We start from the raw sequence: 276,676 nt of genomic DNA, 5'->3' as shown, positions 1-276,676 counted from the left end.
TAGTTGTTTGTTCATTGTTCCACTGAAGTTAATTGAATTGAATGCTATTTGAGTTTTTGCCTTTACGTGCTATTGGCTTTCAGGCAGTTGCGGTTAGAGACAGCAAGGTCTCTACGTAGAGCGTGTTGATTGTTTCTCTGTTGTTTCTACCCTACAGTTTTTTACAATTTTCCTGTATTCATTAATATTCGTGGATTTCTCCATTTATTGCTTATTGGCCTAGCAGGTATGGCTCCGAAGAAGAACTCAGCTCGCCCTGGTCCATCTTCCACTGCAAAACGGCCTATTAGAGGCCCATCTCAGGCGTTGCGCTCACCTGCAGCAAGACAGCCAGAGGGGCGGGTGCAGTCTTTGGTGTCAAGCATGGCCGGAGATCCTGCAGCTCTATCTCGCTTTGCGGCTAACTTGGATGGCTTTCTGCAGCAGTGTTCCAGTCAACCGTCCACGTCTGCGGTGCCGCCTCATCCTGTGGGAGCTTCGTCGCCGGCTTTATCGTCGTCTAGCGAGGATGGAAGGGGGGGATTACTGTCTGAGGGTGTGGGAGATGACCCCCGGGTATCCCAGCCCCAATATTTACCTGCGGCTCGTGGCCGTGCGCGGAAGTCACGTTTTTCTTCCCGGAGAGCTTCAGGGAGAGTGGCCCCTTCGATGCCTTCCTCCCGCCATAGTAGGATAGTGTTGCCTTCGGTTGAGGCGGCAGCTGTCCCTGGTCCCTCACGTGTGGTTTCTTCTCCGTCGACCCCAGGTCTCTCACGGCCGGATAATGAGTCTGAGTCTTCTGTTGAGGACAGCTTACCGGTTCCGGCCAGGAAGTCTTCGGGCGGAAAGCGTCGCCGCAAGAGATCTTCCCGAAAGCATGCAAAACGTAGGAAGGATGACTCCTCTACCTCCTATACTGGTACGTCATCTTCTAGTTCTGACGATGAAGCAGGTAACTCCTTAGAGCTTTATTGGGGCTTCGGCGAATCGTCATCGGGACTCCCTAAGTGGGCTTGGGAGCGCCGGTCCAATACGCACCGGGCTAGATATGGTATTGTTCAGGAATGTATGGATGGCGTTTTGGTGCCAGACGTTAAAGTTTCCACCAATTCTGCCAGAGACGTTATTCCTGGTTTACATTTGCCATCAAAGCTGCGCTCTAGAATTTTGGACGGGCGTTACGTGGACATGTTTAAATTGGCCCCGCCTTCGGAGGACCAAGAGAAGGCTAGCTCTTCCAAAAAGCGCCATGGGGTTCCCAATACAGACAGGACTTTCGAACTATGGCTCGATTGCTTCCAGGTCTTTGCTGGTGTGGTAATGGCTGCTTATCCGCGGAGATCTCTCCATTTAATGGTTTACTTATCCATTGTTCGCTCTGCATTCACCAGAGCGGGTGAAAAGGCCGCGATAAAATACGATGAGGCTTTCAGGCGCCGTGCGGCCAGAATTCCTTCTGCTCGCTGGGATCGGAAGGATCTTGACGTATGGACCACCTATGTGGCCCCACTTATCGATAAAAAGGTGCCCGAACAACAGAAGACTAAGCCAGGGGTGTTAAGAACTGGCCGTCGCCTGTTTTGCTGGGATTTCAATAAAGGCTCCTGCAATCGCCTGGGGTGCAAATTCGCCCATGCATGCGAAAGGTGCAATGGCTCGCACCCCACTTCCTCTTGTTTTGCAGGTCGGCGGCCCTTTCGTGGGGGAAAAGGGGGATCTCAGCAACCCCCAAAACCCACCCCTCCCGCCACCACAGCAGGAACTGGAAAGTAGCTCGTTGACCTCTTTAGCTTATACACCGGTTCGCCTGCGGGTGTTGAAAACTTGGTTGCAGTCGTACCCCAACGGGGATGCTGCGGTTTATTTGAATAATGGTTTTTCGCAAGGTTTTCGGATTCCGGTAGCCAAGTCTCCTGTGGCACGGAATCCAGCTAACCAAAAGTCAGTTCGCGAGCTACCTCAGGTTGCTCGCAAGAAGATTGCAAAGGAGGTGGCCATGCGGCGCATGGCCGGTCCTTTTGACACCCCTCCTTTCCAAAATTTACATGTATCCCCATTGGGTATTGTGCCAAAGAAGGCACCGGGGGAATTTCGTTTAATTCATAATTTATCACACCCCACGGGTACGTCTGTCAATGATGTCATCCCTCCTGAACTCTGCTCAGTGAAGTACGCATCCCTTGATCAGGCGATCAAGATGATTCGGAGTTTTGGCCATTCTGCGCTATTGGCAAAATGCGATATCGAGTCAGCCTTTCGCCTTTTGCCAATTCATCCAGAAGATTTTTGGTTGCTGGGTTTTCAGTTTGAGGGCAAGTATTATTTTGATAAGGCTATGCCGATGGGATGTTCGATTGCTTGTGCCGCTTTTGAATCCTTCAGCACTTTTTTGGAATGGGCCCTCAAATCAAAAACCGGCCTGAGCGGAGTCACTCATTATTTGGATGATTTTTTATTGGCCTCGGCCTCTGATACCGGTGATTGCTCGGTGCTCCTGCAGGCATTCGCCGACCTCACTCATGAGTTGGGGGTCCCCTTAGCCGCAGACAAGACCGAAGGTCCTTCGACTCGGCTGACTTATCTAGGTATACTTTTGGATACTGTGGCCCAAACTTCTAGCTTACCAAGTGACAAGCTGGCAACTTTGAGGAGGGTAATAGAAGAACTACTCCCGTTGAGGAAGGTGTCTCTTCGGCAGCTTCAATCGCTGTTGGGACATTTGAATTTTGCTTGTAGAGTGGTGGCGCCGGGGCGCCCATTCTGCTCTCGCCTAGCTCGTCTCACCTCAGGGCTGAAAGCCCCGCATCATCGGGTGCGCCTCTCTAGTCAGGTGAAGGTTGATCTTTCTATTTGGTTGGAATTCCTCGAGGAATTCAATGGGGTGTCATTATGGCAGGACACTTTGAACTTGCATAATGACTTTCAAGTCCAGTCTGATGCTGCCGGTTCCCTTGGCTTTGGGATTTATTGGAAGGGACGTTGGTGTGCAGAACGCTGGCCAAAGGAATGGCAAGGGGGAGAGATTACGCGGGACCTAACGTTTCTCGAGTTTTTTCCCATTGCAGTGGCAGTGCATTTGTGGGTCGAGGAGTTCAGGAACCGTCGTATCTGCTTCTGGACTGATAATCAGGCTGTGGTGACAGTGTTGGCCAAGCTGTCGTCACGATCCCCCCGGGTGTCGGCCCTGTTGCGGGTTTTTGTATTGCATTGTTTACGCTATAATATAGTTTTTTCGGCACGTTTTATCCCCGGGGTGTCTAACGAAATTGCTGATGCTCTGTCCCGTTTTCAGATGGAGCGGTTCAGACTCCTGGTTCCAGAGGCTCGGTTACGTCCGGAATGTTTCCCGGAACATCTTTGGAGCCTTGGCAGCAATTAGTTTTACAGGGAGTAGCGGCATCGGTCTCCCCTTCTACCTTACGTTCATACACAAAAGTGTGGGGTGATTTTGTAACGTTCATGCAGCAATCTGCCTGCGAAGTCAAAAGGGCTTCGCCCACATCTTCGCAGGTGTTAAGTTATTTAGCGCACTTATTTCAATTGGGTAGGGCAGCAAAAACGATTAGGATACATGCTGCTGCTATAGCATTTTTCTGCAAGGTATTCTTTGATAAGGATCCTTGTTCAAAGTTCATCGTTCGCAAAGCCTTGGAGGGATGGTCTAGACTTTGTCCTTCTCGCCCAGCAACTCGACTGCCCATATCTTTTGATATGTTGTGCGGAATGCGCAGAAAGCTGCGGGTGGTTTGCTGGTCTGGTTATGAGGCCCGCCTGTTTTCGGCCGCCTTTTCGATTGCCTTTTTTGGTGCCTTAAGGGTGGGTGAGATAGTGGTTGAAGATCTTAAGGATGGCCGTACCCGGGGCCTTTTGATGCAGGATGTGCAGTTGTCTCCTGCTGAACTTCGAATCACAATCAGGCATTCAAAAACAGACCAAAAGGGCAGGGGGGCCCTCATTCGTCTCCCGGCTACCGGGGAAGCGGGCCCTTGCCCTGTAAAAGATGTTAGGAGGTACTTGTCTATCCGCACCCCTGGGGATGGTCCTCTACTTAGGCATGAGAATGGTTCGCCCCTTTCGAGGCAGCAGTTTGCCAAAGTGATGCGTAAAGCAATTGCGGCGGGTGGCGGCATGGCAACAGATTTTGCCGCACACTCGTTTAGGATTGGGGCTGCCACTACGGCAGCACATTGGGGTTTGTCAGCAGCAAGAATACAGAATTTGGGTCGCTGGAAGTCTGAAGTGTTCAGAAGTTATATCCGTTAATAAGCGCCTTACATTGTTTTGTTTATTCATATTAGGTTTAGCGGCTGTCCGCATATGGATGGTGGGGCACAGCATCGTCCATTGGGCTGGTGTCGCAGCACGGCAATCGCGAATGGGTCCTGGTCTCGGTCTTCCTCGACATATCCGGTTGTCTTGGCTGTCCAGAAGGGGAATGCGCTGGTCGGAGTTCCTGCCTCGGATTCGGAGGCAGTTGCTAGGGGAAGAACCCCCGTCGGCCATTGTGGTACAACTGGGTGAGAACGACCTGGTTTCTTTGGACTGTCGTTCCCTCCGTGCTACCATTTTATCGGACTTGGAGACGCTGCGAGCTTTGATGCCGGCGGCAAAAATATTTTGGTCAAGGCTGTTACAACGGCGCTCTTGGAGGGGCAGTCGTTGCCCGGCCGCCATTGAGAGAGCCAGAAGCCGCATCAACACTGCGGTGACGAGGAAAGTCTTGGAGTTGGGCGGAGATGTGATTTTTCATACTGAAATTTCTTCTCAGAGGCCATCCTTATTTCGGGATGATGGCGTGCACCTTTCGGCTTCGGGTAATGAGGCTTGGATAGGTGCGGTGGTGGCCAAGCTGAGGTCTTGGCTGGGGCTGTGAGTGGTTTGGCGGTGAGCTGTGGGCTCCATGGCGGTTAGGCATTGGTTAAATTGGTGCTTGGAGGGGTAAGGTGCCTATCCCTCCAAATGATGCGATGGGAATTCCGTTAAAGGAATCCAGGGGCTTGCCATTCTTTCGTCCTTGTCCGTGGTGCCGGGCTTGGGCCGTGCAAGCCCCACCGGAACATGAGGGTGAGAGGTGTTGGACTGAATTCCCAGCCTCATTTCTCCCCAATACTTGTTTCCCACGCTGGCTTCCGGTGGTGCCCGGAAATGCCAGCTCTGTCCTCGGGGGCAAGGACAGATAGTCATAACCAATGCCTAAGCAACCACTCACATTTTCTGTATTGAATAAAGTTGTGGCCAAAATTATGCCAAAAACCTTAAACAAAAATTAACGCGTACTGTGTGAATTTTTGGGGGGGTGGCACTGCGGAACTCAACACGCAAAGCGTGTTCTCACTAGCAGAGAGCACGTGTTGCGGTTGGGGAGCAGGCCACCATTATGACTAGGCAGAATTTGGGGAACCCAAGCCGAAAAGGGGTTAAATTGGGTTGCTGGGGAATTTTGTGTGTTGCTAATTTGGAGGAGGGGTCAGAGGCTATAAATTGAGGGTCAGGCTAGGGGACGTCCTTCTTGGCCGTTTGCATCGGATCACCCGCCCCCCCTCCCTTTTTATAGGGTGGTTCTTGGGTTCATTTGACCTTGCTATGCCTGTCATGGGGTCGTTCGCCTTTGAGCGGGGGCCTGGTAGGAATTTTGCCATGTGGCTGATTGGCTGTTGCCATTTGGTTTTTGCCTACTACGTAGCAAATCGTCACAACTTGTAAGGTTGGCGGTTAGGCATTGGTTAAATTGGTGCTTGGAGGGGTAAGGTGCCTATCCCTCCAAATGATGCGATGGGAATTCCGTTAAAGGAATCCAGGGGCTTGCCATTCTTTCGTCCTTGTCCGTGGTGCCGGGCTTGGGCCGTGCAAGCCCCACCGGAACATGAGGGTGAGAGGTGTTGGACTGAATTCCCAGCCTCATTTCTCCCCAATACTTGTTTCCCACGCTGGCTTCCGGTGGTGCCCGGAAATGCCAGCTCTGTCCTCGGGGGCAAGGACAGATAGTCATAACCAATGCCTAAGCAACCACTCACATTTTCTGTATTGAATAAAGTTGTGGCCAAAATTATGCCAAAAACCTTAAACAAAAATTAACGCGTACTGTGTGAATTTTTGGGGGGGTGGCACTGCGGAACTCAACACGCAAGGGGAGCAGCAGGAGAAGAGGCCTTGCTAGTGGTAGCCCCTGGTTGTGTAGTGCTCTCCCTCATCAGGCTTGACCACCACGGATGTTATTAACTTTTGAATGCCAGGCACATACATTTTTCTCTTGGCTTCTGATTCTTTGAATCGATACAATTCCTATCTTCCTTTTATTTTATTTATTTTAAGAAATTATATCCTACTTTCCACATCATAGGTCTCAGGTTGTCTTTAACAATAAAATGTACCATATACAGAATTTAAAACATCACTTAAACTTCCAAAATTTAAAACATCAAGAATTTTAAATCTCTCTCTCAGAAAAGAAAAACAACCACCAGCAGTGACCGTTTTAAACTTCCGAGAAGCATTCAGGAAGCAGAGGCCCTCTGAAATAAAACAGCTAGAGTGGGGCGGGAAGAGACCCAAGAACACATGAACTATTCCTCACTCTAAGGTTTTAATTTCAACAATAACAATGCAAGATAAATGAAATTCCAACTCTACGTTTCTAGGATTCTATGGTTCCTTTTATTAATCCAACAACGTGCCTACTAAAACAGACCATGTATTTCAGCAAATGAGTTTGAATTATATAATTACATTCTGAATTACTCATGCACACGTAAGCACACACACTGGGCTGGCCATGGACCCCCCCTCCTAAGCTCGAGATATTAAAAATGGTAGGATTTCGACTTATTGGGATAGGGCAGGATAAATACAAGCAGCAGAGGAATAAGCCTATGGAAAATGACCTGGCCAAGCTTGAACCATTAAGAAACTATACAGGGCTATTCAGGACCCTTGGGAAGGCAAGAGAACTGTACTTCCCCCGCTGCCCTGAGCTGTGACAGAGGCAGGCATTTGGAAGGTTGCTGGGGTCACTAGGTGTGATGCTGCAGGAAGAGTTGGGGGGGGGGGCTTTGGCACAAGACCTCGAGTAGCAGCAGGGGAGGAGGCACCACAATTTGTGCTGGCTGGCTGAAGTTATTTTGTGAGAGTTGCCTTGGATTCCAGTGCTGAACTAATGTAGAAAACAAGCCCCTATTGGAGCTTGTTAGGGGCTTGTTAGATGGACTTCCTCCAACTAAATTCCTCTGTAAATACGTGAATAAATCATGTTTCGTAAAGCTTTGGCAGCATCCGCCCTGTCTTCAAATCTTAAAATGAGGTTGAGGGCCAAGCAGATCCCATCAGCCAAGGTCACTCAGAGTCCATGGGTTTAGGCGATAGGGAAGTTGCTTGCCTTTGTTTAGCCCCATCAGAAGGCAAAGGGGGGAGGGTTCTGGCCACCAAGGTGGGGTGGGGGTGGGTCAAGGAATTGTTCACAAAGTGCCCCCAGATAAAGCCCGCTGGCAAGATTTGGATTTGGAATATGCGGCAAGAGATGGAGTAGGCTGAACCACCAAGGGGAAGCAGCCGGAATCCTGAGCTTCTGTTTTGAAGTGGCCACAGAAACTCTTTTGGGTATGAGTTTGGAGACTGCGACTGTTATGTACTGAAGTTCTCACCCTGGGCCAGCAGGGGGATACTGTAGATAGTTCTGCAAATGAAGGATCAAAAGTGACGTTCAGTGATTGGATAGTTTTAGAAAGTTGCTACAGTAACGTTGTACTGGAGTCTATATAAGCAGGCTGACTGAGCCCTTCAGTTCAGTTCTGTTCTGGCCTCTGAATAAAGAAGAGCTGTTTGAAGAATCGCTGTGTCGTCTGATATGTTCACCCACAACTTAACAGCGACCATAATCCTACGAGAGCCCTAGGAAGACTGAATGTGTGAATTAACCAGAGTGGACCGGAAACTGTGGAAGCGATGTTTGATTTACTTAAGGGGAAGATTTCTGTGGAAACTCCAGGCAAACTACTGCAGCAAAGGGAATCTTTGTAGGCCCAGGCAAAGACCTCCTCCCCTCTTGGTGACAAAACGAGACCAAGGACTCACACATCACGACGTCTACTGGGATTTAAAATGGCCACAACTTTTATTATCAATTTCAGACGTAGGATACCTTGGCTTAGGCATTGGGGGTCTATCCCTCTCAGCCCTGCAGCCGGGGGAACTGAGGCACAGCTGGGTTCATCAGATCAGAGGGGGCACTGCAAAATGCATGTTTACACAGCAAGCCCCCCCCCCCGCACCTTTGGGGCGTTCACTGTGCCAGTCACTCCCTTCACAAACCTCCTTTAACCCTGAAAACGCTGTTGCAAGGGGGGAAGAGTCACCATTTCGCGCTCCCCTATAAGAAAGATAGACTAAAGGATTCCGCCTAAGGTCTAAAACCACTAAAGTTGTGACAATTGCTATGGGGAAGATGAAACCTGCCATGCGGGGGGAATTCCTTCCCGGTCCTTTAACAGCAACCATCATAGGACCGTAGCAACGCCTGCGAACCTGAAAAGGTTAACCTTTAATAAAGCTGGTGATCAAAGAGAGGGTCAGGTGGGTGGAGCTCCACAGCCAACTGCGCACTCAGAACAGGCTCCGCCCCGTATTCCAACCCCTGGAGTGGAGCAGAGTGAAGCCTGCTCACCTGCGGTCTGCTCACCTGGCCCCGCCCCCAACAGCGCTGCGGATAGGTGTGTTTGATCAGGGGGTTTGGCGGAACCCCCAACGCTCCACGGCACCGGGAAGGTGGGCCACATCCTGCAAATCCCAGTGAGGATCGGGGTTTGCTGCACGCTGGGGGCCTCAAATAGCACCCAGCGAGCGCTTATTCCGACTCTAGGGACTGTGGAGTGATTTACATAGAGGCTTATATAAGAATTGCTTATACAATCGTTCTGTGTGTCCAAAAGTTGTTTGAGATATATAACAGTCTGGCACATGTACCAGAGATGACAGCTGGAGAAGGGGGAATATTATGGAATGATTCATTTTGCACAACACTAGAAAATTGTATATATTCCAAGTTCTGCTGATGCAATATTTTTGTTCCTGGCAAACTCTGCACTCAGGGGAGGGGGGGGCGTTTCCTGTGGTTGTTTTTTCTGTACATTGTCTGAAAAAAATCAATAAATGGTGTATTTTGTTCCAATGTAGGTGGAGCAGTGTGTAGTTTCTCCTTAATCCGTAGCCTCTTCTATCCTATTTAAACAACAAGTGTTCACACATTTCCTTCATTCTCCACCAAGAGAAGCAGCTGCCACCTACTACAAAACTTTCTGTCTGAATACCACGAATACCGGTAAGTCTTGGAGGGTTACTGGGAAGGAGCGAAGAGAAACTACTTTAGAATTTGGGGCATAAGGGAGGGAGTATTTTTGGGGACCTGTAGTCTAACTACCTCTTTATAATTATAAAGGATATAATCATAAACTCTAAGGTGTTTATTTCAGCAATAACAGTACAAGTTAAATGAAGTTTCTTTTAATAATCCAACAATCAGACTACTAAAACAGACCATGTATTCCAGCAACAGACCTTGAATCAAAAAATGACATTAATGCATATTCAAGCAGAATCTCTCTTTGCACAGGTGAAGCAAAATCCCAGGGGGTTCCAGGTGGTGCTTCTTTGTGGACCTGTAGTCTAACTACTTCTTTATAATTATTGAGTTCCAATGATATTCCCTGTGTGATATTGAAGTGACATGGAGCCTTCCCCAGTGATGGAGGGAGGGGGCGAGCCCCCTCCCCGGGTGCCATCTCTGAGGAGGCGTGACAAGAAGGCACCCCACAGGGGGCTCCCCTGCCACCCCCAGGCGCGCACCGCCATTGTGCTGCCACTGACACGTGCGGACGATCCTCCACCGTCCGTACAGCACTCGAGCAGTGCCATTGGCAAACCGACCAGTGGCACATGTGCACGCCGCTCAAGCGCCATACAGCATACCCTAACCCTCCACCACTGCTGCAGCCGCGAGCGAAGGTTCCCTCTGATGACTCTGCAGCTGCGAGCAGAGGATCCCACCGCCATACATACGATGTGCACGCATGCATGGTATGTAGCAGTGCACACATGGTACGTAGCAGCACACGCACATGCGCCAGCAGGCTGTTTGCCCCGCCCCCCTGGCCTGGGTGCCTGTTCTCCTTCCTTCGCCACTGGCTTCCCTAAGGCTTTAGGGATTGGTATGTCTGGTCCCACCAGCAACCAGAACTCAGTCTCCTCTAAATGTCATGAAACACCTTGCAGGATAAGATCATGATGTGATCCAGAGGCAGAATCCCCATTCCTACCAGATTCTGAACTCATATGCAACATCTTGGGTTTGGAAGGGGCCCATGGGTATCTTTGAGAACGCAGATGGGACTGGAAGGGGCCTCTGAGTAGGGGAAGGATTCAGCAACAGAGAAGCTAGAGCTCCCTGGAACATTTCTTTTGTAAATAGCTTATCAAGTTTATCTTATATTAGGAACATCCACCCCGACCTCCAGATCTCTTTCAGAATACAATCCTATACAAACTGAGTGTTTCTGAATAACAAGGAGTAGGGCTGCATATAATCACCAGGAGACAATGGCTATCTCAATGCTTTGTGATAATTTATTTCATAAGGGAGTTTTGCATTGTGTGGAAATGTATGTTCTTTTGCCTATCACTGACTCTGCTGTCAGGCTATTTTAATAGGACCTCTTGAGCTCTAGAGTTATGGCACTAGAAGAGGGAGAGAGGAATAGCCACTTCTTGAGTGTCACGCATAATCTTATAAACTTCTATTATGCCCCTCTTTTTATATTCCTGAATCAAAAACACCCAAAAGGTGGAGTTTAGTGGCTGATCAGACTACCAGCCCTCCTTGTGCAGAGTGAGGAAGAGACCCAAGAACACAGGATGTATACCTCACTCTAAGGTTTTTATTTAAGCAATAACAGTACAAGTTAAATGAAGTTCCTTTTAATAATACAACAACCATTCTACTAAAACAAACCACGTATTCCAGCAGTTGCGTTTGAATTTAAAAATGACATTCATGCATATTCAAGAACACTTTCCTCTGCCAAGCTGTAGCAAGATCCCAAGGTGTTCCAGGGACTCACCCAGTGCTCCTTTGGAAAATTGAAGACATGGTAGAGACTGTTGTAGCTTTAAGAAATATGATTTATACACATATTTAAACCTTCAGTCTGCATGGAGGGGGTGCAGATCTTACAGCATGGCAATCCCAAGCAGGGAGGCTCATCTAGTCTTAACAATCTGCACCTCCTGGACACGTTGGTTTTAGAAGGAACAAATCAGACGCCACAAGAAAATATGAGGGGGAATAAAGAATTGGGGAATCTCTTCTCTTCCCCCACAGCCCCCATAGATGTGTCCTTCCATCCTCTCCTAGCTCTGAACCTCAACAGTCTGGCACTATAGTACTATTGCTGTAGAGCATTAACTACCGAGGTTGAGGGTAGGCAAGTAAGTTTATCTGCCCCTTCCAGTGCTGTATGGGTGAAAGGATGGTGTCAGTTTATGCACACAATGAGAGAAGCAGCTTCAGATCTGAATTTTGCTCCTCTTTCCAAGATATTGTGAGCTGTTAGGCAGTCTCCTCCCATCACAGCTGAGATAGGAAATTAATTCGAACAGCAGTTACCAGCATGGCACTCATGAGTGCCTGGGTGCCCTCGTATGGTGCCCACAAAAGGTCTCGGTAAATATCCCCTCAAAATCAACTGGCTCAGCCTCTCCATTTAATGGGGCTTCAGTACTGAAGGCCCAATCTTTAATATGTTCTGAACAAGGGAGAGGTGCAAAGAGCTTCTCTTTGTGAGCAAGCACAGCAGTGATGGATATAGGTGTTTTAGCCACACTGAGCCTTCAAACAAGCATTGATTTTCTGCAAAATCTGCATCTTTCATTTCCCAAACAGCCATTCCCTAAAATCACAAGGCAAACTGCTTTTAAAACTTATCAGCCTGTCAAACACAATTTATATTCCTTGGAAGGGGTGGGTGGGTCTCCTATCAAATGGAGAGAGAAATAGATAGAGAAATATGTCTTCACAAGGAGAAGGTGTTTGGTTCGTCTTTCAAAGCACCTCACAATTAATTAGTAATCATTTACCTTTGGCATCATATTTGGCACTGGCAGGTATATTGTGTTAAAGCACTGAGACTGTTTTCCAAGAGGTCAGCAAATTCTGTTAATTCTTTCATTATCAAAAATAATATACATTAATAATAAAGTAATTACAAAGAGTAAATAAATAGTCAATTTGTGAAATCTTCTGATCTAACTGAATACATTGCTTTCTTTTCCTAGAATCAAGCACCATGCCAGAGATAGTCCCTAAGAACAAAGCCCCAGGGGTTGATTTCTGTGGGGTAGATGAATATTACTACATTGTCCGCTCAGACCTGGGCTGCTACATGAGGTCCACCAATTTCCATGAGGGCAAAGACCTCGAAGTGTTTAGCCTGCACAGTTCCTGCACAGGAGGAGATCATTACTTAGCCCATGAGGATGACCTATTCTACATCATCAAAGGAGACAACTATCGCTGTGTCAGCAACATGAATAAAGACTTAGGTTCTGTAGTATACAGCCTCCATCCCAACTGCCGTGGAGGGGACCATTACCTCTCAGCCTTTGGATTCTTCTATATCATTTTCCAGAAAAGAGGTGTTTACCGTCGGATCACTAATATGCATGATGATACAGATGCAGTTGAATACACACTACACCCAGCTTGCAAGGGTGGTCTCTATTACTGGGGCATCAAGGATTACTATTACTTTGTAAAACCCCATGATGAATGGGGGGTCCAGTACTATAGATGCACCGACTTCCACAGAAATTTGGATGCTGTTACATACTCCTTCCATAGGGATGTTGTGAACATGCTCCCTGGAGGAATGGCTATTAGCCGAGGCCCAGCTTATGGTAAGTGGGAAGCTATCAAGACCATCTCCAATGACTCCAACACTCCCATTGTATGGAATAAGAAGATCACTAAGAAAGTGGGATACAACAAGCAGAAGATGAGCAGTGTGGAGCACAACTGGAAGGTTTCCATGACTGCCTCATATCAGGCAGGTGCACTCACTGAGGCCATTGCCAAGTACCAGTTCTCTCTCACTGCTGAGTATGGTGGGAAGAGTGTCAACACAGAGCAGGAAGACTGGAATGAAGCCACTGAGATCGAAGAAGCTATTAATTTGACCCTGCAGCCCAATCAGAAGATGTACATATGGCAATATCAGCTGGGTTTGGGCAAGGAAACGGTCTTGTTCTGCCGTGATATGAAATTTACGAGTGATTCTACTCCACCTACAGATATTCCTTTGCCACCTTCCAATAAGTGAAAAGAAAAGTGTTAGGCCAAAAGGCACCTTCAAAGGCTTGCTCTCTATTATAACATTTAATTGATTACTATGGGCTAATATTTAGACAATCTAGAGCTCTCATAAGGGGGCGTTAAGCTAAACACGAAGTTTTATGCCACATGCATAAGCTAAACACGAAGTGAGATTAATGATTACTAGACATATTATATACTCTCATATGGACATACACATCCTGCTGGGCTACAGTTAGGAAAGCATATCCTAGTTTGTGCACGATGCAGTGGACCCAAGCTGAATGCCTTTTAAATAAGCTACTATTTCCCTGGTGCCTATGAATCCCTTTGCCAAATTTGTGCCTTCATCTTAATTTGTACCTGCTGAACTCTGGAATCTGTCCCAGTGTTATACAAATCAAATAAAATGAATAATTAATGGTTTAAAAATGTGTTCTGTGCGCTTTTCACACTTGTGTACAAAATGATTTTCAACATATATTTTCCAGAAGACACAAATACCTTCTTCCTTTTCCAGAAGCTTTTTCCAGAGGGTATTGAGGAAGTGGGGACCTCTGTTTACAATTTCATGCATTCTCACTGGCCAATCACATCACACCCATTTTAAGTATTTCCTTATGACCCATCCTAGGTGGCAAACGCCACATACCTCCCCCCCCTTAAGAAGATTGACTCAGGAGGGATAACTCAACCTAGTTATGCTCCTGATCAATCAGCATTACATTTTTATTTTTTATTTTTTTTTTAATGATATTTATTGAGGTTTCAAAGAAAAAAATTACATAGATAAAAAGAAAAGAAAAAAGAGACAGAAATAAGAATAAAAGAAAAATAAAAGATAAAAAACACTTTAAAAAATACACCAATCTTTCCACCTTACATTCATTTCCTTGCTTCCCTGACCTCCTCACACCTCCCTTTTTTTGTATTCCAATTCAGTTAGTTAATTCAGCAATTTCTTTCCCTCTTTGTTTTTATCTCAATCCTTTAACTTAATATATTATAGCTTTGGTTTCTCACCTGTTTATAATCCATTTTTACATACACCTTTATAACATTGCTGCTTAAACCACTTAACTTCATTCTGACATCATTCTAACATTCATTAATTTTGCAATATTTCTGTAAATAATCTTTAAATTTCTTCCAATCTTCTTCCACCGACTCTTCTCCCTGGTCTTGGATTCTGCCAGTCATTTCCGCCAATTCCATGTAGTCCATCACCTTCATCTGCCATTCTTTCAGAGTGGGTAGATCTTGTGTCTTCCAATACTTTGCAATAAGTATTCTTGCTGCTGTTGTGGCATACATAAAGAAAGTTCTGTCCTTGTTTGGCACCATTTGGCCGACCATGCCCAGGAGAAAGGCCTCTGGTTTCTTCAGAAAGGTATATTTAAATACCCTTTTCATTTCATTATAAATCATCTCCCAGAAAGCCTTAATCCTTGGGCACGTCCACCAAAGGTGAAAGAATGTACCTTCAGTCTCTTTACATTTCCAACATTTATTATCGGGCAAATGATAGATTTTTGCAAGCTTGACTGGTGTCATGTACCACCTGAATATCATTTTCATAATATTCTCTCTTAAGGCATTACATGCCGTAAACTTCATACTTGTGGTCCATAACTGTTCCCAGTCAGCCATCATTATGTTATGTCCAACATCTTGTGCCCATTTAATCATAGCAGATTTCACCGTTTCATCCTGTGTATTCCATTTCAACAGCAAGTTATACATCTTTGACAAAATCTTAGTTTTGGGTTCTAGCAGTTCTGTTTCTAATTTTGATTTTTCCACCTGGAAGCCAATTTTCTTGTCCAAATTGTATGCCTCCATTATCTGATAATAATGAAGCCAGTCTCGCACTTTGTTTTTTAATTTCTCAAAACTCTGCAATTTCAGTCTAATCAGCATTACATTTTTATTGCAAATAAACATTTCCTAACCTGTCATTTCACCCTTCACATCACACCTAACATTTGTACATCAAATACAGTACTGTGTTCTTGTAAAATATACATATGTACGAAAACCTGTTACATCTTAAGTATTCAGTTAACTTTCAACTGCAGGACTTCTGGATAAGGCATCTGCAATGGTGTTCAGGATCCCTTTCACATTTTTAACTGTAAAATTAAAGTCTTGCAGCGACAGGGCCCACCTCATCAGCTTACTGCTGGTCTTCTTGGTTCTCAGCCACAGCAAGGGTGAATGGTCAGTACATAAAGTAAAAGTTCAGCCCCAGATGTACGGCTTCAGTTTCTGTAATGCCCACACAATGGCAAGGCATTCCTTCTCGATTGTCGAATAATGTAGTAGTTTCTTGCTTATGAAGGTGATGGGATGCAGGTCGTCCTTCTCTCCCTGTTGGCACAGCACGGCCCCGATCCCGGCATTGGATGCATCGGTGAAGACGGTGAACTCACAATCATAATCAGGAGCAACAAGGACTGGATTTGATGTCAAGGCGCTTTTTAAGGCGTCAAAGGCCTGCTGACATGCTGCTGTCCAGTTAACCTTATCTGGCTCCTTCTTCCGCGTTAGGTCAAATAAAGGCACTGCTAACTCGCTAAGTTTCGGAATAAATTTGCGATAATAACTGGCTAGTCCTAGGAAAGCTCTGACTTTCTTCTTGGAGGTAGGGGTAGGCCAGCTTGAAATGGCTTCTACCTTTGTCTCTAAAGGTTTCATCACTCCTCCCACCATGTGTCCCAAGTATTGAATAGTCGAGCCCCCTATCTGGCATTTGCTAGCTTTGATAGTTAAGCCCGCCTCTTTAATCGCTGTAGCACTATCCCTAAGTGCTCTTTGTGTTTCTCCCAAGTTGGACTGTACACAGCAATATTGTCCAAATAAGCAACTGTGAACTCTCTTGATCCGTTCAGGATTTTGTCCACCAATCGCTGAAAAGTTGTTGGCACATTCTTTAAGCCAAAGGGCATTACTTTAAACACAAACAGCCCTAAAGGACTTTTGAACGCAGTTTTCTCCTGGTCCCTGGGGTCCATTTCTACGTGATAGTACCCCTTTGTTAAGTCTAGGCAGGTGATGTAATGACACTGGCCTATAGCTCTGATCAGGTCATCTAAACGCGACATTGGATATGCATCCGCTTTAGTGACATGGTTCAGCTTCCTATAATCCAGGCAAAATCTAATAGATCCATCAGGTTTGCCTAATAACACTATGGGTGCTGCCCAGGGGCTTTCCGAAGGGGTTATAATCCCTGCCTTCAGCATCGCCCTTACCTCATTGCTAACTTTCCCCACATACTCTCCAGTTATTCTATAGGGGTTCCAGTTACAGATGGGTAGCCGTGTTGGTCTGCCATAGTCGAAGTAAAAAAATTCCTTCCTGTAGTTGGTCTTTTAGGTGCTACAGGAAGGAATTTTTTTACTTCGTCTATAGGGGTTGACAGCAATAGGCTTAGCATCCCCAGTGTCGATATGATGTACAACTCCCTTAGCTCTACCTGGAGTGTTACTGAAAATGTCTTTATAATCTTGTAGGATCTGTTTAACCTCCACCTGCTGCTTAAGGGTTAATGTAGGAGCTATTTTTATTTCTTGTAGATTGCACAATTGCTCCCCTCTCCCTTCCCAGCATGTTATCTCAGCTTCGTCTGGATCTTCACGTATTACATACAGTGTCCAGCCTTTGGTTCTAAGATAAGGCTTTAACATGTTCACATGAACAACCTTACGCCCTTCTTCCCCTTGTTGGATTACGTAATTTAAATCACTCATTTTGGACACAACTTTGTACGGTCCCTCCCAGGCTAGTTGCATTTTATTCCCTTTGGTTGGTCTCAATAGCAACACTTCACTATTGGGTTCAAAAGTTCTTACTCTGGCTTTTTTGTCGTACCAGGTTTTCTGCTTTGTTTGGGCTGCTTTTAAATTTTCCTTCCCCCCTCTCGATGGTACGGCCAGGACTTCTCTATTTAATAGTCCATTGCTTAGACAGAAATGCTCAGGACTTTCAGGGGTTAAAGGTACCTCAGATTTGGCTGCCTCAAAACAATTAACTAAATCAGCATCTTCTTTCTGTTCTTGGGCAAAACTATGTTTTTGGTTTTTTACAAAAGGAACTAGCAGGGCTTCATTTCTCCCCTCAGAGTTCTGTTCCTCAGCTCTGTCTCCATTGGCAACAGTAGCATTCCCCTCAGCATCGGGTGACTGTTGACCCCTCTTGGAGCGAGTAACTACAAAAGAACTCTGTACATGCTCTAGTCTAAGAGATCCCATCCAATCATCACAGCAGTAGGAATCTCCTCAGAAATAGCAACCTGCCACTTCCCTGACCAATCTTGGAACTTAATATGGATTTCTGCAACTGGTAATACCTCAGGGTGTTTTGAAATTCCTTTTAATTTCATAACTTTCCCTGGAATTATTTTGGAGGGACAGATGATCTCTGAGGGGACAATAGTGACTTGCGACCCGGTGTCTTTTAACCCCAAAAATCTCCTCCCTTCAATCCAAATATCTTCCCCAGCATTTTTTAAAAGAAGATTGTCTTGCTTAATAGCATAGCAATGTGCCACTTTAGCCTCCACTACTTTAGCAGGCTTTGGCCTATCCTGACTAGCTTGGCTCTCCTCAGCTGCTTTGATACAATAGGGGTTTTTTTTAGGGCTAATATTACCAGACTTTTCTCCTCCAGCTCTACAATTAAAACTTTTGTGGCCAAATTTTCTGAGGCATCTGATCAAGATCTGTATTATGAGGCATCTGATCAAGATCTGCATTTTAAAATAAGCTTTAAAAATATATTTGTAAATGTTTTGTATCTCTCATGTCAGGCAGAAACCAGCTGGCTAAGTGCTTTGGCAGATGTTTATCTTCCTAAACAGGGGCCCCACTGATCTATAAGCAGTGCCTCAGGGTTGTAAAAGGAAATTACAGGCTAGGAGCAAAAGGTCACACTGACCATACAAATTACAGAATACAATCAAGCTGCAAAGACACAATTAAGAGTTGGTAAATAGTGAGATTTATTGTTTAACAGAAATACCCTGTGCCTCCCATTAAACTTGAGCCACATCTTCCTAAGGTTAAAGGGCAAAAGCTAATAGAAACAGCAGCTGGCTAGGAAAAGGAGTTGTAAACTAAAGAGGCTGCTTTCAAAGATGTTTTACTGAGTCCTTTTTACTTTGAAAAGACCTTTCCTTCTAAAAATCTATCTATGTTATGTATGAAATATATTGGCTTAAATTTAATTATGCAAAGGATTTAGAAAGTAAGAAATGTTAGATTCTTATGTTAGATTCTTATTTCATTGATGGTGTGTGAGAAGGTGAACCCAAGATCTCTGTTTAAAATAAAATTAGAACCATTAGCCATCTGTTTTGAAGTGAATAGGGTAATAGGGCAGCAGGGGCCAAAGGTTATCTGGTAATTAAGGTGCCTGGTTGAGGCAAATGTAAGATATATGGCTACTTGTCTGCCATTTATGGATAGAAGGAAATATAGCTCTTTGTCTCCCATAAAAGGTAATAGGAAATGGGTGTATCTTTTATGATTGGTTCTAGCAAACAGCCAATAGGAATTTCAACCAGGCTGATTGGACAGAGGCAGCCAAAGGAGGAGCAAGGGGGCTGGGCTGAGGGAATATAAGTGCTGGTCAACAGGGCTGGAGGGGGCAGAGCTTTGGTATCCATATACCACTGTGTCTCTCATTTATTTGTCTGACAAATAAATTATTATTTTAATTTCTCTATTGCTGCGTTGAATATTTCATTCCAGCTAAGCGTTAACCACAAGCAGGGTGCTACGTTTCCACATTCCCAGCATTTCAGTTCTTTGGGATTTGTATAATTTGTTTTCCACCCCTTCTCCTGGTGTTTGCTTGGGCCTTGTCATTTTGCCCATTTGGCAATGGCCTATTTCCCTTGTCTGTCTCTGAAGTTGGGCTTCCTTTGGCCTGTTGGAATTTATTTTTGTTAATCCCCCACACTTTCCTGTCAAAACTTGGTTCATCAAACCTATGGTTCCTTATTTCATTTATCTGGTCAGCTAAGTTAGCGGCCTATTGAAGCGTTTGAGGGTGTCTTTCCTTTACAAGATATTTTAATTTATTGTTTCATAAAACTGTTCCAGAGCAAACACTTCTCTGATTTTTGTTTGTTTGTTTTTTTATAAAATATTTATTGAAAGTTTTAAGCAATTTAAACAATACACCAAAATCAAAACAACAAAGAAAGAGGAAAAAAAGAAAAAACATAGAAAACCTACAAAAATACAAGAAATGCATAAAAAAGCACAAAAGAGAAAATAATTCATTTTCTTAAATATTATTTCCATAACCTTCTTTCATGACTCCCTCACGTCACCCTTTTCTGTATTCTTAGTTACAAAATCATGTCCCGCAATACTACACCTTCTCTCAAAATTTGTTTTAAATTGTACATTTCAACAATTATGTCTCTTACTTTTACCTTTTGTTATCAAATATTCAAAATGTTTAAGCTTGACATAATATTATTCAGATTAGATCCTTGTTCTTATAGTTCAATTATTTTCATACTCCTTTCTGCTAGGTTACTAATGCCATGTTGTTTTTATATCCTGCATCAATTTAACATTCCAGATTAGATCGGAATTCGGACTTTAAAATATCTATCTGTGAATTAGATACGACCGGGGGATGTGTCAAAGGGAAGTCCGCACCCCCCCTTCTGCAGACGATTTAAAGCAATAGCAGGAGAACTAAGTTGGAGAGCCTACCCTTTTGGGGTGAGTCAAAAAGACATTAACTTTCACGATTTGATAAAAGAAGTTTTGAGCTGGAGTGTAAGAGTGGAATTTCAGAAGTTTTTCTCTTGTTGTGTGCAACCCCCCCTCCCGGGCTCGGGAGCTTCCTGTCTTGGAGCCTGTTGAAGAGGAAAGGAGTTTGACAGCTGTCAAAGCTGTCAAAAGGGCAATTTAAAGTAAGAAAGTGTGTTACTTAAGATCTCCCTGGACTAAATGTGATACAATTGAATTAAAGTGGTTGGAAACAAAGAAACAAAGAACGAGGTAAAGGACTGTTGGGAAAAGACTACTAAGTAACCAGATTCCCTCTAGGGGGAATTCTGAGGCATTACAATGGCTGCGGATGGAAATTTACTAGCTGAGATAGAAAGAATGTTTTACCTTGTGGGAATTCTACAAGAGCAGAGTCTGGCTATGAATAAACAACTCACGACCTTGACTTCTGGAATAAGCAGCTCTGCTGAATGTATTGAGGATTTGAGTGAGAAAAAATCTGCAGCTGAACTGGAAGAGATATCTCAAGAACTGAAGGAGACTAAACAAGGAAAGGAGAAAGCACAGATGGAAAGTACCAACCAGAAGCCTATACATGTGGATTATAAACAAGAAGACACTTGGATTACATGGATTACAAATCTGCAAAAGATGCGAAAGATGAAGGAGGAGGCCCCTGGAGTACTTGGAATTCAAGAACTTAAAAGAAAGAAGAAATATGATTGGGGCCTCCATTCTGAATATGAAGGACTGGTGGAACTTTTGCAGCAGTTGTCTTTAAGTTTTCTTGTGGGAAGAAAACCTGGCTTGATTGGGACAGAACTCCTTCGAGATCCGAAGACCAACATAAAGGACTACCAACAAAACCGGCGGAGAGGGACTGAAAGAGACTTGAAGGCCTCGGATGTGAGGAATCCAGGCTAAGAACTGTTATTGTGGACATGTACTTGGGAAGGGACGGAAACCGGGTATGGGAGGGGGGGAAAACAGAATTTTAAAAAACACTTACGACTTTTGGGTCTAGTCATTATGATTTATGTTTAATAAAAAATGGGAAATCGATGGAAAGGAATCTGAGTCCAACTTAGGAAAGAATTCAATTTTTTACGAAAGATGTAATATTAACATGGTAAGGAGGGAAAATAATAACTTGCTGACATAATTATGGGAATTGGGATGTATGAAGGAGGGGTGGGGGGAAGTCAAGGACCAAAGTTAAGAAAGTAAGATTTTTGAAATTATACATGTTTTTGTCTTTGTCTTTTACGTGTGTGTTATGTCTTTATAAAATGTGAAAAACCAATAAAAATTTTATATAAAAAAAAATATATACTGTTTAGCTCCGACCTGAATTCCTTCAACCAACCGGTCCCTCTGATCATGTTCAAGAGCACCTCCAGGACCGAGATAAATAACAGTGGGGAGATAGGGCAGCCCTGTCGTGTTCCTTTTTCAATCTTAAACTCTTCAGTCACCACATTGTTAACTATCAGTTTTGCCTTTTGTTCTGAATAAATTGCCTCTATACCGTTTTCAAACCCCCGTCCCACACCCATCCCTCTGAGGTTTCCCTTCATAAATTTCCATGAAATATTGTCAAAGGCCTTCTCTGCATCAATAAAGATCAATACTGCTTTTGTATTGGTATACCAGTTCCAGAATATCAATAATGTTCCTTGTATTGTCAGACAAATGTCTACCTGGAAGAAAGCCTGCCTGGTCCTTATGAATCACTTCATTTAACACTCTTTTTAGTCTATTTGCCAAAATATCTGCAAAAAATTTGTAATCCACATTCAACAGGGAAATGGGACGGTAGTTCTTAAGTTGTGTCTTTTCAGTTTCAGATTTAGGTATCAATGTGATGAAGGCTTCTTTCCACGACTCCGGTGCCTCCCCCCCCCCCCCATAATCTCATTGCAAACCTCCTTTAATGGTTGGATCAAATAGTCTTTCAGAGTCTTATAATACTTGGAGGTAAGCCCGTCCGGCCCTGGAGATTTGCCCAGTTGCATATTCTGAATGGCACCTTCAGTTTCTTGCTCTGTTATTTTATAATTCAATATTGTCTTATTTTCTTGAGATAGTTTTGGTAGTCCATTGTTTCTTAGAAATTGGTCTATCTCAGTCTCTTTTTGCGGCCCTTGGGTATAAAGTTGTTTAAAGTATCTCTGGAAGCATTTCCTAATCTCCACAGGATTCTGGATATTTCTCCCTTCAACTTCTAGGTTGGAAACCGTATTCAATTTTTGTCTCTTTTTCAACTGCCAAGCTAGCAGTTTTCCACATTTATTTGCCGATTCAAAAGTCCTTTGTTTCATTTGTTTAATTTTCCATTCAACTTCCTGATTTATCAATTTTGAATATTGTGATTGGTAAAGTTTAATTTCTCTCAGAATCTCCTGCGACTTTGGTTTCGATCTTAACTTTTTCTCACCTTCTTTTATCTTATCCAAAATCTTATCTTTTTTCTCATTCTGAACTCTTTTCTTTATCATATTCTGTTGTATCAGAAACCCCCTCATTACCGCCTTGCTTGCGTCCCAGATTACTCTTTTTTCCACTGTGGTTTTCAAATTTATTTCAAAATAGTCACTCAGAGTCTTTTGGGCCTTTTTAACAATCTCCTGATCTCTAAATAAGGTGTCATTCATCTTCCATCTAAAGGGGCCAGTTGTAGTTAGTCTCATTTCCATCTTTATTGCATTGTGGTCGGAGCAGGTTTTTGGGCAGATTTCCACCTTTCTAGTCTTAGGTGCCAGTCCTCTAGTTATCCAGATTTGGTCGATTCTTCTCCATGTCATTTTGGCTTCAGAGAAGAATGTCCCCTCTCTCTCCAGGGGATTCTTTATCCTCCAGATGTCAACCAAGTCCATATTGTCAGTTAGTTCAAAAAAAGTTTTTGGTAGTCTGCCTTCTTTTGTCATACTTAGGTTCTGTGCTTTATCCATGTTCGTAGACACCACCCCATTCATATCTCCCATCATAATGATGTTGTTATAATCCATGTAGTCCAACATTGTCTCATGCAGCTTCTTGTAGAATTCCGATTTCCCCTCATTTGGAGCGTAGATTCCCAAAATTAAAAATTTTCCCCCTTGTATTTGCACTTCAATTGCCAAAATTCTTCCTTGCTCATCTTTAAAAAGAAATTTTGGTGACAGGCTCTCCTTTGCATATATCACCACCCCTCTTTTCTTCACTCGATCCGATGAAATAAATTCTTGGCCTAGTCTCTTATTAACTAACACTTTTCTGTGGAGCCTAATCACACGTGTTTCCTGCAAGCAGATAATATCTAATTGTTCCTTTTTTAATAGATGAAAGATCCTTTTCCTTTTTTCCGGGGAATTACAGCCATTAATATTCCAACTTAAAAGCTGCAGAGACATCTTGGACGTTTCTATTCTCCCTTTGGTGGTGGCGTCTCCTTCTCCTGGTCTTTAGGTCCCAAGGGTGCAGGTAACAATCCTGGTAAGCCGGGGCCCAAGGCTCCCGGTTCTACGATCCCTTTCTGTGTCAACACTAGCTGTGTTTCGATCGATTTTAGATGATTGTTCTGATACTTACCTACTTAGGCCTTCCAATTTTTCCAAGATTTTGTCAAGTACTGTGTCTCCTCCAGCAGCCATTCCTTCTGTTCTGGCCTGCTCTGGTTCTTCCTCTTGTGCCAGCACAGTGGGAACCGATGATCTACGCAGATGTGAGATTACAGTAGTTTGTTGTGTCTTGGCTTTAGCTGATCTTGTTCTCCCAGTTCCACTCATCCCAGTACTGTCTACGCGTCAAGGTCAGTCAGTGAGCTATTCCCCTGGGAATCCACAAGCCAAGAGATAAACAAAAAACAGGAGAAAACGAAAGGAAGGATAGCAGTTCCCCAGCAGTTATAATCCACAAATCCTCTAGAGGGAGTTTAGATGAATTAGGGAGGAGATCAAGATTGTTGTTCTTATGAGGATTTCTTGCACTCTCCAAAAACCCCAAATAACAGCAATCAACAGCTTCAAAATCCCAAAAGTCCTTCAGTGCTTTAAGTCTTAGCAGAGTTGCCCCTTGAGTCACTTACAATGTCTCAAAAAGTGCCCAGCTCCATGAAACAAAATATCAGTTCAACAGAAACAGGAAACAATCCATTGTAGCAATCGAAATAACCAAGTCCGCAAACTGACAGCTTTGACAGTCTGGCAGCCCGACTGCCTGGGTTTCTTTAAAAAGTTTATAAATCCAAAAGGGAGAGGTATGATAGCTTCCAAAAGTCAGAAAACAGAATCAAATAGTGCCGAAAACAAATCCCGCTTAGTTGATTGCTCGGGTTAGCCCTTTTAAAGCACAAGTTCAAAGGCATTAGAAAGTTTAAAATCTTTGCTTTGAGTCTTTTAAACAGTGCCGGGAGACGGACTTCCTGGTTGCGTCTCCCGTTTGGCCGAATTCTCAGTTAATTTAGTCCCAAGTCGATCTTTCCCCTTACTCACGGGTTGTAGGGTTCTTTAGCCGAATTGTTCCAGGAAAAGGGTCAGCGCTCACCAACAGCAGCTTTGCGGCTTCACTCCACAGGAAGAGTGATCGACTCACAGCACCGCGCCAGCCCCTTCACGCTCCGGATCCCCTTACGGGGTTCCTTCGACGTTTTGGGGGGCGCCAGTGGTGCCCGCCGAGTCCCAGGGCCACAGGCTCACTCTGCCTGTGGTTTTCCGGTGTGGGTCTCCGCTTCGCCGTAGTGGACGACCCGTTCCTGCGGAGCTTCTCCCTCACAACAAGAAGGAGACCGCCATTGTCGTTCGCTCCGCCCCCGGAAGTCACACTTCTCTGATTTTTGGAACAGAGTCTGCCCTCTCCTGTTCCAACCATTTTCTGAGGTAGTTTGAGATTTTAGCCCCAAGCTGAGCATATGTCTCCTCCCTCACTTTAGTCACACTTCTGAATTTCTTTCTCAGTTGTTCTGAGGTAATCCCAAACCTGCTGTATATTAGTGGCTTAAATATATCAAAATTTTTGGAATCGTTTTCCGACATTTGGGCATAAGTTTGAGCTAATGACCCACTGATCCTGGCTCTAAGGATCGTCATCTTATTCTCATCTTTCACTTGAAAGTCTCGACAAGCTCTTTCAAATGATATAATGAAAGCCTCAGGGCAATCTTTTCCCTTAAACTCAGGAAAACGCTTTAAATCTACCTTCACTTGAGTTGGACTACTGGTGTTATTACTATTATTTTGATTCTCCATAGCTGCTAATTCCAGCTTCCTCATCTGCAGCTGAAATTGCATTCTTTCACTCTCACTTTCAGCTCTAATTCTTTCGCTCTTCTGCTCCTTCTCAGCTTTAATTCTTTCTATTTCTTGTGCAGATTTAATCTTTTCCAATTCCAATTTATATTCTTGTTCTAACTTCCACTTTACAAATTCTTTAGAGAACTTTGGACCTCCTGCCTCAGGTTGCATATTAGTTACATTTTGTAAACTCTGCTCTTCCCTCTGAGGATTTCCATTCTCCTCACCTTCAGAGCTTTCATAAGTTGTTTCCCTCACAGGTTTTTTTGTCTTTTTGGGTGGCATATTGTGTGAGTGAGTATTATCAATAAATTAACAAAATAAGAGAAATTTCCTTTCAGTACTGTTCCTTCTGGCTAGGCTTCTCTCAAAACTCTGGTCCGAAAGTTCTGCTATGGGTTTCCTCTCTAACCCTTCAAGCTCTACTTCCTCTTGTAGCCTTATGAGGCTTTGCCCTCAGGTGGCAAAAATATTGCACCCGGGAAAGGGAGATGGGAGTCAACAGACACTCAAGGAATAGTTTTGGAGAAAAAGCTTTTATTTCTACCATCCATGAACTGGTAGAAGGAGCAAGTGTGATAACTCACAAAAAGCATGCACGGGTTCACAGTCATGTGCAGAGAGTATATATTCCCCTTCCAGTTCCCTCCCCTTTCTTCTGCCTCAGGAGTCCTGCCCATGAGTTCCTCTGAGCATGAACAGAAAGCTCTCTTGGGACTATTGTGGACTCTTGGCACCCTTCCCAGGAAAGGGGGAATGAGAGTGGTTCAGCATGTCCAAAGATGTTGCAACTGAATGAGATAAGATTCGTTTCTCAGGCCTGCTCTGACAGAGTCTATTCATTAGCTTTTTGAAGCCTTCTTGTACTGATAAAAGAATAACATTTTGCCTATGTACCAGCATCTTGTGAGAATCCACAGAAAAGCTGTTTTGGATTTTTTAGAAGACAAAAGGAATTTTGGACAGTTTTGAGGCCTGGTTGAGGGGGGACTTCGGGCCTAGGTGGGGTCACCTGTCCTCACCTTCCTTCACTCTGACCACGAGCCTAAACCCTCTACCAGAACAGATTTTGAGCTCTCTTTCTCTTTGTTATTTTGGCTTTGTGGCTTATCTTGGGTACTTTACAACTACACCCCCGGGCTAGGTAATCCCTTCACAGATTTACCCTTCCCCCTCCAGGTGTATTGTTTTTCCCACCAAATCCCACCACTTGCCTACCACTTCTGCGGTGACAGGTAGTGATGATATTCCACCGCAGGTATGGTTGTGATCCCACCTACGATTGTTATCCCACCGATGTGATCCCACCGCTGCACCACCAATTTTGTGGCGATCACACAGGGCCCCCGGACGTTTGACGGTCTATTGACCCTGTGCCACCACTGTGATTGCCTTCTTCGCTGCCACCACCCCGCTTCTCACAGGGATACACAGAGTCCAGACAGTTGTTAACATTAACAAATAATCAAGTTTATTTTTAAATGCAGGAACAAGCGTATGGTTTGTTTATTTTTATCTTGTCAGTTTCTTAATCTTAGTTCCTAACAACTCCAAATTGATTACTCCAACTATCTATCTGACTCAACCTAACAATTCCCCTCACTCTCTCACAATACAACTCTACCAACCCACACCGAATCCTCCTTCTTCCTTCTTCAACTCCCAAACCTCAACTCTCAACTCCCAAACCTCAACTGACTCTCAAACAGCTCCCACTCTAACTTTTACTGCCCCCTTGCATTCTCACTGGCCAATAACATCACACCCATTTTAAGTATTTCCTTATGACCCATCCTAGGAGGCAAACGCCACACATATGTTCTCCAGAGCCAGCCCAATCCCCACACATTCTGGATAACCCAGATGTCTCTCAGATCCCCGGCTGGGGACTGGGAAGGATAAACGCCCAATGCCGTAATTAAGATGTGATCAATTTTATTATCATAGCACGTTGTCTTGAGTCATTATTCTGCTCGGGGGTCACCTGGGGTTGGAGGGGACTCCGCCTGTCCACGCAATGCTTTCAACTCTATACCACTTCCTTCACAGCTCAATACTTTGGCCAAAATGACACCCAGGTAGCCAGAATTCCCACAGGATCTGCCTCTCTTGGCTCAGACTTAGCCCTCCCAGGACACTCCTGTTTGGATATCTTCCCCACGCTTGTGGTCCATAGAGAAGCATTAACCATGCTTCCCTCAGGGATACCTCAGGCTATTTCTGAGGTATCCTGGATGTAAAGTATTCAGGGATTTGTACACGAGTACAAGAACCTTGAGTACAACTCTGAACCAAGCCCGTGGCTGATGCAAAGTCGGTAGAGGTCTTTTAACAGTGATACCATGTGTTCATGGTGTTTGTGGTGGTCATCATGTTTCATGGCCTGAGACATTTTGGCATCTGAGGTGTGCCTCCGAATAGCCTCCCTCCCCCCATTTCCACCAGGGAAGAACGGGTGAAGGAAGATGTACATCAGGGACAAGGGAGGAAGAATATTGACCCCTGCTGCCTCAGTACATCCTGCCGCCTGAGGCAGTCACTTCACCTTGCCTCATGGGTGGAACAGCTCTGTTCTGTTCTTTGTGTTTCTCTTTCAGTTGGGGAAGGATAGATTTCCTTATTACATTGTTGGTAGATGAACACTTTTAATTTTTACATATTTTTAAATTGCATTTGGTTGATATTTATGGTGTTTTACAACTACTATCTCCCAGGGCCAAAAAACATGTGATGCAAAATAGAAAGCACAACAGGATTTGTATTTATATAATAATGAAGTTAATGGAAATCAACATACATACATGGCCCCTGATTAACCTTAGGAAACAAATTTTCCTTTGTGCCTCAGACAAACCTAACTTACAGAGTGTATTTTTGCTTACAAATCCTGTCTTAAGGGTGTATTTGTGTAGGAATAGGGTGAGCCTGTGACCTGGATTCAGGAATGAAAGTATTAACCACAACAAAACAATGGCCAGACTGCCCAGGTAATGCAATCAACGACCATTATCAGGTATCCTCTGCTGTAGACCACCTCCTTCTGTGATGTATGTATGTTTTAAGGGGGTGGTCTTGGGCTACTGGGTGGGCAGTTTTAAAAGTTTATATAAAGACTGCGCCATTGTTCAGGGTCCCCCCCCCTCCTGTGTGTGGTGAGTGGGGACCCTGTTGCAACAGTTTAATAAAGATCAGGCTTACTATCTGCTTTGCTTCTCAGTATACTCTGGTTGGCCTCTGTTATTTTCTCCCACCAATGGGGAACCCACTTCAGGACTCTATACGGGCTCTTGGATACCCCATAAGGGAAAAGGAGCTGTTTTTTACTTATTACATTGGACTGAGGGGTACAATGGTGCCCCACAAGACGAATGCCTCGTAAGACGAAAAACTCGCTAGACGAAAGGGTTTTTTGAGTTGCTTCGCAAGACGAATTTCCCTATGGGCTTGCTTCGCAAGACGAAAACGTCTTGCAAGTTTGTTTCCTTTTTCGTAAAACCGTTAATACCCGGGGTGCATTGCTTGAAGAGGTGCAGTTGCGACTTGACTTCGAGGAGCAACTCATAGCACGTGGTGTGGTAGCCTTTTTTGAGGTTTTTGAAGACTTTGCTGATTTTTGAAGCTTTTCCAAAACTTCTTTTGCAGCCATTTGGTAAGTTAAACTTTTAAAACTTTTTGGGGGGTTTTGGATTTTGGGTTGGGGTGTTTGGAATTCAAGGACTTGGTGTTGGGGAGGGGTTTGCAAGAATCTGGAAGCTTGTGTGGTTTTTTTCTGCATTTTTATGATTTTTTGTGACCATTGGGCCACTCTGCTGTTTTTTTTAAAAAATAATTCTGGGTTTGAATTTCTGTGTGGTGGGTGGCTGGGGGAACAGTTGAGGAGGGGTTTGCAAGAATCTGGGAGCTTGTGTGGTTTTTTCTGCATTTTAATGATTTTTTGTGACCATTGGGCCACTCTGCTGTTTTTTTTTAAAAAAAAAATTTGGGTTTGAATTTCTGTGTGGTGGGTGGCTGGGGGAACAGTTGAGGAGGGGCTTGCAAGAATCTGGGAGCTTGTGTGGTTGTTTTTTTGGGGTTTTTTGAATTTTTATGATTTTCTGTGACCATTGGGCCATCTTGTTTCTTTTTTTTAAAAAAAAAAGTTTTTCTGTCATGTTTAGAAACTTAATTTATTGTTCCTTCAGTTTTTGAAATGCTCTTTACAGTATGTGTGACTTTAAAGAGCACTTAATAAACTCTTGTTGTACCAAATCTGGCTTTGTTTGGACTTTTTTTGACCATAGGAACGCATTAATTGAATTTCAATGCATTCCTATGGGATTTCGTGCTTCGCAAGACGAAAAATTCGCTAGATGAAAAAACTTGCGGAACAAATTAATTTTGTCTTGCGAGGCACCACTGTACTGAACACTGTGGTGTACTGTATATACAACCTTAGCATAGGATGGGGGAACTCAAAACATCAACATTCCAAGAGATCTTGCTCCCCCATTAAAAACCCCATTGTGTTTTTAATTATATTTTTAATTACTCATGCACCCTTAAGCACACACAATGGGCTGGCCATGGACCCCCCCTAAACTCTAGAAATTAATAAATGGTAGGATTTTGACTTATTGGGATAGGCCAGAATAAATACAAGCATCGGAGGAATTAGCCCATGCAAAACGACCTGGCAGCTGTGACAGAGACTGGGGATTTGGAAGGTTGTTAGGGTCACTGGGTGTGATGCCACAGGAAGAGGGGGGCGGCTTTGGCATAAGGCCTAGAATAGTAGGAGGTGGGAGGAGGCAGAAAGATCTGTGCTGGCTGGCTGAAATCTTTTTGTGAGAGATTCCTTGGATTCCAGTGCTGAACTGCTCTTGGGGTTTATTAGGGGCTTGTTATATGGACTCCCTCCAACTAAATTCCTGTGTAAATATGTGAATAAATCATGTTTTTAAAAGTTTTGGCAGCATCCGTCATGTCTTCAGTTCTTAAAAGGAGGTTGAGGGCCAAGCAGATCCCAGCAGCCAAGGTCACCCAGAGTCAGTGGGTTTAGGAGGTAGGGAAGTTGCTTGCCTTTGTTTAGCTGATGGGTAGGCAAACTAAGGCCTGGGGGCCGCATCCGGCCCAATCGCCTTCTCAGTCCAGCCCGCAGATGGTCCGGGAATCAGCCCGTTTTTACAGTAGTAGAAGGTGTCCTTTTATTTAAAATGCATCTCTGGGTTATTTGTGGGGCATAGGAATTCATTCAACCCCCCCGCCCCAAATATAGTCCTGCCCACCACATGGTCTGAGGGATGGTGGACCGGCCCATGGCTGAAAAAGGTTTGCTGACCCCCGGTTAGCTCCATCAGCAGGCAAAGGGGGGAGGGTTCTGGCCACCAAGGTGGAGATGGTCAAGGAATTTTTCATAAAGTGCCCGCAGGTAAAGTCTGGTGGCAAGATTTGGATTTGGAATATGCGGCAAGAGATGGGGTAGACTGGACCACAGAGAGAAAGCAACAGAAACTCTTTTGGACTGGGGGTATGAGTTTGGAGGCCCTGACCCAAACCCCAGGAGAGTTCTAGGAAGATTGAATGTGTGAATTAACCAGAATAGACTGGGAACTGTGGGCGGGATGTTTGATTTACTTATCCTCATCTTTATTAGGGGAAAGATTTCTGTGGAAACTCCAGGCAAACTACTGCAGCAAAGGGAATCTTTGTAGGCCCAGGCAAAGACCTCCTCCCCTCTTGGTGACAAAACGAGACCAAGGACTCACACATCACGACGTCTACTGGGATTTAAAATGGCCACAACTTTTATTATCAATTTCAGATGTAGGAAACCTTGGCTTAGGCATTGGGGGTCTATCCCTCTCAGCCCTGCAGCCGGGGGAACTGAGGCACAGCTGGGTTCATCAGATCAGAGGGGGCACTGCAAAATGCATGTTTACACAGCAAGCCCCCCCCCCCGCACCTTTGGGGCGTTCACTGTGCCAGTCACTCCCTTCACAAACCTCCTTTAACCCTGAAAACGCTGTTGCAAGGGGGGAAGAGTCACCATTTTGCGCTCCCCTATAAGAAAGATAGACTAAAGGATTCCGCCTAAGGTCTAAAACCACTAAAGTTGTGACAATTGCTATGGGGAAGATGAAATCTGCCATGCGGGGGGAATTCCTTCCCGGTCCTTTAACAGCAACCATCATAGGACCGTAGCAACGCCTGCGAACCTGAAAAAGTTAACCTTTAATAAAGCTGGTGATTAAAGAGAGGGTCAGGTGGGTGAAGCTCCAGAGCCAACTGCGCACTCAGAACAGGCTCCGCCCCATATTCCAACCCCTGGAGTGGAGCAGAGTGAAGCCTGCTCACCTGCGGTCTGCTTACCTGGCCCCGCCCCCAACAGTGCTGCGGATAGGTGTGTTTGATCAGGGGGTTTGGCGGAACCCCCAACGCTCCACGGCACCGGGAAGGTGGGCCACATCCTGCAAATCCCAGTGAGGATCGGGGTTTGCTGCACGCCGGGGGCCTCAAATAGCACCCAGCGAGCACTTATTCCGACTCTAGGGACTGTGGAGTGATTGTAGTCCAAAATATCTGAAGGGCACCAGGTTGGGGAAGGCTGGTATATTAGCCATCAGAAACCATGGGTTGTATATATTGCTGGTTTTTCCCCTCCTTCTTCCTTGCATATGAAGTCTCCTACACCTGTACAAATGTAGTAAGAGCAAGCTGCCCTTAGATGGCTCATAAACATAAGAAGCTACCTGTAAGTGAATGTTTCATCTCATTGTGGAGGCAACAGTTATTGCATGATCTTACCTATAGCAGTTAGTGATATAATCATCCACCTAGAAGAGAGACATACTTCAGATTAACATGTTTAGAAGATCCTATTCTAAAGTCGCATCCGCCCTCTTCCTGCTTTACCTTTATAGAGCTGGTATACTGTCAGGGGTCAGTTTTATGTTGTCTCTTTGGTTTCTGCATGCAGAATTTTCAAGGCTGATGATAGATCCCAGAAACATCAGTTCCAGCATCCCACTACAGTTGTACCTCGGGTTACAGACGCTTCAGGTTACAGACTCCGCTAACCCAGAAATAGTACCTCAGGTTAAGAACTTTGCTTCAGGATGAGAACAGAAATCATGCGGCAGCAGCGGGAGGCCCCATTAGCTAAAGTGGTACCTCAGGTTAAGAATAGTTTCAGGTTAAGAACAGACCTCCGGAACGAATTAAGTTCTTAACCAGAGGTACCACTGTACACTACTTGAAATGCACACAGATGCACTTCCTTTTTAAAAATATAATAATTTTTATTAATTTTCCAATTATAATCTAATGATAGCCTCATTATAACAATGCCAATTTAATATACAATTACTAATATCACTCATTCAAATAGCAAATTATAAAATTTTGATATGGCCCACGTGCTAGATTTGATGATTTTGATTATTTTCTTTATTTCGGTGTTCCAAAATCTTATTGATTTTAATTACATTCCAGTCATAATAATAATCACTTATACAACAGCTGCAATATTTATAACTTCTATTTGTGTTGACATGTTAAATGATTTACAAGACTACAAGTGAAAATCTCATACTGTATCATTGTTCTTCCTGTGTGTGACATTTATTCTATTCCTGGCAGGACTCAAGAAAGCTTCCAGATAAAAACAAGGATCAATAAAAAAATAGGAAAAAAAACAATAAAGGGGGGAATACACACCGATAACATTTAAATTATTTAGATATATAAATTTTGTTTAAAACATACAAATAAAAATATCTGTTTAATGCATACTTTCTGTGTGGGATAAGGGTTAAGAGCTAACTTTGAAAGAGGACTCTGCATTTTCTTTTCTTTCTCTATTTTTATTTAGATTAATCTGTTTTTAATGGTATTGTATTATGAAAAAAAGCTTAATACAATTTTATGGGAAAACACCAAGGCACCAGCCCTTTGATTAAAAGCAGGCAGTTCCTACAAGCCTGTTGGTCTATACCTGCCAGCAGAAGGGCAGCAAGGAGGGAGATCCAGAGTCCAGAAGCATCCGTGGAGAAGGTCCTTCCATATAAAGCTGTTGAGTAGTTCAACCACTTATAGTGTTACATGCCACCTGCAACCTCCAGGGGGTGGCAGGCACTTATTGAGGGTCCATGTGTCCTTTGGAAATTAGGCACAGTGGAAATGGTGGTGTGCTTATGATGTATGATTTATTTACACATATGTAACCTGGATCTAGGGGGACGCGGGTGGCGCTGTGGGTAAAACCTCAGCGCCTACGACTTGCCGATCGCATGGTCGGCAGTTCGAATCCCCACGGCGGGGTGCACTCCCGTCGTTCGGTCCCAGCGCCTGCCAACCTAGCAGTTCGAAAGCACCCCCGGGTGCAAGTAGATAAATAGGGACCGCTTACCAGCTGGAAGGTAAACGGCGTTCCGTGTGCTGCGCTGGCTCGCCAGATGCAGCTTGTCACGCTGGCCACGTGACCCGGAAGTGTCTGCGGACAGCGCTGGCTCCCGGCCTCTAGAGTGAGTTGAGCACACAACCCTAGAGTCTGTCAAGACTGGCCCATACGGGCAGGGGTACCTTTACCTTTACCTTTACCTTTAACCTGGATCTAAGGGACGCAGGTGGCGCTGTGGGTTAAACCACAGAGCCTTGGACTTGCTGATCAGAAGGTCGGCGGTTCGAATCCCCGTGAAGGGGTGAGCTCCCGTTGCTCGATCCCTGCTCCTGCCAACCTAGCAGTTTGGAAGCACCTCGAAGTGCAAGTAGATAAATAGGTACCGCTCCAGCGGGAAGGTAAATGGCGTTCCCGTGCGCTGCTCTGGTTCGCCAGAAGCTGCTTAGTCATGCTGGCCGCATGATCCGGAAGCTGTACGCTGGCTCCCTCGGCCAATAAAGTGAGATGAGCGCCGCAACCCCAGAGTTGGCCATGACTGGACCTAATGGTCAGGGGTCCCTTTACCTTTACCTAACCTGGATCTACAGTGGAAGGACTTCCAGCATTATACCCCAAGCAGGTCCTGTCTCTCTCATGGATCTAAAGCTGCCAGCCCCCATGGTACTCCGACCCCCTCCCTGGCTCTCTCTTGCAAAATGCAGCTATTTTACCTCTTCTGCTTGCATCTGCACCCACTGCAGTTCTGACCCTCCCTCCTGGCCTTTTTTCCTTTCTAACTAACCAGCTGTTGAAGGAGGGTAAAAGGTAAAGGTACCCCTGCCTGTACGGGCCAGTCTTGACAGACTCTAGGGTTGTGCTCTCATCTCACTCTAGAGGCCGGGAGCCAGCGCTGTCCGCAGACACTTCTGGGTCACGTGGCCAGCGTGACGAAGCTGCTCCGGTGAACCGGCACCAGAGCAGCACACGGAAACGCTGTTTACCTTCCCGCTATAAAGCGGTACCTATTTATCTACTTGCAATTAAGGGTGCTTTCGAACTGCTAGGTGGGCAGGAGCTGGGACTGAACGGCGGGAGTTCACCCCACCGCGGGGATTCGAACCGCCAACCATGCGATCGGCAAAACCTCAGCGCCACCCGCGTCCCCATAGGCTGTTCCATTTGCCCTCTGGCACAGAGACCCTCCATTGTCCCAGCTAATGACTCATCTTTAATGCACGATCAGCAGGCTTTGTTCTCCTTAATGGTTCCTCTGCCAGGCAGATTCCTGGACTGGAAAAACTGGTTTGGCTGGTCTTGTATTTTCAATGCCCCAAATTTCGATTTGGGGCCTAACTTTAATTAGACCTTGAAATTTAGTGGGATCTGCCCCCCCCCCACCGCATAACAATATATTTGAAGGGATACAGTTCTATTACTTGCAATACAATAACCTTAAAAACTGGGAAGGAACAGTCCTACCATTAGGTAAAGGGAGGAGGCCACCTCTGACAACTCATTCTGAGCATTAGGAAATTTAATGCTTGCTTCTATTATTATTATTATTATTATTATTATTATTATTATTATTATTACTATACCTCGGGTTGCATACGCTTCAGCTTACAGATGCTTCAGGCTACAGACTCCGCTAACCCAGAAATAGTGCCTCGGGTTAAGAACTTTGCTTCAGGATAAGAACAGAAATCGTGCTCCAGCGGTGCAGCGGCAGTAGGAGGCCCCATTAGCTAAAGTGGTGCTTCAGGTTAAGAACAGTTTCAGGTTAAGAACGGACCTCCGAAACGAATTAAGTACTTAACCCGAGGTACCACTGTATTATTATTATTACGTTTTTCCTCCAAGGGAGAGGTGCTTGTGGGATATTGTTTCAGGTGCCACAGTAACATGGCCAGTCCTGGGTAACCTGTGTTTGGAATGGCGGGGGCGTGGTGTCCATATGCTATTCTGCATCAGGTAGCAAAATGTCTTAGGCGGGTGTTGCTTTCTGTGTTTCCCGCCTGCATTTGATCAGCTCCGAATGCCTTTTCTTAATCTCATTTCCTGACTTATGCAAGAGATTCATGTGCATGACGAATTTGCATGCACGGATATGATCGCAGTCACCGGGATCAGTCATGCCTCATGCTGCCCACCACTTGCGATGCAGTTCTGCCAGCTTTGCAAATGAAGACAGCCTGTTTGTACTGTTTGTTTCTGCTGCTGAATGGAAAGTTGAGAGGACAGTGCAAATGACAACAACAAAGCGCATCACCCAGCCTGAGTCATCATGCCCTAAGCTAAACACTCCACCGATGCTCTTTTGGGGCATTCTAGATGTGGGCTATTAACAGGAATATGAGGGATGGTCTCTTTGAAGTAGGCTCTGCTCCTAACCTGCAGACACTCATGTTATAAGAATTTTAAGGTCTTATATATATAAAATAAAGGTAAAGGTAAAGGTACCCCTGCCTGTACGGGCCAGTCGTGTCTGACTCTAGGGTTGCGCGCCCATCTCACTTAAGAGGCCGGGGGCCAGCGCTGTCCGGAGACACTTCTGGGTCACGTGGCCAGCGTGACGAAGCTGCTCTGGCGAGCCGGCACCAGCGCAACACACGGAAACGCCATTTACCTTCCCGCTATAAAGCGGTACCTATTTATCTACTTGCACTTAAGGGTGCTTTCAAACTGCTAGGTGGGCAGGAGCTGGGACCGAAAGACGGGAGCTCACCCCGCCGTGGGGATTCAAACCGCCGACCATACGATCGGCAAGCCCTAGGCGCTGAGGTTTTACCCATAGCGCCACCCGCGTCCCCCTATATATAAAATAGATGTTCATAAATGTACCAAGCAAACACATACAAATATGTAAACCACATGTCTGAAACCCACAGAAAAGTCCTGAAACCATTTTCTCTCTCCCAAAATGACCTCAAACATTTCTCTGCAAGGTCGAAGGAAATGGAAAATCTCCCCATTGTCTCTTTCACAAATCCTGTCTTAAGGGCACATTTAAGATATGAATAGGGTGTGAGTCTGTGACCTGGATTCAGGAATTGAGTAACAAAAGAGTGGTCAGGATGCCCAGGTCATCCAATCAAGCAACCTAGAAGACAGGAGAAAAAACAACGCACTCAGATTTCTCTTGTAGTTTGCCCCTTCTGTGATGTATGTATGATGTTTCTGAGGGTGGTCTGGAGTTTGAGGGTGGGCAATTTAAAAAGTCTATATAAGTGCGGGCACACCTTTGTTCTGGGTCCCTCCCCCCCCCCACGTGTGAGGGGAGCACCCTGTTGCAACAGCTTTAATAAAGATCAGGCTTACTAGCTGCTTTGCTTCTCAATATCCTCTGGTTGGTCTCTGTGATTTTCTCCCACCGATAGAGAACCTACAGAAGGACTCTATATGGGCTCTTGGGTCCCCCATAAGGGAAAAGGATCAGTTTTTTCCTCATAACACTCATGTAGTGAGACACCAAAGACAGAGTGCATTGCAGGGGGTGGGATTAAATGACCCTTTGGGTCCCTTCAAAGTCTACAATTCCATGCTTCTATGAGAGGGATGGAGCCTGCTGCCCAGATGCTCTGAGCCAACCACATTCATTACGCATGTTTATGAGTGCATGAAAAGAGCCTGAAAACTGACAGATTCACCCATGTCTAGTCCCAGGACGGGCTATGTGTCTTCTCTGCAAACCATCTTCCGAGAGAGATATTTTGGTGCTGAGCTGCATGGTATCTGCTTTCCTCCTTTTGCCACTTATCATGAGCTGTAAGTAGCAAAGGGGGATTTGAACCCTGATGAGATGCCCAAGGACTCGTAGTGCTGGGGTCTTTGCTGCCTGTGCCCCAGGAGTTCATGCATGAGTGGCTGTAGATGTGTGCTGTAGCTGCATTATGTATGTTGTTGTGTAAGGAGACAGGAGGCTGTCCTGAGTGGCAGGTCCCCCCACCAATGTGAGTTCACTGGCTTCCCTCCATGTACGGGCAGCATGTGGATGTTGTCGTGTTTGTTGTGTATTCATTTCAATCTGCCTTTCTGGGCATGCCTTCCACACACACAGTTTATGTTATGTACTGAAGTTCTCACCCTGGGCCAGCAGGGGGATACTGTAGATAGTTTTCACTCAGGTCCGCATATGCAAATAAGGAATTGAAAGTGACATTCAGTGATTGGATAGTTACATAAAGTTGTTACTGTTGCTTTGTAGTGGAGCTCTATATAAGCAGGTTAGCTGAACCCTTCAGTCACTTCTGTTCTGGCCTGTGAATAAACAAGAGCTGTTTGAAGAATCGCTGTGTCGTCTGATATGTTCACCCACAACTTAACAGTTTATAAAACACAAAGGGTGGAATCCAACACTAATGCAATCAAGCTGTCAAGAACTCTGGTTAGAATGGCAGCTAGTATTTTGATGGTTACCAGTATCAGGCAGCAAAAAAATTAATGCACGTGTTCTAGGTGACATGTTAAATCGGGGATCTCCATGTATTTTGTCCTTCACATTTTCAATGTAGCAGGAAGTTCAAGGAGGTCTTTACGGGGGAGCAAGTATCTCTGGGAGGAAGAAGTGCCCTCACCTAGGTACACACTATACATTTAAAGGACATGATTTCACCCAAAGAATCCTGGGAACTGTAGTTTCTGCCTCTCTATAATACAAGTCCCAGCACTCTTAATAAACTATGATTTCCAAAATTCTTCAAACTGAAACCCTGAATTAGCAAATATTAGTTTAGGAAGACTGAAGCACAAAATAGACTCGAATAAATTACTATCAAGTCTGGTAACTGCATGAACAATTAAAGTTTCACAAAGTGGAGGAATTGCTTTCCTGAGATTAGACAGCATAAAAACCATCTCATCAGCAAATGAATTGATGGAATGTTCCGCTCCCTGAATGCCTACCTGCTTCTTATGACAACTGGGACTAGTTTTATTCTCCAGAGTTCCAGTGACCGATACAAATAGCAGTGAGGACAAAGGATGCCCTGCTTAGTTCCTGTCTGATCAATAGATATAAGCTGACCAATACATTTAACCTGCGAACTATAACAGCCGATAACAGTTTGTGGGTCTGCATCCCTGACTATTGACCATGCTGCCTGAGTTTGATGGGAATTAAGTGTCCAACAACATGTGGATTTTGCAGGCTTCCCTTCCCTTATAATGATGGAGGTTTGTGAGTGTCAGTGGTTTGATTAACCCTTAGAGTCTTTGCTTATAATATTCTTCTGCCCTTTTTTCTCTTATTGAGCAGGCTGCGACTTTGCAAGAGGCATTCTCTGCTGGCCTCCCACTTTTCCTGGGATGTAGCAAGACTGCCAAGGAAGAAAATTTTTAAGGCATTTTATCAACATTTATGACACCCAATACATCAGTGATGTGAGACTTCCGGGGAGGTGCCTCCGGTAATGGTGGAATTCCTCTGATCAGGAGGAATCTGCTCCGTGGGAATCTGGGTCTGGCCGCCACGGTGAAGGCGGAGACCCGTTAAAATCACAGGCGGGAGAAGCCTGTGAGCGTGGGATTCGGCGGGCACCTTTTGCGCCTCCCCCACTTGCGGGGAACCCCGGTTTTTGGGGGTCCGGAGCGACGTAGGGTGAGCGGCGCGGTGCATCGAATCGTCTGCTTCTTCCACGGAGCAAAGCCGCATAGCTGTTGCCGGAGAGCGCTGACCTTTTCCTGTGGACAATTTGACTTTAAAGTAATTACCCGTGAGTAGAGCTGAAGCGGAAGACTTGGATTTCTAAATGTTTAATTTGGTACCGTAACGGGGAGGTTCAAAACAGGAAGTCCGCCTTCCCCTTTTGTAAATGGACTGAGGCAATGAAGTTGCAAGCTGGAGTCTTGGAAAGCCTTTTGTAAAAGATTAAATTTCCATCGGCAAAGAACATTAAACCCCCTCTTGGAGGCAGGAGAAGAGAGGGGGAAGTTGCGGACTGAGTATGCCTGTGGGAGAGAGCGAAGAGATTTAAAATACCACCGCTCTGACCCTGGAAACGGGCTGCTAGCTGGACTGACGTCTTTTGGAATGTTCATTGACAGCGTTTAGAACGTTCATTGACAGCTAGCTAAACAAGAGAAATACATTGTTTCTACTGTCTCCGGCTGCTTTAAAAAGGAGTAAAAGTAACTGAAAATTGAAACTAATTTTGGATTGTTTAAAAGAGGATACTATTGACTATTACAAAGAGAAACTGTTTCCCCCTAGTGGAAGCCTTTGAAACTGGTTGCTTTACAAGAGCTGGGCTAGGGGAATTTCCAGCTGCAAGTTAAAAACCGTGAGACTCTGGGACTGACCTTGAATCTTTTAAGTGTTATGGTAAATGGAAGAGGAAAAACAGACCAGTCAACTGCTGACAAAACATTAAGGTCTGGGAGGACTTGGCAACAATCCAGGAGAGGTCCATCATCAGGCCCCCCTGCTCCTTCTGTCGCTGCCTTTGTACCAGTATATTTAAAACCAAGAGGAATGTCGACAGAAGAGGCTTTAGTGGCTGCATTATATAAGATAAATGACTCACTGGATCAGCTTAACAGGAAAATGGACACGATAAATGCGAAAGTGGATGTTTCAATTACTAAAATTAACTTAAATACAGAAAGTATAAATAATACCAATACAGAAACCACCCAGAAATTGATACAGGAACCTACTTTGATACGGCAAATTGCGGAGGAAGCCAGGGAAAAAGCCGTTGCTGCTGAATGTAAAGTAACACAACTGGAGAGAAAGAGAAAGAGAGCCCCAGCCCTACAGAGGCAATTTGATGAACATAAGTTGACGCTTGCTATGACTGAACTTAAAGAAAAACAGACGAATTTGAGGATTAGAGTTCACCTTTGGTGGACATGCCCAAGGATTAAGACACTTTGGGAGATGATTCATAACGAAATGAAAAAGGTATTTAAATATACCCTTTTGAAGAAACCAGAGGCCTTTCTCCTGGGCATGGTCGGCCAATTGGTGTTAAAGAAGGATAGAACTTTTTTCACGTATGCAACAATAGCAGCAAGAATACTCATTGTGAAGTATTGGAAGACACAAGATTTATCTACTCGGGAAGAATGGCAGATGAAGTTGATGGACTATATGGAATTGGCGGAAATGACTGGCAGAAATCCGAGACCAGGGAGAAGAGTCGGTGGAAGAAGACTGGAAAAAGTTTAAGACTATTTATAGAAATACTGTAAAAATAATGAATGTTAGAAAAATGTTGGAATGAAGTTATATGGCTTTAGTAGAAATGCTGTAAGGAATCAAATATAAACAGATTAATAGAGTATTAAAGGGAAAAATAAGGTTAGAATGTGTTAAGATAATTATAGGATAGAAAACAGAGGAAGATGGAAAGGAACTGCTGAAACAATTAACAGAAGTGGAATACAAAAAGGGAGGTGGGAGGAGGTCGTGGAAATAAGGGAATGAAAGATAAGATATTGAAATTGTTCTGTGTTTTAAATGGTTTGTGTCTTGTTTTGTTAGTCTTATGTGTCAGTGTTTTGTAGTGTTTTTGTATTGTATTGTATTGCTGTATTTTTTTAATTTTTTTTTTGGTTTTTCTGTTTTGTTGTGTTTAAACGGTTGGAAAATTAATAAATATTATTTTTTTAAAAAGTGATGTGCTGCTGAGTGCGCCACCTGCTGGCTGTGCAGACCTGCAAGATGGCAGGGGGTGGGTTGCAGCTTCTAAATTAGAGAGCTGTCTGAGCTCGGAGGTTTCTCTGGGAAACACCTGGTTATTTGAGTTACTCCCTGGAATACCAGAGGAACTACATCCTTGGAATCTTCCACAAGGCTTTTGCCAAGCAGCGCACTGAAGTTGTGGGAGGAGATAATCAGGTGGAAATGCTCTTCTCAAAACCCGGAGAAGCCCAGAACTTCTCAGCATGGAGGGAAAGTGCAAAAACAAAGCCTGGGCTGATTTTCCTATTTGCAAAGCGATTTTTGTATGTGTTACTACTTTGTCATCCTTTTGGAGCTGCATTGTAACTTTGTACTTTTGCTTTTCCAGACTCTTGTGCTTTAATGTTCTAATTTTTTTGACTCTGCGTTTCCTTTCTTTTTGTTATGTCTGCACATCTTTGATAACAAATCAAGAAAATTTATTTATTATTTTTGGAGGGAAAAGCAATCTGTTTTAGTCTATTTTATTGTAGCCTTAACTTTCTGTTTAAAATTATGGTTGAAAATTCTTTAGTGCAAATTTTATTACAGTGGTACCTCGGGTTACATACGCTTCAAGTTACATATGCCTCAGGTTACAGATTCTGCTAACCCAGAAATAGTACCTCGGGTTAAGAACTTTGCTTCAGGATGAGAACAGAAATCGTGCGGTGGCAGCGTGGCGGCAGCAGGAGCCCCATTAGCTAAAGTGGTGCTTCAGGTTAAGAACAGTTTCAGGTTAAGAATGGACCTCCGGAACGAATTAAGTACGTAACCAGAGGTACCACTGTATTTTATCTTTTTCGTAAACTGCCTTGAGGCTTTTTCTACAGTCAAGCGGTATATAAATTGTTTCATTTTAAAGAAAGATATGAATGGGGGAAATGCTTCTTTTCATGTGAATGTGGTTTTGGAAATTGTAATATTGGAAACTGTAAATAAAATTTATATTTTTTTAAAAAATATACTTTACTACATAAACAAATAAGTAATATGAGGTCTCTCCATCCACCATACCACCATTGTAGGGAAATCTATGAGGAAGACGTTTGTATCTTGAGGAGATAGGTATTGGTTTGTACTAATCTTCCTCCCTGCTTATTATCACCCTGGGAACTGGCAAGCGTTTTTGGATTGGATTTACTGCTTGGGCTCCAGGGATCAGTTACAGCAGGATGAGGAAAGATAAATTTCTCAAATGGGCTCCGATCCTTGTGCTTTGATGTAGGCCCAGACTCCAGCCACTGGAGCCTCTCTGTTATCGATCCCTAGAGCTCCTGATAAATGAATGGGGAAGTATCCTATCTTGTTTGTGCTGTGTGTTATCTTGCTTAAAGACTGTTTTGGTCGTGCTGCCTATTTAATAAAAGCACTGAACTTCCTTCCACTTGTGTTGCTGTTGCCTTTGAATCCTCAAAGAACACTTGCATTTGGCAAAACAAGTGTTGAGGAAGGAAACAAGTGTTGCTCCATTTCACTGCATTGCAGGTCTGGATTCTCATCTTCCCTGGGAAGGGAATTTGGGATGCAAACAGAGCTGCTGAAGGGGACCGAGAGTGAAAACTACAACCACCAGATCAGGTTGTCACTTGATACCACATCGCCTTATAGATGTTGTCGCCTGAGGAGACATTGCAGGAGAATGAACATGCATAATGGAACCCAGTACATGAAGCTACCCATACTCCCGAGCATTTTAGCATCAGCCAGAACTATATGGAAGAACCTTCTCTGTCTAGATGAAGTTTCTCAGATCTCTGTGCATTGGCAAGATCTTGCCATACCATAAGAACCAGGGCACCGCAAGCCATCCCCATCCCCGAACTACCATTTAAAGAGACCTAATAGACTACTTGGGACGTGGGTGGCACTGTGGGTTAAACCACAGAGCCTAGGACTTGCCGATCAGAAGGTCGGAGGTTCGAATCCCGGCGATGGGGTGAGCTCCCGTTGATCGGTCCCTGCTCCTGGCAACCTAGCAGTTTGAAAGCACATCAAATTGCAAGTAGATAAATAGGTACCACTCCGGCGGGAAGGTAAACGGCATTTCCGTGCACTGCTCTGGTTCACCAGAAGCGGCTTAGTCATGCTGGCCACATGACCCAGAAGCTGTACGCCGGCTCCCTCGGCCAATAAAGCGAGATGAGCTCCGCAACCCCAGAGTTGGTCACGACTGGACCTAATGGTCAGGGGTCCCCTTTACCCCTTTAATAGACTACTACAGTGGTACTTCAGGTTAAGTACTTAATTCGTTCTGGAGGTCCGTTCTTAACCTGAAACTGTTCTTAACCTGAAGCATCACTTTAGCTAATGGGGCCTCCTGCTGCTGCCACGCCACTGGAGCACAATTTCTGTTCTCATCCTGAAGCAAAGTTCTTAGCCCGAGGTACTATTTCTGGGTTAGCGGAGTCTGTAACCTGAAGCGTTTGTAACCTGAAGCGTATGTAACCCGAGGTACCACTGTATAAAGCTTGGGGGCTGCTGTTCTTATGAAACAGGCAATATAGAAAGAACCATCTTCTTGTCCTGAATCTATCAGAAACATTTCCAAAGGGGACTATCTGCCAAAGAAAAGAATGAAGACACATTATTTTACATTTAAAGAGCACTCTTAATTTAATACTGAGCTGTCAAAAAACAACAACATCCCAGTAACATTTCCATGTGTAAGCCATAGCCGAGATAAGCATACTGTACAGACAACTAACCTCTATCAAGCATATTCCAGGAATTTAAGCCAATGAATTGAAAACCCTGAGGGAAGAGGAGCAACTGTACCTTTACAAAAACTAAAGGAGAAGCTTCACAAAACTAGAAAAATGACAACCCTATCTTGTAGTTGGTTGGTCAATCCAATCCATCTTCAAACTTCAGATTCATGAGGTAATTATATTTATTTATTTCAAACTGCAGCTACTTAGAAGGACCAACTGCCCTTGGAAATGCTTCCATCTATAGGGGCCTAGGACATAACCCTAGGGTGAAAAAGGAGAGGGGAGACCTTTTGAAGCCTCCTGAAAAAAAATATTGTTATGTACTGAGTTGAATAGGATCCAAACTGCAGCAGTGTGATTGGTCCTAGAACAATAGGATCCAAATGCAGCAGTCTGATTGGTCCTAGAACAATAGGATTCAGAATGCAGCAGTCTGATTGGTCCTAGAACAATGCAGCAGTATGATTGGTTGGCAGGAACCACCCAAGTAGTGATGGGGGAAGGCAGGAATCCCCGGACCTTCGAGGCCCAGGACCCAGTGTACGCAAAGAATTTGGGGGCAGGCCCAGCATGGGTACCCGCCACAGTCACCAGGGTCACTGGCCCCGTGTCGTACGAGGTGCTAACAGATGGGGGGCAATGCTGGCACCACCACTGCGACCAGATACGGCGACGATTCCCGGGAGAAAACCAGGAGGAGGACAGGTCAGAGGAGTCCCAAGGGAACAGTGGGGCAGTGAGGCCCATAGAGCAGGAGGGGCCAGCAGGAGAGGCAGAACCAGTAAATACAGAGAGGACCCGTGAGGCCGAAAGGACACCGGAACCAGAACCACAACTGAGCAAGCCGGTTGCGTCAGACCAAACAGCCCCATCACAGCCGGCATCCTTGGAACATGAGCCAGAACCTGAACCCCGGACCAGGGAACACCCCAGGCCGCAACGCACACGTAGGCCGCCGGCGTACCTTGAGGACTATGAATGCGACCTCCCGGGCAGGACTGGAACTTAGAGGGGAGGGTTGTTATGTACTGAGTTGAATAGGATCCAAACTGCAGCAGTCTGATTGGTCCTAGAACAATAGGATCCAAAATGCAGCAGTATGATTGGTCCTAGAACAATGCAGCAGTATGATTGGTCGGCAGGAGCCACCCAATCCAGCTCCAGATAGAAGTGAATCCACAACCTGATTGGCTTACAGTAGAATTCCGGAATTAGCCAATCATGTGCAGCGCATTGTGTAAATAATGTATATAAGGCAGATACTTTGAGGGGACATTCATTCATTCCTCCTCACCACTATGAGCTGAATAAAGAGCATGAAATCACTTTGCGACTCTGAGTATATTTCAAATATCCTGGGTGAATGAGTGTTTTTACCTTTATTTTACCCCTTTAGAGGCTGTTGGAAGAGAAAGAGAGAGAAGCGGCTATCTTGTTGAGAGAAACATTTTGATCCAGAAATTTTTGTACCTTCATAGTGGAGGAGGAAAGTGGAAAGGCTCTTCAACTAAAGAACAATCCCAATGTCTCTGCCCAGTTTGCTCACATCCCTGTTTGTTCTGAGGAAATAGGGTTACCATACATCTGGAAAAGCTCAACAACTTGGCCAAAGAAAGCTCAACAACCGTTTTCACTTTTTGAAATAATGGCAACCATAGTCTCTCCACATAGACAACACTGGAACTTGTTAGATTCCTCACATCTCACCCTTTAAGTCCCTGAGGTAGGAGCAAACAGACACAGACAGGTGGAAGGCTTAAAGGAATCTCTTTGTAACCCCCCAACACAGACAGAACACCCTGGATGTTCAGATACCCACAATCCTAATAGCGGGTCAGTGTGTGGCAGTTTTTATTTTGCTGATTTTGGCTAAGGAAACAGAGCAACTGTGCATCAGCAGGGAACTGGAATGTGCCTTCCTGTCTTTTATTTTTTAAGCCAGGAATTTCTCTTTCATATTGTCCACAGAAACACATGACAAACCATAGGGCTGAGGCAGGCTGTGTGCTGTTTATGCAGTTTTATGAGCATGGCTGAAACAGAGCGGAATACATCTGACAATTATTTGTAAACAAATCTTTCAGGTTAAAAAGTCCAGCTGTGCAATGATTTCATTCTCGATTGTGATATAGGCTTCTAAATCAAATCACATTAGAAGCTGAGGTGGAAAAGGAGAACTTGCATCCGTGAGACTGCAGTCACAGGAAATGTCCTGCACAACATCCCAACCAATATTTGACTCAAACACATTACAGATGTTGATGGGACACACAAAATGGCCTCCATAGGAAATCACCCATGGACATGTCAATATGGAGGAAGGTGTTCTGGTCCAAAGCTATATATGGCCTTGGAAATCATAACCTGCACTTTTGAGTTCCTCCCAGAAACTTTGGGTAAAGGGTTCCCCTGACCATGGTTTTCACCTGAGTAGTCAGGTTCCAAGCCAGAATCAGCAGCATCCCTAGACTGTGAAACAACATTTTCAAAGGAAGTGCTCCTTTCAGCCCTGCCCTGTCAAATTTCCCCCATGAGGCTAGATCTGATAAGAATTTAGCCTGTGGAACCAAAAATGTTCCCCACGCCCTGGCATGGAGCATTGGCAGTGCCACTCTTTTTATGAGGCATATTAAAAAACAAACAAAAACAATGGCTTCTTTATAAGGAAGTTTCTCACAAAAAGATTTTTTTTCACACCAGGGGCCTCTCTCTATTTCAGTATGATTGTTTTTGATTTCTTAAATTTTAAACCCCAAAAGAGAAGAATTTGAAGTGGTCCTCTCAGACTTGCTAGCCCAAGGAATCTTTCCTAGTTACTGGGATCTGGTAAGGCAAACAAAGAATAACCCTTACAAAATCTTTTGTTTTGTTTTTTTAATGTGCAAAGGAAGGCGTTCTTGACTCCATGATTGTCACAGTCCTTCTTTCGAACCAGGAATGGCACACTGGAAGCATTAAATTGCTCCCAGATGCCTTTTGTGCAATAGTAGAATGGATAAGGGCAGGGTGCTGAGGGAGCTCAACATTGGGGTTCACCATTCTTCGTCATGTCTTTTACACACACACACACACACACACACACACACACACGTTTTCAGAGAAGCCACCAAGGAAACCCTTCCTCTCACCACCACATCCAGCCATTAACTCTCTCACTCCTTGTTGTCCAGAATTGGAAACGGCTAGAAAGGAGACAAGCAGCAAGGCAGAAGAATCTTATTTGTTGAGAATGTCCTGTTTGTTTAGAGGAGGAGGGGTGAGCAAATGTTCACATATCCAGTATTGGTTCATAGAGAATATGAAAGGTCGGTGGGAGAGGCTGGGAACTGAAAACAACAACAACATATGGGTAAGAACATGGGATAAAAGCCACTTGTAGTGCGGTGTAATACACTGAGAGGGAGAAGCAATTTGGAAAAGAAGGAACAGGTAAGGTTGCCACTATTATTATTATTAGTAGTATTAGTATTAGTATTACTGCTGCAGCTGCCGCTAATTCCACTACTGTTGCTGTTGCTGCTGTTTATGAATGAATGTATACCTCACCAAATACCCCTGATGAGACCCACAGGCTGAAAGTCCCTCATGAGCTGAACTGAAAAAGATGAAAAATGCCCACACGGTGCAAACAAGACCTCTCTGTTTTATTCCCTAGGGTAATTTACAAACTTTTCGATTGGAGCAGTCATGTCCAAACAGCACCTCTTCCTTGCAGCCTTCCTCCTCCTTCTCCTCCAACTTCCACCAACAACTCCCAGCCCCTGCCAAATATTCCACAGATCCATCTGCATGAAGCAGGACAGCTTTGTGCCCGGCCACAGCTTCATTGGCGAGGGGGTGGACATCACCTCACTGGAGAGAAAGGGAGCGTTTGTGGTGGACACCAGCCAATGGCAGGGCCCCAACGGGACGTGCATCCTCTGCCGGAATCCCTTGATGAAGGGGAAGCTGCAGAAACTCCCCTTGGCTGGCGTGGACTGGCGAGTACTTCATACGTGTCATCAGGATGTCAGCAGTTCCATTGAGAATTTGGATGTGGATGTCGCAAATTCAATGGCCAAGGAGGTGAAGAACGACTGGAAAGCAGAGCTGGGGTTAGGCACAGTGTTAAGCAAAGCAGGGCTGGAGCTGCCTAAGATGCGGGTGGCCCTTGCTGGATCTCACTCCCGGATGGCTATTTATGCACATGAGAAATCCCGCCAGGACAGCCATATTTTTGTGAGGCAAGAGGTCTCCTGTGCATACTACAGGTGAGCACCAGTACCCTACAGAGCCATAGTTGGCTGGTCAGAGTAAGTAATAAGATAAGAGCCAGTGTGGTGTAGTGGTTAAGAGCGGTAAGACTCGTAATCTGGTGAACCGGGTTCGCGTCTCCGCTCCTCCACATGCAGCTGCTGGCTCACCTTGGGCTTGTCCCACTTCTCTGAAGTCTCTCAGCCTCACTCACCTCACAGAGTGTTTGTTGTGGGGGAGGAAGGGAAAGGAGAATGTTAGCCACCTTGAGACTCCTTAGGGTAGTGATAAAGCGGGATATCAAATCCAAACTCTTCTATAGGGGTCCTTGATAGAGACAGCCCGTTTCATTGAAGCACAATATGCTGTAAAGTTACCAACATTTGACAGCAGAAAATTGATACATGTGTTTTAGGTAAAATCAGTGTTTTTGTGCTTCTCGTTTTCTGAGTTGCAAGAATTTCAAGGAAGCCTTTACGAGGGGAAGAAGTATCTTTGGGAGGAGCAAGAACACCTGACTTCCCCCAAAGTAGCCAGGGAACTGTAGTTTCCCCCTCACAAAGCTACAATTCCCAGCACCCTTAATAAATAACAAATTCCAGGATTGTTCAGGATGAAACTCTGAATTGGCAAATATATGTTTTGTTCTAATATGGGGAAATTGAAATGCTTAATAGATATGTTTTGTTCTAATATGGGGAAATTGAAATGCTTAATAGATTAATTTCAAGGCCAGCAATGGCATAAAAACCATATAAATTTTCACAAAGGGGAGAGATTGCTCGCTTGGGATTCGACAACATTACAATGATGTCATTAGCAAATGAACCTATGGAATGTTCTACTCCCAGAATGCATACCCCCTTGATATTAGAAGTGGATCTAATTCTTTTATCCAGAGTTTCTATGACAAATGCAAATAGCACTGGGAACAAACGATGCCCTGACTTCTCTTAAAGTAGAGAACCCATTTGTGACTGTTTCTGATGACAACCCCAAGTATGGTTGGCCAATTAAGTATAAAATTGTTTCCTGAAATAAAAAATAATAATTAAAACAACATTTCCAGAAACACCCATTACACACTGTCAAACTGTGAATGTGTCTAGAGAGATAAATAATTTCCAAATTCTTTATCTTTACCCTTTGGATCACGTCAACAATGTTCCGTCTAGGAATAAAGCCTGTCTGATCAGTAGATATAAATAAACTAATATGTGCATTTTATCCTGCAAACTATAACTGCCAATAACAATTTATTAGGCTGCGTCCCTGACCATTGGCCATGCTGGCTTGGGCTGATGGGAGCTAGAATAAAAAAAAATATGGACCCCTCAGGCTTCTCTTCTGTCATACAGATGGAAGTATGTGGTTGTGGATAACACTATTTATCTTTGCTTATTCTGCTCCTCCTTTTTTCTTCTTGAGCAGGCTGAGACTCCGCCATAGACGCTCACTCCTAGCCTCCCATTTCTCCCGCGCTCTGGCAAGTCTGCCAAGGAGGAATAACTCTGAGGAATACCAGCATTTTATTGACATCTATGGCACCCACTACATCAGCAATGTGCAGGTGGGCGGGCGATTGCGCCACCTGCTGGCTGTGCAGACATGCAAGATGGCCCTGTGGGGGATTACCGCTTCCAGCTTTGAGAGCTGTTTGGGCTGGGAGGTTTCTCTGGGACACAAGTGGTTATTCGGGTCCGCTTCCCTGAGTTCTAAGTGTGAAGATCTCCGGAGGACTTACACTCGTGGAATCTTCCACGATGCTTACGCCAAGCAGCGCACTGAAATTGTGGGAGGAGAGAAGCGAGCAGAGATTCTCTTCTCTAAACCTGGAGCCCAGAACTTCTCTGCATGGATGGAGAGTGCAAAAACAAAGCCTGGGCTGGTTTCCTATTCTCTCCTACCCTTGCACACCTTGTTGAACCAGAGAGACCCAAGGAGGGATTTGCTGAAGCAATCCATTGTGAACTATATAAACCAGAGAGCCCTGAAGAGGAACTGTTCACAACCGTGTCCACGCTGGAGCTCTCAGAGCTCAGATGAGGAATGCACCTGCCGCTGTCATCACGGCAGCTTCCACAGCAATATGTGCTGTGCCTGGGAGCGGGGCAGAGCACATCTCAAATTTATTGTGCACAGAGGATACAACCTTAGGGGTAACTGGTTAGGTATCACTGATGGTTATGTCAAAATTTTCTTCCACGGTCAGGAAAGGAGGACCATCGTCATCCCACATAACAATAACCCCTGGTGGACTGAACCTATTGATTTTGGGGCTGTCACACTGTCAGGCCACGACGTCTTTGAGGTGCAGCTCTGGAACAAAAACCTGTGGGGCGATCGTATTTTAGGCCACTGTGGCCATAACCTGCAGGCTGGAGCTGGTACTGTCTGGCACAAATGTCCTGCAACACATGGGCACTTTGATTATTATTACACGCTGGTTTGTGGTCACACATTGAGTGGCTCTTCCTGTCATAATTACGTCCCCTTACGGCTGCCCACTTCTTATTTCAATTAGTTTCCTCCCCAACCATCCTTTTCCATATGTTTCAGGACCTTATGCTGAAGAAGTAGGCAGGTTCATTGAAAAAATCAGCCAAAGTTACTTAACAGCTACCCTATCTGCATTTAATAGCTGCTTACTGCAATCTGTGGTGAAGATGAACAACAGTAAATATGTGTATAGTTTTGTTTTGTTTTACAATTTAAAATACTCATTTTACATTCTTAAGATATCAATGATTTCCCTTCTTCTCTTTCCATGGTTCACTATACATATCATAAATCCCTGCATATTTTACAACAACTATACCATTCAGTATTGCATTATTGCATCCATCAAAACTTGTTTTCACTATTGAATTTATCTTAATGCTGCCAGCATTTTCAGCTGTACACAATTATTTTCCATATATTCAATAAACGTTTTCCAATCTTCTATAAACGTATGTTCTTCTTGTTCTCTTATTCCATATGTTAAGTCTGCAAGCTGCGCATAAACTGTCAACTTAAGTTGCCATTCTTCTTTAATTGGAACCTTGCTCGTTTTCCATTTGGGGGCTAACAAAACACAAGCCGCAGTAGTAGCATACATAAACAACCTTTTTTGACACCTGGGAATTTCAGTTTGAATTATTCCCAACAGAAAGGAACAGTAAATATCGCCTTTAATTTATCATGGTTACAAAAGTGCTTAAGATAGAGTGCATTAAGGATTTTTGAAAAACTGATTCAAGAACAGAAGCAAATATGGACCTCATGCAATATGCAAGAATGAATAGTGGTGGACAGATGGCAAGGAGGGCAGAACCCCTTAACCTCTGTGTGATTTGAGCAAAACATTTCTGGGCTGAACTCATGATTTCTGGATATCATGAGCTCTAGGCACGTCTAGCACAAATCTCCAGTTTCAAACCCCAAGCTAAAATTCTGATAGTTACATGGGATACAATGGGGACAATGGTTCCCCTAATCAAACAGGATTAAGATTCTTCTGCTTTATTACTTGCCTCCTTTACAGCGGTTTCCAATTCTGGAAAACAAGGTTTGAATTATAAGTGAGTCACAAAGGCTGAATGTGGTGGTAAGGGGAGGAAGGGCTTCCTTGGCAGCTTCTCTGACAACATTGTGTGTGTGTGTGTGTGTGTGTGTGTGTGTGTGTAAGACAAGACAAAGAGTGGTGAACCCCAATGTTGAGCCCTGTCAGCCCCCTATCCTTACCCGTTCTACTTTGCAAACACTAAAGGCATCTGGGTGCAACTTACCCATTCTGCCATCCCCAGTTTGGAACAAGGACTGCTAAAATCATAGCGTCAAGAAGGCCTTCCTTTCCGCATTTTTTCCAAAATGGATTTTGGGCAGTTTGTTCTTTGTTCTCCGTAGCAGAGCTCAGTGGCAAGGACAGAGACTTGCCAAGTTGGCAAGCCTGAGAGGACCTCTTCCAACCCTTTTCTTTTTGGGTTTGAAAATTACAGTCAAACCAGGAAAACAGGAACAATCATACAGGGATAAAGGCCCCCAGAAGGAAGAAAAGTAATTGTTTGTTTATGTGAGGAATTCCTTATAAAGAAGTCATTGTTAAAAAATTAAAATCTGGAGGCGGCCTCATAAAAACAGTTGCAATGTGAATGCTCCATGCCAGGGGTGAAGGGCCTTTTGGCTCTGCAGATGTTTATCAGTTTGAGCCTCACAGGCCAAATTTGATAGGTGGACAGGGTTATGTTGCTGAATCTGGCTTTGAACCTGAATATGTAGGGGACAGCCATGGTCAGGAGAGCCCTTCACCCAAATGAGGATGGTTCAAGAGTTACATCTGTTCCTTGAGAATATAGTTCTGGTCACGGTGACACATGCCTTAATTTCTGGGAGGAACTCAGAAGTGCTGGTTCTGATTTCCAAGGCAATATATGGCTTTGGACCAGGATACCTAAAGAAGCAGCTTCATCCATACAGACATGGTCCAGGAATGGTGATTTCCTATGGAAGCTGTTTTGGGTGTCCCACCAACATCTGAGGTGGGATGTAGCAAAGGGCAAATCCTGTGACTGCACTCTCTCTGATGCAAGTGCTCCTTTTCCCCTTTAGCTTCTAATGTGATTAGATTTAGAAGCTTTTATCAAAATCCACAATAAAGTCATTGCATAGCTGGGCTTTTTAGCCAAAAGGTTTGTTTACAAATAATTGCTGAGCATATTCAGCTCTTTTTCAGCTCTGTTCACAACACAGCCTGCTTCAGCAGGTTTGTCATGTGTTTCTCTGGATATGAAACGAAAATTCCTGGCTTAAATAATAAAGGACAAGGGAAAACATTCCAGTTCTCTGCTGTTTCACAACTGCTCTGTTTTCTTAGCTGAAACCACCAAAATGAAATATTGCTACAGTGTGTGAGAGAGTGAGGGACACACACACACACACACACACACACACACACACACACACACACACAGAATGTCTTTATCAGAACATCCAGTGTTTTTTTCTCCATTTTGAGGGGTTACAAAAAACAAAGCACTTTCCTCAAACCTTCAGGTCATCTCTGCCAGGTCCTCCCTCTAGAGACTTAAGGGGTGAGATGTGTGGTGAGGAATCTAATAAGTTCTGATATTGTTTATGTTGAGAGGTTGGACAGTTCTCAAAAGAGACAACTGGGTAGAGGTATGGGAATAATCTCCTAGCTGAGAAGTTTCCCCACTTTCCCCCTCCACTATGAAGGTGCTAGAATTTCAGGATCAAAAAGTTTTTCACCCTAGGGGCAGGTGGTTGTTGTTATCGGCATCCATCTGTCTTAAGAGACAATGGAGTGTGCTTCCGGGGGTGAAGTCAAACTGCTGTGTTAGCAGCACTGAAGTGATATTCAATAGTGTGCAAGCCTGGGCAGTGTGTATGTCCAGATGACAGGGCTCCACTCTCGGCCTTGCTGATATGGTCCAAAGAAAAGCAGAGCAACATATAGAGGCTCCTATTTGTGGAAACATTTAAAAGGGCAGTTGGCACTTCTGAATTGCTGCCATTTGAAATAAATAATTACTGTATTTTTTGCACCATAACACTCACTTTTTTCCTCCTAGAAAGTAAGGGGAAATCTCTGTGCGTGTTATGGAGCGAATGCCTGCGGGTGGCGGGGGGGGGGATCTGCTGCAGTCGTGAGCAGAGGATCCATGGTTCCCCTTCCTTCCCTCCTCCGTGGTTACAAAGCATGGATCCACATGGATCCTCAGGATTTTTGCATTGGGCTACTCCAAACTCACTGTCAGATCACATGTCTGTGGCCATAGCATGAACCACAAAAATCATATATCCACTATTTCATTTAGAATATTTTTTTTCTTGTTTTCCTCCTCTAAAAACTATGTGCGTGTTATGGTCTGGTGCGTGTTATAGAGCGAAAAATACGGTACCTCATGAGTCCATAAGGGGTTTGAAGGACTCCCCTAGAATATAGATTTGAATTACTCTGCAGGATGAAACTACAATATTTGTTTCTAGCTTCTCCCTTCACTCTTGAAAAGACACATTTCAATTCATTGGCTTAAGAAACTCCTGGAATATGCTCAGTAGAGGTTAGCTGTCCGTATATGTGTAACCTAGCTATGGCTTGCACATGAGAGCAGATACAACCTCCTTGGAGAAGCCCACATTTTACCACTGGATCAAATCAAACAGGGACTGTGCCTGGGGGCGGGGCAAAGCACACCTCAAATTTATTGTGCACAGAGGATACGACCTTAGGGGTGACATCTTCAGTGGCACCGATGGCTATGTCAAAATTTTCTTCCAAGGTCAAGAAAGGAGGGCCAGGCTCATTGTAGATAATGGCAACCCTTGGTAGTCTGAAGCCCTGGATTTGGGACTTTAATGCTGACAGGCTACAATGAGGTCAAGCTAGAGGTCTGGGACAAAGATAGCTGGTACGATAAGCTTAGCATCCAACCTGAGTCCCTCTCTTCACCATGGAATTATATATTTTTTAGTTTGCATTGCATGCAGAACAGGTGGGGTCTCTCTGACCTGTGGGTCAAATGTGAGTCACCAGGGGTTCAAATTTGGTCTGCAGGGCCATTCCCCCAAAACCATACACAGCCGTCCCACTATATACTGTATATGTGATATCAGTATGGGGCAGACAGAGCACTGCAGACAGAGATGTGGCTGCCAATGCATAATCAGGAGCCTTACATTAGGCTCCTTATCATGCATGCTGTGGGATTGATGGGTGGTTGAGCGAAGGTCAGCAGAAAGCAGGCTTTGGCGATGCAGCTATGCATTGTGTTTTGAAGTCCCGACTTTGGGACTTCAAGGCGCCCAATCACTTGACAGCATTGTGGCGACTGGCAGACTTGCCCACTTGTCATATTTGGGCCATGAGGCTAGCTGTGATAAGGATAAATAAAGATATGGCCTCTTGGAGCCAAATGGCTTCTCCACTTCCTGGCACCATTGCATCTCTTTTTATGAGGTCCCCTCCAGACATTTTGGGTTTTGCTTTTTTTAAAAAAAAATTGGCTTCCTTATAAAGATTTTCCTCACAAAAATAAACAGTCCCTTTTCCCCAGTAGTGGCCGCTCACTATCCTGGCATGATTGTTCCTGTTTTGTCTTAAATTTTAAACCTCAAATAGACAAGATTTTAAAGCTGTTCTCTCAGGCTCACCCATGTAGAAAACTTCTCCTTTCCACTGGACTCTGTCAAAGGTAAGAAAGAACCACCCTTCCAAACTCTCTTGTTTTTTTTAATGTGCAAAAGCTTTGTGACTGTAGCAATCCTTGAATGACAGGCTGGAAACATTAAATCACACCCGGAAGAGGCCTTTAGTGTTTGCAGAAGTGGGACAGACGAAAATATGGGGTGTTAAGAGGGTTTGAGATTGGGGTTCACCCTTCTTCTTCTTCTTCTTCTTCTCCTCCTCCTCCTCCTCCTTCTCTCTCTCTCACACACAAACCACTTTTCAGGAAAGCCGCCAGGAAACCCCTCCCTCTCACACAGACACAGGAACACACAACACACGGGCCTTTGTTATTTTCCTATAATCCAAGACATGTGTGCCAGAATTGGAAGCAGCTGCAAAAGAAGAGAGCGGGAAGACCAAAGAAGCATCCTATTTGCTAAGAACGTGATTGGAAACTGTCCTGTTTGTTTTGGGGGCAGAGGGGTGAGTGAGTTTATACCCGTCCAATCTCTGTTTAGCAAGAATATGAAAGAGAAAGTAGGTCAGTGGGAGAGGGAGGGAATTGGAAAAATAGCCTGCGGGTGGGAACAGCGATGGAAAGACAATTTGTTGTAGCGCCATGTAATATACACTGAGAGGGCAAAGCAGTTTGGAAATGACAGAACGGGTAAGGTTTGCCACTGCATTCATATATTTTTTATTATGAATGAGTCTATATTGCACCATATACCCTTAATTAAACCCACAGGCTGGAAGCCCCCCCCCCCCAATGAATATCATGCAGAGTATATTTGGGTTTACATTGAATTGATGTTCTGCATTCCCAAGATGCAAAGATATGTAACACTTAAAGCTTTACTCCTTGTTGCAACTCTATGGCATAGGAAGTGACATCTGTTGGGTTTCTGCCCGTCACCAAGCTATTAAAGATAGAGGGCGGGATAGGCGATGGTGCCAGGTCAGGAAGAGCTTCTGGTACCCAGGTGGTACATGCCTGTTTTTAGATTGCAGTCGGAACGTCCATGCTTAGTTCCAGGGCTTCCTCTTAATGTTTACGTTTCTGCTGTACGTTTGGTGGCCTCCTCAACCATGAAGTTCACTGGGTGGCCAGTCCTTGGGCAAGTTGCTGAACTAATTCCTAATGAGGGAATAGCCCATGTGGTGCTCTTCAGACATTGCTAGACTACAGCCACATCCCTGACCCTTGACGGTGCTGGCTGGGGCTAAAGGGAATTGCGAGTCCAGCAACATCTGAAGAGCACTATGCTGGTCACCCATGCCCTTAGACCACTGTGGATAAGCTGTGGCCCTCCAGGTTCCCATCATCCCTAGCCATTGCAGCATGCTTGTTGGAGCTAATGGGAGCTGTCGTGAACCAAAGTGTAGGGCCAAAGGTTCTCCACACTGGGCCTCAGATACATTAGCAATGGCCATGGGTTGCGGGGGGGGGGGAGACCTACTTGGCATGTATAATGTCCCAGGCTCACCTGCTGGTAGTTCCAGTTCAGAAGGATCAGGTAGGAACAGGTGATGTGAAACACCCTCTGCATGAGACCCTGGAGAGCTTCTGCCTGAGTGGACAGTCTTGGGTTAGATAGACAAATAGTGTGACTTGGTAAAACACAGCTCCCTGACGCCCAGCACGATGAGATAAAAGTTCATTTAAGCAAGGCTGAGTGTTTTGTTTGAAAAGAGGGGCTCACAGATGTGGAAAATTCCTAGACAGTGCAAAGAAGCCCTCTCTGTTTTGTTCCGCAGGGTTATTTACAAGCCTCCTGGAGTGAAGGATCCCACCAGAGCAATCATGTCCCAACAGCACCTCTTCCTAGCAGCCCTCCTCCCATTTCTCTTCCTACTTCCACCAGCAACTTCCAGCCACTGCCAGACGTTCCACAGATCCATCTGCATGAAGCAGGACACCTTTGTGCCTGGCCATAACTATATTGGTGAGGGGGTGGACATCACCTCACTGGAGAGAAAGGGAGCGTATGTGGTGGACACCGGCCGATGGCAAGGCCCCAACGGGACGTGCAAACTCTGCCGCAATCCCTTGATGAACGGGCATCTGCAGAAAGTCCCCTTGGCTGGCGTGGACTGGCAGGTGGTCCGCTCGTGCCATCGGCAAGTCAGCAGCTCCGTGGAGAATTTGGATGTGGATGTCGCCAACGCGATGGCCACGGAGGTGAAGAATGACTGGAAAGTAGACCTGGGTTTGGAGATGGAGACGAACAATGACAGGGAAGAAGACCCGCTGCCCAAGGCCCGCGTGGCTTTTGCTGGGTCTCGATCCCGGATGGCTATTTATGCGCATGAAAAATCCCGTCAGGACAGTTACAGCTTTGTGAGGCAAGAGATTTCCTGCGCGTACTACAGGTGAGCACCAGTAGCCCTCTCAAGAGGGACTTGCGTAGTCTGGTACAGCAACTGCCCTGGTTGACAGTTCGTTTCTGGGCCCAATTTAAGGTGTTCACATTAGCGTTTAAAGTTCTAAGAGATTCAGGACCTAAGTACCTGAAAGACTGCCTCCTTCCCCATAGACACCCTCTGGTGTTATGAGCAGCAGAGGGGACCCTCTTGGTTTCTCCGCCACTCTCACAAGCATGGCCTAGGAGAAAACATTCTCTGTGACAGCTCCTATGCTGTGGAATCCCTCCCCACAGAGGTGGGTCTGGCATCTTCATAATTCAGCTTTCAGTGAATGCTGAAGACACACCTCTTTACCCTGCCATTCATTCATTCATTCATTTTTTTTCAGTTTTATACATTTCAATGATTTTACAATCAGTTTAACGTTTCAAAACTCGACTTCCTTCCCCCTCTTCTGCGGTTCCTATATATATATATATACTGTATATATTTCTGCATATTCCAAATTAACTCAATTTACTCATTTATTCGTCTACTTTAAATATATACCCTTATAAAACTGCAGGTTATTACAATAATCCTGCCAATGTTCTTATCTGTTTACAGTTTATTTGTAAATATTCCATAAACCATTTTCATTCTGTTATAAAAAGGTTACCTTGATTTCTTATTTTTCCAGCAAGTTTCACCATTTCTGCATATTCCATAAGTTTTGGGATCCATTTTTCTTTCGCTGGGACTTCTTTTTCTTCTTTCCCTGCCTTTTGACACTTGCTGTGTACATTTTTAGGACCCACCATGTTTCTGTGATTGTTAAGTTGTTTTATACATCATGTTTTAATTTTAACCATTCCAGGATGAAGAGCAGACAATAAAATAATAACAATCTTTGCTCCTTCAGTACAGAATGCTATAAACTTGCTATAAACTTTGCTTACAAGCTCCACTTTTTCTCTGCCTGTGCAGACTGAGACTCCTCCAGAGACCCTCACTGCTGGCTTCCCACTTCTCCCGCGCTGTGGCCAGGCTGCCAAGGAATAACAACTCTGAGGAATACCAGCATTTTATCAACATCTACGGCACCCACTACATCAGCCATGTGCAACTGGGTGGGCGACTGCGCCACCTGCTGGCTGTGCAAACGTGCAAGATGGCCTTGTGGGGGATTACCGCTTCCACCATCCAGCGCTGCTTGAACTGGGGGGCTTCTCTAGGAGTTGACTGGCTGTTCGGCTCCGCTTCCCTGAGCTCCAAGTGTGAAGATCTCAAGAGGGCCTACTCCCGTGGAATCCTCGAGGACGCTGATGCCAAGCAGCACATCGAAGTTGTGGGAGGAGATAAGCTGGTGGAGATGCTCTTCTCCAAAGGTGGAGAAGCCCAACTCTTCTCCGCATGGATGGAGAGTGCAAAAACAAAGCCTGGGATGGTTTCCTACTCCCTTCTACCCTTACACACCTTGTTGAACCAAAGAGACCCAAGGAGGGATTTGCTGAAGCAAGCCATTGTGGGTCATATCAACCAGAGAGCCCTCAAGAGGGACTGTCCACAACAGTGTCCACGCTGGAGCTCCCAGAGCTCAGGTGAGCAATGCACCTGCCTGTGTCAGCAGGACGGCCTCAACAACGATATGTGCTGTGCCTGGCAGCGAGGCAGGGCCCGCCTCACGTTTGTTGTGGTCAACGGATCCAAGCTTTGGGGCGACCACTTCACGGCCACCGATGCTTATGTCAGGATTTTCTTCCAAGGTCAAGAAATGAGAACCAGCGTCGTCAGAAACGACAACAACCCTCAGTGGTCAGAAACCCTGGACTTTGGGACAGTCACATTGGCAGACCACAATTCTTTTGAGGTTCAGCTCTGGGACAAAGACGTCTGGCGGGATGACCTTCTGCAGGGCTGTTTCCACCGGTTGGAGGCCGGGGCTGGGACTATCCGGCACAGATGTTATGCGCCTCATGGATACGTCGAGTATTATTACTTGCTGGAATGTGGCCGCACGTTGGGTGGCCCTAGCTGTCAAAATTATGTCCCCCTACGACTGCCAACTTCTCATTTCAACTAGTCACCCCCTGCTAATTCAGTGCTTTTTCCTTGTTCCATTCATTTCAGGACGGTGGGATTTGTAGTCCAACAACGGCCAGAAGGCCACAGGTTCCCCCACCACTGAAGGGCAGAGTTGAGACAGACTCTATTGAGACAGATTCAGAAGGAATCTGGCAGATCTGGGGCCTAGTTGGTCCACATTGTTATAAACATACAAAGCATCTTTATGCAGAGTGAGACCACTTGTTTGTCTGGCCTTATACTCTGCCTGGTAGAGGCCAGGCTCTCAGGATCCCTCACGCAGAGATCATCTCTAAGACTGTTTCCTATCTCTGCTGTTTTCCTGTAGCTATGAGTCAGTGTCTGGAGATTCCCAGCCCCACAAGAGTGGGTGAATCACCAGTTTCTTTCTCTCCAGCTCCTGCGTTACAAATGCATATTTGTGTTTACACATGCGTTGCTTTTATGCTCCTCACCCTGCAAAATCTTCCATGGATTACAGACATTCCGGATTAGAAATTTGGTATTTTGAAAAAATAAATATGTTGCAAGGGAGCAGATATAATGGGCTTTATTCATTATAGTGGTGATGAAAATACTACCTTCTGCGGGACACGATAAAGGCCCACAGCAAACTCCCTAGACAAACCTGTCTATCTCACCTCTCTTGATACAAATGCCCAGTAACAAAAGTGAATTTGTTTTTAGACCTGTAGAGGAAGAGGTGGAATTCCACACCACAGGCTCAGCTGGGTCCAGTTGCTCCTCTTCTGGAACAATTTGCTCCCAAGAGACGTAGCTATGGCTTTTAAAAGAGGCTTTGAAAGAGGATCAGATAGATTCATGGAGGTGAAGGTTATCAATGGCTATTAGGCATGATGGCTAGATTCTACCTCCACTGTCAGAGGTGGGAAGAATAGTTTGGAAGAAGAAGAATTTGGATTTGATATCCTGCTTTATCACTACCCGAAGGAGTCTCAAAGCAGCTAACATTCTCCTTTCCCTTCCTCCTCCACATCAAACACTCTGTGAGGTGAGTCAGGCTGAGAGACTTCAGAGAAGTGTCACCCAGCAGCTGCATGTGGAGCCCAAGGTCACCCAGCAGCTGCATGTGGAGGAGCAGGGAATTGAACCCAGTTCACCAGATTACAAATCTACCGCTCTTAACCACTACACCACACTCAACAGTGCTGTTGAGCTCAGGACCTGCTTCCGGCCTTCCCCCGGCATGGTTTATGGTGTTTTATGGGCTTTTCTTTGTGCCTTGTGTCCTTAGCAATCATCTTAGTGGTTTCCCCACCTGTAATTGGGATGTTTTGGTAAGCACCGTATGGGACCCCAGATAAGCACGCCTAGTACCCCTGGAATTTTGCACTGCTCAAAGACTGGGGTGCTGTGTAATAATACAAAAGGAAAAGAGGTCTGTAAGAGAGGGTGGGAATTGGGGGGGAGGAGCAGTTTGCAAGTGACAATGATCAGAGTAGGGAAAGAGATGAGTACCCTCAGTTGAGATTTCCTTCTTCTTTGCAGCATATTATGTTATAAAGTCACCAGCATTTTACAGATGTTTTACAGCATTTTACAAGCTGTCTGAGGACAAACGCCGGCTCCCTCGGCTAGTAAAGCGAGATGAGCGGCGCCACCCCAGAGTCGTCCACGACTGGACTTAACGGTCAGGGGTCCCTTTACCTTTACCTTTTACACATGTTCTAGTGCTTCTTTTATGATTGGACGTAAAAGGAAGTTGTTGGGAAAATAAAGTGATGAAGTGTTCCACTCCCCGAATGCCTACTGGATAAATACAATCTAATTTTATTCTCCAAAGTTTCAGTGATCAATGCAAATAGCAGTGGGAACAAAGGATGTCCTACTTAGGTCCTGTCTTAAGATGTGCACTCAGGTAAGAGAATCCATTTGTGGCTGTTGTTGCAGACAACACCAAGATCAATTAAAGATAAAATCATTTCTAAATATAGATGTGTGTGTGTGTTTTTTTAAAAAAACATTTTCAGAAACACCCACTCCACATAGTCAAAATCTCTGAATGTGTCTCGAGAGAGAATTCCCCCCCCAGTCAGATTCTGTGTCACATTGAGTGCCCTTTGGATCAAGTCAACCATGTTTTGTCCAGGAATAAAGCTTGTCTGATCAGTAGATATAAACCAACCAATACAGTGGTACCTCGGGTTACATACGCTTCAGGTTACATACGCTTCAAGTTACAGACTCTGCTAACCCAGAAATATTACCTCAGGTTAAGAACTTTGCTTCAGGATGAAAACAGAAATCGTGCAGTGGCGGCGCGGCAGGCCCCATTAGCTAAAGTGGTGCTTCATGTTAAGAACTGTTTCAGGTTAAGAACACACCTCCAGAACAAATTAAGTACTTAACCCGAGGTACCACTGTATGTACATTTAAGCTGAAAACTATAACTGGCAATAATAATTTGTTAGGCTGCATCCCAGGCCAGTGGCCATGCTGGCTGGAGCTGATGAGAATCATCATCATAATTAAACAATTGTACTTAACATGCCAGTCCCCCACTATATATGTGATGTTGATCTATGGGACAGGTAGAGACACGACTGCCAGTGCATAATCGGGAACATTATAGTATGCTCCTGATTATGCAGAGGCAAGAGAAAGCAGGTGTTGGGTCCACAGCCCATCAGTTGAGCTAAGGTCAGTGGAAAGCAGGCTTTGGCGGTATCGCTCTACATGGCGCTTTGACGTCCCAACATGCCCAATCACCTGACATCATTGTGGTGACTGACAGATGGGTGTCCCCGCTCCTTTGTCACATTTGAACTACAAGGCTAGATCTAATAAGAATAAGAATCTGGCCTGTGGAGCCAAAATTTTCCCCCACTCCCTAGAACAATTGGAACTTCTTTTATGAGGCCTCTGCCAAACTTTTTGCATTGGGGGGGGGGAAGGCTTCCTTATAAGGAATTTCCCCACAAAAGCAAACGGTCCGTTTAGTGGCCACTCACTATCCTGGTATGATGGTTTCAGTTTTGTCTTGAATTTTCAACCTCAAAAGAAGGGAGTCTGAAGTGGTCCTCTCAGGCTCACCAACCTACGGAAGCTTTCCTTGCCACTGGAGCTCTCAGCCAAAGGTAAGAAAGGACAATCCTTCCCCCCAAAAATATTTATTTATTATGTGCAAAGGAAGGCCTTCCTTCTTGGCTCCATGACTGTAGCAGTCACTGATATGAACTGGGAATGACAGACTGGAATGGCAGACTGCTTTTGGTATTTACAAAGGTATGGAGTGGATAAAGAATTGGGTGATAAGAGGGTTTGAGGTGGGGTTTATCCCTCTTCTTGCCATATATATATATAGAGAGAGAGAGTGCCATCAGGAAACCCCTGCATCCACCACCACCACCACCACCCCCCCCTCTCTCACACACACACACAAAAATACACTGGTGTTTGTGGCTCCTATAATTCACACTATTAACACAAGAATTTGAAACAGTGGGAAAGAAAAGAAGAATCCAATTTTCTGAGAATGTGACTGGGTGCGGTCCTGTCCGTTCAGGATTGGAGTGTGCACCAATCCAATATTGGTTTAGAGACATGCAAAAGACAAAGCAGATCGGTTGGCAAGGGAGGGAACTGGTGGGAACAGAAACCGAAAGGCAGCTGTTGTGGTGCCACGTACTACACTGAGAAGGCAAAGCAGTTCGGACATTACAGAGCAGGTAAGTTTGCTACAGTATTCATTATTTATTATTGTAAATGAGTTTTATATTCCACCATGTACTCCTAATTACACCCACAAGCTGGAAGCCCCACCCCCCCACCCCACAGACACTCCCAGCATAAAATATTTAAGATGCAGAATGTATCTGGGCTTACACCAGACTGATGTTCTGTGTTCCAAAGATGTGAAGAGATGCAACAGTTAAAGCTTTCCTCCTTGCTCTATCCTGGAGGAAGTGACATATGTTGGTCTTCTACTTGTCACCAAACTAGGAAAGAAAAGGCAACAGTGCTAGGTCAGGGAGAACATCTGGTGCCCAGATTAGACATGCCTGTTTTTAGATGGAAATCCGGACTTCTATGGTTAGTCCCAAGGCTTCCTCTTCATATTTCTGTTCCTGCTGTACATTCAGTTGCCTCCTCAGCCATGAAGTTCACTGGGTGGCCATCATTAGAACTTCAGTCTTATTATGGAATAGCCAATGTTCAGACATTGTGCTCAACTAAAGCAACAACCCTGACCATTGACAGCCCTGGCTGGGGTTGATGGGAGTTGCGAGTCCAGCAACATCTGATTTCAATTTGAACTTAGCCTGATCTTTTATTCCCCTTCCTTCCCTCCCCCTCCCCCTTTTATGAAGATTACCCGCTCTGGGATCCCACAGCTACGGTAATTCTCCCCTGGTCTCCTCGCTGGCCCAAATAGGACTAATTTAGCCAGCTAGTTCTGGTGATCATCTAATGTTTATTGGATGGATTTCCCCCCTAAATTGATTTTTGAATTCTGAATTTATTGTTATTCACGTTTTATACTGTATTTTATGCTGGTTTTTTGTTGCATCAATTAAGTGTTTTAAATTTGTTTTCTGAACCGGGAAGGGGGTATAAATAAAATATAATTATAATTATTACGAAGAGCTCCATGCTGGTGACCCATGACCCAGCCTGTGGTCCTCCAGCCTGTTGCTAAACAATAGGTCCTACATTCCTTGCAATTGAGCCATGGTTGCTAGGGCTGGTGAGAGCTTTAGCTCAGCAACATCTGCAAGGCCAGCGGTTCCCCACACCTGGCCCAGCATATACCATTAGGAGTAGCCATGGCTCAGTGGTAGAGCATCTACTTTGTAGAAGCCAATAGGTTCAGTTCCTGGTACCTCCAGTTAGAAAGGGTCAGGTAGCCACAGGTGATGTGAAAAGAGGGACTCTCAAATGTGGGAAATGCCTGAATGGTGCAAATAAGTCTTCTCTGTTTTATTTCCCATGGTAATTTGAAGCCATCTGCCCCACTGGGGGGGGGGGGAGGATCACAGCAGAACAATCATGTCCAAACAACACCTCTTCCTAGCAGCCTTCCTCCTATTTCTCTTCCAACTTCCACCAACAACTTCCAGCGACTGCCATCGGCACCCCAGCTCCATCTGCATGAAGCAGGACACCTTTGTGCCTGGCCACACCTATATTGGTCAGGGGGTTGACATCACCACTCTGGAGAGAAAGGGAGCGGTTGTGGTGGACACCAGCCAATGGCAGGGCCCCAATGGGACGTGCGTCCTCTGTCGGAATCACTTGATGAATGGGCAGCTGCAGAAACTTCCTTTAGCTGTTGCGGACTGGCAGGTGGTCCGCTCGTGCCATCAGCAAGTCAGCAGCTCTGTGGAGAATTTGGATGTGGATGTTGCCAATGCAATGGCCACGGAGGTGAAGAATGACTGGAAAGCAGATTTGGGATTGGACATGGAGCTGGGGTTCGGCGCAGTGCTGAGCAAATTAGGGCTGGAGCTGCCTAAGATGCAGGTGGCCCTTGCTGGATCTCACTCCCGGATGGCGATTTATGCACATGAGAAATCCCAGCATGACAGTTACAGCTTTGTGAGGCAAGAGGTCTACTGCACACACTACAGGTGAGCATCAGTATCCCTCTAGAGATACAATCAAAGTAAATGATGAGCGGGCGTCCTCAACTGGAAGTTGGATCAAACAGATATAGCAATTCCAGCAGAGGTTTCTAGTGAACTGTGTTCTGCCCCCACAGGGTTCAGTTATTCATTCGTTCTTACTATTCCATTGTTAGACTTCTCTCTCAATTCAGATAGCATTCAACAAAACTCCACAAAGCTCTCATACATAGAGTTACTGAAGACTCAAACAAAGGAGGAAGGGAAGCTTTCTTCTTGCTTTGGGGAGAGCCAATAGAAAGAAAGGATAATAGGAAGCAGGAGGCAGATCATCAGCTTGGTTGCAGGCTCAGATGTTCAGGAATTAGGGAAGTGGGCTGGAGGTGGTTAAGTGGCCCGGTCAGGCAGGGCGATTCAGATCAAGAGCTCAGCCCCAGAAGAGCCAGGGGTGGGTCCTGGGAAATAATGCACACCAGTTGATTGACTGATTGTCACCATATCTTTGGTCAACACTCAGGTAACCTTGGTGGCTAGCAGTATTTTGCCCCAGCACTGCCTACTTCACCAGTTCTGGGCCCATTTGGAGAGAAATTATTTGGCCACTGTCTTCCATGCTCTGGTAACTCCCAGATTGGATTACTGCAATGCATTCTACATGGGGCTGTCCTTGAAGAACATTTAGAAACTGCAGCTCATCCAAAATGCTGCAGCCAGCTTACTGGCTGGGATTTTTTCAAAGAGGGCCAGATTTGATGACATGACCATGCGTGAGGGATGACCAAAGTTGGTTTTTTTAGGGTTGAGGTTGAGCTTTTTTTAAGATTGAAGGTTTTTTTTTTTTTTTAGGATTTTACCCCAGGAGATAAACTGCCACAGGGGCCGGATTAAATCGACCAGCGGGGCGGATTAGGCCCCGAAACAGACATTGGACATGCCTGGTTTAGCTCTAACATATACCCCACTACATTCTAAAGCAGCTGCATTGGTTGCCAGTTTGTTTCCAGTTCCAATTCAAGGTGCTCAAATTTGTGTTTAAAGTCCTCTTGTATGTGTACGCTTCCTCTCCTCTGATTCGCAGGAAGCTCTGGGGGCCTTTACAGGGGAGGGATAACATGTTGGAGAGGAAGAAGATCCCTGAAACTTTGCAGGCTTCCTTTCCCTCAAAAAGATGGAGGATTATGGGTGTGGGTGGTGTGGGCAAAACTATAAGCTTTGCTTCTAATATCTTGCTCCTCTTTTTCTCTTCTTGAGCAGGCTGAGACTCCCCCATAGACCCTCACCGCTGTCCTCTCACTTTGCCCAGCATGTGGCCGAACTGCCAATAAAGAACAACTCTGAGGAATACCAGCATTTTATCGACAGCTATGGCACCCACTACATCAGCCAGGTGGACCTTGGGGGCCGAGTTTGCCACCTGCTGGCTGTGCAGACATGCAAGATGGCCTTGTGGGGGGTTACAGCTTCCAGCATCCAGGATTGCTTAAAGTGGGGGTTTTCTTTGGGAGACAACGAGGTATTGGGGTCCACTTCCCAAAATGCCAGGTGTGAAGCGATCCAGAAGTTCTACAGTCATGGAGTCTCGCATGAAAACTATGCCAGGCAGTACATTGAAGTTGTGGGAGGAGATAAGCAGATCGAGATTCTCTTCTCAAAAGCCAGAGGAGCTCAACTCTTCTCAGAATGGAAGAACAGTGCAAAAGCACAGCCTGGGCTGGTTTCCTATTCCCTCCAGCCCTTGCACATGTTGCTGAACCACTAGGACCCAAGGAGGGATTTGCTGAAGCAAGCCATTGCGAGTCATATAAACCGGAAGGCCCTGAAGAGGGAGTGTCCGCAGCGGTGTCCACGTTGGAGCTCCCAGAGCTCAGCTGAGCGATGCACCTGCCTTTGTCAGAACAATGGCCTCAACAACAACATGTGCTGTGCCCGACGGCGGGGCAGGGCACACCTCACCTTAGTTGTGACCAGAGGATCCAACCTTTGGGGCGACCACTTCACAGCCACCGATGCTTATGTCAGAGTTGTCTTTCAAGGTCAAGCGCTGAGGACCAGCATCGTCCCATCTGATAATGACCCCTGGTGGTATGAAACCCTGGGCTTTGGGACTGTCATGCTGAATCATGAAAACCCCATTCACATAGAAGTCTGGGACAATGATGGCTGGCGTGGTAATGAACTTTTGCAGAGGTGTACCCACAATCTGGAGGCCAGGGCTGGTGCTCAATGGTACACATGTTCTCCACAATATGGATACATCGAGTTTTATTACTTCCTGGAATGCGGCCACACGTTGAGTGGTCCCACCTGTCAAGAATATGTCCCGCTCCAGCTGCCAACTTCTTATTTTAACTAGTGTTCCCATCCGCCCATCCAAACCAGTGCTATGTCCTTCTATATTTGAGGATCTTATGCTGAATAGGTGGGGGCAGCTGCATGGAAAAGTAGGATCAGGGCATCCGGTGGCCTAACTGATGTTTCTTGCTGTATTACAGCTCCCTGCACTCCCAGCCAGTATGGCCTATGATTAGTGGTGATGGGATTTGTAGTCCAACAATGGCTGAAAAGCCACCGGTTACCTCGCCTGAGATAAATCAAGGGGCAGAGTTGGGACAGATCCTGTTGAGACAGATTCAGATGTCATCTGGCAGTTCTGGGGTTGGGGCCTAGTTGGTCCACGGGTGGTCACAAGGAGCAAAGATGCTTTTATCAGGTGAGCTCTAGCTCTTGAGGCCCCTTGACAGCAACCACATAATTGTTTAAACTTCCCCAACCCTGCCGAAGGTTCTTATAATCATACAAAGCATCTTTATATAGAGTTAGACCACTGGCTCATCTTACCTAATACTGGCAAAGGCCAGGCTCTCAGGACCACTCAGAGATCATATCCAAGCCTGCTTCCTTTCCCATCTTTGCTGTGTGTTTTTTTGAAACAGGGTAAGCCGCCAGTTTCTTTCTCTCCAACTCCTATGTTACAAATACATATTTGTGTTTACATATGTGCTGCTTTCAACCTTGCAAATCCTTAACTGGTTAAGGATATTCCAGATTTGAAATGTGGTATTCTAGAAAAATAAACATATTGCTAGGGAGCCAATATTCTGCGAACTGCCCTTGCAGACTTATGATTAAGGGCAGTATATAACAAACAAACAAATAAATAATATCTATCTATCCATGGTGGACTTTGTGCTCTCATATTTCAGCAGCGTCCTGTTCGACTCAGTGCCCCCTCCCTCCCCCCCCCCCCCCACCTCTCGCACTCCAATTAAAGAGATTACTTTCTGCAGGACATGATAAAGGCCCATAGATAACGAACAGCAAAGTGAATTTGTTTTAAGAACTGTAGAAATAGGAGTGGAATTGCACACCGCTGGGACTAGTTTCTCCTAGTTTCTGTCGAGCAAATTGCCGAGGTAACCAATTCCATACCATTACCATTCTACCTCCACTGTCAGAGTTGGTTCAGGATTCTTTTGCTATAAAAATAATGGTGATGCTGGAAACTGGAAAATGCTGGATGGAGACTAGTCTGAATTGGGTTATGAAGCCGCTGTTCGCTTACGCTTCACCTCTTCCCATTGTACTCAAGATTGCTGGCCGTGAGTCATTCCCAAATCCCAAGCGAGCCACGGAGGCATCCGCGGGAAGGGGGCGGAGCTCCCCCGTTTCCGGCTTCTCCTGCCCAATCTCGGACTTCGCCGGGACCCGTATCGCTGGGGACTCACCCACCTCCAGGAGGCGGCACCCTGCTAGGGTGATGCTCGGCCCTTCTCTCAGACCTTCCCAGAGGCGCAACAAGGGTGACAGACACCCAGCACGTGGCCTCTTCGGAGAGCTTCCGCCCAGCCAACGGGAAGTGAAGCCTTATTCCAATATATAGTGTCCGGTGTTTAGTCTCCAACTAGATTATGGTGCGGAGAATCCATTATATTGGAATCCATATCTTGGCCCGGTCCTTCCTGGCCGCAATCTCGGAACTGTAACAAATAATAATAATAATAATAGCGAGATAAAAGAAACACCAGGGAGGGAAATGCTAAACTGTGAGCTGAGACCATCATGCAATGCTTCTTAATTTGCATTTCCCTGCCTCCTCAATGGCGCGAAAGCGTCTAACAAGCTGGAGGTCCCCAACGCGTGCGCGCGCAGGTTGCTTTTTATCGATTCGCCGGAGGCGTACCATGCAAAACAGACGAATGCAAATGAAGTAAAAAGGGGCTGGCCCGTGGAACGTTCCCCGGGAGCAGGAAAAAGGCGCTGTTTGGAGCCGCGTAATAGCTGCAAAAAAAGAGAAGGCAACGCCGAACAGGTTGGTTGGAAAAGCGAGTCAGCCTATTCAAGCGGGGGGTGTTAATGCATAAAAATAGAGAGGGAAATCGATGGAAAATATTGCACAGAGCGGTAGATATTTTTTTTTGAAAATAATAGGAAGCGGGAGGCAGATCACCAGCTTGCTTGCAGGCTCAGATGTTCAGGATCAAGGAATTAGGGAAGTGGGCTGGAGGGGGTTAAGTGGCCCGGTCGCGCAGGGTGATTCAGATCAAGAGCTCAGCCCCAGAAGAGCCAGGGGTGGGTCTTTGGAAATAATGCGCGCCGGTTGATTGACGGATTGTCACCATATTTTTAGTTTATATTACGATTAGCAAGGTTTGGTCGCGCTGGGGGGTCGGCATCACCACGGTGGCTGGGGAATCCGAACTTCCCCGGAGCCGGGTTTCTATCTGCGGGACCACAGTGGGGCGGAAATGGTGTCTCGAGGGCATGTGACGAATGCCTTTCACCGCAGCTGATTTGAAACAGTCCTCCGGGCCAGATAAATGTTGGTGAAGTTCGGTAGGTAAAGCACAGGCAAAACCCGGCAGAAAGACCAGCGTGACGATTGCAGCAGGAGCTTTTTCATTGGGTGCATAAAACGCCCCCTTGTGTGAACATAACAGCAATGGTTTGTTGTGTGTGCTTGTACATAAGAATTGTGAACATCGGGGCCATAAAGGCAGTGATGGGCAAGAGTTACGGCTTGTGACATTTCTGTGTTTGTTTCATTTCGGTACCTTTTGGCCACCATGTTTACAATTCCTGTTCCTGTGCATGTATATCTGAGCAGCATTGGGTGCCAGCCTGTTTGGGCATCTGCCAAGCCCAGGAAGGGTCCCCCTGCCAATCTTCTGCTCCTCTTCCTTGTCCTCTCCCTCGTGGGAATGGGACCCAGAGAAGAGGGGAGTAGCCACAGGCTTCCCTGTTGTGGCTTCATAAAGGTCTGAGGGAAGGCAGAAGGAGGGCCTGACCTAGTACAGCCAGGGAGTAAATACTACCGGCTCCTGACAGAGCCGCCAGCGGCTTAAGAGATCTGTTGGGGCAGCCAACCCTGCTTCCCCGGGGTTCCTTAAGTCTGCCATCAACCTGAGAGGACTTTGCATCATTTGATTTAGTATTTTAAAATTGCATCCTGCAATTTGGCAGAAAGGCAGTCCATGGCACAAAGGTGTGCCCACTCAGACAGAACAGCCCCATTGGCTGTGCCTGGCCTGAACGCCCCTGCCCCCCCCCCCCCAAAGCAGGAAGTGGTACTACAACTTTCCATACATACGACCAAGTGGGCTCTCAATGGCTTCTGCTGCAATAATTTTTTTGCTTTGTACCTGTATAAGGTGCCACAAAACTCTTATTATTTGCCATAGTAAGACATGTAGTTCTGAAGCCTGTGCTTGAAGAATCATAGACTTGTAAAGTTGGAAGGGACCCTGAGGATCATCTAGTCCCAACCCCTGCAATGCAACTGTCTCGTATGGGGATCGAACCTGCAACCTTGGTGTTATCAGCACCACACGCTAACCAACTGAGCTATCCAGAATGAGGCATCTTCTTGCTGTAGAAGTCATCTGCAATGATCCCCAGTGACACTTCGGCTTCCTTGTTTAGGTGATTGTGTGAGGTGTCGACTCGGCCTTCTTTGCACGCTCTGACGCCGCCTCAGGGATGAGACGGAAGCGGAAGGCCCCCGAGCGCCAGAACGGGGAGCCCAGCACTGCCGGGGCTGAGCTGGAGCTGCGCTGGGAGTGGGAGACCCCTGGTGACAGGTGGCAGCAGTTCTTGCCCAAGCAGAGCGAGATCCTGAGCCAGGCAGCCCGGTGAGTTAGTGCAGGAAGCTGCTTAATATTGGGAGTCGGATCACTGGGTCACTAGACATTGACTGGCAGCATCTCTCCAGGGGTTGAGGGTCTTTCCCCAACCCTATCTGGAGATGCTGGGGATTGTGGCACTCCAGATCAACCTTTCTCAACCTTGGATCTCCAGATGCTGCTGGACTACAACTCCCATCATCCCTGACCAGTAGCTAGGGATGATGGGAGTTGTAGTCCTACAACATTTGGGAGGGGGCAGTGGTTGAGAAAGGCTGCTCTGGATGCTAGATGACAACTCCCATCATTCCTCACCTGGGAAGTTCCCTTATACCAAGCCAGACCATTGGTCCATCTAAGTCAGTGTTGTTTTCATTCACTGGCAGAAAGGGTCCCCCTCCCCCCAAAAAATCTCTATTTGGAGATGCCAGGAATTGAACCTGGGACTCTCAGCATGTGAAGCAGCTGCTCTCCGAGCCAGGCCCCTTCACCACATTGGTGCTCCCATTGTTGACCCCCACACATGGAGAAGGCAGGCCGAATTGAGTCAGGGCGATGACATTGGAGGCGTCTGCGTTTCCTACAGAGCCGGGAAGCTCTCTGCGGACATCGGGGAGTCCTGTGTGGACTTGCGCAAGATGCTGCAACGGAATAAACAGACGGGGCTGGAATCGCGTGTGGCTGCAGCTGTGCGGGATCAGGATTCTTGTGAGCAAACTTTTAATTTTCTTGCATTTTCTTAGTGGATCCCGCCAGCGGACCAAGAGTCTTTCCTTTCCCATGGGCCAACTTTGACAGATGAGCAAGCCCACACATCTGCCAGTCGCCTGATGTCCTTATTGTCAGGAGCTGGTCCTACTCTCGAGTAGGACCTTGGCAGAGACACATGCCTGACTGGCATGTTCCCTCCATCCTGGTCAATCGTTCGGGAGCTTCAAAAGCTTTCTTCTGCCCAAACATCACAGCGACCGATGCCAACAGATATCTGCACACTTAGGGATCTGCAGAGTCTTTGCATCTTGCGTAACAGACCTCAGCAACTCAGCATTTTGGCTAATCTACTTTATTTACATATAAACACACACAGTGCACTGCAACATGGCTCCCTCTCTCTCTAGCATCAGACAGCAAAGAGAAAAAACAAAGGACAATAGTTCCACTTCATGGAACACAGTAACACAAGCATCCTGTCATTGTCACTTCCCACTTTGTGGAGTCAAAACATACACCCTCATGTGATAGACAACAATCCCATGACTGCAATCATGGAGCAGGAATTCTAACACTTATGACATCAGACAAAATTTCAGAAGGGCCACAGTACGTGCCTTCAAAAGGATTTGCTATGAAGCCCATTTGCAGTTTAAATGCTGAAAGCTTCCAGGGGTCTGGTCTGAAGTCATGCAGTGATGCAACTGCTACGAGGAAGCTGAGCAGGTCGGTCTGTCTGGTCAGTGCATGGATGAGAGATAGCCTGGGAACCTCCATGGAACCCACCATGAGTTCCTGGAATAAAATGCAAAGTGCTTTTCATGGTGCTTTCCCTGGCTGCAGCATCACCTACAGTGTCGCACTCCAAATGCAAGACAGATTTGCTGCTCAGTGCGGACAGGGGTGTGTCAGCAGGTTAAATGCAGCCCATGTTGGGTAGCAAAGCCTTGTTGGGCAGTGAGGGGACTTCACTGCAGGTTTTGGCCCTTAGCGCAGGGATGGGGAACATGTGGCCCTCCAGACCGTGTTGGACTACAATGTCCATCATTCCTGACCTTGTTGCCTGGGGCTGATGGGAGTTGGAGTCCAGCACCATCAAAACCACCCCTATTGTGCCCTTTGCCTTGAAGGCAAGTGTTCCTCTGGGCACATGTTCATTTACCCATTTCTCCTCACTGAAGGATTGCTAGAAAATGCCTCCTAGTGCCTTAGGACTTGCTTTGCCAGGTTTTGACTGAGAAATCTTCTCTCCTCCTGCTCTCTCCCTGCCACTGTGCTGGTCCAGATTTTGTTTGGTGCTGGCAAGGAGACGAAGAAGGCGAGTGGCTTCCTTACCCTGTGGACACCTGCCTGGCCCTGCAGGCAGCCAGGAATGGCCATGGAGAACCCACAGTGGAAGTGATGGTTGGGCGGACACGCTACAAGCTGGACACAGCCCGCATGGTGCAGACCAACAGCCGGACTGGGTTTGAACGTCTGATGGAACGCAGGGAGTCAGGTACAAGAATGTAGGGTTTTACGTTGGTGATAATACTTTGCATTCTTCCAGTCCTCATTGAGGCTTCAGAGTAGCGTTGCAAGAAAGGCCAGCAAGAAAGGTTGGGAAGCTCAGGCCTATGGACCTAGCATGCCTGTAGGACTCTCCCTGTGCTGCAGCCCTGCATTGCACCCACCTTGAATGTTTTTGCCAGGCCAAAATATTCCCTCCCCTTCCAATAATGCCTTTTCATTGCACGGGTGCAAAATGGAGAGGGGGCGGGGCTGAAATGGCGAAATTAACAGTGAAATCAAGAGGGCATGTTGACGAAGTGTTTAAGGAAGAATGGAAACAACTGATGGATTATCCATCAAATTATCACCCATATATGAAGTCTCCTGTAGGATTTGAAAAATAAGCAGTGGATTACTGAAAGAATTAATGGTAGCAGGGTTTAGACAACAACAATATATGTGTTATAAAACAGCTAATAAAAAGAAGTTTTTAAAAAATAAACAGGAAAGGAGGGGTGGGAAGTCAAGAGGAAACTGTTTAAAAATGTATATGATGATAAATGTTTTGAAATATTTTTGGAAACTTCATAAAATGATACGAAAAAATGAGAGGGGTGTGTGGGAGATATATAAAGGTAAAGGGACCCCTGACCATTAGGTCCAGTTGTGGCCGGCTCTGGGGTTGCGGCGCTCATCTCGCTTTACTGGCTGAGGGAGCTGGCGTACAGCTTCTGGGTCATGTGGCCAGCATGACTAAGCCGCTTATGGCGAACCAGAGCAGCGCATGGAAACGCCGTTTACCTTCCCACTGGAGCGGTACCTATTTATCTACTTGCACTTTGACGTGCTTTTGAACTGCTAGGTTGGCAGGAGCAGGGACCGAGCAACGGGAGCTCACCCCGCCATGGGGATTCGAACTGCCGACCTTCTGATCGGCAAGTCCTAGGCTCTGTGGTTTAACCCACAGCACCACCCACGTCCCTGGGAGATATATAGATGGGGATATATTTATGCCAAGGTAGAACCAGTTCATAGCCTCCCAAAATCTCTCTTACACTTTTCAGAACCCGCAACCAGCAGGCCTGCTCCACCCTGGGCTTTTCTCTCTCTTTCAGACGCTGCAGAGACTGAGGACGGAGGATCCCAGCCAAGCAATAGCATCTCAGGGACCGAAAGCCCCGTTCCTGCTAAGAAGGCCCGGGGCGAAGGGGATACCGCAACATTTCAAGGAGACACAGATAACAAGGGTAACAGCCAAATGGACAGGTCTTAGTGGATCGGCCTGTCAGCCAAATCCCCCAACAACTTGAGCCTAGCAGCTCAGACCTTGGGGATATAAGCAGGTGGTGATTTATAGCATGAACTGAAGCACCTCTCCCAGGAGGCTGCTGGCTGTGTTTATTGCCAGAACGTACTGCCTGCTTTTAAGCAGCTCGGGATTAACACTCTCAGGAACTAGAACCGTGTGTATTTTTAAAGAAATGCTGAGGTTCTTAAGAGGCTAGCTAGTAGCGTCGTAGATGCCAAGTTTGTGAGGGATCGGGGTGAATTTAATCAGCACATCTGTGCTCCAACCCACCTCCTCCTTTCCCCCCGCAGAGGCCGTGAGGACGCTGATAGTGAAGGGAAAAGCACCTGTGGATCCAGAATGCTCTGCCAAGCTGGGCAATGTAAGGCACCTACTGTCATGAATGGAAAACCGTTGGCCTCTAGTTTGCTGAGACTACCATTCCTGACCATCGGCCTGTCAGTCTGTGGCGGAAGGGATTTGGAGGCGAGCACCACCTTGGCTAAGCCTCATAATAGCAGCCCCTCCTGACTGAAAACATATAAAACGCACGTTCAAAAACAGAAGGGAGGTGGTTTTTAATTTACAGCGGTAGCTTGGTTCTCAAACTTAATCCATTCCGGCAGTCCGTTCCAAAACCAAAGCATTCCAAAACCAAGGCACACTTTCCCATAGAAAGTAATGCAAAATGGATTAATCTGTTCCAGACTTTTAAAAACAACCCCTAAAACAGCAATTTAACATGAATTTTGCTGTCTAACAAGACCATCAATCCCTAAAATGAAAGCAATAAACAATGTACTGCAGTCACGCAATCAATCAATCAGTAATAATAATAATAATAATAATACCACCTTTATTGTCATTGTACAACCTGCGTAGCTGAACTGGGTTCCACACAGTCAGAATAACAAACAAAAAAGAGCCACAAAAAGGCAAAATAAATAGCAGAAACATACAGACCTCAGCGTAACACTCAAAACGGAAGTGTGGCACTCAAATCAGAAGCATAACACTCAAACAGAGCAGGTTCAGCTTCCGGGGAAAAATCGCAAACCAGAACACTTACTTCTGGGTTTGCAGTGTTTGAGTTCCAAGTTGTTTGAGTACCAAGATGTTTGAGAACCAAGGTACCACTGTATTGTACTACTCTTTGAGTAACAGGGATGGGCCTTCCCTATGGCCTTTCAGATGTTCCAGACTACAAATTCCCTCATATTGCCCCAGGGCTGTTGGCAGTTGGAGCCCAACAACAAGGTCAGTGGTGGGGGATGATGACAAGTACCTGCATTCTGAAGTAAAAGCTTACCAAGGACTTAAGAACAGGCATGTTGGGCCACAACAGTTGGCTGGTCAATCTAGCTTGGTAGCTCGATGCCGCTTGGCTAAAAAAAAATTAAAAGGTTAGCCACTCCTGCTCATGCTATTTTCTAATCATTTTGCTCTGAAAATAACCATCTTTTTTCTTCTCTCTTTCCTGCTGCTCTTCCTTCCCAAACAAGGCTCACGTTTATTGTGAGGGAGACGACGTTTACGATGTGATGTTGAATCAGGTGAGTGGGCTTGTAGGCTACTTTTCACCTGCATTTTAGTGGATAGTTAAACTAGATGCCTCTATAGCGCAGGGTGATGGAAGCAAACGGGGAGACTCATGTTCAAATCCCCACTTAGCCACAAACCTTGAGCCAATCTCTCTGCCTAACCTACCATTGCAGGGTTGGTGTGAAGATTAAACAGTCCCGGGGAGGGGAGGTATATATACTTTGCTTGGGAAGGGGGGGCATCACTTGCTCACGAGGAGATACCTTTCTCAAATTGCACAACAGCCCAGATCCGGAGCTTTGGGGGCTCTGGAGTTATTTGAGACCGGGAAGTGGCTCCGCCTCTTCCTCTGACAGCCGCAAGTGTTCTTCAGCAGATTCCCAACTGAGGGTCCTTCAGCTGTGGTTCTAGGGGACCTGCTTGATCCTCAAGTTCCTCAATCTGTGGAGTATCTGGTTTATCCTCCAAGGACCCCGTACCAGATCAGGGCTAGGCATGACTATAACATATGCACCAGATGAACTTTTTCAGGGAGGGGTGGTGCCACTGATCTGCTCTCACTGTCTTCCTTCTCCTTGGTTCCTCCCAGACAAACCTCCAATTCAACAACAACAAATACTACCTAATTCAGTTGTTGGAGGATGACAGAGCCCGGAACTACAGCGTCTGGATGCGTTGGGGGCGTGGTGAGTCATGAACTTGGGGGCAATCGTATGACACAGTCGGTGAGGATGGAGCCCCTAGAGGCTGTATAACATTTGGAGTTGTATCCAAAGTTAGTCATACGCAGAGTAGGTAAAGGTAAAGGGACCCCTGACCACTCAGTCCAGTCGTGACCAACTCTGGGGTTGCGGCGCTCATCTCGCTTTATTGGCCGAGGGAGCCGGCGTATAGCTTCTGGCTCATGTGGCCAGCATGACTAAGCTGCTTCTGGCGAACCAGAGCAGCACACGGAAATGTCGTTTACCTTCCCACCAGAGCAGTACCTATTTATCTATTTGATGTGCTTTTGAACTGCTAGGTTGGCAGGAGCTGGGACCAAGCAATGGGAGCTCACCCCGTCACGGGGATTCGAACCGCCGACCTTCTGATCGGCAAGTCCTAGGCTCTGTGGTTTAACCCACAGCGCCACCCGCGTCCCTATACTCAGAGTAGCCCCATGGAAATCAATAGACATGGCTCACCTACTTGCGTTGATTTCAAAGGGTCTACTCAAAGTTGAACCTCTGGTTGCTCATGATGGATTGCAACAAGATGGGAAATCTCACTTTCAAGTCTTGTTTGTGAGCTTTGCCCCAGCAATCTGGTTGACCACTGTCGGAGACAGAGCATTGGATTGGCCCCATATAGCAAAGCAGTTATCTGCTTCCCTCATTCCAAAGTGTGTGGTTGTGGCTCTATAGAAACCATCCCTTGGAGCCACGGCTCTTGGACTTCCTTCACAGCTCCAGAAAGCAACACGTCATCTCTTCCACTGTCCCACACTCTACAATGGTGTTTTTTTCTTAGCCTTCCCCCATTCTCTCTTTGTCTCTTTCCTTCTCAGTTGGTAAGCCGGGTCAGCACTCGCTTGTGAGTTGTGCTGGAGATTTAGCTAAAGCCAAAGACATCTTCACCAAAAAGTGAGTCACATTGGGAATTTTGGAGGTATTCCCCCATCCCATCCAATGCCTGCCCTCCTTGAACTGGTCTCGCGTCTTCTTTCCTCTACCTCTTTTAGGTTTTTGGACAAAACCAAGAATGAGTGGACCAAGCGTTGCAGCTTCCAGAAGGTTCCTGGCAAATATGATATTCTCCACCTGGACTATGAAGCCAATGATGCAGTGAGACTTCAGGGAGGGAAAGAGCAGGGAGGGGAGGTCTTGTGGCTGAAGGACGCTCTGCCTCATAATCTTTTGCTTTACATTCTTTCCAGAAGGAGGAGAAAGCTGCCTCGCAGAAGACAGCCTCTTGCCCCAAGCCTGTGTCACAGCTGGACCCACGAGTTCAGGCCTTGGTGGAGCTGATTTGCAGCATCCGCACCATGGAGGAAATGGTGGTGGAAATGAAGTATGACACCAAGAAGGCTCCTCTAGGTAAGTGGCCCTAACTTGTCACTTTTATATCTAACTTAGTTCAGGAGCTCTAAAGAGAGAAGAGCGGCAAAGAGGAAATCTTTTAATACAGAAATCTGGAAACCACAAGAGGAGAGAGTGCTCTCGTGCTCGAATCCAGCTTGCGATTTCCCACAGGCATCTGGTTGACTACTGGGTATTGGATGGGCCATTGGCCTGATCCAGCAGGCTCTTCTTGTGTTCTTACGTTTGGAGTGAAATCTGGAAGCAAATGTCTCATACTATATAATAAAACCCTAAGGATGTCGTCACGCTACAGTTCTCATGGCCGCCAGTAGACTTTGGCCCTTTCTTTCTCCTTCCCCCACAATAGCGGCGGCAGCAAAGTGTAAAGGGAGGGGTGAATAGTTGTGGTTTAGGCAAGGGGGGTCATGTAGGTGAGTGGCGTGTGCAGGGGTGGGAGCCCCTAGTAGTTGTTTTAATTCCACTGTGCTACACCATTGGGAGAATTGTTGCTTTCCATTTCATTTCAAATGGGCTGCATGCTTGGGCAAGTTAAGGCATAAAGCCCACTAACTTTTGGGGGGCAGACAGAAATACCTTGGGCTGAGTTCCTCTCTCTCCCATGTCCCCTCCAGGAAAGCTGACGGCTGAACAGATCAGCGCAGGGTACCAATCGCTGCAAAAGGTAGAGGCGTGTCTCAAGCAGAAGCAGACTGGCCGTGCCCTGGTGGAGGCCTGCAATGAATTCTACACACGGATTCCCCATGATTTCGGGTTAGTGCTGCCGGGTCAGGGGCAACCCTCCTTACCTTGGGCTCCCAGTGGCTCAGGGATGGGACTCTGTTGTCTCTCTATACTCAAAACTCCATACAGCATTGTGCACAAATATTTGGTGCTTCTCAGCCCCCTTTCCAAGTCATTCGTGATCATGCAATATATGCCTCCCCCACTCCTTCCTGCCATGATGTGTATGCAGAAGGAACAATTGCCTCATCCACCAGGCTCTTTTTATGTTGTCAACAACAACAATCTTCTGCGTGCTTTACATAGGCACATAAGAAAATATTGATCAAATCAAGCATTAGAAACTAGAATAAGGTGTACCAAAATATAGATAAACTCAACAGTTTTAAACCAAGTATATATGGTAAAATTCCCAGCGTGGATAGGCATTCCTTAACAAGGTTTGTAGCAGCTGTTGAAAACATCTACAGTGAAGGTACCTGCCTAATATTTCATAACTGGGGAGTTGCAGAGAGCAGTTGCTGCCACACGAAAGGACCAATTCTTTGCAAGTGCAGAACAGTGTTTATGGAATGCAAAATCCAATGCATGTATATACCCCTCCCCTTCGTTTCTGCAACCTTTCCTAAAGTCTGTGCCCCCACCCCGATCCCCTTTTGCAGACTGAGGACTCCTCCACTGATCAGCACAGAAGAGGAGCTGCAGGAGAAGGCCCAGCTGCTGGAGGTAAGAGCACTCAAATGCGCAACTGAAGTGGGGGGAGTGAATGGGATTCCCCAAGTATCTGGCCAAGATCATGCTAGGAAAGGGAATTTCAATTTTTTTAAAAAAAATATTTTTAAAAAAGCAAGGAAGAACCGCAATAACAAAATTACCCATAAGATATAAATAATGGCTATGTCAATAACATATTCTTTCTTTGTTCTTCATTCTTATTTACTTTACTAATAATCTCAACAAAATTGTAAATATATCTTTTTAAAGGAAATTGAATTTCCGCCCCATGCAAATTTGGAGCAATGAGTGACTGGGCCTCAAGCCTCCTAACTCCCCTCATTCCAGATGGGGGGTGGGAGAAGGAACTGTTTGAGACTATCCCAATCAATCAATCAATCAATCAATCAACAGACAGAAGATGTCCACCATGGCTGGATCAATTTGGGTAGTGCTGGTGGTCCTGCTGTCCTGTGAAAACGCTCCTGCCACTCCCGCCTGCTTTCCTTTTGCCTCTCAAGGCTCTCGGTGAGATCCGTGCTGCCATTAAACTGGTGCGGTCAGAGCAGTTGGACAAGGAGCACCCGCTGGACCGGAACTATCGCGGCCTCAGCTGTGAGATTCGACCTTTGGAGAGGGATAGCCCTGACTTCCCAGTATGTGGGGGAAGGGGACTGGGCCGGGGGGGGGGAGAATTCCCAGGAAAACTCTGCCCATGCTTTAAAAAAATAAAAATATTTGGGGAGTTGTTGCTTCTCTGATAGTTCCCTACTCCTTCCCAGGTCTTAGAGCGCTACCTGTTGTCCACTCATGCTCCCACGCACCAAGATTACACCATGACGCTGCTGGAGGCCTTTGTGCTGAACAAGGAGGGCTTTGATCCAGACTCGACCTTCCGCTCCGACCTCCCCAACCGGTGAGTGGAAGGAGCCGGGGTGGGGGGAGAGAGAGAGACACCCCACTTGAGCCTGTTTTTATTTATTTATTGCATTTATATAGGCCACCTTTCCTCCAAGAAGCTCAAAAGTGTGGCCTACATATCCGTCCTGGATAGCTCAGTCGGTTAGAGCATGGTGTTGGTAACGCCAAGGTTGCAGGTTCGATCCCCGTATGGGATAGCTGCGTATTCCTGCATTGCAGGGGGTTGGACTTAAGATGACCCTCAGGGTCCCTTCCAACTCTACAGTGCTATGATTCTCTTCTCACAACAACAACCCTGCGAGGTATGTTAGCCTGAGAGTGAGCAACTGGCTCAAGGTCTTGCAGTGAGCTTCGTGACTCGAATGGGGATTTGAACCTGGCTCTCATGAGTCATATCATTCTAGAATTGTAGACTTGGAAGGGGACCCCCAAGGCTCATCTAGTCCAACCCCCCTGAAATCCTAGCCCAGCACTGTAACCTCTAATCCAGCCTTTCTCAACTTGTGGGTCCCCAGATGTTGTTGAACTACAACTCCCATCACCCCTAGCTAGCAAGGCCAGAGCTCAGGGATGATGGGAGTTGTAGTCCAACAACATCTGGGGACCCACAGGTTGAGACACCATGCTGGCTCTCAGCCTAGAGATCCCCATTGTGATTCTCTTCTGGGCTTCTTCCCCTTTCTCAGGACACTGCTGTGGCACGGATCGCGCCTGGGCAACTGGGCAGGGATATTGAGTCACGGGTTGCGGGTGGCCCCCCCAGAAGCCCCCGTCACTGGCTACATGGTGAGTCTCCCCACTTTGTCCTCTGCTGAGCTCTTGGCCTGTTGCTCCTGGCTCACCTCATGGCAGGGCTGACCTTACTGAGCTTCCTTTCCTTCCCTTCAAGTTTGGGAAAGGGATCTACTTTGCCGACATGTCCTCCAAGAGTGCCAACTACTGCTTTGCCACCCGCGAGAAAGACGTCGGCCTGTTGTTGCTGTCGGAGGTGAGATCTGCATCCCATTTTAGGGGGAGGGGGCATGGGGCAAAGAGCGCCTGCACATGTAGACAACAATTCCCATCAGCTCCAGGTTTTATATGTAACTGTGTGTTTTTGTAATATTTCATTTTAAGTTGTCTGTTGTTTCTTCACAGGTTTTTTGTGTGTGTGTGTGTGCACTGCTTAGAGGTGTTTTAATACTAAGCAGTATCAAAACTAAGTAATAAAAAAAAATCACAATTTATATGCACACAAAAAACGGGAATGAAGGGCAGATGATATTAACGGACTATGCAGAATTAGATAAAATGACAGGAAGGATTCGAAACCTGCAGGATCAGAGTTTCTCAGAGGGCTGGAGTAAATATGTGAATTATTTGAAGAGTAATTGTAATCAACAGATTATGCTAGTAGGACTACAAGAAGTTTTGTAAGGAGGTCTATGCGAAATATTGCAGAGAAAAGCATGAAGAGAATTATTAGTGAAGGACTATTAAAAATAATAGCGAAACTAATGAAATGCAGATTAAGTGATAAAGACTGAAAAATCTTCAGATGTGGTGGATGGAAGTCCAAAACATTGTATAAGATAAGAAAATATGTTTTATGTTTTTTGGAAACTTTATGTAAAAATTAATAAAAGAAAAAAGGGGAATGAAGGGGACTGTTGTCCAAAATAACTGCTTACCCCTGCTCTAGCCTTCCCTGGAGTGTAAATAAGTACATAAAAGACTTGGGGTGGGGCAGCCCTGTGATTCAAATTTGCAGAGTATAGGCCCAGTTTAGGCTGACTTTCGGAGGGGAAGAGAGACTTTGGCTGGCAGGACTTGTTGCTGAGTTGAGGAGTGACAGCGGGGTGTTATGGGCTCTGTAGACGGTGGATGGATTGAACCCTCTGACTAGCCTTTAGCTTACTGGCAAGAACTGCTGGTTCAGTACAAATTAGCCATAGTGGTTAGAGCATCTGACTAGGACCTGGGAGAGACCAGGATTCAAATTGCCACTTGGGCCGAGTCACTGCCTCTCGGCCTAACCTGCCTCACAGGGTTGTTGTGGGGAGTAAGTGAGATGGGGGAGAACAATGTCCCCCACTCTGAGCTCTTTGGGATCCAAATGCAAGAATTGATAACTAATATTAAAACAAGTGCCTCTGTGCAGTTAAGATGGTAGTGAGCTGAGATGGCACTACCTCATACATTGCTTACAGGCCAACTGGACATATTACATTAAAAAACAACACCACCATTTTAACATTTAAAAAGCGCAAGGGAAAGGGGGAGATGTGCCTGGGCCAGACCTGGGGCTCAACCTTGTAAAACCAGTATCCCCACAACCCATCACCACCACATATTCCTCCTTCCTCTGTTCACTTCTCAGATTAGAGGCCATTTACAGGAGTTCCACTACAGTGTTTTAAATATTCAAGTGATGTATGCATGAGCTGGGGATGAAGTTCTGCTCTCCTGCCTCTGTAGGTAGCTCTGGGCGAATGCAACGAACTGTTGGAGGCAAACCCTGAAGCGGAGAAACTGCTGACCAGCAAACATTGCACCAAAGGGCTTGGCAAGATGGCGCCATCCCCGGCCAACAGCATGACACTGTGAGTTTGGAGTGGGTGGAGGAAGCCTACCTGGCTGAAAATTCAAAGGCTGTCCTTAAGGCAGCAGAGAGATTTGTGGACCAGGGCGTTTCCATGCATCTCTGAATAAATAAAAAAATTCCTTCCGGTAGCACCTTAGAGACCAGCTAAGTTTGCACATGAAAGCTCATACCAATAACAAACTTAGTTGGTCTCTAAGGTGCTACCAGAAGGAATTTTTCTATTTTGTTTTGACTACGGCAGCCCAACACGGCTACCTACCTGTAACTAGATCTCTGATTAAAAACACTCCTGGCGCAGGCAAGGCACATGGGTGCTTGTGTGCAACATGAATTTCTAAACACTGTGTTCTCTTTTTCCTTCCCTGGCAGCCATGGGGCTCTGGTGCCCCTGGGCCCTGCTGCAGAAACCGGAGTGGTGAACCCCAACGGCTACACCCTGAACTACAACGAGTTCATTGTCTACGACCCACGGCAGGTGCGCATGAAGTACCTCCTCAAGGTGCGCTTCAATTTCACCCAGCTCTGGTGAAGTTCAGCAGGCGAAGCAGAGGAGGACGGCAACAGAAAAACCACAGGCCTTGTTTTTTCCAAGCTGACATCTCAAGTGCCTTTAAGCTGAGAGACTTGAGAACTTGACCTCCTTCCATAGAATTTTATTCCTAGAGTGCAGTTGATTAAAACTTGGTTTAATACACTGGCCTTGTTAAGGGAGTTGACAAAGGCACCCCTTTTGTAGAAAGCAGGCTATGGTGTTGTGTTAGGAAGACTGTGGAACAACTAAAGCCTTGGAGCAGCAGTGGGCTGTAGGCCTGCAAAGCCTTTCTCAAGTTATTTCAAAAGCCCTTCCCTCCCCTTGGGTTTAAGGTGCTTCACCTGTTTCTTCACCCTTCTAAGCCCACAACTGCTGCTTCTGCAGATCGGTCAGTAGTAACACGCCTCTTCTGATGCTTGCCAAGTGCTCTGGAATCACCTTGAAGCAAGACGAGGAGAGGGCAAAGGAAGGTGATGCCTCAAGGCCCCTTGAAACAGTGGATTGCAAAGGCGCAGGTGCCTCCTTTGCTGTTGCTCAGCTGTTTCCCAGTCAGCTGAGTGTCGGGGGGGTACAGGACTCCCCTTCTTGCTATATGTCTCTCCCCTCCCCCCCCTTCTTCAATAATGAAGAAGGGTGTGAGAGACTGGTTGTGGAGTGGTGGCCTCAGTCTCTACTGGCATGTTCTCTTCCTCCTCCCAGGAAGGCATGCAACGAAAGAATGGGGGCCTCTTGTCTCAGAAAGCTTCCCCATTCCATGCCTTAAAGCAGAGTTTCAGCCCAGGAGGTCTCTCTTATTACCCAAAAGGCAATTTTGGTCACACAAACCCTTTTGTCAACTGCATAGGATGTCACGTGGGGAGAAGTATAAAGGTGACCCAGCCAAGCCAAAAGGAGCTTCTGAAGTCTTGCCACAAAGCACAGGGACTTTCAAAGATGCCCCTATGCTGTGCCTTGAAGGCCCAATATCCGGGCTTCAAAGCACAGCGCCAGCCCACGTTGCCATTTCTCAGCCCTGCTGCTCCTCACTGTTTACTAAGTACGGGTTCTTTAGCACAGAGGAACACAAAAATGGTTAACATTGCTCCATTTTATTTCTTAATTGACTTGTAAAATAAGGGAAGGCACATTAGCAAAATAAAAACACTATACAGAAGGCATCAGTGGTTGCAAATTTGTCATCACAGTATTTTGAAGGCAAAGGGGGCGCAGGGGAAATCTGTACACACAATAGATTTAGCCCTTCTGAAACTTGTCTTTCACCTCTGTGGTTAGGTAGAGGTGAGCTACAAAGCTTGATTGGCTCAACCCCAGACTCCAGCCAGGTTTCTAAGGTGGTTCCTCACATGGTATCTGAATTCTGTGGCCTACAGTTGCTAAGCAAGCATAGGCTGTGACAGAACCACGGCCTCCACATCAACTAAGAAGCCATGCGGGATCTGCAGATTCCAGCTGCTGAGAGGGTAGGGGCAAGGCTGAGGAGGTAGCAGCAAAACGGCTGCATTCATGTCTGGAAATGAGAAGTGCCAGGCTTAAGAGGCTGCTGGCAGGAGCTCTCCCCCGAAAGCCACGTCCCTCAAGCAGAGACGGAGCCCCACTCCAAGGAATAAATGTTGCCCAGAGTGTCACCCGCGTAGAGGAAAAGGGAGGAGTCTGCATCGGTCCAAGGCTGGAGCTGTGAAACTGGCCCGTGGCATCGGAACTGGCCCAGCTGTGTAAAGGAAACAGGATAAAGAACAAGGAAGGGTTAGAAGAAAAGCTTTGCATACAGAAATGAAAGATGGGGAAGAGGTTAGGTTTGTTGAATTCATATATATATAGTGCTTTATTTACATCCTGAAGCAAATTTACAGTCATGTTGAAAAACAACAACACTAAGGCATAAAAGACAAGATTCCCTACCGCAAAAGAATCCTGGGAACTGTAGGTTAACCATTCACAGAGCTACAATTCCCAAGACCCTTATGTAAGAAATGCCCCACAGGGAGAGGAAGGGGAGTGTGAAGTTACTCACCAGTTTCATAGTGTTGCCATCCCAAATCTTCACATCTCGGTCATGTGATGCTGTTACAATCCTGTCTCCGAGGACATGCAGGGCTGTGATTTTGTCACTGTGAATCTAGACGCAGAAGAATTTTTAAAGTCTGCTAGGGCTTGGAAAGTGCTTCCTTGGGGCCACAGGGAGAGCGAGAGAGAGATCACACTGCCTTACCCCACCCTCTCTGTGACCCTGAGGATTCAGGCCAATTAAGGAAGTCCCAGTTCTCAAGCCCCGAGAGCATTTTTAAAGTCACTTTGCATACTCACAGTCTACTATTACACTGCATTTACTAAAATGTATCTGTGCTCAAAGTGGTTCACATTTTAAAAACAAGCCAGTCTAAATGCAGCATGATGAATGTATGTAATGCACTCACGGCAATTTCATCTCATTAGGAAATAGAATGTAAAGTAAGAGTCTGGTTTGGGGTCCATATTTCAGTGGACTTTTTCACTGTTCCCCACAAGGCAGTATTTTCCTGCTCCAGCAGAACAACAAAAGTGCATCCATGCCACAAACCTAAGATCGTTTTGTAAGCAACTTCTGCTCTTTTGGTTTACACTGCATAACCTTGGGCATTGTAGGTTTGTCGAGGAAGCTTAGATTTTCCTGCTAAGAGACCTAAAACGACCTTCCTTTACAAAACTGCAGTTCCCCTAGATGTGGATGCACTGCAAGTGAACTCTATGGAAGCATCTCCAAACTGGATCAGGCCCCAGAGGTAGGCAAGGGCTCAAAATCCCGGGCACGTGACTCAAAATTGCACCCGGGAGGCATCCCGCTTGCTGCTCAGGCTGATGATTCAGGCGCAGGTGGGTCTCCATTCATCCTATCTTCTCCCCCCATCCCTAGGACTTGCCTTTTTCCTCTGCCAGCCATCAGGCTTCCATTTATCCACTCTCTCCTCAGTCTGCTGGGTCTGAGTCCAGAGGCATCCTTCAGAGTCTGCGCATAATAGTTTACCTGTCCCAATGGAAAAGCCACAATTAAGAGTGCATCTCTCCCTCCAATTCTAACTCCACTCCTTTCAAATCAGCTGGAGCTATGCTAGATCAGGCCTATAGTCCAGCATTCTGTTCTCAGAGTAGCCAACCAGGTGCCCACAAGCCCATATCCAAAATCTACCACTTACGCATCCACCTTTCTAATGCAAGCTGATTTCTGCTGTCTTTTACAGGGCTTTTCATATTCTATGCTGGAGTAGCCAATAGGGTGCCTGCCAGATCTCATTTGACTACAACTTCCATGCTTGCTGAGGCCTATGGGAATTGCAGTCTGGAGTTTTGGGGAGCGTGACCTTCGGCTACCCCTACACTGTGCCAATCTCCACCCAGTTACAACCTACAAAATTATTGCACCTCGTTGGAATCTTAGATATCAAATGTTTTAAGCCCATTAAATGTGATTTCATTCCAGAGGCAGGCCGTCAACACGGGCTCCTCTGGGGTTGCCAAGCCGGGGACGCCCCCAGAGTTTCAAGTATGTCTGCACAACATTAAGCAACAAGAAGGTTCTGAGCGCAAGAGTGACATTTTGCTTCAGCAAAAGTCTCTCTTAAAAAAATATAAAAGTGAGACTGGGATAAGCAGGAACCTGGTCTTGGCCTCACCTTTGACCTGCCGGGCAGCAGTGACCCAAACAGAGGGCCTTTTGGGTACCCATGGTATCTTCTCCAGGGCGTCTGTGTCCTCTAACTTCCCAGATTTGGTTACCCTCTAAAGGAACAAACAGAAGACGGCTCTGGTGAGGAAAGGGCAACTCAAGAAATTAGCAGGCCTCTCCTGGCAGAAGATCCACGTCCCACCTGCCTTGGGAGTTCTGAGCTGGTCAGACCAAGGGCACAACATCACAGAACAACTGAGGCAACCATGCCACAACGGCAACCGAGCTGCAGGATCTCCTTTTGGACTGGACAGCCTGGTGGAACAATTCCTGCAAAAACCAGGCATCACCGGAAGTACCTGGAATGAGGGTGGGTAGCGGGAAAGCTCAGATGTGGGATGAGCAATCGGGGGAGGCCTGCAGAGCCACATTTGCCCACCCCCACCCCACCCCCAGGCCTGAGGCCTGCACACAGAGACACATATATGCTTGCTTAAAGCCACCAAAGGAGCTGCTTTCTGAGCTGATACTACCCCTGGGCTCAGGGATCTAGGACTTGGAAAACCTGGGCTCAAGTCCCCCACATGGAGCTCCCTGGGCAAGCCCCTTGCCCCTTCCCCCTAGTTCACAGGGTTGCTGTGGGGATGAAAGGGGGGAGAGCTATGAAAGTCACCTTGAGCTCCCTTTGAGAAAAAAGTGGGATGTCAATGCAATCAGTCCACCAATAATAAGTGGGGGTTATGCAGGTAGACAGCATCTTAAAAAGCAGAGACATCACCTTGCCAACAAAGGTCCGTATTGTTAAAGCTATGGTTTTCCCAGTAGTGATGTATGGAAGTGAGAGCTGGACCATAAAGAAAGCTGATCACCGAAGAATTGATGCTTTTGAATTATGGTGCTGGAGGAGACTCTTGAGAGTCCCATGGACTGCAAGAAGATCAAACCTCTCCATTCTGAAGGAAATCAGCCCTGAGTGCTCACTGGAAGGACAGATCCTGAAGCTCAGACTAATACTTTGGCCACCTCATGAGAAGAGAAGACTCCCTGGAAAAGACCCTGATGTTGGGAAAGATGGAGGGCACAAGGAGAAGGGGACGACAGAGGACGAGATGGTTGGACAGTGTTCTCGAAGCTACCAGCATGAGTTTGACCAAACTGCGGGTGGCAGTGAAAGACAGGAGTGCCTGGCGTGCTCTGGTCCACGGGGTCACAAAGAGTCGGACATGACTAAACGACTAAACAACAACAACATGCAGGTAGATGCAGCCTGGCAGGCTCAGAGCTCAGCAATTGGCCAAATCCTGTGGCGATTCCCACCTGGGCCACTCACTGGCCACTCACCATCTTGAACAAGGTTGGGCTGTGCATGGAGTCCCAGATGTGAAAGATATGCCCCTCCTCCTCCTCGGACACAGATATGTCAAAGCTCACGTGCTGCTGGATATCCCACACTTTGTCTGTGTATCTGAGATGGAGGTGAAGAAGATTAGCACTGGAGCCATGGAAGTAAGACTGTTCCACCACCCAGAGATGTCTTCCCCTGGCCCCTCGAGGCCCACTGTTCTCCCAACTCACGGGTTCTGCTGGAAGCTCTCAGCTCCAGGCTGCAGCACCAGCAGGTCTCCGCTGGCCATCCCTAGGACTATGGGGCCGCTGGGCCTGAGCATCCCCACACAGAGCGCAGACGACTCCTCTGCTTGGCGCAGGCACTTCTTGCGGGTCAAGCTGTGCAATGGGAAAAGGGAGAAATACACACACAGAGAATACAAAAAAACTCAGGATCAGCGACATGCTGTGGAGACACAGCTGTGGAGAAGCAGAGGCCTGGAGAAGCTCTCTCTTGGTTATGGGGCTGAGAGCTCCATTGTGCAGTCAGGCACTCCCAGGACAAGTGGCTCACACTGGAGACCCAGCAGTCCTGGGACGGTTTGTGCAACCTTACCTGATGGTTCCATCGCGCTGCCTGCTTATGTACCAGAGGCTGATCCCATCAGCTGCCACAAGGATGGTGCGGGTGGAAGTGAAGGCTAAGGCACTGATGCAATGCTGGCCAGCCTGGATGGTGAAAGAAGCGAAGCCACTCATGCAACGGTTTGCTATACCAAAGGGCCGGACGAAGCCCAAAGTGCATTTGGATAGCTCAGTTGGTAGAGCACAAGACTCTCAATCTTGGAGCCGTGGGTTCTAGCTCCACGATGGGCAAAAGATTCCTGCACTGCAGTGGGTTGGGACTGAATGACCCTCAAGAATCCATTCCAACTCTATGGCCACCAGGTGGCGGCTTCTCCCTCCAAGCCTTCTTTCCGGCACTGGAGAGACGAGGGGTGAGGAAGCTGTGGCCCTTCAGATGATGGTGGGGAGTCCAGCGCCCTTGGGCTTACCTTCACTTTCTCCACAGCCTTGGCTTTGTGCCAGAGGACCAGGTCTCCGCGTTCCCCACCAGACGCAACGAAGTCCCCATCGGGGGACCAGGCCAAGGCCGTGACGGCACCTTGGTGAGTGGGAAGGTCTTTGGCGGCTCCTGCTGGTGAGCAAGGGGGACAACGGCTCAGCAAGAAAATGATAAGCTGGGACCAACCAGTTTGCAGTTTTAAAACATGTATTTGGTCACATGCACACATGCAACTTCTCCCCAAGAATGCTGAGAACCGTAGTTTGTCAAGGGCACTGGGAATTGTAGCTCTGTGAGGGGGTAGTTCGCAGGATTCTTGGGATGTGTGCTTGAAATGGATGGTGTTTATGCGACCCTAATGTGCACAGTGAGGGGAAAGGATGGAGCCACAATGTGTCGTCGTGAGAAGTCAGCTGGAAATCTCTCCACCCTCCACTCCAAACACAGCTGGTTTAATTGTGTGGACACAAAATGCTGACACCAAATGAACACACCCAAATTGGTCATTAAGCGTGGGGAGGCCTGTAAGCTCAGTGGGAGAGTTTAACTGGCTTGCATGCAGAAGGCTCCCGGTTTCAATCGCCAAGGAGGGCTAGGAAGAATCTGCCTGAATTTCTGGAGAGCCCAGAGCCAATCCACATAGACAATACTGAGCTAGGTGGACCAATGGCCTCCCTCGGTATATGGCAGATGGTAACGGACGCAAAGCACAAGCAACTGGGCTCCTCTGACCCAGCCAACCTTTTGGTTTGACCCACAAATGCAGGAAGAGCAGGAAGCTGTGAGCAGCCCCCCCCCCCCGATACTAACCCTTTTCCTTGGGGACGGCCCACACTCGGACTGTGTTGTCTTTGGATATTGTCAGGAAAGAGGAAGATGCTGGGGAAGCAGCAGCCCCACAGATGGCAGCGCAGTGGCCAGGGAAGACGTCAGGTTCCGCCAGCTGTGAGGAAACAGGAAACGAGTGAGCAAGGAGCTGGGAGGCAGAACAGGGCTTGGGTCGAGGTGCCAAGAGTTGCCCACGCGGGAGAGATTATTATGGTGTAGGTGCAGGGCAGACCAGGTTGGCTCCTATCCAACAAGAATGATACCTAAAAGTTGATCCATCAGGTAAGAAGACTTTAAGCCATATGCTAACCGAGTTCTCAGTAAGTGTTCCAGCAGCTCTGAAGTTGAGCCAACTTTTGTCACTTTCCCCTCATGCATGCCCTATTTGTGAGAGGCAGACAAGCCTAAGGTGTGCCCAAGCTGTACCTTTGAAGCACACGCCAAGCACACTTTCCCTCAGAGGATTCTGGGCCCTGTAGTTTGTTAAGGGCTGCTGGGACTTGTCCCTCTGTGAGGGGTAAACTACTGTGCCCAGACTCCTGTGAGGGAAAAAGTGTGCTTGGAATGTGCTTTAAAAGGTGTATTGGGTACACAGCCTCAGAAGAGGTGATATAGGAAACATTTAAACTGCTGCTGTGGCTGGTTTGCCCAGCCTTACAAGCGTAGCCAAGAGGTTGTGGGTTGTTTTTTGGGGTGGGTGGGAATATAGCCTAACAGGTAAACATTAAGATATTTATTAGGCAACTATGGATAACAGGCTGCCCTTAACACAAGTAACTGCAGAGTCTTTGAGTTGTCAAATCACCAGCCAAATTTCCAAGGGCATTTTTGTTTAGGGCAGCCTTTGCCAACCTGGTGCTCTCTCCAGATGTTCTGGACTACAGCTCCCATCAGACAGCACAGGGCACTGGCTAGGGGCTGGTGGGAGTTGTAGTCAAAACATCTGGAGAGAACAAGGTTGGCAAATGTTAGTTTAGTACATTAAATCTACACACACACACACACACACACACACATATATTCCCCCCATCTCTTACCTTCAGGGGCTTCCAAAGTTTCACTGTGCCATCACCGCCGGCTGCAGCCAAAATAAACTCTTTTTCCCCTGTGAAAAGAAAAAAAAAAGAAAGAAATGTACTAATAGTACGCTTATGAAGGTAGGGCAGAGGGCAAAAAGCAGGTCAGCTGTTCCAAGTGACAATACCCCTCACTCCCCAACTTTAAGGGCAATACTTCCCCACTTTGAAAATCTGTTTTCACATGTTTTCTTTAATTCTGGCTATTTATAAAATCATATCTGACCAATAATAAAATTATTATTATTTCCACATTCACTAAAATCTTCCTCATCTAACTGGCAAATAAAACAGCCAACTTTCTCACGGGGAGGTGACTTTGCAGGAACCAAAGAAAGGTCTTCAGTCACGTAATTAAGCTAAGCTTCTTCAGAGAGGCCAAACTCCTCAGCAACCCACAGCCCCCCGTCAGACCTTGGTATTCTTACATTACCAAGTTCAAAATCTGCTAGACAGCTCAGATCTACAGTCTTGAAAGGGCTGCTTGCAATACCTTACTTGGACAGTGAACAATTTGAGCATTCAAACTTGTACATATTCGTGTGAACCTTAACCTCATCTAAAATAAATGCAAATATGCACATGGATTCATTTGTATCATACTGTCAAGTAACGGAGACCAGAATTTCAGAGCTCATTTCCCTTCCCCAGATTTTCAAAAAGTGGTGGCTAAAGTATCTTACGTGGATCTCTGAAGCCTGCACAGTGGTTGGCCCGGTCAGGGTGAGCCAGGAAGCGAGTCATCTCCAGCCCCTGTCGGTTCCACGCCACCAGCATCCCATCCCTGCCCACGGAGAACACATGTTCTTTCTGTCACAGGAACCAGAAAGAGTAGCAGTCAACAAGGGATGAACCAAGGCCATGCATATTTATCCAGAGGACGACTGCAACAAGCGTTCCATGCACAGAGTTAAGGCAGGGATGGGGAACCTCAGGGCCAGGGGCCGCATCCGGCCGTCGGATTCCTCCCTGCAGGCCGCACCCCTCACTTCACTGCCCCAAGTGGTTTTGCCTGGATGGAACAGGCCCTTGCATTCTGATAGTGCTTCTTGCTTGCATGGATGGAGAAGGGGGTGTTGTGCGGGGAACATTTACATTTGTTGCTCCACCCACTTTTGCCTCTGGCCCCACTCACCACTGGCATGTGGCCCCAGGAAGCCTGCCCAGAATGGAATGTGGTACCCAGGATGAAAAAGGGGAGCCAAGGCAGGATAGGCCACAGACACAAGGTCAATAATAGAGTTGGGGAGACTAGAATGGACCTGGGAGGACCTGGGAACAGCACTGAGGTTTTTTTAATGGCATCCATAAGACACTCAAGGCCAAACTATGCAAGATGGTAAGATGTATCTGTACTCAGCTGGGATATCTCAGGCCCACGCTGGACAAGAGATTCCTGCACTGACAGGGGCTGCACTAGATAAACCAGCTCCTGGTGCCTTCCAACTCTGCAATGCTCTAATTTAACCTGTACAGCAGTGTTTCTTTGTTTTTGCTTTTTAATGTAAGGATTTGCTGTGGCGGCTGGTATCTGTGGGAGATTTCCTCCCAATGCAAATATGGCATTTTCCAAAAAAGGAGGGATTCTCTTCAGGAGGGGAAGAGAAGGCAACCTAGATAGGTTTTTCTCCCACCCACCGCCGTTGCTATTTGCAGCCTTCACCCACCCTGGCGCTCCCCAGAGGTTTTGGAGTACAACTCCCTCCAGCCCCACCCAGAAAAATATGCACATTAAAAGCAAACATGTCTTTAACGCGACATCTGGTTTGTCCCCTCAGGTGCCATTTCAGGCAGATGAAGAAGAGGATGTTCTGTGACTTGCCGCCTCTTCATTTTAGAATCCGCAAAGCCCAACGTAGCGTGCTTTGCAGAATTCAGGAAAGCGTCTAGGGCCAAGGTAGGAAAATGAAGGACGAAGCCTCAGAAGGATTCTATTGCCTACCTCACTCATGACACTGCATACTGGGCTTTGGTGGCCCAGAAATTCCTGGAGGCGCTGGCCAGTTTTGGGATCCCAGAGGCAGACGGTGCAGTCGTTGGAGCCAGTGAGCTGTTTGGGGAACAATGCAAAGGACAGGCAGGAAGTTAGAAATGGTGGGATGTACATCAGAGGCTGCTAGATTTAGGAGACCTGCTGTGGGTGATACTCCCAACCACCTCAGTTTCCCCATTGGAAGATGACAGGAGGAATCAGATGTTCCAATTAATCAGCCGGCAAGTTATCACCAGGGTACCAAACACATCAAGGCCAGTATCAGCACCTAGCATCCTTGGGGCAGCTGCCACCCTCCCAACACCCTGACAAGGGCCCTTCACTGGTGCCTGCTCCAGGGCCTAGGGATGCCAGAGAATTCAGAGGAACGTAGAAAAGGAAGTGAACAAATGCTGCAATTCACATGTCTGCCTGTTGTCAGGAACAGAAATTAGTCAAATGGGATTCATTCACGTTGTTTGGAAGTCCACAATGGATATGTAATTGATGACTTTTTGCCATCATTTTGACACTCAAATGTAAGTTACGTAAGTTATATAGACAGTTTTGTAATTTATGTTTAACAGAAGACACGTAGTGTTTAGCAGAAACCAAACTGCATCGTAATGGAAACGGTGACAAGTATGATGAATACAGGTCAGAATTGAAATTTCTGCCTTTTCCCATCCTTTGAATCCAAATAATAAATGTCCACTATTGGCCCTGCTGGCTGCAACTGATGAGAGCTGGGAGTCCAAGACAACCCAAAAGCAGCTTGTTAGCTTCCCTTGTGCCCAAACACTAGCTTTCCTCCCCACTCATTGCATGCAGGAGCCAACTGCATGCAGGATGATCTACTGCAAAGAGCTGCTAGGTTAAATAGGTGGGTGCCCAGACCTGCCCTTTGGGAAGGGTCGTAAGCTGGCTCTCTTTGGTCCTCCCCCCTCCATTTCTGGGATTCTTCGTGCATGAAAAGCCCACCTACCCACCCACTCCGTGCGGTGGCCGTTCAAACTCACCAACATGGGGCCTGCCCAGGCGCAGCAGGAGATCCAGTCCTGGTGGCAGAAAAGCATGGAGCGCCAGAGGGAAGGGGTCTTCTGGGAGGGGTCCCTGACATCCCAGAGAAACAAGGCCTGAAACACAGAACACAGTGAAAAAAATAAAATAAGAACCTACCTTTTGTTAACATTACACCAGTCTCTTACCTTGCTCCTTACTCTGCTCCGCCTCCAAAAGCAGTAATTCTCCCCCCCTTCTGCCTTTTCATATCACAGGGATGACCAACCTCTGGCTTGGAAGCCAAATGTGGCCCTCTAGGTTTTTCTGTGTGGCCCTCAGGACTCTCCTCAGGCCATGCCCACTCCATGTCTCTGCTCTATACCCTCCCTTGAGTATTTTTGCCTGACTGGAATGTGTGTCACTGAACTCCGACAGTGCCGCTTGCTGGACTGGATGTAGGACGGAGCGGAGTGCAAGGGTACAGACACTTGCCCACTGCACAAGAGGCAAAATTCACATCTGTTGCTCTGCTCACTTCTATCTCTGGCATGTGGCCCTCAAAAAGTTGCCTCGGAGGCAATGTGACCCCCCCCCCTTAGGCTTAAAAGGGTTTCCTGCCTCTGCCACAGCATCTCCTCTGCCAAGAAGTATCCTGCAAAGGTTTCTGGGGCATCTCGTTTGGTGCACAGGCTTGCCGAATGAGATATTAGTTGGACCAGCTGAGCCACACAATTGCTTTGAGCGCATATCAACATCTATTCGGAGGTATGCTTTGCGAGGGGAAGATCAAGGAAGCTCTGTGCCACCCCTGCTGGGCCTTGCGGAAGAGCCCTGTCCTTGAGACAAGGCTGCCTTACTCACCCGGTCTTTGCCTCCCGTGGCAAGGTAGCGGCCGTCAAGGCTGAAGGCGCAGCATGTAACCCCCCCGGTGTGACCCCGGAGGACAGCAAGGGGCAGGATGTCAGCATCTGCAGCAGGATCTGTTGGTCTCAGAGTCTCTGAAAGCCACAGCTGGACAGTGAAATCCTCTAGAAAAGAGAAAAAGAATATGAGGGGGGAAATTCTGGTGAAAGAATGGTGGCCTCAGACTGAGGGATCACGAGGGGAGGCCTCCAGGCCTCTATGTCTGACCCTCGGGACTCTACTCAGTCCTCACTGACCCAGACGGAAGACAGGGCTGTGCAGCCAGTTTCTCCTTTGCCATGGACACCCCTAACAACATGGCGACTGCAGCAAGCTGCTTCCGTCTAGGTCTCTGGCCTTTGCTCTCCCCACAGACTTTGACAATGCAGGGCCCTAGTTGCTCTGATAGAAGTTGCTCCACTTTCATGACCAGCCAAGTCACTGGGCCAGCAAAGAACGCCAACTTTTTGAAGGCCTACTCTAGAAAGTGCAGAAGCAAGCCAGGGAGGGGCACCCATCCCTGAGGCACCAATCACTTCCTAGGCTCTGGAAAAATCTCAACACAAGGAGTTCTCGAGTAGGCTGGTATAGCCAGAATACAACAGGAGAGGGAGAGGGAGAGGGAAAAAAAGGAAGGAAGGAATTGGAGGAAGATAAGAAGCTCTTATCAAGAGTACAGTGGTGCCTCGCAAGACGAAATTAATTTTTTCGTCTTGCGGTTTTTTTCGTCTTGCGAAGCACGGTGTCGGAAAAGTTTTGGAAAAGCTTCAAAAATCACCAAAGTCTTCAAAAACCTCAAAAAAGGCTACCACACCATGTGCTATGAGTTGCTCCTCGAAGTCAAGTCGCAACTGTATTAACGGTTTTAAGAAAAAGGAAACAAACTTGCAAGATGTTTCCGTCTTGCGAAGCAAGCCCATAGGGAAAATCGTCTTGCAAAGCAACACAAAAAACCAAAAACCCTTTCGTTTTGCGAGTTTTCCGTCTTGCGAGGCATTCGTCTTGCGAGGTACCACTGTATTGGGTCCATCTAAACTCAATGTAGTCCTGCAATGACTGAAAGTGGATCGCCAAGGTTTTTCACACGGGGGGGGGGGGACACAATGGGCCCACATGATAACTGGAGCCTAAGCCCAAAGCCTGCATCAGCTCTGCCTCTTACTACAAGCTTCCCTCTCTCTTTCCACTGTCATGCAGTTTGCAAGGCAAAAGAGAAGCTACTTAGGTCGTCTAAATCAACCCCTGCATTATCCTGCCCAAACTCTCCCTTCCTTTCATCCACAGCTTCTGGCTGAAGCCCTAAGGAGAGGCAAGGATGGAGAAAGGCAAGCAACGTAACGCCTCCCACCAGGGGCTTCTTCTCTAAATCACCTGACACCGACGCCACCAGCTTCTCGAAGATGGCGAGGCCTGTCACGGCTCCTTTGTGGCCTTGCAGCTTATGGAGGCAAAGGCGGCTGAACTGGGAGGTGTTTGTGACGTACAGGGACCCGTCGCTGCTGCCCCCAACCAGGTGGAGGCTGTCCAGCCAGGCCAGGCTACAGAAAGCAACCCCCGTTGCAGCACAGTGGGTCAGTGGAGTGTCTAAGAGAGACAGAAATAAAATGGAAGAACTTGGGAGCGCTGAAGACTAGTCCTCCAGGATAGAATTGCACCTGGGTAGCAATTCTTACTGGGGAACCAAGTAAGATGGGCAGCATATACATCATCATTATTATTATTATTATTAACACCAGGAACAGCCAATATGGTGCCCTTCAGATGTTGCTGGACTGCACCTCCCATATTCCCTGACCACCGGGCTGCTCTTGCCAAGGCTGATGGGAGCGGAAATCCAACAACATATGGGAGGCCGCAGGGTTTCGTCGAGGATTCAAATGGCTTAAGGAGACAAATGCAAAACGTACGCCAAAGATGTATGAAGACCTTGAGGTCTCCCGAATGGTGCCCCACAGCCAAGCGGCTGCAATCGGGATTGGCTGCAGTGCACAGAGCTGGGGAGGAGACTCCTGACCGCAAGGTACTCCACAGTTGCCCCTGGTGACCTGCCCAAAGCTGGACCTGCAACTCAGAACGCACAAAGTCAGTTATGCTAGGCACAAAGACATGCACACGTCATACTGAGAAGAGATCCCTCCTGCAATGTTAACACACTCTCTCTCTTCAGTGGCCGCATCCACACTGTTTAAAGCACTATTATCCCACTTAAACACTTCAGGGGTCCCTTCCAACTCTGTAATTCTGTGATTCTACAAGGTGTGACCGGAAAATTCGGTGAATGGTCACAGAAATCGGACAGCGAGAAATATTCAAATGTACATGCCTTCAATGTAGGCCCCCTCTGATACAATGCTCCATTGACAACGTCCGTAGAACTGCTGAAAGCTTCTGGAGAAGTCCTCTTTTCGTACTGCTTTCAGTTCCCTTGTCACAGCACTTTGGACGTGTGAAATGTTGGAAAATCCGTGCCCTTTCAGTGCAGATTTCAGTTTTGGGGGAAAAGAAATCTGGTGGGGCCAGATGGGGAGAATATGGAGGGTGGGACAACTCAGTAACCTCAGTAATGATTTCACACAGAATATACAATTCTTCCGCCATCATTTGAACAGACAAATGCCGATCCCACATCAATAACTCACGAACTCTGCCGACGTTTGCCGACGTTCTGCTCGTCGACGGTCTGCCAGACCGGGGGTCATCTTCAGTGGTTTGCCGCCCTTCACAGAAATGCTTAAACCACTTACACACTGCCTTTCAAGTTACAGCTTCATCTTCATGCACAATTGTGAGCATTTTGTGGGTTTCCAATGCCGATTGTACGTTTGAATATTTCTCACTGTCCGGTTTCTGTGACCATTCACCGAACTTTCCAGTCACACCTTGTATGAACAGTCATAGCTTCCCTGCTGCCCTCCTGAAGTATCCTGAGAACTGTAGTTTGTTAAGAGTGACCACGCCATGGAGCTACAATTCCCAAGATTCTGGAAAGGATACACCCAACTCTCCATATACTTCTTCCCAACATTCCACCCATTCCCAATCAATACAATATTATTATTATTATTAGTAATAATACCACCTTGCAATCTTCTCCTGCTGTGAGCAGTTCGCCCCCTGGGAGGAACAGAGCAACGGAGACACAACCCGAGTGACTTGAGAATGTTTTCAAGACAACAGCCTCCTGCCACGACCAGAGATGGACAGATCCCATCAGGGTTCCTGCTGCCAAAACATTTCCAGCCGAGGAGAAGGAAATGGAATGGATGGAGGCATCGTGGCCTTTCATCACCTGTAAGGGGAAACAGGAGTCAAAAAAGCTGCTCCGTTCTGTAGGAGGTGCATCAAGATGGGGAACCTATGACTCAGCAGATGTGGCTGGAGTGCAACTCTCATCTGCCCCTTCTGCCAGCAGAGGCAATCAGGGGAGTTGTGGTTGTCAGAAGTGAAACAGCAGGGATGCTTCAATTTGTAACTTAAAGGTTAATTCTGTTATCAATAAGACAGCTAACCAGGTACGGAGGAGGCTTAGCAGACTGGCATGATTTCTAGTGAGGTAGCACATGCTCTGATTGGCTGTGTAGTTCTGAGAGAGTTTTCCCCTGTATATTTGGCTGAATGTCTCCCTATTTTCTGTTTCTCAAATTATATGCTGCTTTGTTCATTTTCCTCAGTCAAGTGTTATCAGGACTTTTCTCTCCAGACTCCAGCTGTGTTATTTAAATGACTTTGCTAATAGGAGTTCTGCAACATCTGAAGATCACAGATTCTCCCATCTCTGAAATAGACTAAATCTGAAAGCTGCCTCTGTTTTCATTGTCTTGATCTCTTTAACGCACCCCTAACCAACAATATTTAGAATATTTCCCCCTTCCTCACCGAGGTCACACTCATCTCATTAGCATCCAGGACAGTGACAGTTCTGTCCCACCCTCCGGTGGCGACCAATTGACCCTCGGGGTGAAAGGCCACACAGTTCAAAGGACACAAGCAGTCTCGTTCATGTGTCAGCTGACCATGAGTAGATTCCCAGAGCTGAAAAAGAAAATTACAAACAAGCGCTATTGCTACTGCATTCTAAAAGGATTCCTTCCCTGTTAAAAAATAAAAGTGTCACTATTGCCAATCCATAAATTTTCCCCGTTCCTTTAAGGAAGCGTTCTGTAATTACTTGCACATGAAAGAATTTGCTCCCCCCCATACCTTGATAATGCAAGTAAACTGCTGGCAGAGCTATAATCCCCAGAGTGGTTTATCAATCAATCCACTTTCACAGAGCTACAATTTCCAGAATCCCCTGGGAGGTGTATAGGGGTCTCCTAACAACTCTCAGCACTCTTAAACTACAGTTTCCAGAATTCTTCAACTTTTCAAACCAGTGCTCTAGCATGTGGCCTTTGTCAAAATGGCCATCATCCCCCTCAAAGCTGGGACAGAAACAAGTTGGAAAGAAAAGTTTGGAAGACAGCAAATACCTTGAGGTGGCCATCCAGGGAGACAGTCGCGAGCAGCTTGCAGCCAGCGTTGGTGCAGCAACCCGTGATCTGGGTCTTATGGGCATCTGTGCCCATGAGCCTAAACACCCCGCGAGCAACACGAAAAGAAGAACATGTCACTTAAAGCTGGCACCCAGCTGAGCTAGTCAAGCAATATTAAGCAAGAAGCAGGATGGAAGATACTGGAAAAATTAAGAATTAGCAAATTAGCTACAGCAGCCATTTTGGATTCGATTATCCTCAGGTCTTGCTTGCAAACTTCCCAGAGCCATGCATCTATTTGGTCAATGTGGAGAACAGGATGCTGGACTCGGCCTGGCCCAGGAATGCTCTCCTCAAAATTTCTATCCCACTCTAATGAATGAATAAATAAAAATAAATACATTTTAAACAGCCTCAGCTGCTCCTGAAGGAGCATCTCCACCCCCATTGTTCAGCCTGGACACTGAGGTCCAGCTCCGAGGGCCTTCCGGCAGTTCCCTCACTGCAAGAAGTGAGGTTACAGGGAACCAGGCAGAGGGCCTTCTCGGCAGTGGTGCCCACCTTGTGGAATGCCCTCCCACCAGATGTCAAGGAAATAGACACCTCGATGTTAGGATATTTCTGTTCCACCTTAAAAGGGAGCAGGCTGTGAGTCACAGAGTCTGCGTATTTTCCTGTTCACAGGATGTTTATGTTTGCTGTTGCTTTCGTTCTCTCTCTGTGTCGGAGACACTGACGCAGGCAGTCCTGTTTAGGGAAGTTTTTAATGTTTGATGTCTTATGTTTTTAATATTCTGTTGGGAGCTGCCCAGAGTGGCTGGGGAAACCCAGCCTGATGGGCGGGGTATAAATAATCTATTATTATTATTATTATTATTATTATTATTATTATTATTTTTCTCAACATCAAATCCTTGGGTGACCAGGAATGTTTTTAAACACCATCTGGATGTTGATAACGGAAAGAAAAACACACATCATGAGGGAATAAACTTGCAACGTACGTTGTTCCTGGGTCTGCCATTAATTGGCATGTGGACTGCCAGATCCTTGTCAGGAACATCTAAATCTGCGTGCCCTGCCTGCCGTTCCAGCACTACTGATCCATGGGAGACATTTCCCTCTGGCCAACCTCATGTCAGACCATCGCTGCTCATTTTGCCTCACAGGTAAACAACGAACAGCTATCACCATCTGTGCTATGGAGCCGTCTCAGACCACCATTTTGGACAGGCTTACCTGCACCCTTCCCTCAGGCTCCACAGCTCCAAGCGTCCATTGAAGGCCCCGAGGCAGACCGTTACCTCCGACAGGAACTCACAGGCTGAGATCCCATCACAAGCACTCAGCAAGGACTTCAGTTCCTAGGTATTTGGGGAAGGATGTGGGGCACGTCAGAACTTCAGAAAAGTCTTTGTAAACATCACACACATACACACACACACACACACACACACACACACGTCAATCAAGCTCCTGGGCTCACAGGTAGAAAATGCAGAAGGTCCCAGCATTCCCTGGCTGGGAATGCCACTGTCTGAAGCCCTGAATAACTGCAGCCCATCAAGTGTAGACAAGATGGACCAGTGGTTTTTAGGTTCTCCGCAAAGCGGCAATTTAGGCCTGGCAGTTACTTGGTGCGTGATATGTGAGGGGGTGCTATTAAGTGGGACGCATCAAACCAGGTTTTTACCTGCCCAGTCTCTACATCCAGGAGGTGCAGGATTCCATCAGCAGTGCCTGTTGGGTTTGGAACTTAACAGGTTAAGAAGTTCCCATGATGCCTCAGCATTCTGACGTCAGCTTTCGAAGCTGGGAGGAGTTTTACTCTGTTCCTCTCTGGTTCTCTGAGAGAGAAGGTGGCAGTTTGTCATGGCTGCTGTGAGCCCAGGAGATTCCTGGGGAAAGTCGGAATAAAGAACTGATATTAGACAAACCTGGTCTCTCTGTGTGTTTGTCGGAAGCTAAGTGGAAGCTACGTGACAGTTTCACCGCTGTGTTCAACTCTGCTGAGGCGTGACTGGAGAGCTACTGAAGACGGAGCTGAGTGGCGCAGCTCGGAGGAAGCGCGCCGGGCATAAAGAGCTAATTGTGGATCGTAAATCAATTAGCGGGGGTCACGCCAAACCAATAAATCAATTCCAACAGGTTATGGGCCCTTAATCACCGATCGTAAAAACTGTCACAGGAACGCTTTGAAGTGCCGGAATGCGTTTGAAGTCGCTGGCAGGGATTTTTGCCTGGTGTTAAGAGGCAAAGGAGAGCTGCGGAGCTCAGAGCAGCTGGCTGAAAGACACTAAGTGGTTGCCTGTGCTGAGAGCTGAGTGCTGGGAGCTGAGAGCAGCTGGAAAATCGTTTCCCCACGGATGGGTGCCGGAGGAGCTTGTAATCTGTGAGTACAGCTTGGGGCCCCTTGGGAGAACGGAAGACAATGGCAGACAGCCAGGTCTTGGAGGACATTGCGTTTCAACAGCTCACTCTGAGAAGTTGGGCAAGGGCGTAAAGTCAGCAAGGGCTGTGCTGGGATGTGCTGTGAAGCTTCAGCAGGAGGCCAGAGCCCTGGAGAAGTATTGAGAAAAGCCTGGAGATGGCTGGTGCCCCTGTTCCTGATGCTTTAGCCTCAAGGAGTGCTAGTGAGCAGGTCGGGGGGGCGAAGGATTCCAAAGGCAAGTGTAAAGGCTTGTCCACTGTGCGTGCTGGAGTGGAATGTCAACAAAGCAGGTTCCCAGAAAGCCGCAGTGGGAGCCAGGCCAGAGGGGGCGGAGCTGGCAAAGAGTGCTTTTCCGGAGAAGGAGGGCCAAGCCGGCTGGGAGGAGCCCCGGGCAGTGTTTTTCCACTGGAGTTCGTCGTTGCTGCCCATGGAGAGCGGAGACAGCTGGGCAGGAAGGTCCCAAGGTCAACCAGCTGAGTTCTCATGGGAATCAGTCTCGGAGAGGAGGCCAGCGTGGGAACGCAAGGGAAAGACGTGGTTCAGACACTGGGGAGGGTTGTTTTCTTATCACTGCTTCTATGGCAACTGTGAAGAACAACTCCAGCCAGGACACGGTGACACGCTGGGTGTTGGATACTGCTGTTGGTCAGCACCTGCTAAGCGAGCCTGCTGGCGAAATGCGGAACTGCAGGGCTGTTTTCAACAGGACACAACTGTGATGTTAGCAGACGGAATGAGAAAGTCGGTTTCTGCTGTGGCTAACATGTTTTTTTTCTCCTTTACAGGAGGAGCTAGAGGTCTACGTTGTGCCGGGACTGAATTGTTGTTTGTTATCCATTTTCAGAGGGGGGAAACAAGTGGCCAACGTGAAAAGGGGGCAGAACAATCTCTTTGTTCTGGAGTCACCTCTGGAGGGTGGTGGGAATGCTGGAAAAGCACAGGTGCAGTGTGCTAAGGTTCCCAGTCATGTGCAAAAGCTGCACAGGTGCACAAAAGGGTACAAACTCCGGAAATGTGGGAGGTCCCTAGGGTGCAGGGCATGCAAGGGTGCACAGGTACATGGTTTTCCCGGGTTTGGGAGGGTAGCCAAAGAGCCCTTTGAGCTCTTTGAGGCAGGTGGTCCAAAGGTTCAGGAAATGATCTTCTGTGGGTGGAAGTTTGCATACCCAGAGGGTGATCAAACCAAGCTGCTGGTCAGTAAGCAGGCTGAGTTCTGTGAACAGGGTGGGTGTTCAAGACTCAGGAATGGTTCTGTTTTTCTCTCAGAATGTCTGTCTGATTCTGAGGAGGAAAGGGAGGCAGAGGCTGATCCCGGTGATGGGGACCAGGTCCAAGATCAGGGTTCAGAACCCGGTGATGGGGACCAGGTCCAAGATCAGGGTTCAGGGCAGGTCTGGGCATTTCCAAAGGTTGTGAAAGGAGTGTCCAGGTGTGAGGCTTCATCTCCGGTTAGCGTAATGGAGAAAGCTCACAAACAGGGTGTCAAGTCAGAGGGGGAAGGATCTGACGGAGAAGACACAACTGCTGGCCCAAATGGGTCAGTAGGGTATCAGGTCACAAGTGCGTGGAAAAGTGTCGCACAGTGTGATTCTGGGAGTGTTGAAGGGGTTCAACAGGTGCCTGGGAAAGATGCCGGGAAGGGGCATAAGGCAAAGGGGAAGGTGTTGAACTCAAAAAGGTCTTGTCAGAATGGTTCGGCAAGAGGGGGTGTTGGGTTTGGAACTTAACAGGTTAAGAAGTTCCCATGATGCCTCAGCATTCTGACGTCAGCTTTCGAAGCTGGGAGGAGTTTTACTCTGTTCCTCTCTGGTTCTCTGAGAGAGAAGGTGGCAGTTTGTCATGGCTGCTGTGAGCCCAGGAGATTCCTGGGGAAAGTCGGAATAAAGAACTGATATTAGACAAACCTGGTCTCTCTGTGTGTTTGTCGGAAGCTAAGTGGAAGCTACGTGACAGTTTCACCGCTGTGTTCAACTCTGCTGAGGCGTGACTGGAGAGCTACTGAAGACGGAGCTGAGTGGCGCAGCTCGGAGGAAGCGCGCCGGGCATAAAGAGCTAATTGTGGATCGTAAATCAATTAGCGGGGGTCACGCCAAACCAATAAATCAATTCCAACAGTGCCCACAGCAGCCAGTTTTCCAGAAGGGGCAATGGAGACACAAGAAGGAGTGGCAGGCAGACTCAGGACAAGGCTGTTGGGTAACAGAGGTGGGGGGGGGGGAGAGTGTGAGAGGGAGAATCCAAACAAGATCCATGAGTCTTACAGAAAAAGGAAAAGATGAAATACAGCAAATACTTTGCGGAATTACCTGTTTGTCTTCTGAGCTTCCTGGGGCTTGTTAGCCCATTTCAGGATAGGCCTCCCGTTGTCAATGAGCTCATTCATAGCCTGAACACACAGCGACGAGCCGTGCGGTTCGTTGGCTGCCTGCTGCAGAAGCAGCAGAGGATTCTGGGAAAGCAGCCTCATGTTTCTATGCAGGAAGGCCCGGAAGGTCCTCACAGTCTCATCGGCCTCCAAGTCAGACGCAGTCTCTGAAAAGGCCAAAGAATCCTTTTTCAATGGAGGCGGACTGGATGAATTCAAATCTCAGTATGCCCATTTGACCTGAAACGACCCTTCGCGTTTCCGCAGTGCTGCCTTACATTTTGGCCCAGCCCAGGAGCAGCTTTGCCAATACCCAGCCTGCAAATTTCTCATCTCGGTCAGGAAGAGAGCAGCTTAATCTCCAAACCTCTAATCCAACAGGGGACAATGGCACGTTATGAACTGCTACCCCAATTCCAGCCACTAGGGGGCATCAGTGGCTCACCATAGAGTGCGTAGGCCTCAGAGAGGCTGTGGAGGAGACCCAGCCGGACGTGAGCGCTCACAAAGCTCAGGTCCGTCAGCAGAGAACCCAGCACTTCAAAGTTTTCACTTTGGGCCTAATGGACGAGAGAGTTGTGGTTTAAGAAGGCATCTGCAGATCTCAAAAATTTTCTTGACATTTCTAGGCACTAAGCTAATAATAACTGCATTTAAAAAGACTGGGTGACTGGAATAGGTAGGTTGAGGATCAAAATTCCTTCCACAATGGAGATCAATTATTGCTTTTAAAGGGTTTATGTTGCCGCACACCACTCTCAGGTTTTGCAAGAGGGTGGCATACAAATAATTTTGATAAATAAATGGGAGGATGTTCATTTCGCTGAAGGATACAGTTCAGATCCACACCTCCATACAACAGCTCTATTCTCAAGTCTCTCCACCCCACCCCACCCCAATCTTGAGATCTACAGTTGCAATCAAAATTATTCAACTCCCATTGCAAATCAGGTTTATTATCAATATTTACAGACTTTGAGCTGTTTGCAATGAGCAAATCAAACAAAAGAATCAATGAGATAGCTCAACAACCGATGCTTCAAGTGGCTTCCCTAAATTCAGCTGAAAATGCAACTTATACTGGCTTCTCCAATCTCAATATTATTCAACATGGCCTCCTAGTTCCCCAGTCGTCAATGGCTAGCAGAGATCACTTACCATGTGATAGGGGAGGGCCATCAAGGCCTCTGCCTCACAGTTCTGGTTCCAGGAATCGTCCAAGCCTACCAGTTTCCACCAATGAGCTGTAAGAAAAAAAGAGACCCGAGACAACTTCTGTGTTAGCGCCCACTACAGGCCACTTGGCTGAACTGCAACACCCCTTGCTGACCTATTGAGCCAGCTGCAACCTAGAGATTGGTTGGAGTACTACCAAGGTCTGCTGAAAGGTGGCACATTTCAACCCGCTGATTAAAAAAAGAAAGAAACAGCCAAAGACCAGTAATTCCATAGTACCAAAAAGGTGAGAAGGGTTACCTGCCAAGAGCATATGAGCTGTGTAGTCCAAGCCTGAATTCTTCAGATAGCGCCGTTCTACTGCCATCCTCAAGGGGGCGCTGGAGAGATGCAGCCGAGAGCCTGAAGGCCCTGCGGGGGAGCCACATGCCCCAAGCAAGCTGTGGGGTAACAGCAGAGAGTGATAAACCCAGTGCTCCCCAAAAACAGAGCCAGGATTTTTTGCTCTCAAAAACTACCTAAATGTGCTTGGATAGTATTCTCCACCCAGGGCCAAGGATGGGAGCCCGAGTCTCAACTCCCCAATGACAGGAATAATAATAGTAATAATAATAAATTATTGATGATTATTATTATTTATATACCCCACCCCTCAAAGAAGCATCCATTTCTCGAAAATATTCTCCAAAAGATTATTCTGGGGAATTTAATATCACTACTCACCCCCTCAGGCTCCGCAGGAAGTCAAAGAAGGGGGCCATGGGATGGCTCCTGGCTTGTCTTTCGACACAGATGGCGTGTTCCATGGTGAAGTCAGTCCCATTCAGGTCCTTCAAGTCAGCAAGGATGGTGTAGAGATCTCGCTCCATTAGACCTGCAGAGGGTCACGACCACAGTCATCTATCTAAGAGTAGGCCCAGGGGCGGGGGAATCTGCACCCTCCAGGCCTATGATTCCCAGCGTCCCCCAACAACTGGCCTGATGTAGATCAAGTGCCACTGGAACCTGAATAGCTCAGTTGGTTAAAGCATGGTGCTGGTAATGCCAAGGTTGCAAGTTCAATCCCTGTATGAGACAGCTGCATATTCCTGCATTAGAAGGAACACTCAGATCCAACTGGAAGTTGCCTGCTCTGGGGTTGTAGAGCTGAAGAGAAACATGACCTGGCCCCATGCAACAACCAGAGGACAAAGTAACCTGTAAGCTACTCTAAGAACCATTTAACTGGAAGGCAGGCCATCAGATAAATATAATCAGAAACACTGGCCATCTTTGCCTCAGATACATCACAGTAGGACCCTGCAGACTGGTGTGTGTGTGTGTGTGTGTGTGTGTGTTTTGCGGGTGGATTTTGCTGATAATAGTGCATTAGTGGTGATTTATGCCAGACCGTCCAAACATCATCCTGCTTTTGTTTGTCATTCTACATTGCTTCCCAAGCCTCGACACTGAGGTCCAGCTCTGAGGGCCTTCTGGTGGTTCCCTCACTGTGAGAAGTGAAGTTACAGGGAACCAGGCAGAGGGCCTTCTGGGTAGTGGTGCCCACCCTGTGGAACGCCCTCCCATCAGAGGTTGAGGAGACAAAAAACTATGCAACCTTTAGAAGAGATCCAAAGGCAGCCCTGTATCAGGAAGTTTTTAACGTTATAGGTTTTATTATTATTATTATTATTATTATTATTATTATTATTATTATGCATTGGAAGCTGTCCAGAATGGCTGGGACAACCCAGCCAAATGATGGCGAGGGTGAATCCATTGCTGAAGTCTAGAGGGGTACTCTCTTGTGCTATAGTGCAACAGAAGCACAATAACCCAGCCCCTCCCCTGTCACATCTGTGGTATTTGAAAAGTTGGAAGGATTTCAGAGTGGAAACAAAGCAATGTGTCTTCCCTGAAATATTTACAGGTAGAGGAATTATCGAAAGCAGACAATCACCCAGAGACCATCACAAACACAAATAATCACAAATGGCACCACGGGAAGGATATCTGGTGTGGCCCTCACAGGCCCATTAGCCTCTGGCCTGTGCCTAATGTCACCGTTGAATTTCCCCCTCGCGTGGGACTTACCGTCTCTGCTGGCCCAGAGACACACGAGGGCAACAGAAACCATCTCCTCCCCGTGATCTTGCTCCAGGCAGCCCAGCAGGTGCTGCAGCAGCAAAGGAAGTGACACAGGCAGTTTCTGGATCCTCTCCGAGAGCTTGTGGATAAGGGGGGAGGAGGGGGAAGGAGAAGAAACATATGATCCAACTGTGCAGAAAGACCCTTGAGGTCTGGAGCCATGCGATGCCTTGTCGCTCCTCCTCCTCCTCCTCCCTAACCCATGATCCGTCTCAACAGCTGCCTCACCTTCTCATACAGGGCAAAGAGCCGCAGGTCCTGAGTCAGCAGGGTCAGGTACAAAGGTTGCCGGGAGCCTCGCTTCAGGAGCACCAGCCGCATCTGTAGGGAAACAGGCAGAATCAAGAGTCTCAAAGCATCCTCTACTTGGGCAGGGGGACAACCTCAGGCCCCAGCCCCCACAAAAGCAGCACCCCAAGCCTTTCTATTTATTCCTTGGGGCCTTCACCAGCCCCTCTGGGTGTTTTTGCCTAGCTAAAATGTGTGCTTCAACTCCAGTAATGTCCTTTGTTTGCCTACAGAAAGGAACGTGTGATTGTGTGAATGAACCAGCCTACTATACAACATGTAAAATTTACATCTGTTGCTCCGCCCACTTTCCCCGCCCACCAGTGGCATGTGGGCCCCCGGGAGACTGTCCAGGTAGTGATGTGGCCCTTGAATCTAAAAAAGGCTCCCCATTTACATTCCAATCACTGGAGTATTGATCATTGGAGGGGGAAAGGGGAGAAGCACGGGCACAACATTTTAGTACGTTCTACCCCAACCGTCCCTCCAGGGAGCCCCCTTTTATCCTCGCAACCATCCTCGTGAGGTAGGTTAGGCCAAGGAGAGACAGTGGCTAGCCCCAACGTCACCCAGAGAGTTACATGGCAGGGTCGGGATTTGAATCCAGGACTCGGTAGTTCTCCAGCCACTACTAGGCCATCCTCTGGCTCTGAATAGCCCAGGAAAACCACTCCTTTTCTTCCCTGCTCCTTTCTCAATAATCAGGAAGAAACACAGGTGGAGCAATAAGCAAAGACCAACCACTTCACAGCTGATCTGGAACCTGCACTGGGTTATAGGTGGTGCTCAAGAGTGAACACGGTTCAAGGAGCAAAGTTCTGCATGTGCTTTACCCATGTTACATGGGGAAAAGCAAGCAAGCAATAAACTTTCATTAGAACAGCATCCTTCCTTCTCTTTAACCCCAACACATGCATTTCTTTCCAAAATCATACCAGGAATTGCCCACATGTTTTCAGTTCCATGAGGACTAGTAACTTAAGCAAAAGGAAAAGGCTGAACAGCCCTGGGCATGGAATCCTACAACTGATATTTAAATCCCACACTTGTGCAGAACAGTCCAGGTCCCAGAATTTACACAGATTACTTATAGCTTTCCAGACCACACCATCAAATAATTCAACCCCCAAACACAACATTTCATTTTTCCATTTACTTGGTTGTTGAAAGCCGACTCCTCCAACTTTTTGCCATACAAGGCCAGGTCTTTGCGGACCATGGCAACTCGGTCAGGGGGGTCCAGAGGTCCAAGGGGGACGGAGAAGGCATCCTTCCGCCGCTTGAGAGACCCAAGGAGTACAGATTCCTCAGAGACGCTGAGGACAAGGCTAACTCGCTGCAGGGAGAGTCAGAGAAAAGACAGAAGGTTCATGCAAAGAGCAGGTGCAAGGGAACTTTGGACCATCATCTGTATGTGGCTGGTGGGAAAGGATGCACGCTATATTCACACACAGGTAAGGGTAGCTATAAAGCTCACCTGGGGCAGCTCCTCAGGCAGCCAATCAGAAACCAGCTGCCCACTGGCCGTGTAGGTAAGGTCAGCGCCATCCACCAAAACCACCAGAGACTGGCGTCGCTTCAAAGACAGGGCCACAGAATGGAGGAGGGAGTCAAACTGGCCAACCAGCCCCCTGAAAGGAAACAGAGCAGCCCTCTTATTCCCTTACGCAGAAGCTTGCAGGTGAAGCAACATCACCCCTGATAAACCAGGCTCCTCAAAATGGCCGCCATGCTAACCTGTAGCTTTTGGGTGGGGCTGGAGGATGCACCAGCAATTTCCTCAGCTGGGCACACAGGTGACCCAACATGACCTGGGCTTCGGCCTGATCGGGCCGGGCTTGGGTGAAGTGGGTCACGACGTGGTAACTGGGAGCAGGGTCTTCTTTCTGCAGTGGGGTCTTCGCTCTGAGCACCTGGGAAAGGGCCGCCTGAGGTAAAAGGAAGACAGCAGAAGAGAAGGATTCAGCAACAGGTCCAAGCCGAGCCAAATCAGGCCTGGCCAGTGTTGACCCCATAACTCATTCTCCTAGCTTTTATTCCATGCTAATATTGACAAACAGCTGTGTCTCGCAGTAAATGAAAAGGAACCACGCAGAGTGTCAAAGATCTACAGTAAAAGAAAAACTTTACTGAGGCAAAAACTTCGTTCCATACAATGCATATGCAGAGTAAGAGAGCAAAGAGATAAAGCAGCTCGCTGAGCCCAGAAATTTATCTCTCTTGGCTCCATGTGACCCTGAGTTAGTCAAAACAATGTGAACCTTCCAGAGTCTTCCAGTACATTCCTGAATCTTCTATAAACTTCCAGTAGTTTCTGCCCTCAAATACCTTAGTCATGACAAATATGTGCTTTCCGTGGGTTGAAGAAGTCACTATTCCCTCAGCTCTCAGGTTTATTAATTTATTTATATCTCGCCTTTCCTTCAAGCAGCTCAAGGTGATAAACATGGGTTTTCTCCTCCCTACTTTATCCTCACAACAACCCTGTGAGGTAGAGGTTAGGCCGAAAGAGAAGAGGGAAAGAGGGGAGGTGACTGACCCAAAGTCAACCCAGTGAACTTTCAGGGCCAAGTGCAAGATTTGAACTCTGGTCTGTGAGGTCCTAGTCCAACCCTCTTAAACACTGACCCTCTTTTGATGAAAGCTTTACTGCTGCTTGAAAAGAGCATTAAACAAAAATTTAATTTAATTTAAAAGGTAGCTAACCACACCAGCAGTTTCTAGCCAGCCTGACTGCCGGCCTTTGCTAGGCCGTTCTGTTCCAGTTCCTCTATCAACCCAGTCTCCACTCCATTCCCAACCCAGCATTCAATGAACATGCTCAGGTCTTGTTAGGACATTTTGAGGTCCTCCCCTTCAGCATTTTTTGGTTTATTGTTCTTAAAGACTCTTTTTTGTACTACATCAAACCAAGGCATTTCCCCAACCCTGTGAATGTATCTTCTTGGTGCATGGATGGCGTTCTGACTACCTACACACTTTGAGAATCGAGTTCACTGTTAGCATCTAGTGATGCCTTCCCACCTCCAAATCTCACTTCCTTTACTTACCAGGAAGACAGTCTTCCCCTGGCCAGGCTCTCCGCTCACAATACAGAGCTTTCCTCCACGCAGCTGGGCAGCCACAGCATGGACGAGTTTTGCCCGGGCACAAAACCTCCTCTGCTGCAACTCCTGGAAAGAGTCTTGAAGGCCAATTTCTTCCTCCTTTTCTGGTTCATCATCGGCAAGAGTGGAGCCATCTCCCTGGGGGGTAAGCAGGGATGGGAATGAGGAGAAAGGCAGACAGGCACCCAAGGGTGATTAGTTTAAAAACAAACACCTGTGGCTTCAAACTGCAGTGTTTTAAAAAATGAAATAAAAATTTGCAAGAGTGGTTGATGTTCTTCACTGTGCCTCTGAAAAGCCTCCATTACATTTCTCTCTTTACTCATTTAGTCCATCCCCCTGCAATGCAGGAAGCTTTCACCTAACATGTACTGGAACTCACGACCTTGAGATCAAAACATATTATATTTCTTGCTGGAGGGCATGTTGTTGATGATGTTGGGAAGGGGGATATTGGGGAACTCGTCCCACTCCATAAACTCACCGTTACAGAGGATGCTTGTAGACATAACTGCTGGGAACAAGCTTCCCTCCACTCAAAAAGTCCGTTAAGAAAAAACCCAAACACGCTTGCCCAGTCTTTGCTTTTTTCAGGCCTTACCTCTATAAACTGGCGCCGGAGGCATTCCCATACATCCTGTAGGACCTTGACACCGAAATCCTCGAGCCCCTTGACGTATGGCCTGCCCTGGGCTACCCCGCCCCATTGACAAACATATCTAAAATAACAGAAGAAGAGAGAACCACAGATAGTGAAGACGTTTGCGGAAGGGTCATGGGATCTCTCACTGCCCCCACCAATACCACTTTTCCATCACCTGCTACATGAAGCCAGGCTGCCATGGTTCTCAATGCTCTCCTTCAGGTCTCCAAGCCGGCGCTTGGCCTCCTCTGACTCAGCCACGAAATCTGCCCTCCACGTTTCTGGCACGGAGCTGCCAAGAGTGACAGAGGAGCAAAGAGGCACTAGATTAAGACAGACCACAATTCTGAATCAAAGGGAAACCCACATTCTGTGAGATTTGCTTTCAAGATGCATGTTTTCAAAAGAACCTGGGTGTTTTGGTTGAAAATCCAAAGCTGGACGACCAAGAAGTTTGGATACGAGTTATACACATATGTACCTTGTCGTACCTTGGTTCTTGAACGCCCTGGAACTCGTACGTTTTGGCTCCCAAATGATTGAAAATTGGAAGTGCATGTTCTGGCTTTTGAACTTTATTTTGGAAGCCGACCACCCAATGGGACTTTGGCGGCTTCTGATTGGCTGCAGGAGCTTCCTGCAGCCAACCAGAAGCTGCGCTTTGGAAGTCAAATGGACTTCTGGAACTGATTCCATTTGACTTCCGAGGTACGACTATGTTTATTGGGGGGGGGGTATGGAGGGTTGAGCGCTCCTTGCTGTTATTGGTATTATTGTTGTATCTTTAGTTTTAGATCTTATGATTTACGTGGAAATCGTTTCCATCTGATGTGTTTTATTGTTTATGACTTCTGCTATATTTGTAATTATGTAATCTTGTAATTATGAAAATCCTGTCATGTTGTAAGCCGCCTTGAGCGTAGTTGCAACTATGGAAAGGCGGCATACAAACAAAATGATAATGATGATGACGACTATAATCCATTGTTCCTCCTGAGTCATCCTTTCCTTCAAAGGAACTGGACAGGAATCCAGTTTGCTTTGCAATAAACAATCTCCCTTTTATGATGGGAGTTGCTTGTGATCAGCAATTCTACAGTCACACTGTATATGCAATTTTACAATGGAAGGGAAATGTGTCACCCCGATTATTTCAGATGTCTTTCATTCACCTCTTGTGGGCCTACAGCTAGAGGAATCTCAGGCCATGTTACAAATCAGATTTAACATCTTTCCAAACCGTTTTGTGGCTTTGCTTCTACGTATCATGGTTGCATACCAAGGGATACTGAAAAAATGTGATTCTGCAAGCACATGCAAAAGAAGAGATACCCAAGAGAGACAAGGAGGCCAATAAATTAAATTCTCAGCACCTCTCACTAGAGTTGCAATCCTCTGAGGCTAGCACAAACAGCATAGCTATAACCAGAGTGTATGTTTGGAGCAGAGGTGTTGTCACAGCACAGTACTGTACTCTGTAGGGAGTGGAGCTTCAGGACCCTGGACAGCTCCTTGCCTCCCAGCAGAAGCACTAAAAATGGTATGCACACATGAACAAATGTGTTTTTAATGCCCATAATGTATGCCAGATGTAAAGCTTGTGTGTTGTAGTGGAGACAGAGCACGATCAGGGAAACATGGGATTCAAATCCCCACTCAACCACAATGCTCTTGAGCCAGTTGCTATCTCTCGCCCAAACCTACTTTGCAGGGCTGTTATGAAGATTTTGAACTTGGTACCCAAAGTAGAGAAGGCCTGCGGGGCCCACAAAAACTTACCAAGAAGAAGAATAAGAATTTGGATTTGATATCCCGCTTTATCACTACCCCAAGGAGTCTCAAAGCAGCTAACAATCTCCTTTCCCTTCCTCCCCCACAACACACACTCTGTGAGGTGAGTGAGGCTGAGAGACTTCAGAGAAGTGTGATTAGCCCAAGGTCACCCAACAGCTGCATGTGGAGGAGTGGGGACGCGAACCCAGTTCACCAGATTACGAGTCTTACCACTCTTAACCACTACACACCGATTTTTCTGATCCCTTTCCCCACAGGTCTACACATCTCTAAAAGGGAGGGATCAAAGGAACACAGCCCCATCCACAAGCCCAATCCTACAGTTTCACCAGATACTCACACAATTCAAAGCATTTTGTCTACAGCTAACAAAGAAGACTAGAGATCTGACGGGCTTACTTTACTCAAAAGAAACACATGAATCTTCAGGATGCACAATTCTCCTCCAGAATGCCAAATTTCAGCCCAACGTGGCATCTGGAAAATGTTGCACCAAAACCAAGTGCAATTTCCATTGGGATCAGCAAATAACCAGAGTTGGAAAGTACCACGAGGGTCATCTAGTCCAACCCGCTCTGCAATGCAGGAATCTTTTGCCCAACACGGAACTCAAACCCGTGACCCTGAGATTAAGAGTCTCATGCTCTGCCGACTGAGCTATAAAGCAGAACAAAACTAATGGTGCTTTTGTGCAGTAACTATCATAGGTTATGGCAGGTTAATTGATTTAAAAAAAAACAAACATTAAGCTACACTACATTACAGGCATACGGAAATATTTTAAAACAAAATGCGTTACTCAAGAAAGTCTGGCTGCCGGAGGTAGAAGAAGCTCCTGGATGGTGCAGCAGGGTTCTCACAACCGTTCAGGAACTGAACCACCTCCAGCTCAGTGATGGAGCGGCCTGCTGGGTAAGACTTCACCTGTGGAGACAACATACAATCTTTGCAACATGCAACCTGAAGGACTCCTAAGAGCCGTTTTGAGGTCATCTTCTCTTTGACTGCATTCTTGCTCTTTTAATGTCAGTTCTCCCTCACATCCTCTTCCCCTTCCCATTGAAGTTTAGTCGGATTCAACATTCTCTGCCTGCTAGCACAAGGGTGGGTTCTAATGTGCAACGGCTGTGCTTGCAGGAAATAATCGAACAACAGGCTCTGCAAAGTTACCAGCCACCTGACTACTATGCATTCTCTCGTGTGACAATGTTCCACTGGAGCAAAACATTTTCACAGTGGTACAAGTATCCCCCAAAGTGACTTTAATATAGAGCTGCATTAGAAACAACCCTAAGTCTCCTAGGGCAGCAAATTCATTTAAAAAAAATTATTTATCCTGCAATCTGTTATATCCATGGACAGTATTCCCTTTGATAGGGAATACTGAGAAGGTTGCTAACAGAATGAGGGAAGCAGGGACACGCCATGAGAGATCAGCATCTTTTGCCACTTCCTTGCTTACTATTCCCATTCCACATGGTCATTCGAAAACTAAGAATTGATACCAGAGTTTACTTACTGTATTTTTCCATCTATAAGATGCCCCCATGTATAAGACGCCCTCTATTTTGGGGGACTCAGATTTAAGAAAATGGGGGGAGATGACCCAGAGTATAAGACGCCCCCTAATATTTGACATTTTTAAGGGGGGGGAACCTAGTCTTATACATGGAAAAATACGTGGTTCCTTCTCCCTCTCCCAATTAGTATTCTTTCTGTGCCATGCCTTTTTTAAGATTCCAAGGCTAAGAATAGGGAGTGTATTCTTTTCACAGTTCTGTAAGCTATGCTGGGAAAACCCTTCAGGAACAGACATGCACATACCAGAATGCTATTCATGGGATAAGCAGAAAATTTTCTATCTTGTGTATGAAAAGGAGAAAACTGCTAACCAGACTGTGCCCGTTTTGTTTGGGAAAGAATGCTTCCTCCTGGGCCCTAAGTGCTACTGAGCAGCACTAGAACTGGCTAACTCACAGTCTCTTCACTCACCCACTCAAAATGGGCTTCATCTGGCAAGGAATACTCCGTAGGGACGTGGCCGTACCGCTCCCCAAGGATCCCAATGAACAGCTGACTCCGACAGACTTCTGACAAGCAGAGCTCCAGCTGCCTAGAGAGAGATAATGAACCTTTAGAACATCTGTCTGCTGAACCTCCAATCCCACCACCGCCTTCCTAAATGCATTTACAGGAGACAGTGTTACACAGGGAAGAAAAACAGGTCAAGGTGTTCTGACAGAACTCCCATAATGCCTTGCTTCTGACGCACAGAAAATTTTGATGCTGTGTTTTCTTTATTCGCTCAGTCAATAGGGGAAAGGCCGCAGTCCAGTGGTAGGGCACCAGTTTTGTGTGCAGAAGGTCCCAAGATCAACCCCCGGCATCTCCAGGTAGGGCTGGGAGAGACTTCCTGCCCCAAACCCTGGAGAGCTTCTGCCAGTCAGTGTAGGCAGTACTAAGCTAGAGGACCAAAGGTGTGGCTCAGTATAAGGTAGCTTCCCATTTCACTTTTCCAAAGAACGAATTCAAAAAGATCCCCCCAACTGCACAAGAGAAATTACGGACATGAGACTGGGGGTGGGCATCAGGCTCCGGCCCAAACATTAGGCAAAGTGATGCAGCCGCCTCAGGCAGAAGGAAAGAAGGACTGGAGGAGTAGAACTGTGTATGTACCACATGGCCTGCACTCTACCCTGTAAGCTAGGCTACTACTCTCCAAGTGTAGTCAAAGGGTGCTGTGCTAAACTAAAATTCAACTATCAGACAAGCTGACTTAGAACTGAGGAAGTTTGGAGCACCCCCAAGTAACCCTGGTCTTTCCCCTCCTCTCCTCATACTTGTTCTGCTGGCTCTCGTGCTCAGTGATCCCCCAGCGGAGGTCGATGTCCTCTATCGCCAGGCAGAACTGGGCTGCCCGGGCTCGTAGCTCAGGGAAGACGGAGCGGATCAGCAGGTCCCGTTCGCCGTGCATGTCGCGGAAGGTGGAGGAAACAAAAATCTTGACGGAGCGCCACCTGTGAGGGAAATGATTCAGGATACAAAAGGAGTTATAACCCTGAGAGGCCTGGAAACGATGCCTTATGAGGAACGGCTGAGGGAGCTGGGCATGTTTAGCCTGGAGAAGAGGAGGTTAAGGGGTGATATGATAGCCATGTTCAAATATATAAAAGGATGTCACATAGAGGAGGGAGAAAGGTTGTTTTCTGCTGCTCCAGAGAAGCGGACACGGAGCAATGGATCCAAACTACAAGAAAGAAGATTCCACCTAAACATTAGGAAGAACTTCCTGACAGTAAGAGCTGTTCGACAGTGGAATTTGCTGCCAAGGAGTGTGGTGGAGTCTCCTTCTTTGGAGGTCTTTAAGCAGAGGCTTGACAGCCATATGTCAAGAGTGCTCTGATGGTGTTTCCTGCTTGGCAGGGGGTTGGACTCGATGGCCCTTGTGGTCTCTTCCAACTCTATGATTCTATGATTCTATAAGCACCACACGTGCCCACTCGGCCATTTTGATCAGGCAGGTGCCTTCACTGTACAGTCGTACCTTGGAAGGCGAACAAAATCCATTCTGGACGTCCTTTTGACTTCAACAACATCCGGGAACCAAGGCGCAGCTTACGATTGGCTGCAGGAAGCTCCTGCTGCCAATTGGAAGCCATGGAAGCCCTGCTGGATGTTCAGCTTCCAAAAATAGTTCACGAACCAGAACAGTCACTTCCAGGTTTGTGGCATTCGGGAGCCAAAACATTTGAGAACTAAGCTGTTTGAAAACCAAGGTATGACTGTACTGTTTTTGCTGCCTGCTAAATACATTTTTGTTTAGCCTGTTCAGTTTGTAGAATGTGGACTGGCATTTAATGTGGATTTTAACTTATAGTTGATTTTAAATTTTTTTGGATGTTTTAAATAGTTGTTTTTAACCTGCTATTCCTTCTGTGAACAGCTTTGAGGTTGCTGTTGGTTTTTTTTACAATCAAGCAGTATATAAATTTTACGAACCTCCACTTGTAGGGCAACCCATACATAAACCTCAGTTCACAGTTACCTGCTCTTGGGGGGTGGTATCAAGGAGGCAACCCCAGTTTCCACCTCAGCTGCCACCGCCTTCCGCTTCTTGGGCAGGCCATGGAGCTCATCGGCCTTCCCAACGTGCTCTAGGAACCGGGAGTTGCCACATTCGGCCATAAACCTGCAAAATACAGAAAGGGGTTATTAATCCAGCACAAAATGCAAAACAAAACCCAAAATGAACAAGGTGCTTCTCATGTTTCTGTTTCCATGGCTGGCTGCATGCCAAACTGCTAGTAGCCACCAGCCTTCAATGCTCATAAACACACACTTTAAAAAAATCATTTTCTGGCTTTCAGCAATCATTTGCAGAATTAATCCTCAGCTATCCAAAGGAACAAAGACGGCTGAAGTTCTCTCAGTAAATACACATTGGTAAATAGTGTCCTGCCAGCCAGCATTTCCTCTGCATTTGCTCAGTTCTGAGACTCACCTGAGCACTTGCTCATTGAACCCACTTATCACAACATTCCTGGAACCGGAAGTACTTGGATTCCTAAAATTGAATAGGGGAAGGAACAGTACTCAGTAAAGTTTATGGGGTGTGTTCCACCAGACCCCCCATGCTTCCCCCCCCCACTCTTTCTAATGCTCCAAACCCAGGCAGAGCTTTAAAAAATAAAAATAAAAGTGGGAAATGCAAGTACCGTATATTTCCGTGTATAAGACGAGGTTATTTTATTAGAAAAAAATGCTAAAAATTTGGGGTCGTCTTATACATGGATAGTGAAGGATGGGACAGGCGATTGGTGGGTGCCTCGAGCAGGAGATTGTCAGTGGCGTTTAAGGGGGTGAATGGTGGCTGCGGCAAGGTCTGTTTGCGATTTGCTGCTGCTGAGGCAACCGGGCGTGCGATTGTCGGCTACTGGCTTCGTGGATGCGTGTGATTGGCAGTGGCGGTTTGGTGGGTGAGCAATTGTCGGCAATCCCCCCCCCCCAAGCTCAACAACTGTGGGCAATCTCCCCCCCCCCCAGAAAAGCTCAATAACTCTGGGCAATCTTCCCCAGAAATAGGGGTCGTGTTATACACGGAAAAATACAGTATATTAATGAGAAGCTGCCTACTACATAAGGGCAGAAAGTATTTCAATAAATGACTTCATTAGTTAATAAATAGTTTGAGATACAATTAAACAGTGATAGAATTAAATGACTGATTGATTGATTGATTGATTAACTGAATGAAATGATACAATTAAAAATGACTGATTTTTCTATGTTTTTAGCAGTCCCTGTAAGATGTCTTGAGTCCCGTCAGGGGGAAAAATAAATATATAATAATTATCTTCAAAGAAGGGTTGTAGCTCTCTCTACCAAGGCAGGGGGGGGGCAGGGGAGAGACAGTGATATAGGGGGGGAAAGCTCCTATTGGCCAGTAATGTACATGAAGAACTTGGATACATTTACTTAAGAACATGATGCTATCACTCTTCCCAAGAGCACTGGATTAAATGGATGGGATTGGGAAAGACTAATAGCTGAAGCAGATTTCCCAAGCTAAGCAGGGTATGTTATGGTTTCAAAATGGATGGGGGAACCACATGTTGAGATTCCTGCATTGGAGGGGGGGAGGGAATTGAACTAGATGATCCTTAGGGTCCGTCCCCCCTCCAATCTACAATTGATTCTATGTATAAGGCAGTATAAGGCAGCTTTCCTAGTCCCTGCGACTTCTCCCCTACTTACGCTGCATTCGCACAGACACTGACAAAGAGGCAGTCGGGGGACACATGGTGGCGATACAGCCAAAGGGCAGAGCCAAGGAGCGGGACGTGGGGCTCAGCACTCAGAAGAAGAATTCTGTCCACCTGGCATGGGAGAAGTGAGAAGCAAGCAAGCAGGAGTCAGGAACTTGTAGGAAACCAGAAACCCCATCAGCAGCCCAAAGCAAATTGCCTGAGCACATGGCTAATCCCCACAGGGCCTTCCCCATTAACCGGCAGCGTTCACTGGTGAACTGAAATTAAATCATTCAGCAGCTGCGCTCTGCAAAACCATGGAAAGCTCGGAGGAGTTGGGACGCCACACTGAGGCTCTCTGTTGCCAAAGGAGATGCACAGATCTGCTAACACTATCCTAGAAGAGCATCGTCTATTGTTCATTGCATCAGGGCACCACCCCCTCGGTGTCACTGCCCAAAGGGTCATCATTCTTCAGCCCAGCACGCTGCTTCCAAAAGAGGACAGCGTTGGGGAGGCTCACTGCACAAGGACAGTTGCTGTTGCTGTTTGACAGCATCATTCCTTAAGTCAGAGGTGGGTTGCCCTCTCAGCACTGTTCATAAATCTTTGGATACCCACCTCCTCCCATTTCTACAGGCTGCCCAACAACATAGTTCTCTGGGCACATAACAAGTGACAGAAGAATAAAGCAGAGCTTTAAAATGCAAAAACAAAGCCCAAAAGGGGCTCCTTTCGAAGGAAGGATATAAATTTGATCAATAAATGGAAGTGTAACGCTTTTTTAAACCCACAGAGAAAAATATAAGTCCTGATATGAAGAGGATCCCAAATGCCTAGGTGAATAAATGGGTCTTCACCTGGCACTAAAAGCACACACTAATGTCTGGTGTGGTACAAGGTAGCTTCAGACGCAACCATTTAAAAAGCACCCGTTGTTAAAGCGGGCAGCATGTTTTATTATATACGTTATAAAAATTGCAAATGACAGGCTCCATTCAAGAAGATTCATTTGTTGGCAATACTAAAAGCTTTGTATTGTTGCCTGGAAGAGATACTGTGCATTATGGTTTCAATGTGCGTCACCTTTCAGAGATTTTCGCTCTGAAAGGCTGCATATACGCAATTGAAATAAACGAATTCCAACACTGTTTGCTGTAACAGATATAGGTGAAGGTAAAGGGACCCCTGACCATTAGGTCCAGTCATGGCCGACTCTGGGGTTGCGGCGGTCATCTCGCTTTATTGGCAGAGGGAGCCAGCGTACAGCTTCCAGGTCATGTGGCCAGCATGACTAAGCCGCTTCTGGCAAACCAGAGCAGCGCACGGAAACGCCGTTTACCTTCCACCGGAGCGGTACCTATTTATCTACTTGCACTTTGACGTGCTTTCGAACTGCTAGGTTGGCAGGAGCAGGGACCGAGCAACGGGAGCTCACCCCGTCACGGGGATTCGAACCGCCGACCTTCTGATCGGCAAGTCCTAGGCTCAGTGGTTTAACCCACAGCGCCACCTGCATCCCTGTAACAGATATACGTACCACTTAAAAAGGAAATGAAGGACTGCTCTGCTGAGTCGTGTTCAAATTCAAATCAATTAGCTAACGCCTTCCTTTCATTCTTAAGGTAGCCACCCAAATAAAGAGGTTGTAGTCAATTAATTCATCCACAGTGCAAGCCCAGAGACTCACCTTTTGGCGGCGAGCAATGAGGTCCATGATGACATCTCTGGCTCTGTGATCCTCTTCATAGTTGTAGTATGCATCCTAGAAGTGGAAGCAAACAAAACAGGCACAATGGGTGGGTGCAGAAAGCCCCAGATTCAAGCCTCAGCATCTCTGGGTAGGGCTGGGAGAGACACCCCCCCCCCCCGCCTCCCCATCTGAAATCCTGGAGAGCTGTTGCCAGTCACTACTGTGGACAACCTAAGCTAGATGGAACAATGGTCTGGGGCTCAGTGTTAAGAGTTGCTTCTTGGGTTCCTGAGGCAAGGCCTGTTGCACCTAGAAGCAGCAGGCAAGCCTTCCTTGTGAGAAAAGGGAAACCCAACTGAAAAAGACTCACACACAGGAAATACTGCAAGCACAAACTCCCATGATGTTGTATAATGGGGGGGGCAATAAAAACATACATTGCAAAACCAGCACAGACGGAGTGTTTTTTGAGGGCTCCTGTGCATGTTTTTTGTTGTTGAAAAAATAGTTTTATTAAAAAGTATGTGCATTGTCTTTATTTTCAGGTCATAAGAGCTTCTACAGATCAGTTACATTCAATGTGAGATATTGAATAATGCTGTAATGCTTAAGATGCTGTATACGGTACAAAGTAGGGGGAGAAGAAAGGTGGGGAGAGAGGGGGGGAGAGAGGGAAGTTGACTAAACTTTTGGTTGGGTCAGAGGGTCACCCTTGGCCAACCTTCCACACGCGGCACGAAAGCAGTCGTGTCCAGAACAAAAAATAAAAGCCCAGGTGCATGCACACACACACACACACACACACACACACACACACGGAGAGAGACAGTCCTCTTTCTCAGCTAATTTGCATCTATTTTTTCTTTTTTAAATGTTGTTCAGGTGCTATGCTAAGTGGTGGCATTTTGCCCGGGGGTGGGGAAACAAAACAAAAAAGGGAGGCTGTAACAGGGGCCTATGGTTTGTCATCCCTCCTTTTTAAAAAAAAATGGAACACTTCACAACTCAGCTCCATTTTAAATTTATCCCTTGTGATCTGGGATGCGAAGTTCATAAAGAACATCCCCTTAAGAAACTGAAAATGCCAGGTAAGTACAGAAAGGGGTAGGGAGATGTGACCGATTCTCTCCCATATTATGATTTGCTTAATTCTATTTAGCATGAGGCAGTTGCCGCTCAGTGGCAGAACACATGCTTGGCATACAGAAGGTCCCAGGTTCCACCCTGGGCTCCCCCAGAAGGGGTAAGAGAGGACCCTTTATGAACTTTTATCTGCCAATCAGCAGGTAGATCAATGGGCTGACTCAGTTTCCTATCTTCCTCATCTGTTATGATTCAGGACCTGGGGGAAGGAAGAGGATTAAGCCTGCCTTGGGAAGCCACACCCTTGGACCAGGAAAACGAACCCCCCACAGACCCCAATTCCAGGTCTTACCAAATCTCGCAGAGCTTGCACATCCGTCAGCACAGAGCCCGTCATGGCAGCAGGCCTGAATTCTTGTCCTTCGTAGCTGAAGAGAATCTGGGCTTCCTCCGACGCAAAATGCACCATGGAACCCAACAGCATGGCCACGTCCAGCTTCTGGAGGAGAGACAGTAAGTCTTTCCTTTAAAAATATATATGCAAAGCTTTGAAGGCCTCCCTTATGGCTGGAGAAGCAGTCGCCTTGACATGCCCAATATTCGTTTGGCTCTAGTGTGGAAAAAGCCAAGCCGCTTCCAGGTGATCTGTTCACTGAGCATCCAAACTTATTTGCTTCTGGGGAGTTTAGACGACGTCGTGTCAAACAACTAAGAAGCACTTATTCCACACTTCCCTTGTCACACAAGGATTTTGGGGTGGGGGGAGGGGAGCGAAGCATGTCTGCAACACTCCAAATCTACTTTAATTGCTGGTATTGGCACGTGACTGAATCCCACCTAAAAGCAGCTGCAGTCTGGAAGCAACCCTCAATTATCCTAGATATAATTATATCTGCCAGAGGCAAGCTCAAATCGCCAGTGGATTTGCCAGGAAGAAATTTCAGGAGGCCGTTTTACATGTTATAATCTTGCAGCTTCCAGACACAGGTTTTAAAATTAAGGGAATGGCAGGAACCATCTTGCTGCAGAAACTGGCCTCTGAGCTGGTGTTGTGTGAAAAATAAGAAGTTTTTTGGCCTGAAAATTCTCTTTCACTGACCAGAGAATTTTATTACTCATCAACCAACATTACCTTTTCCTGTACAGCGGGTGTTTCATTTTTTAATTATTATTTTCTTTTATCGTTTAACAACAAAAAAAAAATGTAACAACTGAGGTTTACAACTGTTTTAAAAATTAGGTTATAAGCCACCACCCGCAATTATTTTTAAGTCAAACAGAGGGCGTACAAATACTAAAACAAATAATAAATAGTTGAAGATTAAATTAATCAAACATAAAGTTCCTGAAAACAACTGGTACATTTTGCTGGAAAGCTGGTAGTACGGGGGGGGGGGGGGAGGGTTGGCAGGGCAGGGCTGTTGTCATATTAATAGGGAAAGAAGCTGAAGTACGAGAAGCCTCATCAGTATTGGCATCCCGCAGGCTCCTGAAGGGACACCCGTTCAGCCAAGCAGTTGCCCGAACTTAGGATTTCTTATTGTTTTACCCAATTTGTCATGCTTTTAAACTAGTTCATTTACACATTTTAAACTATAGATGTTTTAATGCTCTGATGAATTGGTATTATGCATTTGAATCAGGTATGGGTTGTAGGATTGATTTTACATTTGTAAACCGCTTTAGAAGCCATTTGGTATGAAAGCAGCATACAAATGAATTAATAATAATCAGTGGATCCGAAGCCAATGACAAGCAGAATCAACTAGTTAAAGGTTTTCCCTCCCCTCCTGAGTTCTACGAGGGCAATACAGAGAACTCAGGAGGAAGATGGCAGCCAGGGACACCCTCTGGGCTGGTTTTAAGAAAGGAAATAGGCAGGTGGGGGCCAAGCAAGGTTAGGAAGGAAGTGTCCCAGTTGCCCTAATGCAGCTCCTATTATGGAACAAGTCAACAGGAAAGGGAAAACAGAAAGGTTGCTTTTAAGATGAACAAACCGTAAGGGGGAGGGAGGCCCGTCCAATGTCATCCTGCCCATTGGTGCTGGGACAGCAGAGACCCTGGGCCTTCACGTAGGGCTGAGACATGTCTGAGTTTCTTATCAGGATGAGGGTGCGGCCAGGGATGGGGGGCAGATTGTGCCGAACGGCAATGTGGATTGCTTTCTCCAGAGCCTCCTGGTAGCATTGCAGGAGAGCATGGCTGCAGCGAATCTCCCTGTAAAGGAAGACAGATAAACAAATGAACACACACATGCCAGTCAACACCTGAGCCACCGCTGCAGTGATGGAAGCTTCCCCTGTAGTGTTTTGCAGCAAAGTGAGATGTAGTGTTTCTTCTATTTAAACAAGTAAGTGAACTATATAAACAACCTTGAATGTGTCTATTAACAAAAAAAAAGACAATAGCTATGCCACAGTGCTCTTCACTCCAAGTACCCCGCTATATCAGACCTCACATCCACATCTATTCCAGCATCCTGTTCTCACTGTGGCTGACCAGATGCCCACTGGATGGTTAAGTCCAGTCAAAGGCGACTATGGTGTTGCGGCGCTCATCTCACTTTCAGGCCAAGGGAGCCGACGTTTGTCCACAGACAGCTTTCCAGGTCATGTGGCCAGCATGACTAAACCGCTTCTGGCACAACAGAACACCATGACGGAAACCAGAGGGCACAGAAATGCTGTTTACCTTCCTGCCGCAGCAGTACCTATTTATCTACTTGCACTGGTGTGCTTTCGAACTGCTAGGTTGGCAGGAGCTGGGACAGAGCAATGGGAGCTCACCCCATCACGGGGATTTGAACCGCCGACCTTCCGATCAGCAAGCCCAAGAAGCTCAGTGGTTTAGACCACTGTGCCACCCACACACAAAACCACTCTCCCCTCCTGTAATTCCCAGCAACTGCTATCCAGAGGTATACTTCCTCCAACAGTGAAGGGACTAACATAGCATTATCCCCCTCCAGGATTTGTCTAATCCTGTTCCTAGCTAAAAATGAAACTCCCATATTCCATTGCAATGCATCTCTGGGTCAAAGAGGCTGGAGACAGAAGGCCCCGCCTCCAAGCATCTCAGAAGCATTTGATTGGCTGCTGTTGGCCGAACAGGATGCAGGGCAAGAGTGACTTTTCGCCTCCTTGTGGAAGCACGTACTTCCCCTCTTACTTCCCTGCACTTCTGACGTGAACAGTCCGCCTCTCACTTCTCACCACACAGCCAGCCCCATCGCTACCTGGCCTTCAGGAGTTTCCTCTTCTCGCGCTTCACCATACTGAAGATAACGGGGATCTCCAGACACCCACGCAGGCTTCGCCGTGTCCAAGATAGCGATGACCTCCCATAGGAGATGTTCAGCCCATGTCGCTGTATGATCTTGAGGATGATGTCTTTGTTGCTAGGGAAGGGGGTCTCTGTAGGGAAAGAGAGGGGGCTGGTAAGGTGTTTATCCCAGCCAGCAACTTCCAGCCCACCCACTCCCTTCAAAGGCTGCTGCAAATTTGTACAACCTACAGAAAACCTAGCTGCCCTTGCTGTCATACTAACTCACCCACCCCACACAGGTGCCTTGAAAGTCACTCAGCCAAACTCCTTCATCAATCCCTTCTGCTGTTCTCACTTTCATAGAAGTCCCCCTCACCATCAACCTTCCCTCTCTGCTATTTTCCTTGTGCCGCAGTCAGATCACTGACACCTGAGGCCAGCAGTGATAGAATGCATTTCATATCTAGGGTGTTGTTGTTTAGTCGTTTAGTCGTGTCCGACTCTTCGTGACCCCATGGACCAGAGCACGCCACTGCCTCCCGCAGTTTGGTCAAACTCATGCTGGTAGCTTCGAGAACACTGTCCAACCATCTCATCCTCTGTCGTCCCCTTCTCCTTGTGCCCTCCATCTTTCCCAACATCAGGGTCTTTTCCAGGGAGTCTTCTCTTCTCATGAGGTGGCCAAAGTATTGGAGCCTCAGCTTCACGATCTGTCCTTCCAGTGAGCACTCAGGGCTGATTTCCTTCAGAATGGAGAGGTTTGATCTTCTTGCAGTCCATTGGGGAAGCCTTATTCAGGCTGAGGGACAGTCCAATACACAGCCCAAGGGCCACATGCTGCCCTGAGTACTTCATTGGCGGCCCTCAGCAACATTTCACACACACCCAACCCTTGCACTGCCTTCCCGAAGCTAGGTAAGCAAGCCGCTAGGCTTTGGGAAGGAGGCGTGAGGGCTCTGACAGGGTCCTAGCAGAGTCCGGTGCCTCACTTATCCAGCTCTGGGAAGCCAGCACAATAGCTGGCTTTTGGGCTCGCTTTCTCCCACCCACCCCACAAGTGCAACAAGGCATTGTGTAGGCCATGGGTTCCGTGCCAAAGTACTGTTGTGGACAGCTTGGTATGCAAAGCTGGACTGCCCTGTTACAGGGCCTACATGCCAGTGGCCCCTGGTGGCAGAGGCAGAAGTGGGAGGAGCAATGGAAAGGACCATTACTTTTGTACTGTAGGCTACATGACAGCAATGCAGAAGTCAGGTTTACACACACAAACACATACACTCCTGGGCAAGGCAAGAGGTACCAGCATAGCCTAAGGTCACATTCCAGTCAGGCAAATGCACTCAAGGCGAGTGTGGGACAGAGCTGCTGGTGGGTGTGGCCTGGAGAGAGTCCCTGAGGGCCATACAGAGAGGCCTGGAGGGCCACATGTAGTTCCAGGCCCAAGGATCCTCACCCCTGTTTTCTAACCAATTCTCACTGGTGCCTTTCAAAAATGCCCTCTAGTGCAACTTGGGTGGTATGCAGGCCTTACCCGCCTCTCTGAGTTCATTTTCCAGATCTTTCAGGACCTTGAAGGCTGAAAGGAACCGGAAAGGGAGCTGCCTGCTGCGAATGACGGATTCCTGGGAGGGGCAGAAAAACGTCAACAGGAGAAGCAAGGGTAACGGGGGTTAAATCAATGCACTGCGCATTAAAGTTGCTATTACAACCGAAGTACTGAAAATTATGGCTGTCCATCAGGGGCAGATTTCGCTGTTGTGCCAATAGTCCCCCCCCCCCAAAAAAAATATACTTCAACATTTCTTCCATAGGTGCAAATGGAAGCCATACTCTTGTTGCAACACAAGAATGGTCAAAGTGCCAAGGCAAAAAAACCAAAACAGCGCTCAGACACGGAGCTCTAAAGCACATACCTATGCCTAGAAACGTGGCAGAAAAGGGATGAGAAGCTTGAGATTCAGGTAGCAAGTGACCTTTCTCTAGGAAAGAACCTGGAGAGTTTAACCCCATAATCCCAGGTTAGAAAGACAAATCCCCTGAGCACCTTCCTAAGCTGCTGTTAAAAAATAAAATCTGTACGAGGGCCTCACCTTGTCCTCCAGGCGCTTCAACAGTCGCATGTGGTGTCGATCGCTGACCCCGGTCCGCAAGATGTTACGCAGATTCCGCAGCATGGCCATGAAAGGCAGCTTGTCTGCATCTGCAAAAGGCCAACAACAGAAGCTTGGGAGGGACTCAAACTTTGGGCCAAAGTCAGAACTCTGCACCAACACGAGAATAATTTTGAGGCCTGCATGAAGCAATCCCCTCCCCCTCCTGCTGAAGCTAGGGATTTTCTGCAACCTAGAGCCTAGTTAACGTTCGAGATTTGGAGGGTTCCCCAATTTTGAAACCAGGCCAAAGTTTTCACATCGCGGAAGGCATGCTCCTTCTACAGGCAGAATCCTAGCGGTCTGGTGGTAAGGAGAAATGCAACATACTTATTTAGAGCATTTGTACCTCACTGTTCAACCAAAATGGTTCCCAGAACAGCATATAAGAATGAGCAAAAGGGAGGGGAAGCAGACAAGGGGGGGGGGAGAAAACAGCTGCTGATTCTTGAAAGTTAAATAGTATTTCTGTATCATGACCGGCTGGAACAGAAGCAACTGAGGGTCTGGGGGAAGCCGGATGGAGCTGGTCTCCTCAGCAGACCCAACTGAACCGAGTCCCGCTTCTCCCACAAAAACGTATGTCAGCGAACAAAATAACTGTTTCCTTCACTTGCCGCAGGTGTGAACTGGGATATTGGGGCACCACTTTTCAGCAGATGGGGAAACAACCACAACAAAACTCAACTTCTCTCTCACACCTACCAATCAGCTCTTCCCAGGCCTTGGCCTTGTTCCCCAATTGGCTGAGGTCCCGCTCCCAGGTTTGAGGCTTCGGCAGCCTCATACGAGTGCCAGCGAGGCTGGAGTCCCAGGGCCCAGGGAGGCGACTTCGAGAGAAGGCACTTAAATCCGAGGGGTACCTGGAGAGTTCAAGCAAGAGGAGGAGATTTAGGGCGAAGGTGGGATGGCTGAAGGCTGATTTGAAGCTCACTGGTGAATCATGGCCCATGCAGATCACTTAATACATGCTGATTGCTGGAATTCTTGCAAAATGATTAGCTCAACCGTGAAATTTAACAGGGTAGGTGGGTTTGTCAAATCAAGGTTTATTTATTTGTCATGCATGCCTCTGCTTCCACTGCAAGCCTGACACAGCTCTGGGGCTCAAGAGCGCCATCTAGGATGCAGTTCAACAACCAGCTGAAGCATTCCGTCAGCTGACCCCCTCCGAGGGCCAATCCCTGCCCACCAGGTCCTATAAAAGCCCTATCCTCGGAACCTGCTGTTCAGTCCAAGCCACATGCTTCCTTCGGAAGGAGTGAGTTAAATGGCAGAGCATCCCTTTTAACATTCGGAAGGTCCACAGGTTCAATCCCTGGCATCTCTAGATGAAGTAATAATAATAATAGTAATTTATTATTTATACCCCGCCCATCTGGCTGGGTTTCCCAGCCACTCTGGGCAGCTTCCAACAGAACACTAAAATACGATAACCTATTAAACATTAAAAGCTTCCCTAAACAGGGCTGCCTTCAGATGTATTCTAAAAGTCTGGTAGTTGTTTTTCTCTTTGACATCTGGTGGGAGGGCGTTCCGCAGGGCGGGTGCCACTACCGAGAAGGCCCTCTGCCTGGTTCCTGTAACTTGACTTCTCACAGCAAGGGAACCGCCAAAAGGCCCTCAGCACTGGACCTCAGTGTCCAGGCAGAATGATGGAGGTGGAGACGCTCCTTCAGGTATACTGAGCCGAGGCCGTTTAAATCAGGTAGAAAGAAACTCCTGCCCGAAAGCTTCCAAGAGCCACTGCCAGTCAGAGTAGAGAATACATAGGCCTTACCTGCTCACACTTCAGAAACCGAAAGGCTACCATTGGCCAGGAGGAGGGGGGATTCAATGCTACCCAGGAAGCCTCACCTGCGTCCCAGGACACTCATTACAAGCTGGGCCGGCTCAGAGATGTGAAGGCGCTGGATCAAAGCCTTTAGGGAGAAGAGGTCCTTGGTGGCCACTGGACACACCTTTTCCTTTTTCAACTCCTCTTCAAACTGGTGGGAAGCAATTGACAAGAGGACTAAGAAATCTCAAAAGCCACTTTGCGTCTTCAGAGAAGTTTTGAAAGGGGCTCCCAGAGCCCTTTCCTTGAAGACAGGAGACCTCGACACAACACTTCAAAGTTTCCTAGCCCTGAGCTATACACAATTAGAGACTTTAGTGTTAGGAAGGGAATGTGGTACCCAGGACAACACTTTCCTCTGCTCCCCCAGGTATGTCTTACCTTCCTCTGGAGCAATCTGGCTTTTGTTGCAAAAAATGTGTTCCGACCAGGCCAATGCTCTTCCCAGTTAGAAGCTCTTGGCTCTTGCTGAGGAAACAAAATGAACAAGCATTAGCCACAAACAAACAGTGCAGGGTCCCTGGGCCAACTACACATCACAAATACTCCTGGTACTACAGATATGCCCCAATATGGATAAGCTTCTATAAGCCTGGTGTCTGCATTTTACAGTTTCTGGCGCTCAAAGCTCACAAAGCAGAAGATAAATACCCGATTGGCGCCTCCACCAAAAGAAGGAAGGAAGGAAGGAAGGAAGGAAGGAAGGAAGGAAGGAAGGAAGGAAGGGGTACAGGGTTAGATACAAGGGAACAAGACATTTCTGTACATTTTTCCAGCACAAGAGTTTGTCACATTCCACATGAAGATTTTTTCAACGAGCGATTCCTGCATCTTACACAGGAGTAGCTATAGATTAGTTCTTTCCAAACAAAAAAAGCAAAAAACACATTTAGCCCTATAGCCACTTCCTGGCCCCAGGCTCAAAACCTCCCAACTCATCCAAGCCCAGTGATGCAGGCTCTGTCCCCACCCAACCATCAAAATTGCAGCTCGCTTCCCTCACACTAAGCATATTCCCTGCTGCAGAAACCTTCCTCCAAGCCATTAGAATGTTTCTGAACACTCCGTGGTATCACAGCAAGTCAGCTCATGTTTAGCCTATATCAGAAAGTACAAAGATGATCAGGAACTCTGAAATCAAAGCACCCACCTTCCTGGGTTTCGGCCAACGGCTTCTCTTCCCCTGGCTCTTGCGGTTATTGTATTTGGCCAACTGGTACATGTCAAACTGCCGGAACTTATCAGCCATTGCAGCACGAAGGCAGCAAGGCATTGGAGCCAGAGCTTTTCCTTCCCCTGCTAAGCTCTGCATGCAAGAGAAAAATAATAGCACCATGTGATCACCAGGACGAGAAACAGTGCTGCATCCTGGATTACCAGTGGAACTCCCTGCTAAAGGATTTTGTGCGGTCATTCTCTCCTTACCTGATAGAGTTTGGCCACCTCCTTCCAGTCAGAGGGAAGCTGCACAGTGTGGCAGAAATACCGTCGCAGATGTGGGCGGCAGGGCAAAAGGCGAGCAGACAGCGCCAGGAGAAAATTGGCCGTACTGCGGATATTCAGTTCCTGGCGAGTGTACAGGGCAACCTGTCATTGAGGGAGAGAGAAGGTGCACAGAAAAGTATATCAAGGAGAACCCAGAGAGGTTTCTAGAGATGTTGAAGTGAGTATGAGGACACCACTACACAAAGATGAGGCAGCTGGTCTGGACATTTTCCTAGAAAGGTGGACCTCATTCGTATCATGTGTTTGTCACACCTCTCGGATTCTGTCACAAGAAGGACAACGGCACAACTACTGTGCCAAACCTGACATAGAACACCATCATTTTTGTTGGGCTAGCAACTGCACCCAGCAATTCCAGGTTAGCACTGAAAGCTCCAACGCAGATAATGCTCTTAGCACAGATTCCATGCTTTTGGAGATGCAAGTTTCTAGCCCTCTGTGATCACACAATAGAAGGAACAAAAGCAAAAATGACACAATTCGATATGAGGATTCTTTTTTTGCTGTCCTTTAATTTCCACATTCCTTCTGCAGCTCAAGATCTTTCAAGTACCAGTTCCCACCTCCCACCTGGAGACAGTTTCAGAACCAGTCTATTTTAATTTGTTACAACCAGATAATTTGCCAAGGACAATGGCAGCTTCTGGAAAGGAACAGCATCCCAGAGCCTAGGAAAGAAGATCTACCTCCCTCCAAGGAAGAGCTCTAGAGAAATGAAATGAACTCTGCAAAATTTCTTTTAACACTCCCAGAGTTCCCTGGGGGAAAAGATTGTTTAACTGCTCTGCGAATTGTAGCTCTGCGAAGGCAAGAGAAGTTTCCAATCAACTTTCAGCACACTTAACAAACCAGAGTTCTCAAGATTCCTTGGGGGAAGCCACTGCTGTTTACAGTGGTGAGGTGGTGCTTTAAATGTGAGGCATAGATGTGGCCTAACGACATTTAGAAAAACTGCTGCATGCCACTCTGAGCCTAGGGGGACTGTACGGGACATAAAAACAAAAAATAAAATAAAAAGTCAACATTAAAAGGACACAAAAGAGATTAGCTTACAGATAAAAAGAGCCACGTTCTTCTGCATTTTAATTCACATTTATCCTTATGCAATAATTTAGGTACTTTATTGGAAGAAATTCTCCCACTTGCGATTCTCAACAATTGGCACTCAGTCACATTACCGCCAACAAACTAATGGCCAGTCCTCTATATAATTGACAATATCCTCAGGTTTTTTTTAAGAGAAAAAAATATTATAATGACATTTTGCAACAAGAGTGCCATCAGCACTTGGGGAATTCAATGGCATTCATGAAAACAATCTAGGTAAATATTAAACACACATCGAGAACAGGCAAGCGTTTCTTTCTGGTCCAATGATTGCACCGCAGTGCCTCTCACACACACCCCCTTGTGACATTTTGGGTGCAACCCCCAGAAATCCAGGCTCCCAGTTAACTGCCCCCTCGTACCTTGAGAATGAATTCAGGATCATGCTCTGCTAGGCTCTCACACACTTCCATCAATGCCTGCTGAAGCTCACCAGGAGGATTTCCAAACTTTGGCCCTTCCACCAGCGAACAGCAGGCCAGGCTCAACAACATCAACTAAAAAAGGGGGAAGGGGTTAGAGGAGAAAGCCTTTGAAAGCCTCTCGTGAGAGTTTCTTTCAAATTACAAGGTTCTAGTCCAGTGGACACCAACCACTCTTAAGCTTCTAAGAATCCACCACTGTAACTGGATGAAAAGCTGGAAGCTCTGGATTCACTTAGATTTAGGGGCAGGTGACTGCCTTGGGCTTGGTGGGTGGGTGCTGGTTCCAGTTTGCCCATTACAAGAAGCCCCTATCAACTCAGTAGTTGAAACGGAAACCTAATACTAACAGCAAATCTTCGCCTCTATATCTAGGAACACTCAGCTGCATGGCCCATGTTGTATTGTGTGCACTATTTTCCAGTGCCCATCCAAAAACAACAAACCAGAACCACTGTGTTCCTAACTAGGAACAAGCCAATTTGTCCATTTCAGTTTCTCTTGTTTCTCCAAGCTCGGCTCCCAACATCAGTTTACAAGTTAAGAAAAAACCCTCAAGAAAGTTCATATACATTTCAGTGCGAATTTCTCCTAATGTACACCTGCTTGTTTGCCGTTTCACCTACCATACAAGGTCAATGGAAACTGCAGTGTCTTTGGGATATTTTGGTTTTATCAACACAACCCGAGCATAGGATGGAGGGGATCAACACAGCATTAACATCCCAGCAGATCTTTCTTTCCCGTTACGTTTCCAAGGAAGTTTCAAGCTCAGTTTTGGCTCCAACACAGAACAAAACATGTCTCCATCTCTCCAGGGTCAGCATAACACCTTCTGTCTCTCTCTCTCACACTTTCACATTCATTCATTCATTCATTCACACACACACACATGTACATGTTTAGCCTATTCTTCTCCATCCCAGAATGACCCAGTATCCAGCCAAGCGTGGTGGAAGAAGACCCACCCATTTGTCTCTACAGCAATAGAACTCACTCTAAGAAACAAGTGATGGGTAAAATTAGCTAAGCTGCCACAAAGGAGCTAGTCTGACTTGTTCTGATGCACAGAATCACAGGTTTGGAAGGGTGTATGGTCATCCAGACTGACCCCCAACCCATAACAATCTGTTATTTGGCTGGAGAACTGTACTGCAAAATTTGGAGCAAAGTGAACTTAGAAGGAAAAATACAGTATTCCAGTTCACATAACACTTTGGAAATTGCAAAATAGGCAATTTGTTTTTAATTGCAAGGTGAATCCAAAGTCTCCCCAACCCCTAGTTCCTACCAGCACAACACCTCTCACCTTTTGATCTTTCACTTGCTGCTCTTTGCTCTCCACAGGCAGCTCATCAGCCAAAGAATCGTCCTCTTCCGACTGCACTTTCAGGTCATCTTCGGGCAAAGTGAGAACATACTCTGGGATGGCGCCAGCAGCTTCCGCCTCATCCCTTTCCTCCTGCAGGGGAAGAAACCCCACTGTCCCTTAGTCAAAGTTGCAACCACTCTACAAGCATTATCCAATATTCATTTTCCAGGTGTCTTTTACCAGTGAGTATAGAAACACCAGCAAAGTTCTCAGGCACAAGACCCGTGCAAATGCTTCATCTGAAACCCCTGAAAACAAAAAAAAGCGTCCACAACCAGTAATGTTAAAGTGTGTATTAATTGTGGCCACATCTGGCCACACTCCTCAGATGTAGTTTGTAAATAATAATAATAATATTTTTTTATTTATACCCTGCCCATCTGGCTGGGTTTCCCCAGCCACTCTGGGCAGCTTCCAACAAAATATTAAAATACAATAGTCCTTCCTATTAAAAGCTTCCCTAAACAGGGCTGCCTTCAGATGTCTCCTAAAAGTCTGGTAGTTGTTTTTTCCTTTGACATCTGGTGGGAGGGTGTTCCACAGGGTGGGCGCCACTACCAAGAAACCTTCACCCAAGTAAAAATAGCAATGAACATGTGTAGATTATGACTGAGGATTCCCCCTCAAGCTCAGGGATGGGGAACCTGTGACCCTGCAGATGTTTTCGGACTTCAAATCCCATCAACCCCAGCAAACGATCAGTGATGATGGGATTTGTAGTCCAGTGGAGGGCCACTGCTTTGGCTGCTGGCCCGAATTTATGGAAGGAAAACTCTTAAAACCCAGGTTTTCCTAATTGCCTAGATGGTTGTTTTTTCCCGGCTATAAAACTTTCCTCCATTCCCTTTGCCATCCAACCCAACCTTCTCCAGCTGGCCAAAGTTACTGCTGCTGAAACCTCCCTCACACAATACCCTCTTGCCATGAAAATACTCCAGCAATTGGGCCTGGCCTGCATAGGTCCTTGTCCAACTAAAGTCTTACTTGCAAATGTGGTTCTTCCAGTTTGGTGCTTGGTCCAAAAGTCTCATCCTGGGCTGTGTAACCTGGTGGCAACCCCAAGGATGTTGAGGCACAGATTCTTTCCTGAGGATCCAATAGGGGAGAGACCTGCACATCCAAAGGCTTTGATAAAGCAACACAGGTGGAAATAGGACGCAGCAGGCGAGCCTTGGATTCCTCCAGCCCCTGAACAGCCAAGTGGGCAGGCTGCTTCAGAAGGGAATTCTCCAACCAGAGCAGCCTTGGTTCAGAGAAGGCAGAATACGACACAAGTTTCTTCACCTCGGATGCTGCAGGCTGCGTTGCCTGGAGTAGGGAACGATAAAGGAACAATTAGTGGCAGGAATGAGGCTGTTTATGCAATACCACCCACAAGTGTATACACAGTGTGTGGAATACACTTGGCTGTACAGTGGTACCTCGGGTTACATACGCTTCAGGTTACAGACTCCACTAACCCAGAAATAGTGCTTCAGGTTAAGAACTTTGCTTCAGGATGAGAACAGAAATCGTGCTCCGGCGGCACGGCGGCAGTGGAGGCCCCATTAGCTAAAGTGGTGCTTCAGGTTAAGAACAGTTTCAGGTTAAGTACGGACCTCCGGAACGAATTAAGTACTTAAACTGAGGTACCACTGTACAAATCAGCAAGCGTACACGCTTTCGCACAAAGACATGTACCTATATAGACAGCCTGCACCTGTGCTCAGCGTAACACATGAAAAAGCTTAACGCCAAGTAGAATCCCATTCGCCTTTACATCTGCCATACAACTCTGACTTCCCTTGGCTGGCAACAGAACACTGGGCGGGGGGGGGGGGGGGCAGGTATAGCAGCAGCAGCACACCGGCCTGCAGCGCAGATCTACACATTCAGGTGTATCACACAGGGCCTATTTCCTGGTACTACGCTACTTCTGAAATGTTGAAACCTTTTTCCTGCATCAAAATCTCCCCGCCTACAGTAGGGATGTGCAGGAACAGAACTGATCCCACCACACCCACCCATCTGGGAGCACCCAAAGGGGGAAAAGGAAAAGAAACCCCAGCTCCGTTTGAATCAACTCCTAGTGATGACGCCTTGTGGCTTCCGTTTCTGAGCACACCTAAGAATTATCCTTTTGTGAAAAAACTGCCTTTCTAGCATGGTCACAAAAGTGTCTTCCCCAGGATTCTTTGGGTGGGGAGGGCTTTGACCATTAACCCCATCATGGATCAGACATGCATCCAAATAAACCATCTCTTGTGAAATAGTTATTGTTGGTGGTGTTATTGCTACTAGCATTACCACAGCCATGCTTACCTGTGTCTGCTCAAGGACTGAGTCGAGCCATTTGAAATCCAGAGGATTTGGCGTTGTCAAGGAGCCCGCCACGACCTGGCTCTGGACACTGAGGGGCTTCAGCGAGGCTAGCCATGAAGCAGACGGAGTAATGGGCTGCAAGAGTCGGGCCTGGACTTCCTCCAGCTTTGGAAGGGTGAGAGAAGCAGGGGCGCAAGCATGAAGCAAGGGCTTCTCCCCAAAGAAGGAGGCAGAGGAATCCATGGACTTCACTGGGAAGGCCGCTGGGTGCTTGGACGTCTGCAAAGAGAAAGAATAGACTTTGGAACTCAACGCGAACAAGCCCTATGCAGATTTGAGACCAGGATACCTGAAAGAGCCTCTCATCCCTTATAAAACCAGCTGAATGCTACACTCTTAATGCATTTTTAATCTTTTGTTGGAAGCCGCCCAGAGTGGTTGGGGAAACCCAGCCAGATGGGCAGGGTTTAAATAATAAATTATTATTATTATTATTATTCTGCAGGAGAAGGCTGTGCTACATGCAACGACCTCAGGAGGATCAACTCCACACTATGTCATAATCGGGCCTTTGGTGTAGTGGCACCTACTTGTTGGAAAACCACCACCACCCCACCATTATTTATTAAACAGGAACTTTATTGTATTTAAAATAATTTCTTTTTTAACCAGCTGTCTTAAGTGGAGATCTTCAGCCCACTCAGTACCTGTATTGGATTTGTAATTGTTTTCGTGGCTTTGCAATTCCGGACGATGCCTTCAGAATACTTAGAGGGGCGTAAAATTCTTGCAGAATGGCATCTCTGGTGCTCAATAATCATTATCATTGTTTATTACACTGTTCTTGGCATTCAGAACCAAGGGAAAGTTTATTCTGCATGTGTTAAGCAGGATACTCGATGGCAATGATCAAGCAAAATCATATTTGCTGTGCAACTCTTCAACAGATTTGTGGCAGGTAAGAGTGGCAAGATTTGCAGTGGCTGCTCAAAAGTTTTTATTAAAAGGCTGGCTGGTCACCTTATCAAGGCTGCTGTAGCAGTGGGATACCTGCATGGGCTAAGATGACCACTGAGGTCCCTTACCAATTCCTGTGTTTCTACCTTTGTACCGTCACGTTGCACATAGCACCTAGAAAGCTTCCTGCAAATCAGCTGCACAAGTTAATGAACAAACTAGGCATCCGTTAGTGTGAATTTAACATGCTGGTATTTTAATGAAGTGTTTCTTAGACCCCCATACTGCCACTTCTTTAAGCAAACATTGCTGGGTTTCAGCCGGGAATGAGAAACCTATGGCTCTCCTAATGTTGTCGGGTCTCAATGGATCTGAGGAAATGCTTCACGCAAGCTTTCAGTGAGAAATGTTGCAGTTGTGGGGTGGTATCCTTTCAACACTTAGGGTGTAAAAGACCCCAGGTTTAGGGTTATGCATCCTTTTAGCACAGCACCCCCTTGTGGCACCATAGTGAAAATAACATTTTTTTTTGAAAAGCAGAAAATTTGAGGAAATGAAGTTGGAAGACTCCTTAGAAGTCCAAAGGCCCAGGTAGGGCCCACCCACCCTGCCACTCATAGCTGCACCCACAGCATTCCACCCTATCCAAATGTTCACTGAGTCACAAAGCCTTGCACAACCACCCCCAGCCACAACCCCCAAGCTCTTCCTGCCTCCTGGTTAATTCAATTAATTCCCTTGTTTAAATGAAGCCACTGTCTCTCGGTTCCTGCTTTCAGTTCCTGTATTTCCCTGCAGCGTTGGCGCCCGCCGCAATGAAACTCCCTCCCTTATCTCCTATTCTGCACATTCAACAAACAAACGCGTTGGGCAAACATCCATAGGGAACTGCCATATATACCAAAGCCAGACCACTGAGTCCATCTGGCTCAGTAATGCATACACTGACCTGCAGCGACTCTTCCGGGTTTCATGCAGTGATCTCTCTCTCTCTCCCAGCCCCAAAGCAGATATACTGAACCTGGCAACCTATACATGCCAAACTCTACCACTGAGCCACACCCATCGCTCGCAGAAGCTTTAAGTTAATGAATGTTAAAGGCACAGGAGCCACACACACCCCCAGCAGCCCCTTATCGCCGCTTGCCAGTCGGCAACCAGAAACCATGGTTTGCGCGCGATGCAGGAAACCAATTCCACCCGAATTCATTCAGGCTTGCAAATTCGGTACAGGTTGGCCAAAGAGTCACCTCTATAAGCTGCTTCCTCCCTCCATTTAGATTTATTATTATTATATACCACCCACCTGAGCTGATCACAATCTTTCTCTTTCTCGCATTCCACAATCTTTCTCTTTCTCTTTCCTTCTATCAGGGATTTCCCCCCCTCTTCTGCGAAATTTGCAAAAGGACTCTCAAGGCGAGGTCCGCCTCTGCTGCAACCTACAGCCTCTTTCCTTGAAATATTAGCCGGCGCCACCCCCTAACCGCCTTTGGAGAGGTACGGGGTGGGAGGTCAGCCCCACCAACAGACCCTGTTTTATCGGTTTTCTTGGAGAGGTCGGTGCTCATCCACCCCAGAAAACCGAGTCGCCTGCACGCCTCCAGCCAGCGCTTCCCGGACGCGGAAGCTCAAGCGGAGAAACCACAGCCGGCGCAAGCACCGCCTAGGCGGAGCCTGGACTGCGCCCAAGAAGCGTCTCCCTCCCTGCCTCCCTCCCGGCAGCAAAATCCCACGCACCTCCGGAGAGACTCAGGTGTCCGAGTCACCGGATTTCGTCCGCGCTAGAGCCCCCGGAGAAAGAAGGCAGTCCCGGCTGGTGGCTTATAAGGCGTCAAGTTTCAGAAAAAGGCTTTGAGCGAGGAAACCCGGGAAGCCTGACCTCTCTGGTCCGCCACGGTTTTTAACCCGTTAGAGCTCATGTTGCACGAGAAGAACCCAGGAGTCCTGGCTCTTGAATCCGGAGAGCGCACTCACCGTTCAAGGAGTTGGAAAGGGAGGAAGCGGCAGTCCTGGCTCCAGCTTCGACTTAGTCGTTTTGTTTATAAATCACTCGACTGCAAGAGCGTCCATGCAGTTCACAAAGATGGGATACAAAAAATAATTTTATAAAATGAATCAGTTGTGACTATAAAATCAAATGCCAATTAAAATATCTCATGGGTTGCTGTATTAATAATAATAATTAATAATAATAATAATATGTATACTGTCTTGTACCCACATGTCTCAGGGTGGTTACGACAGAAAATCACCATATAAAAACACAAAATACATAATAAAAACAAAAACAGCCCAATAACCCCTCTTCCCCAACTATTTTTTTTAAAGTATTTGTTAAGTGTGGAGAGGCCAGTAGGAAAGGGACATAATCAGACCTTGATTGGAAGAGAGCCCTGCAAAATTGAGCCCATAATTAAAGAATTGGGTGGGGTGAGGGGGTGAGGTATCAGAGGCATGAAGTTTTACTTGAGAGCCCCCCTCTCAAACGTATTATAGTATACAGTTCCCCACACTTTTTCTCTGGGCCACACTTTCAGAATAAAAAATTGCTCACACCACACCGAATTTTTTATTGATAAGTAATGCATTAGAAAACAAAAAGAAAGAAAAAACTCCTGGCAGTGCTTGATTTGTAGCACAGAAAACAGCTACTTTATAAAATGATTGTGGGACATCCATAAAGTATGCAACAATGCAGCTACGTTTGGCGAAAACATTGCCAAAATATAAACAAGCCTCTTACATATGTGCCTTAAGTATGTATACAGACTCAATGAGAGGTCTAATCTGAAACAAACTCTCATCTCGTCAACACAAAGAAGCCTTTCTCTTTTCTGATCTTTCATATTTATCAGAATTGAAAATCCCTGCTCGCAACAAATATGCAATGAAGGACTGTAGAAGAATAGGCAATGTGCTTGAAGATTCTTTGGGGGAAACCGTGACCCGTTTAAAGTGGTAAGATATTGCTTTAAATGTATAGCAGAGGGTGGCCCTTTAGCAGATGTTTGATATGCATGAATCAGCAGGTTAAGGTTTCCACCAGCAGGAACACAAGCATTGTCTGCAGACTGCCTTTAAAGCTGCAGTGGCCCGTTTGAAAATCTGGCAAGGGCCGTGCAATAGCATTAAAAATCCAGGAAGAAAAGCTGGCAACCCCAATGGGAAAGTGAAGTAATGTGCCTTAAGAGCAGGAATAATCACAGCCATATTTTTTAAAACAAGCAAAACACCACCTACGATAACATGTGTTATAAGCTAAATAGTGGGCAGCTTAATTGTTGTATACACATCATTTTGCAACTCATCGCTTAATAGAGAGGCTCTTGCATTGAACCCTATCTAGCACAGGGGGTGGTGAGCTTTTCTCAGAGGGTGGGCTGCATTCTCTTCTGAGGGGGCAACAGTAGGCAGGGCCTAAGTCGGTGCAGCATTGAATCTAAATATTACCCTCTTTCTCCTCCAGGCAGTCAAGCAAGGGGTGTTAACAGAGTTCAAGGCCTGCCAGTCAAAAATATTCCACCCCAATCAAGACTGAAGAATTCAACTCTTCTTTCTGATAACTTCATCACATTGAAGGAAGTGGGGGATACCCCACCCTCGCCCACAGCATTTTGCCTCTCTGCTTGTTCCTCACAGAAGTGCTTGCCTTTTTAACAGCTGCACAACAGGCAGAAATTCAACAGATGCAGCTTTAACAAAGCGTAGTGGAAATACAGCGGTGGTTTAAAAACAACACTGCTGCCCTTTGTTTTTTGCTTGGTGTGGTTCCATTAGAAACACCAGGCTGGTTCACACAAGTCATGGTTATTTCTTGGTAACTGCAGCATCAAATGGTATTAACACCTCAGGCAGAATTTTCACATTACCTCCCTTGCAAAGTTTTTTTCAAGTGAGTCATGTGTATCATAGGACAGTAGAGTTGGAAGGGACCTTGAGGGTCCTCTAGTCCCTGAAGTATACAGCAGGGGTGTGGGAACGAGGCATTGCCAACCTCTTTGGGGCCATGAGGCAGGTGAGATGACCCAAAATGGCTGCCACATCACCTACACCAGCCACAGTCACAGTCACTCTGAGAGGGAAGCTCTTTGCACTGCTCAGTTCAGAACAGAGGTTGGGTGTCAAGTCATCATCCAATGAAATGTGAGCACATTTAAGGGGTGCGTTCAATGTAGGAGAAGCTCAGCCACAAGTTGAGCAGAGAGACAGAACTTTCTGTTGTGCCTTGTTGGGGTTTTTTTTTTTTAGGGGATAATCACTGGGACCCACCCATAGAAGGTGGGTACCCTGGCACCCATTAGCGGTCCTTTTAGGCTAGGCTCTTATAATCCTCAACAGCCGGCCATGCTGGCTACGGTTAATGGGAGCTGGAGTCCAGTTAATGTGCAAAGGACTGCCAGCTCCCCCTGCCTCTGCAGCACAATCACAGAGAAATCACACATGCATGTTCAAAGCATTCCTAGAGTTTCTGCCCCTATTAAAGCTGTGCAGGTGATTCCACATAAAACTGGGGAGGTGTCTCAGGAGTACTGATACGGCAACTCTGTCAAAGAATCAGCAGGGATCTCCACACTAGCCGTATCTAAGGGCGAGGGCTGTTTCCTCCTCAGAGAAGGAGGAACTTCTAAGATGCAGGCCCTGAGGTCTGCGTAAGCCTGAGGCAGCGTCCCGACGCTGACCCAGCGGTCATGGGTCGGGTTGTAGCAGTGGATCAAGTGGGTGTCGCGATAGGTGTTGTGGCTGTAGCCTCCCATGATGTAGAGCTCTCCGTCCAAGACGGTGGAGGCGGCGATGACGTGGGCCTGTGGCAGAGGGGCAAGGGCGGCCCACACGTCCAGGCCCGGGCTGTACACTTCGCAGGCCAGCTGGTCGGCGTAGCCCCCGTGTCCATCCCGCCATCGCAGGCCTCCCGCCACGTAGATGTGCCCACCCATGGCTTCCATGTTGTGGCCTGCGCGCTCCTCTCGCATCATGGCCAGCGGGATGGGCGCTGCGCCCGGGCGGTACTGGATCAGGGAAGACTGGCAGCGGCATGAGCCGTCGCTGCCCCCGGAGACGTAGATGACTCCGTCCAGGATGCAGGCTGCGTGGCCACAGAGTGGAGCGGGCAGAGGTTCACATGGCCTAGTGGGAAGGAACAGGGAGGAAATGTATATTAGTCACACAACACAGTTAAACCATTCATAATGGCAAGAGGTGGTGGTGGTCCCCCAACACCAGCAACAATAGGGGCATCACAGTGCCAGCCCTTTCCTCAGAAACAGTCAGTTCCCCAAAGCGTGTTGGAATATAAAGGTCTTCATCGGCTGGCGGAAGAACACAAGGAGGTCTAGCCAGTCTAACTTCTCCAGGAAACTACAATTCCCAAGGTTTCTTAGGGTAAGCCACAACTGTGTAAAGTGATTTGATGCCACTTTAAAAGTTTCTAGCATCTGTACAACCTGAAATTTAAGGCAAAATGTACAGGCACTATTGTCGTTTTTTGTGCTCCTGAGAAACTTGTGCTCCTCATTTCAATATTTTACTTTGTCACTCTCTCACACAAACCCCAAAATCATTTGTTACCTGGGTCCCACCTCAGTCTTTTACTCCCCAGGTTAAAATTTATCCAGTTCCTTCACTCTTGGACTTGTTTTCCTGATGGTTACCCTCCTCTGAACCCGTTCCATGTGTCTATATGCAGATGAAAACGCTGTGCCCGATACTGGACGCCAGGTGAGGTTTGACAAAGCCCCCCCCCCCCAACACACAATTCCTCACCTCCAGGCATTGGTCTGGGGGTCATAGCACTCCACTGTATCCAGGCAGTAGGCATCGTTGGAGCTGCCTCCCAGGGCATAGAAAAAGCCATCCTGGTAGAGCACCTGGAAGTAGCTCCGGTGACTTGTCATGTCGGCCAACCGCTCCCAACTCCCACAGAGAGGGTCGAACCTGCAAGAGGGGAGTGTCAGGGAACAAAGATGGCGCTTGGAAGCAACTCCACATCCCCGCAACTCTGAATCTGTTCCTAAAATTAAAGGTTCAGAAGCATCCCTCATTATGTTGTCTGTCCTTCACATCTTTCCACCTTTTCCACAGTGGCTTTAGAACATCCATGTCAAATTTCTGGACAGCCAAATGCTGCCAAAGGCAACATGTCCCTTCCTGTTTGAGGAACCTGATCAGAGAGCTATGTATTGCTAGAAGGGCAGCACACCAACGATCTATTTTTCATTCTCTTGAGCCAGTCAATCACTAACATCCAGGGCATATGTTACTGGAACCCAGGGATGGGCCAAAACCTATTGGGGCTGCTGCTCCTGGTGGAAGCTGCAGCCAATCAGGAATAAGATGTGAGGGGGTCTTCTAATCTTTCTCACTGCCTGTGTACCAGGCTTTGATTGGCTCCCAGCCCAGTCTTCTAATTGGCTGGAGAGCCCTATAAAACTCTGCAGGTCAGGCCAGCACCAGTTATGAACATTCTGACTGCTGCACGTCTTCTCTGACACCTGCTTTTGCCCCCCACCCCTCTTTTGCCCCCTTATCACCCTGTTCAATAGACTACTTCTCCAAACATCCACCTCCACTCTGGCCTACGCAACTGTACTGATGATCTCCCAGCTGAAATACTGATTCTGAAGACCTGTCTATCCTTCCCATGCCCCACCCACAACTCTTCTCACATCGCGGAACTTGCAACCTGGTTCTTTCCCTCTCACCCACTCTAATTCCAAAGGCAAGAATCCTCCTCTCACTTGAACACTGAGCACATGGTGTCCCGGGTCCCATAGTAGTCCTTTCCACCAAAGATGTACATCACGTTGTCCTTGACTGCCACAGCATGCCGGAAGCGTGCCCCCTCTGGGAGCTCCCCAAGACGACGCCACTCAACCTGCTTGACCAATCCAATGCTGCTAATGAACCGGTGGGTGAACCATAAGTCCCGGCTAGGGCTGCGAGTGGCCATATTCTTTGCCAGCGTATCTCCTCCGCTGATGGCAATCACCTTCTCTGGGTACCTCACCCTGCAAGGGAGTTGCTCCAGCTTGGAAGGGCCTGGTGGGATGCTAGCTAGGGACTCGACCATGAGGCTATAGAGCCAGCCTGGGGAGGCCATCATTTCTTCCGCGCGAACCTGTTTGAGCTCCCGGGTGGACATCAGAGGGAACCTGATGCAACGCAAGACTTGCTCAGCACAGTCCATCCGTCCTTCCCGGTCAGCTTCCAGCCATCGGATGGCTCCTTGGAAGGCCTCCAATTCATTGAGGATATAGAGGGCATCAGAGCTGAGGAAGTGCACTAGCTGGCTGGCCGGAAGGTCCAGGAACTTGGGTGTCCTCGTGACGTGAGCAAAGTTCCTCAGCACAAAGTTCTCCGCGGCGCTTTCCAGATCATGAAGGCCGTAGGCACGTGCGAAAGAGAGGACATCCAAGCTGGATTCGGGAGTCAGCTTGTGGCGGAAGAAATCCAGGCAGAGTTCCAAGATGCCGGAGACCTGATACTGGAGGGCAGCCTGGGCAGCATCAAAGAGGTTGTCCCATCCACCTGTCAGTGTTCCCGAGTACACGAAGGAGATGACCAGGCCCAGATCAGTTGAGGTGAAGCGGGTGCAGAGAGGGGCGTCCACCTGGTGGGATTCCTTCATGCCGCTGGTGAACATGCCGTGGAAAAACTCGCAGCCGCAGGCCAAGGCTAGTCGGTGAACTGGAAGGAGGGAAGATGAGATCAGGGGACCCAACAGCCATATCTCAGTTAGGAACCTATAGTCCCAAACCCAAAACATCTAGCCTTCCCATTCCATCCCACCTCACAGATCCCTTTCCTATCAGTATGTGGGGCTTTCCCTCAAGCTCTGCCTTGTTCACCTTGATAGATATCTTCCTCAGCTTTAAGCTCCAGGTCCCAGCCGATGCCTTTCTCATAAAGCTCCTCCAGGCCCCGCAGTGTCTCCCATTTCTCATCCTCTGGACTCAGCCTGTCCTCTGCCTCCATCCCAATCAACACCGCCTTGCAAATCTCGGCCACGCGAGGGACACCCAGGGCCTCTGCAGCATCCAAGATCTCCCCAGCCTTCTCTGGTGTGGCCTCCAGCTCCCCAGTGTAGGCAAAATTCAAGATGGCCTCCCAGCCGCATGGTGTGGTCACGCCATCCAGCTCCACCTTGCCATGCTCCCCACATTCCAAGCGTTGCCGGAAGACCGAGCTCACTGCAGCAAGGACAGCGCTGTGGGCGTCGTAGTCCCTTAGGCCCAGGGTGACAACCACGTCCACGAGATGGCGCTGTTCTCTCAGCTGCTGAGCCACAGCAAAGAACCCATTGGCGTGGCCCTCATTCCGCAGCTCCAGCTGCTGCCCCACAGCGCCCTCTGAGGGGCTGTCAGTGCATGACATCGCCTCTTGAAAAGAAGACTGACCTGTGGGAAGAGAAGGAATGGAAATCATAAGGCAATGCAGCACTGGGGAATCATAGAACTGCAGAGGGGAAGGGACCCTCGAGGGTCATCCAGTCCAGCCCCCTGCAATGCAGGGATCTCAGCTAGAGTATCCATGGTGGGTGGCCGTCCAACCTCCAATGAAGGAGAGTCCACCACACCACCTTCTGAGGGAGTCCGACCCAAACCTTGGGCTTCGTGTTGCAAGAAAGGAGATTCCGACTAAACACCAGGAAGAACTTTCTGAAGGTGAAGGAATGCCGTAGAACTGGAGACGGAGATGCACAGCTACATCCCAAAACACGCTCTTAAGTAACCCAAATTTAAAACACTACCACAGTCCACACCGCAATTGCTTGTGTGGTGACAGAGCTTCTTTTCCTGACAGCTGCGACCATGATAATATTTCACACCAAAGAATAAAAAAGATTTCGACTGTAAAATATTCTAAAATTGTTGGCTAAGGCGGCATACACACCATGCATTAAAAGCACATTCCTCGCAAAGAATCCTGGGAATTGTAGTTTACCCCCTCACGGAGCTACAGTTTGCAGTGCCCTTAACTGTCCTGGGTCCCCCAAACAGAGGCTCTTACTTGTCCGTAAGTTCAGAGAAATAATAGCAGCAGACACTAGACTCAGGAGTCATGGTTCAGGGGTTCAAGAGCAAGCAAGAAGTTCAGAAATGGATGAAAACTATTCTCCACACTCCACCCACTAAGCTTTTAAAGAAGAGGTGCAGCATGCTCACTTGCGAGACTCATTCATGTTGCGGCAAGGTCAGGGTTGCAAACGCACACTCCGGGTGGGTGAGTCGGATCCCATTTGCAAAGGCAGCGCCTGGTTTTTAGGTAGCAAAACCGAACCCTCCCATTCAGTCACTCTCATCTCTGGTTCCATCTCCCCACTTGGCTTCTTCAAGCCCTTCCCTGCCTCCATGGAGGCTCTGGGCTCTGCAGGAAAATCAGCCGGCAGGCTCCATTGTTCCCTGTACTGATTGTTAAAGCACTCTGGGAATTGTGGCTCTGGGAAGCGTATAGGGGTCTCCTAACAAACTCTCAACACACTTAACAAGCCACATCTCCCAGGATTCTGTGGGGGGGACAACAGGGAAGCCATGACTGTCTAAAATGATGCCGTTGTGCTTTATATCATAGGTGTCGAGATGCGCTCAACATTGTGGGGGTCCGTTGCACATGCATGACATCACACGTGCGGCACCCCCCCCAACCTGGCCAGGTCGACTCAGCCCGCCATCCCTCACCGACCCACCACCAGCTGCCTTAGCTTTGTGAAAGGAACGTGCGGAACATAGATGCTTAGCCCCATGCGTCCCTTTGACGATTCTCAAAAGGACACGACAGGGCCAAGCATCTTCATCCTGGCATGTTCTTTTGAGGATTTCCACGGGATTTGGGGGGAGACGGACCAGGCCTGCTTCTTGAAAATATTGGGAGGGGACCCACGGCCCCTGTGCAGTTGTACCTCGGGTTAAGTACTTAATATGTTCCGGAGGTCCGTTCTTAACCTGAAACTGTTCTTAACTTGAAGCACCACATTAGCTAATGGGGCCTCCTGCTGCCGCCGCGCCGCCAGAGCATGATTTCTGTTCTCATCCTGAAGCAAAGTTCTTAACCCGAGGTACTATTTTGACACTGGAAACAGGGCAGGATCGTCCACTTCTCTCCATCACCATGTGTGAAACACAAAGCTCTCTCTCCAAAATGAGAAGAATGGCTGGAAGAGGAGAAAGGGAGGGGAAGGGGAAACTAGCCCTGCTGCCAGCCTGCCTTTTAGCACCCTCATTTTCCCTGCAGCAAACATTGGAAAACCTTTGTTGGTGTGGGTGGGTGGGTGTTATGCAGATGATGCATAAAAAGCAAGTGTGCTTTAATTACAGCTGCAAAGAGTGTGCATGTTGCTTTTGTGTGATGTCTGCTTGTGATCCGAATCGGAGAACATGCGGTGAAGCTGTGTGCAAATTTCTTGGAAGCCAGAGTGATCACAATGTTCTAGCCAGTGCGGCATTTTTGTGGTGTCTCCTCAGGGACATACCTGTGTTGCTGTAATGTGTTTCACATGCATGAGTGTGTTGTATGACTCAGTTTGCGAGGAGGAGGGCTGGATGTCTGTTTGTGTTGTGCTTTCGCACCTGGTACATTCTTAGAAAACTGCCGTAGGCGCTTAAGTTGAGATGCGGTTAAGACACCTGCCTTTCTTGAGAGCTTAATTGGGGAAAAGGCAGTGTGCATATATCCAAACCCCATAGGACAGCCCACCCCCCACAGCTAACCCTCCCCCTCACCCCACAATAAAGCTCTTCCTAAATACTCCCGGCATTGCTGAGCTGCTCAGTACCATCCGGGGGGTCCCAAACTCAAGTCTCTCACCTGTTGGGCCTGTCCAGGCAGGGGGGCACTTTCCTTAGCCTAATGAAGAACCCGTAGCTGGAGTGTTGACCTCTGGGGAATTTGGCCCACGTGGAAACTGGTGAGGTTAATTATAGCCCGGCCTGAGCTACTGAAGGAGGAGAGAGCAGGCAGAAGTCAAAGCCAGATGCAACTGGTCCAAGGAACCGAAAAATTCAGGCTGAATCATTCAAGTCCCCCCCCCCCCTTTTACAGCACCTTGAACATTGCTGGGAATGTTTACGTCGCTAAAAAGCTAGAGATTATGGAATGTGGGGCTGGAAAAGACAGGAAGCTTTTTATATGCGGCGTTTTTCCAGGATCTGAGGCTGACCTTTAAAGCATATCTTTGTCCCCTACAAAGAAACTTGGGGACTGTAGTTTGTTAAGGGTGCTGGGAATTATAGGTCTGTGAAGAATAAACTACAGTGGTACCTCAGGTTACATATGCTTCAGGTTACAGACTCTGCTAACCCAGAAATATTACCTCGGGTTAAGAACTTTGCTTCAGGATGAGAACAGAAATCGTGCTCCGGCAGCACGGCAGCAGCAGGAGGCCCCATTAGCTAAAGTGGTGCTTCAGGTTAAGAACAGTTTCAGGTTAAGTACGGACCTCCGGAATGAATTAAGTACTTAACCCGAGGTACCACTGTAATTTTTTTTGCGGGGGGGTGGTGGCTATGCATTGAATGCTCTTCCACAGTCTGGTGGGCATGCAGCCACGAATAATATCCTCCTTTCCTCTTATATTCAGAGCTTATGGAATTCTAAGTAAGGTGAAAGGGGCAGTGATCCTTGGGGTCTCTTCAAGTTCTATGATTCTGTGACTGGAGAGCTGAGCCTCTGGAAAACGTGAGCAAGGAGCAGAGTACGATGGAGGCGGCTGAGCTGGGGACAGAAATGTGCCCAGGTTCTGGCCTGAGATCTGGGAACGGAATGAGAAATAATTATGGGCGTGCCCTCTTTAGGACAGGGCTGCACCTCTGGAAAAGGGCTCTTTAATCTCCTCTTCGCCAGCTTCATTTACATCATAGGGGAATTCCCTCAACAGTCTCGGAAAACTTTTTGTCCAGACTGGTTTTTCCAATGGGCCATAAAGAGAACAAGGGGATTTGCATGGGGGTGGGGGCAGAAACACCTGGAGCATGAGTAGGCAAACTAAGGCCCGGGGGCCGGATCCGGCCCAATCGCCTTCTAAATCCGGCTCGCGAACAGTCCGGGAATCAGCGTGTTTTTACATGAGTAGAATGTGTCCTTTTATTTAAAATGCATCTCTGGGTTATTTGTGGGGCATAGGAATCCGTTCATTTATTTCCCCAAAATATAGTCCAGCCCCCCACAAGGTCTGAGGGACAGTGGACTGGCCCCTGCTGAAAAAATTTGCTGACCCCTAACCTGGAGCATAAACACAGAGAGGAACTGAGATGGAAGAAGGCAGGTGGAAAGAGGAGCACTTCGTTTTTTATTGCTTTCAAATGAAGTTAACAAATAAGTTAACAAAGATATTTACGTATAAAGTGGTACCTCGGGTTAATAACTTAATTCGTTCTGGAGGTCCGTTCTTAACCTGAAACTGTTCTTAACCTGAAGCACCACCTTAGCTAATGGGGCCTCCCGCTGCCACCACGTGATTTCTGTTCTCATCCTGAGGTAAAGTTCTTAACCCGAGGTACTATTTCTGGGTTAGCGGAGTCTGTAACCTGAAGTGTCTGTAACCTGAAGCGTACGTAACCCGAGGTACCACTGTATATGGAACTTGCTCCCCCAGGAGGCAAGTCAGGGCCACCAACTGGGATGGCTTTAAAAGAGGATTGGATAAATTCGTGGAAGAGATGGCTAACAGTGATTACTAGCTATGATAGCCATGTTGTGCCCTCTGCAGTTGCCCTCTGCATCTGGCTAGCTGCACTGAGAACAGGATGCTGGGCTAGATGGGCCATTGGCCTGATCCTGCAGGCTCTTCTTAAGTTCTTACGTTTTTATGTGCGCGTGTACACACACACACACACACACACACACACGTGGTTGTAGGTGTAAGTGTATACTTCTGATAAAATTAGTAAAGGGGGGGGGGAATTGTCTGGGGTAAAACACATATCAGTGCAAAATAAAAACAGGAACCAGTGTAAGTTCTGGTGAATTACAGGCTTTACAAAACTGGAAAAGGGTTAGCACTAGCAGTCATCTCCAATATATTTTAAGGAGGTAAAGAACTACAAAACTTTTAGAAGACATCTGAAGGCAGCCCCACATTGGGAAGTTTTTAATGTTTGACATTATGTTTTTATTTGTACTGGAAGGTGCCCAGAAACTCAGCCAGATGGGCGGGGCATTATTATTATTATTATTATTATTATTATTATTATTAAACAGGGCTCATTCTTTTCCTTCTTACATTATCCCAAAGTATCCTGCTTGAAGTTACAGACTCCCATATACTTCATATACCCCTCTCATAATTGAGGGTGCCCTTTGTTTCTCCTCCCACCCCTCCAGTACTTGGCGTGAAGTATCCTTGTTGCTACAAACCATACGCAATAATGGTTTCTCTTTTATCTTTTGGAACAGCATCTCCCAAGTATGTTAATGAAAACAATTTGGGTTGAGGACATCATCTGCGTTCCAAAATAATTTGGATGTCCCTTACAATACCTTGCCCAATACTTCCTTGCGACACACAGCTGGCACACCAGCGAAGGGACAAGTCCATCAGCATTTCTTAAAACATTGCACTGCAGACGGGCCGCGGGACAGTTTGTTCTTTGCAGATGGCCTCGTTTTATTCTCCCCAATGCTACAGCCACGTGGGTCAGAATTAAAACTCGGCTCCTTCAACATTCCGGTGACTCATTACCACACACACACACACACAAAATGTGGGGCAGAGGGGGAAAGTGGCGTTTCTAAGGAGGAGGTGGGCATTGTCAGGTTTAGACCTGCTCTGTGGCATAGCCTGAAAGCTTTCTCAGGGCAGAACTGTTTACCCATTAACATGCACATTTGATGCAGTTTTCTCGGAGCACAGAAGGAGTAGAATATATGTGAGGTTTCAGCACTTTTGTTCTGGAACACTTGCTTTCAGCATTTCCCCTGCATACATGAACAGGGCTTCCCAGAAAGAAGCCTGTGGGTTGCTAAGGGTGAAGGGATAGCTCTGCCAGGGGTAAACTACAATTCCCAGGATTCTTGGGGGTTCCTTAAATGTATGTAGCCTTTTATTGTTGGCTATACTGCCTCCTGAAACAGCACTGTGGGTTTTAAACTCTCTGACATCCAACGAAGAATTAAACCAGGGGTCAGCAAACTTTTTCAGCAGGGGGCCGGTCCACTGTCCTTCAGACCTTGTGGGGGGGCCAGACTATATGTTGCCATGATTATGACCCGCATTTTTGGCAAAAAACCCTTATTGGGACCAACCCCAAGGTTGTCCAAATGTGATTTGGGGGGGGGGGGCAGTGTTCCCTCATACACCCACGCTGCTTCCTTTGCGTTTTGCATGTTGACAGTTATTGTTTCTCTTGTAAGGCGGGGTGGGGGGGCTGAGGTAAGTGCGCCATTCCTGTCAGCCCTGGAGAGTGTGTGCACATGTGTGGGTGAAGGGAAAAGCCGTTGGCCATGCTAAGTCAGACCGGTACTGCTCAAGCAAAAATGTTCTTTTCCCTGCGTGAGGGAAGACGAGGCAGCAGCGGCTATTTACCTTTCCATGGCTCGCACCGTGTAGCTAACAAACGGCCTCCCCAGCAGAGCGCAGAACAGTTTTGGAGTGCAGCCACCCAGGCGCTCCCCACTTCCTCTGGCGGGGAGCACTGCTGCCACAGATACCGGCAGGTGTTGCTCCTGAGGCGACTCTAAGCCCCTGCTGCCGCAACTGCCCTTCTTGAGGTCAGTCACTGGCAGCTCCATGGTGGAAATCCGAACTGTGGCTCCTTTTCCCTCTTCCCCACCCCAGAAGAAAAGATTGCTGTGCACGACAGATGGAGAAGGGGCTTGTCTCGAGCAGCTGCCCGCCTCACTTTTGACCCTCAAGCCTGAATCACAAAAACCATTGCGCACGCTATGTCGGCTGCCTGGATTCCCGGGCCAGATCTAGAAGGCAATTGGGCCTAATCCAGCCCGCGGGCCTTAGTTTGCTGACCCATAAATTGTGGGTCCCTGTTTTGCAGGCAACTATTGTGCTCCCCTCAAGATGTTGTTGGACTACAGTTCCCATCATCCCTGACCGCTGGCCGTGCTGTGAGGAGCCAGTGTGGTGCAGGGCTTAGAGTGCTGGATATGGGGACCTGGAAGACCACAGTTCAAATGTGGTCTGATGTTTTAATGTATTTTTAATCTTTTGTTGGAAGCCGCCCAGAGTGGCTGGGAAAACCCAGCCAGATGGGCGAGGTATAAATAATAAATTATTATTATATAATTAAATTCAAATGCCAACACAGCCCCGAAGCTCACTGGGTGACCTCAGCCTATCCTGCCTGCCACACTTAACAACAGAGGCCTTACAAATGTGGAACCCGAAGGAGTGCCAATTCCATCAACCGAAGCAGTCGAGAGAGGATATGTGTGGTGGTAAGGCAATCTCGCTGGCAAACTGGTCCTAAATTTCTACACAGATCTGCAACAGTTTAAGGACACATTCCAGCTAGGTGAAACTACTCAGGATATGAGGTCTGGGGAGACTTCTGAGGGCTAGACAGAGAGGCCAGAGGGGGGTAAAATGGTATATGGCTCCTGCACCTGCCCATTCTTGATGTAGAAGGTCACTGGTTCAATCCCTGGCATCTCATGACATGGCTGGGAACATTGCCTGTCTGAAAAACCCTGGAGAGCTGCTGCCAATCAGTGTAGGCAATGCTGAGCTACATGGACCAATGCCCTGACTCAGTACAAGGCCTGTTTCCTGTGTCCACCCTGAGAGGGGACGAAACAGCAGCCCCCACATCTTCTCTTATTCTGGACCAGTGGCATAAATTGGGTGTAGTAGCACGATCGGGGTCCGCCACAAGGAAGGGAGGAAGCCCTAATGAAGACGTCTTACATAGGAGCTCCCCTAAATCTGAGGGTGCCTCTGCCAAATATTGAATGTTCTGCCCTGGACTCCGAGAGGAATTCTCCTTTTGGTTTTGTTTATGGAAGTACAAAATAGGATGCAATCCAGATCTCATCTGAACAGTTTGAAGCGTTTGGGGAAATTCTTATTGTTGTCACGCAGCCAATGGTTCTCTTTCATCTCCATTTTACAGGTGAATTAATCACCAATTGCATTGGTCTTTGAAAGATGATTAGACAAACTCACAGAGGAGAGGGCTATTGATGGCTATTAGCCACGGCTGTGCTCTTTTGCCACAGCTGGAGGCACCAAAGCTTCTGAATACCAGTTGCTGGAAACCACAGGAGGGGAGAGGGCTCTTGTGTTCAAATCCTGCTTGCAGGTTTCCCATGAGCCTCTGTTTGGCCACTGTGAAAAAAGGATGCTGGACTAGATGGGCCATTGGCCTGATCCAGCAGCCTTTGGGGAGGGGAAAGTTTTCTGTGACCTTTGTTTATATATACAGTGGTACCTCGGGTTACAGATGCTTCAGCTTACATACACTTCAGGTTACAGACTCCGCTAACCCAGAAATATTACCTTGGGTTAAGAACTTTGCTTCAGGATGAGAACAGAAATCGTGCTCCGGCGGCGCGGCGGCAGCAGGAGGCCCCATTAGCTAAAGTGGTGCTTCAGGTTAAGAACAGTTTCAGGTTAAGAACAGACCTCCGGAACGAATTAAGTACTTAACCCAAGGTACCACTGTATACTCTCGGGGAGCTCCCCTTTTGCTTTAGTTGCCCTCACAGAGAAATGTTTTTACAGCTTCCTCAACACTCAACAACCCTCTAAGGCAGAGATTTCGCCTTTTGCACCTAACCAGTTTCAGCCGAAGGGGTGCCAGGGAGAGTGTGATACTCATTATTTCATCAAAATATATATATGCGTGTGGTTATTACCACAAAGCAAGTGCCGGTAACATGCTTTCCGCCTCCAGGGTGTGTGGAGTCACTCAGTTTACAGGTTGCTTCCTACGCGGCCTGCCCAAAAGCTCTGAGCCTTCTGCAAGCTTCCTCAGGCCTAGACAACCCGAAGGGGTGTTGTAAGAGGAGAGCCTCTGGCGGGGCGGGAGTTTCGGTGCTGGTGCGTGGGCTTGTACATGCTGCATGTGTGCAAGAGCATGGCAAGGGGGCGGGGACATGGATTCTGCCCCAAGGATTAGGCCTCATCCCGTGGGTTTATCAGATGTGAATCACATCAATCGGGAGTGCGTTCCTCTTTGCACTTGCGAGTTGGCATGCCACGCTGCAGGGAGGTGAACCGCCATCAAATGTGTGGTCTGTGCGGTGTCTTTTGAGTGAGTAGAAGAGTGGATTTGGGGTTGACCTCCCGGTTGGTGTGTCACTGAGGCCTGTCCCTGTGCCTTGCAGCTGTGGAGAAAAGCTCTCCAGGTGCCACTTTTTTCGCCCACCTGCAACTGATGCAGTTCTACCTACAAGAGTGCTTTGAGAGTTCGACTTCAATGCTGTGCAACAGGCAGGAATTTAACAGGTGAGCCTTATTTATTTCTTCGTTCCCATGCCATTGCATTCCTGTGCTGAATGTATTCCTGTCATGCAGGCACCTGACAAAGAATACATGGCAATCCTGAGGCAACATGGCCCGATGGAAAAGAGAAACCCGCAGGGCAGGTGCCCCTTTAATAGAGGGGATTTCAGCAGGTCGCATAGGGATGGGCAAAGCTGTCCATTTTGGTTTCTTTCAGTTTCTCATTTTTCCAGTCTTCAGTTCACCACATAAGTTTGCTTAACAAACAACAACAACAAAGTCATTTTAGCGTGAATTTCTCCTAACAGACACTATTGCATGCCGTTTAATCTAATATACACACACCTGCAAACCAATGTCCCCATATATAACACATTTTTAAAGGTCATTTTCACCTAATGCATGCCTTTTGAGGCACACTTTTTACCCTGACATATCGTACACATTTACTTGGTTGGAGAACTGCGTTGCAAAATTCAGAGAATTGCACCTTTCAAAATATACGGCTCGTCCAAATTTTTGCAGGGAAAACCTGCTGAATCGGAACAGCTACCAATAGTTTTCTTTTCTTCCATTGCTTCAGAAATAGGTAGGTTCGTTTTTAAATGTGAGCTGAATGTGAGCTACCCCCTCCCTAAGCAGGTGTAGGTTGTTGTGAAAGCTTCACCTGCTGAAATTCCCTCTTTTACACAACTATTAAAGGTGCAGCTGCATTGCTTGTGTGCGTGCGTGCGCACATCTGGTCACCCTTCGCTGAAGTCCTGGGAGCATTGACTGTGTGTGTCCCTTGGCGTGAGTCATGTGTTCTGTTCTTCCTGTGTGTACCAGAGGTGGGGAATCTGTGGCCCTCCATATGTTGTTGAATTCCAACTCCTTCTCTGAATGTCCAACTCCCACCAGTCCCAGCCAGCATAGCTGATGGTCAGGGATGAGAGGGATATGTGTGCAGTCCATCAAATCTAGAGGCCCACATGTTCCCGTTCCCTGTTGCGCACCTGCAATACTTCCAGAACCATTATCATTTCCCCTTCTTTTGGATTGTTGACCTGTGGCTAGGTAATTAAGGGGACTTACATAGGGAGATTTACTTCGGAATAATTTCTGGTGCTCTAGAGCAGCTGTCTTCAACCTTTTCAGACCCACTTAACCCAAACATGCATATATATTTTTACCCATTTCTTGTCTTTCTTTCTTTTAGACCATAGATTTGTTCAGTGGTAGTGCTGCTGTTACAGCAACCCATCTCAGTTTTGCCTGAAATAGTGGGTCCACAGCCCACCCACTGAAGACCAATGAAACGCTGATCCAACTAAGCATGTTATTCTCCTCAAATGGAGTAAACAAAGCTAAAAGCTTTGAGACTGCTATGATTCTCTAATATTGGGCTATAGAGTAGACCCACTGAAACTAAGGAACCTAAGTTATTCATGTCAGTCATAGAGAGCCATTTCCATTAACTTCCATGGGCCTACTCAGAGTAGGACTAGCATTGGCTAAAGCTCTTTTTTGCATTTGTATTGGGCACCCATTTGTTACTACTAATGAACTTACGAAACGTAAAATTCTCTGCAGAAATATAAAGAACCACACACACAAATCCCAGCCTGCATCACTGCTGCTGTGTGAAGCTGCCAATTGGCGAGAAAATAATTGGTCATCTGTGCCTTAATATTTTTTTTCAGAGCCTGGAGATTTTTATTTTTTTAAAAAAATTGTTTTATTGTTCATTGATCTTTTATATCTGTACTCAGCCCTTCCTCTCAAAGCAGCCCAGCGGAGCAAGCACATGAGTGATAAGAAATAAACATGCCGCTCAGTAAGGTAGTAGTTATGTGTGTAAGTGCTGCTTTTAATTACATCACTATCTCCCCTAGTACATCTTCCAAAACGAGAGTCATCTAATTGCCGCTTTGCATATTATGTAACGTTTGGCTTTATGCTGTGTTGCCAACTTCTGCCTTTAACCAGGAATTCGTTCTGCAGAGGTAAGCGGAGGATAATCCCATCCCCCTCCATGCCCTGCAAAGCTGATAATTGTTCCATTATGAAGTCCAAATGTAAAAAAAGGGAGGCATGCCTCCACCAAACTGGTGCCAAGTTAGAAAACGTAGCTCCCCTGAGAGTGTGGAAAACCTAAAATACAGTCCATAGGCAAGGCCACCCGAATGGGCTGTCACTCGATTAAAGGAGTATGGATTGAGTTTTAACAGAGCAATCCGTTTATTATGTGTGACATGCTTATACTGCCCTTCCTCCAATGAGCTCAAGGTAGTGGGCTGTTGTCTTCCATCGGCCTCATGTTATTTCCACAATAACCCTGTGAGGTAGGCTAGGCCAAGACAGAGAGCTAGTGGCTGGGCTGAGGTCAGCTAATGAGCTTCACCGCTAAACTCTTTTAACCTAGATATGAGAAGGATTGTTGGTGGACTACAAATCCCATCATCCCTGACTGCTTCCATCAGGAGGGCTCCTTTGACACCATCCCCTCCAAAGGAGTGGGGTGCTTCACCTGTTGGTTTTCTAACACAAATGCTATAGGAGCATTGCCAAAAAATAAGGTGACTGGCAGACCTATGCCAAGAAAGAGAGGCAAGGCACATGGAACCACCTGTGACCTTTGCAGGCATCCGAGAGCTGCTCAAATAATAGAGCTGAGCAACTCATAAAAACTATTTTCTGACACCACCGTCTGCCTTGTATAACTTTATAGGAGAGAATCCCAAGGACCAGCCCTTAACAAATGACCACGTCGGACGGCTGGCTGCCTGCCTACGATACACAACAGCAGCAAGAGTTTTGAGGCCAAAAAGGGCACGCATATTATTTTATTTCAACGGGTAAATACGCATTGCTTGTCGCCGCAGGCCATTGCAAACAGTGTGGGTGAAAACATGTCTACAGAGACATAAAACATGAGCTCTCTAGGGGTTTTGTTGTTGTTGTTGTTCTCATTTAAACATACAAACAAGAGCTAAAACAAATCCTTTACGTATTAATAACTTCTGGAGAATGCCCTCAGATTAATGAGTTGCCTTGTTTTGCTGAAAAGAGAATCCTATTGCTTTCAACTGGCCTGGTATGTACACAGTAGAGGCTGAAAAATATGGCCAGGTCATGTGTCGTCCTCCCCCCCCCCCCCACAAGTCATATTTGCCTGCAACCCACCCCACCAACTCCTGTTCATGAAGCGATCCTCTGCACACATGCAAAGACTGCCTTGAATGTGCCTCCCTCAGCTTAACTGCTAAATGAGCCTGGCTTAAGTTTTCCAATCAGGTAGACGCTGATTCAAGGAGAAACATGTCCAGCAGCAATTTATCTCTCAATAAACTACAGGGCAGGTATAGATTACGGCTAATGCCATGTGTGCTTGGTTTCAGGGGACATTCCCAGACCTTTCTGGGGATGCCAGGAATTGAACCTAGGACCTCTTGCGTGGGAACCACTGAGCTCCAAACATTTCTTTGGGGCACTGGTGTGGATTGAGCTTCGGAGGAGAGGATAAGCCAATGGGCAGGGGTGATAGTGGCAGACATTGGCGGGAGGCCCACCTCTAAGAACTTCCCCAGCTGTCCCCCTAACCCTGAAAAGAATATGGAGACAACCAAGTATGCTGGCTTGCCCCTATGAGTGCACTTCGTGCGGCACCCCTCCTTTAAAATTTGGGGGGCATTGGCTCCCCTGCCTCCCCAGATGATGCCCCTGGCCACATTCTTTACCCCACACAAATATTGGAGAAGATAACTAGATCACTGCAGGAATTGGGCCCCTTCCAGAAGTAATTTCAGGCTCCTAATCTACATTTTAACACTACTAGATAGCTAGGTAGCTTGGTAGCTAGATGGATAGATAGCTAGATAGATTACAGATACAGATACAGATAGAATTAGGCTATAGCCCAGCTTACTTACAGGGATATATGGAGGGAAATGGGGATTACATTATTCTCAACTGCTCAGTATGACTGTTCCTGCCCTCCCTAGGGTTCTGGGCAATAAGTGCAAAGAAGCTGGGTTTATTGACAGGTGCTTGGGCACATTTCGTTAAAATTCTGTTTTTTGGGGGGGGGCGGGGTTTGGAGCCTGTTGAAGACCTTCCTCTTTCGAGAAGCCCTTTATAAGTTGCTTTTAATACATTTCATTGTTTTATCACTTTATCACTTGTTTGCCACCTTGGGCTTCTTTGAGAAGGGCAGGCAGGGTATAAAACAAGCAAGCAAACAAACAAGCTTATTACTTTAAACACCTTTAAATGAAAAATATCAAGTCACCTGCTGAGGTTAGTTTTTGCTCTTTTGACTTACAGTGTGACATGGTGCTTTTAGCTCCACCCCACCCCACCCCAGAGTTAATAATAATGATGATGATGATGATGATAATGATAATAATAATAATAATAATAATAATAATAATAATATTCACTATCCCCCTGCTCTGCTTTCTTAACAAAATAGCTTCCTCTGCAGATGATCTCCATGGAAAGCCTCACTTGATTATTTTTCCATACCAAACTGCTGTTAAAGGCATGCGGAGGAGGCCAGACTGTTGTTGTTGTTGTTGTTGTTGTTGTTTCTCTCTCTCTTTGTGTGTTTGTGTGCCTTGGTGAAATCCATGCGAAATATTTTGGGTACACAATGAGTTCTCACACAGGGTTGGCTAGGCCGGCTAGGCCCCGCTGTCGCCCTGTGTGAACTGATGGTGCACCCTAGATAAGGTTTGCAGAGGCAGCAATAAAAATCTCTCCTGTTGCTGGCAGGTAGCCAGTCATACATGAAGCATTTATGCAGCAATTGCTTCAGGTATCTTGTTGTACAGTATCCTTTTTGCCTGCGGCATAAGATTGGACCCTCTTACCACTGAATCCCTGTCTTTATAATACTGTTTTTATTGCTTGTTTTTTTAAAAAAAATAGTCTCTCAGCTTTACTGCTTTTATGTTCATAGAATCATAGAAATGTAGAGTTGGGAGGGTTATCTATGCCAACCGCCAGCGATGCATTATTATATACTGCTTAGAGTTTTTTTTATATATATATATATATATATATATATATATATATATATATATGAATCAGTACAGTGGTACCTCGGGTTAAGAACTTAATTCGCTCTGGAGGTCCGTTCTTAACCTGAAACTGTTCTTAAGCTGAGGTACCACTTTAGCTAATGGGGCCTCCCGCTGCTGCCACCTGATTTCTGTTCTCATCCTGAGGTAAAAGTTCTTAACCCGAGGTACTATTTCTGGGTTAGCGGAGTCTGTAACCTGAAGCGTCTGTAACCTGAGGTACCACTGTACAGAAATCCTTCTAATTAAATCCAGACATATAGCACCTTTGCACTTGTACATATGAGTCATCCCAGTATGTGTGGCTCATGGGGTGCAGGAGGTAATTGGTCCCCCCCCCATGGGCCGCCATTTTGCACCTGGCTATTGCCCCCCCCCCGGCTTCTCTCAACACTATTTTGCAACTGGTTGGTGGACCTCAGGGTTTCAGCAAAGAAGGAAGTAGCTCCCAGATCATGGCACCCAGGACTGTTTTGTGGCAGTGCATTGTAAGGTCAGCTCAGGTCAGCTGGGGTGCCGAGAAAGCTGCCTTTTGCAAAAGTTTGTCTGCCCTGATGGATCTCCTAATGGAGTAACCCCTTGCTCGTTTTGTGGCTTCCCCAGAATGCAATTTGAAAACGACTGCGTCGTTGTGTCAGCGACCCATGACCCAGGCAGCTCAGTCGCAGCATGGAACAGAAACCCCCCCAGCCCTGAGCAGCCCCAATTAAACCTGCCTGCCACATTGATCGCCTCACCTGGGACACGTGTGTTCTCGACCTCAATGGCCGGGTCCCTTGGCGCATGGGCCCGGCGTGCGCCCAGCCAGGCTGATCCCTGTGGCTCCAGTCTCCCCGTCACCCATTGTCTTTTTTCAAGTTTCCATTGCCCTGTGCAAACCGGCCCCAGTGGAAAGAACGTTGTAGGGGCAGCAGATAAGGCAGTGCAAATAGGATTTTTAAGTTATGCGTCGATGTGTAAGGAGTGGACAGGATGTGCCTTCAATCATCTCCCTCTCCAACCCCCAACCCCCACCGCACTGCTGTGCACTCGGAAAGTTTGTCTGTTTGGAGAAGGGGTGGATATATGGGAGGGATCAGGGCAGCCAGGAGCTGTTGGGTCCAGTTTTGGGAAAGCTAGGCCTGGCATTATCTGGGACCTTTATAAGGCAAAGGGGGACAGGAGTTGAACCTGCTGTCTGAAGAGAGATAAGTTGCCAAAGGCTGGCTGAGTGGAGAGACACATCGGAGGAGCAGGTAAAAAAAGGAGCGGTGACATGTACATACCTGTCCTTGCATCTCTGTCTGTCCATCTCTCCTGTGCGGTTTCCCTCTCCGCTCCCCATGTAACCATTTACCCTGTCTTAACACCTTTCCTTTCTTCATCTCCTCCAGCCGGTGTGTGTGTGAGAATCAAGGGAGAGAGAGAGACTGCTGAGTTGCATTTTAAGCAGCCAAGGGGTCAGAGTCTTCGTTATCCTGCATAGCACTCACACTCCAAGAGCAGGAGGACCAAAATTGCACATGTATTTGCCTTCGCTTTATTCATTCGTACAGGTTGTCGTGTCCAGCTGATTCCTCAGGTGCAAAATCACAGTGCAATAAACACCCTGCCACCAAATCTTGTGTCCCCCAAGTCCCTTTCTCATATTTAGATGTCTGGTTTAGATGGGTGTGTTTTTTGCACTCTGTATATCCTTAGGGACACTCATGTCTTTATTGCGAATTCATATATTGTTGGGCTGAATCCTGTGAATGAAAAAGAATGTTTCAGAGCCCAAGAATGGTTTGAGGCATGCAATTAAGTGCCATCTTTTAACACTGTCATCTCTGCTGCTTCTTCCCCGTGCTTCTCGTCTGACAGCTGAAAAAAACGACACCGCTTAGACGATGGAGGAGGAGGACTCATCATATAAGACCATCTTTTCCCTGGGGCGGTTTAAGATCCGCAAGCAGCAGAATGGACCCCCCTCGGACCAAGCCAAGAGTGCCCCCAAATGCCCGGCGGAGCTCCCACCACCTTCGCAGATGGAGGAAAACGGATCTCTTTCAGACCCTCCGGATTACGAGACCACAATTGATGCCTGCCCTCGCTATGAATTCTACGCCCTTTCAGCACCTCCTGGGCGGCGGAAGGTCCGTCCGTCGCTGGACATGCTCAGAAACGCAGATCTGGTGAGACCTGCTAGAGGGCACTTTTCCGCCAAAGGTGGCGTCTGCCAAAGTTTTCCAGAAAATGTACATCACTGGGTACAACAGCACACTTTTGAAAACAGCTGGCAAGGAAGGACCTTTTGCTGCATGTTAAATGGACGAGGGGAACCTGTGGCCCTGCAGATTTTTCTGGACTACAATTCCCATCATCCCTGGCCATTGGCCAAGCTGTCTGGGGCTGATGGGAGTTGGAGTCCATCAGCTTCTGGAGAGCCACACAGGGCCGGCCCACTCATGAGGCAAGGTGAGGCAACCACCTTGGGTAGCAGGATCCACAGGACAGGAGATCCGGCCTCCAAGAGATGCATTGCCCACTGCTGCTGCCGCAGTGGCAGAAGCAGGCCCAGCACAATCTTGGAGGCCAGATCTCTATCCTCCTCAGCAGCCTTCCCCATAGCCACCTCTACAGCGGCCTGTTGGCAAAATGGAGGCCCTGCTGGTCTCTTCCCACCCTTGGTCCCCATGTAGATCTTTATTCCACCCGTGTTGCTGGTGTAGAGCTTCACTCACCCCTTCTTCTCTGGCAAAGCATGGCTGTGTGCCATTTTGCGGTCCACCTCAGGTGCCAAAATGTTTTGAGCTGGCTGTGACGCCAGAGGTTCCTCACCCTTGGTGTAACTCAACGGGATGGGCCTTCCCACTTGGAGAAGACTACTTGGGCAATTAAAATATCACCCTCCTGACCCACCCAAGTTCTCCTCTTTTCCTTCTGTCCATTGCGCCAAGCAAGACTTCACAAGAAGCGAATGCAAAACTAACAGAACGCTGGCATCCTCCCAAACTTGGGATGTTTTATTCTGTCCCTAAATTTCAATGTGTGCTTGTTAACTCCCTCATCCCATTCCCTTGCATTGTTGTTTTTCACAGACAAAAGGAGATCCCAGTGCCACGGAGGCAGAGGAGAAAGATGTGGAAGCCGATGAACCGGAAGCGGAACCAGTCCGCTTTGGCTGGGTGACCGGCGTCATGGTAAAGTCAAAAAATGAGTGGATTAATGGGATTGCAGGGAAAGGAGAAGGGTGCCATCTAGTCCCAGGAGTATAAAATAATGTTGGGAAGATGCAAGCGAAGCAGCAACAGTCAATGAATTGGTCCTGAATTATATATACATAAAAGGCAACCAATAAGACATACAACATAGATTCAACCTTTGCTGTTCAGATGTTTTGGGATTACTGCTCACCTCTGACTCAGCCAGGGCAGCAGTGCTGGCTGCTGGTGCTTATGGAAATTGTAGTCCAGAACATCAGGAGGCACCAAAACTCTCAGTTTCTAACTTTTCAAATCTTAAATTCAGTTCTCCACATTTTGCAGCAACTTGTAATTTTTTTTTTTAAACCCTGCATGAAAATTCACCAGCATTTTAGTGTGAATGTCCTAACCAACCCCTTTAGATGTGCAGTTTGGACTAATGTACGCAAGCAATTTTCCCCAATATAAATCCACTTTTGCATGTTATTGTCACCAACGTCTTCACTTTTAATGTACACTTTACACCCAGTTATGCAAACACCGTTGGGCTGGAGAACTGCATAGCAAAATTCGGATGAGTGCGAATTTTGAAAGATACAGTAGTGGTGTGTCAGTTCGCATCTTGTTCCAGAAGCTGAGAACTTGCTCACATACATACTGAATCGAGTTTCTCCTCCATCTCTAGTGTTGGTGTGCTATTAGATTCTCAGCTTTTTTCTTCTTCTTCTATTTCCGAAGATCCGGTGCATGCTGAACATTTGGGGTGTGATTCTTTACCTTCGTTTGCCATGGATAACTGCACAAGCCGGGATAGGTGAGAGTCTTTTTACCCACGGACAGCTGCGACTAAAAGGAAAAGAGGCTGTCCTCTTTTTGTGGTGTGTTTTTGTGGTGTGTGAACTGTTTCGCACAATGCTTTTGTGCTTGATCCTTGAATCCTGATGTGGACACCTGTACATGTTTGAAAATACATTTACATCATGTATGCATAAGGTGGGGGGGTGAGAGAAGAGGGAAGAACCATAGAATTGTAGAGTTGTTGGGGACTATGAGAGGTCATCTAGCCCAACCCTCCTCGATGCAGGAATCTTTTGCCCAAAATGGGACTCGAACTCATGTCCCTTATATTAAGAGTCTCGTGCTCTACCAGCTGAGCTACCATATGTGAAATAAGAGATATAAATGTGTTGAGGTTGTCAGGTTGTTCTGTCAACCAGGATAACCGTCAGTAATTAATGAAAGTGGGTTTCAACTATTTAGAATCTGATTTTTTTTTTAATGAAACCATTTTCAAATATTTGTGTGAAATCTTGAGTTGTAACCAGTGTTACTCAGAGTAGACCTATGGAAGTTAATTAACATAACTAAGGCCCCCATCTGCTCTATACATCTAAAGCAGTAGCTTACCTTTAAACATTCATAGCTTCCCAGAGCTATATTTCCACACTTCTCTGTGAAGACAGACTGTTAAACCACTTGGAATTGTCGCTCTGTGCAAGGAACTGGGAGTCTCCTCACAACTATTAGTACCCTTAATAAACCATAATTCCCTGTACACTTTGGGGGAAGCCGTGGCTGATTAAAGTGGCATGACACAGTTTTTAATATATAGTGCACATTGGGCTTTTTAGGCTCATTAATATCAACAGGACTACAGTGGTACCTTGGGTTACATATGCTTCAGGTTACAGACTCCGCTAACCTGGAAATAGTACCTCAGGTTAAGAACTTTGCTTCAAGATGAGAACAGAAATCGTGCTCCAGCAGCGCAGCGCAGCGGCAGCGGGAGGCCCCATTAGCTAAAGTGGTGCTTCAGGTTAAGAACGGACCTCCAGAACGAATTAAGTAGGACGTGGCAAGATCCAGAGTCCTTTTTAGATTTATTTATTTTATAATTGCAATTTTCCCAAGCCTTTCAGTACTTTCATTCATAAAATCTGCATCTCCATTCATAAAAACTGAGAGTACTCCAATCACTTCCTGTATCTTCCTTTTAAGAAATCAAAGAGCAACATTTTCTTCTTGTATCAAAAATATATAGTGTTATTAAGTAACAAAGTAACAAAGTAACAAAGTGCAGTTTAAAAAGTATCTAAAGACTGATGTGTCTCCAAAGTTTTTTTCCCATTCACAAGTCGTTTACAGTGGTACCTGGGGTTACATAAGCTTCAGGTTACAGACTCTGCTAACCCAGAAATAGTACCTTGGGTTAAGAACTTTGCTTCAGGATGAGAACAGAAATCGTGCTCTGGCGGTGCGGCAGCAGAAAGGCCCCATTAGCTAAAGTGGTGCTTCAGGTTAAGAACAGTTTCAGGTTAAGAACGGACCTCTGGAACGAATTAAGTACTTAACCCGAGGTACCACTGTACTGCAAAATCTTCCCTTCAAAAGACAGGAGTTGACTTCCTTTTTAGATTCCGTCTTTGCCAAATCTATATTAAATCCAGTTCTTTTTATTTTGAAAAGTCCATTGTTGTCGACAATACCTTTTTTCCCTTGAAAGTCTGCTGCTTCAGGTGGCAATTCGTGGTTTCAGGTTTCTGAGCTGCGCTGGAGCGATGGGCAGGCTCAGGCCACTGTCACCCCCCACCCCCCACTCGCTGCTGATGCAGCGGTGGGGCTCCGGCGACCGTGGCGAGCCTCTTCATGCCTGGCTGGTCCCCTTGACACCCCACTGCCTGTGGGGCTTTTTTGGGGGGTGCCTAGCAGGTTTTCAACGTTTTTGAGGCTCCCTTGACCAACTGCCTTCTTTCTACCACACCCCTGTGGGGCTCAGGAGCCCAGTTGTGTCACCCCTTGCCTGCAGAGCTGGCAGCCTCTCACCCTTTTTTGAACACCCTCCCTTGTGGAGTGTGTTCACTCAGCCTCCCCTCTCCTTGGGAGTCCTCTGAGCTGCCCCCCACCCCCTGCCCCAAAGAGAGGTGCCTCCTCCCTGACCAGCCCCAGAGGCACAATTCTCCTGGGGAGCTTTGTAGCCAGGACAGCTGCAACGAACAGCCGTGCAAGCCTTTGGGAGGCAGAGATGTGAGAAGGCATCAAGGGAGGGAGGGAAGGAAAGAGGGACAGAGGCCAGTGTTGCCTGCAGCACCCTTGACCATCAGTCAAGGCACCCCAGGGTGCCACGGCACACTGGTTGAAAACCACTGGCCTGAACCATTAGGTTCATAAAGTGGGTGTTGGTGAGGTCTGTTGGTGATGCTGACAGGATTGCTAACTCACTCAGTTACCTCTTTTCCTCCCCCTCCCCAGGGTTAACCTGGCTGATCATTCTAATGTCTTCTGTGGTGACCAGCATCACGGGGCTCTCCATCTCAGCCATCTCCACCAACGGCAAGGTCAAAGCAGGTAAGCCGTCTTCCTCTTCACCAAATGGAAGCCAGTCCTTTTGCCCCCCTGTGCTAGGCAACGGCCACATTCATGCCATACCTTTAAAGCAGGAGTAGCCAAACTAAGGCCTGGGGACCGAATCTGGCCCAATCGCCTTCTAAATCCGGTCCATGGATGGTCCGGGAATCAGTGTGTTTTTACATGAGTAGAATGTGTCCTTTTATTTAAAATACATCCCTGGGTTATTTGTGGGGCATAGGAATTCGTTCATATATTTTTTTCAAAATATAGTCCGGCCCCCCACAAGGTCTGAGGGACAGTGGACCGCCCCCCCTGCTGAAAAAGTTTGCTGACCCCTGGTTTAAAGCACCTTGAGGCCCCTTTCAGCAGCCGTGACTTCCCCCAAAGTATTCTTTGTTAAGGATATTGTGAGTCAATAGAAGACCCCCTATTCCCCTCACAGAGCTACAATTGCCAGAGTGGTTTAGCAGTCAATCCCTCTTCACCGGCAACTTGGGAACTGTAGCTCAGGGGGTGGGGATAAGGGTCTCCTGACGACTGCCAGCACCCTTAACAGCCCACAGCTCCCAGAATTCTTTGAGGAAACCTACAATTGTTTAAAATGGAGCTTTACGTGTATGGAGCAAATGTGGCCATTGATAAAAGTGGAATGAGCAATAATTGGTAAGTGTGTGGAAACAATATTTGAACATGCTGAAAGTGGGTTGCTGTGGTGTTGCCACAGAGAGCTGCAACAAGGCTGGAGTCAGGAGTCAGCGTTCGCAGACACCTGCCTCACTGCCGGCCCTACTGCCTGTTCCCCTGACCTCTCCGAATGTCTGAACGCTTCCAAGAGTGAGGAGAAGGCTCAGCAGCTTCCAAGTGCGTTTCTCTTTCCTTCCAGGAAGAGATGCACATTGAACCCAGGCTTGGAGGGAAGCAAATGAGTGCTGTGTTGACAGTGGCGAGGGTGGGGTAGGGTGGGGTCCACCCAGGAAAGGAGCCCCAATGTGGGTATCTTCCCCTAGGGTCTCTCAAAATATGGGGCCCACACTAAGCTACACAACTTTGCTGGGGGAAATGCTTCCTTCAGAGAAACTGGCTTGAATCCAAATCGCTTCCTCTGAATCAAGCTTTCCCAAACTTGGGTCTCCGGCTGTTTTTGGACTACAACTCCCATCATCCCTGACCCCTGCCTGGTCCTGCTAGCTAGGGACGATGAAGGGAAAAACAGCCGGACAGTCGAGTTTGGGAAACTCTGCTCTAAATGGGCTTCTAAGGGATTCCATGTAGTGGCCAATCGGCTGGTCGGTGGTTATAGCCGGCCCCTTTGAAGGTGTGTTCCCAGCACCAATCAGCTGCTTGACACTAGCTGCACATCTTCAGAGCCAGCCCTGAGGAGTAAATAACATCTGAATTGTCTCTTGGCGCAGGGGGTACCTACTTTCTCATCTCCCGCAGCTTGGGCCCAGAGCTCGGCGGCTCCATCGGCCTTCTCTTCTCCTTTGCCAACGCTGTTGCTGTGGGCATGCATGTGGTGGGCTTCTCCGAAACTGTCAAGGACCTCCTTGTGGTACGTGTGGCACGCGCTCCCATGCCATCCTGCCCCATGTATTGGCCCCTACATCCATTTCTTTAGCAACAGTTTGACCTGCAGAAATTATCGGGTGGCCCTGTTGAACTATTCTAGTGTTGGTTGTGGTGTGTTTTTTTCTGGCCAAATTGGCAACACTGCATAGGCTCTTCTTAGACAACAACAACAACAACAACAACAAAAGTAAAAACAATATTTATTTTTAATTTATAGGCTGCCCATCTGAGTGGATTGCCCCAGCACTCTGGGTGGCTTCCAACATAATATCAAAACACAAAAACCTTCAAACATTTTTTTGAAAAAACTCCCTGTACAGGGCTGCCTTCAGATGTATTCTAACACTCAGATAGATGTTTATTTCCTGGATGGGGCAAAAATGGGGAAGAAAAGTGATGTCACATGGCAGCAGTCTCCTCCCCCAATTTGCACATGCTCATTAGAATATTCTAGTGGAGACACTTATGCTGGGAAGAGGAGCCTTTGGGAGGGGGCAGGGCTGCAGCTTGGTGGCAGAACACTGGCATCGCATGCAGAAGGTCCCAGGTTCAGTTTTGAGGTATGATAGGAAATGCCCCTTGCCTGAAACCCTGGAGAGCTTCTGCCAGTCATTGTAGTTCTGGGTGAGGAAACTCCCACCTGATCAGTGCCTGGCAGTGTGACTGCCTGGGAGCCACATTTATGCTCCCCTGGGTTCCACAGTGGCAGAGGGCACCACTCAACCCCTGAGCTGCCAGCTCTGTTCCCCTGTGCTCTCAGCGATGGACACGAACCAAGGACCCAAAGAGGAGAAGGCAACCCAGGGGAGCAGGTCAGACCTGCCTTTGAGGCCTATCTCACCTTCACTCTCCTCTGACAGGAGTTCGACGGGGTGATGAGCGACCCAACAAATGACATCCGCATCGTGGGTGTGATCACCATCACTGTCCTCCTGGGCATCGCCCTGGCTGGCATGGAATGGGAGGCCAAGGTAACTGGAAAGGAAACCATGTTTGGATTTGGGTAACGGGGTGCAGTTAAAACAGAGCACAAAGATTCAGGAAGCCAGGAGTCCTGGGGCTGTGGCGGTTGGGTGTGTGCATCAGCTTTGATTTTAGAAAGAGCAGTAGAAGAATTCTCATGCCGTGGAGAAGAGAAGAGAGGGTGTCAATCAAGAAGAGACCCTGAGAATCAGGAGCAGATAGGGCTGGCTTCCAGTTGGGTGAAGAAAAAGTTTGCTAGGAAGCGTGGCTTCATTTAATAATTCCTCTCTTTCCAGGCTCAAGTTGTCTTCTTCTTCGTCATCATGATCTCCTTCATCAATTATTTTGTGGGCACCTTCATCCCAGCCACTCCAGAGAAAATGTCTAAGGGGTACTTCAGCTATCGAAGTAAGGGCCACGTCCTCCACAATCTGTTGTGCCCCAGGCAACCAGCTTCCTCTCAGAACCATTCACCCTGTAAGATTTGCCCTGCTGGGACAAAACAATCCCAGCCTACCTAAAACAGGGGATCAGCTGACGTCTGGGGCTTGCTTCCCCTTGCTTCCATCCCAGCTGTATCTTTATCTGACTCCCCCCCACCTGACATTAGGTGTGTGCCTTGGCTTGGCCAAAACAGCCTTGCAGGTCAAATGGAGAAGCCTACTGGGCTAAACGTTCCTCTCGGTAGTGGCGCCCGCCCTGTGAAATGCCCTCCCATCAGATGTCAAAGAAATAAACAACTATCTGACATTTAGAATACATCTGAAAGCAGCCCTGTTTAGGGAAGTTTTTAATGATTGATGTTTTAATTTATTTTTAATTGTTTGTTGGAAGCTGCCCAGGGTGGCTGGGGAAACCCAGCCAGATGGGCAGGTTATTATTATCATCATCATCATCATCATCATCACCATCACCACCACCACCACCACCACCACTACCTTTAATTCAGAAATTTGGTTTGACTTGATTATCTCTTTTAAAAGCTAGAACATTCTGCTTCTCCCCCCATTGCATTTGAGTAAATCACCTTTCCTTTTCTCTCCTCCTTTTCCAAAGCCAATAACTTCTTGGACAATATCGGCCCTGAATGGCGAGGCGAATCTGGCAGCTTTTTCGGCATGTTCTCCATCTTCTTCCCTTCGGCTACGGGGATCTTGGCTGGTGCCAATATCTCGGGAGACCTCAAGGTAAATTGTTCCGGGTCTGTGTTTTGCTTCTGTTTAATTTAGTCAAAAAGGAATTGCATTTATATCCCACCTCTCATCCGGGCAGCTCAAGGGGGTGAGGTTGGTTCTCCCCCTCCCCATTTCATCGTCACAACAACCCTGTGACATAGCTGTCAAGGTTTTCCTTTTTTTAATAGGATTAATAGGATTCCTCACAAGAAAAGGGAAAAGTTGACAGCTATGCCCTGTGAGGTGGTTGGTATGCGTAACCGTAGGCCCTCACCAGGTCTGCTGGGTCCCAAGAATTGTTTGAATCTGATAGATGTATTTTTGCTAGCTCTGCCTTTCCCTCCGAAGCCGCTAACTGGAGTTGCAGCAGCTGAAGGGGGCGAAGGGATGTGTTGTCAATCACCTAGTGGTTCCCAGCTGTCTGACCGGGTGGAATGGCTGCTGGTGCGAACAGTTCTGGGAGGGGAGGGACCAAAGGGCAACCAGGTGAAGAAGGCCTTTCTGCCTCACCTCTACCTCCGAAGAGCAGTGAGGTGGAAACACCCTTGGCCAGTCGCACCCTAAACCCTGCTAAACAATTGCTCATTGTGCTGTTTCCTTCGCAGGACCCGGCGGTGGCCATCCCCCAGGGGACACTCATGGCTATCTTCCTGACAACCTTGACGTACCTGGCTATCGCTGCCACCATAGGTAAAGAGCTTGCCTACAAGAATGGTGTATGCCAGGGCTGCACCAAGACACTTTTGCTGACCCTGAGGGGCCTAGCGGGAAGACAACAACGGATTTAGACCATGTTTGCTGCTTGGTCTCCCAGCGACTTATTTTAAAACGTGAACGCCTTACAATGCTGACTCGTTCCTACAAAAACACACATCATTCATTAGAAATATATACAAAACAAACCTCTTCCCTGCCCACAGGGAAGGAGTGGGGTGCTTTAGTAACTCACTGCCACAGGAATCTCGGGTGGCACATTTCACAGCAACGTAATTATCCAAGACTACATACACCCAGGGCTTTTTTTCAGCTGGAACTTGCCGGAACTCAGTTCTGGCACCTCTCAGGTGGGCACCATTGCCATTATAAGAGAACAAGGGAGGTTTTCATGGTGAGTTCCAGCACCTCTTTTTTCTAGAAGAATAGCACTGCATACACCAGGGGTAGGCAGCCTAAGGACTGTGGGCCGGATGCGGCCCAATTGCCTTCTCAATCCAGCCCGCGGACAGTCCAAGAATCAGTGTGTTTTTATATGAGTAGAATGTGTGCTTTTATTTAAAATGCATCTCTGGGTTATTTGTGGGGCATAAGAATTTGTTCAATTTTATTCAAAATATAGTCCAGCCCACCACATGGTCTGAGGGATGGTGGACCGGCCCATGGCTGAAAAAGGTTGCTGACCCCTGGCATACACCATATATTTAAACCACACACACACACATACAAAAACAACACCCTGAGAACTACTGTTTACCCTTCACAGAGCCAGTGCCCTTAACAAACTACAGTTCCCAGAATTCTTTGGGGTAGAGGGAACCTGCTTTATATGCATCATGTGCATGGAGCCATAGTCTGAGGTGGAATGTTTTCACCTGGTGCCTCCCTGCCTCCATTCCATGTATTAAAGTGGATCAGAGGTGCAGCTGAATCGTCCTTTGACACGGGCAGAGCAATAGTGTCTCCCGCAGCACCTGAAGGCAGCGGGATCGCATAGACGGCTGGCAGCACGCCGCACGGCTCAGTCTGCTCCCTGCCACCTTCCCCATAGCAGCTGCTCGACCTCCTCGCTTTGCCCCTCTCCAGCCCAGCCCATGGGGCTCTCATGGCCACAAGAAGCCCTTCACCTTAACATAAATAAATAATGGCAGCCTTTCCTCTTGCCAGGCACCTGTATGGTGCGCGACGCCTCCGGCAACCTGAACGACACCCTGGCGTCCGCCAACTTCACCAGCGGGGACTGCGTTGGCCGGGCCTGCGAATTCGGGTGGAATTTCACCGAGTGCACCGTGGCTGGGACCTGTGAATATGGTTTGGCCAATGACTACCAGGTAGGGGAAACCCATGTTCCTCCCTCTCCTCCCTTGGCTCTCTGTGGGACTGGATTGAGGCCTTGTAGTTGGGTTTACTGGGATTCTCCTCCCCCTCCCATAATACGGTTTTGTCGTTGCCTCCCTTGTCTCTTAGACCATGAGCTTGGTGTCTGCGTTCAGCCCCCTCATCACAGCTGGGATCTTTGCCGCCACCCTCTCCTCAGCTTTGGCCTGCCTCGTCTCTGCCCCCAAGGTCTTCCAGGTAATTTGGGGGAAGCGGGGGGTGGGTGGGTGGGTGTGTTACACCCAAGCTCTACTTGGAGTTCAAGATGTAAGGAAGGCTGTGGAGGCTGACCCACTGGGCCCCATGGCGCACTGCCTCGCCAACCTGTCTGCCCGTACCTGCCTTGCCCGTCTTTTTTGCTTACAACTACCCCAGGGGTGACCCTGGCTGTCAACTTCCTTCTAAACCCCACAGAACTCAAATTACAGGCAACCCCCGCATTTACACACTTTTCAATACCTGAGCGACTGCGCACAAGCACATTGCGCTGAACCCGGAAGTGACCCGCAAACCTCACCGAAAGGGGCAGGGACAAAAACGGGCTGTTTGCAGGCTTTCTTAATGGCGTTTCACCGGTACTTGTAGTGCCTCAGAACGTAAACTCCACTTAAAGGGGGGGGGGGTTTGCCTGTAACTGACCGTGCCTGTCATCAGCTCTAGCAAAACCTACGGTTTGTTTGTTTGTTTCATGAAATAATATATACTGCTTGACTGTAAAAAAACAACAAAAAAACCTCAAAGCAATTTGTGGAAAGATAAAACGAGAAAATCGAATTTGTAGCAGTGCTTTAAAATGTAGAAAAGTTAAAATACTGAAACGGATCAAAGTTATTTCAACTTTCTAAGGGTCTGGGTAGGCTTGTCTCAACCAGAATGTCTGGGTAGGGACGCGGGTGGTGCTGTGGGTTAAACCACTGAGCCTAGGACTTGCCAATCAGAAGGTCGACGGTTCGAATCCCTGTGACGGGGTGAGCTCCTGTTGCTCAGTCCCTGCTCCTGCCAACCTAGCAGATCGAAAGCACCCCAAAGTGCGAGTAGATAAATAGGTACCGCTCCGGCGGGAAGGTAAACGGTGTTTCCGTGCGCTGCTCTGGTTCACCAGAAGCGGCTTAGTCATGCTGGCCACATGACCCGGAAGCTGTACGCCGGCTCCCTTGGCCAATAAAGCGAGATGAGTGCTGCAACCCCAGAGTCGGTCACGACTGGACCTAATGGTCAGGGGTCCCTTTACCTTTACCTTTAGGCTTGTCTCAACAAGAATGTTTTTAGCAGATCTGAAAAGGGAGCTGTGGAGGTCCATGCTTTAATCTCAATTGGCTTTGCTGCCTTCCATCCTGCATAGCAGGGGATGGACTAGATGACCCTCAGAGTACCCTTCCAGTTTTACAGTTCTGTGATAGCATGAGTCTACCGGTCTCAATGGGCACTACCCACTGCTGAGGGAAGTTTGAAGTAACTGTGAAGATCTCTCCCATTGGACATCTCACTCCAGTGTGGTGTCATGGTTAAGAGCGGTGGACTCGTAATCTGGGAAACTGGGTTTGCTTCCCTGCTCCTCCACATGCAGCTGCTGGGTGACCCTGGGCCAGTCACACTTCTTTGAAGTCTCTCAGCCCCACTCACCTCACAGAGTGTTTGTTGTGGGGGAGGAAGGGAAAGGAGATTGTTAGCCACTTTGAGACTCCTTAGGGTAGTGATAAAGCGGGATATCAAATCCAAACTCTTCTTCTTCCTTCTCATTTGTGCGCCTCTCCCCGCCCCCCAGTGCCTTTGCCAGGACAATCTCTACCCCCTCATTGGCTTCTTCGCAAAAGGATATGGAAAGAACAAGGAGCCGTTGAGGGCCTACGCTCTGACCTTCCTCATAGCTGTTGCCTTCATCCTCATTGGTAAGCGAGACCACCTCCCCTCCCTTATTTATCAGACCCACAATTTCCACCCCCGAAAACTATTATTTTGTGATTGACACAGTGAGCTTCAGGGCTGAGTGGGGATTCTAAACCTGGTCTCCCAGGTCATTGCCCAATATTCTAGCCAGGACACCACACTGGCATTTGGGGGTCAGGCCAAGGCATTCCAATTTCCCCAGGCTTTGGGTCATTCGTTGAGATCATAGGGTGGTATTCAGCTATGTTGAGTTTTATGCAGAGTGGAGCTCTTGAAATTAATGGACCTCACTCAGCCATGTGTCTTAATTTAAATAGGTCCACACTAACTAAAACTAGCATAGTACCCAAACTGTTGCATGCTTTCTGGCATGTCTCGTGGTGTTCATTTTTTAGTAGGGCGGGGGTACAACAATCCTTTTTATAATTTTAGGGATTTTGCTCCATCGATTTTCTTAAATACTTGATTTTTCCCCCCTTATGGGGGCCATGCTGCTTTTGTCAGTCACTTTGTGACTTTTTTGTGTGTTTGGGGTTAAGGAATAAATGGGTGTACGGTGGTACCTCAGGTTACATACGCTTCAGGTTACATACGCTTCAGGTTACAGACTCCACTAACCCAGAAATAGTACCTCGGGTTAAGAACTTTGCTTCAGGATGAGAACAGAAATCGTGCTCCAGCAGCGCAGCAGCAGCAGGAGGCCCGTATTAGCTAAAGTGGTGCTTCAGGTTAAGAACAGTTTCAGGTTAAGAACGGACCTCCGGAACGAATTAAGTTCTTAACCGGAAGTACCACTGTAATAAATAAAATAATAATAAACAAACAAATAGCACAGACATGAACGGTCTCCCTCTGGAGGTTGTGGACTCTCCTTCCTTTGGGGGGGGGGGTTTAAGCAGAGGTTGGATGGTCATCTGTCGTGGCTGAGATTCCTGCATTGTGGGAATGACCCTCAGGGCCCCTCACAATGCTATGATTCTATGAAATTAGCAGCGTTGAGGGCTAGCTGCTTGAGTAGAGCATACAAGAGCACTCCCCCCATCCCATCCCCTGTTCTGTGCCAGAATACAGTGCCTCCTTGTTTACCTTTCCTTTGTTTGCCCCTGCAGCGGATCTGAACACCATCGCCCCCGTCATCTCCAATTTCTTCTTGTGCTCTTATGCCCTCATCAACTTCAGCTGCTTCCATGCCACCATCACCAACTCCCCAGGTAAGGTGGGTGGTGGACAGGTGGGCCGTGTGGGAGGTAGAAATGGTGTGTGTGTGTGTGTGTGTGTGTGTGTGTGTGTGTAAAAGTGTGTAAGGTATGTGTGTTTTTAGCCTTAATAATAATGATAGTAATAATAATAATAATTTATTACTTATACCCCGCGCATCTGGCCAGGCCTCCCCAGCCACTCAGGGCGGCTCCCAACAGGATATTAAAAACACAATAAAACACCAGACATTAAAAACTTCCCTAAACAGGGCTGCCTTCAGATGTCTTCTAAAAGTCAGATAGTTTTTTATTTCCTTGACATCTGGTGGGAGGGCGTTCCACAGGGCGGGCACCAACAAGGCCCTCTGCCTGGTTCCCTGGTTCTCGCAGGGATATTCAGTCCCTGTCCACTTTTCCCAGAGTAAATTAACCATTAGCAAAGATCTCTTCTCCATATTCTCTTCTGTCTTCGCCATTTTATCCTCACAACAACAACCCTTTTGAGGTAGGTTAGGCAGAGAGAGAGGCCCAAATTTAACCCAGTGAACTTCATGGCTGAGTGGAGATTTGAGTGTCTTCTGAGTTCTGCACAAGATTCTGGACCCGCATGGCCAACCAGCAGATGTTTGGAGGGGAATCAGTAGCCTCAAATACTTTTGGGGGGTCATGTGTGTAGAGTTGTGCTAGGTCAATGACGGGATAAACCAGGGTGACACCTGGGCTCCCTCTCTGTGTGCAATACCTTTTGATCTCACCTGTGTTCCCCCATCATCACCATCCTCCAGGCTGGAGGCCCTCTTTCCGCTACTTCAGCAAATGGACAGCCCTGTTTGGAGCCATCGTCTCTGTGGTCATCATGTTCCTGCTGAATTGGTGGTCAGCCCTCATTGTCATCGGGATCATCGTCATCAGCTTGGCCTACACCACCTACAAGAAACCAGGTGAGGGGAGCCTGGCGTTGGATCTGAGAAGCAAAGGGTGGGGTGAGGGTAGAATGTCCCAGATCTCCACACCTTCTTCCCAGCTTAGTTTATAGAAAGAGCTGGGAGCTTCAGGTCCAAATGTCAAGGAGTCCTGGTCAAGGCTTATTTACAAATTCTTCATCATTGTCAGGAGTTCTGTTTCTGGAACCTTCTCAGCTGGAGGAGATTTTATTTCTTAAACCAATTCACTGAATCCCAAAGTATCATACCACGTTAAACAGCCATGACTCACCCCCCCCCCCGGATAGTCTATTAAGGGTGCCTAGAGTTGCTAAGGGAACTCTCTCAGAGCTACCGTTCCCAGAGTAGTTTAATAATAGTACCTTTATTGTCAATGTACAAGCTGTGTACAATGAAATTAAACAATCAGTCCCTCTTCCCTGGGAACGATGGGGGTTTCCTAACAACTCTCAGCACCCTTGACAAACTACACTTCCCAGGATCCTTTGCCTTTAAATGTATCATGCAGCTGGTGCCCAATCAGCTGATGGCCAGGGCTTGAATAGCACCATGCGCAGCTCCTTTCAAGCAGTGTGCTGGCGAGGCCCGATGGGAATTGTAGTCTGAAACTTCTGGAGGGTTGGGAAGCCTGGGCAAGGAGGGCAAATAGCCTTACGCCAGGCAAGATCATCTCCCTGTGTCCTGAAGCGGATCCTTCAGTGGGGGATACCCCTCTAGGTCCTTCCAGTATCTGAATCCATCAGAAAAGGTAAAAAGGTAAAGGGACCCCTGACCATTAGGTCCAGTCGTGACTGACTCTGGGGTTGCAGCGCTCATCTCGCTTTATTGGCCGAGGAAGCCAGCATACAGCTTCCGGGTCATGTGGCCACCATGACTAAGCCGCTTTTGGAGAACCAGAGAAGCGCATGGAAACACCGTTTACCTTCCCGCAAGAGCGGTACCTATTTATCTACTTGCACTTTTGACGTGCTTTCCAACTGCTAGGTTGGCAGGAATCACAAAAGGTAGATATGGACTAAAGCTCTTCTTCATTTCTCTCCTCTGCCCACAGAGGTAAACTGGGGTTCCTCAGTGCAGGCTGGCACCTACAACATGGCCCTGTCAAATGCTGTGAACCTGAATGACGTAGAGGACCACGTCAAGAATTTTCGGTGAGGGAGCTACTTTAGTTTATCAAGTGAAGAACAGAAGGCCCGTGAGCCAGATTTCCTTGGTGCTGTTCCCCTTTCTGAGGTGGGGTGGGTCAAAGACTGGGGAGGCACAGCACAATCCCGTGCATTGTGTTTACTCAGAAGTAACTCGTAGTGTGTTCAATGGAGCTTGCATTTTAGGATTGCAGCCTTCAGCGTAAACTCAGGGTTAAAAATGGTCACACCCACGACATCCATTTAAAGCACACTTATACAATTTTAAACAGTCATGGCTTCCCCCAGAGTAGCCTCCTCCTCAAGAGGTCCGGAGGGCGGCAACACGAGAATGGGCCTATTTTGCAGTGGCTCCCCGTCTGTGGAATGCTCTCCCCAGGGAAGTTCGCCTGGCGCCTTCATTATACACCTTTAGGCACCAGGCAAAAACGTTCCTTTTTAACCAGCCTTTGGTTGATCTGATTTACATCCTAAGCCCTTTTAAAATGGGTTTTTTTTTTTGGCGGGGGGGGGGGCTATTGGGTTTTATTTTTATTATGTATTTTGTGGTTTTATATATCTTGATTTTATTCTGTGAACCGACCTGAGACCCCCAGGTATAGGGCAGTATATACATTGAATAATCAAATCAAATCAAATCCTGGGAACTGCAGTTTGCTAAGGTTACTCAGAGTTGTTAGTAGGCACACACACCCCTCACAGAACTACAAATCCCAGTAACCAACTAAGTGGCCCCTAGTTACAGCTCTTTCACCTTCCTAGGCCTCAGTGTCTGGTCCTCTCAGGCCCACCCAGCTTCCGCCCAGCGCTGGTGGACTTTGTCAACGCCTTCACCAAGAAAGTGAGCCTCATGATATGTGGGAACGTGGCTGAGGTGAGTTTACCTGCCCTGAGAGGGCCTTGTGGGGGTTGATGGAAAGAAAAGAGGCTGGGGAAATAGGACGAGCTGGGATGCTGCCATTTTTAACAGACTATCAATCTTTTTATTGCACGGTCAGCTGGGAGACTCCTCATGCTTCGAAAACTACAACGAACAACTCCAGTGGCTCAGCACGCGCAAGATCCGCTCTTTTTACAACTTCATCACAACAGGGGACCTGAGAGCTGGAGCCAGGAGCCTCATGCAGGTGTGTGGGGGTGTGTCTTGACCTAGAGAGGTCATTTTAATGTTGGGAGTGGGGCAACAAAGGCAGAGGGCAGGTCCACACCATAGATTTACAGCGCATCTTGGGAACTGCAGTACAGTGGTACTTCGGGTTACAAACACCTTGGGTTACAGACTCTGCTAACCTGGAAGCAGTACCTTGGGTTAAGAACTTTGCCCCAGGATGAGAACAGAAATCATGCGCCGGCGGCGCGGCGGCAGCAGGAGGCTCCATTAGCTAAGGTGGTACCTAAGGTTAAGAATGGTTTCAGGTTAAGAACGGACCCCCGGAACAAATGAAGTTCATAACCAGAGGTACCACTGTATGTTAAGGGTGCTGGGAATTGTAGTTCTGGGAGGGGAAAACGACAGATTCTTGGGAGGGGGGAGCCGTTTGCTTAAAATGTGCATCAGATGTGCTTTAAGTGTATGGCACGATCTGTCCAGAGATGTCAAAAAGCATGAAGGGATGGAGGACATTGATGTGCGTAGTTTGAGAGAGGAGCTCTTAATTCCTTTGTACGCATGTGGATGCTAGGGTGCTCCCTCACACAGCAAGACGGGCCAGGGAGTTCACCTTCCTGTCCTTCCAATTCCTTCCCCTCATCTAAGATGGGTGAGAATGGACCAAAAGCCCCAGGTCCAATCTGTGACTCAAACGAGGAACCTTCAGACCTATGTGAGGCTTCACCTGTGTGGTGAGCCACAGAACTGCACGTTGCAACATCTGCCCCCGGCAATTCAGTGTCTGCAGGCCCCTGGACTGGCCTTGCCCACCAAGAGTGGTCCTCGGGTCCTCCTGGACCATAAGAAGGTTCCCTGCTCGAGTCTTCCTCAAGAAGCAAGGTCTTCCTGAGACCTGTGCCATCTGGCTTGGCCTCTGGTCCTGAATTCTGCCTTCTTTCTCAACCCTGATCCCAGGGTTTTCTCTTTGTCTTCGCCTTCTCTCTGGTTCCGAATATTGGCCTCACTCCTGGTTCTCGGCTCACCTCTGAAAAGGATCTCGAGGAGAAAGAAGGGGCAGGAAGAAAGGCCTTTGCTTGGGACACTGAAGAGCAGTTGCCAAGCATAAGGACATGAACCCTACTGGATTTCTGTCCTTTATACGGCTACAAGTTAATGGCAGCCGCTGTGCTCTCTCTCTCTCTCTCTCTCCCTCTAGGTCTCAGGTCTCGGGCGACTCAAACCCAACACCATGGTCCTGGGCTTCAAGCAGGATTGGCAGACCGACAGTCCGCAGAACCTGGAGAATTACGTGGGCATAATACAGTAAGGGCATGGAGGCGATGGGAAGGGGAAGCAGCGGAGGGTTTAGGAGACTGGGCTCAAACGGGTTTCAACAAGACTTACCTGATGCTTAGAGTAATGTGAGTTTGCAAAGCCAGTGGGCTGTATGGCCCATGCATGCCAGATGGCAAGGCCTCTGCAAGATAATGTTTCCTCCCTTTTATAGCAGGGTTGGGGATGCTCTAAGCTTCTAGTTGTTTTTGGACTCAGTCCATCAGCCCCCAGCCAGCATGGCCAGTGGGGAAGGGTCACCTGTTCCACATCATGCCTTGGCTTGCCTGGAGGGAGGGAGGTAATGTGTGTCGAAACCTCTGGCTATTGAGTGGCTGGAATGGAGGCACCTGCTTTGCCTCTGCCCGTGCCCCACCACTCATATCTGGCCCCTGGAAGGTTGCCCATGAGGCAGTGCGGCCCTCGGGATGAAAAGGCTTCTCTACTCCTGGTTTCAACCAATTCCAGCAGCAGCAAAGAGTTGTAGTCGGGTGGGCCGAAGTGCATACAAAATGTCTGGCAATGCTTTTCCTTGGCCCAGAGGCCCTGCTTTCTTGAAAGGACTAATTGGGCGGAATACAACTTTGCGCATGTTCAGAGGCGCTCTCTTCACGAGATAACCTCATTAACTAGGGAAAGACCACGCTGCATGTTGATCTCCACAGCTCTCTCTTCTCCCCCTTTCCCCGGCTGCAGCGACACTTTCGATTTCAGCGCCGGAGTGTGCCTGGTCCGGATGCGCGATGGACTGGATGTGTCGCGGAAGGTGAAAGCGCAAGGTGGGTGTGTCCAGGGAAAGGGGTGGGGCCTGAAAGTGCTGGAGGCTATAAAGCCTCTGTCTGGTTCTGGAAGAAGGGGGTCCTTGAAAGAGGGAGCTGTCCTTGGTGGCGAAACGCTTAGCGGCTCTTGTGGCTTCTTCATTCTTCTCCAAGGCTGGCAGAAGCAAAACAGATTTGGCAAAACAGTAAATCCTATGTCTAAAGAGAGAAAGAGTGGATGAAATCTCTTAATTTGCATCATTCGTTCTGGTGTTGTTGGCTTCTTAAAAAAAACACCACACAGCCTCGACTAATCCTCTCTTCATCTCTCTCCCCAACAGTGAACATGGGCTTTGATGACTCGGAAGCAGCGCTGGGCAAAGAGAAGCGGAAGTGTAAGTTGGACGCCTTGAGTGAGGCTGCTCTAAAAAGAAAAAATGTGGTTTAGTAGAATGAGCTAAAGGACTATGAGTAGGCAAAGCCTTGGCAGGGGTGCTCTGGCCATATCTCTACTTGGGCTGAATAGGGGTTTGAATGAAGGTGTCCCAGGCCCAAAACTAAGGAGCTTCAAAAATGAGGACGAGAAGCCTAAAACATACTGTTCAATTGTAAATTTTAATTTGGATTTCTGATATTTTTATGCTTTAGTGGGTTTTTGGTTTTTTACTGTGTATTTTAATCACACAGCACATATTTGAATTGTGGATATCTTAGTTATGGATGTTTCATATGTTAACAATTGTGCAATTGACCTTTATGCTAGGAAACCACTAAGAAGCCAATTTTTGCACCAAGCCTTAGATTAGTTACCGTAATTAACTAATAATGTGGGAGTGCTAGAGGGGAATTGCTGCAAAGGCTCCCCCCATTCATTTACTCTTCTCTGCAGGTGATAGCTACAAGGTAGTCGGTGCTGACACACACCTGGAAACCTATTTCCAGGGCAACCAGAAGAAGAAAAACATTGACATCTATTGGCTCTTTGATGATGGCGGTATGTATGGTTCCTTCCCAGTTTAAGTTTGCACCTATCATCATCATCATCATCATCATCATTTCTATATCACCCTTCTTCCAAAGATCACAGGGTGGTTTACAATACATAGCATACTAACAACCAAAGCAACAGCCCCCCCCCCCCCACATAGTTTAAAAGGTCCTAGAATGATTGTTTAATTAATAACGAGCTATACATCTGAGCCCACCCCAACTCTGGTTTCCTAGCAACGTAATTTCCCCCTCACTGACCGTCTCCCAAGGAGAGCCCAAACGGTGCAGTGTGCTCCCTTTCTAGAGGAGTGGAGGCCTTGCACCCCATTTCCTTCTGGGGGCAGAGATTTGAGCACCAAGAAAAGGCTACAGGGGGCACACAGCCGTTGCTTCTCTTCCTAAATTCGGAATCCATCTTTGTGGGTGGAGGAGCTGTGAGCAGAAAGGGAGAGTTGCGTGGTCCGAGACTCAACAGGGTGGAGAGCACTGCCGTTGCAAGTTGGGATCTACTAGTGGATTTCCATCTGGTTGGCCGCTGGGAGAAGAGGGTTTTTGGACCAGATGGGCCTTTGGCCTGATTCCCTGGGGCTTCGGTACATCCTTATGACTTTCTGTTTCCTGCTTCCACAGGGCTCACCCTCCTCATTCCCTACCTCCTCACCCGCCGGAAACGTTGGAGTCATTGCAAAGTCCGGGTCTTCATCAGCGGGCAGATTGCGAATGCTGAAGAGCACAGAGAAGAGTAAGAGGCTGGGATTGGGGGCTGGAATAATGAAAGCCAAATAAAAAAGCTTCTGCTGTAAAGGAGGAGGAGCTTGTGAGCTTCTTGGAAGTTTAACGGAGGGCTGCTCCAGAACTTCAGGCGAGGTCCACTGGAAGATAGTTTGCCCTTTGGTGCCTGATTGTCCCAGGCACTACAAGGGCGTGGGCCATAAGTCATTGTTCTGCTTTTTGCCTGTGTTCTCCTTAATTCCAAGCTTTTATCCGTTGGCTTTCTTTTCTTTTTCCACAATCAAATTTTTGACGTATATTAATTCATTATAAACACACATACACGCGTACATGGGCAAACACAGAAAGTGAGAGAAATTCATGCAGAAGAGAGAATTTTGACAGGTCCATCTTTTCACACCATCATGCCACAGCAGCCAGAAGAGCTGCGCTTGTTGACATTCCTTCTTGTGCACATTTATTATGCGGTTTATTTATTTACACGCCACTAAAATTTACGCTGCATTTCTTGCATTTAAGACACTTAACATGCCGCTTAAATTTACGCTGCCTTTCTTGTATTTAAAGCACAAACAAAAAAGGGGGCAATGAAACAATTAAAAAATTGCAAAATATTGTAAAGGGGTAGGAACCATCGCAACCACAGTGAAACATCTTTGTACCTTCTGGTCTCCTTGAGGTTAGTAGAGAAATACTTGTCCCCTTTTCCCCCATTCCCAATTTCTGTCTTTCTCATCCTGATTTGCAGGATCGATCTTTTGTTGACCAAATTCCGCCTGGGGTTCACTGAGGTCGTGGTGCTGCCTGAAATAATGTGGAGGCCGGAAGAAACAAGGTGAATGCCCTGGGTCCCCGCTCGTTCTCTGCTCCCTGAGGTCTTGTCTTTGTCCCACAATCCCTCTGCCCCAGCCTCAAACAGACACTCCTGTTCTAACTCAGCAGCCCTGAAAGCTAGTGTTGGTGCTGACCTTTAAAGCCCTAAACGGCCTTGGTCCAGGAGCGTCTCCACCCCCATCGTTCTACCCGGACACTGAGGTCCAGCACCGAGGGCCTTCTGGCGGTTCCCTCACTGCGAGAAGCCAAGTTACAGGGAACCAGGCAGAGGGCCTTCTCGGTAGTGGCGCCTTCCCTGTGGAACACCCTCCCACCAGATGTCAAAGAGAACCACAACTACCAGGCTTTTAGAAGACATCTGAAGGCAGCCCTGTTTCGGGAAGCTTTTAATGTTTGATGTATTATAGTATTTTAATATTCTTTTGGAAGCCGCCCAGAGTGGCTGGGGAAGCCCAGCCAGATGGGCGGGGTATAAATAATAAATTATTATTATTATTATTATTATTATTATTATTATTATTATAATATTATAGTAGCCTTTTTTCAAAAAAAGAGTCTCACAAATTCAGCCCTTGATTTTCCTATGCCTCTTGACAGTACTGCTTTGGCGGAACACTTCAAGCAAGCAAAGGCAGACTGGAAAACAGATGTCTAGACCGTTTGTGTATCTATATAGATTTAAAGCTAACCTCTGTACATTCATATTTTGAAAGCAACAGGTTTGGTGCTTCCCTGCTTCCCCCACCTGGGAGTCTGTGCAAAAAGCCTCGAGGTTCCACCCCCAAATTGTTTTATGGGTCTTGATTGTTGTTTCCACTTAAGAATACAGTTCCTTCACGTGGTTTGGGCCCTTCCTCCCGTTTCTCCATTTTGCTCCGCTCTGTCTTCCTAACTTTGGCTTGACTTGTTCCCCTCCCCCTCCCCCCCCCCCGGCCACCTTCCTACCATGGCAGTCGCAAAGAATTTGAGGACATCATAGCTCCCTTCCGGCTCAATGAAGGCCAGAAAGGCCAGGAAACCGTGGAAGAGATGCAAAAGGATGCACCGTGGAAGGTCACGGATGAAGACCTCCGAGTCTACAAGAAAAAGGTGGGTTTTTTTGTGGATTCTGTCCCCAGCGTTTGAGGGTCGTGGCAAGGGAGTGCCTTAATTCAGTTCATATTAAAAACCGAACCTACCTAATTCACGCTTCCTAAGACAATGTGCGAACCAAAACAGAGAGCCGTCCTTCGTAATCCGAAGTGGTAGGAGTCTTCTGGACGCCGGTAGCTTCCCATTCTGGTTCCAATAGGGTGAAAGAGTCTACTGGGGTTTAAAGGAGCGTGAAAGGGGTGACCAAAATTCACTTTTAACATGTCTCTCCTCCTTTTCCAACATGGCATCTTCAGTCTGAACAGCACATGCGTCTACATGAGATACTTCAAGACCACTCTAGGAATGCAGCCCTCATTGTCATGTGAGTCACTTCCCTACTTGCTTCTTCAAACGTTGAGATCCCTGAATGGGGTGGTTTTGCCCCAGTTTGCCCCTGTCCCATGATCCTTCTGCACACACCCCACTGGGTTCCTTCTGATTTCTGATAGAAGATCCATACCAGGTGGTTGAGACATAAGGTAACAGATACAGCCTTCATAGGAATGGGGAACCTGTGGCCCTCTAGATTTTGTTGGACTACAACTCCCATTATCCCTGATCAGTGGCCATGCTGCCTGGGGCTGATGCGAGCCATAGTCAATGACATCTGGAAGGCCACAGTTTCCCCATCCCTGCTCTGGGGCAGGTTTCCCAAACTTAGGTCTCCGGATTTATTTATTTTTTTGGACTGCAACTCCCATCATCCCTAGCTAGCAGGACCAGTGGTCAGGAACGATGGGAATTGTAGTGCAGAAACAGCTGGAGACCTGTGTTTTGGAAACCCTGCTCTAGGGGCTTGTAGGCCTGGTGGCAAGCTCTCTCAGGGCCCAGGGTGACCCCAAGCAACCAGTTGCTGGTCCCCATTTCTCTGAAGGGTGGGTGAAACAGCAGTCATCATCCCCCATGCTGTGGTGGGGGTAGTAAGGGCCACATATGTTCCAATTCTGCCCATGAAGTGAATTCGGCCCTGGGTGCAAAAAATTAGGAGCTGCTCCAAAAATAAAAGAAAATTCTTGGCTTTCTGAACACAAGTTCCTAGCACACAAAACTACCTTGATACTAAACATTGGGTTCATCTAGCTCAGTATAGTTCACACTGCCCAGCAGCAGCTCTTAGGTTTTTGAACAGGGGACGTTACCAGCCCTACCGGGAGATGTGAGGCATTGGACCTGGGACCTGCTACGTGGAAAGAGGATAATCTACCATTAAGTTACAGTCGTACCTCTGTTCCCGAACGCCTTGGGAGTCGAACGTTCCGGCTCCCGAACGATCGGAAACCGGAAGTGATTGTTCAGGTTTTCAAACATTGTTTTGGAAGCCGAACGTCTGAGGGGGCTTCCGATTGGCTGCAGGAACTTCCTGCAGCCAATCAGAAGCCACGCTTTGGAAGTCGAACGTTTCAGAAGTCGAACGGACTTCCGGAATGGATTCTGTTCTACTTCTGAGGTATGACTGTATAGCTCTTCCCTGGAATAATTGGTTCCAGAAGAGTGGGACAAGATTTGTTACTTGCAATAATAATAACAATAATAATAATTTATTATTTATACCCCACCCATCTGGCCAAGTTTCCCCAGCCACTCTGGGCGGCTCCCAATCAAGTATTAAAAACAACACAGCATTAATATTAAAAACTTCTCTAAACAGGGCTGCCTTCAGATGTCGCAAGCAGCCCACCCTCTCTCCCGTGCCTTCCCGTTTTATTTATTTATCCCACCTTTCCTCCAAGGAGTCTTACATAGGTTGTTCTCCTCTTCCTCCCCACATTATCCTCACAATAACCCTGTGAAATGGGGTTAGGCTGAGAGTGAGCGACTGGCCCAGTGGGGATTTGAACCCGTCTCCCGCGTCCTAGTTAAACGCTCTTAACATTCTCCCTACCCTCCCTCTGTTTTTCTAGGAGCCTCCCGGTGGTACGGAAAGGGGCCTGCCCAAGCGCCCTCTACATGGCCTGGCTCGAGATGGTCTCCAAGGGCCTCCACCCGCCGGTCGTCTTCATCCGAGGCAACCAGGAGGATGCTCTCACCCTCTACTGCCAGTAGGAGGCAGCGCTGTATCAAGGGAGTGCCGTGCGAGAGACTATTTGAAGCCCTAATTGTGACACTGCAGCCTCATTGCTAACACAGACTCCAGAGACACCTGCAAAAATAAGTCAAAGGACTGGTTTCTGTGTCTCCAAAAAGCAGGGACGTGTTCTGAGGGGATTCTGCAACCGAGCATTAAGTTTCTTCGTTTCCATTTTCCAGGATTGTACCTGATGGACTTGAAAGCTCTAAAGTACTGATTTCCTGGGGGTTCTGTGCTTTGAAGCCTGGGAGCATCTGTAAATATTAAATACGTTTTAAATATTGTTGGTTAACGACGTCTGGGGCTCCTGCCCTGTGAGTTGCTCTTGGCTTTTTCAAGCAAAGCCGCCGAAATCACACAAAGGGAGTCGCTGGAGAGTGCAGTGCCAGAACAGGTTTTAACACCAGGGACTAGACGCTTGATGTTGATGCGGAAATCTCAGGCGGGGGAGAGAAGGTTCTGCGAATGTAGCAAAGCGGGAGAGAAAGGTGAGTTTAGCAGAGGAAGGAATTCTAGAAAGGAGAATTATTCCCATTTTAGAGAATGGAAAACTGAGATCTGGCAAACTATCTAATGCCAGTGAGAGTCTGATCCTCGCTACCTACACCGGAGTGTGGGGAACACAGGCCCTGGGGCCAAATGTATCCCTTCAAGAGAGAGAGAGAGTTTGGATTTGATATCCTGCTTTATCACTACCCGAAGGAGTCTCAAAGCGGCTAACATTCTCCTTTCCCTTCCTCCCCCACAACAAACACTCTGTGAGGTGAGTGGGGCTGAGAGACTTCAGAGAAGTATGACTGGCCCAAGGTCACCCAGCAGCTGCATGTGGAGGAGCGGGGAATCAAACCCGGTTCACCAGATTATGAGTCTACCGCTCTTAACCACTACACCACACTGGCTCTCAAGGCTCATCTTGTGTTTATCTGGCCCTCTAGATTCTCCCCAGACAGCACCCCTTCCCTAGCCACCACCACGCTGTCTTCCAAGGGCACACCCCTCAACAGTTCTGCTACACACCCTCCTTGAGTATTTCTGCCTCGCAGGAATGTGTTCTTGAACCCTGAGAATACCTCTTGCTGGCCTGGGTGACGATGGAGAGGTGTGTGGTGTACAAGCTAGCAGACTGCACAAAAGGTAACAATTGCATGTGTGGCCCCCCAGCAAAGAAGATGGCCCTCAGGCTGGGGGGGGGAGAGATTCCCCATCTCTGTCCTCCATGGTCCCTCTTGGTCAGGTCTTGGGTTGCTCAAGTAAGCCCACCCACAAATCACACCTTAGTTTTCCGAAAGGAAGAAGGTACATTGCACCCCCCCCTTTTCTATTCACGCAATAGCTTCTGCGGCCTAGGACAGAAAACACCACAGGAGCTTCTAAACAAAAACCAAAGCGTTTATTCTGGTTTGAATTAGTTTCCCATCAAATGTCCATGGAGAGTCAAGCAACCCTGGTATTCCTGCCCGCAATGTCTATGTATCCGGCTGTTTATTGCCTTCAGGAGACATGCATGCAGAGAGAAGGGGTGGTCAGTCACGCCAAGTCACCTCCACTTCGTCCGTACGATACCTGCAGAAAGGTGGGGAAAGGCCAGATTGAGGCTGCATTCGGGCAACGCTTTGTTCTGTCTGCCCAACTTTCCCTTACCTGTAAAAAAATTTCATGTTATGGTTCCCTACCATTGAGGTCAGGGCTAGCATCAAAAATAAGGTTCCACCATCTCTGTTTGATAGCTGCTGAAGCAACATTGGAGCACTGCTCTCCTGCAATACAGCCTGAGCCTGGGCTTGGAGTAGGCCTTGCTTGAGATCTGCACTCAAGATACCCTCCCCCACCTCACAAAACAAGGCACAGTCACCTCTGTGTAATCCACGAATCCTGAAGCGCAGTGATTTGCCCGGATCGGAACATCTCCCAGCCAGCTTGTGCAATCATGGCCCCGTTGTCAATGCAGAACCTGGACAGAAAACGGGCAGAGAAGAATAGCGGTTAAAGGGGTGTTGAGGTGGTGTCGGCGATGCTGGGACTTCTGGGCTCACCCCTAGCTTGGAGTTTTACTGCCTCTGTATTAATAAAACAATAAGCTGCATGGGGCCACACGTCCACAAAATGCAAAGATGCCATTTAGGTGCTTCTAGGTAAAGCTCAATGCGGTATCATTCACAATGCATGTCCCCTTATCTTGCAGTACGAATTTAACATCTGCAGTGGGAGAGCAAACTCTTGTCTTGATTGAGGCCCAGGTGAATAAAATCAAACTTGCTCAGCCTATATTTTGCATATCTGACAACGTGGGCCCACAAAAGCTTCCAAAAATAAGGCTTGAAGATGCCACGAGATTCTTGGTTGCTTTTGCTGCAAAATACTTTTTAACAAAAGGGCACAGCTACCCCTCTGCGTTAACCATGTTTATGAATCTGAAAAACAGCTTTGGGAAACCATTCTGATGCAGACTCATGAGAGCCCAAATCTGGGAGCGTCTTGGAATCAAAGCAGGCAGGTGGAAAGCTTACCTTTCATCCGTAGCAAAGAGTTTTGCTCCTCTTTCCTTGCACATGATTCCCATCATCTCCTGCAGCCGCTCATTACCTGGAGAGGAAGAACACAGGGAATGCATGCTGTGCATTCAGTGAGGGCAAACAGACAACATGCCAGAAAAAGCACATTTGTATGTTCGGTACCTGCCTACCTCCAACGAGGGAAGAACCTAACTCAGGCATAGGCAAACTCGACCCTCCAGATGTTTTGAGACTACAACTCCCATCATCCCTGACCACTGGTCCTGTTAGCTAGGGATGATGGGAGTTGTAGTCCCAAAACATCTGGATGGCAGAGTTTGCCTTTGCCTGACCTAACAGGTGGGTGGGTGGGTCTCAGTCTTGGCTGTCTATAGCAACCCTAGCCTTCTTCAAGATCAGGATAGTGTTCTTGAACTTTGGGTCTTGTTGGACTACAACTCCCATCATCCAAAGCCAGTTTAGCCAACGGTCAAGGATGATGGGAGTTGTAGTCCATCAACATCTGTGGACCCAAGGTTAAAGAACACTGCCCTGGTGGACACAGGTAGTTTGGATTTTGTTTCCACAGAACAGTTGTGGGTATAAAATGAGGAACTGACCAGGCCAATACCCCATCCAGCCCAGCATCCTGGTCTCAAAGTGGCCAAACTTTGTGGGAAGCCCACAAGCAGGACCTGAGCACAAAAAGCCCTCTCCCCACCTGTAATTCCTAGCAACTCATATTTAGAGTCATATACTGCCTCTGGCTGTGGAGAAAGAACGTAGTTATTGTGTCTAGTAGTCACTGATAGCCTTATCCTCCATGAATTTGCCTAATCCTCTTTTTAAAGACATCCAAGTTGGCAGCCATCTTGGATCAGAAATGGTAACTTGAGTTGAGACACATACGTGGAAATCTCCAAATTAGAAAGGGCTGAGCCAGAGTTTTTAAAGAAGCATTTGTTGCTGGATGAAACACAGGTGAGAAAATTAAGGATTTTGAAGACAGAAACAGCGGGGAAGCAATTAGATGTGACACCGTTCAACGGAGGCTGAAAACAGAGGGTCCCAGCTCAGTTTTGAGAGCATACTGGGAGCGATGAGAAAGAACTGGGGAGGGGGAGCGACGCAGATGGAGCCCCTGTGTAGCTCAAATTGCTCTGAGGACTTGTTTGGGGAATGAGAGATGGGAGGAGAATTCGGAACGCGAACGGGGCAGCGGTTTCAGCCATTCACACCACACTTGCTTGGTGACACCTACAGCCAACGCCACCCACGATCAGTGCCTCATGAGAACCTGTGTGCGCCATGGCCCGTTCTGTTATCTCCACCAGCATAGCGAACAGAGTCTCCTGGTGGGCAGAGAGAAACCAAAACAGACAAAACAATTATGAAGACATCAATTTTTGAGTCTTGCATGTAGGCCACAGGTTGAGCCCTGGATTTATGTGGGCATCATAATTAGGCGCCCACTGCCACAGTGGGTACCATTGCCCACCCACTGGTCCCACCCTTTTCCATCTCTGGGCACAAAGTGCGTCACCCTCTCCTGCCTGCCCTGATGGGTAAGGAGAGGAACCAGGCCCTTCATAGTTGCTAAGCAACCTCTAAAGAGGCCTGTCGCCTCTTTCTTGGTTGACCTGGAAGAAGCTGATACACTAAGTTGGTCTAGAAAGCACCATTGTTGCTCGTTCCTCCTCAAATAGGACTGAAAATCAGCTGCTCAGGAGGATGGACCAGAAATGCTTTTGCCCAACAGTGGGTGGCCTTGAAAGGGCCACAAGCTCAGCTGTAGAGCATCAGAACATCCCAGGTTCTGTTCCCATAATCTCCAGACAGGGCTGAGAGAGATCTACGTGAAACCCTAGAGAGCATCAATACCTGTCCTTGTAGACAACAACAACAACAACAACAACAATTTATTATTTATACCCCCGCCCATCTGGCTGGTTTCCCCAGCTGCTCTGGGCGGCTTCCAACAGAACACAAAAATACAATAACCTATTAAACATTAAAAGTTTTCCTAAACAGGGCTGCATTCAGATGTCTTCTAAAAGTCTGGTAGTTGTTTTTCTCTTTGCCATCTGGTGGGAGGGTGTTCCACAGGGCAGGTGCCACTACCGAGAAGGCCCTCTGCCAGGTTCCCTGTAACTTGGCTTCTCACAGCAAGGGAACCGCCAGAAGGCCCTCGGCGCTGGACCTCAGTGTCTGGGCAGAACAATGGGGGTGGAGACGCTCCTTCAGGTATACTGAACCGAGGCCGTTGAGCTAGATGCACCAATGGTCTGACTCAAGCAACTTCCTATGTTCATATGACAACCCTAGAGGCGGCATATCAGCCCCATCCTAGGCCTTGGTCTGGTTAGTTCCTCACCTGTAGGGAGAAGCAGAGGTCCTCTGGAGTACATTCTTTTGCAGCTAGCATCCTATGAGCCACTTCCTGCACAGGGAGAGGAAGAGAAGAAGGGTTGCCACCGTTTTTGCTGGCAAGGCTGCTGTGCAGCTACAAGCAGGCACAAACTCGACCCATTCTCCTGCCTTGAAGTCAGACTATAGTTTGAAAGAAGTCCCATGCCTGTCATCCAGCATTCAAGGGCAGAAGAAAGCCCAACACACAGAGAGAAAGGTGACATGGAAGATAACAAGATTCACCCTTACCTCTATATGGGATAAGATCCCAGAGAATGACACATCCATGCCTTTCACTGTATAGGGGAGTTCCACCAGCTTTTGGCCCCTGTGTAGGAAGCAGAATGTGTTAAGTCCCCCTCTCACAACTCCAGGCTGTTTAATAGGTGCCCAGTCCCCTTAGAATCCAGTTTGTCTGTGTCCATTTTTTAAAAATGCACCACAACATGCTAGGCCTCATTAAAATTGTGGGGAAAGGCATCCAATACATGCACCTTGGGACAAATTTATACAATTGTCTGTGACAGGAAAGAAGTGGATTTGTGTGTTATATTTTTAATACATAAAATGAGTCTTCCCGAGGATATAGCTAGGCATTGGGCAACCTAAAACCTTGTTGATGAGAAATATACACAGTGGGGGTATCATCGGGATTTTCCTGCCACAAATAATCTTGTGAACTCACATTTTTAATTATTATTTACTTGTAGAATAAATTTTATATTATGTTAAATCACTGTAATTCATTATTTTGCTTTTTAAGTATATCGTTCTTAGAATCATCACACTTTCCTTCTACATGATGCCATAACAAGGCTCAAGAGTCATGTCCCCCATTTCAGGGTCTCGTCAGCTGCCACACTTGGAGGACTTTCAGCATCCTCTTCTGCAGTGCCCACCCCCCCACCCCCCGAGTGAGGATGTGGTTCTCCTGTCATCCTCAGGAATGACTCCCTCTGTAGCTTCTGCTACTCTGCAGCCACACAGGTGCACGAGACTGCAGAACTGGCCACAGGGCCCTTGAAGGGTTGCAGACAGTCCTCCCGAGGGACGCAGAACCACTGGAAGAGAAGACTCTGCCTGCCTTGGGGTAACTTAGGACCTTCGCTGGGAGAGCACCTTCCATACCTAAGCCAACAAGGCTCACTGGGAGCTGTTCAGGGTCCTGATCTGCTGTGCCTTGACCTGACTTGCCTAGACTTGAGGTGCTGGTAATTGTGACTACTTCCCCTGTGGGGGTCCCGATCCCCAGCAGAACAGGGTCTAGGTCCCTGCCCTGCAATCTGTAATCTCAGCTTTGCTTAGTAAAATTAATTACCGTATTTTTTGCACCATAACACTCACTTTTTTCCTCCTAGAAAGTAAGAGGAAATGTCTGTGTGTGTTATGGAGCGAATACCTGCGGGTGGCAGGGGGGATCTGCTGCAGTCGTGAGCAGAGGATCCATGGTTCCCCTTCCTTCCCTCTTCCGTGGTTACAAAGCATGGATCCACATGGATCCTCAGGATTTTTGCATTGGGCTACTCCAAACTCACTGTCAGATCACATGTCTGTGGCCACAGCATGAACCACAAAAATCATATATCCACAATTTCGTTTAGAATATTTTTTTTCTTGTTTTCCTCCTCTAAAAACTACGTGCGTGTTATGGTCTGGTGCGTGTTATAGAGAGAAAAATACGGTATATATATATATCTATATATATATCTATATCTATATATATATATATATTGCATACAAAAGGCTGAAAATGGGGAATATAGCATTTGTGGAAAGCTCAGGAAGCCCCCAAAAAGCCTGTTAGGATGGACTTTTAGCAGTTGGGATCAATCCCAATTTGGGATGTGCCCCAAACAGGACACTTTTCCTTTTGCATTTACTGGCAATTCCTAGTCCCTTTTCTTCTCCCGAATGCTGGGTGTAGATCAAACTGTTACTGAACAACTTTCTCCAAAGCCGGGGTGGGATTGAGAATGAAACAGAAAACCCAGTGCAATTCATGCAGCTAGTGAAAAATTTAACATGTTTGCACAAAATGTGTGTATGTCTTTTTTTCTTTTTACATTACTCACTTCTTGGCCATCTGTTCAATGTTGTAGCCCGGGCTGGGATCATTTGAGATCTAAGTCGAGAGAGGCAACACAGCTGTCAGAACTCTATACGGCCGCATAAGGCACCATCACGCTTCCCATCACACAGAACCAGCCAGATCAACCATTGGAGAGCCATTTGGCTATGTACGATACTCATTCCGTGAGAGTAGCCCTACCAAATGAGAGTTCCACCTGCTGAGCGACAGTCAGAGAAAGTTGGAGAGGGATAGAAATTGCACACGAGGAGAAACAGGGAAGCTATCACTTGGATCTCGCCTTCCATTTTCTGCATCTCTGGCAGCTGATGTTCCCTTCTCCGCCCCCTTCGAAGTCATAAGGAAAATCAGCCACCAAGGTGAAGGAGAAGGAGAGATGGAGAAGAGGAAAGTAAACAGGAGGAGAGAAGCAGCCAATTATTTCTCCATCACTTTGTGCGTCACTTCTATCCCCACCCCTCTCAGACTCAGGCAGGTAAGGTAATGGGCCCGGAGGGGGGGGGGACTGGCCTGCTCTTAATTATTTATTACATTTATATACCACTTTTTCCTTGAAGAAGAAGAGTTTGGATTTGATATCCCACTTTATCACTACCCTGACGAGTCTCAAAGCAGCTAACAATCTCCTTTTCCCTTCCTCCCCCACAACAAACACTCTGTGAGGTGAGTGGGGCTGAGAGACTTCAGAGAAGTGTGACTAGCCCAAGGTCACCCAGCAGCTGCATGTGGAGGAGCGGAGATGCGAACCCGGTTCGCCAGATTACGAGTCCACTGCTCTTAACCACTACACCACACTGGTGGTGAACAAGTTTCTCCTCCTCCCCATTTTATCCATAGTTGTCTCTAGGGCTGGGTGTTATATCAATATGCTGTTCAAAACCGGTTTGAAATCCATATAGTGCTATCGGTTTCATAATTTTTGACCTGGCGATATATCACGAATCATGATATGTGTGTGCTGTGCAAAAATCACAATGTGGCAAAAACCGGGAAGCTAATCAGTGCCTCTACGTAGCTTCATCCTCATTTCAGACATGGTGACGTATCAGGATACCGCGGTGTTTAGCTGGTGATGTATCGCGATGTTGAAAACCAGGTATCGCCCAGTCCTAGTTGTCTCGCCTTTCAGTTGCTCACCTTCAACACCCGAGCAAAGCGGTCCAGGCAGTTCCCTACGGCGATGTCGATGGTTTCTCCAAATATACGATATCGGTGCTCAGAATACGCAATAACCTGAGTGTGGGGTGGGGAGGAGAGGAGAAAGAGACGATGCCCAGGACACCTCCAGACCATACGTCTAAAGCACACTCAGAGAGAGTGCGGTGTAACACCTTAAGTGCTGAGCTAGGGTTGAAATCTCCAAGCAGTGGGACGGGGAGCCAGCCAGCCAATACAAAAGATGAAATAAATTAAGAGGGGGAATAATAATAATAATTTTTTATTTATACCCCACCCTCCCCAGGCAAGGCCGGGCTCAGGGCGGCTAACAAGCAATAATAAAAACAAGTTGAATGAATACAACTTAAAAACAACATTAAAATACAACATTAAAATATTGAAACATTAAAATATTAAAATGCAGCCTCATCACAGGAGGAGAAAGGAAAAAGAAAAAAGAAAGAGGGGGAGGGGAGGGAATCAAATTGGCTCCAAGCCAAAGGCCAGGCGGAACAACTCTGTCTTACAGGCCCTGCGGAAAGAAATCAGATCCTGCATAGCCCTGGTCTCATGAGGCAGAGCCTTCCACCAGGCCGGAGCCAGTGTTGAGAAGGCCCTGGCTCTGGTTGAAGCTAATCTAACTTCCTTAGGGCCCGGGACTACTAGGGTGTTGCTATTTATGGACCTTGAGGCTCTCCATGGGGCATACCGGGAGAGGCGGTCTGTGGGTACGAGGGTCCTAGAACTTGGGGGGGGGAAAGACACCTATATTTTCCCTCCACTGTCAAAGGAGAGAGAACCTATGAAGAGCCTTTCTGGATCAGGCCAAGTGTTCATCTCCCAGCATCCTCTTCTCACAGTGGCTGAACAGATGCCCATGATGGGGAACCCCCAAGCCAGACCTGAGCACAAGAGCCCTCTCCCTGCCTGCACTTTCCAGAAACATACTGCCTCCTACAATGTAAGTAGAGCAAAGCCATCCCAGTTAGTAGCTTTGTTGGACTACAACTCCCATTATCCATGACCACAAGCCATGCTGGCTGATGGAAACTGCAGAACGTCAACAACATCTGGAAGGCCACAGGTTGCCCTCTCCTTGCTGTAGTGTTCAAAACACAGCAAGACTCGGGACGGAGAACTGTGGAAAGGGCAGGAAATATATATTTCGCCCCCCCCCCCAATGGCTAAAGGGTTCATTGAGGAGCACCCAAGTACAAAACTCTGAATACCAGCTGCGGGGAATCACACCTGGGGAGAGTTGCTGTTGCGTTTGGGTCTTCCTTGTGGACTTTTCGAGGCATTTGGTTGGTCACTGTGAGAACAAGATCTTACCTGTGTGTTTCCACCGCTGACGTACAACACGGTTGGGTTCTGGGCACCAGTTATCAGCCGCCCCATCTCGATGTGTCCCACGCAGTGATTCACCCCAAGCAAAGGCTTCCCCCACAGCTGGGCCACTGTCCGTGCCACAACTGCTACAGTCACCAATGGGGCACCCATGCCTGGACCTGGATAAGGGAGGGGAAAAGATGTTTAAGGCCAACAGGACCAGATGGAATTTGCCTCTCTCACATCCTAATTGCAACTGTGCTTTCCTCAATACTCTTCATTGTTTCCACCCAAGAACTATTCGTGTTATTATCATAAAACTGTCACCTTATCATAAAATATCAAGGTGGGATACAATAGAAAATGTGGCCCTCCAGGCTTCTATCTCTGGCCCTCAGGCCTCTGCTCAGGCCCCGCCCCCTCCTTGGCCCTGCCCCACACCAGCTCAAGTGCTTTCGCCTGGCTGAAATGTTTCCTTGAACTGTGGCAATGCTGCCTCTTGTTTCCTGAATGCAGAGAGATGCATTTGAAGGAACCTCCGACCTGGTCTTCAAGGTCAACTGTCTGGTAAGTCTCCTTGAGGAATCCAAAATGGCGGCTGCCCAGCAAGAATTATGTGAGGGACTCACCCTTGGTGAAAGCCACAGCATCAATGTCCTGTGGCTTCAGTCCAGCCTCCTGCAGGGCCTCCTGAAGCACGTCAAGGATACAAGCCCGGTGGTGGCACGCAGTGTCACTTGGCAAGAAACCTGGAATGTGGAGGAAGGAAAAAGGCATCAGGACAGGGAGACATTGAAAGCTGAAGGCAGATCTGTTAAGGAGGGCTGCGCTAACTCAGTGTATATTGCCTGCCTTCTCTCTGTCCACACTCCTCTGCACACCCACCAGAAACCCAAATTGTGTATCAAGAGAAAGTATTACACAAATGTTTGTAGAACTCGGAATGGCAAGGAAGAAGCGTACTCAGGGCTGTCTCTATGTACACTGAGATTCTGCAGCAGCAGATAATTCAAATCCTGAAGATTGCAGCTTTAATAAAACAAAACGAAACAGCAGCCATGTTCCTAAACCTTACGATGGAGAAGCTATGCTTGAAAATGCATTGGCAAGGTCTCAGAAGCCAAAGTGACAGTCAACTACTGGCCTGCCCCTAACTAGCAAAACATGAATTAATAATGCTAAAGAGAGCTGGAATTATGCAAAATATAATTCCAGAAAAAAAGAGAGAGGGCAACTTATTCAAAGTTGTTCAATTCCCATCTCATGCATGGGTTCTGGCTTGGTGTAGGATTTGGACGAAGCACAAAATGGGACATTCCTTCAGTGCAGGGTACATGCACCCCAGGGAACACAGGGCGGAGGAATCAAGTGGTAGAACGGCTACACTCACCCTGCCCCGGAGGAGTGACATATGTTCGCCGAGGGTTGCTCAGCACCTCTCCATCCCGCACGATCCCCACTCCAATCTTGTTGGCACTGCCCTCAAAGCCTATCACCACAGGCATGGCATTCTGGAAAGCCAGAGAAAGACAGACAGACAGACAGACAGACAGAGAGATAATTTTTACTTTGTTGCAAAGAGGCACCATGTTGCCTCCAACCCACCAGAGGCAGTTTTAGGGTGGCATGACCAGTTTGGCCGCACTGGACACAGTACTGCAAGGGGACCACAACAATGCTGTAGAACTGAGCACAAGAGGCATGCACCGAATTTTAATGTTGCACAGGGGGCCATAGAAATTTGAGAGCCAAAGTCTGCCACTGAGCCCATTATGAAGAAAACAGAGTACAATCACAAACATGTATCAGAACCACCCCCACCCCCGGTTTCCCACTTCTCCCTTTCCTGCCCTGGTATGTAGGTATGTATGTATGTATGTATGTATGTATGTATGTATTTATTTATTTATTTCCTTTACACCCTTGTGCAAATTAATTGAAACAAACAATGTGGTTTATTGTACAAAACTCACATATACGTACATTAGTAATGGATATGACCTCCGTTACTTTTAAGCAGCATTTGAACACGGTTTGGCATGGAGTCTACTAGTTTCGAACAGTCACTGTTGATTTTTGGATCCCTATACTACACTTGAATCAGCACCTGAATGAGCTTCTCCATAGTCATACAGTCTACAGCACAGAGGCGACTTTTGCATATAGCCTCAATGGGATTTACGTCTAGGGAATTCCCTGGCCAATCAAGTATGTACCTGTATTTGCTGCTCTGTCATGAATTTCTTCACCACTTTCGATGTGTGACAGGGGGCTAGGTCCTGCTGCAATATCCCAGTACCGTCAGGATACCTCTTTTCCAGCTCTGTAATAACTCTCTTCTATTGGCTGCAGGCTTCCGACACCATAATGATCAACTGACTTTGCGTGTTTGTTTTGAGTACAGGATTACGAGTAAGATAGAAAATATGCTTTGTTTCAATTAATTTGCACAAGGCTGTACAGTGGTACCTCAGGTTACAAACGCTTCAGGTTACATACTCCGCTAACCCAGAAATAGTGCTTCAGGTTAAGAACTTTGCTTCAGTTTGAGAACAAAAATCGTGCTCTGGTGGCGCGGCGGCAGCAGGAGGCCCCGTTAGCTAAAGTGGTGCTTCAGGTTAAGAACAGTTTCAGGTTAAGAACGGACCTCCAGAACGAATTAAGTTCTTAACCCAAGGTACCACTGTATGTCCATTGGTTCCAAGCTTCTCAAGTCACCATGCGGGGGCACTGTGCCCCACGGTTTGAGAACTGGCTCTAAAATAAGAAACAGACCCAAGAAGGTTTGAGTGGGCAATCCTGTGCAGGAAAAGGCCCAAAATATTTTGCTGCCTGAGGCAAAGGACAAATGGTGCGCACACCCACCCATTCCACCCACAGAAGCCAACAGAACTGACAGGTGCACCTCACTGGAACACAGCCAATGGGACAGCATTCCCCACCACATCAGGGTAGTGTAAGGAGACGCAAGCAGACTGCGTGGCACACACAGCTCAGTCCTCCAATAGCTCTCCGCTGTTTGCCACCCAACATCCCATCTGCAAGGAGCTCAAGGTGGTGTTCCTGATTCTCCTGCTCCTCATTTAATCTTCACAGACTCAAGGTCATACAGTGAGCTTCATGACAGAACCCTGATCTTCAGGTCCTCATCTGACACTCTAAACAACACATCACACTGGCTCTCCATGCTGTTATAATAAACATACAGTAATAGCCATTTAGTTGACAGGCAGATATGCCTGTCCACTTTTTTGCCACTCTGGTGGGCATGTGCAAGAAGGTGGCTAAAGAGCACGTGCTTGACATTTGTTTGACCTGAGATTTTTCTCTCTCTATCCAAGATTTAGCTCAGGCTTTAGTTCCACTGGGAGAAAAAACAGGGCAGTTCCAGCTCTGGCTACCAGGTTTTAATCAGGTCGTTGGGGGGGATGGTGTAGGTTTTGCAAACTCAGTGCAGGTTGAAAGGGCTGAGCCTGTTTAGCCTGGAGAAAATTAAGAGATGTTGGCAGCTGCCTCCAAACATCTGAAGATGGAGCAGACTTCTTCTCTGTTGCTCTAGTGGTCAGAACTAGAATAAATAGGTAGAAATCGCAGAGATTTGGGCCAAAGTTTTATGGGAAACTTATTAACTGTAAGGGCTCTTCTACGGTGAAGCAGATTGCCTCGGCAGGTGGCTGTGGACTACAACTTCCATCATCCCTCACTGCTAGCTGCACTGGTTAGGGCTGATGGGAGTTGGAGTCCAATAGACTGTGCGCTGTTGGGTTAACCCCTTTCAAGGACCTGAAATGAAGGGTTCTCGCCTTGATCTCGTCTCCCATCTGCGGGAGAGTTATTGCACGTGTGAATCGGGGACCTCCGGGGGCCCTGCCTCCTCCTCCTAGCGTTGCGGAGCATTTGCTTAGCGTAGCGCACTGGGAGCTGCGAAGAAGAGGAGCGAAGGAAATAGCCAGAGGCGGGCTTACAATCTCTTCCCCCCCAGTTCAGAGGGTGGCGATGGGCTCCACGTGGGTTCTCTGTCTCCCCGCTTCCGTGTCTTTGCCCTGATCCAAGTTTGCAGCTGCAGAAACTCAAGACTGCGAGATGATGATGATGATGATGATGATGATGAGAGGAAGAACCGGAGGCGGGGATTGGAGGGGGAAAGGCGGGGAGGGGGAGAGAAACTCCGGAGAGATTTAAACTGCAGCGCCTCCTCCTCTTTGATTCTAGGCAACGAGAAAGAGGCAGAGAATCTAGAGATAGAAAAAAGGCAGCCAGCCCTCGACTTCTGGTTTTCATTCGACCACCTCCATATGCGGAAGGAACTCAAGCATAGGCATTTTAATAACAAATTTTAAAAAGCATTGCTTCTCTTTAAGAGCCTTGCTGGATCAGACCCAGCGCCACATTCTTATCATCGCAGAAGGCAGCGAGATACCAACCCTTGGCATGAACGCATGGCTCTCTCTCTCTCCTCCTGCGAGTCCTAGCCACTCACTGGCATTCAGAGCGATGCTGCCTCCGGCAATGGAACATAATCATCTTTTTTTTTAATCCTGTGCAAACCCTCCCGCCCCCCCTGATTTATTTTATTTAGCGTTGGCCGCCCCCCCTTCCCAGAGTTCAACTGAGAACCTAAGGTGTTGATATAACTCCAGTAAAACTTGTGACTCCCCTTTGGGGCGGAGCGGCCCAGAGAGAATCCCGCTACGTCATCAGCCACCGAACGTCTTCTACTCCCTCTCCACGTGACACCCCTATGATTCTTTAACCCCTTCATGCCACTACTGTCCATACCCTTTCCTCCATCAAAACCAAGGCAATCTCCCCTCTCGCTTTCAGAGAGCCCCGCCCTCTCAGGCCCTTTTCAGCAGCCTGTGTCACGTGATACAAATCCACTCCACGTGCTGCTCTCCCGGGCTCTCCATTCTCCTTGCGCGCGTGCGAGCTCTGCAGTCTCCGCCTTTGTCTCTGGGGAGCGGAGGGATCCTGGTGCGGTAAGAGCAGGAGGAGAAATAATTGGAAATAATAATTATTTTATTTTATTAATTGCATGATTTATACAGAAACGAAGGGGGAAGCTGGTCTTCTGTCTTTGCAGAGGGAGGGTGTATGGATAAGGTAGTTTCTCCTCCCCGCTTTTTGTTCCCTCTTCTCCCCGGAAGGCCTTTAAAGGTGCCTTTAAAAGTTGTGCGGCAGGTGAAATCTCAGCTGGTGCAGATTTCATTGTAGTTGCATGGCAGGGAACCCACAACCAAGTGGTGCATATGCAATCGCAGTTCCATAGCAGGTAAAAATCCAGTTGGTGCAGAATTCATCGTGGTTGCATGACAGGTAAAAATCGAACTGGTTCAGGCCCCCACTATTGCATCTTGCTAAGACTTGAATTGGCTAGAAGCTTAATCCAGTCTAGTGTCTATGCCTTATATATTTCTGTGCTCTGGGCAGCTGTAGCAGAGAGTGGTGACGTCTTGTCAGGGCACTGTCATTTGATCTGGGGGAATTACAATAATTGGCTAAGAATGAGCAGATATTTGTGGAGCAAAAAGACACTTTGCTGGGTGGAAAGTCGCCCATGCAGTGTTTTCAGGTTAGCATTATTAGGGGACTTATTATAAATAATAATAATTAGGGGATTCGTCTTAAGAAGAGCCTGCTGGATTAGGCCAAAGGCCCATCCAGTATCCTGTTCTCATAGTAGCCAGCCAGAAATGTATGGGAAACCCACAAGGAAGACTTGAATGCCAACAGCACTCTCTCCCCACTTGTGATTCCGGCAAATGGTATTCAGAGGCAGAACAGAGTCATCTCATCTTTTTCCTCCGTGAATTTGCCTAATCTTTTAAAGCCACCAAAGTCAATGGGGCTTATGGCACTGAAGGTGCCTGTTTGGAGGACATTTGGGAGTGTTTACCATCATGATCCTTCCTCCCCAGGAGACAACGTTGCTGTTCAATAGCCTGCTGCAGGCCAGGTTGCGCTGCCAGCTGCCTAGGGTAGGATCCAGCTGGGCACCTACGATGCCAAAACGGGGCAAGAAGAAGGAAGGTGAAGCCCTTCCTGATGAGAAGGAGGCAGTGGCAGGTCAGTGTCTTCAGTCTTGGCAATAAAGATGGATTTGAATATGGATGGAGCTTATATGACACTTGAGATAGATATTTTTAGGACTTGCCCTGTTCTTGTGGCTGTAATTTGTTATATATATATATATATATATATATATATATATATTGCTGTAACTTGCTTTGGTACTATTTTTTTGAGGGATGGATAAGAAATTAAATTGTTATTTTTATTATTATTACTACTACTACTAAGAATAATCTTTCAGATGTTTTGTGTGTCGTAGTCTTTCTCTCAAACCTACTACAAGGTGGGGAATTGAGTGAACTTGGAGGGCTGGATCCAGAACTAACCCAAACTCTGTGAGACATTTTTGATAGGTGGGTGGATTTCCTGATGTCATTATGGCATCAGGTGATTGACAGTTGCAAGCCTCAAAGAGGAGGCAGGCTTACCTTCGATTTTAGTGCTGTGGGCCCATCTTTCAATGAGATGTCACTATCTTTCAATGTGACTAGTCTTCCCCACAGTGTTACTGTGAATATAAAATATTAGGATGGGGAGAAAGAGAACTTTGTACACTGCCTTGAACTCTGTGAAGGAAATGTATTAATGAAGCAAGTAATCTATTTTATTATTTATAAATATAATAAATAATCTTGCATGCCCAGCGGGTTGTATACTGCTTCGTAGCTGAGGAATTTGAACCCTGGTCTCCTAGGTCGTAGCTCAACCCTCTAACCAACACACTGGCTTGTAATCCTACGTTGCCAGCCCTGGAGTTAAATAAAACTGCTTCCCTGGTGTTCCTCTGCCCCAGTCTTGGTTCCTGTGTGGCATCTTTATATGTGTGTTTGTTTGTGTGAATGAATTAATGACACACATGTGCTTGGATCCAGCCTTGCAAATAAATCCACAGAACCAGCCTGCCTCCCCGCCCAATCCACTAGGCTACATGCCTACACTGACAATATTCATATATGGACAAAAGAAAAACTGAAGCTTATAAACCACCACTATCTAGTTGCTAGGGACGCGGGTGGCGCTGTGGGTTAAACCACAGAGGTTAGTACTTGTGGATCAGAAGGTCGGTGGTTCGAATCCCCACGACGGGATGAGCTCCCGTTGCTCGGTCCCTGCTCCTGCCAACCTAGCAGTTCAAAAGCATGTCAAAGTGCAAGTAGATAAATAGGTATCACTCCAGCGGGAAGCTAAACAGCATTTCCGTGCGCTGCTCTGGTTCGCCAGAAGCGGCTTAGTCATGTTGGCCACATGACCCGGAAGCTGTACGCCTGTTCCTTCGGCCAATAAAGCGAGATGAGCGCCACAACCCCAGAGTCGGCCATGACTGGACCTAATGGTCAGGGGTCCCTTTACCTATACCTAGTTGCTTGGAGGAAAATGTTGTTGGCTACATGAAATCAGGCAAGTAGGTCTTTGCAAACCTTACATGGAACCCCAATGTTTCTCGTAACTGATGGAAAAGCAAATTGTTTCTTACTCTTCACTCTTTATTCTTGCCAGAACCAGAGCCTAAGAAGGCTAAGAAAGGTGGGGCGAAAGCTGAGAAGGAGGCCGATGGTCCAATCCTGTACCAAGACCCCCCTGACAAACTCACCTCTCCCAGTGGCAAGAAATACACCTTAAAGGTCACCTCCTGGAATGTTGACGGGATCCGAGCCTGGTTTAAGAAGAAGGGGCTGGAGGTAAGGCATAAGAATAGGCTCAACCGGTAGAGGCTGATCCCTGAGGGGGAACGGGGGGGGGGGGGCACTGCTCAGTTGACCCCAGTCTGCCCTCACAGCCCCATCTGCCTGCCTTCCTGCTTTCATCCTGTACTTTCATCCTGTACCAGCTTCTTACTCCTCCATCTCAGTCTTGCCCCCTGGAGACAAAATGAGAATTGCGTTGGCCAAGCCTCTCCTTGACTGGCCATTCCCCTGCTTTATGGGCTCCCTGCCTTCCACGCTCCCAGAATATGACCTGGGATCCATTTATCCCATGACTGTCCATAGATCTTGCCCCCCCCCCTCCATGAATTTTTTGATTCCATTTCAAAGAGGCCGTCGTCGCCACATCTCATGGTCTGTGAATTCCACAGATTGGTTCTGGGTTCCATGAAGGAGTCTTTCTGTTTGCGTGTCCTGGATTTGACGCCAATTAATTTATTCGGGTGATGACTTCTGAATGCAAGTAATGGTGTGGGATGTATGTCTTCCTCCTCCCATGTGCCTCCCTTCTCTCTCTGTACTTTATTTTGAGCATAACTTTGTAAAAAGCTTGAGTCTCTTTAGCGATTTTCCCCACCCCAGTATCTAAAGTAGAAAAAGCCTTGCATGGTGTAGTTCAGGAGTGGGGAGCTTGTGGTCCTTCAGTTGTTGCTGGACTCCAAATCCCATCAGCCCCAGCCAGCATGGTATGATGGGAATAGGAGTCCCAGATCTGGAGGGCCACAGTTGAGCTACGTTGGACGAAAGCCTCTGCCTGGCAGTTTGTGTCCTTCCCTGCTCCCCTTCCACCTTCGTTACAGCCATTTCCCCTGAGTTGCGCTTCACCATGGCTACCCATCGCGTTAAATGTTTCCTTGGAGATGATGTAGCCCCTCAAGGGAGAGTTGCATTCCCACCCTCTCATAGAGAAGCAATTAGGAGCCAGTGGTATGGCAACCAGACGTCCTTCTGGGTAAACTGGGGAATCCCCCTGGGACTGCAGGAAGCAAGCAACTGAGCCTGTGAAGGCCAACAACCAGGGCAATCTATTTGTATCCTACCTTTCCTCTGCTTCTGAGGGAAGAGTTGAGCCACAGTGAGGCCTTCCCTGTCACAGGGCGATAGATTGGGACTAAAGCAACCTTTTGCTCTTCCCCTCCCAGAACAGACTTCTCAGTAGCGATGTAGGAGTGCAAGTGAGGGCTGCAACAAAATGTTGCTGTGCAGAATGCTCCCATTCTGGGTGCCAGCCAGCCATGCCCTGTTGCAGGGTGCTCCATTCCGTTCTCCCATCTGGCTTTCTTTGTCATCTACCCCCCCACCCCCACCCTCAAATACTCAGCATTCCTTTGCATGCTCAGGCTTTATTGGACTAGGTTTTTTGTTTTGTTTTATAGGGATGTTCTTACATTTTTGCTCCCCTAAAGACTGTTTGCAAATATTGGGGATTCCCAGATATTGCTTAATGCCCCTCTCATTTCTGTGCGGTGCTGTTTTGGTACATAAGAGCCAAGGAATTTGGGAACTGTGACGGCTATTGGAATGTGTCCGTTGTACTCCATAATGTCAGTGATGACTGGCAGTGGTTTTCCAGGTTTCCAGCCATTTTCAAGATGTTGGGGAAGCATGTTGAAGGACAGCATATAAGTGAATAAATACGCATCATCACAGCACCGCTGTGAGGGAGTATTGCCCGAGACGGAACACTTAGTCCACAATCAGCAAGCTTCGTATCTGGGAACCCAAGTCTCTCTGGTCCTAGAGTTGACCCTGTTATTACTACAATTGTACCTTGGTTGACGAACGCCTTGTGACTCGAACGTTTTGACTCCTGAATGCCGCAAACCCGGAAGTGAGTGTTCGGTTTGCGAACGTTCTTTGGAATCCGAACATCCGACACAGCTTCTGTAGCTTCCGATTGGCTTGGTTTCCAAATGTTTTGAAAGTCCAGCGGGACTTCCGGAACGGATTCTGTTCAACTTCCGAGACAGGACTGTACTACTACACCACACTAAAGCTCAGCCGGTAGAGCATGAGGCTCTTAATGTCACGGTCGTGGGTTCGAGCCCCACGCTGGGCAAAAGATTCCTGCATTGCAGGGGGTTGGACTAGATGACCCTCATAGTCCCTTCCGACTCTACAGTTCTAGGACTCTAGGAATCCCTTCAGTACGTAGCTAGTTTCATCAGCAAGCTAACCCAGTCCCCTCTCAGTCTGCTCCCCACCCTGCTAAATCCCGTTTTTCTTTTTTGTGAGAAGATGGGAGACCTGACCTAAAGCCATCTCTCCCCACAGTGGGTGTGTGAGGAGCAGCCAGACATACTCTGCCTCCAAGAGACGAAATGCGCTGAAAAACAGCTGCCATCCGAGATCCGGGATCTGGCCGACTATCCCCACAAGTACTGGGCCTGCTCCGACGACAAGGAAGGCTACAGTGGGGTGGCCCTCCTCTCCAAGGCCAAGCCTGTCGATGTCACCTACGGTATCGGTAAGGACTTCTGAAACCCCATGACTAACTGCAGGTGGGGACTCTCTGACCTAGGGGCTGAATGTGGCCCTCCAGGCCCCTTGTCTGGCCCTCAGAACTCTCACCAGGTCTTGCCTCTCTTGTCTGGCCCTGTCTTCACACCTCAAGTGTTTTTATGTGTCCTTGAACTCTGATGGCTTCTGCTTGTCCAGATGGAGGAGAGAGAGGAACGTGTGTAGAAACTGTGTGAACGTAAAGTTTGTATTAGTTACTTCATCCACTTTCCCCTCTGTCCTCCCCCTCCACCAGCATGTGGCCCCTGGAAAGTTGTCCAGACAGAAATGCAGCCCAAGGGCTAATAAAGGCCCCTCACCCCTAAACTACACTGTCCTCTGCCGCAAATCTATCCTGTTTTGTCCGCAAGTCCTATGTTTCTCTTTGCGTTTGAACGGCACCCTTGTTTATCTTACAGCTAGCATGGACAGTGGTCAAGGATCATGGGAACTGTAGTCCCAAACATGAGGATTTTTACAATTTTCACTGTACAGTGGTGCCCCGCAAGACGAATGCCTCGCAAGACGAAAAACTTGCTAGACGAAAGAGTTTTCCATTTTTTGAGTCGTTCCGCAAGACGAATTTCCCTATGGGCTTGCTTCGCAAGACGAAACGTCTTGCGAGTTCTTGCGAGTTTGTTTCCTTTTTCTTAAAGCCGCTAAGCCGTTAATAGCCGCTAAGCCGTTAATAGCCGCTAAGCTGCTAATAGCCGTGCTTCGCAAGACGAAAAAACCGCAAGACGAAGAGACTCGCGGAACGGATTAATTTCGTCTTGCGAGGCACCACTGTAAATCAGTTTGGGACAATTGGTCGACTGTCGGGTCTTGCATAGGCCCTGACGAGGTGCTTTGAAAAGAGCTCTGTAGCCAAAGGGAAAAAAGGTCACCTGGCGACAGCTAGTGTGGCGTAATGGTTAGAGTGTTGGGCTATGACCTGGGAGACCAGGGTTCGAATCCCCACTCTGCCTTGTAGCTCACTAGGTGACCTTGGACCAGCCACCGTCTCTCCGCTGGTGTACGTAAGTGTAAGAAAAGGGGTATATAAATCAAAACAAACACTGTGACTCAAACTCGGCCTGCAAGGCCTGGGGGAGACCTAGGTTCCCCACCAGATCCAGTTGCCCGTTCTGCTACTCCGTAACCGGCGACCGTTTCCGTTCTCTGCCCCCCCCTGCAGGCGAGGAGGAGCATGACAAGGAAGGCCGGGTGATCACGGCCGAGTTCCCCTCCTACTTCCTGGTGACGGCCTACGTCCCCAACGCGGGCCGGGGCCTGGTGCGACTGGAGTACCGCCAGCGCTGGGACGTGGCCTTCCGCTCCTACCTGCAAGGCCTGGCCGCCCGCAAGCCACTTGTCCTCTGCGGGGACCTCAACGTGGCCCACCAGGAGATCGACCTGAAGAACCCCAAGGGCAACAAGAAGAACGCCGGCTTCACCCCCGAGGAGCGGGAGGGTTTCGGCAAGCTGCTGGAGGCCGGCTTTGCCGACACGTTCCGCCACCTCTACCCCGACACCCCCTATGCCTACACCTTCTGGACCTACATGATGAACGCCCGGGCCAAGAATGTGGGCTGGCGGCTCGACTACTTTGTGGTCTCCAAAGACCTGCTGGAGAATGTCTGCGACAGCAAGATCCGATCCACGGCCCTGGGCAGCGACCACTGCCCCATCACCCTGTACCTGGCTGTGTGATGGAGAGTCAAGGGGATGGAGGGCGGTTACTAACATGGGTCCTCTGATAATTGCAGCTCGAGCCGAGAGGTGGATAGAGAGACCCAGCCCTAGAAAGTCCTGCTTGTGGGATTTGAGATCATGTTCTTTCAGTATGCCAGGGGTCGCCAACATGGTGCCATCCATATGTCTTGCTCTTGGGAAGTGCAATCCACAACATCTAGAGAGCATTATGGTGGCAAACTCTGACCTATGTTCATGCCCACTCTTCTCTAGTGGGAGCTTCAAATTTCTCTGTTATTTCTTTGTTCACAGCAAGGTATCTGCACTGGGTTGCCTGCTCCTGATCGGGGAGACCGCCTCTTTTGCAATTCCGCCTCTTCCCCAAGGATGGTTTTGGGCTTGTGAAATGGTGCAGTGCGCTGGGGGAATCCAGTGCTGCAGAAGTTCATGCACCTTCCCCCACCCCACCCCCGCCACCTGTTGCAAGTCAGCAAGGTCCCATTTTCCACTCTAGAGCAGATGGGAGGGAAGAGGCGGGAGATGCAGGATAAGCCATATGGTGTCTTTCTGACTCAGGGCTGTTAAATGTGAGGTTGGTATCGCTGGTTCAGCAGCTGGCAACCCTTGTGCGTTCTCGAAAGTGGAAGTTTCTCTGGTATTTAGGAAAAGCTGGAGTTTTCTCTCCATCAACCTGATGCTGTTTTCCATCTCCTTTGGCCTCTAACTGTCCATCCTCCCTCCCTTATTTTTCTACCTAGCAGCTACCAGTTTTCTCCTTACAAAAGACTGCCCCCCTCCTCTAGGCAGCAATAGTGCTCCGAGACAAAAGATTTAACTCTTCTGGAAAAAGTGTATTAAACTTTCCTTTATATATATATAAAATGTGAATTTCTACAGCTCTCCTGGTTATTTTTGCGGCATTATTCTCAAGGTTGGAGGGGCAGCAGAGGTGAATGGGCACTGCCACACCAACCCTCAGCCTGCCTTCCCACTTCCAGCCAGCCCAAGGGGTCACCTGACCTGTCAGCTTTCTCTGCTTTAGTCTCTGTTACCCCTTGTGTCACTCAATAGGGGAGAGGATGGGGACATTGGGACAGGCTCCACCTAGTGTTTGGCTCCCACCCTCTGTTCCAATGGGCTTCAGCCACTATGGTTGGAGTATGAGTGATGGTCTTCCTCCCTGCACCCTGCTAATGACTATTTACTTCATTTTTATCCTGTCCATCTTCCAGAGTCACAGGAATTACTTTCCCCATCTGTTGGATCCTCCAAGAAACCTATGAGGGAGACCTCTGGCAATGACTGACTCATGGCCATCCAGTGACTATCAAACTCAAATGAAGATTTAAACGCAGCTCTCCTTAACACAAGGGTAGCCAACGTGGCGCCCTCAGTTCAGATATACTTGGACCACATCTCCCTTGATCTTTGGCCATGTTGACGGGGGCTCATGTTGCAGTGGACAATGGAGGGTCCCACATTGGCTACTCCCGTAATAGCCTCAGCCTGACAGCAACCCTGGCTCTAGATTACTATTTACCAAGTCACCTTTTTTCTCTGCATGCATACAGCCTATTGCAGCTGAATTCGTTGATTTTCCATGCTATATACTGCTTTTCAGGTAAGCAACACAAAGTAGTTTGCAGAAATCAATTTTTAAAAAAAACTTATCTAAACATATTGGAGGGTTGGGAGGGTGGCAACAGAAGACCTTTGCAATTAATAAAATGCCGCATTTCTTCCCAAATCACACTGCCAGCAAGCCGTCTGTTGAGGTGATGTAGCAGCCCTGCCTGTAGGCTTGGAATAGAATCCCTGTGAGGCATGGTTAAGGGGCAAATTTGGATGACTATGGGGCAATTCAGGGCGCTCTTTCAACAAGTAGAATTTCCTGGTAGACTGTGTCCACATCTTAAAAGGGAACATTCTCAACAAGCAGAACATCCCACCTTAAATGCCTGTCAGTGCTAGTCAAAAGCAGCCCAGTTTTTACCCTGTCATTTAGATTTCCCCATTTCGGTACCAAAATGGTTTAGGGCTAGGATGGGGGTGAGGACCTGTAGCTGTCCCAATGTTGCTGGACTACAATCCCCATCACCCCTGAACAGTGGCCATGCTAGCTGGGGCTGGTGGTATTCATAGTCCAACACCATCAGCAAGGCCACAGGTTCCCTCATCCCTCAGTTCAGGGCAGCCCCATATTAGCAACTGTGAACAAGGAATCAAGACCAGGAGAGTTTTTGTTTGAAGCGCACAGAATTAAATCCACTTACAAGGGAGACAGGGCAGCTCCCATCATGGCTGGCCACTGTATGTTGGCAGGGCACTTGCAGGGAGTTGTGGGCCCAAACATCTGGAGGGCACCAGGTTCAAATTAGGAAACTGCACGTCCCCAATTAGCACCCCCCCCTCCAAAATCCAAATATGGTCCAAACCGCACTCCCAAGAAAACAACCACTCAAAGGGCACCCGCCCCTCAGAAGACGTATGGAATCTTTTACTTTATTTACAACCATCCAATCTGCATTCCTCCTTTGGCTGTGTGGAGGCAAAGGAGAGCGAGAGGCGAGTTTCAGCATGACTGAAGGAGAGACAAGGTGCAGGCACACAGGTGGGAGGGAGCGAGGGAGCCACCGGGAAGGAGAGCGAATCTTAAATAGCTCTATGTACACATCAGTTATTCTTATATATACAAAGCTGCAACGGCAACAAGTTTGGGGCCACAAGCTCAAAGCCATGGGGGCACGAGGAAGGGGGGAATCTGAGGAAGGGACTTAAAAACACCCCATTGACAAAAGCCAAGACATGCACGGAAGCAGGACTGACACCCTTTCCCCTCTGGTTGCGCTGCCAAGACTGGCCTCCCTCCCATGAACGTCTCTCGCAGGCCTCAAATGACCTAGGCCAGGGAGTGGGGTACATTGGGACCTCCAGTTGCTGCACTTTCAACAGGTCCAGCAGCAAGGAATGACGGGAGATGCAAGTCTAGCAACATCTAGAGGCCCAAAGGTTCCCCAATTTAAGGAAAGGAGTACCACCACCACCACCCAAAATGGGGTAACACAAAAGCATGTTCTTGGAAGCGAGTTGAAGGGGCAGGGGCGGAAAAGTTATGTCCAGGATCAGAACACAAAAGAGATGAGGTTGGAATTTCAAGCCAGGAGGAAAGATCGCAGGTGGAATTGCAGATAGAAGAGGGGAAAGGACTTAGCTGTCCCACCCAGCAGTAAATAAGGGAAAGGGAATCCACTCCCCTGGATCCAAGGGTGAAACTTGACAAGTCTCAGTGCATGATTAGGATGGGATGTGGGGGTGGGTTGTTAAACCAGGCACAAATCAGTGACATGATGCGTAAGACGGGGGAGGGTCCCTCAGCCCCACCCTCCCAAGTAGGGATTTGGTTCTTGGAGGGGCAAGAGGGGGAAATTCCTCCACCATGGAATGTGCAAACAAAAAAGGGCGGGGGGGGGGGAGAGAAATGAAAGCAGGATCAAGGTACGTTTTTTAAAAAGTGTCAAAATGTGGTACCAGAGATTCTGTCAGCATGAGCCTTCCAGATCTCAGGATTGCCGCCGGTCACAGAATAGAGGGCTGTTGACTGGGTAGGGGACATTTAGCCAAACGCCAGGCAGTATTAAAGGACAGGAAGGTCTGGGGAGAAGAAGGGCCTGGAAGGAGTCTGGAGCACCCACGCCAAGGTGCAGGGTACTGGCCATTAAGTAACCGAGTTCTCCCAAGCGCCACGGGAAGCCAGCAGCCGAGGATCTGGTCGCCTTCCATGCCTCTCGCCGCAGGCTCACCGTTTACGGAACGTGCAAGGTGCCTCGACTCTCTCGCAGCCTGAGCTGTCCTTCGCAGCTGCCCCAAAGTCACAGAGCAAAGAGAAAGGATGCAGCGCTGATGTCTTGTAGCTCCTTCCAGCCTGGGAAGTGTTTCAAAAGCAGCTCAAAGAGAAGTCAACGGATTCTGAAAACGTACCACTCTGCCAAAAATGTCCCAGCCGAGTCACTGTAGTTTTTTTTTTTAATCTCAAGTGGTTGAGCCCATCACAACTGGGATTGGACCGCTTCAATCTAATCATCCGACCACTCTGGCCCCTGTTGCTCATGTGTCCCAGCGCAGTCGCCATAGCTCTGATGTCTCCCACACACGGGAGGCACTCAGTAATTTGTGCCAGTTTCTTGGAACCCACAGTGTCTAATCACGCATAAGCCCCTCTTGACGTTGGTCCCATTTAGTGTTCTGTTGCCCCTGGAGAACTCTGCTGTTGCTGGGGTAACCCCCCCCTCCCGATTTCCGCAGGTTAAGAGAGTTCTTCAGGTCAGATCGTTCGTTTTTGGCACCTCCAGATCCAGGGTGAACGACCAGGAAAGAGACTCCTGGGTGAGGGTTGTAGCAGCTGCTGAGATGACTGAAAAATAGGGTGCTGGCACAGCAGGAGGGTGGCCCCGGAAGGTCCCAGCCCCAAAGCGGAAGGAAGGGGGGGGGAATAAATGAGGACGGACAGGGCTGGCTCTCAGTAGATGATGTGCTGGGAGCAGCAGCAGGAGCTGGAAACGGAGGAAAAGGCTCAGGAGAAGTTCTGGACAGGGTGGCTGACCCTCATGCAGGCCCAGTATGTGGCTCGACCAAGGCACACCAAGGCCAGTAGAATAACCAGGGCCCAAGAGGCGTAGATCCCGCCGTATATCTTGGCTTGCTTCCACGTACCAAACTGGAGACAAAAAGGAGAGGCAAAGAGTTAGCGAATGGTGAAGCTGCCAAGCTCACTTTCACTGCCAGTCAAATGGATAAAGAGGTTTTCTGTGAAAGAGGGAGGGGACTGAGGATATTGGGAGGAGCCCGAGGGCGCACCATTGCTCAGGGTGCTTATAAACACCTATGGGGCACAGATAGGCTAGTCCCATGCCAGAAGGGGATGGGGCTCTAACTTGCTGCTTCACACACACCGCAGTGCTGATATATGTGGGGGAGGTTAGGACCAAACTCTGGGAACCACACTCTGAGCGGTCCAACGTGCTCATGTTTCTCTTCAGGGGCTTTTCAGGAGTCGCTGTTGAATTCCCCTTCATCTGCTCCTTTTTAACGTTTTGATTTTCTGTACGTGCCCCATCATTTTGATACCTTAACAAAGCCATTCACAAATAAGGAAGTGTATTGAGGATTCCATAATGTTGTACTTGAAGGGAGCTTGCCAAAGGCTTCGGTGAGCCCTGGCTCCAGGTTGTACAGTCGTACCTTGGAACTCAGGTGTTTTGGCTCCCAAACGCCACAAACCCAGAAGTGAGTGTTCCGGTTTGTAAATGTTCTTTTGGAACCCAGACATCCGACGGGGCTTCCGGGGCTTCTGACTGGCTGCAGGAGCTTCCTGCAGCCAAACAGAAGCTGCGATTTGGTTTTCAAACCTTTTGAAAGTCGAACTACTTCCGGAACAGATTCCGTACAACTTCCAAGATACGACTGTACTGAGAAATTGTGCAATGCGTGGGGAATCTCAGGGTCGTGGGCTACTTAAAGCCAAAAGCTGCCCCAGGCCCGGATCTAATGAACTTCCTAATATTTTGCACTGAAAATTGAGCAGCGAGGGCTAGTTCAGTTTCAGACAGCGAACGCCAGGAAGGGCTGCACTGGGACTGTGCCTTCTTGCTCACACTCACCGCAAGTCCTGTCGCTGTCACAGCCATCAACACGCCTAGCAGGAAGCAGCAAAAGCATCTCTTCCGGGGATAGCGTCGCCCGATGGAGGATCTGGGGGCAGATATAGGCAGCCCATCAAATTGTGCTTAGGGAGCCTCAGTTCTCTGGGGGGATTTGAACACTCAGATCTTGGGGAAGCACTTCAGAGGAGTTTGCCACACTGGCTGGCCCAGAGCAAGCAGCCAACCTCTGCTCAGGTGACTAACAAAAGTGCAGCTTGTGCTCTTGAGCTCCTGGCTCAGAATACATGACAGACTTCCAGGTTCACCTGTCTGAGAAAAAGAAGTGCCAATCCCACTCCCCCAATCCAGCTACTAGTTCATCAGTGGAATGGTCTCCCTCGAGAGGTTGTGGGCTCTCCTTCCTTGGAGGTTTTTAAGCAGAGGTTGGGTGTCCACCTGCCATGTATGATCTAGCTGAGATTCCTGCATTGCAGGGGGCTGGACTATAGACGACACTCAGGGTCCCTTCCAACTTGACAGTTCTATGCATTCTATGAAATGCATACAGCAGCTATTCAGAACATACTCTCACTCTTCCCCTGCCCTGTTAGTGCGGCTTGTGGGTTAAGGAAGAGTGGGGTTAACTCACACTTTACGGCAGTGAGGACATCGTGCTAATGTGCGGTCCGTGAACTCTGTCCACTGAAGGGAGGAAGAAAAAACAAACAAAAAGAAAACATGAAGTAAAGCTAGTCAACCAGATCTGGAGAAAAAGTTGCTTGCTCCAACTCTAGAGGTGCCCACCTGTCAAGCACACCACCTGCTCACCCGGCTCCCAAGCACCAGCTATTCAAGCGGGTCTGCCAGGGTGCCACAACAGAGGGGGCACGATTATCCCTTGCCACCCATCCCAAAAGGAATCCCAAAAGTGGAACAAGACACTCCTTAACTGTAGCACGTGGGCCAACTGATTTGTGAATTACACTTTTATCCTGCCCTTCTGCCAGGGAGCCCAGAGCAGTGGACGTTGCTCCCCCACCAATTTTTCTGTGTAATCCTACAAGGGACGTTCAGCCGTGAGATTCCGATGCACAGAGGCCGCCCAGAGGTGAGATTTGAGGCTGACAATTTGATCATGGGCTTCCCAGGCCAAAGACCAGGCCAGGGACAGGCAGCCAACCCAGTTCCCTCCACATGTTTTGAGACTGCAACTTCCACCACCCCTGACAATCGGCCACAATGGGGCTGATCTGAGCCGCAGTCCGAGCATAACTGGAAGGCCCCACATTGACTACCTTTGCTCTGTCCATTACATACACCACTGGTTCAGTTGCTGGCTTCATCCCACCAATGTTCTGGAGAAAAGGTATTTTAGGCAAAATAACATGCTACTGTTTCGTTTCCAAAAGCTGGAGATGGTGGGAAGATCCTAAGTCCTAGCCTTCTCTCTTTCCACCCCCAATGACCCTGGCCTCACTTCCAAGCACCCCTTACCAGGAAGTTGTTTTTGCAATGTCCGCAGTTGACGCGCACACCGACCGGCTGTGGCTCAGGACTCAGGGGTCCTGGATGCACTGGGCCCAGGTTAATGATCCTTTTACTGGGAGCAAGGGGGGGGGGGAGAAGAAGAATTAGGTTAGATGACTGCTCTTATAAGCCTTTCTGTGCCTGTACCAGTGGGACAGCCTGGAAACTGGCACACCACCCACTTCCCAATCCCAACATTACTCCTTTATTCCCTGCTTGTTGCCAATATTGTCCCCACATGCAGCGAGGTCTGTCCTCCCAAAAGATCCAGCTTGCCCAGCTAAATTCAGTCCCCCAGCAATTACAACTATTGATCACGGCAAGTAAAAAGAAGTGCTCCATCTCTCCATTCCTCACCTCCTAAAACAAGCATTTATGGCCCCCTGCTTTTGTGACATTGTTTTCACAGTTCCCACACACAACACTCTGATCACACAATGCAGCAAACGTTTCCTAGTAAAGACGTTTTTCTCCCCCAGGATACAAGGATTCTTAATTTTTATTTCAAACAGCACCAGGCTCCTGGCCGCATCCTGTTCGGGGGTGGGAGGGGTTTCAGATTAAGGCTTCAAGTGAAATTAAAGCCATTTATAGCCAGTCAGCTGGCTGGTCCTCAAGACAGTGCGCACAATATGATAAGAGGCTTTTTTTTTAAAAAAAAAAAACACAACCTAAGTCACCAGAAACAGACCAACTCAGAGTTCATATAACAACTCGTTTACAGGTGCCTCCTAGATAAGGAAACGCCACTGGAAAAAAAGGAGTGGGTAAACAGCTGGTGTCTAGGTCGGGGTGCAGGAGGGCAAAAGGGAAGTCAGGATCAACAGATCTCTGGCAATAAACTTGCAATAGATAAGCAAAAGGTTCTGACTGCCTTAACAAAAAGAAAAATTCTGCCCAATTCTTTCCTTTGACGTTAAGTCACCTGAAACAATGGTGTCAGGTGACTGACAGGTGAGAGGGACTACCCAACTGTCATAGTGGCCCACAGATGTGTGAGAAATTTAGGACCCGGCTGGCTGGCCAGATCCTGTAAGCCACCACTCCATGGAGCATACATAGTGGGGGTGGAGTTCTAGGGTACCCTCCCCCCCCACAAGCATATCCCAAGTTCAGAAATCAAACTTATTTCATCTGGGTTGCAGAACTGGGGGTCCCATCCCCAAACTCCCCAATGGAATTGCAGCAAAGCCGCCGTGCCTTTCTCAGCACCTCTCCCAGCCCATTCCATTACCAGTATATCCGAGGACAGGCAATGCGTTGCGATGTTACTTTGCAGATCAGGAGGCAGTTGCAGGGGCATCTCACGTACTTCTTACCAGGTGGGGCATTTTTGATAGGCTGTAGCAGAAAGAAGGCAAAAAGACACAATCCGTAAGAAGCAAACACACGTCCTGGTTTAAGAGTGAGGGGAGGAGGCTGTTAGGGACGTGAAAGGTCTATTTTGCTAGGGAAAGATCTTGCAGGGTTTCTGTAATTTATGGGGTGGGGCTGCGGAAGGAAAAGGCACAGAGATGGGAGTGTGAGGATGGCTCAGTGGCAGCAGGGTGAGAAGCAGGAGCTAGGTGAAATTCTCACTCAGGACCCAGAATAGCAAGGTAAGGCTTGAGAAAAAGGGGTATTCATTGCAGCAGAGGAGATGGGACTTTAGGCCAGAGAACCAGAAGGGCAAAAGGAGGAGAAAGGCACAGAAATTTGCAGGTCGATTTCCACCCCAGGTCAATTTTTTATTCCATTTTTGGTCCCTAGTATCTTGAACTGTGTATTATATGACAAGCAACGGTCAGTGCTAAGCAAGGGTTCGGAGCAAGTATTCTGGACCTGGGAGACTCTTTTAGCCATAAGGCTTCATAGCTGGTCATAGATAAATCATTAAACTCACAGCCACACCTCTCCTCCTAATGCAGAAGAATTGTGAAGTGCTTTAAACTCTAGTACGGAATGTAACAATACCCACACCACCCATTTTAAGCAGACCGTGCAAAGGAGGGCAGAAGTAATACTAGTTCAACTTACACTGCAGAGGAGAATGTATGAAAATCACAATGAACTAAGTTACACTAGACTCCAGTGAATATGTCTATAATCTGTCGTGAAGGTTTAGAAGAGGAATGAGGGCTGTGGACTTACAGTGTTGCTGGACTTCAATTCTTGTCAACCCTGCCAAGCAAGGACAATGGCAAGGAAGGATGGGAGTTGAAATCCAGGAACATCTGGAGGACTGCAAGTTCGTCACTTTGGGTTCAGGCACACAGGCCTCCCTCTGCTGCTAAAGTACAACTCTTGATTATCCCTGCTGAATGTTGTAGTCCAAAACATCTGGAGGGCACCAGGCTGGGGAAGCCCGATAGTAAGGAATGTTTCAACACATGAAGAAATCGACATGTGAATGAGATTTGAATGTGCATTGGATTATGTGATGATTACGTTGGAAGTCTTCACTCTGCTTCAGTGATTTAATTGTCACTGGGGCCATAACAGACAGCTCTGAGGAAGGGCTGGTGATGAAATTCACAGTATGCAAAACAGGGGTGGAAGAAATGCATATTTTGATTGGTGGATGGAGGCTTAGAATTTTCATTTGGTCAGTGCGTTTGGCTGGGGCTGCACCAGTGGGGGTTAGTATATACATATATGGTCTGGTGTGCAGTGAAAGGAGGGGTCTGGGAGCTGGAAGGAGGAGTTGGTCAGAAGAAATGGACAGCAGAATAAAGGAGGGCCAGGGTAGAAGACAGATGGTCCGAGAAGCATGGCCTCAGAAACACGGAGTGTGGCTCAGTGGCTTTTGGTTTTGTTGAAGATCGCTGAATCACTTGGCTCAGTGAGTTAAGTGGAGAATCTGCCTGCAGCCCCGAGGGAAGGAGAGAGAAGCAGCTCAGAGTGTTGAGCTCTGCTGGGGGTTAGCAGTGCTGGAGGGTAGACTTCCAGGGAACCACAGAAAGATAGATCTGAATGCCAATAGGTCAGCAGAGGACTGATAGAAGAGGCTTCTAGTGGTGGCCTCCAATTAAGCTGATAAGGCTTAATTGGAGAGAACAAAAGGACAATCTGACTAAAGGGTTTCAACACAGCAATTATTTCCTTAAAGCTGACTTGTTTAATGTTTATAGCTGACCCTAAACTGCGGGTATTTATAGTGTATTCCCATTTAATGATAAAGTACCATATTAAAACAACTAGATAAGCTTGTGCATTTCACGATCTTGAAACATGAATTCATTCTTCAATATACTAACTGTCTGAAAAGCTTTGCACTGTACCTCTACCCCACAGACACTGTGTTATTGTTAATTTGAGGTTCCAGAGGCAGAAAGCGCAACAGGAACGTGGCAGCAGCACAGCAAACCTGTATAAACCTAGCTCCAAAGTCCAACAGACCATCCCTCTTGAACCACACTCTTGTGTTTGTCAGCATCCATAAATGAGATTTCACTTATTGGATGAGAAGCTGAGCTAACTATGGTCAGACAGGTTTCTCCAGGTTAACTCCAGGTAATTATTCTGGGAAATACATGAAACAACAGAGTAGAGATCTGTAGCTCTGATTTAAAACTTTGGAGGGTGCCCAGACAGCAGTGCATCACATCACACCAACTCTGTGGAATCTGCTTGTCCAAGCATCAAGGCCACTGCTGAGCTGCAATTTCAGCTTCAAGATTTATGTTCGTACGCCAGACTAGGCTTTAGCGAAATTTTGGCGTATTACCCTCTCTCTCTCGTTAACACAGAATATTCTAAACAAAGGAGCAGTGATAAGGGAGGAATGGGGAGAAGCAAAGCCAAGAAAGGAAGCTCTGCCCACTGCGGAACTGTCCTCATAGCAAGACTTTGCACCATCCAGGCACCCTGTGTGTTCAAGGTGGTCCATGCACATTATCTCAGTAGTGCTTCCAAGAACCCAATAAGTCAGAGTATTATTACCTCCAGAAGTTCAGACCTACAAGGAACTAGGCGTGGGGATGAAGAAAAAGGAAATCCCCACTAGCTCTGTTGTGCAAAGGAACCATCCCAGAATCCTTCAGTAACAATATGAGTGCAGGATACGTTTTTCCTCATACTATATATTGGGAACAAGGGATGAGGGACTGAGTCAAGGATGTGCATCTTTCACCTTCCATTAAAACTGTTGGGACTAGGGCTCCCTAAGTTGCCCCTCTCATATCTATTTATTGTAAGGCTTTTGGAAGGTTGGGTGGAGGTACCCTTCTTTTTGGGAAGGGTGTTTGCTGTCGCACTTTTTTGGTCTGTACTGTATTTTGAGGTTGTTTTTCTGCGGGGGTTGGTGTCTCACCTGCTTTTTAAGTGTGTTTTTGACCATCGCCAACTTTTCATCTGTAAAATGAGTACGTTTCTTATAATTCCCAGGTGTACCCCTAAACTCCAAAGAGGTTGGGAACACCTGGTCAGAGGGCCTAACACTCTGTTTGGTTGAAATGTTGACTGGGATTGCAGAAAGAAGTGATTCAGCTCATCCAAATTCATTGCCACCTTTACTCTAATTATTATTATTATTATTATTATTATTATTATTATTATTTTGCACTTCTTTCTGCAATCCCAGTCAACATTTGTGGAGGAAGCTCTTCAAAAGGCAAGGTATATTTTTTAAAAAATAAAAAACTTCAAAAGGATCCTGGAGTGGATCCAAGATCTTCATTTCCCATATAAGAAGATGAACGCTGCTAGATGAGACAAAAATGCCTGTTCTCCGACATTTACTAACCAAGTGCAAGTAACTGCCTTCTCCTTTAGATTCTTGCTGAGCAAATTTTAATTCAGAGGTATGTTGCCTCTGTAGCTGGAGATTCCACATAGTTACCATTGACAATTTATAAATCTCTCCTCCTCCATGTGTCTGCGTAAGCCACTTTTAGACCTACCTAAGCTATTGGCCCAACACCCTGTCTGGTGTCATTGGTTAATTGTGTAGGGGTGTGAACAGGAACTGGCATGTCCTCTTGGTTATCCTGAATGTCAATCGGTTTTCACTGTGTGACCCCAGGATCTAATATTATGAGAGAGGAGAGAGAAAAGTTCCTATCCATTTTCTTCTTTTCTCATTATGTCCCAAGTTAAAAGGAAGTCAGCTGGTTGCTTTCCAACAGCCTAGCACAGCCACCAGCAAGCTGGTGCCCTGAGATGTTTTAGATTACAACTCCCATCAGCTGTAGTTGGAAACAGCTTGCCAAAGGCTGACTCAACAGTTACCTGGCAAACCAACAGCTTACAGACGAAACTGACTTATCCCAAGTCAGGCCACTTGTTCACCTAGATCAGTACACCGACTAGCAGTGGCTCTCCCGAGTTTCAGGCTGGAAGCCTTTCCCAGATCCACCTGGATACGCCAAAGTTGGAACATCACATCTGTTCGAATGGATGTGATGCAGGTATTTTAACACCAAGCTAGATCAGTTGTGCATCTTTTGCCTGAGCTCCGGTTAAATAAACAGTCCTGCTACAGAAAAAAAAAAGACCCCACAACTATATTTATGTGTCCCTAATACGCCACCTGAGCTACAACTTGGCTATTAGAAGTGATGTTGTGGGTAGCAGCTGAGGCGGAGAAATAATGGCTGTTGAGCTAAAAATGAAACAAGCCTAGAGCTTCGATAATTAAGACAAGATCTGAGCCAAGGATCTCCTGGCACACAGCTCCTCCTCTTCACCGCTACCTCAGCCCCACTGCCATCATACCACCCGCCCTTCCAACAGTGCTCACCGTGGCCTCGTTGCAGACGCTGCATTTCACGACATGCTGATGCATCTTGCCCTCAACATTGATGGGGCTCTGGCAAACCCGGCAAGTGATCATGGGAGCACTGCCACTCTCTGGAGACGCCATAGGTGAGTAGGGTGGGGGGTCCTCTCCGGGAAGCACAGCTGCCTGGCCCCCATCGTTGACCCCACTGAAGGAAGGAAACCCTTTCAAGAGGAAAGAAAGAAGTGTCTGTGGAAAGGGAGCGTGGACTATTGCTTCAGTGCCCCAACCCCTCTTCACTCTGCTTCAGCCAGACCTGCATCTCAGCTGCCTTTCCCCAAAACAACACACATCACATTTCACAAATACTTCAACAACCCCTTAAAAAAAAAATCTGTCCTCGGCTCCGCCCAAATGCATCCCACGAGACTCCAATATCTGCAAGCACTTGGCTTAACTCTTCACCAACCCCACCCCACCAAGTGGATCAGAAAAAGACAAGGATGTTATTCATTTGTTTGTTTATTTTTGCAATCGGACCTCCAAGTATCAGCCAACATAATATTGCCTCCTGTAAATGCTCAAACTCAGTCTTTGGGGATCCCCTCCACAGGCTGATCCACCTCTCTCCTCTAACATGTTGCCCATCAGACTACTGTGAAGCCAATCATGCCCTCACCTGTCCCTTTTTCTTATCTACCTGCGCCCCAGCACCCTACAAAAAACCTTCCCAGACCAACCCTGAACTTCTCCACTTACTGCCTCACTAATTGCTGGGCAGGGGCGCCTAGAACCCCCATTGCCTGTAGCCCAGCCCCTGCAGCACATGGCCACGCCCTCATTCGAAGTAGCCACGCCCACGCAGCTAAAGACCCGCCCCTGATGCTTTAACTCCGCTTTTTCTACATAGGAGGCTTCCCTCGCCTTCTCCCCCCAACGCCCCTCCATTGCTCCCCCCCCACTCAATGGAAATCTTATGCATATTAATGAGGGGGCGTGGCTCACCCTGAGGCGGGTTCGGCTTCCCCGGCGGGTTCGAGGCGGAGGCTGAGACCAGCCCTGCGGGCCCGACCAGCCCTCCAGCGCCGAGGCCGCCCCCATCCCCGGGCTCGGCTGGTAGTAGCGGGGAGCGCTCGCCGTCCGCAGCCATCGCTGCTACTGTTGCTGCAACCGCCCTGCTCTGCGTCCCTCTCGGCTTCCGTAGCGCGTGACCCCGCCCCTTGCTCTCTCCCCCCACCCGCTCTACCCTAGTCACGTGACCAAGGACATCCTGTTCCCGTGGACTGCAAAGAGCCTCGTCACGTGAAGAGAGCCAGGGAATTTGTTTACTGATTGGGCACTCGTGGCCGCGCCCGTGCATCTCCCGCGCGCCATGATTGGGCAGGAAACGTGCCCGCCCACAGCATACACTTGCCCCTCATGTCACCCTCATCCCGTGACTCTCCTTTGGCCTTTTCATTGGCTGCTCCTGCAGCCCTCTCCCTCTTGTCCCCTGAGTCATTTCCTCCCGGCCCTCCGCTGATTTACAATACGGCTGTCAGAGCGGTGCGTACTGAGGAACGGTTGACCCACGTGACAAGCAAGCCAAGTGTTTTCATTGGCTGAGACCTGTCGCTGTTCCATAGTATGATCCCACGTCTCTGCGTGTATTGGCCGAGACAGGGTCTTATTTTTCACGTGATGAAAACTCTGTTCTCCCATTGGATAGACTCAAGCTCACCCCTGTCCTTCACTCAGGATGTCTCCTCCCGTTCTCTGAAGTTTGCCCCGCCTCTTATAGTATCTCCGTATTGCCACGCCCCTCAGGCAATGATTGACGTCCCAAGCAATATTATATTTGAAAGCGAGGGGTGGGGGGAGGAGCGGAGGAAGCATATGAGCACGAATGTCAATTTGCATATATGCAAATATATGTAAATCCTTTTAACATATCCTAGGAGTCCAAACTGGGAGGACCAGTAGTGCAGATACTGAGGTTACAGAATTATAAATTAAATTGGGATATTTTCATTTAAATGCAAAACACATTTTATTGAAATGTAAATGTGTACTATGTTTAAAAATAAAAGGTGTGTACTTAGGCTAGTGGTTGGCTGCTGTGAGAACAGGATGTTCTGCTAGATGGGCATGATCCAGCCAGTCCCTTCTGAAGTTCATTAGGTACAGGGTGATACTATATTCAGGTCAGTTTCTGGTGGCAAAGGTAGGGAGCAAAGACAGAGTTATACAGAATACCTACTGAGGAATTCATTGTGATCAAAAATCTTGCACGTTTTAATACCAAGAGATACTGATCCAATTAAAAAAATTCAACCCTCTTTCTCATGTTCTACTGAAAACTAAAAGGTGAAAGCCAGCAAGCTATGCAGAAGTCCAAATATACATCCTACCTATTAAAATGCATAATTTAATTTAATTATGCAAATCAAAATGTGACCAAAATGACAGGTGAGTATCTGAGTTAAACAAGAAAAAACAATGAGCTAAAGCCAACCAACGAAACTGCAACTTTGTTAAGATGTGAAACAAGGAAGCTACTTATCACCATGTTCTGTTGATGCCCAAATGTTAAGCATTAAATATTATCTTTGTTGAATTATGTGTACACTGCACTTGTGTATCTTGTTTGCATAGCTTTCGCTAGGCTATATATACTTGCCAGATACAGTGAGGCAGGGTGTAGCTATCGATGACGGCATACTTATCCACAGTGCTATTTTTCTAGAAAAAGAGGTGCCAGAACTCACAATGAACGCCTCTCTTGTTCTCTTATAATGGCAGTGGCACTCATCTGAGAGGTGCCAGAACTGAGTTCCAGTGAGTTCTGGCTGGAAAAAAAGTCCAGAGTCTGCTGGAGAGGGGTTGTTCCAGTTTTGTGACTTTCCATGTCACAGCAATGCTGGCTGGAAACAGGATGGGCCCCTAGGCTTTAATAGTGCTTCCAAATTTCATTCATTCAGCCACATTCTGAATACCAAGAGGGCCTGCATGGTGCAAAGGCATCAAATACAGTCATACCTCGGTTCTCAAACGCCCTAGAACTCGTACGTTTCGGCTCCTGAACACCCAGGAGGTTCCTGCAGCCAATCAGAAGCTGTGCTTTGGAAGTCGAACGTTTCAGATTCTGTTAGACTTCCAAGGTACGACTATAACTGCAAATGTTTCAGGCTGAGTTCATGGATCTATATACAGGCCGTTTCCCAAGAAGCTGTGGCCAGTCATGAATTCCCAGGTCATATTGACCATGTATCTCCCATATACACCAGGGCTCATCCATACTTAACTTTGCTCTGCATTTCTAGGCACAGGTCTGGACTTTCCACGTCTGTGTCTGAGCACTTTTTTTTTTTTTTGCCAGCACTTTCCCTGCAAAAACTGCTCTTTACAGCTGAAATGGAGCAAATGGAAATCAGCAAAAAATCTGAATTGCCGTTTGTTCCGATTCAGCATTAAAGAGTGGGTTTTCCTGGCGAAAGCGGTGGGGCAAAGAAGAAGAAGAACTCAGGCATCAAGTAGGTATATGTGCTCCTGTGCCTAGAAAGCACAAGGCAAAAGGTAAGTGTGGGGGAGCACAGAGTGCAAGTCACTGGGTTCAATTCCAGTATCATCTCAGTCAGTGGCTTGTCAGCTAATAGCTTCCGGTAATTGTCTTAGGATTGCTTCCAGGTGACCTCTTTATTGAGCGCACATCCTGATTCATTTACACCATTTTTGCAAGGAGGATAGTCAACATCAGCTGCTGACTGAACATCCATTCTGATTTGTTTGTGGGGAAGTTACAGGACTCTGCATCAAAGCAATAGTTACCCCACACTTTCCAAAGCATTTCCATCTGGTTGATTGGGGTAAGGGAGAGAGGCTTTGTTATGGAAGAGTGCCAAATGAACGTTCAATGTGCAACCAGAATTCCCTGGCATGCAATTGGAATCTCACCCCAAAAACAGGGACCGTCTGGAAGTGCTCTGTGTTCCCCAATCAAAAAAGAAGGGAAAACCAAGTCATGGCTGGCCTTATGCCAAGCCTTCCTATGATCATATGATGAAATGGAGATAGCAATCAGCCTATCAGCATTGCTGCAGAAAATAAGTCGCGTGAGAGGAACAGGATGTTTTAATTCCAGCAGCATATAATTAATTTAAAGCATTAGGAAACGCAATTCACACACACATGCACACCACTTACTGTACAGTTCACATGGAACCATCCTAACGTTCAACAGGGCCTCTTGTTCAGAGACCATTTCTGAATTTTTCCATGAAAATTTAGGAGAACTATTAACACAGTAACTGTGTGTGGCCAGCGTGATATAGGAAATAGAGTGGCAGAAGGATACAGAGGGAAGTGGTGGTTTTAAACAACAACAGGGGTTTGATTGACGCACAAAGGAAGGAAAGAGAGGAGGGAAAGAGACAATTTCAAACAATGGCAGTGGTTTGAGTGGAGTGACCAGAGGGTAAGACTGAGCGGTGAGAAGGGGCAGTTTTACAACCAGGTTTGATTACAGTGGAAAGGGAGTTGGGAAAGCTCTGTTGTGTAAGCTTGTTTTGTGTTAGCTTCTGTGTTGCACACATCTCTGCTATTTCTCCTTGTTGAGATTGGTTTGCTTGTTTGTTTGCTTTTTTATTTTTATTTTTTAAAAAACCCTCACCATCCTTCCAAGGCCGGATCTAGACACATCAAAGAAGCGTAAACGTGTTGTAAACTTTGTATGAGAAACTGGATTGGCAAAAATGGGACTCCACAGTGGCATCTGGTGTCACAGTGTTATAATGAATACAGTACACAACATATACTGTATAAAGCACTTTTTCTTTGCCAATGTAGCTGAGTTCCAAGCCTGCTTTACTCAAACCTCTGCTGTTGCTTAAAACAACAATGTTTGTCTCAGTGTCCCTCCATTTGCTTTCCTCAAACTTCTGCCCTTGTTTGAGTACAGGAAGAAGGTAGAGACACTGGAAGGGAAAATGAAGACTGTTTTAAACTTCTCCGCTGCCTTATATTCCATTGTATCTTCCCACAATATATTTCACTCCAGCTACCACGTATTTTTTTCAACGTGAAGTTCCAGGTTCACAGTATTAATTTAGGAGAGCTATTTTGTTAACAAACAAACACCCATATATGTACAACATCCATCAACTGAACTTAAACTGAACAAGCTACTGTAACAGATAGGTTTGCTCTTTATACTATTTATTTATTTCATGAAATTTATATACTGCTTGATTGTAGAAAAAAACTTATTTACAAAAAGTGTTTTACAAAAAATATAAAGCGGAAGATAAAATAATAAAATGGTCACTAAGAAATTTGCAATTGTAATTTAAAACACACTGTACAGAAGGTTAAAACCTATGTGCAGAGCATAATTCTTTCTGAGATGGAAAATGCAAGATCCCTTTTCATATACAGTGGTACTTTGGTTCTCAAACGCCTTGGTTCCCAAACGCCAAAAACCCAGAAGTAAGTGTTCCGGTTTTCAAATGTTTTTGGAAGCCGAATGTCCAATGCGGCTGTCAGCTATTGTTTCTGGGGCACCTGAACCAATCAGAGAGAAGAAGAGTTTTGGATTTGATATCCCGCCTTTCACTCCCTTTAAGGAGTCTCAAAGTGGCTAACATTCTCCTTTCCCTTCCTCCCCCACAACAAACACTCTGTGAGGTGAGTGGGGCTGAGAGACTTCAGAGAAGTGTGACTGGCCCAAGGTCACCCAGCAGCCGCATGTGGAGGAGCGGGGACGCGAACCCGGTTCCCCAGATTACAAGTCTACCGCTCTTAACCACTACACCACACTGGCTCCACAGTGTGCAGAAGCTGCATTTGGGTTTTCAAACATTTCAGAAGTCAAACGAACTTCCGGAATGGATGAAGTTTGGCGCCTTTGTTTTTGCTATTTATTTTGCTATTTATTTTTGTGGCTTTTTCGGTTAATTTGTTTTCTTGACTGTGTGGAAGCCAGTTCGGCTACTGATTGATTGATTGATTATGTGACTGCAGAAATGGATAAAAGCCCCCTGCCCATCCAAAGAATGACTATCATCAGTGCAGATAAGAATTTTTAAAAATTACAGTGGTACCTCAGGTTACATTTGCTTCAGGTTTCATACGCTTCAGGTTACATACTCCACTAACCCAGAAATAGTACCTCGGGTTAAGAACTTTGCTTCAGGATAAGAACAGAAATTGTGTGGCGGTGGCACAGCGGCAGCAGGAGGCCCCATTAGCTAAAGTGGTGCTTCAGGTTAAGAACAGTTTCAGGTTAAGAACGGACCTCCGGAACGAATTAAGTACGTAACCAGAGGTACCACTGTAAACAAAATTATATCATCTACAATACTGTCTTATTTGTTTAATAGTACAGTACATTATTGCTTTCATTTTATGGATCAATGGTCTTGTTAGTAAAATTCATGTTAAAATGCTGTTTCAAGGGTTGTTTTTAAAAGTCTGGAACGGATAAATCCATTTTGTATTACTTTCTATGGGAAAGTTTTGGAACACTTTGGTTTTGGAACAGACTTCCGGAATGGATTAAGTTTGAGAACCAAGGTACCACTGTAGACAGATGCAAGACTGACTCCACTTTGATTTGCTTGATTCAAGTTATACAATGCTTGCTAGAAACTTTCTGAGCCACAGGCAAGCCAATAAGAGAGGTGCTTTGCTATGCTGTTGCTTCTATAGCATGGTTAAGCATACATTTATTAGGAAGTCTATGGTGGGATGTGGGTGGCACTGTGGGTTAAACCACAGAGCCTAGGACTTGCCGATCAGAAGGTTGGCGGTTTGAATCCCCGTGATGGGGTGAGCTTCCGTTGCTCGGTCCCAGCTCCTGCCCACCTAGCAGTTCGAAAGCACGTCAAAGTGCAAGTAAATAGGTACCGCTCTGGCGGGAAGGTAAACGGCGTTTCCCTTAGCTGCTCTGGTTCGCCAGAAGCGGCTTAGTCATGCTGGCCACATGACCCGGAAACTGTACACTGGCTCCCTCGGCCAATAAAGCGAGATGAGCACCGCAACCCCAGAGTCGGTCACGACTGGACCTAATGGTCAGGGGTCCCTTTACCTTTACCTATAGGAAATGGTTAGCTATTGTGAGAACATTTTATTGTTTACATGCCTTTATAAAAGGGGTTTGGAAAACCCCAACTTGGGGTGCAGCTCTGAACAAGCTTTTCTGGTGGCTTGTCTCATTGTCACCTTTCTCATCTGCAGCTTGATATTAAAATCTGATTCTATGTCCGTTTGAAAGACACGCTTCCTGGTCTCTCGTTGCTGGGACGAAGTGACTTGGCTGTGCCCGGACCTCAGGTGGACTTTTGCCCACATCACTTCTAACACCTGGCTGCCCTATCACATCCATGCCACTGAGCCCAGCCCCTTGCCTGCCCTCCCTTTGGCCACCATGGCACATGGCTATTGGCTTGGCACATCTGGCACCACTGGCTCCGTCCCACTGTAATTCCAGCTCAGGGACACTGTGGACGCAATTAAATGACAGGGCAGTTTTGTTTGCTCTTGTGAAAGGCATTTCCCTCCCTTTAATGTTAATGTCTTCTTTTGTAAAACCAATTGCCCACCCCTATCTTGATCCACTATCTTTGTTGACTTAGATTTCCTCAGTTTAGCAAGCATGATATTATATAAGGCTGAATAAATAACACGAGAGCACAATCTCGCTGGCAGTGTGCTGTATGATAAGGGGGTCGTTGAACTTTTCCTGAAAATGCAGATTAGGATCATGTTGTCTTAACTTTCTCTTGGCTAAATCAGAATATGCGTTCTCCCCATAATCCCCCCCCCCCATCTTGCTTCCACAAGCTCCAGCTCTATTAAAGTGTTAGATGTGAGATCAATCTTCGGCCGACCTGGTTCCCCTTCATAATGTAGGTATGGTATGGGTGCAACCTAGAATTCTGGCCTGGTCAGTAGCACTATTTCACTTAACAAATGTCTTGGTGGCACAGAGAATTTGCAAACCTAGCTGTGTATCTTGCTACACCAGAGTACAGAAGGACCTGAGATTTAATTTGGAAGGCTTTCAGGTGGTATAAGATAGGAAAATACGTCCCACAGGACAGTAGACTTTAAAAATAAATGCCTAAGTGTAATGGTAAAAAAGGTAAAAGACCCCTGGACAGTTAAGTCCAGTCAAAGGCATCAATGGGGTGTGGCACTTATCTCGCTTTTCAGGCTGAGGGAGCCAGCGTTTGTCCACACACAGCTTCCCGGGTCATGTGGCCAGCACGACTAAACCGCTACTGGCGCACAGAGGACTGTGACGAGTGCCAGAGCGCATGGAAACGCCAATTACCTTCCCACTGCAGCGGTACCTATTTATCTATTTGCGCTGGTATGTGTTCGAACTGCTAGGTTGACAGAAGCTAGGACAGAGCAATGGGAGCTCACCCTGTCGCGGGGATTTGAACTGCTGACCTTCCAATCAGCAAGCCCAAGAGGCTCAGTGGTTTAAACTACAGTGCCTCAGGGTAGGGCGTGTAATGGTGTAAAAGTGACCTTGATAATATGAATGCATGCTATACTTCACTGTCAAAAGCGCTTGTTCAAGTAAGGAGGGTTGATGTACTGCATTCAGTTCGGAAAAGAAAAGCAAATGGTTTAAAGGCTGACAGAAGGATGGATAGAAAAAACATATGTTGATGCCTGTCCTGCATCCTCCTTTGAAACAGCAGCAGAGTCCAGAATCTGCCATTTAAATTTCCCAGAATGCCTCTGAGTTACGCTATTCTGGGGGCAGCATTGTGAGAAATATCAGGCCCTGCCTCCAAGGAAACAGGACGGCATCCACAGCAGCCTGCCAGAGGGCAACTTGCCAAGGGCCTCGTCGCGCCTGGAGCTGGACACTCCTGGAGAAGTCTTTCTAAGTTCTTTTGCTGGAGAGAGGCTTCTTCGTGCAAAGTGTGTCTCCCATTGACCTGCCATGGCCCATTAATTAGCAAACAGTTGGAGGAAACTCATACACACACACACACACACCCCTGCCTGAGGACCAGATTCCTGTGTCAGCAACCAGCCAGGGGCTGTGTGCCAGCCAGAGGCAAAGTGTGCAGAGCAATAGATGTGACCTGTACCTTTGTACAGTAGGTTACGTTTCTGCCTTGCAAAAGACAGAGATTTCCGCACACACCTGCCTCCTCCTCTCAGGCAAACAAAAGGCATTACTACAGTTCAGGTAAACATTCCAGCTGGGTTAAAGCACCCAGGGGGATGTGGGATAGGGTTGTGGTCTAGGGAGAGTCCTGAAGGCTACACAGAGACATCTGGAGGGCCCATGTTTTCTATGGGCCTGAGGTTCTCCCCACCCCCTGAATGAGCAGATGGCCCCTTTTCATATGTGTATCCAAAATGGGTAGCTGTGTAGAAACCATGGAGCATCTTTAAAGCCATATTGTGATCTATATATTCCAACTTTCACTATTTCTTCCTGTTTTCCAAGTTTCCATTGCTCCTCTTTTTCACACATCTTTGGTGTTTTCTTTTGGAAGGGAAACCTTGTTAAAATTATCAGTGTGGAGAACTAGATTTGCCCTTCCTCAGGGTTCACAGGCTGTCCAGGAAGTTAAATCCCAGAGCAGGGAGAGTGGGAGAGGGAAATGTATCATGGCTTCGAATTCCTGTGTACGTAATGCACATGCAGGCCACTGCCTTCTCATACGCTGAGGTCTGCTGTGAACTGTTGACAATAACCCTTTCCCAAACAATGATGTTTGACTAATGCGCATGTAGTCAAAGGAACAGACGGCAACACCCTCTCGGCTTTTAAATCCGCGAGCAATAATAAAGGCCTGTTGCACAACAGCAGTAGCCATGAAACGGGAACCAGAAATGAGAGACACCGAGAGGGAGAAAGTGGTGGTTCGATACGGCAGAGAGATTTTAGTAAAGCAGGGATGGAGGAAACTGGGAGGAAAATTGGCTATTAATCCCCGGGCCACAGATGATGACAAAGTAAGCATAGATGCTCTCACAATGAACAGCATGAACAGACAATTCAGAGATGAGAGGACCCCAATGGCAACTGCTCTTTCAACTGAACCAATGGAACAGGTGGAGTGGGCTGTCTTGCCTCAGCTCTTCCTCTGCTGGATCTTCTCAATTATGGATCTTCTCAGTTTTCTGCCCCCTTGGCTCAGCACCCTGTACGGGGGAACTGGCCACCCTCAATCTGGTGCTGTGTGATGATGGACAAAATGGCTGTGATCCTATATGTCCATTGGTTCCAAGCTTCTCAAGTCACCATGCGGGGGCACTGTGCCCCACGGTTTGAGAACTGGCTCTAAAATAAGAAACAGCCCCAAGAAGGTTTGAGTGGGCAATCCTGTGCAGGAAAAGGCCCAAAATATTTTGCTGCCTGAGGCAAAGGACAAATGGTGCGCACACCCACCCATTCCACCCACAGAAGCCAACAGAACTCGCAGGTGCATCTCACTGGAACACAGCCAATGGGACAGCATTCCCCACCACATCAGGGTAGTGTAAGGAGATGCAAGCAGACTGCGTGGCACACACAGCTCAGTCCTCCAATAGCTCTCCGCTGTTTGCCACCCAACAGCATCTGCCACCTGAGGTAGAGCCAGCCCCAGTCCTGTTGCCCAGCTTTGTCCCACTATACCCATCAATCCTCTTAGATTGCATACACACTATAGATTTAAACCACATTTAAAGTACATGACTCACTCTTCCCAATAATCCTGGGAACTATAGTTTACCCTCACAAAGAGCAGCACCCTTAACCACAGTTCCTAGGACTCTTTGCAGAAAGTCATGTGCTTTAAATGTATGGTGTGTATACAGACTTGCATTCCCAAGATGTTATTTGCCTTCTCTCTCTCTCACCATCTCTCATTCCCTTCATGCCACTGTCCCGGGCCTTCTTCACCCCAGTTTGGCCTTCTGTGCAATTCCTGTTGCCCCCCCCCCCACCTTTTTCTCGAGGCGCCTCTATGTCTCCTTGTCTGGAGAGAGCAGACATTTCTATATCACACAAAGCAGAGTCATCTTGGGTGGGTTTCTCAGCTTCCCAAAGGGAAAGCCCAGTTCTCTGACCCATGGTGTAGGGAGGCTGGAGGATCTCTGACCAAAGGAGGACCTTCAGAGTCTATAGTGCAACAAAAAAGCATTTAGTATAGACTCATTGAGCAGGGCTATAAGGAAGTGGCAAGCACACAGGTTAGCAAATAGCTTCTGAGGGAAGGAACAGCCACTGTCATCCATGCTGGGCAGGATCAGTCATCCCATTCCAATATCCTGTCTATTCCAGGAACCAAACACCTGATGAAGCCACAAATTCTCATTACAAGACTGAATCACCTGACATGATTCTGCCAGCCTTTGATTTTGGAAGGGAATTTTTGGTCTAATATGGGCCCAGATGATCCCATCAGCCACCAATTTGTTTGAAGCCTTCAGGCTATCTTCTCATCTAATTACATGCAGCAAAGTACAGTACAAAGAGGAAGGCAGAAACTGAATGCACGTGGAACAGGCCTTGTCCGGGGCAGTAGGAGGGTTAACTTTTCATTATGCTGTCAGAGGTTCACGATGCGTTTAAACTAATTTGCTTCCCAGGAAACTGTTCCTAGTTATGAAGGGGGTGGGGACACACACAGCCTGTCGGATTGCCTCCTGTAATTCTCTACTCTGGACATAAAGGTAAAGGACCCCTGACAGTTAAGTCCAGTGGCAGACGACCATGGGGTCTCAGTTTGCTTTACAGGCCAAGGGAGCCAGCGTCTGTCCGCAGACAGTTTTTCTGGGTCATGTGGCCAGTATGACTAAGCCGCTTCTAGCGCAATGCAAACCGAAACCAGAGCAGCGCATGGAAACGCCGTTTACCTTCCTGCCGGAGTAGTGCCTATTTATCTACTTGCACTGGCATGCTTTCGAACTGCTAGGTTGGCAGGAGATGGGACCGAGCAACAGGAGCTCACCCCGTCATGGGGATTCGAATCGCCGACCTTCGGATCAGCAAGCCCAAGAGGCTCAGTGGTTTAGACCACAGCGCCACCCGTGTCCCTTATACTCTTGGACATACACAGAGGTAAAACAGAAAATAGGATCATGCATCGTTCTAGTCATCATGGACTCTCCATGCCTAAAGCTGAGCTAAGAGGTGACCCTTTCACTCCAACTGCTCTATTTGTAACTTTTATTTTTTAAGCACCTAGCATCCTAGGGCAGCTGAGGCCCAGTACCCTGGGCCTTTCAAATTGGACAGCCAAGACTCTGAGCATCCATTTAAATTTTCTATAATGCTCTGGATAGCACTATATCAAGTGTTTCACCTGGCACTGAAAATACCATAAAGACAGGACCGTGAGGAGAAGAAGAAGAAGAAGAAGAAGAAGAAGAAGAAGAAGAAGAAGAAGAAGAAGAGTTTGGATTTGATATCCCACTTTATCACTACCCGAAGGAGTCTCAAAGTGGCTAACAATCTCCTTTTCCTTCCTCCCCCACAACAAACACTCTGTGAGGTGAGTGGGGCTGAGAGACTTCAGAGAAGTGTGACTAGCCCAAGGTCACCCAGCAGGTGCATGTTATAAATGAGGGGCGTATAAAGACTCCAACACTGGACATCTGCCCAACTATAGCACGGGATATAGTTTGCATGGTCAAATTGACCAAAAGAGAGAGGGCACAGTCTTACAAAACTGAGTGTTTTTATCACATGCTGGTGTAAATAAAGTGCAAGTAAATACAAATCTGCACATCTTGTTGGGAACATTGTGAAATTTTCATTAATGTGTTAAACTAATCAGTACTTGTAGTTTTAGTTATATTTTGTAGTATATAAAGTTAGTGAACCCCAAGCTTAGGCTCAGCTTGTATATATGTGTGTGGGTTTGTGTAAATAAAACTGTATTTCCCCCAAGTCCAGAAACCTCCAGTTATTTTTCTGCCACAGGAAACAGAAACTAAGTATGAATAAGAGCCACAAACATCTCAGTGATTAGGCTGAACACGTTACAAATGAAAAGAGGGTTACTAGAAATGTTTCAGTTTTGAGTATCAAAATGGAAAAGGGACATGTACAAATTGGTTTTTTCGTATATACATTCCTAAGAGGATGGAGAAATATCTATCCATTTCAAGAAAACCAAGGCTGGAAGTTTGCCAAGGTTCCAGCCTCCATGGGCGACTTGAAAATATTTGTATACACAAATTATCAGCGCTTTTGATCTTAATGAAATCTGAGAGGAAATTTTTAAGTGATGGAAGGTTTGGATGTGATAGAACTGAAGAGAAACAGGAGGAAAATAGCAACAGAAAGTTTGTTTGAAGTCTGAGGAATATGAAGTCTGGGTGGATCCAAACTGTTGTTAACATCTATTATTCCTCCAGTTTGTATAATAAATAGTAATAATATTATTATATGTATACCACGCATCCAACCAAATTGTCTGTACAGTTTACACAAACAACGAAATATGATTACTGAAAACCACAGCCAAGCACAATATAATAACTTGGACAGCAAAAAGAAAGTTCACACACACACAAACCACACACACAACTAAAATCACCCTCTGGGAGACGATTCAAATTCCTGTTCTGCCATGAAGGTCGCTGGGTGACCTTGGAACAGTCAGTTAACCTAACGTACCTCACAGGATTGTCGTGAGGATAATAAAATGAGAGAGAGGAAGAACCATGAATGCCACCTTGATCTTCTTGGAGGAAAGCTGGGACATAAATGGAGGAGAGCGCTATCAATGGGTACTAGCAGGGCAGGCCCAAGATATTTGGGCACCTGAGCTGGACCCAAGCATGGAACAAGAGAAAAGATAGCTGAATAATAATAATAACCAGTGCTTTTTTCTGGGAGGGACGACGACGACACAGGGGTACGCGTACCCCTAAACATTTTCTGAATCTTTGTACTTTTGTCCATTTACTATTTTTATTTTCCCTGATTTGAACTAAAAAATTTTCTTGAGTCAAAATGAGAGTACCCCCTAAACATTTTTTTTAAGAAGAAAGCGCTGGTTACAGTACTAACAACCACAACAACCTAGCAAGGGGAATGAAACACGTTGCCAGGGAATTCCCCCGCGACGAGTCCTCCTAACGTTCAGGGTCAGGTGTACGCGTGTATTCCTTCCGCTTTGTGTGCATTCAGCACCCTCCACCCTCGTGTCACGAAGAGCTTTGTCGGTGGAAGCCGCTTCCTCCTCTCCCCCCTGGTCTCCCATCGCCCCCCCCCCCAATACCCCCGGGGGCCCCAGGAGCCGCCTTCGCCCCGCCTGCCCCTTCCTCCTCCTCCTCCGTCCTGGAGGGGAAGCCGGCCGGGGAGGAGGATGCTGGTGCTGATGCTGCCTCCTCGGGTGGGCAGGGCGAGAGCGGTCCAGGGCCGTGACGGGCGCCGGAGCCCCGGCGTTGCCAGGGGCAACCTTTGTGGCCGGCCGGCCGGCGGGCGCGCGAGCGGGCGGGCCCTCGGCAGAGGCTGGCGTCCCATTGGCCGGCGTTCCCGTGACGACACCGTCGCTCTCCCCGGAGGCCGGTAAAACGGCCGCCTCCTGCAGGGAGAAGCGCAGTTCTCCCGGGAGAAGAAAGAGCGGAGGGTCCGGACGAGGAAAGCACCGAAGCTCCCATCAGCCAGAATCCGACATGGAGAGAAGCGGAGATGAAAGGTCAGAATGATCCCGGTTGCGCTATATGTGGTATTACTGAATACACATATATGCACACACACACATATATATACTGCAATATATATAATATGTGGATTATGGAGTAAAACCGGGGAGATCGCGCCTGCACGTGGTTCTCCTTGGATCGGTTGCTTTGCAAAGGGTCAGGCGAGGTGGGGCGCGATGCCCCATCTTTTCAGCACCCTGCCCCCTCTGAAGCCAGAAATTTAATACTATGCCGCGTTTTCTACCTCGCATCTTTATGTGTAGGGCTTTTCATTTTCTCTCTCTCTCACCCCCCCCTCCCCAGGGTCCTAATCTCTTAGCGACGGCCCCGAAAGGTAGGGCGGTTTTAGTGTTATCCCACCCCGGTCCCATATTGTCGAAATAAGCTGAGGGGCTCGTTCAAGACGGGTAACAACGAAGCAGCGGAGTCCCTGATCTGCCAGCCTCGTGTCTCCTAGCGGTCAACTGGAGGTTGCGTTGCATCCCCCTTTCTCCCTCCACTCCTCCGAATCCACTTTTGGGGGTCTTTCCAGATTTTTCCTTCCTTCCTCTCCCGGCATTTAGGGCTGTGGATTCTAGTGATGCCCCCACTGTCTGTGGTGGTGGGTGCTGGGGTGCCAACTTGAATAAAATTTTGGGGTGGGGGTGGCAAGCAAGCCCCACCACATATAATCAATAACAAGACACAGCACACACACACACACACACACACACACACCATTTTAATGGCAGCAATGCCCATCAACTTGGGGGGTGGGTGGACCCCTCAAATATTTTATTGGGGGGCCAAAGGGACCTCAGTACCTAGGAGTGGGCAGGGTGGGGTGGGGGTCTTGTAGGGAAGACCGAAGCTCGGACTATGATTATGGTATTTGGGACACCTAGATCCCAAAGATGTTTGGGCCTGAAGCTCTTGGGACAGAGGAGCTGAAGGGGTCTTTTGTGTATACATGAGGGAGAGCCTGGAGGGGTGGGGTCCAGTTGGGGGTCTGGAATACGGGATTGTACTGAGCAATGGGATGAAGTGGGAGCTGATAGTTTACATAGTGTTTTAATAGGAATGCTTAGGGAGATTTGCGCAGTTTTCCCTCACTCCAAAAAAAGTACTTCATCTCTCTCACACACATACTCACACTCTTGCCTTCCTGTCTTTGTCCCACCCAGCCTACAAGTTTCTCAGGTAGGTCTCCTCTTCCCACTTCTATTTTCACAACAACCCTGATAGGTAGGTTAGGCTGAGAGATAGTGACTGAGCTCAAGGTAACCCTTCCCACCTGTGAGCTTTGTGACTGAGTGGGGGGATTTGAACCTGGCCATCCCTGGTCCGCGTCCAATGCTTGAATCCTTAACAACAACCCTTTAAAGTAGGCTAAAATGATTTCCCTTCAGATTTCTGGGGGGTGAGGGAAAGAAGGGCTGAAATAGCGCTCAGTTTACTTAATTCCACTGATTTCAAGGCTCAGGATTGATTGAATGGCATCTTCGTACTTTACACTATTAATAACTAGAGGGAAGGGTGAGCAGGTCATGATCAAGAACACTAGTGCCTTTCTGAAGAGGAAAGGAAGTGGCTTTTTTACAGACACTGCATCTGGAAAGTGAGGTGTGGGTTTATAAAACGTCAGATCTAACTTGGGAAAGACCTGGACATAACACCACTTGAAGATGAAATACTTTACAGCCTAGTTTCCGTCATGACTCATGTTTCTCCAGCCATCTGCACTTCAAATGCTGTCTCATCTTACCCCCTGTGGTTTAGACTGCCTTTCCCCTTGTGGTTGTGGGGAAGCACTCTGCATGAGCTCTAAAGCACTGCTTCCCCCACATTCCAGGGCTGGGCTTTGCTATGGGAAAGCCGATTCTTATGGCCAAAGCCCAGGTGAAGTTTGATTCAAATCAGACTCTGGTTGTCCCAGCCTCTGGAAGACAAATTTAAGGGGTTATCTTGCAGTGGTGGCTGGGGGTGGGGGCAGAGGTTCAGAGAGAGAAGCAGGTGAGAAATTGGCTTTATGGGTTAGGAAGCAGGAAGGGCACATGACCTTCTCCCTGCACCTGTTGACAACCTCTTGATTTCTCATTACTTCCATTTCTCTTACATCTCAGCTCATCTGTAAGTTCCTTACGCAGCCACACCAGTTTCCTTAAACGCCTTCCACTTTTTCTTTCAGAATAGTTGTCAAGAACGACCATTTATTTTCTCTTTCATAAGTTCATTAGGAAAGTACACCAATGGCAAATTCAATATTAGGCAAGCCTGGTGGTTTCCATACTGTTTAACTTGGTTTACCCAAATGAAAGTAAAATAAATAGGCTAATTCAGATCACTTCCTAGGGAAGAGGTAGCCAACATGTGCCACAGACAACCTCCCCCCCCATCATCCTAGCCCACTGATCATGCTGGCAGAGGCTGATAAAGGGTTGTAGTCCAAAACAGCTGGAGGGCACCACCTTGGCAACCCCTGCTGCAAGACATGAAAAAAAAAAACCCAGGTGCAGATTTTGGCTACTGCCCTATGTACTGTATATATGCTGCTTAGTATGGAAACATATCATTGCGTTTCTCATTTCATTACAATGAAATCCACTGAAATCTAGCAACAGCAACTTATTTTTTGGGTAGGTGGGTGGTGGGACCAGGGGGGAGAAACAGCTGATTCAGAGACAGCTCCATTTCTTTGGTAGCAGAGCTGCTAAAGAGAGAGAGAGGATATATCTGGGTTGTAATATGGCAACTCTGCTTCCAGCTGTTCTTTTGAAACAGGGATGAGGAAACTGGTTCTTCAAATGTTGCTGGGCTATAGATCTCATTGTCCCTGGGCACTGACTGGGGCTGATGGGAGTTGTAGCCTAACAATGTTTGATGGGCAGCCAACTGATCTAGATAAAGACCACAGTGCTAAGAATGTAAGAACAACTATGGTGGGTTAGGTCAGTGGCCCAATCTAGTCCAGTTTCCTGTTCTCTCAGTGGCTAACCAGGTGCCCCAGTGGGAAACCTGCAAGCAGGACCCCCCTCCCTCCCGTCATTAGTTTCAGAAGTATTAATGTCTCCAACTATGGAGGCAGAGCAAAGCCATCATAGTTGAGCGGCAGTCGATAGCCTTATGCATGCATTTGTCTAATCCAGGGGTCAGCAAACTTTTTCAGCAGGGGGCCGGCCCACTGTCCCTCAGACCTTGTGCGAGGCCGGACTATATTTTGAAAAAAAATTAAATGAACGAATTCCTATGCCCCACAAATGCAGAGATGCATTTTGGATAAAAGGACACATTCTACTCATGTAAAAACACGCTGATTCCCGGACCATCCTTGGGCCAGATTTAGAAGGCGGTTGGGCTGGATCCGGCCCCCCGGGCCTTAGTTTGCCTCCCCATGGCTCTAATCCTCCTTCAAAGCCTTTCAAATTGGTGGCCATCACTGCCACTTTTAGAAGTGAGTTTCATAGTTTAAATGTGTGAAGAAGTACTTTACAGTGGTACCTCAGGTTAAGTACTTAATTCGTTCCGGAGGTCCTTTCTTAACCTGAAACTGTTCTTAACCTGAAGCACCACCTTAGGTAATGGGGCCTACTGCTGCTACCGCGCCACCAGAGCACGGTTTCTGTTCTCATCCTGAAGCAATGTTCTTAACCTGAGGTACTATTTTTGGGTTAGTGGAGTCTGTAACCTGAAACGTCTGTAACCTGAAGCATATGTAACCCGAGGTACCACTGTATTTCATCTGTCCTGAATCTTCCAGCCTTCAGCGTCATGAGGCAGGACACATTTTCTACATTCACTTTCTCCATGCCACGTATAATTTTATAAACGTCGTATCATGTTGCCTTTTGCTCGCATTTTCTCTAAACTAAGAAGCTCCCCCAAGGCTGCAACCTTTTCTCCCAGGAAATTTCCTCCTAAGGCATTTCCTTAGGAACCCAATGACCTGGGAATTGGTCCCCATTGAACTGACTGGAAATGAACTCGCCTACAGGCATGTATAGAATTGCGCCATGAGGAGAGGCACACTTTAGTCCGGGGGGGGGGGGGACAAGTACGTTGTCATTTGCATGGAACCAAAGTGTGACTAATATAGCCTGGATCGTATGCAAAACGTACAATTTGCGTCATTTAGTGTTGGGGCCAGAATTTAGCACGGAGGATGCGACAGAAAGTTGTACGGTGTCAGTGTAAAATATTATCTGGATTGCACAAGCTGGCTTACTTAAGAGGAGCTGACACAGTTCCACTGAATTTAGTGGGGGAAGCTAGTCATGATTAAGAGTCCTCTTGATTTGAAGGGATACTAAGTTCAACAATTTGTGCCAGAAACAAACCCAATAATCCATGGCTGAAGAGTCTTGCAAGGTCCGTAAGCTTGCAACATTTTACGAGCAACCATTAGATAAATAATAAATGTGAAGTTCTTCCATTGGAGAACAACATACTGCTGACTCAGTAAGGGCTGTTATTGTCCTACAAGGAAACAGATTATTGGACGCTCTGTCACCCTTTGGGGCAACTAGTTTAGTTTTCTTCTCTACCAGTCATTGTTAATAAATAAGGAGACCTCATTTTCCTTTTGCACAACCTTCAATTCACTTCCAGAATGTCTTCAGTGAGTGAGGGTGGAGTGTTGGGTGAATGTACCGTTATTTATGGATTAACAGGTTTTCTACCCTGTTAGTCATAGTCGCTGAATAAGAAACCAGTTTTCTTTGGACTCTGCTTGGTAGGGCGAAGGTGATGGAAACTGCTGATCTGAGGGACCGGAAGGTGGGGTGTGTGTCCTTTCCAGGGGTGCTGTTTTGTAGAGTTTATATTATTGTAAGCTTGATCAGGGATGGCACACATGGGGAAAACAGAGGGGTTCAGCAAAAAGAATTTGGCCTCAGTATCTGGATGTGCCCTTTCCCCATAGCCTTTCCTGTGGTATATTCTTCAAAATGCCGCTACCAGTTCTTATTTTTTTGAGTGGTGATTCTTAAACATACAAGAAGCGGCATAATGGAATTTTTGATTGCGCAGAAGGTCTGTGCAGTAGTCATTAAAGTGGAAACCTGTTTCGACAGCAGTAATTGTTGTTGTTCGTTGGCATCCGTCTGCAACACAGTGGAGAAGTGTGCCTTTGTGGGTGAAGTCAAATCAGTTGGAGAGTTGCAGTGCCAACAGCTGTAGAGACCAATGCAGGAGAGACAAGTTCTGTTGCAGCTGGGGCAGATGAAGGCATCCGGTTGTGCTGCTGCAGATGTACCATGATGATCCTTCTTTCTGTGCTGCTCCCAGCAGTCATTTTTCCTCTGTGGATACATGATCTGAGTCTCCAGGCCCTGTGGTTGTCTGCAAGGGATTCCCACACGGTGGGGTTGATATTTCCACCCTTCCCTTCTGGTTTGCAGACATCTTTGTAACACACAGTTGATCTGCCTATAGGCCTAGTGCCTGAAGCCAGCCCCCTCCCCATAAAGCACATATTTGGGGCACATCCTGCCATCTTCCATTCTGTGGACATGGCCAAGTCAGCGTAGCTGTCACTTGGATAGGAGTGCAGACATGGGGATGTGAGCTTGGAGGAGAACAACTTGACACGGTGCATGTGGAAGGCGTTGAGATGTTGCTCCTTGACAGTTTTAAGTTACTTACAACTGACTTCCATAAAGCAGCATGCTCAACACACAAGCCTAGTAGATCTCCATCTTGGAGGCTTGCCTGGTTGAACAGACCCCCGTTGCTCCTTGAATGAATGTTCCACCACCTTCAGTTCAGCTGAAGGCATATGAGAGCCTTGGGGAGAGGAATATGCCAAAGAGAGTCGGGGCAAGAACACAGCCCTGTTTCACAACGCTGCTCTTTATAGGGAAGTTGTCTAAGGATCAACAGTCATACTGAACAGTGCTGTGCTTGTCTTCTTGGAAGGACGCAATCATCTTGTGGAACTTCGGTGGGCATCCTATCTTGTGGAGCAGTGTGAGGGTCCTTTTTGGCTGATGAGGTCAAATGCCTTTGTAAGATCCACGAAGGCGATGCACAAGTGGCGCCCTTTCCCCCTGGCACTTCTCCTGCAGCTGACGCAGTGAGAAAATCCTGCCAACTGTGGACCTCTGAGCTCTAAATCTTCATTGTGACTTAGGTAGACCCTGCCAGCAGGTGACTGCAATCTGTTGAGAACTACGCAGGCACAGGCTTCCCCCACAGTATTCAGCAGGGAGATCCTGCAGTAGTTGTTCAGTCATTAAAGCGGAAACCTGTTTTGACAGCAGTTAATGCTGTGTAAACACAATGTGGGCAATGTATTGCTCATTATCTATCTGGTGTTTCTCCAGCACAAATCAGGCAGGGTTATATATATATTCCAGATAATTTTGAAAGGCAGTAACATTGCCCCTGCAAATAAAGAATTCTGAAATATGGCTCATTTACACATTTGAAGGATTTTGAATATATTTGCTTCCTACTCATGTTAAATGCTACTTCTTGTTGTCATATGGGAGGGGCAAAGAATTATGCAGGTCATGGAAACACCACTCCCTTTTCCACAGAATCCTGCTCAGATCCTTGTCCACCTTCCCCTCCCAGCTTCTGAGATTTCACCTCTCTTGCCAATTAGCCTTGAGGACTAGAAACTTGCCGAGAGGGAGAGAGGAAATGGAAACAATTATTTTTCCAGCCTTCTCCACCTGGAACCAATTCCTTTCTGTTTGACAGGTTGCAGTTAGGAAATGGTACGTGTACAGTCAACCTTGAGTGTGCCACTTCCTTGTTCCTTGTAGCTGTTGACTGACTAACCCATTGCTCTGATTGCAACCACGTTCACAATAACCCTGTACGGTAGCAGTTTCTTACTGCACACTCATTTTATGCATTGTAAAATTAGAGGCTGAGAGATAATGATTGGCTCCATTCCATCTGATAAGAGCTGGAACTTGTGCCCATCAGTCTTTCCGGTGGATTGCGTCGGCTGCAGTCTTGCTTCCGCCTCACCTCCATCATTGCAGAGTCAATCACGTATGGTGTAGGAAGTTGCATGTGAGTAGCCCATAGGCCTGAAAAGCCATATTGGTGGGTGGGTGTGACCTGCTAGGTGCAGTTCTGACCGGATTCAGCAAAACAGTTCTTGTGTTCTTATGATTCCCTGGGGTGCCAACTGTGGGCACAGGAACATTGTGTTTTCATTAGCAGGCAAAGGAGAACAGCCTTCTCCCAACCTGAAGCCCTACAGATGCTATTGAACAATACCTCCCATCACCCCTGACCACTGGCCACGCCAATGGCCCTTTGGTTTGATCTAGCTCTTACGATCTTTACAAGTGGGACCTGCAACAAAATTCTGCAGTACATTCTTAACCCTCTTCAGGGTGCCATCCATTCCCTTCTCCAGGATTCCATAAGCAGTAATACACTCAAGTGGGCCAGTTCAATCTTCCCTCCTCCCCAGTTCCTGTTTCCCAAATGACAAATTCAATATTATGTGGCTCAACCATGTTGTGCATTTCTGTATATCTTGGGCTTGCATGCTGATGCTACCTCCCTCTGGGTTCTCCATGACCTGGGTTTGCTATTGGAGGGAACAACGGCTATTATTTGCTCATAAACTGGGTCCTCCTGGCATTCATCTCTTCTTGCTAAGAACAGGCTTGTTGGATTAGACCAAAGGTCCACCCATGCTCAGCATACTCTCACTGCCCTCCAACTATCCAAAGCAGACAATGAGGGCAGCAGGAGTGGTGCTGACGCAAAGATACAGTGTGTAATGCCAGCCCCGTTGGAGCAGGAACAATACCCCACGTTCCTGCTCCTTCCTGCTCAACTTGAAACCGGAGCATGACTAATGTCCTGGGCAAGGATGGCATTGCAGTTACAGTCATGGCGAAGGACTGCTTTGCTCCATTGAGCAAGCACGGGAAGCTTCCCGATCTCGGCATTTGCATCCTCTCTCTGCTGTGCAATGGCATGATTTCCTGCTGGGCTCTCTGGCTTCCCCCTCCCCTTTCAATTGCATCACAGGCAGGCGGCCAACGAGGAGCTTCCCTGGCTCACACACCCCTCCTGCGGAGAGGCCAATCAGAAGCCAGAGATACTGCCGCAACCCCTTTCCTCCCCCTCCCTTCCAAGGCAAAATGATGATGCAAAGGCACTGAGTCCTGATGTGAAGACATAACTTCCTGCAATTTTTTTTTTTGTTCTCTGACCCCACATTTCCCTCCCCTTTCTGATGCCCTCAGTCTGAACCCACTGCCTCCTCTTTCTTCCCAGTGCTCTCGAGGCTTGTTCTGTAACCAGCCAGGCATGAATATTCCCATTTCCCCCATTCTGTAGAGACAGCCCCTGGCAACAAACTGAGCTACACGGGCCATTGATCTGACTCTTGCTATGGTTCTATGCCTTTGTGGCGAGATTTCGGGAATGCCTTTTGGGGAAAAAATGTTCCCAGCATGCTAGCTTCTTTTCTGCTGCGTCTCCAGAAATCTATTGGTTGCCCCCCCCCCCCACTGTGGCTCTCCCTCCTCAGTAATAATAATAATAATAATAATAATAATAATAATAATAATAAAATTTATTTATACCCCACCCTCCCCAGCCAAGACCGGGCTCAGGGCGGCTAACACCAGGTATAAACACAATTGATTAAAATACAACTTAAAAACAAGATTAAAATACAACATTAAAATGCAGCCTCATTTCAGTAGAAACTCAAATCAAAAACTTTTTTGGGGATGAAAACGTCAAATCCTCACCAAGGCCAACTATCCAGACTGGTCCTACGTGGGCCAGAAGAAAGCCAGGGAAGTCCCCAAACAGGAGTTCCATCACAGAAGGAGAAAGGAAAAAGGAAAGAGGGGGAGGGGATCAACCTCACAACAACCCCGTAAAGTAGGCTACATTGGGAAAGAAAGAAAGAGTGTGTGAGCCTGGCTTAGGGTCCTCCAGGGATTTTCCCCCCTTAGTGGGCCTGGCCGCACTCACTGCTGGAAAGCAGCCCTTGACAGCTTTCCACTCAGGTAATCCAGCCCTCTGGTTGAACAAGAGCCCTGCTCTAACACAGCCTTCCTTTCTGCCATTGTGATTGGCAGCACACACAGGATCTCCTTCGTGCTCTCCCATCCAGGCACTGACCAGACCTGCTTAGCTTCAACGAGATGAGATGGTGTCGTATGTTTATAGAGCATATGCTGAGAATCAGACATAAAATGTTCCTGACGGAATTTGCAGCTGATTGGTAAGGTGCAGAGCCTGTTTGGTTTGCTGTTGCCCTTGCCCCCAAAGTCCAGGAACAGGCTGTTGTAAACAAGCAGGTGAAGCAGAGCTTTCTGTATTGTGTAAGAGACAAAGGGATATTGACTGTTGCTGTGGACGTGTGGGGTGAGGTCAGGTGTTTCCAGCATGTTTCGGTGGGTCCGCCTGACTTCCTCACTGCGTGACCAGGAATGCACATTTGTGTGCTTTTGTTTGGTTGTGTACTTTGAGATCTAACAGACCCCGGGATTTTCTGGGGAGCCCTTTAGGCTCTCTGGAGTAGTTTGGATTCACTCTGGCCACGCAACACGTCACCTGCTTCTGACTCCCTTCCAAAGAGGAGGCAATGACCCTGCAGTGTGGAGCAGAGTGTTCGGGCTTCAAGTTTGTGCGCAAAAGGGGCGGATCAGTCACGGCCGGCAGCCAGCCTCTGTCAGTCATTAATCTGGAAAGACACTGGGGAGGGAAGTTGAGTGATGAGCAGGTCTCTGTGTTGAACCAGCCCTGAGGTTAATGGGAAATCAGCTATGCCTAAACGGTGGATGCAGAAGTCCCTGGGGTGCCCCCATCCCAAAGGCAGACCCCCATCGCCCCCTAGACCTCCCCTTCAGTGCTGGCCAAGGCATTAACTAACACACCTTAACTAGAGTTGACATTTGAAAAAAACGTGCTGGTCCATTTGGGCACCAGCTCCTGCTTTTGTCCATCTCTCCCCCTTGGTGATGCCTGAAGCAGGTTAGGACCATAGGAAAGGTAAAGGGACCCCTGACCATTAGGTCCAGTCGTGGCCGACTCTGGGGTTGCGGCTCTCATCTCGCTTTATTGGCTGAGGGAGCCGGTATACAGCTTCCGGGTCATGTGGCCAGCAGAGCAGTGCACGGAAACGCCGTTGACCTTCCCGCCGAAGCGGTACCTATTTATCTACTTGCACTTTGACGTGCTTTCGAACTGCTAGGTTGGCAGGAGCAGGGACTGAGCAACGGGAGCTCACCCCGTTGCAGGGATTCGAACAGTCGACCTTCTGATCGGCAAGTCCTAGGCTCTGTGGTTTAACCCACAGCGCCACCCGCGTCCCTCCGGACCATAGGAAGCTGCCTTCAAAACATTGGTCCATCTTGCACTGGCTACACTCAGACTGGCAAGGGCTCTGCTGAGTTTCAGACTTAGGGACGTTCCTATCCCCGCTTGGAGATGCTGGGGATCGAACCTGCGACCTTGTGCATGTGGAGCAGATGCTCTACCACTGAGCCAACACTCTTTCCCTTTCTACAGCCTTTTTTTTTAGAAAAAAAGCCCACTGCCACATCCCGTGGCAGTGAATGTCCCACTGCTGCTGCTCTGCAAGGCTAGCCCTGTTCTCTCCCTGCAGGAGTCGCTCTGCTAATCAGAGACACTTTGCACATGCTCAGAAACCCAAGGAAACGTATGATTTGGAAAGCTGGCTGCCAAGTAAATCCCTCCCCACCCCCAGCTTACTTATTCAAGCAAGAAGGTTGGCCAATTCCTTCCTCTACCCACAAGCAGGGCGCCTGTGTTTCTGGCAGGTGTTTAGCAGGTGAAGCTTTTTTTGGTTTGACTATGCCATTTCCATTATTTAGCTGAAACCCTGCCAGAAAATAAAAACAGATTGGCAGTCCTATGAGGAAGACAATAAACCAGAGTTACAAACTGTCACGGCCAGATCAAGCGTTTATCCTTCTTCCTTTTTCTGTGTTTGCTTTAATCTGCCTTTATCCTCAAGGCTGCCCTATATTACCCTGATCTCATTACACGGCTGTGATGATCGGACATGGCTATTCAGTGAGAGCCTGCTATCCTTCTGCATAGCTCACTGCAGCACAGTGGCTGACAGCGGGCCGTTCATTTCTGCAAAAGGGCGGGAAAATTATTCCCTTGCCTAAAATGTTGGAGAAATTCTCCCAGTCAGTGTTCTGTAGACGGTAATGAACTAGATGGAGCAAGAGTCTAGACTCAGTGTAACATAACTTCCTTCCTATGTTCCCAAGCAACACAAAGCAGATGAAGGTTTTTCCTCTCCTGAGACACCTCTGCCTCAGATGTGTTGCAGCCTCACCGTTTGTCAACAATTTTTTTTAAAAATCTGCCTGTGCTCTTCTGCCTTTAACAGTGTGGCAGATCCTAAGCAGGTGATAGCACTTAGTTCCCTGCCCTGAAATATGTCCGGTGCTGATTTCTCTGCAGATCAAACTGCCCTGAAAGGTACAAGGACAGTACAGACTTTCTTGTTCTCCCCCCACCGGTCAGTTTGTAAGCCGAAATGACAAGGATGATGGAGCTAACACACACAGGATCTTTACAGGTTCCCGGCACAAGTCTCTCTCTCTCCCCCCCCCCCCAATACTCTGTGGTGTGTCAGCTGTTTAAACGGGTTGGGAAATGCTCTGCCCTTAGCAGGGGGAAGACATCAGTCGCAAGACGTGATGAGCACAACTTTGCCCCCGCTATACCCCGGCCCGCCGGATTTCCTTTTGCAAAAGCCCAGCGCTGCTCCAGTACGTGACGTATCGTGAAAACATTGCAGACATCCTTTTTGAGAACTGTTTATGACTGTGTTAGGGACAGACATGAGAGCGGTGGGGGAAACGTAGCATGCGGTTGGCAATCGCTTCCTGTTGCACTCCTCCTTCCCCAGGTTTCTACATGAAAGCCGTGCTGCAAATCACTTTTCCGTTTATGATTGCTGAGAAGGGCTTGTTGTTGTTGTTACTGTACAAACCTATGAGTCAGCTGAGTTGAAGGTGCTGGACTTTTCCTTCGCTGCCTGCCAGGGATTCTCTAGCTGTGATTCCTCCACAGCAGTGGGTTGGACTTGGATGAAACCCTTTGGGTGTCCCTGACAATGGTTCTACGTGACTTTCTGCAAGTAGAGTCCATTCAGATTGGGCTCCTTTCATGCAACTCCACCAGCCGACTCCAGAGGAGAAGAAAAGGGAGCCCATCTAAGTAATACAGGGGAATCAGCTGGAAGAATAGCATACCCTTCAAGGGTCCTGGTTTTCCCAGGACATTCCTGGAATTGCAGAAGCTGTTCCCTGAAAGGTTAAAAAGAGTTGGGGAAGGGGGCACTTGCGATAAATAAAGGGTCTAGCTCTGCCCCTCTCATCAGGTGTCACCTGCAGTCTAAGTTCACACCGTACATTTAAAACTCTATCATACTACTTTAACAGTCATAGCTCCCCCTCAAAGGATCCTGGGAATTGTATTTCGTTAAGGGTGCTGGGACCTGGAGCTCTTTGAGGGGTTAAACTACAGCTCCCAGGATTCTTTGGGGGAAGCCGTGACTGTTAAAATGCTATAAATGTGGTTGAAATATACGGTGTGACCTAAAATGGTTTGGCCCATCCTCAATAGTCTTATTTTGCTGTGTGTGTGTGTGTGGATCAGGGTTCAGTTCTGCTTATTTGGGGGCTAAATGTCACTGTATGAGGCAGGTGTTCCTGCGCTGCTTGGCTTTCTAAGTGGGACAATAAGGCCGACCTGTAATTTAAACCCCGTTTGAATACATCGAAATGGATATGTGTGTACAGAGCAGCTTAGATGGCCCCTAAATCCCATGCGGCTTTGCAGGAACATGTGAGAAGATCTGTTTGTGACCACGGGCAGAGCATCACCGTGGCCTCCTGGGACACATTGTTCATATTAAATTATAAAGAAAGGGGGAAATATCTCTGACCCACACTTAGTCATTGTCCCTTCACCACACACTCAATGTGGCTTCCAGGAGCCCCTGCCATGGATGTTCTGTTGGGTTGCCAATTTTTCTGTCTGGTTTCTGTGCCTTTAATAGTAACAAGAAGAAACATGCCGGGGAGGAGAGTTCTCCTGAGAAATCTGCCCGGGAATGTGGCCTGTGTCTGACCTTGCCTGATGAAATCTTGTTTGGAGAACTCCCGTCTGTTTTGGGGTTGTGTCCCAGCCTGAACCTGCTTCTTGCTCTAGATGCCTCGGGAATGCTGAGGATTCCAGGTTTTGGATCAGGCAGGCAGGATTCCGTGGTTTAGCTGTCAAACTTTCTTCCCAGGGAACTCTGGGAATTGTCTCTCTCTGAGAAGAACAAGGGATCTTCTAACAGCTCTCAGCACCCTTTGCCAACTACAGTTCCCAGGATTATTTTGGTGGGATCCATGACTATGCAAAGTGGTGTGACACTACTTTAAATGTGTAGTGGAGATGGGGCCCCAGATAATTAAAAAAACAAATAAATTATCATTACAGTTCATTAGGCCTCAAGTACAGCCATGTGTTTATTTCAGGTTTTTCTTTGCTGAGTGTCAGTGGGAAGTTTTGGCTGCGGCTGACTGTGGTTTGGGTGAGAATATCATTTGGCGTTAAAAAGGAATAGGAATATATATATAGCAGGTAATAAGAGGCAGCAAAATAAAAGATTTTGAGTGTGTTTAGCCATTAGAGCAGTGGTGCTCTTGAGTTATCTGCAGAAGGGGGGCTTAGAACCTGAGACCTGACACAAAAAGGAAAGGGTTGGGGAGGAAAAAGGGGAAAAACCAAAACTCCAGGCACTGTTTCTTAATGACCAGTATTCCTGCAATGACCACCCAGAGCAGAGAGACTTTGAGGAGAAGAGGAGACAAAGGTTGCTGGTCCCTTTGGGAGGTGTGTGCCTTTAAAAACAAACAAAACAAAACTGGTTCATAAATGAGCGGCACCATTGTGTGCGTAGATGATGACGCAGTTAGTCTTTGGCAGGAGCCCCATGGAAGTCTGCCTCTTCAGAGAAAGGATCTTCCGCCATCCCTTAGGCTTCCCACTTTATTGGGCGTCTGCGGAGGGCGAAAGATTTATACGAGATCTCGGGAGAAGCCAGAGGATAGCCACGGAGGGCGGCTTCCCAACCTGCGAAGTGTTTCTGCCCAAATAGTGTATTAACCCGCTGAGCAGACAGAAAAACATATTACTGTATAAAAGGCGTAACAGTGTCCTCGGGCAAGTCTGGCGCTGGGAGTTGTTAAGAGAAACCTTTTCGTTTGCTTAGTCCTTTCATATGATGCTCAAAGTATCAGTCACCTTGTCTCTTTGTCTCTTTCTCTCTCCCTCTGTGCGCTGTTGTTCCCTGTTAGCTCAGTAAAGTTTTGGGGGATGAACCCCTAAAACGACAACAAGATGGCATCATAAGGGTTGGGGATGCAGATCTCCCAAGCCAAGAGGGATCCCAAAAGCGGGTTGAAGCTTATGGTGAACAGTGAGCGGGGCACCTGTCCTTTTTAGTTTGATAGGTGTTATGTATTATATTTATTTATTTATTGCATTTTCTGGCCCAAGGATCTTATCTGCCCCCCCCCCTCGGCATCTCTCCCTGGAGGCACCGTTCTTCTGAAGCAGCTGTGTGTGTTCTTTCTGCGGCTTTGTCCTAAGGCTTGGTGGGTGGCGCTGAGAAGTCCTGCCAGCACCAAAAAGGCTTTTAAATAGGTTTAAGCAAGCAGATTAGGAGGTGACGTCAAGGAGCAAGGCACATGGATTTTCACTTGTCTTTGAACCCTTTCCCTAGGCTCCCTGGTCCTTTGACACAGCTCCAGGACTCTTGCAGGTTTCAGGAGGGTCTTTCCTCATTTTTGGTTCTGTTTAAGTGGCTTCCTGGCCCAGCTGCTGCCAGGGGCTGGAGGTAGAAACCCAGGTCTCTTCCCGTGGCCTTAGGCTCAGGTTGCCAGGATTGGGCCCAGAGAGAATCCTAGTATGTTTCCAGTGTTGTGGAGAAGGGAGTAATGTACCGGCACAGACCTTTTCCATCACCACAGGTGATTTCCATCCTGTATGCACACAGAAAGGCATGGAAGTTCACTTTTCTTACGCAGATGTTCAGGATCCCTAGAAGGGAAAATCAATGGTTCGGAACTGTGGTCCTCAAATCTTATGCCATAATTAAAATGGTTAGTCTGTAAGGTGCCACAAGGGGTTTTTTTTTGCTGCAAAAGGATGTAACTGCTCTGAAGAGGGTGCCCAAAGTGTTGTTTGTGTGACTGGGACAGATTTGAACCTGTGGCCCTCCAGAAATTGTTGGACTACAGCTCCCATCAACCCCAGCTAGCTTGACCATCGGGCAGGGAGGGCCACAGGTTCATTGTCTCTACTAAGAATTAGGGTGTCACAAGCACGCAGCCCCACTTCTCCCTAGGAAACATCAGCTGATGCAGCCAAAATGTTCCCCCGGAGGTTAAAATTCAGGGAAGGTTTATCTTCGGAGAGTTCTGTTTGCAGGTTGTCTCCTGCAATGGAAAGCTACAAAGGAAATTGCAACCTGGCCGGTTCGCCAAATGGAATTTTTTCAAAGCTATTGTGGTGCAGCTTAATTTGCAGGAATGGCCTGAGGGGAAGGGTGTCGGCGTCGGCAGAGGAAGATGTGATTTGCGTGGAGTTTCACTGGCATATTTGGAAGAGGCTGGCACTGCCAGCTAAAATGGAACTCCCTTTAGATTATAGTATGGCAGCCCAAGATCTGCATTTGGATCAGAGGAAGGAACTATATATTCTCCAAAAAGTGGGGACTATTTGGTGGGTATTACCAAGGGCACCACCAAATTCGCCAAATTCACAATGGGAACATGAGAAACGATAGAAGCACTGGGCATTCTTGAGAGTTGTTTAGTTTTTTTTGAAATGGAGTTTGGGAGGACAGTTGCAGAAAACTTCGTGAGAAGGATATCTGAAAGCAAAAGGTAAACGTGCAAGTAAATTGATCAACGGCGTTTTCATTTTTGAAACCAAGGTGGCCTCGTGGCTGGAACAGTGAGCCACGGTGTTTCAAGTTGAAATCTCACACCAGTACGAGAGCTGGAACAATGTACAGTGGTACCTCAGTTACGAACTTAATTTGTTCCGGAGGTCCATTCTTAACCCGAAACTGTTCTTAACTAGAGGTCTGCTTTCGCTAATGGGGCCTCTTGCTGCTGCTGCGCCGCCAGCACACGATTTCTGTTCTCATCCTGGGGCAAAGTTCTCAACTCTTTCAGGTTAGCGGAGTTTGTAACCTGAAGCGTTTGTAACTCAAGGTACCACTGTAGTGGTTATGACTTTTGGATGAGGAGGGCTGGGGAGACCCGAGTTGATATTTTCTCAGCATAGCCTACCCCACAGGGCTTGTGCAGTATGTGTGTGATCTATCTATCTATCTGGCCAGTTGTGGCATTCTGTCCTCCTCTGAGGAAGGATGGGATGCAAACATAGTATGTCAATCCATAAAAAAATTTTGGTCTGCAGCCATGCCCAACTTGGTGCCCTCCGGGTGTTTTGTACGTGGTGATAAATATTGCTCTACCTTCTATTGGAAGGATCCCTAGAGTTATGTAGGCGAGGTGCCTCAAGCATGCAGTATGCAAATGGATTATGAATTAATGCAAATGCAGATTAATAATTAACAATTAGGAATGGTTTGGTTTGTGTTTCTCCCATGGAAAAGAAATAGTTTTGAAGGGGGCACCAGTTAATTTATTTTACTTCACTTTATCTCTTTTCTCCAGTGCCGGATTTACGTATAAGCTAAACAAGCTATAGATTAGGGCCCCACTCTCTTGGGGCCCCCAAAAAAGATTAAAGGGAAAAAACCTGGATGTACATTTCCAAAATATAAGATAAAAAACAAATAAAATAAAACCTACATACAGCAACAGTGTTTTGTGTTGTGTAGGCTCCTATTTTGTTATGTGCAAATGGCTTAAGATACCTATTAGGTCCATAAATTACCTTATAGCATATATTCAGTACAAAAAACAGTGACAGTTTGTTGTTGGCAAAGGACAGCTGGACATATAAAGGGCCCCATTACCTTCAGTAGCTTAGGGCCTCATGAAACCTAAATCCGGCCCTGCTTTCCCCCCAAGAGCTTAGTGCAGCATGTACATCCTTTTCCTCCTGACCCATCCCACCTTAGCCTCACAACAACCCTGCAAAGGTAGGGCAGACTGAGAGTTAGTGACTGGCCCAAGTTGACCCGGTAAGCTTCATGGCTGATGTTTGTACTTGGCAAAGCTTCAGGATTACCGTAATCTGTTTCTCACTTTGTGTGTTTGGTTGCTGCCCCCTAGTGGCAGGAAGTCTGCCCTGCAAACCCCAGCCCGGCCAACCATGTGTATATGTTCATCTCTTTTTCTCAGGTACACGTACGAAGACTGCAAGCGGACGGCCGACTGGCTGCTGGCCCACACAAAGCTCCGGCCCAGGGTCGCCATCATCTGCGGCTCGGGCCTCGGAGGGCTGGCTGACCTCCTGAAGGATCAAGTGGCCTTTGAGTATGGCAAAATTCCCAACTTCCCTGAGAGCACAGGTAAAAAACCCATGGAACGGGTGATGGAGGAACCAGGGATGGGGTTGGATATAGTGTATGGCAGCCACTAGGGGGTGCTAGTAAGCAGCAGCTGGGAGGCGCTACTGTACAACCCCGTGGCCCATAGGGGGCAGCAGCGAGTCCTTTAACACTTTGCTTGCCTCATTCCAGTTGTCGGCCATGCCGGAAGGTTGGTGTTTGGGAGCCTCAGTGGAACTCCAAGTGTGGTGATGCAAGGGCGCTTCCACATGTATGAAGGGTACCCGCTCTGGAAGGTGAGTCGCTCCACAGAGCTGCAAACCTTTCGAAACTCGAGAGGTGTCCAGCTGATTACAATTCCAGGAGCGGGATGGTCAATAGTCACGGACAATGATAAAGAAGATAGTGCCTCTGAGCCTATGCAAAGGTCCTCTTCGTCTTCACTGGCCCAACACATCTGGGAATGGGATGACGGGTGAAGGAGGTTCCACGAAATTCAGCCAAAATTTAGCCTTATCAATCCCTGTTTCATGGTTTCTTGGGCATGTGCAGAGTGCAAAAAGAACTGAGAGCTGAAGGGGAAGAGTTTTGACTTAGGACTGGGCGTAAGGTCCGATTTCAAATCCCTGCTCAGCTGGGTGACTTTGAACCAGTGTTGGCCTCATCCTAGCCCACTTTGCAGGGCTGTTGTGGGAGAATTGCACTGAATGCAGGAGGGCTGGCGCTACCTGCCAGCGTCTTCCCCTGACATCACAGTATTGGGCTTGAGGAACTCAGCGGAGAGGAGGATGCAGATGAAGCTAGAATTTGTGTGTGTATTACTGCTTTATTAGAATTTCATTTATAAAGAAGAAAAGTGTGAATGAAAATAGAAATAAAAGAAAAATACTCAATACCATTTCCATACATTAATATACAGATATGTATAATTATCCTAGTACAAATATCTTTATCAGTAACCTAATATATTCTGTGTAAAATTGTTCCAAATATCACATTTATCCAAAGAAAGTCTGTGTCTATATGCAGACCGTACATAAGTTGCTAGAATTTGTTGGTCCCCACCTGTCACTGACTCCAGCTCCACTTACTGTATGGGCTCCAATGGGCACCAGCCATGGCTGGTCCCAAAGCGCCCTTCTACCTCTCCTGAGTGCTGCTTCTTTCCCTCCCTCCCAGGTGACCTTCCCGGTCCGGATCTTCCGTCTGCTCGGCGTTGAGACCCTCATTGTCACCAACGCGGCTGGGGGGCTCAACCCTGAATACAAAGTGGGGGACATCATGGTGATCCGCGACCACATCAACATGCCGGGCTTTGCTGGGCAGAACCCCCTGGTGGGGCCGAATGACGACAGGTAAGGCGGGGCTCTCGTCCTTCCTCTGTGAGGTTGGCCCCAGTAGACTCTAGAGCAGTGTTTTCGGACTACAATTCCCATCATTCCTGACACTGGTCTTGCTAGCTAGGGATGATGGGAGTTGTATTCCAAAAACAGCTGGAGACTAAAGGTTGAGAAACATTGCTCTAGAGGCTCCCTTTCCCTCTATTATGGTGGTTGTGGAGAACTTGAGAGCCTCCCAATGCTGCTGGACTCCAACTCCCAGCAGCCTCCAGTCAGCATGGCCCATGGCCAGGGATCATGGGAGCTGAAGTCCAGCAATATCTGGAGCCTTGCAGGTTGCCCACCCTTGCCTTCATAGGAACATAGGGGTGGTGGTCCTCCAAGTCCATCTGTTTGAGCTTCCCTTCCAGAGGATGGGCTTTTAACTCGCCCAGCGCTGCTCCCGCTCACAACAAGTCAGGCTGTTTGGGAGGCAGCATAGCCCAATGGGTAGAGCTCATGCTCTCGTGCAGGAAATTCTAGGCTCAGTCCCCAGCTGCTGTGCACAGTGGTTGGTTGCTGTGACAACAAGATGGTGGACTAGATGGGCCATTGGCTTGATCCAGCAGGCTCTAGTTATTTTTTTAATGTTCCTTCTCCTCCCTCCCCTTGTCCATAGGTTTGGGGTACGTTTCCCGGCCATGTCGGATGCCTACAATGAAGACTTGAGGAAACTGGCCCACACGGTCGCGTCGGAGATGGGCTGCTCCGGGTCGGTGCGCGAGGGAGTCTATTGCGCCTTGGGGGGTCCCAACTACGAGACCATCGCCGAATGCCGCTTCCTTCAGCGCTTGGGCGCTGACGCCGTGGGTCAGTTGGGGGCAGAGTGAAGGGGGCTGGGGGGGGGAGGTACGTTGTGCCATTTTGAAAGGAGGCATTCTTTGCCACCCCATGCTCTTGGCTGCCTCTAACATGGGGTAAATGTAAAGGGACCCCTGACCACTAGGTCCAGTCGTGGCCGACTCTGGGGTTGCGGCGCTCATCTCACTTTATTGGCCGAGGGAGCCGACGTACAGCTTCCGGGTCATGTAGCCAGCATGACTAAGCCACTTCTGGCAAACCAGAGCAGCGCACGGAAACACCGTTTACCTTCCCGCCGGAGCGGTACCTATTTATCTACTTGCACTTTGACGTGCTTTCAAACTGCTAGGTGGGCAGGAGAAGGGACTGAGCAATGGGAGCTCACCCCGTCATGGGGATTCGAACCACCGACCTTCTGATCGGCAAGTCCTAGGCTCTGTGGTTTAACCCACAGCGCCACCCGCGTCCCATGGGGTAGCAGAGCCTATACTTGTGTTTGCCATGGGCAACCATTTCTGTGACCCCCTTACCCATGAAACAGACAACAATTAAGCAGGTGCAGTTTTACTTAGAGCTGCATCAAATGGTGTGGGAAAGCCCTCTCTAGGGCAGGGCTGTGCAGAGTGCAAGTTGGGGTGCGCTGGCATGACCTAATGCACCCACATATTTAAATCCCCCCCTGGTGTTGTTGGACTACAGTTCCCATCATCCCTGACCAACCTGCCAGGGGGCTGATGCGAGCTGGAATCCAATAACATCAGGAGGGCCACTGGGTGCCCGCCTCTGATGCAAGACCCCTGAGTTTTATCGCTCCAACCCAGGGGTGGGGAACTTCAGGCCTGGGAGCCGTACGCGGCCCTCAGGCCTCTCAATGTGGCCCTCAGAACTCTGCCCAGATGCAGTTGCGGCCCTCTGGCTGAAAATTATTTTCCGCCCCTGCTCTAACTTCTCAACCGCCCCGCTTTATTTTCCCCTCAGGCATGAGCACCGTCCCCGAGGTGATCGTTGCCCGCCATTCCGGCATGCGCGTCTTCGGTTTCTCCCTCATCACGAACAAGGCCGTCCTCGACTACGAGAGCACGGAGAAGGCCAACCACGCCGAAGTGCTGGAGGCCAGCCGCCAGAGCGCCCGCACCCTCGAGAAACTGGTCTCCCTGATGGTGCAGCGCATCGAGCGCAACAACAACTTGGCCTAGTGGCGCAGTTTGCGCCGGCCCGCCTGCCGATCTCTCACCAGCAACGTCTTGCCAAGTGGGAGACCACACCCTGCTTGCCGTCTTGTGATGGAGGATCGTGCGCGGACCAGGCGAGGAGAGCATGGCGACTGCCCCGTCCTCCCTGCCCCCCGAAATATTCTTCCTTTGTCGAATCCTGCTGCTGAGTCCTCTACTGTCCAGATGGTAGTTGGAAACGTCGTTCCGCTGCAGTACCTTGACTGTCTCTGGCCGCCCAAGGGCTGCGCCTGTTTGTGTTTCTGATCTCTAGCCTCTGAGACGGTGCCGGTCCATCTTTGTGTGTTTGAGTGTGAGTCTTTCTCTCGTCTCTCCCCTCGTATTTCAGGATTTTGTGTACAGCTCTTAGGTTTCCCTCCTCGTAATCCCTGCCAGGGCGGGAATAAGGTTGCCAGTTCCGGTCGTCTTTGATCTTACGGGCCTCTTACTAATTTACCTCTTTCATGGCACTTCGCTTTTTAAAGGTTGAGTTACAGAGAGCGGGCTTCTGAAACCCTGAAAGCTTCCGTTTCAAAATGGCCGCTCTCTCGTCAGCAGGTTCCTCAGGTAGAACCTAGCTAATACTGTGCTGCTCGCTTGATCGTGAAAGCCAGGATTTCAGTCCCTTGGATGTCAGGATGCTCACTTTGCCTTGAGGCGTCCTTTGTAGGATTTCTGGTTGAACTTGATGGGCCTTTGGCCTGACCCTGCAGGCTCTTAAGTTTGCTAGGAAATGGCTTCTTTGTCCCCCTCAGAGATCAGTACTTCCCCTCAGATCAAGCAATGGCCATTTCTCCTTCCAGGATATGTGTGTGTTTGTGTGTGTGTCTTCATTTAGTCCCCTTGTTCGTCTGTTTGAAGACTCTTTGCCTCTCCATAACTGTTGCCTCTTCTCGGCTTCCTCTAGAAGGGCTTTATGGATGGAGATGGTAAGGAACTTTTGTTCACTCGGAACACATTAAGGGGCAACCGGTCTTGCTTTGTCCCCAACATATCAGCCCCAAAGGTGGCTAACGTTTGGCCTCTAGATATCCAATGAATTACTCAGAACCTGGGTTCATCCGCGCACAATAAACCACCAAGGCCTCAATCTCACAAAGAGCAGCAGATTGGGGTAGCAAGCTTGTGTTTGGATCAGCTTGAAACAGCAGATGCGCAGCTGACACGACAGAATGCCCCTCCATGCGTAAACAATCCCTGCATGTGGAAAGCTAGCTCATCAAGGAGCTAGCTGGCCTAGAATCCTGACCTGCTAGTTTTCTATATGCAACGATAATTTTTTATTTTTTATTAGTTTGCACAGAGGAGCATTCAGCGACAGAAGCCTGAAACAGCTTTGCCACCCCTACCCCTTTGTGACAAATTACTCCCAAGGTCCTGCTGTCTCTGTACCCATCTCCAGCCTTTTTTAAATGAAAATATTATTAGGTGAATGGGGTTGGTTTTATGTTGCCACCCCTCTAGGAACCAAAGGAGCAACATTGTGTACGTTTCTCTGTCAACTCCTTTTTTTTGGCCTCCAAAACCCAACAAACATTCCCATCTGGATTTCCACTGAAAGTGGCCAGTGGTAGTGTGGGAATGGATGATCGATTTCCTGCCATGACACATGGGATTGACCCATGGATATTCTCCCCCCCCCCAAAAAAAAATCATTCTGCGGTGGAGAACATGGTTGGACCATTGCAACCCTGCTGCAAGCGATGGGGTTCTGAGACCATTCTCTGAACGCTGGACATCTTGGCTTTGAGACAAACCAGCTTCTAATCTAGAGGGTGACAATGTAACACACACACACATGCACATGTTCTTTTGGTGCTGGGATCAAGGATCCTCCTGGTCGCTGACAGCCTCCATGCTGAGGAATCCGAGTACTTGTGAATGTATACTGTAGCCCCGTAGTACGTCTGAATTTGGCTGCATTCAGAGCTTTGCTTGTGCCTTGCCACACAGATTTGCGGCAGCGTGGTGTTAGAGAAGGCGATCCCTTTATCTCTCCTTTCGCGTTCCAGGCTGTATTGCTCCTCGTTATTCACATCTCAGTGACACCAGAGCAGTTTTTAAACTGGAGCGGATGACTAGAGGGCCTCGTAGAGCGGCTTGTGAGGGGTGTGTGTGAGCGAGCGAACAAACATAGTGCTAACACCACAGAGGCCAAAATCAATCACTTACTCTTTCTGCCCCTGCCAAGACTTGCCCAGGGCCCTTTTGGCAATGGCTTTGCTGTATTGGCATAGTAGCGAACACCCCAGCTGCTGTTTCTGGTTTGAGAGAGAGTTGTTCCCATAGCAGGAGTCAATTGCTTTCCTGTGTTGCTTGCACCAGCCTGGTGTACTCCAGATGTTTTGGACTACAACTCCCATCATCCCCGGCCAGCACAGGCTGATGGGATTTGTAGTTGGCAAAAGTAAATTTGCATACTCGGTGTGGGGAATCTGTCGGCCTCCAGATGCTCTTGGACTACAACTCCCATCATCCCTGACCATTTGAACTAGGACTGGGTGGGGAGTAGCTGGAGTTTGACAACATCTGGAGAGCCATAGGTTCCCATATGCCTGTTTTTGATGAGCTTTACCCGACACCACAGAATTTTTGCAGCATGGAACTTAAAACCTGTCATCCAGTTTGGATGACTTGTTGGGCCTCACTTTGTCCTGTCCATTATTTCCAGTGGGTCTGCTCTGAGTAGGACTAACGCCAGATCCCAACCCTCCCATCTCACATCAAATTCCTGTTTTAAGGCCCAGATGAAAAGTTGCCCACAGCCCTCGGTCCTGCAGAGCAGAAGCCAGCACAGATGAGCTTTTGATATCTTACATCTCTGCATGTGGGCTGCTTTAAAAGTTGGTTTCACTGGCCCCGTGTTAATCTGGGAGCTGTCCAATCCCAGATGGGCTTGATTTCCACAAATAGCGATACATGAACTCAAGTACAGCTGCTGTCCTCCTTTGCTGACTGCGCTCAATACTTCCTCCCTGGTTTCTGCTTGAAAGGCCTCTTCCTTGTCTCTCTATTTTTAATTATTTTATTAGCAATATCAGTCCACGGACCAGGAAACTGCCCCCCCCAAACCCTGTAGATGCTTGATGAGGCAAAGAGGAACTCTGGTATGAAGGACACAATGATTTATATCCGTTCAGCGGTTCTGAAGGATTGGAAATGATATATAAATATATCTATATATTTTTGTAGAGCATTCTGCACTTTCTTTGTTTTATTTAAATGAATGAATGGGCCTCCCTGTTTTAATTATTAAAACGACGTGAGTAAATAATAAAAGCTGGAATGAACAGATCTGACGTGCTTGGCTTTGTGGGTTTTTTTGTTGGATCAATTCACTGTGGGCAGCCCTGCAGTAAGACGGACGGAAGGAGAATCTCGCACCAAGTTTTCACAAATTGAGTCCCCTACCTTGAGGAATAGGAATCTTATATACAAGAAGCTGGCCAAATGTGAAGCTGGGGTAAAGTACACCAGATCCAGACTCCATTCAGGAGACAGGGCTATTGTTTTATTTTTATTAGGTATCTTGTGGTTTTATATACTGCCCTGAGACCCCTGGGTATAGGTCGGTATATAAATTCTAATAATAATAATAATAATAATAATAATAATAATAATAATAATATTGCTGGCTGAGCTGGCCTAAGCCTGGCAGAGGGCAAACAAGAGTTTGAGTTAAAGGTAAAGGGACCCCTGACCATTAGGTCCAGTCACGACCGACTCTGGGGTTGCGGCGCTCATCTCGCTTTACTGGCCGAGGGAGCCGGCGTACAGCTTCCGGGTCATGTGGCCAGCATGACTAAGCCGCATCTGGTGAACCAGAGCAGCGCACGGAAACGCCATTTACCTTCCCGCCGGAGCGGTACCTATTTATCTACTTGCACTTTGATGTGCTTTCGAACTGCTAGGTTGGCAGGGGCAGGGACCAAGCAATGGGAGCTCATCCCGTTGCGGGGATTCGAACCGCCAACCTTCTGATTGGCAAGTCCTAGGCTCTGTGGTTTAACCCACAGCGCCATCTGCGTCCCCTGAGTTTGAGTTAGGCCACCCTTTTTTTCAGCTTACCTTGCACCATGGTAACAAGTCACATGACCATGCTAAATAGGCTTAGGATCTGGTCTAAGTCCTCCGTGCCACATCCAGTTTAAAATCCACCAGCCTTGGCTCAGCCAGCTGGATCTCAGTTCAGCCAGGATACGCCTAGCTGTGTGCCAGGAACCTCTCAGCTCAGCTGGAGATCCACTGGATCATCTCATCCTGGTAGTTCTAGGTTTTCTCCCTAGATTTATTCCCCTCTGCTTCATGGTGGGTATGAGATCATCTCTCTATGTCTGTGAGGTTCAGGAGACGTACAGGTTAAGAGCTTCATGCTCAGTCTAGCCTTAACATACCAGAATTTGAAAGTTCCATTTCTTCCCCACCCACAAACCTCACAGCTATGAAACTATGGCAGTTTTGACCTTAACAGATTTATATATTGGATGCACCGCTGGTAGGCAATTAAAAACATTTTAAAGTTTTGTGTATTGGATATGGGATTATAAATGTTGAGTGACAAAGTGTAATTTTGAATCTCGAAATGAAATAAAATATTCAGAATAAAAAAGTAAAAGCCCATTCAGTCCAGCATCCTGTTTCTCAAAGTGGCCAAACCTGAAAGCAAGACCTGAGAGCAACAGCACACTCCCCAGTTGCAATTCCCAGCAGCTAGATTTCCAGGGCATTCAGTCTCTGATCCTGGTGCAAATCCTGTCGCTGCACCAGCTTACTAGGGGGAAACACCACCGGTTGGATTTCAGCCTGTTTGCTGCACACATCTCTTCAAGGAGACCTTTCACAAGCAAAGGGTAGCTTCTCTTATTTGAAAAGGCACATCGGGGCGGTAAGAATCACAAAGTGAAAGTGAGGTTGGTGGAGGCTTTGGCCAAGTGTAGCTATATACTGGTGTCTTCCTCGTTTAAGAAAATAAGATAAAATAAGCATTACAGGAAAAAACGAAGTCTTTCTCTTAAGTGCAGGATCAATACGTATGGGAAAGATGCGGGCTTGAGCCGAAAAAGTTTTGAACTATATAGTCTGCACTTTTTATACAGTACAACGTATTTAAAAACAATTCAACAATTATTTCGAATATAGAAAGTAACAGTCCTCTACCGCTAGATGGCGCTGATCGGTCATAGAAGCCAACAAGATGCTCAATGTCCTACAATTCCACGTGGCACATAGTGACAGAGGTTGCTAGATAAACTTTTTACGAACACAATGATCACAGCTGGCTCGTTGGTCTAGGGGTATGATTCTCGCTTAGGGTGCGAGAGGTCCCGGGTTCAAATCCCGGACGAGCCCTACATTTATTGCAATACTAAACCATGAGTGAACGTTCCTATAGTGTCGGGTTTTATCTCTTTTCTCCTAAGAAGAAAGTTGCGTACTATAAAAATTCCTTAAAAAACAAAGATTGATCCTGGGCAAAAAAAATCTGTGGTCTGTATTCTGAATTTCTGTAATTCTGTAACATTTTCCTGGTGGCAAGGCCCACTGAACATCTAAATAGATGTGTCTAGGATTGCACTTGAATGCTGTTTTCAGAATATCATGGGTGGAACAAATGAGCGCATATTAACAGCATTAATAAAAATAAAATGTTCCTGACTTCAACTGTTATTAAAAATCCCCACCTGCATTCTGACTGTCCACCAACTTGCTTTTCAGTTCTTAAACACAGCACCAAAGTGTGTGAAAAATAATAAAAGAACGTCACAGAGCATGTGCAGAGTGTTTTCCTACCCAACCCTGTCAAACACATCAAGGATGAAAAGAAAGGGTTTGCAGATAAGAAGTTATGGCTTCTTTTAAAAAATGAACAAATAAACACAGAGAGAATTATGCACATATTGCAACTCAACCAATCCTCCATTTCTTAAAAGTGTTATTAAAATCGGCATCCATACATTATGGCATTAATTTAGAACCATGTATCTTCTAAACACACACACACACACACAAAACACTGGGCATTTATTTTATTTCCTTAAAAACGTTATTTTCAGACAGTCCAAATTTCTCAGGCTTTTTTTTTTTTTTTTAAAAAAAGCAATAACAAACACATGATGAATCTTCTTCAAGCCTCTCCCTTCCTCCACATCAGTTATGGAGGAGGGGGGCCCACACTTTTCTAAAGCATTTTTAAAAATGAGCTTTCTGTGGGCTATTCATACACTGATTATTGTTATTATTATTAGCCTACTCCAGACATGCTTTTGTGGTGGAAGTGGAGAAGGTTGATCCTCTTGGAGGTGCGGTGCTGTGAGAGTGAGGGTTTAACTCTGGGCTCAGTAGTGTTTGGCCCCCCAGATAGAATCATGGAGTTGTAGAGTTGGAAGGGACCCGAGTGTCATCTAGTCCAACCCCCTGCAATGCAGGAATCTCAGCTAAAGCATCCATGGCAGATGGCCATCCAACCTTTGCTTGGAAACCTCCAAGGAAGGAGGGTCCACAACCTTCCAAGGGAGTCCATTCCATTGAAACTTCCAATAGCCTCAGCTAGCGCAGCCAGGGAAGCTGGAGGCTAGCAACCTCTACAGCAGGGATTCGGCAACGTGCGGCCCATTGGCAGGATGCGGCCAACGAAGACCGTTTTACCGGCCCACGAGCTGCCCGCTCGGCAAGTCCCCCACACGCTGCGCTAAAGCAGCACAGCGCGACGTGGGGACTCGCTGAGTGGCGCCGGAAATGACGTCTGTGCATGCACAGATATCAAAAATAGTGTCTGTGCATGTCCAGACGCCGAAAATCTCCGTGGGAGTGATCTGGCCCATGGCCGGTAAAGTTTGCCAACCCCTGCTCTAGAGGGCCATAGGTTGTCCATTCAATGGTTTAACCCTCTCTCCTTCCCTTGCACCCCCGATTTAAACAATTGATCGGGGGGGGGGGGGCATCAGCAGTGGGTCCTGGCAACCGTCAAAAGAAGCTAAGTACAGTGGTACCTCGGGTTACAGATGCTTCAGGTTACAGACACTTCAGGTTGCAGACTCCACTAACCCAGAAATATTACCTTGGGTTAAGAACTTTGCTTTAGGATGAGAACAGAAATCGTGCTCTGGCGGTGCAGTGGCAGTAGGAGGCCCCATTAGCTAAAGTGGTGCTTCAGGTTAAGAACAGTTTCAGGTTAAGAATGGACCTCCAGAACGAATTAAGTTCTTAACCCAAGGTACCACTGTACTTACATTGGCCCTATGTGTGTCTGGTGGGAACTGTGATCTCTACCAGATCTGGTCCTACCGTGAGGTTGTGTGAGGCGGCCTGCAAACACGCAATGTTTAAGATCCCATTCAAAGACAGCAAGCAGTCAATTCTTTAGCTTTATTGTATTATTATTATTCTTATTATTATGTTTTTTATTTATACTTTTCAAATTTATATATTTCATTAATTTTCCAATCCATTTAACATTTCAAAATTTGACTTCCTTCCCCCTCTTTCTCCAGTTCCTTAAATTTATTTTTATTTTTACCCATTTGGTTATCTACTGCAAATATATACTCTTATAAAACTGCAGGTTATTACAATAATCCTGCTAATGTTTTTATCCGTCTACAATTTATCTGCAAATATTCAGCAAGCCATTTCCATTCTTTTATAAAGAGTTTGCTATCTTGATTTCTTATTCTTCTGGTAAGTTTCACCATTTCTGCATATTCCATAAGTTTTTGTATCCATTCTTCCTTTGCTGAGACTTCTGCTTCTTTCCATTTTGGGGCAAGTACCATTCTTGCTGCTGTTGTAGCATACATAAATAAAATTTTATACAATTTAGGTAGTTCTGTCCCTATAATTCCCCAAAGAAAAGCTTCTGGTTTTCGTTTTGTTTTTTATAAAAGTTATTTTGAACATCTTTTTCAATTCATTATATATCAATTCATGATATATAATGGAAATGAAGTGAGAAATGAAATGATTTATTGGAATATTTTTTATCACCCACGAGGCTACTATTTGTGCTTGTCAGCCGGGTCATCAAGCCGTTTTATGTGCCAAGTTCCGCGCCACTTGGCTAAAACCTATTCCATTATCACCCTCTGGAGAAATCCCAGTGTGATCATTGCCCCTTCAGTTTGTTAAATGCCACACCCAATGACCCAATACTAGGGGCAGGGATGGCAATACCCCCCGCCCAATGTCCTGGAAAAACCAGGACATACTGTTTTTCCATGCGAGACCACAGTGACCATTGGAGGCACTGTGATTTCACATGATTTTGCGCCGAGATCTTGTCCTGAAAAGAAACTTTTTGGGGTGCTGCGATCTTGCATGGTGCCCCAAAACAAGCATGTTCAGATGCCGTGCTCATGTGTGAGAGCATGCCCCCCCCAAGTGCGTCTTTTGGGCTCTGTGATCTCGCCTGGGTCAAGTGACTTATGCAGGAGCACAGCTGGGAAATCATGCGTTCTGGTGTTAAGAGAAAAAACTGCTCCTTTATCCCTTATGGATATCCTAGAGCCCATATAGAGTCCTTATGTAGGTAGGAGAAAATAACAGAGGCCAACTAGAGGATACTAAGAAGCAAAGCAGCTAGTAAGCCTGATCTTTATTGAACTGTTGCAACAGGGTCCCCACTCACCACATGAGGAAGGAGAGGAACCCAAAACAATGGTGCGCAAGCCCTTATACTATATAGACCAGGGGTTGGCAAGGTTTACCTCACCTGGGCCGGTTCACTCCAGCGGAGATCCCTCTGTGGGCTGGATCGTGTGCGCATGAGCGTGTACACCTGTGATTTTTGGCGTCTGCACATGTGCAGATGCGATTTCCGGCGCTGCAGAAGCGAATCTCTGTGCTGTGATGTGCCAGTTTAGCGCAGCACGCGGGGGCTCACTGAGTAGTCGGCTCAGTTCGGGGGTGGCTTGTGAGCTAGTTAAATGCCCCCCATGTGCCACTTGTGGCCCATGGGCCTTAGGTTGCTGACCCCTGGTATAGACTTTTGAAGTTGCTCACCCTGTAGCCAGTGACCACCCCCCAAAACATCATACATACATCACAGAAGGAGGTGGTCCCCAGCAAAAATTTGAGTGTGTTGCTTCTCTCCTGTCTGCCAGGATACCTATTAATGCCTTACCTGGTTGCCTTTTCTGGGTAGCCTGGCCATTCCTTTGAGATGGTAAATATAGTTCCTGAATCTTTTACTCATATTGATAGTGTGCTCCGCTTACAGTGGTGTCCAAACTTTTTTCAAAGAGGGCCAGATTTTATGAAGTGAAAGGCCAACCAAAGTTGTTTAACTTTTTAAAGGATTTTACCCCAGGGGCCAGATTAAACTGACTGGCAGACCAGATTAGGCCCCCAAAACGGACTTTGGGCATGCCTGACTTAACAGATACTTGCCAGACTGTATTTACAGGGAGGTGTAAGCCACTACAGTCCAAAGACAATTGGAAAGCTTTTCCAATTTCCTTCCTCCTTGCAGAGAAATATTTGAGGGCCATTTGGGTGAGTCAAAATCACTTCAGGATTGTTCTCCTGTACTATTTTAGGCACGTGGTTTATATACTTATGTATGTGTTTGCCTTGTACATTTAAGAACATTTATTTTTTATATATAAGACCTTAGAATTCCTAAAACACTGGGTTTTGGACTCAGCATGTTGGAGGGTGTGGGATGGGGAGCCTGTGGTCCTCCCGCTGTTGTTGAACTTTCAGCTTCCAACCAGTGTGGGCTGATGGCCGGGAATGATGGGTGTTGTAATCTAGCGACATCCAATTTCCATTGGCTCTGTTCCTGCTCCTTGACCAACAGCCTGAAATTAGCCAGGTGATATTTTAACCATCACTTTATTTCAGGGCAAGGAAAGCTTCATAGGTTACATTTCCAGGCTGCAAGGCCTAGGATTATTATTATTATTTTTAATGTTAGCTATCCTGTTTGAAAGACAACCAACTAGAAATTGTTGCAAGGATGTCTTTCTGCAGCTCAGGGGATTTGCTAATCTTGTAAACACGAGGCCATGTGTTCAAACCCCACTGGGGGCTGATGTGTTGTCACTGTTGCGCTGCGATTGGCTTTTGCTGTGGGAGACTTCCATGGTTTCCTGGGGAGACTTTCTCCCGCCCCTTCTCTGTCCACCAGCTGAACAATTCAATTGTTCCTCAGTCCTGCCATTAGCCCAATTACAGATCCTGAGGGACGGAGAGGCGAGAGAGGGCAGGACCGCAGTGGCAGAGCCATCTGCGTGCGCCACAGTCTCTGCCGCTAAGAACTGGCCCGCAGTTGTGGGTAATGTCTGCTGAGCACTTGCTGTTTGCTTGCCCAGGCCTGCCCATTCAATTACCGGCCCCTGGGCTTTATTTAGCTCATTTGTCGCATGTGGAAGGAGAAATGTCGCTGTTTTCGTCTTGCCAGCCAGGCTAGACAAACTGTCAGTTCAGTGAACTCATTAACCCAGACTTTGTGTTAATGAGAAAGGAATTTGAGCAAAACTTCCTTGGTTCTGTCTGTGGCTCATGCCATGCGAAAGGGCATCATCTATGCCAGGCAAAGTCAACCTTCGGCCCTCCAGATGTTTTGGACTACAACTCCCATCATCCCTGACCACTGGTCCTGTTAGCTAGGGATCATGGGAATTGTAGGTCAAAACATCTGGAGGGCCGAAGATTGCCTATGCCTGATCTATGCTGACACACATGGCTCTGATCACAATTACTCAGTCACAGGCACTGAACATTTCCCCCACAAATAAAAACAATAAAAGTGTTTTAAAATGTGTGCTCGTGGCTTGCATTTGGGCTTGCAGTGCATTCCTGCAAATATAAATAAAAACTAAAATGGAAAGAAGTACTGTTTGCAGCTGGCAGAAGGTCCGCACCATACATTTAAAGGACAACTGGCGCACATTTAAAGCACATGACTTCCCCTAAAGAACCGTGGGAACTGTAGTTTTTCCCCTCACAAGTTTCAATTCCCAGCACCCTTAACAAACTACAGTTCCCACGGTTCTTTAGGGGAAGTCATGTGCTTTAAGTGTATTGCATTGATCTGCTCTGAGCCACAAACATAAGGGATTATCTAATATTAGACACATTGAAATAAATGGACAAAAAAGTCAATTATTTCCAATGGGTCTACTGTGGATGCAGCTAACATTGGACATCAACTTTTGAAATTCACATTTCAGTTCCATGATTGAATCAGGCTGAAAGTTAGCTGTGTAGCCCAAGCAGAACTTTAAGGCTGAACAAGCATCTGAACCAGGGACAGGCAGGGGGGGAGGGAGGGAGGCTTTTACAGACAATTTAAAACAAAATAAAAAACAGCTTTTCTCTCTTGTTTTTGCGCCGTTGTCATGCTAGCACCATCCAGCCCCAGGTGCACTCCAGCTCATATCCAGGTAACAGACGACAGCAGGAGCAGCGACAATTGCAGCACACCGTCTCAATTATCTGTAATAATATTCATTTCCTCTCCCCAGAGAGTCGTGGGAACTGGAGCTCAGTGAGAAATCTGAGGCTCTCTAACAGAGAAATTCTCACCACCTTTGCCAGGCTATGAAGATTCCCAGGATTCCTTGGGAGTGGGGAGGCCAGATAGTTAAACTGCTATAATACAAATGAAATTAAATGAAACAAAATACAATCCTGCAGTAAAGCTGACCAAACTCTATAGCAGGCATAGGCAAACCCCAGCTCTCCAGATATTTGGGACTACAATTCCCATCATCCCTAGCTAACAGGACCAGTGGTCAGGGATGATGGGAATTGTAGTCCCAAACATCTGGAGGGCCAGAGTTTGCATATGCCTGCTCTATAGTGTAGAGTGGGTTGCAGGGAACCTCTAGCCCTCCAGATGTTCCCGAACTACAACTCCCATCAACCCCAGCAAACATACCCAATGGCCAAGGATGATGGGAGTTGTAGTACTGCAACATTTGGAAGGCCAAAAGTTCTTCACACTGGCAGCTCACTGAGTGACCTTGCGCTAACCACAACCTCTCAGTCTAACCCACCTCTTAGGGTTGTTGTGAGAATAAAACTGGGAGGGACAGAAGCGTGTACACCCCACCTTGAGCTCCCTGCTGGTGTGATATAAACGGAGCAAAGAAATGATTTTTTACAAATGTGCCGTAACTGGCTGAACCAACTGTTGAAAAGCACTGAAAAAGCAAGACTGGGTGGGTGAGATGGGAGCACTGCATTTTAACCACCTAGAAATATTTTTTTTTGCCAAACAAGGGCAAAGTTGCCTTCATTATATATTTTTAAGCACCAGGTGAAAATGTTCCTCTTCAGCTAGGGCTGATTAATACTCCACACTTTTAAATGTGTCTGTGGGAAGGGGGGGGGGGCAGTTATTGTTCTGCTTTTTTGTTTTAATTATTTATTTGTTTTTATCCTGTGTTTTCTGTGAACCACCCTGAGATCTTATGATGAAGGGTGGTATATAAATCTTAATTAATAATAATAATATTAATATTAATAATACTATCAGAACAAATCAGCCTGGCCTGTTCTTGTGCTTTTAACTGCAGCTTAGAAATCAGCACCTGAGGGCATGTTGACAAAATATTCTCACTAGTTATTGCTGGCACATATCAAGCCTTTAAACCAGAAGGGGGGGGCACTGTGGCAGTCCAGATGTTCTGGTACTACAATCCTTATCATCCTTGTCTCTGTTGACCATGCTGGCAGAGTATCTATCTATCTATCTATCTAATCTATCTATCTATCTATCATCTATCTATATCTATCTATCTCTATCATCTATCTATCTATCTATCTATCTATCTATCTATCTCTATCATCTATCTATCATCTATCTATCTATCTATCTATCTATCTATCTATCTCTCTCTCTATCATCTATCTATCATCTATCTATGTATCAATCAATCAATCTATCTATCTATCTATCTATCTATCTAATCTATCTATCATCTATCTATCTATCATCTATCTATCTATCTATCTATCTATCTATCTATCTATCTATCATCTATTTATTATTGACAGACAGATTGCACTGTCTGGCAATTACCATAGTTTCTGGGCCCAATTCAAAATGCTGGTTTTCACCTATAAAGCCTTAAACTGCTCAAGACTGCAATACCTCAGGGAGCGCCTCTCCCCATATGAACTGATCTTGATCCTGTGATCATCCTCTGAAACCCTTATTTGTGTTCCCACTCCACGAGAGGTCCGGAGGGTGGCAACATGAGAACAGGGCCTTTTCTGTGGTGGCTCCCCATTTGTGGAATGCTCTCCCTGGGGAGGCTCACCTGGCGCCACCATTATACATATCTTTAGGTGGCAAGCAAAAACTTTCCTTTATAACCAAGCCTTTGGCCTTTAACTATCTGTGGCCTTTTAGAAGTGGGTGAGATGTTTTTAAATGTATTTTCTCTTGGTTTTAATGTACCTATGTGGGGTTTATTGTCTGCCTGTCTGTTTGTAAGTCATTTTGGGTTGCCTTAGGATAATCTTCCCTGACCAGTAGTGGAAACACCAACACTTTAGAAGACAGATGAACTGCACCATGAATTTGTTTTCTTTTTTAAAGGCTTTTATAGCATTCACCATTGCTGCAGATCCCCCTCTCCCCAATTAAAAATGGATTTTATCTGAGGCTGACTGATAGCCTCGGCAGGTTTTAAAGCCACATTTGTTGCGGTTTGTTTATTGTTAAAGGAAAAGTGGCCTATAGATATTTTAGATGTAGTCAAAGGGCAGAGAGGGTTGCCAAGTTTTGAACAATGCCCTGAACAATGTTTTGAACAAAGTTTTGAACAATGTTATGCGGCTAAAAGCGATTTGCGGGTAGTAACATATCTTCCCACTCTGGCTTCATGTCCCTCATTGGCTGGGAAGTTGGGGTTGGGGTTGATGACCTTTGAGTACCCTTCCAACTCTGTAATCCCGGCATTGCTAATCTGTTATAAAGAGAAGTTTGAAGCTGGTGCCTGCCCCCTTTTTTCATGCCAGGTTAATACTGAAATGACTTTACTGGAACAGAAACAAGAACACAAGTTAATTCAATAACTAATAATTTATTTTTGCTGAATCGAAATCTATATTAAGTTAGGATAATGGCTCACGAGGCCAAAATGTCACAAAACAGTGTGCAAGCTTTTGAGTTTTCCAGAATTCTTCATCAGCATAGATGGCAAAAAAGTAGAAGTCGGGGGGGGGGAGAGGGAGTGGGAAGGGGAGGGGGGTGAAGCATTAGAGTCTGTCATCTATCCTGCTGAAGAGTTATGGGGAAGACAAAAGCTTGAACACTAGTATTTTATGATGTTTTTGTTAGCTTAACAAAGATATTGTCCTAATATGGACTTTGCATTCCTTTCCCCACTTGGGCTAACATGACAACTTTTTGCTGGGAATATAACACTGCACAAAGTTTATGCAGGACACCCTCAGCTGAAATTAAGAACATCCTGGAGAACTGAAGAATATGATTAGGGGCTTTAAAAAAATCGCTCTCTCTCTTAGTTTGGGTAAGCCATAAACAAGATTGCCAGCTAGCTCCAAAATAAAAAGCTGAGCCAGCTCTTGTGCCTTTAATCACAGCTTCCTATGAGGCTCTTCTAAGTAGGGAGACGACCACATGTTTATGACCGTAGAGCAAGGCACAGGCACTGCAAGCGGTCAGAAAAGTGGGCAACCCTGCCCAGAAATCAGTTGACCAAAGGAATTCCTCCTCCTCTGCAGTACTATAGATTCTTATTTCCCCATCTCACTCATGTCATTAAAGCTGGGCTCATCGCCAGTATTTCCCCAGGAGCCCGGAGCATATGATCAGAGCTCAGTGAGAAAGAGCAAAAGTCACCCCCCCCCTCAGAATATCCCCAGTTGCGACAAAGTTTCCTGACAAACTTTTGCAGGATTTAATGAGGTCTCTGGGCTGGCATCAAAGCACCTGTTTGGAAGAGGGAACAATGATTGAGGGCCTGGTATCCCTGGGGGGACGCGATTCACGAGAGTACCAATTATCTCTCCTTGGTGCACTCCGGGGTGTGATTAAAGCCGTGCGGCCTGTTCGTTTCTGTTGGGAATTAGGGGAATTGAGGAGGATACTGGCTAGATTGTTAGCTACATAATTGCGCCTCCCTTGGGGTGCGTGAGCCTGACGGCTGAGGTTAAAACAAACACACATACACAACTCTACTACAAGCAAGAATTGGGATGCAATGAACATTCATTATAGGATTATAGAAAGGTGACTTTAACAGAATTGGCCTGCCTAGACCAATACTTTGACCACTCCAATGGGCAGTGGTTCTCAAGGATATACAGTTCATCTACATTTGTACTGCCTGCACGGACTGGCAGAAACTCTTCAGGGCTCCAGGCAGGGGGATCTCCCAGCACTATCTGCCAGGGGTTGAACCCGACACCCTTCTGACATGCCAAGCAAGATGCTATATTGCTGAGCTACAGCCCAGCAACCATGGGCAATTCTTGGGGGGAAAGTGGCTGGGCTTGGGAGCTGCCATTTAAATTGCCCACAGTGGCCCAGTGTGATGCTACACTGGGACGAATTGTGGGAAATGCAAATGGTAGTCTCTGGATCCTGCTGCATCTACCTCCAAGTAAGGCAGAGGGGATCTGCCGATGGAGCGAGGCCACTTTGCCAAAGACCCCTCTCAAACCTGTGTCACATCCACCCCAAACATTTAACACACATGATTTCTCCCCCCAAATCCTGAGAACTGTAGTTCAGTAAAAGTGTTGGGAACTGTAGCACTGTGAGGGGGTCAATTACAATTCTCAGTATTGGGGGGTGGACAGCAGCGTGTTTTAAATGTGTGTTAAATGTAAATGTGACCCTGGATCCATCTCTTCCAGGAGATATCATTCCCAGATTGGGTTATTTAGAGTCTTTCACTGCAGATTGAACAAAAGGAGTTTTCTGTATGTGCATCATTGCCCTGCTATGGACCACAGATTAGCAGATTTCCCTAACCCTTTACAGCCTGAGGGCCACAGTAGATGAACAAGTGCGATGATAGAATGGTCACCCCACAGTCATGTGCACATGTACCGAAAGGCACTCAGTGCTGAGAATATGTGGGATTTGCACCCATTGTTCCAGAGTGACCATTTCAGGACAATTTTCCACGATGGAAAATGATTTCCCCCACATCATCTCCCCTCCCTACCTCCACCACTATTTTAGTCAATGAAGACACAATCACTTTGTCCTGGCCCAGATATAAATAAGCCTTTCCCCCAACTAATGAAATCTTGCTCCCTGAAATATACTCGCAGTTGAGTGTTGATTTCATGCTCTTTATTTCAGCTCATGGTAAACAGTGAGTGAGTCCTTTCCCCCCAAAACCTCTGGCTATATATACATTATTTACACAATGGGTCCCGTGTGATTGGCTGATTCAACTCCCCTCCTGGAGCCTGATTGGGCTGCTCCTGCAGGCCAATTGGGTTGCTGATTCACTTCCTCCTGGAGCCGGATTGGGCGGCTCCTGCAGACCAATCAGGTTGCTGCCTTCTAGGATCTTACTTGTCTACTGTTCTAGGATCTAAGCTCAGTACATAACACTCCCACACCTTATATGTAAGCATAAAACACAGGGCTTCCACCAATGAATCCTGTGAACTATAATAATTCCTCCCATCCACCCCCAGAAGTACAATTCCCAGCACCCTTAGCAAATGGTTCCCAGGATTATTTTTGTATGTGTTTGTGTGCTTTAAATGTTTGGATACCAATGCCAAATTTACAATGATCCATAGAAAATAATTTGGGGGTGGGTCCCTGGGCAACCCCTGGTTTAATGTGTCCGTCCAGACTGTATAATGGCCCATATATAACCAACTCTCCCTGTTTATCAGGGATAATCCTAATTCTCTGATCACTGTGTACATCATTATTCCCTCTCTTGCCCCTTTATGGAGGCCTCATTGAAATGTTGCTAGGGTGAACTGCTAGAGCTTTCATTCTCTGAGTTTTGTCCCGCTTCCCGGGTTCCCTAGAACCACAAGTTGGGGAAACAGACACATCATTTCTACCATCAGCATATGCACACCCCAAGGTTGCAAGTTTGATCCCCATATGGGGCAGCTGCATATTTCTGATCCTCAGGGTCCCTTCCAATTCTACAATTCTCTCTCCCCCCCCCCCCCGTAAATACGGCACCTAGGCTTTTATTATATAGCTCAGACAGATAACATGTAAACACATCCATAAGCATACAAAGGATAAATTTTTATTTCCCAAAGTATTTTGAACTGAAAGAATATCAGACTATAATATTCAGAGCTGGAAACAAACAAAATTTGAGAAACAGAGTATAATAAAACAATTCTAAGGCACCGATCAGCTCATAGCATGTAATTAGCATTGGTTTATTCACGTGCTAATTCTGTGGTAAGCTGTGGTTGATAAATGCCTCAACATCCGAGGAAGTTTACATAACAAAAGCCAGTGTCTTTTCAAGGTGATTCACTAACAATTACAAGGAAAACCTAAATGGCTACTCCTGACTCAGCGGCACACAGCTAGCATTTCATCATCAACAACATCATCATCACTTTTCCAGGGTAAGCTGTGCTCAGAAGTAGCTCAACACCAGAAAAACGTTTACATGACGAAAATCAGCACCAATTCAAAATGATTCACTAACAACAACAGGGAATAATATATTGTAAATTGCAAGCAGAGGATCCCCCGGGCATCGTTATACTACAGCTCCCATCAAAAATGGACCATGTTGAGGACGCAAAGGAAAGAGGTGGATTTGCCCTGCCAGACCTTAAACTTTATTATGAATCAGCAGCTTTTTGCTGGCTGAAAGAGTGGCTACTTCTTGAAAACACAGACATTTTGGATTTAGAAGGTTTTAATAATGTATTTGGATGGCATGCATATTTGTGGTATGATAAGGTCAAAGCACATAAAGCATTTAAAAATCATATTGTCAGGAAAGCATTGTTTAATGTCTGGATAAGATACAAGGACCTACTTGAAAATAAAACCCCAAGGTGGTTGTCACCGATGGAAGTGAAGGCTCAGAAAAAGCTCAATATGGAGGCCAAATGGCCGAAATATTGGAAAATTTTGGAACAAGAGGGAGACAAATTGAAACTGCAGAGTTTTGAAAAACTAAAAAATAAAGTGCGAGATTGGCTTCATTATTATCAGATAATGGAGGCATATAATTTGGATAAGAAAATTGGCTTCCAGGTGGAAAAATCAAAATTGGAAACAGAACTGTTAGATTCCAAAACCAAGATTTTGTCAAAGATGTATAACTTGCTGTTGAAATGGAATACTCAGGATGAAACGGTGAAATCTGCTATGATTAAATGGGCACAAGATGTTGGACATAACATAATGATGGCTGATTGGGAACAGTTATGGACCACAGGTATGAAGTTTACGGCATGTAATGCCTTAAGAGAGAATATTATGAAAATGATTTACAGGTGGTACATGACACCAGTCAAGCTTGCAAAAATCTATCATTTGCCCGATAATAAATGTTGGAAATGTAAAGAAACTGAAGGTACATTCTTTCACCTTTGGTGGACGTGCCCAAGGATTAAGGCTTTCTGGGAGATGATTTATAATGAATTGAAAAAGGTATTTAAATATACCTTTCTGAAGAAACCAGAGGCCTTTCTCCTGGGCATGGTTGGCCAAGTGGTGTTAAAGAAGGATAGAACTTTATTTATGTATGCTACAACAGCAGCAAGAATACTTATTGCAAAGCATTGGAAGACACAAGATTTACCCACTCTGGAAGAATGGCAGATGAAGGTGATGGACTATATGGAACTAGCAGAAATAACTGGCAGAAACCGAGACCAGGGAGAAGAGTCGGTGGAAGAAGATTGGAATAAATTTAAAGACTATCTACAGAAATACTGCAAAATTAATGAACGTTAGAATGATGTTGGATTGAAGTTAAGTGGTTTTTAGCAGCAATGTTATAAAGGAATATGTAAAAATGGATTGTTAACAGGTGATAATCTAAAGTTATAATATATTAAGATAAAAGATTAAGATAAAATCAAAGAGGGAAAGGATTTGCTGAATTAACTAATTTGAACTGGAATACAAAAAAGGGAGGTGTGAGGAGGTCGGGGAAACAAGCAAATGAAAGATAAGATATGGAAAGACTAATCTGTTTTTTAACTGTTTTTATCTTGTATTTTCATTTTCTATTTTTTTCCTCTCTTTTTCTTTCTTTTTTCGCTTATTTTTGTAATATGCTGAAACTTTAATAAATATCTTTAAAAAACAAAAAAACAAAAATGGACCATGTTGGGTGATGGGAGTTGGAGTCAGCCCCCCCTAAAGCTGATGGGCATCGCCGTTCAAACAGTGTGCATGCGCCACATGTCATGTGATCAGTTATGTGGGAGGGGCTTACCTGCCCCCCTGAAATATTTCATTCAGGTTGGCACCCTTGATGCTGGTGATTCACACATGGGTGAAGGAGTTGCGCTCTGCACGTCCCCAGAGACACAATTCTTAATTACCGTTTTTACAGGCCCTGAGTTGGGGGAGACGAAGTAGATCGGGATCTTTTAGTAGATCTGTGGGTGGTTTGCAGTAAAGACAACAGGGTTCTGACTCCCAGTTTGCTTAACAACAGCAACGGCCACAACAGGCGGACTTTCTCCACCTAAATTAGGCTGCTGTAATATAGCTCAGTTGCTGGAAAGTGTGTCTGCTTGTGGACTTCTGGTTGGCCACTGAGACAAGATGCTTAACCAGATGGGTTACTGGCCTGATAACACAGTGCTCTCCCGATGTCCTGATGTCAACTGTCTCAGTAAGCTGCTGTGAGCCGCTACTATTTGTGTGGCTGCGTAGGATATTGAGCAGGGGTCAGCAACCTTTTTCAGCCGTGGGCCAGTCCACCATCCCTAAGATCATGTGGTGGGTCAGACTATATATTTTATATATATATAAGCAAGACTCCTCTTTGTCAATTAGCCATATCCAATGCTAATCCTACTGAAAGCAGACCCATTGAAGTTAATGGGCATGGCAAACGTTGACTCCTGACTTTCAATGGGTCTACTCTGAGAAGGACGAGCGTTGGCTACAACCCCACTGCCTCTTTATCGTACAGATATATCCAAGGACGG

General features: G+C 47.2%; 12 protein-coding genes across 19 annotated transcripts; 8 read left to right on the top strand and 4 right to left on the bottom strand.

The window, feature by feature from the left end:
- Nucleotides 1–9,134: 9,134 nt before the first annotated feature.
- Nucleotides 9,135–13,450, top strand: LOC308461683 (uncharacterized protein). The gene is made up of 2 exons (XM_080978803.1): nt 9,135–9,289; nt 12,298–13,450. Exon 2 carries the CDS (start codon nt 12,309–12,311, stop codon nt 13,338–13,340), a length of 1,032 nt encoding a protein of 343 aa, XP_080834929.1. The 5' UTR covers nt 9,135–9,289; nt 12,298–12,308; the 3' UTR covers nt 13,341–13,450.
- Nucleotides 13,451–47,293: 33,843 nt separating this feature from the next.
- On the top strand, nt 47,294–51,179 carry LOC308460279 (perforin-1-like). Its single transcript, XM_080976421.1, has 3 exons — nt 47,294–47,520; nt 47,747–48,341; nt 49,756–51,179. The coding sequence occupies exons 2-3, from the start codon at nt 47,779–47,781 to the stop codon at nt 50,846–50,848; spliced, it is 1,656 nt and encodes a 551-aa protein (XP_080832547.1). The 5' UTR covers nt 47,294–47,520; nt 47,747–47,778; the 3' UTR covers nt 50,849–51,179.
- Nucleotides 51,180–55,447: 4,268 nt separating this feature from the next.
- On the top strand, nt 55,448–61,876 carry LOC308460278 (perforin-1-like). Of its 4 annotated transcripts, none has more exons than XM_080976418.1 (3): nt 55,448–55,520; nt 57,254–57,868; nt 58,829–61,876. In XM_080976418.1, exons 2-3 carry the CDS (start codon nt 57,300–57,302, stop codon nt 59,922–59,924), a joined length of 1,665 nt encoding a protein of 554 aa, XP_080832544.1. In that variant the 5' UTR covers nt 55,448–55,520; nt 57,254–57,299; the 3' UTR covers nt 59,925–61,876. The 4 variants fall into 4 exon arrangements, with proteins under 4 accessions (XP_080832544.1, XP_080832546.1, XP_080832545.1 ...); XM_080976420.1 differs by lacking the exon at nt 55,448–55,520 and adding an exon at nt 55,641–55,939; XM_080976419.1 differs by lacking the exon at nt 55,448–55,520 and adding an exon at nt 55,641–55,978.
- Nucleotides 61,877–62,883: 1,007 nt separating this feature from the next.
- LOC308460280 (perforin-1-like) lies at nt 62,884–68,356 on the top strand. 2 transcript variants are annotated; one of them, XM_080976423.1, is made up of 3 exons: nt 62,884–63,024; nt 64,891–65,517; nt 66,766–68,356. In XM_080976423.1, exons 2-3 carry the CDS (start codon nt 64,937–64,939, stop codon nt 67,268–67,270), a joined length of 1,086 nt encoding a protein of 361 aa, XP_080832549.1. In that variant the 5' UTR covers nt 62,884–63,024; nt 64,891–64,936; the 3' UTR covers nt 67,271–68,356. The 2 variants fall into 2 exon arrangements, with proteins under 2 accessions (XP_080832549.1, XP_080832548.1); XM_080976422.1 differs by lacking the exon at nt 62,884–63,024 and adding an exon at nt 63,532–63,615.
- Nucleotides 68,357–69,675: 1,319 nt separating this feature from the next.
- PARP2 (poly(ADP-ribose) polymerase 2) lies at nt 69,676–85,367 on the top strand. Of its 2 annotated transcripts, none has more exons than XM_080978189.1 (19): nt 69,676–69,820; nt 71,431–71,639; nt 72,217–72,338; nt 73,627–73,839; nt 74,948–75,079; nt 75,432–75,502; nt 76,623–76,673; nt 77,252–77,348; nt 78,209–78,284; nt 78,383–78,485; nt 78,578–78,737; nt 79,355–79,493; nt 80,126–80,189; nt 80,699–80,833; nt 80,960–81,093; nt 81,785–81,884; nt 81,988–82,086; nt 83,556–83,680; nt 84,052–85,367. In XM_080978189.1, exons 2-19 carry the CDS (start codon nt 71,488–71,490, stop codon nt 84,209–84,211), a joined length of 2,133 nt encoding a protein of 710 aa, XP_080834315.1. In that variant the 5' UTR covers nt 69,676–69,820; nt 71,431–71,487; the 3' UTR covers nt 84,212–85,367. The 2 variants fall into 2 exon arrangements, with proteins under 2 accessions (XP_080834315.1, XP_080834316.1); XM_080978190.1 differs by lacking the exon at nt 69,676–69,820 and adding an exon at nt 70,098–70,344.
- Nucleotides 85,284–139,547, bottom strand: TEP1 (telomerase associated protein 1). The gene is made up of 57 exons (XM_080978140.1): nt 139,448–139,547; nt 136,916–137,194; nt 135,599–135,922; nt 134,552–134,704; nt 133,183–133,317; nt 131,633–131,794; nt 131,358–131,513; nt 130,589–130,675; nt 130,228–130,358; nt 129,076–129,233; nt 128,311–128,420; nt 127,752–127,842; nt 126,192–126,369; nt 124,954–125,173; nt 123,309–123,455; nt 121,871–121,945; nt 120,188–120,309; nt 118,935–118,997; nt 118,479–118,622; nt 117,274–117,450; nt 116,426–116,546; nt 115,233–115,357; nt 112,815–112,931; nt 112,598–112,715; nt 111,940–112,134; nt 110,627–110,817; nt 110,367–110,520; nt 110,046–110,225; nt 108,830–108,922; nt 108,548–108,680; nt 107,198–107,348; nt 106,775–106,914; nt 106,457–106,542; nt 105,744–105,858; nt 105,240–105,465; nt 105,052–105,122; nt 102,196–102,242; nt 101,742–101,866; nt 100,500–100,599; nt 99,904–100,059; nt 99,107–99,316; nt 97,935–98,088; nt 97,399–97,611; nt 95,986–96,152; nt 95,142–95,258; nt 94,093–94,200; nt 92,834–92,960; nt 92,112–92,179; nt 91,057–91,189; nt 90,236–90,378; nt 89,797–89,909; nt 89,430–89,579; nt 89,196–89,319; nt 87,862–87,967; nt 87,112–87,215; nt 86,226–86,330; nt 85,284–85,922 (listed from the first exon to the last, which is right to left on the bottom strand). The coding sequence occupies exons 2-57, from the start codon at nt 137,156–137,158 to the stop codon at nt 85,788–85,790; spliced, it is 7,797 nt and encodes a 2,598-aa protein (XP_080834266.1). The 5' UTR covers nt 137,159–137,194; nt 139,448–139,547; the 3' UTR covers nt 85,284–85,787.
- Nucleotides 139,548–140,425: 878 nt separating this feature from the next.
- On the bottom strand, nt 140,426–148,695 carry KLHL33 (kelch like family member 33). Its single transcript, XM_080978138.1, has 5 exons — nt 148,676–148,695; nt 145,720–146,268; nt 144,610–145,558; nt 143,636–143,806; nt 140,426–142,999 (listed from the first exon to the last, which is right to left on the bottom strand). Exons 2-5 carry the CDS (start codon nt 146,243–146,245, stop codon nt 142,396–142,398), a joined length of 2,250 nt encoding a protein of 749 aa, XP_080834264.1. The 5' UTR covers nt 146,246–146,268; nt 148,676–148,695; the 3' UTR covers nt 140,426–142,395.
- A 6,444-nt stretch (nt 148,696–155,139) lies between these two features.
- LOC308461329 (solute carrier family 12 member 3-like) lies at nt 155,140–187,042 on the top strand. Its single transcript, XM_080978154.1, has 27 exons — nt 155,140–155,267; nt 162,170–162,480; nt 163,387–163,488; nt 164,230–164,305; nt 166,741–166,836; nt 168,252–168,391; nt 169,269–169,379; nt 169,668–169,779; nt 170,428–170,558; nt 171,152–171,236; nt 172,428–172,591; nt 172,728–172,835; nt 174,403–174,526; nt 175,634–175,735; nt 176,509–176,664; nt 177,719–177,818; nt 178,575–178,686; nt 178,811–178,939; nt 180,119–180,225; nt 180,931–181,013; nt 181,334–181,387; nt 181,882–181,986; nt 182,613–182,724; nt 183,463–183,549; nt 184,502–184,637; nt 184,937–185,004; nt 186,584–187,042. Exons 2-27 carry the CDS (start codon nt 162,196–162,198, stop codon nt 186,723–186,725), a joined length of 3,027 nt encoding a protein of 1,008 aa, XP_080834280.1. The 5' UTR covers nt 155,140–155,267; nt 162,170–162,195; the 3' UTR covers nt 186,726–187,042.
- A 1,076-nt stretch (nt 187,043–188,118) lies between these two features.
- On the bottom strand, nt 188,119–200,457 carry OSGEP (O-sialoglycoprotein endopeptidase). Of its 2 annotated transcripts, none has more exons than XM_080978210.1 (12): nt 200,193–200,457; nt 197,618–197,738; nt 196,857–196,976; nt 196,231–196,406; nt 194,878–194,973; nt 193,724–193,773; nt 191,901–191,979; nt 191,617–191,682; nt 190,504–190,594; nt 189,258–189,333; nt 188,603–188,701; nt 188,119–188,313 (listed from the first exon to the last, which is right to left on the bottom strand). In XM_080978210.1, exons 2-12 carry the CDS (start codon nt 197,730–197,732, stop codon nt 188,274–188,276), a joined length of 1,008 nt encoding a protein of 335 aa, XP_080834336.1. In that variant the 5' UTR covers nt 197,733–197,738; nt 200,193–200,457; the 3' UTR covers nt 188,119–188,273. The 2 variants fall into 2 exon arrangements, with proteins under 2 accessions (XP_080834336.1, XP_080834335.1); XM_080978209.1 differs by lacking the exon at nt 200,193–200,457 and adding an exon at nt 198,444–198,588.
- A 515-nt stretch (nt 200,458–200,972) lies between these two features.
- On the top strand, nt 200,973–209,071 carry APEX1 (apurinic/apyrimidinic endodeoxyribonuclease 1). Of its 2 annotated transcripts, none has more exons than XM_080977711.1 (5): nt 200,973–201,206; nt 202,146–202,293; nt 203,797–203,978; nt 206,277–206,469; nt 207,679–209,071. In XM_080977711.1, the coding sequence occupies exons 1-5, from the start codon at nt 200,988–200,990 to the stop codon at nt 208,191–208,193; spliced, it is 1,257 nt and encodes a 418-aa protein (XP_080833837.1). In that variant the 5' UTR covers nt 200,973–200,987; the 3' UTR covers nt 208,194–209,071. The 2 variants fall into 2 exon arrangements, with proteins under 2 accessions (XP_080833837.1, XP_080833838.1); XM_080977712.1 differs by lacking the exon at nt 200,973–201,206 and adding an exon at nt 201,239–201,543.
- Nucleotides 209,072–210,661: 1,590 nt separating this feature from the next.
- PIP4P1 (phosphatidylinositol-4,5-bisphosphate 4-phosphatase 1) lies at nt 210,662–222,269 on the bottom strand. The gene is made up of 7 exons (XM_080977713.1): nt 222,045–222,269; nt 221,061–221,263; nt 216,576–216,682; nt 215,309–215,414; nt 214,464–214,516; nt 213,833–213,923; nt 210,662–212,889 (listed from the first exon to the last, which is right to left on the bottom strand). Exons 1-7 carry the CDS (start codon nt 222,187–222,189, stop codon nt 212,746–212,748), a joined length of 849 nt encoding a protein of 282 aa, XP_080833839.1. The 5' UTR covers nt 222,190–222,269; the 3' UTR covers nt 210,662–212,745.
- Nucleotides 222,270–235,529: 13,260 nt separating this feature from the next.
- On the top strand, nt 235,530–259,861 carry PNP (purine nucleoside phosphorylase). The gene is made up of 6 exons (XM_080978933.1): nt 235,530–235,687; nt 253,028–253,197; nt 253,369–253,472; nt 254,356–254,531; nt 255,175–255,365; nt 256,335–259,861. Exons 1-6 carry the CDS (start codon nt 235,665–235,667, stop codon nt 256,550–256,552), a joined length of 882 nt encoding a protein of 293 aa, XP_080835059.1. The 5' UTR covers nt 235,530–235,664; the 3' UTR covers nt 256,553–259,861.
- The last annotated feature ends 16,815 nt before the right edge of the window (nt 259,862–276,676 follow it).

Source organism: Podarcis pityusensis, assembly GCF_964106645.2.
Source record: "Podarcis pityusensis genome assembly, chromosome: 13".
NCBI classification, from domain to species: Eukaryota; Metazoa; Chordata; class Lepidosauria; order Squamata; family Lacertidae; genus Podarcis; species Podarcis pityusensis.
Note: the sequence above shows the minus strand (reverse complement) of the source record. Positions and strands in the feature narration are given on the sequence as shown.

Excerpts from the sequence above, each read along its gene's own strand:
- LOC308461683 (XM_080978803.1), top strand. The coding sequence starts at position 12,309 with ATGCCAGAGATAGTCCCTAAGAACAAAGCCCCAGGGGTTGATTTCTGT.
- LOC308460279 (XM_080976421.1), top strand. The coding sequence starts at position 47,779 with ATGTCCAAACAGCACCTCTTCCTTGCAGCCTTCCTCCTCCTTCTCCTC. Across the intron at positions 48,342-49,755 it reads GTCTCCTGTGCATACTACAG|GCTGAGACTCCGCCATAGAC; the intron begins GTGAGCACCAGT and ends CTTCTTGAGCAG.
- LOC308460278 (XM_080976418.1), top strand. The coding sequence starts at position 57,300 with ATGTCCCAACAGCACCTCTTCCTAGCAGCCCTCCTCCCATTTCTCTTC. Across the intron at positions 57,869-58,828 it reads ATTTCCTGCGCGTACTACAG|ACTGAGACTCCTCCAGAGAC; the intron begins GTGAGCACCAGT and ends CTGCCTGTGCAG.
- LOC308460280 (XM_080976423.1), top strand. The coding sequence starts at position 64,937 with ATGTCCAAACAACACCTCTTCCTAGCAGCCTTCCTCCTATTTCTCTTC. Across the intron at positions 65,518-66,765 it reads GTCTACTGCACACACTACAG|GCTGAGACTCCCCCATAGAC; the intron begins GTGAGCATCAGT and ends CTTCTTGAGCAG.
- PARP2 (XM_080978189.1), top strand. The coding sequence starts at position 71,488 with ATGAGACGGAAGCGGAAGGCCCCCGAGCGCCAGAACGGGGAGCCCAGC. Across the intron at positions 71,640-72,216 it reads ATCCTGAGCCAGGCAGCCCG|AGCCGGGAAGCTCTCTGCGG; the intron begins GTGAGTTAGTGC and ends CGTTTCCTACAG. Across the intron at positions 78,486-78,577 it reads ACTATGAAGCCAATGATGCA|AAGGAGGAGAAAGCTGCCTC; the intron begins GTGAGACTTCAG and ends CATTCTTTCCAG.
- TEP1 (XM_080978140.1), bottom strand. The coding sequence starts at position 137,158 with ATGGATTCCTCTGCCTCCTTCTTTGGGGAGAAGCCCTTGCTTCATGCT. Across the intron at positions 125,174-126,191 it reads AGGAAACTCCTGAAGGCCAG|GGAGATTCGCTGCAGCCATG; the intron begins GTAGCGATGGGG and ends CTTCCTTTACAG. Across the intron at positions 106,915-107,197 it reads TTCCTGCGGAGCCTGAGGGG|CTTGCTTGGGGCATGTGGCT; the intron begins GTGAGTAGTGAT and ends GTTACCCCACAG.
- KLHL33 (XM_080978138.1), bottom strand. The coding sequence starts at position 146,245 with ATGTCATGCACTGACAGCCCCTCAGAGGGCGCTGTGGGGCAGCAGCTG. Across the intron at positions 145,559-145,719 it reads TGAGGAAGATATCTATCAAG|TTCACCGACTAGCCTTGGCC; the intron begins GTGAACAAGGCA and ends CCCTCCTTCCAG. Across the intron at positions 143,807-144,609 it reads ACCATGTGCTCAGTGTTCAA|GTTCGACCCTCTCTGTGGGA; the intron begins GTGAGAGGAGGA and ends CCCCTCTTGCAG.
- LOC308461329 (XM_080978154.1), top strand. The coding sequence starts at position 162,196 with ATGGAGGAGGAGGACTCATCATATAAGACCATCTTTTCCCTGGGGCGG. Across the intron at positions 163,489-164,229 it reads GCTGGGTGACCGGCGTCATG|ATCCGGTGCATGCTGAACAT; the intron begins GTAAAGTCAAAA and ends CTATTTCCGAAG. Across the intron at positions 178,687-178,810 it reads TATGTGGGAACGTGGCTGAG|CTGGGAGACTCCTCATGCTT; the intron begins GTGAGTTTACCT and ends TTGCACGGTCAG.
- OSGEP (XM_080978209.1), bottom strand. The coding sequence starts at position 198,464 with ATGACAGAGCAGCAAATACAG. Across the intron at positions 191,980-193,723 it reads ATTGAACAGATGGCCAAGAA|GGGCCAAAAGCTGGTGGAAC; the intron begins GTGAGTAATGTA and ends CTTCCTACACAG. Across the intron at positions 190,595-191,616 it reads ACCTCTGCTTCTCCCTACAG|GAGACTCTGTTCGCTATGCT; the intron begins GTGAGGAACTAA and ends TCTGCCCACCAG.
- APEX1 (XM_080977711.1), top strand. The coding sequence starts at position 200,988 with ATGCCACTACTGTCCATACCCTTTCCTCCATCAAAACCAAGGCAATCT. Across the intron at positions 202,294-203,796 it reads TGAGAAGGAGGCAGTGGCAG|AACCAGAGCCTAAGAAGGCT; the intron begins GTCAGTGTCTTC and ends TATTCTTGCCAG. Across the intron at positions 203,979-206,276 it reads TTAAGAAGAAGGGGCTGGAG|TGGGTGTGTGAGGAGCAGCC; the intron begins GTAAGGCATAAG and ends CTCTCCCCACAG.
- PIP4P1 (XM_080977713.1), bottom strand. The coding sequence starts at position 222,189 with ATGGCTGCGGACGGCGAGCGCTCCCCGCTACTACCAGCCGAGCCCGGG. Across the intron at positions 213,924-214,463 it reads TGTCCTCACTGCCGTAAAGT|ATCCTCCATCGGGCGACGCT; the intron begins GTGAGTTAACCC and ends ATCTGCCCCCAG. Across the intron at positions 212,890-213,832 it reads TGACAGCGACAGGACTTGCG|TTTGGTACGTGGAAGCAAGC; the intron begins GTGAGTGTGAGC and ends TTTTGTCTCCAG.
- PNP (XM_080978933.1), top strand. The coding sequence starts at position 235,665 with ATGGAGAGAAGCGGAGATGAAAG. Across the intron at positions 253,473-254,355 it reads AAGGGTACCCGCTCTGGAAG|GTGACCTTCCCGGTCCGGAT; the intron begins GTGAGTCGCTCC and ends CCTCCCTCCCAG. Across the intron at positions 254,532-255,174 it reads GTGGGGCCGAATGACGACAG|GTTTGGGGTACGTTTCCCGG; the intron begins GTAAGGCGGGGC and ends CCTTGTCCATAG.